This window comes from Larus michahellis, chromosome 1 (genome assembly GCF_964199755.1).
Source record: "Larus michahellis chromosome 1, bLarMic1.1, whole genome shotgun sequence".
NCBI lineage: Eukaryota > Metazoa > Chordata > Aves > Charadriiformes > Laridae > Larus > Larus michahellis.
In genome coordinates, this window is record NC_133896.1 from 53716323 (window position 1) to 53935739 (window position 219417).

General features: G+C 47.4%; 4 protein-coding genes across 8 annotated transcripts; 2 read left to right on the plus strand and 2 right to left on the minus strand.

Annotated features, from left to right (window-relative positions):
* Nucleotides 1-9501: 9501 nt before the first annotated feature.
* Nucleotides 9502-15229, minus strand: HEBP1 (heme binding protein 1). Its single transcript, XM_074576914.1, has 4 exons — nt 15077-15229; nt 14750-14888; nt 13047-13227; nt 9502-11716 (listed from the first exon to the last, which is right to left on the minus strand). Exons 1-4 carry the CDS (start codon nt 15152-15154, stop codon nt 11545-11547), a joined length of 570 nt encoding a protein of 189 aa, XP_074433015.1. The 5' UTR covers nt 15155-15229; the 3' UTR covers nt 9502-11544.
* An 18542-nt stretch (nt 15230-33771) lies between these two features.
* FAM234B (family with sequence similarity 234 member B) lies at nt 33772-55788 on the plus strand. 3 transcript variants are annotated; one of them, XM_074576968.1, is made up of 13 exons: nt 33772-33842; nt 39974-40366; nt 41321-41419; nt 43312-43500; nt 45006-45136; nt 45796-45943; nt 46300-46441; nt 47033-47176; nt 50634-50715; nt 50950-51105; nt 51725-51842; nt 52999-53225; nt 53775-55788. In XM_074576968.1, exons 1-13 carry the CDS (start codon nt 33806-33808, stop codon nt 53904-53906), a joined length of 1998 nt encoding a protein of 665 aa, XP_074433069.1. In that variant the 5' UTR covers nt 33772-33805; the 3' UTR covers nt 53907-55788. The 3 variants fall into 3 exon arrangements, with proteins under 3 accessions (XP_074433069.1, XP_074433047.1, XP_074433058.1); XM_074576946.1 differs by having other exon boundaries at nt 53639-53777; XM_074576957.1 differs by lacking the exon at nt 47033-47176 and having other exon boundaries at nt 53639-53777.
* GSG1 (germ cell associated 1) lies at nt 55732-149831 on the minus strand. Of its 3 annotated transcripts, none has more exons than XM_074576992.1 (7): nt 149544-149831; nt 69341-69489; nt 63778-64096; nt 61194-61241; nt 58271-58423; nt 58036-58147; nt 55732-56940 (listed from the first exon to the last, which is right to left on the minus strand). In XM_074576992.1, the coding sequence occupies exons 2-7, from the start codon at nt 69401-69403 to the stop codon at nt 56625-56627; spliced, it is 1011 nt and encodes a 336-aa protein (XP_074433093.1). In that variant the 5' UTR covers nt 69404-69489; nt 149544-149831; the 3' UTR covers nt 55732-56624. The 3 variants fall into 3 exon arrangements, with proteins under 3 accessions (XP_074433093.1, XP_074433083.1, XP_074433100.1); XM_074576982.1 differs by lacking the exon at nt 149544-149831 and adding an exon at nt 69578-70495; XM_074576999.1 differs by lacking the exon at nt 149544-149831 and adding an exon at nt 68563-68608 and having other exon boundaries at nt 69341-69375.
* On the plus strand, nt 93964-109827 carry EMP1 (epithelial membrane protein 1). Its single transcript, XM_074572693.1, has 5 exons — nt 93964-94544; nt 105990-106107; nt 107122-107224; nt 107332-107472; nt 108096-109827. Exons 2-5 carry the CDS (start codon nt 106030-106032, stop codon nt 108257-108259), a joined length of 486 nt encoding a protein of 161 aa, XP_074428794.1. The 5' UTR covers nt 93964-94544; nt 105990-106029; the 3' UTR covers nt 108260-109827.
* Nucleotides 149832-219417: the final 69586 nt, after the last annotated feature.

A 219417-nucleotide genomic window follows, 5' to 3' on the forward strand; every position in this document is an offset into this window, starting at 1 on the left:
GTGAGTTCACAGCAGCTCAGTGCTTAGTGTCTTTGTGGTTGTCACATTTTTCATCCGACAGGAGGAGTCCTAAAGCCAGATTTACCGAGGTGTCCGTCCCTGGCTCTAGCTATGTGGGATTCTTTCCAAATCCTGGAGACAAGTAGGGTGGGAGGAGGGAAAGGTTTCATTATGCATCTTGCCTTTTTTTTAATAGCATTTGTCTTTATTGTCTGGTGGTAATCTCTAAAAGTGGAAGCAACTTTTTCTATATAGAATGAATGGGGAAACGCTGAAAGAAGCTGTATGCTCCTCTATAGGATTCCAAAGAGATGAAACCCTTGATAGTGTCTTGCCTGATTTCTCTTTCACAGTGCACTCTTCAAATGTAATCAGCTTTTGGGGCATGCTCTGCCTCCAACTGTGCATACAATGCTCACATTGAAATTAATAGAAGCATGATGGTACATTTGAAGTGAGAATCTGGGACAAAAAAAAAGTTAAATTCTTGCTGATAAAATCAATGACAAAAGTTTCTTTGGCTTTAGTTCTCACTTTGGAGGCAACTGGATGTCTAAGGCTGGAAGGAATCATTTTTATGAGTATATGTGTCTTAGCAACATCCTAAGAAATATAAAAAACATGAACTTTGGATACATTTTATACAAGGCGTTTAGAAGTGTGTCTTTGTGGCCTCCCTTTTAGCTCTGTTGCTGTGTTTAGCCCTCCTGTGTTTAGCCTCCCTGTTGCTGTGTTTAACCCCACTGCCTCGACCCCAGTTCTACCCTGGGCGATGAGGAATTGTTTGTGATTGATGGGATCGTCATAATACATGTGGACAAGGTGCTGGGCTTGAATTTGTATTGGTGACCTCAGATCTGGCATTTAGTAACGCTCCTATTGTGTATTTGATGTCTTTATTGAATTGCTAAGAGTCCTACAGGAGATCTCTCACGTGCTTATCCTTCCGTCATGCCAGCATGATGGGGAAATGCTGTTCCCTACACACAGGGCACAAGGTCAAGGGCAGATTTCCACCATGCCTCGGTGGCTGCTCACCCACACACCCAGGTGAGTTGCTCTGTGTTTACACAGAGGAGATCCAAACTTGGGCTGCTTCCAGGTAAAGACTCACGCTACTGAGCCCTCCTTCCTCTCTCCATAATGGAGGTGGTGCCTGGATAATCACACATGTCTGCAGTCCCCTGGCTTGACTCAGAGGTGGCTGCAGGGGAGCTGGAAGCTGAGCCACACCAGCTCCTGTAAACACACATCATCTCACGCATGCACAGGCTAGGCCCACGGCTGAGCCGGTGGCTCATCATTATCCTAGCAGTGATGGACACCAGTCCCAACCAGCAAGTACATTGTCTAACTGGGGAGAAGGGGCTAATCATAGCACTGAACTTCTGGCTCCTTTTCCATTTTCCTTAGGATTAACTCTTCTCATTGGGTGTTGTTGAAGCTAAGGTGAAGATAAGCAGCGAAATATCTCAGACCTGAAACTGTCCTGCTCCTGTCCTCTGTGAGGGCAGAAGAAAGAGGGACCCAGTGGGGTGGTGGGGAGCTGGGCAGGGAGATTGTGTGTCCCTTCTTGGCTCACACCTCCAGGGTAGTGGGCAACACAAATCCAAAGTGACTTCAGCCATGGGACACGGTCCCTGTGGATGCAGTGCCATTTTCCCCACCGCTCCATGCAGTTGCTCTGACCATTCTCACAGCAGAGAGGAATTGATCCTTGTCATGCTCCCATCCTTGCAAATCTCTCTGCATGCAGAGAAATTAATAACTTCCTGCATAATTAGCTTCGTCATCCATTAAAACAGCCTGAACCCCAGCAAAGTTCTCACCAACAGCTGGTTTGCAGGACAGAGAGGACTAAACAGAGTAGGATAGTTCTTCTGAGTAGTAGCATTACTCAGAAGGGGCACTACTATCAAGTGTAAGTCTGTGGGGTTTAAAGTCCCTTCCTGAAGGGGGATGCCCTTTCACCTGTCACTGATCATTTGCTTAAATGGGAATCTCCGTAGGAAGAAATGAGGAGAGCCAAAACACCTGGATGCTCTTGTGATACAAAGTAAAGGGATGCTAGAGATAGGTCTTCACATTCAGTGTCCTGTCCTCCCTGGCACTGCCTGAATCGCAGCTCAAGCACAGAAGCTGGGTGCAGCCCACGCTGGCTGCTGGACTCCGGGCTGTCGTGGACTCTCTGCCCCAGCCCCGACAGTTTGCCCTGTCCTGTTTTATTAGCTAGATGAAGCAAGGACAGGTTTCCCAGAACAAGCCGTGTGCCTGCCACTTCTCCTATGTATAATCAGCCAGCAGCAGCTTGCTGGAGAGATTTCGTAAGAGGGAGGAAGTCATGGGTTAGAGGCACTTGGTCAAGGGTTTCTCTGGCTGCAGCTCGGCCTGGGAGAAGTTCCTGATCCTTGCCTCGTGAGCTGGACCAGATCTGCAATCATGAATGGACAGCAGGGGGATGGGAGCATCTCCCCGTCAGGCAGAGCCGACCTCCTGTCTCCATGGGCAGGACAGCTGATATGCAGCTCCCTGCACCCAAACCGTCCATCCTCCCATTGCACCATGGCCTCCTACCTAGCCTCCAGCTGGTACCCTGGCCAAGGGGAAGGGAAAGGCAGGAGCAGGATATAATCCTGCCACCGTGTACCGACAGCGAGTGTTCACCCTTTGCAGCCTCCTCTGAGCACCTGTAGCGCTGTTTTTCCTGCCTCAGCTCTGTCCAGTTCCGCAGGTGAATTCCCGAAAGCGCTGTGAACTAACTGCGCTTCCTAAAGGTCTGAAGAATGAGGACATTATTTACTTTTAGCTGTCGATGGGCATCAAATGGTGTGAAAGAAATGTATGCCTCAGCTCCATCGCTATCCGGGACCAAAATAACAGATAAAAGAAGAAAATCAGTGGGAGTTATCATTATATGGAGTTGCCATGGAAATAGCATGAGAGAACTTGGAGGAGAGCTAGCACACCATGTCTCCAGGAGGCCATAAATCCCCTGCTAGCCTCACTCCTTTTTATCACATTAACAGGCAATATTTCTTGCTTTAGCAAGAGGTGGGAAAACATCAAAGCACAGTTCTGACTTTTTTGTCTATCCCTTGATTTCTCTGCCCAACAGCTCCCTGACCCCTCAAGACGCAGAAATGTGAACCCTAGTGCTATTGGAAAGTTGTCCTGGAAACCATCTGATAATTTCAGTAAAATGGTAACAGGGATATAATTTTCCCCAGAAAATATTTATTGATTTCTGTGAAATCATATGAAAAAATGAAAGAAACCCACTTTTTTTAAAATGTACTATCATAAGACTTTTTTGAAAGAAAAATGTCATATTTCATTAAAAAGGACTTCTTAAATGCTGATTTCTAAGGAAAAACATTACAGCTTAAATGAGTTTCGGTCAAGTTGCTGTCTTGTGCTGTTGCGCTGTTCTGGGGAACAGACCTGGGACCCCAAGTGATATACAACCCTACGTTTGGAAACCCCTCTCCTACAGAATAGCTAAAGCTGTGGAATTAATTTGTGTGGGGTGACAACTCTGGCCTGGGCTGCTGCTTTTTCTTCAAGTCATCACATTTGCCATGATGGCAGTAATTTCAACTTTTTTTCCCTGAAGCTGGCTTAAAGAAAGAAAAGAAAGGAGGGGAAGGGGAGGAAGGTCCCTTTTGACATCTGCGTGTCTAAGGCAAAAGTCTTACTGTTGTCTGAGGTGTTACCAGCAACCAAGATTTCTCCTCGGAACAAAACTTGTGTGCTAATTCTTGTTGATTGTTTTGTCTGTTTGCTCAGCATCAATTTAAGATAAAATTATACACATAATCTTATAAATGCTATTTATAAAGCTGCGAATACATATTATGCATATTTTGTGAGAAAATTGATCCATTTTTACCCCTATGAAATGACAACTCTCAAACACCGAATAATTCCAAAGGGGCTATTTTTATGGCACTTGGTGGTACATTTGTTGCTGAGTAGCAGCTCTCTGTCTATAGCCATGGGAATAGACATCATTTTTAGCTTGTCATAATTCTGGAACTGGATTCATTCCATAAGAGTTTGTCATAACAGTGGGCTGTGCAATGGCTATTTATGAGAAATGTATTCACGGATTATGGAATCAAACATTTTGGAAAACAAAAATCTTCGCCGTCAGGGACCGTTTGGGGAGCTCCCATTCATCTCCTTGCTGCGTGTCCCAGGACAGGGAGCTGCAGTCACCGGGAAGCTCTCTGGCTGTGTGGCAGTTCCCAGGACAGTCTCCTCTTCTCCCTGGTGTGCCTGGTCATATATTGTTGCTTTCAGCAGAGTTATCTGGAAGCAGCTGCCTCCAGTGTTTCTTCAGGATTGTTATTTTCACATATTTATTTCCACGGAAAGGGAAAACATCCAGACCTGTTCAAATGCTACTGCCTTAGCATCAGGACCGGGAGTAACTTGAAAGGTGAAACAAAAATCCCTGTCTGTATCTATGCAATTTTTGCTACATTCTGTGTATTCTGGGCTTCCGTTCAAAATAAACAAATTTTTAAAAGCCAAAGCCTAAATCATATGCTACAGAAAAAAAACTTTCATTTTTCTCTCTTGTTCAGACATAGCACCATCCCAATGTAAAATAAGTGAACTCCTGCTGCCTGTTAACAAACCAGCTCTGTGGAGAGCTGTCTCCAGGCGAATGACTCCCCTAGTTCAAGATCTGGCCTTCATTACTGGATCCAGAGAGATCTCCTGTGCAACCATTAAAAAGCTGACACCAACCATGCCTGGAGCATGCACCTGGGGGCCAAAGCGGGGAGCAGGGCACTGCCTGTCCTGAAGGTGAGCAGCGCCACCGCCATGCCCAGGGAGATGGGAGAGGCGAGGCATGAAGCTACATAGGGGTCAACACATGGTCAGACCAACAAATACACCTGGGAGGAACAAAACCGTCCCTGGGCACCTCGTGTACCTGAAACCATACCTGTTTTTTCCGGCTCTATTTGGTCCAGACCCTGTTTCCCCATTCAGATCAAGCAAGCACTCCAAAACCTGCAGGACTGCCTTCATTATTTTGAAATCAGCTGGGCAGGTTCCCAACTGGAGGTTGGTTTAGGTCAGGTTTCCAAGACAGAGAATTTAATAAAATTGGTGTTTTCTGTTCTGCCCCAGGGAGGGGTGCTCAGAGCAGTCTCAGCTGCTCCGGTGGCTCAAGATTCCACCCCTCCTGGGAAGCGATGCTGAGAATGTCCTCAGAGAAAGAGCATTGCTCTCCGTGAAGGCGTATACCAAAGTCCTGCACAAAGCAGATGGCAACACAGCGGGAGCAGAGTCGTGCTGGTGATTTCCAGGGAGATCTTTGTTCCCTGGGCCCCGGTGTAAAGAGGAGACAGGGTCTGGCTCAAGGCAGGGCTGGAGAAGCTGGGAGGCATCTCCGGTCCCTCTTCTATGTTTAACTGTACTGCAGCCATCACAGCATAAACCCTTATCAGAAGGTGTTTGGTTCTCTCCCATTCCTCACCAACGTCTGCCAAGGCAAAGGGCCAGCACATGAGTTATGGGGCACCCAAGGCGCTATGTTCAACCAACCCACCCTCACACCACCCTCCCCTGAGACAGCACAGCCAGGGCATCAACCTTCTCCCTCCTACATCTCCGCAGGATTTTTCCTCCCCTTTCAGCTTGGGTTTCCCACGCATGGGTACTGGTGTGCAGGTGGAAGCAAGGAATTGGAGAATGAGAAGCATGGTTTTACATCAGCTTAATTACCCCAAATAAACACCACTGCAGTAACCAACCCCTTCAAAGTACTCTGGTTAAATAATACTACAGCTCATGAAAGAGATTTCAACAGGCCAGCACGTGTTGATTTGGAAAGATGTTCCCTTGCAAAGCTGAGTCATAAAGAGGATTGAGAAACTCTACAATCAGTGATTAAACAGCTAGAAAGATCTGCCAGCAGGAAAGTGTGCCCAAAATTGTCATGCTGTACACTACCTTTTATTTCAATGCTTTGCTTTGGGTAAAAGGTTTCATCTGTTTCATTTGTCTGAGTATGATGCATTTCAAATTTCAGATCCTCTCCTCGCTTACTCACAGAAACATTCAATTCTGTTGATCTTGTACTTCATCAGTCATGTGGGAAGGCGACTGAACTTATTGTCTAATGGCAGAAGACGCTTCAATTGCTTCTTTGGACTCCAATTAGGAAAGGCCTTAAACTAAACACTAGGGATATAAAAAATTGAACGAGATTGGAAAACTCTTTGAAAAATGTTCACGGGAGAATAGTTGCCATGGCAATGCTTCTCTGTTTTCTCTTGGGATAACAGAAGTACGCGCTGAAGAACCCCAACACGTGCCTCAGACCCAAACCCACTGAGCTTCCACGTCCAGGCATGGGCAGGGTGGGTGGTGCAGCCGCCCACGTAGCACAGACACAGGCTCTGCTGTCCCACCACAGGGAGCCCTTGTGTCAGGTTGCACTGCCCATGTCACGCTGCGCGTGCAACGCCTCGCTGTCACCCAGGTCACGACGCAGGTCAGGGCACTGCAGTGCATGCCTGATGAACTGCTTTTTGATACCAGCTCCCTCTCGATGGCCTCATAGCTCCAGAGCATCTCTGCTGCTTCTCGGTCCCACAAAGCAAGGGTTGGTGAGAAGCCCACAGCTTATGATATCCAACTGCATCAGTTTGTGGGATTGCGGAGGAGAAGAAGGGCCACGGCACTTTTAAGTCCGCACTGGAGGCCAGGCTGCAGGGGATGTAAAACAGGAGGCATTGGCCTGATCCCATGCTTGGTACAATGGCAGTGAGTTAACATATATGCATGAGAATCTGATCCTCAAAGACATTGAAATACCCAAATCCCAGTGGTATCTTTCAGGATGTGGCTTCTGGGATCTTTCACTTCCATTTATACCTTTGAAAAATCTGCACCTAAAATTCAAGCTCCTCAACCCGGTCTTCTCACCGGGACTGCACAGAAGATACGTCTGAGGCTGCCATGGGACCTTGGGCTGCTGGCCAGCCAGACTTCACACTCAGTCTGTGAACAGCACAGCTTCTTCCACCCTATTCACCCAAGTTTCTCCTCATGGAAACGGCGGGGTGGGCAGCAGTGAGGGGGTAGGGGAACAGCATGCACCCAACTCTCAGCTAGGCATGGGCTCTGGATGTGGAATCAGACAGACAGCACCTTAGGAATCAAGCAGCATTTGCACTGACCCATCTTCTGCAGCAGCTCCCACAGAGGACTAGGAAAAAAGCATCTGCCATGGCTGAAACCTGTTTTGGGCAACAGATTCTGAGAGCAAAGCAGAGATTATGAATGAGCTGACAAAACCAGCCTGCTGTTGGCACAGGCACCAAGCAGAGACAGAGTAGCTATGCTGGAAGTGTTTCATCCATTACTGTCAGAGAAGTCACTTTTACCACTGATCATGCTCCAATAAATCATGTCGCCAAGCAGTTTTATAGAGGCGTTATACATCTAAAGCTACTTATGGTCCTGTTAAAAGAGATGCATTTCTTTTTTAGCTCAGTGTGGCTGAAATGCTGTCACAGAAGAGAGAGAGTCGCTGCTCAGAATGCTATTGTAAAAGAGGTATTACTGTAATTACAGCAGGAGGGACGATGTGAGCTAGGAGCCACCATCTTCTTCCCTTGTCCCATCGCCTTCGGGCAGCCTTGCAAAGCTGAAAATTTGCTACCACAAGCACAATAGCTGCTCACGCACCCTTTGCCATGGTGATTGATGAAAATGGGGAAATAATGATGTTATTTCCCCATTCACCACGAATCACCCATCCCCTCAAAGTGACTAGAGTATTATAAGTCCGGACAGATTTATACGGACAACTTAACCAATTAGCTCTTTTATAAAGGCTGTCGTCTTCTTAATGCAGTGTTAGATATATTTAGGCATGTGTCTACAAAAGAAAGCATTTCTTTCCAAAGCTAACAAAGCTCTCATTCCAGCAGACTTAAAACCTCGGTCTGCAAATGTTCGCCCTGTGGCTGTGTTCGCATTAGCAAGTTATTCAGTGACAGCAGAAGCCAACCAACAGATCAAAGCCGGGGGTCTGCAGGAGGCCCCTATACATACACTACATATATACATATACGTGTACATATACACGTACACATATTTATACAGGTACACATGTACTTATATATAAATATATAGGATTTGCCGCTGTTGAGGCCAGCAGGAAAACTCTCACAGATTATGTTACTAGCAAGTGGGGCATCTTAGAAAGCCGGTATATCCCGTATAGCTAAAGCTATGTGGCATGCGTATAATTCCCATCAAGATTATGCTTTTGTATTTGGCTCTTGTTTAAATGTTGCCCTTCCTGTGGCCAGCCCTATCGCTGTCACACCGCTGCTTGGTACCGTGCTGGGAGAGACCTGCCCGGCTGCTAATTAGCATCAAGGCCACTCCTGTCTCTGGAAGGCAAAGATAATTCCCCAGGCCGTTACACTGCTGAGCCAGTCCAGCCCAACAGGCAGCACAGGCAGCCATGGAGGTGCTGCACTATTATCCCTCAGAAAACAAATACTGGAGAGGGCAGAGAAAAAGTTTTGATTTTTTTTTTTTTTTTTAACCTGAGTTCAGGAGTCAATTGTGTGCAACGGAGTGAGTGGCTGTGACCATCTTAGCTTTGGGTCAAAATCCAGAGCGTTCCTCTGACCCCTGGCCCCAGCACAAAAAGGTTGCTGCAAACCCTCTAAAGTCAACGGCGGATCTGCCTGTCCAAAAAAACATGCACTCCCAGTGACTGAGGCGTATCAAAAAGCTGGCTGACCCAGCTGCCTATGAAACCCTCAGCCAAAGAGTACTTCTGCCCTTCCACATGCAAGGAACCCCTTGCCATAGGATGAAAGGATACCATGGATAGTAAGCTTACCTAGCCTAAAAAGCAACTGGAAAAATGCATGAGATGTCTACCTGACGCTACCAAGCACAGTAACAAAAAATCCCCGAGACACGCTGTAGTAAAGATGGGGGAATATTTAGAGGAGATACCAGCACACAGATGCACTGATCCTGTAATCTGCCTCAGGTGCCCACTACTGCCCATCGCAGACAGCAGGGCACTCAGCGAGATGGACCTCAATGTGACAGTACGTCTAACATTTCCACACAGGAGGTTGTGTTGAAAATCCATCATTAATATTTGCCTGAACGCTGCCTATGAACGCACACACAGGAATACACAACTGAACACACAATTTTCCTCAGGTGAGCAGGCCCCCTAGCTTCTACATTAACACAAATGCATCAGTCAAAGTGGCTAAAATCAATGAAAAAGGAGATTACTCCATCAGCTCCCATCTCGCACAGTCAGATAACGCGGCGCCACACCGGGATACTTAAAATAGCAGTTTCTTTGAAAAAGCGTTATGGCTATTTATGGATGCTGTGACATGATTAGTACCCCACACAGATTGATTGGCAACCTCAAGTCTTTCAAATCAATAGGTCCCACCAAGCTCACAAATTCAATGATCAGTGCAGAAATTGTAAATCACAATATTATTATTTGTTTATTTAAAAAATCTAGAAAATGCAGACAGAACACAGGCATCTTTGCTTGTACAGAAAAGGCAATTTGGTTTGCATAAGCTTTTGACATCAATTAACACTGTTTATGAAACTGTACCCTGCCGACTGCATGCAGAAGGCCAGTGGCAGGGCTGCACAGGCAGAGCCGACAGATGCGATTACTCTCACTATTGGGTCAGAAGCTCTTGCTCTCTGTTCAGAAAGCGTGTACGCATGTTATGAAAAAAAACCCCATGCTGCTGAGATGTGCAGCTCTGTTCGTACCAGGTTCGTTATTGGCCTTCCTAACATCTGAGATTTCACAGGAGAAATTGTGAGAAATTTCAGAATTTTGATCATTGCGTGACATTCATCATCGTCAGCCAGAAAGGATTGTATCCGCTGTGGACACTCTACACATGAGTTTCAAAATGAACCCGGGAATGCACAAACTGGGCAGCACTGTGCCCCTCCATTCCTCACCCACACAGGGAAAAATAATCTGGGACATGAACAGGTCCCTCTGGCTTCAAGGATTGCCTTAGAAGGGCCTCTGCTCCTTAAAAAAGTCCTTCAAAAGCCTAACTCTTAGTCTGCCTCGATTTCCTTTTTGATTCCTCCTCCCCTGCCCCGCAATCACTAACTCCAGCCAACAGCTCTTCGCTTGTTTTTTTGAAAATGTCAAACACCTCGACCGGCCAGAACCTGAGATGCCATCTGACAAATCTCTCTTTCAGCTCCAGGGGAAAAATGGCTTTTGGCAAGTGCCTGAACTTTGAGGCACTTAAGCATCAGAGAAGCACACCTCTTTTAGTGGAGGTAACGAATTACAGAGGCACCCACAGTAGCACGGTGTGCGAGGGCATTGCCACTGGCAGAGCCGATAGCTAAAATGCTGGTTTGATGCCTAACAGTTAAACATTGATGGGCTCCCTAAAACAAGACCCGCCCTTGCTATTGTTTTTGAAGTTTCTGAAAGGCTATTCGTTATTTGACGTAAATCCCCGTTTTCAAGAACAGCCAGGTTTTCACATCTTTAAAGAAGACAGCTACTCTGAGTAGCCCTTCAGAAACTTAACACCATTTAAGAAGAAAGTGGGTTTTTTTAAAGATCTGCACCCACAGTAGTTCCACCAGATCATAGAATCATGCTCACCATTCTTCAAATGCACCCTCAGAACACAAGTAATTGGCACCTCCTTTTTTCGCAGCATGTATTCTTCTAATTCAATTAGATTATCACACACATTTCAGCTTTGGCCCTTGTGTAGGCTAGTTTTAAAGAAATGCTGCACACAAGTAAAAGGAAGGTGAGGAAATGATCTTGGGGTCTCCACGTCACGTTGTCCAGCTGCTAGCTGAGATCAGGACATAACACACCCCAAAATGTCTCGCCTCAAACAGAAGGAGAGCTTCAAACAGACACCTGCACCTTCCTCTAAATGGCATTTTTCTGTCAGATGACAGAAGCGTTGCTCTCCTGCACACTATGAGTCAATGTAAAGGATCCTTATTTTCACTGCGCTGTGTTGGTCGCGATGCCAGTGTCCCTTTAGACTACTTTTGGAATGGCACAGATAAAAGCAGCATTTTACAGCTGCACCAAGCTCAAGAAGATAAAAAAGTCTCTGTATGCACTTTTGTCACGTTCCCCCGCCTGCCTCAGGGGAGACTAACAGTCTGCCAGCACTTGGACGCGACTCTTGTCAGGCACCAATCTTGCTAATTAAGTACTTTTGGCTATCTCAGCTTTGAACTCTGGGAGCAGGGGGGAGACGAAAGCAAGGCACCAAGAGATCACAAAAGTCTGTGTGGCTAAGGACCTGGTCCAGAATGAAGGAGCAGGATCATCAAGGGGCTCTGCAGTGTTCTTCTAAAATGGTTGGTCGATAAAAGATCAAGGCATAGGTATGGAAGGAGGAAATTATGATTTTCTGCTTCTGCCAAATCGTTATTTTATTTTGAAGAGGACAGGAACATAGTGTGGGGAAATTATCAGTACCACGGCAAGCCAGATGCTCACTCTTTCACAAACCAGACCTCATTGCGTCGCCCATAAGGCTTCATAGGGGGGTCGTAACCACTGCAGAAGTAGAAATCCTTGCGGTAGGCAACTTCACTCCCCAGAGCAGACTTCAGCTGGGCAGCATAGTTCACGTAATCCACCTCTTTGGCATAGCCACCAAACTGCCTGCAAAGAAACCAAACACAGAGAGGTGCTGAGCTGTCCTGGCAGAGCACAGAAACAAAGAGAGGGAGAACAATATATAGCCACAATCTATTTAGCCATGCATTTTGATCCAGGTCCCACCAGCATGGGCTCGCGCAGGCGCTCTTCTTTGTGAACCAGCACACTTTGTCTGTGATAGGTTAAGTCTCAAAGGTCACACAGCCAGGGTGCAGTCAGCCATCGGCTGACCCCAAACAGCCCCCCCCCAAACAGACCCCTGTACATCAGTCAGCAGAAAGGCCCAGCCCTTTGAATCAACGCCGTATCAGAGGAACAGCTTCCTGGAGCACAAGGTTATCTCCAAATCTGCTCAGCCCACAGTCCTTACGCCAATGCTGTCAACAGCCATGTTCACTGTGGTGTGAACAACCATCTGCTGGAAGCCAGATCACGAAGGGAAGCCAAACTCTAGTGAGCCCAAGGAAAAGGGGGATGGGAACAGAGATGTTAGCAATTACATCCTGCAATGCTATTTAAAAGGGGTGGGCTGGAATTGGTCTGTTCTATGTTGACGTCCCACCAACAGGAAGTGTTTCCACATTAGCCTGCACCTCACCGGCCTGCCTTAGGGCCAAGGTTTGAGACAAAACAGCCTGTTCTTGCAGAAGGAGCCCACACCCGCTGTAAAGGCCAGGCAGCAGTCACAGGCAGGGAGGAGCGAGACAGTTTAGAGTCAGCCAAAATAGTTGAAGCAAGGAGGCAGGGGAATATCCAAGGGGTTAAAAACAAGGCAAAGAGCTTATTGCTATTGTGATGCTAGTTTGAGTACAGTTTGTCACTCAACAGCCAAAGACATTCAAAGGCGATTTGAAGCAATGCAATGACTGCTTGTTCCCATGATGGGCCCTGGCATGAGTTCACCTAAAACAGGCTTCAGTTGACACCTGTTGTTTGATGCGAACCACACCAAAGGATCATCAAGATGGTTCTTACATCTTGATCTCAGGAGGTGGGGAAAATAATAGTTTTCAGAGATTAGGAATGACTTAGTACCTTCATATTCACCCTCTCCTGCTCTTCACCTCCCCACGTTAAACAAAAAGGCTTTCAGGGTTAACCTCTCCACTTGTTTTCCCAGAGCAAAAAAAATCCATATTCCAAATGGGTGCAGCATGACCAACGATAAGAAATGCCATAAAATGGCTGTCTTCAGTCTAGAAAGACCCCTCCATCTCCTTCTACCGCATGCACCCATTGTCCAGCACGTCAGCTGGTAAAACCAACACTGCTCTTCAGAGCACACTAGAGACCTCAGCACTTGGGGTTGGAAATCCCAGGATGTGTTCCTTACGTGGAATAAATGGTCATCTCCTGTCTCTCTTCAATCTTAACGCTTTCATCGCTAGGACAAGGAGGGTTGGCTTGAAACTGGCTCGGGATCCGCAGAGAGACCTTAACTTTGTGCTGTAAGGAGCCATCTTCAGCAGGAAAAGCAGTGATGGAGACAGGAGCAGTCATGCCCATTCCAACCCCTGAAAGAGACATGCAGACATTACTAAAGAAGTCTAGGTTCTCGGGAACAAACATAATTAACAGGGGATTCACAAAAGCTAATTTTAGTTTAGGAAGACTCCCCACACTGAACTCCTTGTATAGTCAGATCAAGAGTGGGGTCTTCTGGGGCATGCAGAACAGAACATCAGGCTTTTGCTTGGGCCAAACTTCTTTCTCCACTGACTACACGAGGACTCTGGGAGATAAGAGCCCCAGGTGACCTCTGGATATCTTTTTATTAATGGTCCTAAGATACTCAGCTCTTCTGACAAATGACCTCTAATACAAGAGGGTCTACAGTCCTGGGGCAGGTCAGTGGCACATGTAAATCTACATCAGTATTTAAATTGACACTATCTGCACTTAGTGGTGAGCCCATAGCCAATACTGGGTGACAGGAGCTTTCTCCTAAACCCTTCCAAATGCTTCCAGACATTCTACAAGTTCCAGTGCCCCAAAACTCAGAGCTGTTTTGGCTTTCAGCAGGACTGTCCATGTTGTCCACCACTCCAGGAACAGCATGCTTCTTTCCTGCTCATTACTACCGAGACATACCGCATGGCACTGAAAAACATTTTTCTTCCCTCTTCTTTCAGCAGTCGGGAACCTCCAACCCTCAGGATCAGGTAGCCACAGAACCAGTTGAGATCAAGCCATCCTTCTCATTTATTTTGCTTTGATATGATACCTGTCTCTGTGGCACATGTTATAGAAGCCACCCTTTCTCCTACAGCAACAGTGATCATCACCTTTCCAAAACATGCTGCTGTAAATACCATTTCCCTCTGCATCCAGCTCCTATACCCATACAGACTACAGAAGTCCCTCTACCAGATGACTGAGAGAGGTGTGAGAGCAAATGTATATGCCTCAGAACCACCCTGTGGTCTTCTCCTGCTACGGATGATTACCAATGTGCATACTTTAGTAAATTCAGAATTAGAAGCAATCACCTGGAAGCACGATTATAAAACAGTACAAAGTACCATTAAAGAGGAAGCTCATTGTTCATTACCCTTCAATGAATAAAAATAGCCAGAGTAGATGATAAAATATCAAGGTCATAAAAGTTATTTCACTGTCTACAAAGGCACATCACAGAACCGAAGTGCCCCAGATAACGTGGATTTTATCAGCTACTGCTCACCCAGGAACAGATACACATGTGCCTGTCCTCACGTATCCCAGACGCAAGGTAACCTAGCCCTGCTTAAACACGTCATTTTTGAGATTTTTACCCTGAAACAGAGATGAGTCAGGAGTGGGCTCACAGCATGACTTGGCTGGGTGCACTTCAACCTGTGGCAAGCTTATTTTTCCCATCCCCATCACAGACCCCCGGTGCCAGGAGCCACAAACCAGGTGGGCCCGTGGAGTTGTCGCCTGCATTCATCCATCCATCCTTCCATCCATCCATCTGGCTTTCGCCAAGCCTCTGCTAGCACCAGTCAACCACAGACATCTGCCAAGCCCCGTGGGATGGGGCTAAGTGCCTCTCACCCTTGTCGTTGGTTCCTCCGACATACTTGAGGAGCTTGAGTACCCCTTCCTTCGAGGCTTCGTCAAACGGCTTCCCCACCACCTCCACCGCCGCAAAACACCCGCCCTCGCACGCCCTCTCCTCGTAGCTGAGCTGCTCCTGGGGAAGAAGATGGGGATGGAGATGGAGAAGCCGCCAGCTGCCCGGCCGGGCCGGGAGGAAAGTGCTGCCCGGAGGACACCGGCTCCCCCAGGCAGGTCCCCCTTAGCCTCCCAGTGCCCTACCCGGCCCGGCCGCCGCTGAAACCCACGGGGGAACGGAGCCCGGAAGCCCGCCCCGCCACCTACCTTCTCCCCCTTGCTCAGCACCCGGTAAGGCCATGCCTCCACCGTGCTCAGCAGGGAGTTCTTGATCATGCCCAGCATGGTGCCGCTCGGCTCGGCCGCGATCGGCTCGGCTGGGCTGGGGCGCGGTGGGAGGGCCCGGCGGGCGCCCCGCCGCCTGCAGCGCCGCGCACCGCCGCAGGGGGCGCCGCGGTGCCGCCGGCGGCACGGCGGCGGGGAGCGGGGACGGGGGGACGCGGGCAGGGGGGGGCTGTGGGGGTGGGAAGGCGGCGGTGAGTAGGGGGGGGACGCCGAGGAGTGTGAAGTGTAATGAAGGGCGGGAGCAGGTGGTATTCATCGGGGTCGGGGGGAGGAGAGAGGAAATCCGAAGGAAATTAACAAAACAAAACAAAATAAAACAAAATAAAATAAAATAAAATAAAATAAAATAAAATAAAATAAAATAAAATAAAATAAAATAAAATAAAATAAAATAATAAAATAAAAGGGGAGGGGAAGTACCTGAAGAAAATACGTGACAGGTAGCACGTAGGGGCACAGCTCTCCTGAAACTTCAAATCATAAAGTTTATTGTTATTTTTTTTTAATAATTAACAGAGCTAAGAGGGGGATCACAGTTGCATTCTTTTAAGGCACTGAATTTCAGGCAGTGCTCCATGGCTCTGTGGGTGTCGTGGCCTTTAGGTAAGGGGTGGATCTTAGACGCCGCCAGATGGTATTTGCTCTCCCTCCGCTGACCTCTTGCGTGGGTTCACAGCCCAGCCCGTCCACTCCGTTTAAAACTCCAGCCAGGTCCCTTCCCGTAAATATATGTAAATAAACACAACAAGGGGCTCAGACAGCTTTATATAGCTGGGTCTATTTATGTGCATGGAGGACTTGGATCCTTCATGATCACAAGTGGGTGCCAGCTAGAGAAAGTGCCTTGTCCAGGATCGTTTAAGAAGAGGGCAGTGGAGGCAGGAATCAAATACCAGTCCCTGTGGCAGCCAGGGGTCAGAGCAGCCTCCCCAGGCAGAGGAGACAGAGGCACCTTGAGATGTCTCCCTCAGCTGGTCTCCCGCCTTCTCAAATAGAAGGTGAGTGAGGCAGAAGCAGGCTAATGCATAACTTTCCTACCCTCTTAAGGAGCAAAAAAGAAAATGATAAAAGAAATGTGACATTAAAGCATTTTCATCTAAAGAGAGAGAGAGGGTTGTGCAAAAGCAAGGAAGTTTAAGGAGCTGGCCATGATCCCACGATCAAACGGGCCGTGCTCAGGCCAAGGAGCAGGGCTAGAGCCTGACATGGACTTTCACGGAGTGAATGACAGGGGCTGTTATCAGTGGTGACAAGGTCAAAGATCTAGTAATTTATTAACCATTTATATTATTTGGTTTATTCACCATTATGCAAGAAATTGCAAAATTGTAATATACATTGCATGCTGCAGCTTATTTGTTCTCTTTTGAAACAAACGGTGAGTTTCTCCATTGAGCTGAGGAGTTTTGCCAAAAATACCAGCTTGCGCATATCAGTGTAGGAATAGATGGACTGGGTCAGACCAGAGGTCCATCTTGCCCACTGCCCTGTCTCTGGCAAAAGCTGGTGGTGGACATCTAGGGAAAAAATAAAAGCATGCAGTGATCTGGACTAGCCTCCCACCTCCAGCCATCTGTGACTGAGGGAAGTCTCATCTTTCTGTTTCAAGTAGTCTTCAACTGATTTCATACAACTTCAGGTTGCCTGATAAAATTCTCATATCTAAAATATGAACACAAAAGCTGACATTTATGTTGCATTCTTCCTCGAGGTAGGCCAAAGTGACCAGCAGTCCCTAAGCAAGCGCGTAAAGCATCCCCTGGAGGGACCAGCAGTCTGTGCAAGCATGCAGCTGATGCTACAGCACAGCCTAGTAGCTCTGAATGCAAAATAACAAGGAGGAGGTTGACGGGGCCTTTCTCTCCTGTCATTCCTTGTAATTTAGGTAAATATATTCTGGGATCAAAATACTCTACATTTCCTGAGAAATTATGATGCCAACTTCACCAAAGGCACAAATGTATCTTTTTATCAGCTTTTTCAGAGGCTTGATTTTTCCCTTGTCTAGTGAAGCAGTGTTTCAAATTCCCAAGCAAAAGCCAAAGAAAGACCTTCCAAGCTAGAGTTTTGTTATTTTCTGAAAACCTGAACTCAGAGAATTCACATCCAGAAAGTATTTATCAGATTGTCTCATACAGTCCTCTTACTTCTCTCACTCAACTCCCAGGTCACAGCCAAAATGCTGACTGTTACTTCTTCTGGCTCATTCTGCAAGATTTCATATGAAACTAGTTTTTCCCTTTTCCCTCTGGAGGTTATTGTAGTGTCACTGAACTCCTTTCCATAAACTCAGGCCTTGGGAATCCTTAAATAGCTAGTCTGCATCCTCACTGTTTATGATTGAAGAGTGTTTGCCAAACAACAGTCATGCCAGCCTCCCCCACAACCATTGAGACATAATCCATTCTTTATTTTTGTTCTCATAAATTGCTTCATCCAGACCTTTAAAAAAATACTTCATTTTCCTCTCTGACTCTTTTACCTTTGTTTCAACATATTTCAGGTAGGCAGTTGGCTGCAACACTGGATGGGAATCTCTGTATTGGATTTACCTTTGGAGACCTGAAGGGCAAGACCACTCCATCTATTATTGCATAATTTGATTTCTGCACTATTTTTTTATCGCCAGTTCTACCATCAGGAAGCCACAGGCAAAGACAAGCTGAAGGCAGGGTATTCTGGGTACTCCCTGAGGCACCAAAGTCCTTGAGTTGTGTAGTTATTCTTTTTTTACAGATCTTAATTGCGCTAAAGGATGTTGGAAAATGTCTGGAGGTCAGTGCTTGCATGTGGAGAAGATACTCTGTGAATTGGACACCAACTGAATTATTATCGGTGATTTTGGGGACTGAACTGTCTCTTAAGCTATTTTGGAAAATCATTCTAGACACCTACCTGTGCCATTAGGTATCTAAACGGTTTTGAAAAAATGTCTCCTGATTTCTAAGGGTCTTGGCAGAAGTCAATGTGACGTCTTTCAGAGTGCTGGAAATTCTGAAAATATCTGCTGAATAACAAGGTTTTGAGTCCCCAGTTCCAGGTAGCTAAAAAAAAGTTATTTGCAGAAGATAGATGGTGAAATTTGGTCCCTAGAATCTGAGACATCTTCAGTCTTGATGCACAGACCAAGGTTATCCAACCCTACCCTCTCTCTGACCATGTGAACGCGGCATTCTTTGCACTGATGGAGAATAGGTTAAGGCTGTATTTTAAAACATAGATGCCTCTCCCCCTGCCTGCCCAGCTGGAAGTGCCAAGCACTGATCTATCTCTCTGCATTCATCAGGCGTTTAGCACTTTGGAATATCAAATTCCCCAGCTGTTTCAGATGGAATGCTGTAAAAATAGGGCAGAGAGAGAAATGCACCTGATCTTTATAGAAAGAGCTTCCTCTGGTAAGCATAAAGAATGACTGTATAGCCTGAAGGTATTCGCACTCCAGTAGACTGAGCTTGTCAACTCATTCTGCTTGGGACACAAAACAGCCATCAGTGAAGAACAGAGTCAGATTTGGTTTGAAAGGCAGCAACAAAATGCAGAAGTTCTGGTCTCCTTAGTAAAGCTGACTTGTATGTGCTTTACTTTATTCTCTCTAGCAGCGTCCCATGGAGAAAGGCTTAAGCAGATGAAAAAAATAGAGTTCTCTTTTTTACCCAGTAGAGAATTAACTCCTCTGAGGTCTCCTGCGAGCATACAACCTTCTCCTATGCATCGGAAGTCTCCGCAGCTGAGTATTTCCACGCCTCTGGCTCTGCAGAGCATTCAGTCGGATGGGAAGGATGGTTTTGCTGATGACATTGAGGCGTTCGTTCAGTTCTTCTAGCCTTTTCTTGATCGACTGGACTTCCCTCACGAGATTGTCCACAGCCGCAGAGACAGGGCGGAGACTACAGAGAGAGTAATACAGGAGAATAACTCAGTGTGGGGAGTGTTCCTGAGCATGAGAAAGAATTTACCATGGCCTTGTGTTTGTTGGTGGGGAAGTTGCAAGGAATCGTTAAAAGATGTTTGCAAAGCCACCCTGACCCTTGGGTGGTGGGAACTCATCAGAGATGCCCCCGTCTGAACTCAGGAAACCATGAGCTTCAGGACCAGCAGGGGGAACATGCTCTTTCCATTGCCACCAAAGCACAGCTGGCTCAGTGCGAAATGACAGCTGGTTTATGACCTCCCAGAAGCACTTCACAGCACTCCTGCTTTAAGGGGGGAGATGAAAACCATCCTGCGTGGCTGGAACCAGCAGGGGCAGAGAAGAAGAGAGCAGCAATGCGTGGGATCACCTGTGAGGACTTCCCAACAAAGGGCAGGCTGCTGCGTGGCATGGTGCAGCTGTGATTGCACAGCTCTCCGGTCGCTCCAGCCTGAGCTGAGGGAGGGGGAGACCCAGGTTTTACATCAGGATTTGGCAAGGTGAGGGCTGCACTAATGCAGCAGTGTGCTTGGGAGTAACCGTGTCCCTTCCCTTGGAGGGCTTCCTCAGTTTCCCTTTGGGTGTTATGAAGCTCTGATGATCATTTAATCTTACCTAATATTAATTAGTACTAATTAGCCTCGCTCTTAACCAGGAGCAGACATGGAGGCTGGGCCAGTGATTCCCATGGGTTACTGTCAGTCCTCAATATTTCTAATGGACCGGCCTGTGTTCTTACCAGCAAAGTCTTAATTCAAAGCCCTATGCAGGAGTCACGGCTGAATAGTCTCATTACGTCTCCCTGGAACTAAAGTTAGAGCTTTCCAAATACATGACTTAATATCGGCCCTGATAATCTTAGGCACCAATGAATTTCAGCAGTGGCAGTATGAAAGCTGTGATGAATTCTGTGCTAGTATCAGCAGCCACCATGCAGTCAGGGAGAAATCCACTTGATGCTAAAGGCCAACATATAATCCATCAACTATATCTTCTTGAACTCCTAATTTGTACAGATACTGTGTGACCTTCTGACTAGAGCCATTTTATTCTTCTAACCTTTTGTCCTCAGCTGGTTCAGTGCGTAGCAGTGGTGGACAGATATTTTCTTTTTCCTAAAGAGAAAGCTGAGTTATGGAAGAGGAACACTTGCTTTAGGAACAATTCTGATTTAAGAGATACTTAAGTTTCTGGTATTCCCTACTCCTCTCACTTTCCACTCTGCTTTTCCACTCTGTTTCTGGAAATTTCAAATTAAATTAAATTTTGTGATAGTGCGCTCAGTCATTAATATTTCCTGCAATACAAAGGGGCAAATACGAGGACATGGACTAGCGAATAGCCTTCTCCGACCTGGATGTTACAGAGACTGAAATCAAAAATATCACAGGCCAAATCATCTTCTCCCTGCCCTGTGGCCAAGTCCATGTGTGGATTTGTAGCACAATTCATTTTTCCAGCCTGTTCTCACAGCAGTGAGGTGCCGATGACAGCCTAAATTTTCTTTAGGATAATTCTTATAATACATTCATGGTGATTGAGAATATTTCATACTAAATAGTCAGCAGAATATTCAGTTTACTAGAGTAATCAGAGCTGCTAGTACAACAGATACCAAGACAGTGCGATTCATCCCCCCACAATTGAGCAATCTGAAGGTTCACCGTAAAGAAGATGAATCCTGCTCAAGGAAGGACACCCAGGAGAGGACTGAATCCCACCTCCAGATGAAGGAAATTACCTGGAGAACTCGGGCAGTAAAGCATTCGGGTTGTTCAGCAGGGTGTGTTTCATTTGCCAGAAGATGCTATTTCCCCATTTCTCAAGGGTTTGAGTAATGCTATTAATGCCTTCTATGTTGACCTTGTCAGCTAAGTTGGCAGCATGTCCATGGAAGAGAGGAAAAGAAAGATGACAGAACAAGAAAACATGAGCCAATGGTCTGAATTTAATTCCCCTCCCCATCACTTGAACTGAGTTGCAATGAAATGACAAATATTAAACATATGGGGGATCTAAATTAAAAAGCAGATAACTCTCCCCTACGGTGTAATTCTCTGCCTCTGGTTGCCTGAGTTTTTTTCTGCCACTGGATACCCTAGATGATTATTCCTAAAAATCCAAAAATCTCATGAGTTTCCCAGGAATCAAGAAAGACCACTCATGAATTACCACTGTGTGTCTCACTCCAAGGACACAACAGTCAGATCTTCATCCCTGAGTTAGCGAACGCCTCCCAGGCTGAGCCACCATCACCACCTCTTACCGCCTTCTCTGTAGTTCCATTTCTGATGCTGGTCCAGGAAGTCCTCCTGGGATTTACTGCAGGGCAAGAGGACGAAGAAGAGGAAAAGAGGAAGAGTCACCATGGTGGCTGTTCGTAGGACCTTGACTTTTCCCTGCTCTGTGGAGACAAAAAATGTTTCAGACAGCTTTATTTCTCTTTTTCCTCTCCTTCTCCACTTCCCACCTGTCCCCCCAACACGAAATTTCTCTCTGATGATGTATTTCTTTAAAATGTTGTTCAAGGTGCTCAGCCTAGCTTTTACAGAAGCACCGGGACTTTTCTTTTTCAGAAGTACAATCCTCCTTACTTTTTTTCAAGCCACTGAGTGATACAGAGATGCTTCATCAACTGTCAGCAGCTAAGAAAGCAGCTTTGCTTCATATGTAGCCATGTTGGGATAGAACCTTATAGCTATAAATGTTCTATGAATGTCAGGAGGAGGTACTATGAAGTACAGAAATAGCTGCATCCCCACTTTACAATTAGGGAAAGCAAGGTTCAAAACAGTCAAGCAATTCAAGGATTTAACAGAGGCCAGAACAGGAAATTGTTCTTTTTGATCTGATCCACTGACCAGTGGTAATAACTGAGATGTTGCCCAGCGATGCAGCCTCAAAGACAAGCCCACCCCGCCATGTACTGTCTCCACCTTGCCCTGGTGTCAGGGGGTCAGTTCCTCCTGAGCACATCTGCAGAGCAGGCAAGACAGATACATGAACTCATGTGAGCATTTACCTAAACTCCTCATCTTTTGAGTTTACCATCATTCCCAAGCCACAATGAAAGTCAACCTTAACCTACAGACCCTACAACCTACGGTCAGCCCTAACCTACAGACAAGTACCATCTCTAACTGTAAGAGGATAGATCAGTCTCTCCACAGCCCATGCTAATTTGTTATTCTGTCTTAATTAAGTGGTCTCTCAGTGTTGAATCTGGTATTTTAATTTTTTTAAAATATCATGAACAGCTGTTCTGGTAGAAACTGGCTGGAAGTATCAATTATGCATATATCGCACATAGCAAACAGAAAAAAATGCATTGCCAAGTTCATGGGGTTTACTGATGATTTCAGTCATCTGTAGTCACAGTGATGGAGGGGCTCATGTGAGAAGCAGGCATATTGAGAAAATCCAAATTATTCCGTTTTTCAGGCACATGCATCAAAAGTCTAAGACCTCACTGCAAAATATGAGGACACTAAGTTGCTTTTTGCATATCATATAACCCTCATCTCCTAACCATCTGGGAAGAATTCAGCCACCTCAAAACCTACTAGGAGCTGTAGCAGATAAAGCTGTACATAAATAAATCCTTTTACTTTGTGCCTTTCTTACATTCAATCACTAGTGTATCTTAATTACAACTGCATTTGTTTTTCCATATATTTAGAATAGCAGTATGAATATAGCCATACTGATGGAAAATGTCATGCTACTTTAAAAATACCACTTTCCACCTGTCAGGAGGTATTTTGTATTCAGTATTCTTCTTCTAATTGCACTATTAATTTAAAGGAAAAAAATAAATTACCTTCTTCCTATCTCACACATACATACACCTCTTCTTCCCCCCCAACCCAGAGCTGCCAAAATGAAGATCTCTAAGAAGGTCTAATGATGTCGCGGAGGCACACAATGAAAAGGTCTCCATGGACCTTCTTGAAACTATTTGCATTGACACCACAGTTCCTCTGCCTCTCTGCTTTTCCAGATAAATACTCCAGCCTTTAGCCATTTGTTTGGGTTTTTTTCCTCTTTCTTTTGATGACTGTTCACCGCACATGCCTTTTTAATCTTCCCTGATGGGAAAGGACTTAACAGACGCCAACATTTCTAATTGCAAATGATTTGAAAATGCTGCCAACATCAAGGAGGCAGCGTGGCTTCCCAGCTGATTTTAAAACATCCTGAAGAGATTGTCCATTCCTTACCCTTTCCACCTCCCACCTGTTTCAGTACCCTAGGGCTGGGATACTTTGATCTTTCTGTATTTGTTAAAAGGAGGGTGGTGATAAATTCCACCTACATCTGATACTGAAAATCCACCCTACTTGATCTCAAAACTTTTCAAAACATCAGGTGTCCAAATGAGTCACAAGACCGACACAGTCTGTTTGCAGGGCCCTTCACAGTCCAGTTTCTTTGTAGCTTTGCTCTCTGCGTTCCTGAGGGCCTACTGTAATTTATTATCATAGTAAACATCAGGTTATAATCATCTTTGAAATAGATATCGAAGACACTTACACAGAAATTGAGCACTCTTGCTTCTCCTAGGTGGAATTGTAGGAGGCAAATGGATATTCGCTAATCAGGTTTCTAGCAGAAAAAGTCTGCAGGGTCATCTGTAATAGGAACCAGATCCCAAGCCTGTTGCAAATACGTCTTCAGATCTGTTGCAGTGTTGCGCTGGAAAATACTGTCGGGTAGAACAGGGATTGACAAGCACGGAAAACGCTCTCACAGTAACAGTAACAACATAGTAGCTTTGTTATTGTTACTATTAATTACAGTAATATGGCATGCTCTCTGTCAGAAAATTACATCATATTCTGCCCTTGGAGCAGGATAGGCTCAGTGATTCACTGGACAGTCCTTTCATCTGCAAGCAATGAAGCCAGACATATTCGTCTCATTATTACACAATATTTCTTTTTCTTCTTTTAACTTCTCAGTTCCTCGCTCTGACATGATAAAAGAGCACTGCTAGCTCGATACCCCGAGCTCAGCCCTGCTGGGATCGGCAGTTGTGCCATCCAAGCCTGAATCCTTGCCCCAAAGCAAAGAAGCCCTGCCAGGATTTGAACTCCCTTATCTGTCCCTCTCCCGTTCACCCTTTCTGTTTCTTGCTGCTCCAGAAAACTCCATTTCCCATGCTTATCCCTCCTTACACGCAGTGGGGAATGACGACAGAGCACTGAGATTTCCCATGTTTTGCCACGCTGAGGGAAAACAGGTGATGACTTGAGTTCATTACTGCCCATGGGCATGCTGCCTGCTAGGATTTGGGGACGTTGCCTAGGTTCTCCTCTCCCAGTGCCAAACTCAGCTTCATTTCAGAGAGCCCTTTCTACCCTGAAGCCCGAGGAGAACACGCTGTTCTACTGCAGACACGCGAGGTGTTGCATTACGATTCAGAGCTTGCCTGCCCCTTGTATATCAAGAGGGCTCAAAACCTTTCCCTCCACTTCTGACTGCTCTAAACGCATACGCTCTTCCTGATGCCATGCGTGTACATCCCAGTGTGTTAGCTCAAACCTATCCTTGCTTTGAGATGAGGATTTTGTTGATTAGAGTTAGCAATCACTGTAGCGATACCTACAATGAAGGAATTTTTTTTTTTGCTGCAATATTGGACTGCAAGTGAATTGGCTTTTTGGTTTTCATTTGAGACCTTTTCTCCTCTCATAATTTTCCCAAGTTGTTTTCGAGTTACTTTCAAACTAAAGCTAAAGAGTGATATTGGGTTTTGGGTTATTTGCAGAGAAAGAAAATATTCTTTTAAATGAATCAGGGAGTTTGAGCTCAGGTAAGTCATAAATACATAAAATGTAGCTCTCACTCCAATGGTAATGGATATTTAAAGATCAAAGTAAGTTTAAGATTCTCAATTTTGTAAAGGATCTCAACAGATAATAAAGGTATTTTTGCAGACTGTTGGAATTTCTCTATCTTTATTTCCATATGCAATATTTTAAGAATATTTTAAGGTTATATTACTTAAACACACCCAACTAAATGTTCTGTTTTATATATAAAGTCAAAGAAGGTTTAGGTGCTATAAACTAAATAGCTCCACATTAAAAAAAACCCCACATATAGTAGCTGCACACAATTTCTCAGTTAATGCCAGTTCTGCCAGAGCTCCCAGGCTGGGATCCTGAAAAGACTCTGAGCTTTTAGAGGACAAAGCTGCCAAGACTGTGAGTCCAGAACAATCAAAGAATTTGCAAGCTCTACTTGCAAAGCGGATGGCATTTGTTAACTCTCCAAGCCAAAAAAAATCAGGGTAATATAAACATTAGCATATGCTTGTAGTATTATGTAATGGTGGAAAGATCAAGAAAAATGCCAGAAGCAATTTAAAGAATTGGATCCTAAAATATTAACCCAGTCACAGTGGTACATCTAGAATACCACCTGTTTCAAAAGTCCTTAAAAATCCATCGTAACGTATTATTCTTCCATTTATATGTGTGTGGATATAATGCTATATATATTGGTACATGAGCACACCCAGCTTTGCGTTATGTAGGAAAAACAATATCTTGACTTTTTCAAGTTTGGCAACATACTTGAGTTAAATAGTGCTTTTACATATAATTAGGAGTTACACTGCTTATTTTCTACCTGGATGTTGTGTGAAAGCAAAGAGCACCTGAATCCCTCAAATAGCCTCACCATTCTGCTATAAACAAAGGGATCTGATTGACAGCCCCGATGACTGACAGGTAGGGTGATGCTGTTGCCGGCAGGCAGGCATACTGATGCTAAAGAAGAAGTAGTAAAAAAAAAGCCATCCAGGTGCAAAGCACACATCTACTGCAAATCATAACCTTAGTAAAATACTGTTGGTTTTGAGGAGGTAATATCTACCTTCTGCTTCTTCTCCAGGTGTACCTGCTCTTCCAGGATATGTCTTATCTCCATCTGTCTCTCATTTGGAGCTTGGTGCTCCCTCTAAAGAAGTTTCCTCTCTCTCCATGGATAGGCACACACGGACCTTGCACTCTCCATATCTGCCTGTCTGGCTGTCTCTAAGGGTTTGTTCACTCTTCCTTTCTCCCTCCTTTCACTCTGCACACCCCTGTTCCCTGGAAATGTAGGTAGCAATCCTCCAACCTCCAAATCCATGCCAGTCTGCATGTGTTCACTCCTCTCCTGGCCCTTCCCACAGGTGCCTTTAGAGTCCCTCAACTCAACGAGCTCTTTCTGAGGTGCACGGATGTAGTTCCTCCAGAGGAAGAAACAAAACATTCCTGGGAAAGAAGGCAGAGAATTGCATACAAGCATTACCTGTGCTCTTGAGGCCAGTCCTTCTGTGACAAGGCTTCCAAATCTCTGCCTCTCTGCTCCTCTTCTCCTCACCACCCCCTCTGCATTTCAGCTTGCGATGAGTGACGTGTCCCTCTTCATTTCCCTGCTCTCCACGTTTTCACAGTCTTTCCCTGGAGCCTCCTCCAGCTGTACCTCTCCTACCCCTCCCTCCCACTCCTGCAAGCTAGCCATCTCCCCCCACACATGGGGGCCTTATGGGAAGGAAAGCCTGGGCGATGGAGCCCCTCTTGAAAGCAGCTCCATCCGCAAGGACACCAGTATATGTTTGCCCCTGGTTCTTTTGGGCAGCTCTCAACCGCTGGCTCTCCGGCACAGCTGTACGACTTCTCTTACTAGTCACAGTTTCCACGATGCAGCGCTGCTCTCTGGCTGCTTGAACCCTCCGGCCATCCAGCCATGAATTTGTTCACCGCGTTGTTCCTGCCTTTTCACAAACATGCCAATTAATTCCCTGCTGATTAGTTCATTCCTGATGCGCTCTGCCAAATCTATTTCTGGTGGAATAAACAAGGAGGGATGAATCGGCTGCAATGTTGTTATTTCCCCCCCCCACACTTGCCCCCCCTCCCCCAGGTCTGTGCCTGCCAAATCAAACAGGCTCAGGTCTGGCCAGCACTCGATAAAGAGATTTCAGAAGAAACACAAGGTGTTAAAGGGGTGATTTTTGTGAAGCAGGTGGTGGATCCCTGACTCTGGTCCTGTTTCCATGTCAGACCAACATTTTGCCGTGCTTTGAGAGGATGTGCAGCCGCGACAGCCTGAAGCTGCACAGTCGCTGCACACCCAGGCTCATGACTAGACCCGTGGCACTGCTTGCGAGTGCCTTGGCCAAATCTGCATTCTTCCTGATAGTACTTCTCCAGTATCAGCTGGCAACGACACCCTCTCTGTTTCCTGACCAGCCTATTCTTATTTAACTCCATTTTCCACGGCCAAAATCTCTGCACTCAGCAGTGAGAAAAAAAGATGCTTTTCTCACAGGGCGAAGGACTGCCCAGCTGCTCAGAATAAAAGCAAACACCCAGAAGTAAGGAGCCAGAGGATATGTGCAAATGTTACAGACAGAGAAGTTGCAAACACGGTATTATGATCACAACAGAGCGATGCTGGTTTACCCCAGGTGAGGAGCCGATCGGGAGGAAAGCCGAGTGGCATCCTTCCAAGCACCGTCCATAAACATCAGCCAGCACTATCATTTCAGTCAGCCACTTAAATCCACTCAAGAGAGAGGTCCAAGAGGGACCACACTCAGGGGTATCTGGTTCTCTGACACCAGAAGCGTGTGGTTTTGGCTGCTCCTGCTCCCCTAGTCCAGCTGGCTCTGTGGCAGGGAAATTTCTGAGAAGACTGCCTTGTTTATGGAGCCTTGCCACCGAAGCAGCAGGATACTCATTTGCAAAGTTATAAAACACCAGTTTTCAAAAGCAGCCCACAACATACAGGCTTAACACAGACCAGCCTCCGGAGGAACTGGAAACCTATTTTTTCAGGGCTCAAACAAGCAAACAAAAATGTCCAGGCAACGGGCAAATAACCCAAACAATCATCTGCCTCCAGCTGTTCCCCATTCAGCAGGCAGCACACACAGCCCTGCTGCGCTGCCATTGCAACTCCCTGCGAAGAGGAAACGAGCTGCTGACAGTCAGCGTGGGATGGGGATGCTGGATGGAAGAACGCTCCGAGCAAGAAGCTGTCCGCAGCATGGCACAGAGACACCAGCTTAGCAAACCTGACAGGGAAACCCACACAGGTGCAGCAACGCGCTCCTGGAACCCCGGTCCAAATCCAGCCTGTGCTGGTGAAGGGTCGTCAGCGTGTGCCCGATGTCCTGGCTGCGTGCTGACGGCATGGTACCACAGGAGCGTGAATCTCAGAAATTCCCCATGCCCTGTGCTTCCTCGGGGATTTGTAGGGGAAGCAGGACAGGAGGGAGCTATAGCACTTCCCTGTCTCCTGCCTGCTACCATCCACATTCCCAGTGATGTGACAGGAGCGCTGCCCAGCCCACCGTCATCACCATGGCTGCATTCAGATAAGGACACCAAACGCCCACGTGCCATCACTGTGCCACACTAAGCAGAGACTGGGCACTTTAACACAACCAACTAACAAGAAACTCCTTTTTTTTTTTTTTTTTTTTGTTGCCACATCTCTGTGACTGTGTTGTAAGCAACGGCAGGGTGTTTGATCTGTTCTCCTGCCTGAAGACTGCTGCTTGCAGTCAGTTTCCTAAACTTGAGTAGCCTCAGCATGAAGCTTGCTTGTGATATGCAAACACGCTATTGCACATGTCTGTCTGTGGTTCTCTCAGGACACAAAGAGTTCCAAGACAGCAAAATCCCCCTGGTAAGAGCAACATCTGCAGGAAACATCTGTGCTCATTTTCCTAGACCCCAATTTAGCCTGCAGCCTTTGGGCAGGTGCAGATTAAGCAAGCCGAGGGCAAAAGGGGTTCAAATCCTGTGCCTTGCAGTTTGCTTGCGCCCAGGGCCATGTGGAATTGCAGCAGCTGTGAAAGTCTCCTCAAAGCTGCTGCTGTGTCTGGCCCTGGCTGCCATATACACACGGAACCAAAATACTCCCAGGGTGCAAAAACTGGGCACTGTGAGTGAGACGCAATCGCAGAGGAATTCCTGACACCTCCCAGGGACCAGAGGGCAGGCTGGCTCTGAGCTGCAGGGCTGGAGACCTTTTAAAAGTCCACACATGAGCCACCAGGGATTTCGGTAAAGCTCTGACATGCCACAGATGCTCCTGTGCAATTATTAGGATTATCAGTCTTCGGAGCTGCCCCAGGGACGGACGGCCACTGCTGGGCTCTGAGTTGCTTCAGACCCATGTGCAAGCTGGAAAGCAGCCTGACTGAGACATCTCTCTCCCCAGCCTGGCTTATGGAGCCGGTCACCTCCACCACCGCAGTGCCTGTTCTCCTGCCTGCCTCTGCGCAAACTGCCATTGCTTGGAGGTCTCACCCACGCAGCTGCAGTTACTTCTTTCTCACATGAGATCAAGGCAAGTGCTGAGCACCTGTGAAGTGTTTGCTCTCCCCTCTAGTACCACTTCATGCCTGCTTTGGACTGCTGCAAATGAGTGAGTGAAATGTCTCTGTTGCATGAGGCTTCCTCCTTTGTCCAGCTGGGATGACAGCAAGGGCTCTCTGCCTGTCACTGCTCCAGGCACGGGCACCTGCAGGGGGGCTCAGATCGCCCATGGCATGGCCACAGGCTCACGCTGGGAGGCAAGGCTGCCAGAGCAAGCCACAAAGAACAACGAGGGACACAGGCCTGGCATTTAGAGCCTACACAGAACTTCACAGCACGCATCGACCAGGTGTAACCCACCTGGTCAGAGGGAAGAGGGTAACTCCCAAGGGTGCATCAAGATGTATGCTTGGTGCTGAGCAGTTTGCAGGATTTTGCAGCAGATGCTGACACCCCTTGTGCATAACATATCCTCTCAGCACCTGCCCGCTCCTCCTCTTCATTTATTGCTTCTCCAGTTCACACACCACTGGGCACTTCCCTCCAGGCTCACAGCCGCAGGACTCCCTGGCATTGGCAGAACAACTCTGGGACCGGAAGAGTCTCTAGAGATGGACCCATCAGGGGCTTGGCTGGGGCAGCCCCCCCACAGTACCTCCCTCGACTAACACACGCCGTGCCTGCCCCGTGAGACACCACACTGCCTTGGGACTGCACAGCTGAAACCTTTGCAGAGCTCCAGCCACCTTTTAGCCTTTTGCTCATGCTGGGGTGTACAAAGGGCTGGCATTGGTTTTACTGTCTGGGCTCATCAGAAACTCTGCAATCATCTGCACTATTTAAAATCGCCTGAAGCGTGCTTGCTGTAGGTACCATCAAACTTGGAGTGTTTTGTACCTGCTAGAAATGTTTTCGTGACTTTTCCTGGTTTTACTTGCATCTGTTATTTCTTCCTGTTAGCCTTCACTGCTTGATTGCATTTTATTTTGTTGTTTGAACAAGCATTTCCTATTTATTGCAATATTTGCTCCCACCTAAGTCCTCTGCCATGGAGAGACTCAGCCAGGCCCGGGAAGAAAGAGGATGGTGCTCCTGGCCCTGTCCATGCAGCCATGCAAAGGAGAAGGGGCAGGACAAGAAGAAGAGGTAAAAGCATTAGCGTAGCACTAACAGAAGTGCAAAGATGAAGGTTATTTCTTCCCTCTGGACACCTGGAGGAAGGGACAGCTGGGAATAGCTCCTGTCCCAGCAGCTCATCAGTAGGTGCCTGCCCCTGTGATCTTACTGCAGAACTGCGTGTGCAATCACTCCATTGCTCTGCCTGAGCGACCTGCTCTAGCTTGAGGACCTTCAACAGTAGTGTTTAATGTGGGTGTTTTCTGTATCAAGGAGCAACTGGAGGTGTTCTTGTGCGGGCAGGCTGGAGAAGGCTGTAATTTCTGGCAGAAAGGTGGCAAGAAGCAAGGCAAGAAGGGGTGTGAGGCCTCACCGGTTAACCCTGCCCCGCTGCAGCCCAACCCAAATCTCTTTCTCCGTTTGTTGGCATTAGCCCCATCCTTTACTAAGTGATTTGCACCTGTACAGGGGGAACCACCGCACAAAAAGGTCAGCACTTTTCACTTGTGGGACATTCAGTGTAGGCTGGTCCAGTGGCTAAAGTGGAAGAGACTTGAACAAACTGATTGCAAGCAAGGAGGGGCGTTATGCGTGGCCTGTCCCAGAAAGAAAGGAGGGGGAAAAAGAGAAGATAGCTGCAACGTGGATGCAGGGCTAGAGTGCGTTATCTGGGATTTCTGGACATGGCAGCCATCCCCACATATTGTGTTCCTGCTGCTGTTCAAGGACATCACCCCTCTCCTTTCGTGTGGAGTGACAGGGAGAAGCTACTGAAAGAGGTGACACTGAAAAAGTTTCCTTATGGTGTGTCCCACCATTTTTGAGCCACGCGCAAAGTCTTCTGCGCTGGCCCTATTAGGTGGACCCTGGATATCGCTCCAGTTTGTGTAGGTCAGTTGAATATTGCATACCCACAGCAACTCCAACACAGACACATTTCAAAGGATGTGGATCAGGTCAAAAATCAGGGTGATCCAGGAGGGCAAAGCAAACTTACCTCAGGCAGGGTCTTCAATCTACACAGGCCAGCAGATGCCAGTGTGGGCAGAGAGAGCCTGCACAGGCTTAACAGTGATGAGGGGCTGGTGTTTGCAGATTTTCATGCTTTTTGGCTTGTAACATTTTTCAAAACGACCACACCGCCAACCCAAAGCTCTCAGTCTTCCAAGCTTAACCCCAAGTACCTCATTTTTCAGCATCTGGCTTTTTCAAACTGCTTTGGAAAAAATAAATACAATGAACAGCAACATTCACATAAATGAATGATTTATTTGCAACTTCAGTTTTATTTTCATAGCTTTTTGATTGATATTAGTACACTTGACAGGTCCAATTTATATGCAAATCAGCCTACATTCACAATGTAAAGAAGAAAAACTTCATTTCTCATGCTTTACAAATCATTACACCCTCTGAATACTTTGCTTAGTCATATGTTCCTCAAAAGCATCAGTTTTCACCACAAATCACTTTGCTGTCCATTGGCCTCACAGAGATCACAGCGCTTGGGGAACGACCCATTTTTGTGGGGATGCATGAAATTAAGAGTGGGCTATGCTGTACTGCAAATGTAGAAGCATTGTAAATGATGGGCTCTTGCAGTGTATGTGTGTGTGCCAGATGTTAGAAGATCACAAATGAGGACACCAGATTTTCCAGTTCCCGCTTCTGGCTGTTTTCTGCTGTACCTTTGCTCTCAGCTCTAATTGGTGCCAGAAGCATTTTCTTAGAAAGAACTTCTCTGCTGGGCAGCTCTTGTCCCTGCGTATCACAGGCTTTGCTAACTGAGCCTTGAAAAGGATCCAGGATCTCTCCTGTAAATATTTACATAGATACAGGACCGTCACTGCTCTTAAATCAAAAAGTGGAGGAAGGAAAATGGCATATAGAACAGAAAGACTCTGTGTTCAGAAAGACCTGGAAAGGAAGGAAAAAGAACAACTCTGATGGCTTCTCCAGAGTTTGCCACCTGGGACTGCCCCCCCAAGTCCTGTGTTCTCAGGAAGGTCCTGATCTGAAGCTTGATGACATCAATGGAAAAAATCCCTCTGGTACCAAAATGTTCTGTATCAGGAACTACTCTCTTTCCAGTTCATATCAAAAAAAAATTCTCTTCACCAGCTAGACCACTTGGTGTCTCTCTTCTGCTCCTTCTTTATTGTTATTATTTAAAGAGCTTCAGGACAGAACTGGACAGGAAAGGGTAAGTACGTTATTTGCAGGAACAGTGCCTAAAACAGGGGAAAGTAGCAGAGGCTGAAGAAACATGATGCGTTCTTTAGCCAATCAGAGTCTCTTTTGATGTATTTAGCCAATACTCCTCTCCCTTCTTATATGACAAAGGAATCAGCCTTGAGAGTTCTCACACAAATCATGACTTGAAGGGGTGGCGTTAGATGGCCTGTGGACTAGCCTGGGAATTGGGAAGCTTGAGCCTTGTGGCTTTGGGGAAGCCATAAAACCGTCCTTGTTCAACTTCCCCATCGTGGGAAAGGGAGAGTTCACTTGCTTACTTACCTTGGAAAGCTGTAGTGAGGACCGAGGACAGCTTTGGAAAACACCCTGTCAGTCTCTTGTAATTAAGAAAAAAAAAAACCAAACATTGCAAAATGAAATAAAATCAACAAATAGGTTTTCTTCCAACCAAAAACCTCCCAAGAACAAAGGCATATATTTATACCAAGAACAACTTAAAGGACTGGCAGTTTCTGTGTGAACCACTCTGGACAACAAGCATGGTTTTGTATGTGTCTGTGGCCACCACAGCCATGCAGGTGGTAAAAACCTGGACTGTCCTTGGGCAGGGCTTCCTGCCATGAGCCCCCACCGCCCTGCGCGTCTCTGTCCCTGTAACGAAGGAGGATGGAGCCAGTGAAGCGCTTTGGTTTTGGTGTCAATTCCAAAATTTATGCCGGGCGGGCAGCCACCTCTGCGGGAGAGCCGCGCCTCCCCGGTGAAGGCCCCGGCGCCATTCCACCCTCGGGCCTGCCAGCTCCCCGCAGGGGCGGCCCCGTGGGAAGAGACCCTCAGGGCCCGGCGGCCTGCGCCCCTCACACCCCCGGCCTGCCCGCCCAGCGAGCGGCCCTCACCCGCTGCTCCCCGTGACAGGGACCCGCGGGGCTGCCCCCCGCCGCCCCTCTCCCTCCGCCCCTGCAGCCTGAGGCCCCGCGGGCGAGGAGCGACGCGGCCCCCCGGCGGGGGTGTCCCAGGCCGCAGAACTACAATTCCCAGCAGGCCGTGGGAAGGCGCGGGGAGGGAAGGCCGGTGGGGGGGCGTGCATGCGCACTGCGCATCTCCAGCATGGCTACGGTGCTGTCCCGGGCGCTGAAACTGCCGGGTAAGGGGTCGGTACCCTCGGGAGGGAGGGAGCGTCGGGCTGGGCCCGTCCGGGCTCCGCCGCGTCCGGTTCTGCGCCATCCGAGCCTACCCCCGGTGGCGGGGAGGCGCGGTTGCTGGGGCCTGGCGTCGGTGGGGTGCGTTGCCATGGTGATGTGGCGATGTGGGGCGAGGCCCGGCCGCCCCAGGGGGAGCAGGCCGTGCGGGGGCTGCTCCGAGGGCCTCTGCCCGGGTGCCGCGGCGGACAGAGGGCTGCAGGGGACGGGGCAGCGCCTCGGGGCTCAGGGGGCCTCGAGTGTGGCGGCGGGGGGCCTGGGCCCTGGCGGCGGGGGGCCTGGGCCCTGGCGGCGGCGGGCCTGGGCCCTGGCGGCGGCCCTGTGAGGGGAGTGCGCGGGAGGAGGCGCCGGGTCCCGCAGGCCGCGCAGAAGCGGGTTACGGGGTTCAAGGCAGCCGCCGCCACCGCGGGAAAGCGTTAGGCTGTCTCTGATCCGCTCGTGCTGGGTTTCACTCCCCAAAAGCCAGGCCACGAGTTCAGTGAGTACCCCTGCAATTACCCCGGTAAATGTTTAAAGTCTGCCTACCGCCTCTGCATATCGTCCGACCAGAGATCTTCAGTGAGATGAAAGGATATTCAAGCATAAGGGACTATTGTGTCGGGGAACCAGATCTTCCGAAGATAAGGCGGTGAGCAGCAGTCCAGCAACCATTCTCTTCAGCGAGGAGATTAAGAGGGAATGAAAATACATTGTGAAACCAGATCTTGGGAGTGTGCTAGTTGCTGTTGGATGGACTGGAGACTGTGCCAATGCACCTGCATTGACCTAATAGAAAAGTGCCTCATTGCCCCTCCTGACCATCTCTTGCCTTCAGGACAGTAATGGGACAGAGGCAGGGCCCAGCTGTGCGCTGCTGGGGGGCGGCTCCTCCCCAGCACCACGCACCACTGTGATCCTGCAGTGCCTCAGTCTGTGAAGCTGCAGCCAGTGGTCAGGTTGTACTTTCCTCCTCCATCGATTCATGAAGATCACGGTAGTATCTTCAGGGCCTTTCCCACCAGCTTTTAGTAACCCATACCAGGAGTCATTATTTTTTAGTTTATGTAGTGCCCGTTATATCTCATTCGAAGAATTTTTGTTTGCAATTCAGCTTCTTCCTGATTTTATGTATATATATGTTTGTCTGAATGGGAAGGAGTATATTTTACATGAAGTTTATGTAGAAAAAGTGCTAATTGGTGGGTATAAGTGTGTGTGTTGGGGTGTGACCACTAGGGAGCTGAACAAGAACAAGTAGAGATCTCTTCTGACCTCTGGAACCAGCGTGATGTATTTGATATCTGCTGTTGGGAGGCAGTGATTTGGAAAAGAACACAGGCCTTGCAACTGCAGTTAAGAAAACATCTTCTTGCATCAGTCCTTAGATTAAATAGTGTATATCATACTTTGTTTCTGTGGTTAACTCTGGAAAGATGCAGCTTTCAACAGCAATGAGAAAGCAGAAAGCCTGGTGCTATAGCTGTTTTTTCCTGCTGCACCTCATTAAATTAATTACGTCAATATGTGGCAACTTATCTCCCCCTGGGCTTGGAGATATGTCTGCAGTACCCAGTGACTGGTGCCTGCCAACTGCCAGCTGGGAACAAAAAAGAAAAATAAACAGAACATGAAGCAAGTACAAAGGATACTGGAACCAGTATGTCATCATTGGAATAACGCACTGAAAATTGTACTCATCTAAAGTCCAAGATTTGCTCTTTTCAATCCAAAGTGACTGCAAAAAAAAGCCTTTCCAGTAAGTCAAAACCAGAAAAAAATATTACAATTAATATCTTTCAAGCCATCAGCACTAGAAATAAGTATTTCATTATGAGTGGGACCTAGTTCCAATACAGATCACCTCACAGATGCCTCCTTTCCAAATCATGATCACATGATTCATCTTTTTTTCTATGAGAGGTCACATTCTTCTACTGCAATAATTGCAAGAGCTGCCTGTGCAAAAAATACTATTAGGAAAATGCACAGAGGATTTTCAAAGTCATAAAGTCCAGTTTAGAGTCCAGCTGCCCCTGAAAGTCGATAAGTTTGGGGCATTTTCTCTCTCTTCTGCCTTTGAAAACCTTCCTCTTTAGTATTCTTTTTTTTCTTCCAGTGGCTGCAAAAAAATATTCCAGGGCGACATGACTGGTAACTTAGCCACAGACCACAAGCAACAGTTCCTCAGACTGATTGTAACCACAGGACACTGAGTGGGAACCTCTATTTTATCACTAGTGCCGTGGAAAAAATGGAGTACAATTTGGAGCAGGTTAGAACAGAAGCAGTTTATTCACTATACCTGTAGGAGAGAAGACAGAGCAGCAGGGCAACTGACTCTGCTGGTATGAATTCCATCCATGTAAAATGCATGCAAGGTTTATTTACAGTTATAGATGCTGTGCAAAAGACAGATAACAAGATGTGAATTACATGGGTCGGTTACATACACAAGGCCACAGAACTGCCCAAGGCAGGCCTGGAGTCTGTTTTCTTTAGCGCAGGGACTAATTTATCATGAAGATTATCATTTAAGGAGATAGAGTGAGAGTTTGAGCAAGACGCTGACTTGTGTCTTAGCATTTCTACTTCCACCATGGAAAGTTGAAAACTGCATAGGAATATTGGATTTTCTGACAGCTGATCACTTGCAACAGAGGCAATTTTAGCTTTTTCTTGATGGACAAACTGTCTTCCCCCAGCCTGAGCCTTGATGTTGACCAGAAAGGAAGAATTTGACTTCTGGAGCACTTCTCAATAAATCATAATTCTCTAAATGGTGTGAGACTACCCTTGTATTCACACATTCTTTACTGTTGTTTCTGTCTCTCTCTTTGTGCTTTTCTGTTGAAAAATCATTTGGGAGTGATTAGTGGAAGCCAAGACAAGCCAAGTGTGGTATCCCTCCTTCCCGCAGCAAGTGACCTAAAACTCAGATGAGGAGTCATGTTCCTCCTGCTCTCTATAGCCAGGTGAATCATGAGTTACGTATTCTCTGCACTGCAGAACAGCCTCGGAAGAACGGGCTGAGCACGTCCTCGCCAGCCCTCCACGCGCATTTCCAAAACACCTACAGATCGATTGTTAGGGCTCTCTTCGAATAGTGAGAGATGAGCGTTTGAATCCCCTGAGATTAGATATGCTATTTGGTTTCCCATGTGCTAGGCGAGTGCTGCAACAGCCATTGTTAAAGGGCAGTGTCTTCCCTCCTTTTTGGCTCAAAAAAAAATCAGCAGGGCATCTTATGCCTGACCTTACTGAGTGGCTGTACCTTGTGAGAGTGCCAGCTTACCTTTTGAGGAGAGACAGGGAGAACCAGCTTCTGGTTCCTGGTCAGGCTTAGACATGAAATAAGACTGAGCACCTCTCTCCTTTATAGCTCTCCTATAACTCAATAGATCCTTTCCTGTGTAGATCACCAAAAGCTGTAAGTCATTACTGTGTAGTAGCTTTTTTTCTAGCCTCTGATCTCTGGATTGGGATTCTTACCGGGTTCTCAGCAGGAAAGGTGTTCCTGTTACAGATCGTCTGCGGTGGTTGACACCACTGTCGATGTTCCCAACATCTCAGTCCCAGCCGTTTCAAGGAGTGGGTGAGCCTTCTGTCTCCTAGAGATCCAGAACAAAACTGTTCCAGATAAAGCTCATTCCTGTCAATGCTTTTAGTTGCCCCGAGGATGAACATCAAGTTTCAGTCTTCTGGATTGGCTGTCTGGAGTTAAAATAATTAAATAAATCACAGTCTATGTGAAATATAAATATGCTGTTGAGTTGTTTTACTCAAAGCACACCAGTTTCCAAAACCATCTGGTTTTGGAAAGCAGTCTGGTTAACATAACTGTCCAACTTTGACTTCCCAGGCTAAATACCGTTTACTCTTGGGCCAGCAGCATTTGCTTTTCATATCACTCTGACCTGGCTTGAACTGGCATGTCTGGATCTATAGTGCAAAGTTGCAAATACCCTGCCAGCGAGTCCTCTCTGGAATTTCTTGTTTTCATTGAGTACTCTTTCAGCAACTTGTCAGCACAACCTACTGTATAGGCATCTGGAAAATTCACGCTGCGCTGTCACTGCAATCTCTGAGCAGGGAGCTGTGTGCCACAGAGGTCAGTGGCCTTCTGTGCTGCTCACAGGATGGAGCCAAGGTTATCAAGACTTCCTGAAAAACCCACAGTCTGAATGCATGTTTAGGGCAGATCTATGTGAAACAATGTAGTGTCTCACAAGCGTACACCGAACTCTCTCATAAGAATGTAATATCTTTTAGCTGTGTGCTCTACCCTCACAAGGAACAGCTTTTTGGAGTGTGTATGTGCATCAGATTGTTTTGATGCGAGCCTTTTGCAGAAGCCTCTAGTTCAAAAAGGAAGGGCCTGATTTAGATATGTGATCTTGTTGGATATCTTTATTTCCACTTAGTGTGAGGCATTTGGCCTTTAGTGGGGTTGACAGTTTTTCTTAAATCCTAAAATCGACACTGAATACCATTTATAAGTGGTACAGGAAAGGGAAGTGAAGGTCCTTTCAGGGGGTGAGAAATGAGAAAGAAATTAGATGCGTGTGCTGCAAAATAGATTCTAGATGATGAAAAATAGGTGTGTTGTGCCAACTAGATACTACAGTATGTTTGTAACTGTAAGTCTGCCTTTAACAGGAAAACCAGAAGTAAGGCATACTATTTTATGCAGGAAGAATAATCATGAAAGCCCTTAAATTTTCACTCTGTAAAGCTTTCCTGTCATCTTAGTGTCTGAGAGTGGTTACAGCGTGTGCATTTTTGCTTATTATTTATGCCTTGCATGTGTCTTCGGGCACAAATTAGCTCCTGTCTCAGGTCAGCTTTAGACAAAGGGAAATGAGGCAGATATCTGGGATAGTGAAGTCCCACCTTGGAATAGGAGAGAGAGAGAGAGAAATAGACTGAGGCCCTGCAATCATCGGAGCAGTGGCCATGGCTGCACGCCCAGCCTGGTGGCACAGGGCAGCTCCCCGAGACGTGATCCTCCACTCGTAGCTCACGGCACTGAGGCTGCATGATCTTGCCTGGCCCCGTAAACAGATGGCCCTGGCCTTATGTATGGACAACTGGGTTCTGCACCTGCCTTCATCACACTCCCTGCGGTTGTCTAAGGCTTGGGGGAGAAGTCATCCCTGTGCCAGGCATCTGTGGGGTAGACGCTTAAAGCTAAGCTAGTTTTTTGTACCACCACTGAAAGGCATCAGTGCTAAGTTATGTATGTCAGCAAGGCCAAACACAAGCTGTCAGCTCTGGTGGGAGCAGGAACAGAGCAGGAGCACTGTGGTTTCCTACTGCAAGGGCTGGAGCACTCCCTCTCATAGTGCTGAGCCATGCAGAGAAAGTGGTGTCTTAGAGGGGCAGCCTTGATCCCTTCAGACACCAACATGTTACTGGCCCAAAAGGGCAAAATCATTTTGCCCTCGTCTTCAGGGATTCGATACCCATTTTTACCAGCGCTGCAGAGAAACGGTGCCTAGTGCTCTGTCCGTTCTGTCCCTCATGAAGCAGGATAGTAGATGTGGCACGCTAGAAGGCAGCAGTGCTGCTTGGACCAGGCAGGAGGAGCAGGGGAAAAATGGTTTGCAGAGGGAGGTCCCCTCAGAGACCACAGACTGCGAATGAAGAGGCGCGGTGTCAGGGTTAGAGGATGGCAAATGCTAGAGGAGCTCAGTCTGAAGTGAAGAGAATGCTGCGGTTCAGGTACTCAAAGCGTTAAGCATGACTTCATGTCGGTGTGTCTCATTGCCAAAAAGGAAAGTATTAGAATTAAATGAGCCATGAATTCCATATATATATACATACATACACATGTGTGTGTATATATGTATATAGATACTATATATATACACCTTTATCTTGGAGAGGTAAACTGTTGGCATCTTTTCTCCTGCAGCTGTTACTCTAAAACATGGACGGACACTGTCTTTTCTCTCACACCTCTCGCTTGGATCCATGCAAAATGCAGACTGTGCTGTCCTCCCTTCCGTATCACTCTCCACTGCAGCCTTTTGTCCACTGAGATCCCGCAAAAGCGAGAATCTTGTGCTTTATTGTCTCTCTCCATCTCTTTCCTCAGGAAAAAAGAGCCCAGACCTTGGGGAATATGACCCCCTCACTCAGGCTGACAGTGATGAAAGTGAAGATGACCTGGTACTCAACATCCAGAAGAATGGAGGGGTCAAGAATGGGAAGAGCCCCCCTGAGGAGGTGCAGGACCCTGACTCCGATGTGGAGGTTGGGATGACAAAGCAGCACACGTCAGACAGCGCGCCTGAGGGTTATCCTGCAGAGACGGCTGGGAGTTTGGAGCAGAAGGCTGCTCCCTCCCTCATGCCATACCTGCGCACAGCGATCTTTTTGCTCACTGTGGTGATCTCGATGATTCTTGTGTTGGTTTGCGCATTTCTAATTCCCTGTCCCCCTAGAGACTTGCATAACACCTGGAACCGCAACCTAGGTCAGGGAGCAGGTGAGAAAGCCCCAGGAACAGCATCTGGCATGGGGGAGGTGGCAGCTCCCAGGCTGGGCATCGGCGGGAGAGACCTATCTGGGAGAGCCAGCTCGGAGCAGAGGCCCTTACTCACCACTGCAGATGCTCCGAGGTAATAGACAGGCGGCTCTGTCCTGCTCACTCTTCAAGCTGAGGCCTGTGAAATCTGGCATCATTAGATAACAATGACACAAAATCTTCCTTCCGTCAACACCGAAAAGCATTTTGACCCTTCTCCCATCCTGCCTTTTTGTCTGGATGGTGCACTCTCTTTCAGATGGAGATGGCCCAGCCCACTTTAAAACATAGCACCTCCCTCTTTACACCCTGGGTTTCACCAGCACCTCCACACTGAAGCGTGTGGGTGTGTTTGGGAGGAGAGGGATAGTCTTTGTGTCTTCTAACTGGCTTAACTAACCTTACTTCTTTTGTCTTCTTGCCCTGCTTGAATCCATAAATCAACATTCATGACTTTTTGTCATCCTATATGGGCAACTGGTAACATTTCTAAAGTACCTCCTGTTCTGACTTCTGCAGTAAAGTAACAGTTGTTTGTCAAATAATTTCTGCCAGGTCTAGATATGTCTCTCCCTCCTGGCTTTCTGCCCTTGGCTTCCAAATCTAAGCCTTTCATAAGTTATGTGACTCCCACATCACCTCAGAAAGTGAAGTGGGAAGCAGAAATCTTTTTCTGTTAGCTCCTCCATTTTTCCCTTTCCTTTCTCTGACCCAGATGCTACATTTCTGCCTTTCCATGCAATGAAAGGTCTTGTTGTGGTGGGAGCTGCCTGGCATTGGTGATTCCCTAGCAGACTCTGTGAGGCTTGGCTGTCCACGAGTCTCTTTTCTGGGCCAGCCCTCCTCCCCCAGCGAGGAAAATGGGCTGGGTGGCCTTTTTGACAACAGTGTGGTGATTCTCTGCGACTGTTGCAGGTGGTGTGTTATCCCCACTGGAGCTGTGTGACGTGAACGGTGATGGGCTCCCTGACATCCTCATTGTCTTCACTGCCTTGATGAATGCTAGCGTCATGGGTAAGCACTGCAGCTCCTTTCCATTCCTCTTTCTGTATATGTCAGTACGAACCTTTGAATGTTTGTCTTACACATGGGAAGAGTTCCTGCCACTGCAAAACCATTGCATTGCTCTTTTCAGAGTTCCTTAACATGGCTGGTGTACTGTGCTTGTGCTTTGTCATGCTGCTTGTAATGTTCATTGTAAGCCTGTGCTCCCATACCTGTTGGGTCGATGTCATTTGTTTCCCCTTATTTCATCTTGGGGCACGTCCCTTTGTCCTGTATTTGTGCACACTTGGTTTGGGGGCAGAGATAAAGCTATCAGAAAGCACTGCACTACAAATAGCAAATGGAAATAAGGTGGGTTTTTTTCCCCATTGTTATGTCTCACAGCCCTTCACAAAAGAGCTCAGTCTGACTACCTCCATTTTATACACACAGAGGTGGAAGCACGAAGAGGGGAAGCAGCTTCACAAAGGTCACAGATGAGATTCAGTGGTAGTGTCTGGACTTTTTCCTGATCTGTGGTCTAGTGTCCTGGTCATTACCAAGGGCAGTTGACAACAAGAACAGTGATGGCAAAGCTGACTGTTGGAGCGCTCTGGTTCTTCTGAACTAGCCAGTTGCTTGCCAACTGGGACCATTATGGATTTTTTTAGAGCAGCTGTAGGTTAGTGTTGCAGGAAACACCCTCACCTTGTTGCCTTTTTCTCCAGGTCACTATTCTTGCCAGGCTACAAATCATTGTTAATTCACGGATAATAGACTGGCTGATGGTGGGGAAGCTGTTAGGGCTGGCTGTTTAGCAGGTGTCGCTCTCCTTCCTCCTCCTAGCTGCTTTTGCTTTCTCTGTTAACCCTCACACCCCTCAGGTAACAAACAGCAGCAGCCTCCTGATACTGGCCATTGTTGTACAGGGGCTGCCAAGTCCCATGGCATCCTGTTGCACTGAGCTTCTGAAGTTCTTGAGGTTCCCAGCTGCCTGCTGTACAGCATCTGCCCAGCCTGGCATCACCTGAGGTTATATGAATCTTTTCAGTCTCAGAGACGTATTCAGGGAGCAAGCATACATTGCACAGCCTGAAGAGAACTCTTGTGGGAGCAAAATACCTCGACTCTTCAAAGAGTAGGGTAATAACAGAATAAATTGTGATATGAGCATACCAGGTGGAGATTACAGTAACCACAGTTACGTCTGAGGGCATGCTGAGCTAAAGTTACTCAGAATTGGAATCAAAGCCAATTGAAAGTCAAGTCAAGTAAATTGAGACAGCATAGAGCACCTATTCTCACAATAATTTTGTGTTAATGGGTGAATTAGGAGAAGACCCCTGAATTACACCAATTCGTTGTGTTCAGTTTGTTTTTCACAACAGTAAAACTCATTCGGAAAACAAAGGAAAAAGCTCTCAGATTGCCAATCACCTTCTGCTGCCCCAGAATTATAGATAACTAAGGACTTTCACAGGAGGTGGCATCTCTCTTCAGAATCATTTAAGGCTTCCCCTCAGCGTCTCGAGGGAGAGGGGATCAGAAGCATCAGTCTGGTTTGACAGCGGTACGTTTCACACCAGCAAGTCAGCACAACTGAGCAGTTAGTCCCCAGAATCTTGGTTCCTCTGTGCCCAGCTCACCATATTTCTTGCTGTGAGCTCAGATCCAACCTCCGTGGTTGTCTGTGCTGTTGGCTGACATCCCAACTTGTCTGGAGATCACTGCTAGGGTCTGCAGGCTGAGAGACTCAACCTTAGGGTGGGATTTACCTTTCCTTTCAGGCAATGTAGATGTGGTTGCCTTGAGCCACTCAACTCCAGGATCTCGAGCTGGAACTCAAGTGCAAAGACCAAAGTCAGCATGGACATAGCCTCTGATGCCGAGGGATTTCACTCTCTCTCTTCTGCCTTTTCCAGGTGTCTCTAGGCCCTCTGTAACTGTAGTGGCCCTTTCTGGTATGAACGGCAGCACCCTATGGTCCATCCAGCTTCCAGAGGAGACTCGGAGTGTGCAGTGCAAAGGGCTGTCACTGGGAGCACCTGCAGAGCCTGTCTGCCTTGTTACAGGAACATCAAAATTTCTCAGCCTTCTCAGTGCCTCCACAGGTAGAGTCAACTACCAGCATATTAGAAATATGCTACTGCTGTTTTGTTTTGTTTAAAGGACTAATAAAAATGAATGATTCAGTGCTGGCACTTCATGGTGGCTGTTATCTAGTGACACACAGGAAAAGGTCAAAGCACTAATGAGTTTCTAGGTACACAGGGTAAGAGGGAATCCAAACCATTGCTGCTCTGTGGCAGCACCTACACCCTGCCATCTCAGAACATTTCAAAGGGTTAATCTTATCCTGTAGCATCCCCATGGCATAAAGGATGTGTAATGCCTGTTCTTATTAGCATTGAGCTGTTAGTACAACACAGCACCTACCTAATAGCACTGAAAAGCTGAACACCATTCTTGGAGAAGTTATGTAAGGACATATGCTACAGCCACTAAACCTTCCAGAGAAATTAGGCCCGTAGAAGAATTGATTAGATGTGAATGAATATTGCATTTTTAATCGCTTGATCATGTGCACCTCCATTCTCTGATGATTGCTGTTTGTTCTACCACATTAATTCACTGGCAGAAATACTCATAGGTAGGTATAGGGATGCTTTTGGAATCAGAACAGAGAATGGAGAGATACAAGAAACCTTGGATTAAGTGATAGATCCAGTCAATGAGCAGTGGCAATTCCCTCTCAAATGTTTTTAGGGACCGGATTGCTTGCACAGTGTTTGCATGGACTGTAGGCTGTATCCCTTACAAGCAGTAGTAGTGTTACTAATGTGTGCAAGTGTTTACAGGTCTGCCTTTGGTTTCCTTTGTCCTGCAGGGGCAAATCCTACACAGCAGCAGCATCAGCAAATCATTTTTAAACTCTAATTGAAAAAAACCAGAAGTGCGGGCAAAAGAATCATGAACAAGTAAAAGCACTGAATTTCATTTTACTTTTTTTAGGTTTTTTGCCAATTTGCAAGTCATATTTTACGGAGTTTCCAGCTGGGTCCATGCTGGACTGCTGAACCATTTGACATTACGTCTGCTAACATGCTTTCACCCTGAGGTGGAGTGAGCATGCCATGCTGGAGTGGCTATTTGCTGCTGGGAATCTGACTGAGACACAGATTTGCACTTTGAATATCAGAACTGGCCATCTGTTCCCTTTGCTGGCGTCTACCTACAGGCTTTACTGCTGGCTGAGGAAAACAACTGCTGTCCTGCAGAGCAGCACTCTCATTTAGGTTCTCCTTCAAAGAGTGAACCTCAAATATTCTCTATTTCAGGAAGTGTTTTGGGCTCAGGTCTTTCTAGGGAGATGCTAAGGAGGTTGCACACCAGGACTTGAGGCATGACTCAAAGACAATCTGAAGAAATGCTGGGGGAAGAACTTTGCTTCCCGCTGCAGCTTGCTACAGTTTGTAGATTTGTCTTTCCTCTTGTCAGATAATGGTGGAAACAGCCTCTCTTGCTCCCTCCTTCAAGAATGTTTTGTGGAGCCTTCTGGGGATGCCTACTGGTTCCCCAAGTGCTACAGTTCTTTTTCATCCTGTTCTTCCCACAGGCAAGACCATCTGGATGCTGAACCCCATCCACCTTTCAAGTGGAATCCTAGCTGCACCAGCTGCCACTCTTCCGGATGTAGATGGAGATGGGATTAGGGATATCGTCGTTCTGGCCCTCAAAGAGACACAGGTACAGCATATACCTGCTCAAGGTTTGATAGGACCTTGACTGTCTAGAGAAAGGACAGGGAGCCTGATGTGGAAAGGCTGTAACAGAAGCTGCAAGAGGCCCTAATTTTTGTTCCCTTAGATTTCCCTGAAAAGCACCCTTTTTCTTTCAGTAGGTCAGAGCAGCGAAATTAAGCAATAATGACACTACCTGCATTTCTTGTCAGCTGTGAATGAACAGAAGGGTCATTATTTACCCCTGGCTGAGACTTGAGAATTATCTGTTTCTGTTCAGTGAATGCTTGGTTTGAAGTGAGTGTTTAGCAGCAGTGTGGGGAGCCATGTTAAGATAGATCTCTGGAGAACGGAGCATTCAGATTATCCGAAAGAACGAAGTACTTGTGTGATTAATTCAGATGCAGATTTCCTCTGTGCTCATCCCTCCCCACAATTCTAGCATTAACGTTGTTGGAGGAGTTCAGGTTTTTGAAGTCCCTTCCATCTTTGATGAATGTAAGACTCCCAGGAAGCCAGACTGAGCAAAGAGAAAGAGACCGCTAGCTAGACCTTGCTGTGAGGGGAAGGAGCAGTGCAGCCTCATCCTGTGGGGACCAGGGAAGATTCTGAGAGCACAAGTGCATGAAAGCACTGCTAATAATCTCTACATCTCTCTCTTTGCAGCCTGATGTGTTTTTCATCTTGGTGTCAGGAAAGAGTGGGACTGCTTTGGGTGGGCCTGTGAAATACAACACAAATGGAGAAGGGAAAGTAATTGGTCCCCAAGTCCACATCACCAGCCGGGGAGCCATCTACATCCTATTTGGTTTTGGTAAGTTGCACCTTCCCTTCCCAGCATTTCACCTTACTGAGAAAACATTCATTTTACCTCAAATGATCGAGAGTGTCCCTGGGATCTCTCTGCCATGCCTTTTGCTTTGAAAGCTAGGAGTAGAGGGCATGGGAACAAGTCTCACATCCACGGTGTGGAAAAGTGCAAGAGTGCCAATACCTGCTAGCCTGGAATACCTTGGACTTTCCCAAAGGTACATCATGCCAGGGAAGTTCCAGCTCTCTCTGGACATTTCTTTGCCTTCCGCCACAACCATAGTGGTCCCAAGGATCCTTTGTGCTACTAGGGAGTTAACTTTTGCAGGCAGGACTCTAAATCTTTACTCTTCCTGGCAGGTAATGTTCAAGCAGTTGCCCTAAGGGATATCTTTACCCAAGCCAGAAACCGGGACAGCTTTCCTGCAATGCTGCAGCAGGAGGAGCCGGAGTGGGAAAAGCGCAGATCTGTCAACCTGTCAGAGCTCATTGACATTTACAGGTAGGAAATGGACTTGTCATCTTGCTTCTGCTGGAAGAGGAATGGGAGGGTAGGCACCTCTTAGTACTCCTAGAGATGGTCCCTCCTACTTCAATATTATCCTTCTTTTCATCACCCAGTTGATAACAGTACTCTGGGGAGCTCATTGTTTCCTCCCTGTCCTGTGGTTGTCCTAGCCAAAGAAGTGCAGAGTATGGTAAAAGGGTGTCCTTTACTTCCCCTGCTCCTTGTTCCTTTCTTCCACATGCTATACATACCTGGAGGAAAAAAAAAGGTGTTCTCAGCTAATGAACGCCTTTTGGGAAGTTCAGTCTGTGCACAGAATTGTGGGCCTGGATTTCTCGTCTACTTCTTCTTTACTGCCAAATTGTGATCTAGGTCAGCCTGTATAGGAAAAAAAGGAGGGAACGAATGTAAACCCCCACTCCATGCATTTTATAGTAACTCAAGGTGTTCATAAGACCCCACACATGAATTTAACTCACTTAACTGAGGAACCCCCAAAGGAAGCTAAGCTCCATCGCTCATGCTAGTGCTGAGATGTGCAGATACAAGCCTCAGAAGCTCCTCTCTGCTTTCCTTTTGTCCCAGTGGGGGTGTTGACTTCCTGCAGACAATGAAGGCCCCTGACACAAACTGCAGCAACCTGCTCATCACAACCAAAGAGGGCTTGATCCTACTGCGGGGACAAGACCTGGAGCCCCACTGGACCCTGGAACTGCAGAACATCAGCAGGTTACATACTAGGAACATTTTTCTGTCCTATTTCTTCCTGTACCGTTTACTGACTTTCACTTTTAAGCGCATGTGCTCCTTAGAAAGCAATTGAGAAGTATTCTCCATGTCTGCAGGGGAAACCTAAGAACTGGAGGTGTGCAAGTGGATTGCTGAGCAAGTGAGGAGGGCAGGGGTAGGGGGAGCAAGGAACAGAAGGCTGGAAACCTGAGCTGTGTGCTTGTGAGTGATCACAAATAAGGGTCTTGATTCAGGCACCCAACATTGATGTCATGACTACTGTGGCATTGGAATTCACGGGATTACTGATGTGTGATTCAGCCCATCTGCTGTCCAGGGCTGCCACTTGCCAGCTTGGTGGAGAGGAGCAGTTGCATTAGTGATGTTAAGTATTTAGAGAAAGTGTCTGAGTATGGTCCACAGATCTTAATGTTCCTTGAAAGTTGAAAATGAGCACTCTGATGGCAGTTAGAACACCATCTATAGTAAATGTAAACCTTAAAATAATACTGCTCATCCTCTAATTTCACACATGGAAATGAAGTAATTTGCCAGATCTCGTGGGTTGATAATAACCAGCAATTTCAGCTTGCCCAGTATTAAAGATTTGCAAAGGGCAGTTGAGCACAGTTGAGGAAAATTATATGGGAAATAAATTGCTTGCTCTGCTATCTAGAGGAAAGAAATGTTACCTGACTGTTAAGAGCATCTATAGGAAGAAGGCATTGTAACTTCATTAAGCAAAAAAAATCAATGTTCAATTAGGTTTGATATTCAGATAATGTCCACATTCTTGAGGGCTGATGGGTGACATAAGCAATGCCTTTAGGAATGGCTTATGGCTAGTTAATCTTGCTGTGGGGAAAGGAGATGGACTAAAAGTGTTTCGGACCCAGCGTCTGGAGACTTCTGGATGTGTCTGGTGTCTAGTTCAAAGGGTAAGTGTATACTGACTAAGCAAAGCCAGTTCATAGGTGCTGTAAAATCAACTATACGCAAGAAATTTCTAAATGGACCCACTAATTAATTGGAATATTTCTACGGGTTCAAATCAAGAACTGTTGAAAACTGCTTTACCTGTTCATTCACAGAATCACAGTATGGTTGAGGTTGGAAGGCACCTCTGGAGGTTGCCTAGTCCAACCTACCTGCTCAAGCAGGCTCGGCTAGAGCAAGGTGCTCAGGGCTGTGTGCTGCCAGGTTTTAAATACCTCCAAGGACGGAGACTCCACAACCTCTCTTGGCAACTAGTATTCCAGGTTGCTGCACTCCAGCCCTGATTTTTCTGGTTCTGTGACCTCCCAAGGGACAGAGTACAACACATATACAGGAGCTGCCAGATAGGCATTGAAAAATAATTAAAGCAATTCTTGTTCAAGGCCACTGTGCTGAAGTCCTGGACTGCCTGTTTTCTTAGAGTTAAGAGAGACTAAATCTGATAGACCGAATATATTGTGGACAAGCATTTATTTAAGAGGGGTTTTTTTTAGGACTTAGAGCAGTTCTGCTTAAGCAACACAGGCTGGGGGACAGATTCAGCTCAGGGGCGTCACCAGATAGTTAAACAGATGCAAGCCCAATTCTTCATCAGACAAAACTTACAGAGCCAGCTGAGCTCCCCTTTTCCTGGATAAACCTGCCCCAAGCACACCACTCCAGCCAGGCAGACTGAATCCATCCCTTTGGGAACAGTCTGCAAGAAAAACAACCTGGCTGCTACAGATGTGCTGCATTTCCAGATAGCTTTTGACAAGATCCCTGGAAAACTATAAAGGAGAATCAGTAGTCATAAAACAAGGCCGAAGTTCAGAGACCATGAAATTAAGTAAGCAGTTGAAAATTGTGTTGTAAATAGATGTTTCGGATGAGAAAGGATTAATAGCAGGTTGCTGTGGGGATTACTGTTGGACAGGAATAATTACTAGCCTTCTGGTTCATTTGGGAAAGTGCCCAGGGGATTTTTCAGTTGATTGGTAGCATCTAAAATACATATGCCTACCTGCATTCAGTTTGTGGGATCTGCCACTGACTGTAACCCATAAGAGACACAAGAAGAGGCACCTTGGGAGAGGTTTTAAGTTTATGCCCATAGGATAGAACTACGTACTGCTTCCTGTTGCTACTGGAGAGCTTTCAAGCTATAGGACTGTTCCATGGTACTGCCTTGACAGCATTGCTTCTAATTGCCAAAGGTGTCTGTAAAGTGAATGACATTGTTTGATGCAGTAAGTATAAATAGTCAAGCCACTGTTGTACTGTGGCATTGCTGTTCGGGAGCCATTCTGGTCTGCACATTTTAAAGGGGAAGCTGGAAAAAAATGGAGAAAAGGGCTGGGAAAAATGCATTATCATAGAAGATTTAAGTCAGTGGTTTTATATGATCAAAGAGAAGCCGGAAAGGTGAGTTCAGAAATGTGTTTAAGTAGTGGGAGCTAACAGGCATTTTAATCTTGCCATAGCAAGAACAAGCGCCTTGGAGCAAAAGCCATTCATGTTCAAGAAAATGAAAATCTGGGCATGTTTCTTTGGGTGAGATTAATCATTAGAACTGACTGTCACGAGAAGTGATGAATTCATCTCATCTTTGTATTTCCATAGGAAGCCTCATGGCTGGTAGATCTAGTCAAACTCATCCTACTGATACTTCGTTAATTGGGTGAAATACAGCAATCTGTCATAAACAAAAGGAGGGAGGACATGTTCTGATGATCCTGCCTTGCCATCAAATTTCTGATTCTGTGAATTTTGAGGAGTCGTTTGTGCTTACTTAGAACTTTGTGTCTAGCTGTGGTGAATTTAAGGAAGGTAGAGATAGGACTCAAAATGCCAAAGGCAAGCAAGATGGTTAGAAAACAGTTATAATGAGAGATATTCAAGTAATAGTGTTATGTCACCCAGAAGGGAGAGGATGAGAGGGGACTTCATTTAAACTGCTGAAGGTTATAAAAAGGCTTGTAAAACCGCCAGCAGTAAGAAAACAAAGAATCATGGGCTGATGTTAATGGTGAGTATATTAAGAACCATTTCACACAGCTAAGGCAGCCTGGGAAATACACTTTCAGCAGGAGGTGATGCATTTTGAAAGGGCTGGGTAATTTTTTATGACCATAGCAAAACTGTACAGGTTCTCGTGCTAAGGAAAGACTAATACAGAGTCATGCCACAGGGTGATAAACAGATATCTACACAGCCCAGCAATGGATGCCCCCCACACAGACAACTCTGAAGAATGGCTAATAAGCACCATGGGCTGCTTGATCATTTTTCACTTTTCTGATCCACCAACAAATGGTTCCTTGCAGTCAGAACAGTTCTGAGTGGGTGAAAATCTTATTTAGTATGGCAAATTCTGCCTTTTTACGAGGCAGAATGGAGGATGAAAGCAACTGTGCTGCCTCCATCTGAACTCCCTGCTTTTCTGCTGTCAGGCTGAGTGTTTCTTTTTCCAAATTTGCAGCCAGCCTGTACCTGGTTACTTTGGTTCTGACCAAACTCTGGACTTCATGCTGCAAGCACAGACCGGAGATGGGAACAAAAAGGTAAAACAAGTGAAGGCAAGGAGGGCAGTGGCAGCATAGGAGTGAGGGAGGTTGGGTTGAAAAGGACAGTCGTTCCCGGCTCCTCGCTCTTCCCATTTCTGTGTCTGACACACATCACCGTGTGGCCATAGGCATGAAAGGGAACAGCACGGGCCATGGCACTTACGGCAAGGGGGCTGTCTGTACACCAACACCTGGACATCCATTAATGCTAGATCTCTCCCCTGCCTTGAGGTGGTGGTGGTAGATGGCAAATCCGGCCTCCCTGTTTGGAACCAGGAACTCCCGTGGCAGAAGCAACAACTCGATGCACTGTCAGTCATGACTTTGGACAAGAAGTCAGTTTTTCTCTTCTGGGCTGATGAAGCACAGCCTGTGTTGCAACGTTTGGTGAGCAAGCATCCTTTCTTCTCTTTTGAGGTTTCTCCGTGAGGCACTTGCAGTCTCTTGTCTTTTATTCATAATGTAATTGAACTTTAAACCTGCCATATAAGAAGGCTGTCAGGGCCATCTTTTTCTTGTGCTTTGAAACTGACTTCTCCGAGCCTGATCACAGGATTTTTTCTGTGCAAATTTTTCATCAGAAAGCTTTGTTGACAGAAAGCTCACATCCACAAAACCAAAACTTTCTGTGTGAATTTCTTTTTTTCTGCAACACTGAGATATTTTTACTGCAGATTTGTTCCCAGCCCCAGAGCACTTCTCCTCTGCATGCAGGCATACAAATCAGCATGGAGACTCAAACTTCCAGACTGTAGCTTTGTGCATCAAGCTGGCTTTGAGAGAGCCAGGTCTCAACCTTACCAAACAAAAGTTGTGGAACAAATTCTGTTTTAGAAAAAAAAAACTTTTCAGGACTTCATCTCTGTAAAACCATAGAGGTTTTGATTCTCTGATCCATGTAAAGATAGCGCAGTGTCAGAAAAAGTCTTTATTTCTTTAGCAAAGCTAGACTGACTCCTCTTTGCCATCCAGTGGTAACATTTTTGTCTGTCTTTTGTTCCAACAGCAACCTGGTCTCAGACCTGAGCGCCCAGGGCTGCACCACCTCTATCTCCTCCATCCTGTTTTTCCTACAGTCCTTTTGGACCTCACCAATGCAACAGACAAAGTAATTGCTTCAGCAGGTAAGTACAAATGGAAGAGAAACTACCCAGGCTAAAAGAAATATGTAGGGAGAGGTAGCTGTGAGAAACAATGGGGTGTAGCTGTACTTTTAAAGGTAGCACCTGAGGCCCATCATACACAGGCCAGCAATGGGAAGTAGGATTCGTCTTCCTTCTGAAGGAAGGTCCTGTCCAGCCCCTACTTCGCAAATGAAAGACCTACCAAGTTTCTTGCGTGTGTTTAAGCAAAGAAAGTTTGATTTCATGCATGTTTTACACCAGAGAAGTTCCCTTGCTTTCCATGGAGCTATTTATGATTTAGGGCAGTGCATGAAGAATCACAATGAAACTTTTCTCTGTCACCTCAGGTACGCTTCTGCCTTTGTTGGCCATCTTCTCCTGCTCTCTCGGGTAGCAGCTGTGCTGTTTCTTCCTCTCTTTTTGAAACGGGGAATCCAAAATAGTTGCACGTGTTTTCAGGGAAAATTAGATCTGGATTTAACATCTATACAAGATTTTACAGTCCTTGTTGGATTTCCTTGCTCTGTCTAAAGCAGTTCAACCAACAGTCAGCCTATTGAGCATGACAGGATGTGGGATAAAAGATCCGTTCATCCAGCACTGAGTCCAGTAGGCCAGGAGGCATAGAAAAGCTGCTACATAGTGATATATCTAATTGGATTTGTATCAAAACGAGAGCTCAGTCAAGAACAAATAGAAAATAATTTTTGGAGGGTTTTATTAGAAACTGGGGTTTCTGACGTCTGTACAGATCATTCTGCAGTGACTGGAGTGAACTGATTTGCCAGTGCCTTACCGATTTCCTCTTCTATTGAGGTAGAACAATATCTGTTAACAGGTGTGGGAAGGAAAGCTCTCTGAACGTGAACTGCATTATTGAAATGTGTGCATCTCCTATGTCAAGCTCAAAAACATCACCTGGAACCAAACCCTTCCATTTCTGATCTAAATTTCAGTTTGTTTATTTCCATGGAAAATTTTTAACTTAAGATATTTTTTCCTAATTAAGTAAGGTACATGCAATTTTAAAGTCAGACTGAATATACCCTCAGTCCAGTAGATGTTTTGACTAAGTAAAAACTGTCAGATTTCTTTTGGAAGAAACATAATCATTTACTCCTCACCAATATTTCCTCTCCCTTTTCTGATGCACCAGTTGGAATTAACGATCTCCAGAAGGATGCATTTCACATCACTGTGACAACAACTGCAACTTCTGAAAAACAGCCAGGATTTCTCTCGGTCAGCAAGCTGGGCCTGAAGTGGGCCATGATGAGTCAAGGTCGAATGGTGTGGCTAAAAGACACCACGACTCCCAGAATCAGCCGTGGAGAAGTGAGGCGATTTCTTGCCCGACTGAAATTTGTTGACTTTCCTCAGAAGGTGAGATTGTGCAGGAATCCCTAATGAAATCCAGGCCTTTGGAAGCATCTGATCTCTTCCCCACAGACACAGTTAGTGCTCTTTGGGATGCAAAGATACTGTTTGCAAGATGTTTGGCTGCCCTTTTGGGCATAAGCTGGACAGATTGTGGGGCCCAGTTGTACTTTGGCAGTTGGACAAGGAGGGGGAATTTAGAAAGAAGCAGGGAAGGGATGGTGATCATAAGGGACTGAGAGGACACAGAGGGAACAGAGAGTTGGGACAGAGATCACTTGTTTTGACACGGGCAAACAGGGGTTCTCCATGTGGTGGTGCCCAGGTTCAGTTGCTGGCCTGTGAATTACCACTTTTCTCTACCAGACTAGATGATAATAGGTTTTGGATTTAGTTTTTGTTTTCCTTTCCTTCTCCAGCTCTAGCCTGGTGCTTCATCAGAGTTTGGTTGGACCTGTGGCCTGTGTGGGGAATACAGGAAGCTGCTCTGTGGATCTTCAGGAAAACTGCTGTGTAGAGGGAATGGGGGCTAAAAAGCACTTCCTCTTTCTTCAGCTTTCTGGGGAACGCTGCTGGAGGCAGGTTTGTCCTAGGCAGACCTGTCCTGTACCAGAGGAACCTTGTTCGGCATCTCCCCCTCCATATGCCGTTCTTGCATGCTTCCTTCCAGGTAACACAGAAATGTGAATTTAGAATTTATATACATATACATATATATATAAAAACCCAGGTTTTATATATATATGTATCAATTTATACAATATATGTATATTTTTTGTATGTTTAATTTATGAATGAGATTTAGGACACTCCTTTTTATGTCTAAACAGTATTCCCAGGCAGTCAAACAAGCTGTAGGCCTAGAATGGGCCATGATGACTCAAGGCAAATGGTGTGGCTAAAAGACACTACCTGCTTTAATCTTTTTATTTTTGGAGAGAAGACTCTGTCTGGTTCCTGCAGGGCTAGTCTTGTCTACAACCTTTCCTGTGCTTTCAGCCCTCTTCTCCATTCTGTCCCCAAACTCACAAACAAAGTAGTTCTCTGGCTGAATTACCTGATCTGGAGAGAGATGGTCCCCACAGCATTTGCCAGCCCTTGCACTTGTATATTTCTTTCCCCACTCCCAAGTTCAGGACAGGTTCATATGGGTGATGTAGAAGTGAAAGGTTCACATCTTATTTCTGTCCATCCCTAAGCTTTTTATGAACCCAAAGTGTCACTGTAATGTCACTGCAGTCCAATGGGCTGAGTCCCCCTTTGCAAATACATCACAGCCCTTTAGGGAATAGATTCCCAGCAGATCCTTGCTGGCACTGTAAAGATCACACTAGATCTAGTCAGAGCAAAGCTGATTTTCACACCACTGCTTCAGGGTTTAGAGGCTCAGACAGAGGCAGAACTGGGAAGCTTTTCTGTGCATTTTACCCCCTATTCTGGGCTCAACTTTACCGTTCCCTTGCCAGCCCAGCCCTGTGTGTGCAGTTCCAGGAGGAACAGACTACCACCAGGGCACATTGATTGCTCACAGGATGTTTCGTGCTTTGAACTGTGCCTCTGAGCATGCCATCAGTCTCCCGTGTTGTAGTTGCAGAGCATCCACGTGAATTTTCTTGTAATAGAAAATATAAATATAAAAAGGAACCACTTCGGTGCCCCAGCAGCTCCCCACAGTGCAGGGCAACAACATAGGAACTGTTTTCCCAGTATGTCTTTCTAGGTCTGTCCTTTGACATTAGGCAGAGCCAGGCTGAGGTGAGGATTGCAATGGACTCTCCTGTCCTCCTGCTGGCACGTGCCCTTCCAGCCTCCCTGCACTTCCCCGTGAGTGGTGAGGTGATAGCAGGACTTTGAGCTTCCCTCTAGATGGGCACGTCTACCATGGGTTTGTTGTCCTGGGCTCTTGACACCTTTCCTTGTTACGTCACCCTCTCTCTTCTCCTTCCCTGCATCTCCTTGTAAAGCTTCCAGGATAGCCCTTCAGGATTAGCTGCAAGTCCCAAGGCTGGTCCTTGGACCCTGCTCTCTTTATGTCAGAGCCTCTGAACAGTTTGTATATGTTTAATGGTATTTTTGTGTAAATAGCTTTGTATATATTAGCACAACTGTAGCAACGGCTCTAGGCCTGGCATTTTCCTCCAGACAGGGGTTAGTGTTTATAATATATAGTCAGTTAATACAGCTGCGTAATAGGGACTGAATTAATGGTTGGACTTGATGATCTTAAAGGTCTTTTCCAACCTAAACGATTCTATTATTCTATGATTCTATGAACGTGTGAGGACCAGTAACATATGAGGATTAAACAGGAGTGCCCCTTCCCTCCTGTCTAGCCACCACCTTGCTGGGAAAGGTGAAGCGGCTGTTAGCTGAAATAGTTATTCTCCTGAGGTTCTTCCTGAGAGAACTGATATTCAAGTGCAGTGACGTTAGCTCCTCCATAATGTGAATTCACCCTGCCCGCACACACACACATCCCCACTGTGAATAAAGAGTCTGTCTGTATATTGTTGGGAAAATGTATTTGAACTGTGAACTGCAGTGGAGCAAATAAATACTGTGTACAACACCAGTGTGTCATGTAAACCAGTGTTTCTCCTTTGAGAGGTTACAAGTCTGCTTGATTTCGGGATTGTTTGCAATATTTTTACAATGGGGAAAAGGGGACAGATGAAAAGAAACAAAGAAAAAAGCAAAAGCCCAGCCAAAGATTCTTAAAGGTTGTGTAGAAGCACAGTAGAAAGAGACAGACAGGAAGGTACCTCAGAATGGGAGATTTTGGGGGAAAAAGCAAGAAGGGAGCATGTGGGAGTCATTACAGATGGTAAAGAGGAGGAGAGAGATGTCTGAAAGCAGCTCCCCATCCCTACTGCAGCAGCCTTTTTAATACGTGGGGGCAGGGAGAAGAGGAGGTTGGGCCTGGAAATGAAGAACAAATAGGGTGTTCAGAGAGGATTACAGCCAATCAATATGAGCACCAATGCCCTTCACCCTAACGCTGAACCAGGGGGGGTTGCAGGAAGGTCAATGTGACACCACCCAAAGAGGCCCAGCACTGCAATTTGTCAGCTGGATGGCGCTGTCTATTCCCCGGTGCAATAGTGCTGGGATTAGGACAACTGCCTCAACTCTGTCTGAAAGTGCTTGGAGACAGCTGGCACCAACATGTCCTTCCAGTTTCACCCTTCCCAGCTGAGGACACCCATCAAACTGTGATCAGGGAGGACCCACCCACCTACTGTTGACATTGCTGTTGCCCTGGCCCAGTGCCCACCTTCTCTTCTCACTCCCCAAACAGTAGAGGAAGGAAGAGCTCCCCAAGAACTTGCTAACAGTGGTGCTAGTGTTTGGTTCAGAGCTCCTGTGCCTCCCAAACCCCACTGCTCTGTCCCTGTGCGCTCATCTCTAACAGCGAGCCTCCCCGATTGTCTGTCCCAAGATGTCATCCAGTTCCAGCTCTGGTTCCCGCTGTAGCACTTTCTGCTGCAGCTCAGAGTAGAAGTCGACTCCCTCAGAGACTGAATGGAGGGGCTTGGTTTGCGGCTCGTAGTAGCTGCTTATTTGCTGCTGTATGAAGCACTGGTGGTGCTGAGGTTGATCCTTGAAGTTCCCATCATAACCCTTGATGTGGTTCCTTTTGAACTCCAGCACCGTCTTGGTGTAGGTGTTGAGAGTGGTGACAGCAGAGGCCATGCAGCAGGTGAAGGAGGCCCAGGCCATGCTACAGGAGAGACAGAAGAATAGCATGTGCCGTGAGAAGCCAAGTAGGGTCAGGAATTGAATTGCATGCAGTGTGACGCACCCTGATTTGCCAGGCAGAAGCTGCTGGGCATGGACATGAACTAGAAAGACTGGAAGCGTCAGGCTCATAACATTACAGTTCTTAGGGCTTATACCACCACGAGATCCTTCTTAGAGTGGTGGGGTAAATACTGGTCACACGGAAGGGAGGGATACAAGGAAAATAAAAAGGAAAGCGGGAAAGTCTGTAACGGGTCAAAGCAGGACAGCACAGCTCGGAAGCAAGTTCTGTATCGCAGGGCTGCTCAGTGTCTTCTTGGACGTGAGGCATGTCCATGAGCATAACCAAAGGTCCATGCTGACATTTGATGTCCACAGCTGGCACATGGCACTGGAGTGTTTAAGTCTTAAGAATCAATGTGGTCACCTTCAGTACAGCATTGCAAATTGAGCCTGCACTGTCCATGGGCACTGGCAAGACGCATCCAACTGTTTTTCAAGTCAGTTATGGCATATTAGCTGCGGTTGGCTTCTTTAGCCTTTAGAGAAAGGAACACTGAGCCACCTGCTTTTTGCAGGTGCTCTTCCTGGCTACAGCGTCCACATCTTTAAGTATCTGTCTAGGCTTGGTGCTGCAGGGATAGGCCCTTTGGACGTTGGTTAGTGAAGATGCCAAACCAGCATGCAACTTACTTAAACTTCAGAAAAACAAGGCATGTTTGAGAGCACCATCACAGGTGTGACAGTGGCCTCTGCACACAGGGAACAGCTGAGACCAAACAGGACAAACCAGCCTAGGGGCAAACCTGATGAGTCAGCAGGGCTGAAGGTACTTCTTTAGGTGTGACCCCATTGTTTTGCCAGTCCTTGGTAGCTACTTATTTAAGTAACCTGGCAACTATTTTTTAAAGCAGGGGATGAGGCAAAGGCAGGAGATTAGCAGCGGGAGACCCATGGTACACCTGTCTTTGGAAACACAGAAGGTCAAGAAGGGAGGAGGTGGGTTTTGGCAGGGTGTAGCATGGCTGAAGCCCAAAAGGCTTGGGAGGTGAAGATGGCTTCAGAGCTCACGTACTAGTATGCCCAGCCATAGTCCCATGAGTGCGGTCTCCAGTCCTCTGGTCCCAGACTAACCGTTGCTTGGAAGACTTGAGTGTACATCATGTGCGCCACCATCCCAAGAAGACCTGGACACAAAAGACAAAAAAGCAAAGAAGCTACAGCAGGAGCCAGAGCAGTATACTTCAGCCGTGTGTGGGAGAGGAGGCTCTCCTGCTGCTGTGATTCCAAGCCTGCAGTAACACGCTTACCTGACAACACTGAGGAGACAGCAGCAAAGGCGTTGAGCTTCAACCCACAGACAGGATTGCCCGTATGCAGCATTTCCACCATCATGAGGATGAAGCTGATGAGCAGCAAGCTGATGTACAGCATCTCTGATCCCAGTGACAGCCACAGGATTCCTGCCAGGAACCAGAGACTCCTCACATCAGTACAGGCTGGCTTGTTCAAGGGAGAGTACTCCCTCTTCCCAACCCAATCCTGAAAGGATGTCCTTTAGAAAGAAGGGGAAGAAAGAAAACAAACACCCAAAAGCAGTCTCCCCCAGCCTGTGAGCAAGGGCTCAAAGGAAGTTGAAAGGAACAGAGAGTCTGTCTCAGAAGATGGCTTGTCTGGTCTGGGACTGCAAAAGCTGAGAGGCACTAAAACAGCTGTCTGTAAATGAGCCAGCATTATTCACAAACAGCAAGGAAGAAGCCATTGGGAAAAAGGCAGAGGAAAAGCTGTTGAATATTAGCACAAGACCTAGTGGTCATAGGTTGGCCATGAACACACCTGAGCTGGACGTTGGAAGGTTCTTACCCATTAGCGTAGTGATGTTCAGAGTAGGTTTCTAATCACACCAATGGAAGCAAAAGACTTTTCACCTGGGACTCAACTGGTTAAGAAAAGAACTGTATGGTTCGTCCATGGCAGTGGCTGGGACCTGGCCTCTGGAATTTGGGAGGCCTTTTGCAGGCCTCCGTTCCTCGGGGTGGATATCCAGCTAGTACAATAGCATTCACCCCTCACCCTGCTGCTTGAACAGAGTACAGGTACTTTCATGCTGGCATTATTAGTGGGACTTAAGTGATACCGTAGTCCTCAGTTGAGCTCCCTGTACAGTAGGACTTGGAGGAGAATGAGAAATGGCACTCCGTAATGCAGGGCTGTGGAAGAGCACGGGATTCACTGAGGAAGGAATATTAATCTGACAAATGAGGCAGCACTGTGAACACTACTGTTAGCAACTATTAATGGCCATAGAGGAGACATTCAACTGGGGAAAAGGAGTGTGAAGAAAACCCTCATTAATGTGGCACTGACTTGACTTCTCAACGTCATTAGCGCCACAGAGTCACCGAGCTCTTTAGCAGGAATTGATGAGCTGCATTCCCTGCTTAAAGGAGCTGGCTTGCTTGCAGCAGCACGACCAGGGAGACTATTTCATTAAAGGTCAGACTGCCGAAAGTGTCCTGGAGGCTGCAGGCACCACACACGCACAGGGGTCTCTGCATCACTTCCCCTGGGAGCCCAGGCCCACCACACGTGCTGTGCAATCTCGTCCTGTGATGCTGCCCGTGTAACGTGGAGCTGCTCTGCACACAGCCAGCTCAGCCAGCCCAGCCTGCAATCAGCGGCCACACCACCTTCTCCAGTGGTGGCCCAACTACATAATGGCAGCTGCGCTGGAGGCCAAGGTCATGTTAAGATGGTGCTGTGTGCAGGAAGGGGCAAAAGCAGGTGATAGAGCTGTTAAAACCATGGTGTCACTATGAGTGCCATGCTTAAGCTCACAGTGATCTTCCAATTAATTTGTAGGAACTCAAGGTCTTACGGAACGTGGCCTTTCTGTCAATGTTGGGCTGTAATTACACAAAGAGCAGCAGGTGGAGCGTGAGGGGGGACAGACATAAAGATTTACAAAGACATATAATCTGGTTGCATAAACCTCTTTTCTTAGGAAAACAGTCTATAAGGAAGACATTGGAACCAACAGAGCCAGAGGCCTGGGGAGGGAATGAAGCATAAGGAGGTGAGAAAGTGGAAAAATGTATTGCTACTCCCTGTGAAGTGAGCATTTTGTGGTAAGTGCAGGAGTCGTTCAGTAAATGCAGTTAAGTCACTTATTTTATGACAAAGTGGAGATCTGCATGGCTTCGAAATGATCTTGTAACGCCGGCATTATTTGAGTTGTGTGAGTACTGTTTCCCAAAAGAGTAAGCAGGGGAGGTTTTTCTACCCTGCTGTTGTGCCGAGAGCGACCCAGGTTAATCTGCACAGCGATGCCACTGCAGGCCACTCACACCGGCCCCCTCACCTGGGAATACACATCGCTTTATAAAAGCAGGCCAGCAGTCTTTGACGGTGTTTTGAAAATAGGGGAAACAAGGCAGAAAAAGAAGATGAGCTCCCCAAAAGTACTCATCTCCCTGCTGGCTGTTGAGATTCCCCAGCGTTTGTTCCAGGCCTTGCTCTCATGGCTTGAATGCTAACACAGGCTCTGCACCCCAGGCGTTTCCCTTCACGTATGAACATCCTCTGAAATGACTTACCTCCAGCCTCCAGCTCAGGGAATAGTTAGCAAGCCCACAACAAATGAAAAGCTTTCAGTAAGTAAAATCTCCATTGCATCTGTACACATATATCCAGCTATACTGAAGTTATCCCCAGGATAATTTGTAACATGTGACAATGACAGGAGGGGTGAGCTCTCCAACTCAAATGAAGTTTGGACTTCACCCTGAAAGTGTAACTTTTGGATGTCCTGATGACTTACCACAAAGTAAGAGGAGATGCAGCTTCCAGAGTCATCACATTAGACCCCAAAACTGAAGCACTGAGTCAACATGTAGCGTATGTGGGAGGAACTGCCCTCAGGTGGCATCCATCCCCTTCTCGCTGACTACAGCAAGATGACAAGCACAAACCGGGCAACTTATTAGATCAGACAAATCCCACTTCACATGGGAGGGAGTCTGAGGTTTCCAGCGCTGACCTCACAGATGGCAGTGGTTTAGGCAAATATCTGGGAGGAAATCTTTGCTCTTTTAGCAACCATGAGGCCAGGATTTCATGCCTGGCTCTTTGGGGACCCACCCTGCTGTCCTCACATAGGTGAAATTTTGCAGGTCCCCCATCCCAAGGAGGTGCACCTGGCAGCTACAGTGGGGTATGGGGATTTGCTCTTACCTCTTTCTGCCGGTGGTGAAAGCTCAATAAAGCTACGGCATTTCTCTTCTGAAACACAAACCCAAAGGTATTAGTTAACAAAACAACGCAGGGTACATAAAGGAAAAGAAAATCTCTTCCTCTCACTCTCTTTTCACTGCATAGCTCCAGTCATTCCTGAGTCTATCCATCATATCATCTCACCTCTGCTCTCTTTCTGACCATCTTTCCAGATCTTCACTAGGGGAAGGCAACGTCTGCCTGGAAAACTAAAAGTGGCCTTTCCAGAAAAAAAAAAAAACTTCATTAATTTGTAAATCTTACAAGACTCTGGTGAACACAAGAATCCGTTGGTACTCATTCACAACATTACTGTTGATCAGACCTATTAAGGGTGTAGCTTATAACAGACTGCAGACCCACCACTTCTGCTGAGGATGTGAATTCCCAATTACCCCAGTCTCAGCAGAGCAGTTCTAGCACTGCTTCCCAAAGAAGAAAGCAAAAAAAAAAATATTCCCAAGTGAGATGCTGCGTGACAGAGATGCGAGTCCCTCTTCTGTGGCAGAAAATCACACAGAAATATGATCTTCTGTCCTCACATTTTAGGCATGCCATTTGGAAAAATGGTGTTCATATTTGCTTTGGCTTTTTAGGTTGGCCAGATGCAAACTATTGTCTCAGCTGAGGGTCCATCATTATTATCTGTAAGTCTCTCTACTGCATACTGCATTACTGTATTTGAGGGTTCTCTCCTCTATTTGGCACAGTATTTTCTCCCAGAAGTATCAGCCTGCTGCTTTTCATGTAAGAATCTCATTTTCTTAATTTCTATCCCCAGTTCTAATCTCTCCCAATCTCCTGTATTACTTCTGTCATCCACAGCTCTCAGGATGCTACCCAGTTTAGTGCCATCTGCAGTCCTCATTAACTTGCAGTTTGCTACTTCATCTAGAACTTTAATGAGGTTATTCAGTAATGGCTCATCTAAACTGATCCTGAGATTAGTCTGAATAATGAAATCCTTTCTCCAGCTCAACTCAATCTCCTTTTGCTCACAGTAGCCCCGTTTTTTCTTGTTCTTGTTGTTGTTGTTGTTGTCGTCTATGCACTTGCTTCAAATACCCCCAGCAGTGGGTGGGTTGTACTCGATTTATAGGAAGCAGGGGACTGAGGTTGACCATGTGCTCTTCCCTGCGCTCTGCTGCAATCCAGATGTAACATGTTCTCTGCGTTCCTTCAGGCATTGGGGTTATTTCAGGACTGCCCGGTGGCCAGACAAGTCTTTCAGAGAAAGCTGTCAAGGAATGTCGTCCCATTCCCACAAGCACCATGGAAACACACCCCAACGCAAACCGGTCCCAAATAAACACATCTCCTTCCGCAGCATGTCTGGAAATGCTCATAACGAAGCAGACCTCTCGTTAGGACATGAGAGTTTCAAGCACATTCTCTCCTGCTCCCACCCCCCTTCTGTCTGCTTTTATTCACCAGTTCCTTATTTTCAACCTCTGACAGCAACAGATAAGAAAATGAGACATGCGATACCAGAACTTAGCTAAAGGTGAGATGTTTGTGCTTGGGGAGAGCTGAAGGGAAGGTGGTGGACTCAGGGGAAGGGGCCCGATGAAAGTCACTTTCATCACTGTATCTTTAGATACAAATCTCCCTGTTAGCCACTTCCCGGGTCAGTTCTGATCTTTGATGTGTGTGCCAGGCTGTAAAGAGCATCTGTGCACTGCAGAGCATCCACCTGTGCTGGCATGGCACAGGTTTCGGCAGAAGGACTTCAGTAGGGCTGGGCAGGAGCAAGTCAAGGGTGAAGGGAGGCACCAACGCAGTCTAGGACCGGTTGCACAACCAGCCCCTGACACTCCAAGGTTTACAGTGCCAGTCTTATATGGTCAAAAAATCACAAATGAAACCTGTCACAATACCACAAAAACAACTAAAAAATTATAAGACTGCATCTCTAGTCCTCAGGTCAATTTGCCTCCTAGCTTTAGTTCCTCTGGGTTCAGATCCTCCAGGTTTTCTCTGTATCTATAAGGCAGTACTTCTCTTTATTTTTATTTTTTTTAAAGAAAAGCCAAGTCCCTGTTCAATTCACAAAACCTCTCAGTTCGGTGATTTAAGGAGAACACCAACTATTGCAGTCCTCACAGTGATAACTATACATTGTCAACACTGCATAAAATCACCCTGCTTAGATTTCTGAGGGGACGTACATTCACAAAAGTGCCCTGGAGAGCATGAAGTAGTTGCGTGTGGGAATGGAGATATGGGGAAGGGGAAAGTAGGCTCACTCCAGTTCACATCAGGATGAGTGATGCCATCACAAAGTCACTGCCACCAGCACTTGCACTTCACAGCCCCTATTCCAGACTGAAGGGCACACCAGAGATAACCATTCTCCCTTGCCCCCCTCTGTAAACATCCCAATGAAGGACAGAAATATAATGACCACAGCAGTGCACAGGGAAGATGCCACCTAGGAAAATGAAGAAGGCTTTTCTCCCAAGTGTTGTCAGCCTCCTGCCTTTCATTTCCAAAATCCTGTGGAGTAAATAAAAGGGAAGTTGTGGCTGCCTGGCCAAGACGCTACCTGGCCCTTCCATGCTCTCTTCGCAGGAAAGCCACATCCCAGTGTGGAAGTATCTGAAGGCAAAGCGGTCATCCCCAGTCTCCCAGCTGTAGTGCACCTCCTCCTGGGATGAAACATTGCCAGCACCTGCGTCTGACGGCATGGGGACACCGATGCACTTGGTGGCTTTGCTCTTCCCACACAAAGGCTTGGGCACTTTCTGGGTCCCGGTGCACCAGTAGCTGCCGAGCAAGGCAGTGGTGGAGAGGCTGAGAGCCAGCAGGTTCAGGATGACAGCCAGGAAAGCACGACGCAACGGAAATCCCTTCAGCAGCTCCATCTACAACACACAAATGGGAAGGACTGTCATGCCAGCCCCTTGTCCCACCTAGCCTTATGAATCCCAGCTCTTCCCAGCGTGCACTTGTGGGGAGGGGATATGAGGGCTCTGCCCCCCTCACAACATCCCAACAGCTCACCCAGCACAGAAGAACCATTTCCAGAAAGCCACGGTGGTGGACCAATAAGCTTCAACCATTTCAAAGTACACTGAATATCTGTACCGGTGAAGAGAGGGTGACCCAGTAGACGTACCAGGGCTGAGTGCATCGGGGTGTGTGACCACATGAGCAAAATCAAAGGGACACCATCTTCACTCCATCTGAGAGGTGTCAAGGAAAAGCTGTTAACCATCTTCCCCAAATACCATGTGTTGTCTTCAGATGGGGTGTGATGAATGCTTTGTCCAACTAGATGGGAATTCTCACTGCCAAGTGTCCCAAAACACTTTTTCAACCAGTTCATTACTGTACCTAGGGAAGCAGGGAGTGTATTGATTTCACAGTGGGCAAAGGCAGGAAAATGTTCCCAGATCACTGAAGGTCACGCATCAAAGCAGTGACCTGCTCAGGAGGGACACCAAGGTATTCAGACCTGGCAGCTCAAGTTCAAGCCCCAGAGCAGCACCTCCCACCTGCACAAGCACTGCTCTGCACAGCAGAAACTTGGTAGGGTGGTGGGATGACAGTGTCTCCGCTCTCACACAAAGTGCCACAGTGTGGGTTTTTTAAGAGCGAACATTGCCACAAACACTCTTCCCAGTTTCATCTCATCAGAAAATGTAATTCAGAAAGCAGTTTGTGTGCCAGGGTCCTGTGGTCTTTCTCACTCAGAGGGAAGTTTAAGATTTTATGGTTCCTGCAAAACCTTGCACTGACTCCTGAGAACCCCAACTTATCACTCCATGGATTGATTAGATGTCATCTACCCACACATCAACTTTCATGTAATCAACGCATGCCTCTTCCCACATGGCACTCCCTATGTTTGGCACAACTTCATCCAGATACTCCCACCCTTTCCTATTTATGACTCTCAAAAATCTATTTGCCCATGAATAGATTCGGTTTGTACAGACATTGCCTGCTGCCGGTCCTCTTCACAGAACTTCGGTTGACTCACCCAACGCTGAACGTTTGAGAAAGGCCCAGCGCACTGTGGACACTACTATAAATAAACGATATGAGTCTGAGCTTTGCATTGTTTGTGACTGCACCACAGCTAAAAGTGGTGCAGTTAGAAGCATTTGTTCTTCTCGTAAAAGAAAAAAAAATTGTTTCTTGCTCGGAAACACGGTCAATAAAGATGGTGCTGAAGCTCCTTCTGGAAAGGAGGACTTCATGAGCATCTCGTCACACTAAGAAGACAGTGCCAGAACACTCTCCCCGAAGGCAAGAAAATACCCAGCTCCTGAAAAATTCCTGTACTGTTTTGTGCTCTGGCTTCTTCTGTCTCTTCACCAGAGCATTTCCTGCTTTCAGCAATGGAGATGCTGCACCTTTAGTGATACCACAACTAATGGTAACATTTTAGGGATACCGCAACTAATGACTTCCATGATCTGAAGGCATGTTGGAAATCACCATTTTCACAAAGCAGATACCTACTAGGAACACTTAATTATGTGAAGGTTTCTGGCTAAGGTTGGTGGCAAATTCCTCACTGAGAGTTTTTTCAGTGGAAAATTTGCCTTATGGCTGAAAAGGAAATTATAGATAAAATTGCTCTCCTCAAAAACATGATTTTTCATCTGAAAATAGAAACATTCAGCACACTAAGGTTTTCAGTTTTTCATCAATGCTTGATTATAAGATTTTCTGTCATCATGTTTCGGTTTGCTCATGCTTTCATTAAAAAAAAAAAATCTTTCCACTCATAATATTGACAAAAATATTTTTTTCTAATTTAAATCTTCAATAGTGGGAAAAGTATTCTCTCCACTTGATTTGTGGTAGTAGCTGAAAGGCCATATAATTTCAGAACAAGTGATAAGGATGAAGACAAAAAAATACAAGAAACAAATGAGTCAGAAGAAGGAACTGGCTCAAGGATGCAGAGGACATAGAGAATAAGAAGCAAATCTGAACTACTCCTTCATGAAAATATTGTCAGAGGAGTTTCCCTCCATAAAATCCAAGCACTTACTGACAATAACTGACCATACTATCTAGATAGACCCAAAAGGAAAGAGAGTTGAATTTACCTTGGCAGCAAGTCCTCGAAGTCCTGTTAATTTGGAAGAGAAATACCGAAACAGGACTCACGCTTTGTCTGCTGTTTGGCTCATCTCTAGATCCTTCAAGAAACCCAATTGCTTCAAAACCCCTTTCTCCTTTGCCTCCTCCCCTCCTCCTTCTCCTTCCCCCCCCTCTCCCCCCATGATTATTAAATGCTATCCCTCCAGACAGCAGCTGCTTTGTGGAAAATGGTCATTTTGTAATCCACAATGCAATCACAGCACAGCTGCTCTGGGAGATTATATAGGAAGTGAGTGGTGCTGCGGGCTGGGATTAAGCACAGAAGGGTGACCTGTATTAACTGAGTAAGAAAGTTTCCATGAAACACAGAGAGATCCCAGCCGTCTCCATGCCATGGCTGCTTGGGAACTTGTATGGAGCGAGCTGGCGGCTCTCTGGACAATGCTTCAGGGGACAAGTGCCCTTAGCTCAGAAGCTACCAGCACCCTTGGTGTCAGGTCACCCCCTGCCCTGTGCACTGTCTCAGCACAATGGCAAAGGCCACAAGCCCCCCAGCCCTGGGATATCTTCCTGGCCAGACCTGCCAGTCGCAGAAAGGGCAGAAGGAAAAAACGGGGAGAGGAAAGTTTATGTGACGGCATCTGCTCTGAGGACTGAGGATTTCAGATCTCTCCACGGGCACCAGAGATTTGAAAGACAAAGGGAGCCCTTTAGCAGAAGCGCTGATGAGCAGCAGACTGGCACCATGGCATCACCACCATGACAAAGGTATAGGTGAAACAGTGTGAGTCAAAGAAGTTCAATACCCAAACGATGGGAGAATGGGGAAGACACTCAGCGTTCCTCATAGTAGCAGCCTTTACCAAGGCACAAAGGTCACCAGGAATCCCAGCTCCCAGTAGCTTCACATCGGATGAATTTGGGAAGCTAGTAAGGAGAGACAGAAAGATTCACACTCACCCAAAGTCCCCTCTGAGCTCTTGTCCTGAAAGTTTAAAAGCTCCCACAATACCTGAGGGTGTTGATACACCCCATTTGGTATCAGCACAGAGAAAAGTGAGAATGGTGTCACCTTTCACGAGAATTAACTGTCACCAGAGGGCACGGAGCAGCGCCGCGTTGAATCAAACTGCAAGGGAGAGGAGCATCCCAAAGGTACGCACCCCATCTTCCTCACAAAGGCTTTGCCCACTGCCAAGCAGGTGAGGGTCCCACCACCACGAGGAACCATGGCAGATTCCCTGCACGCCTTCCCTGCTGCTCTCCAGGGACAGAGGAAACCAGTGGTCCATCTGCCCTCATCCCCCTCTTCCACCACTGGAGCCCGGAGGCAGGTTGGCTCCAGGTGACAGACTGGCTCTGGGTGACAGCACAGCCTGTGACAGTCCCTGCAGGGCACAGGCAGCAGACGGAGCCCACAGGTTCACCAGCCCGTAGGTGGGCTCGGCTGTCACGGGCCCCTGACCCTTCCTGCCCTGAGCAGAACGGTCGGTAGCTCTGCGGTTATTTTAATCCCAGTCACTGCATAAGCTCCCCTAATATAGATAATCATTTCTAAGACAGGCTAACTGAAAGCAATGCTGAATGTTTCCAACCTCCATGGACTGTCTGCAGGTTTTTTGATTAATAACAAGGTTCTGCTTGACACAGATGTGCTTAATTTACTGAAGTAGGTAGAATAATAGCTGATGCTCCTTAAAAGGAGAGTGGTAATTTTTAGGTTTTTTTCATTGCTCAGTCTCTTCACATCTGCGCACCTTAAATTTGCCTTCTAAATGCTCAGTAAAAAAAAGCCTGTTTTTCAGGCTCAAGAGTAAATAAAGTCCATTTCTCTACTCATAATCCTTAATGTTAATGCATTCCTAATTTTAAGCTTGATGAGAGTCTTATTAAAACCCAAGATGCTATCTCAGTTTCTAGATCTGGGATCAAAGCCTATAAATTGATGAAATGAGACTGAATTAGATTTATATGGATAAGAATTCAGATTTAAAAATAAATTTATCAGAAATATTCTATGGTTTCAAAAAAAAAATATATATATCAGATTTAGGATTCTGAATATTGTCAGATATTTATCCTTCCAGAAGATGGCAATCTTTCCCTAGTCTTCTTTTTGGGAGTCTCTGCTGCTCACGTGTGTGCTGGGAGGAAGCAACAGAAGTTTAGACTTCTGCTCCTTCCCTGTTTTGCCCCTCTGTCTTCCTCTTTTTTTTCCATTTCTGTGAACACAACCCCTTTACCTGGGAATAAGGGGGATTTGAGTTACCTTTGAGTTACCTGAGTCTGGGGAGACTTCTGAAAAGTCTTTCTTTCTGGGGAAAGAAAAAAGGAGGAATGAATGGAGGAGCACAGCAGGGCATTTGCTCCACCTTCTGCCCTGCACGGAACTATTCTTTCTAATACATTTTCCAATATTTTGTCAAGTACCATATTAACTTTCTCAACATGTTTCCATCCCCAGATTATTGCAGACAGCTCATAGAACATAAACACCAGAGCACGTTTCCTGATGTTCAACAAACTTCCCCTATCAAAATTTTATGGTTTTGTTTTTTTTTTAAAAAAATCTGCATTCCAACCTCGCCTTAATCTGACCAATTATGGACAGGAAAAGTAAGCTGCATCTGTCTTTCACCCTCCTGTGCCTTCCAGTTTTCTCCTCTTTGTATCTGATATTTCCCACCATAACTTGGCTTGGCTGGAGGTTTTGGATGTCTCTTTCTCTTTGAACTCAGCAGCAGCCGGTCCCTGGTGACTCGTTTAAAATTTGCCCATTGAAGTGAATGCCCACAGCAGTTGACTTCCTGCGCCATCAGCCAAGCACTTGGCTTACAGAAACAAAACAAGGAAACGAAACGCAAAACACAATCTTAGCACAACACCTCTATGGAGATCGCCAACTCTAAAAAAGCCTGGGCGTTTATAAGTAAGTGATGAATTTTTATTCTGTCTGCGACACATACATACTTAGAGTGTATCTTGCCTCAAAGTGACACCCTCAACTCCCAAGGATGTTGGTGGAAAGAAGGGTGAGGAGCCCTTACCAGATAGGGCCCCAGATTTGCAGTACTTAACCGGCAGGTCTCAAGAGGCGGATGGCTCTTCATAGGCCTCCATGCAGCTCTCCTCCCAGCTCTCCTCCCCAGGGATACCGGGGATCATACGCTGTCCTGGCATTGGCTCTTCAGCTGCCCTGAAGAGGACAAGAGAGGAGGAAGAGCAGCTATTTACACCCATAACCTCGCTCTGTGAAACCTGGACAAAGACGGGCTCATACTCACCCCTCATTCCACACATTCCTCACACATGACACTTCCCACTGCTCCTGTTTCTGCTGGTTTTACAGGAAGACCATCCAGCGCTGCAGTCCCCTCCCTTGCTGCCACACAGTAAGCAGGATGTCTCCGGGTGGCAGTGACACTGAGAGAGCCAGACTTCTCAAAGCCGGTGACAGACTGCAAATGCCAGATTTCTCCCTGAGCTCTGAATAATTCCACTCAGATTGTAACCTTTATTTAGCTGTTTGCATGATGCATTAACTCTTGCTCTGCAAATGACCTCACCAGGCATATTTTTCCCAGTCTAAGCACATTTAAAGGTGAATTCTGTTTTTAAACATGAACAGCTTACATTGCTAGTCATTGAGTCTGTGGCAGAACAGAAATAAAGATCGAATTGGAATAAGTAAACACATCTTAAAGATGAACAAACAAGCCTGGCACCCGTTTGTACTTATAGACCTCTTTTTTTTTCCCCTACTTTTTTTTTTTCCTTTTTTTCTTTCCTCAAAACAAGTTTTACTTGGCTGGAATTTTTTCTAGTCTTTATGGTTATGAACCATTCAAAAACACATAAATGTAGATATGAAAAAAAAAAAAGTCAAATGCAGCAACACAGACTTTGAGACTCACAAGAGATTCTAGATGCCTCAATTTCTAGATAGGCAACATAACACTATTTAAAGGGGTTTGCTTTTCACAGAGTACTCACTTAAACTCTGGCAGCTCTAGAATGTGTTCACCCAAACACATAGAAAAAAAATGTTATTTTTGAAATTTAGCTAACCATAAACTGTAAGCAGAGAAGAAAAAGAAAACTTTTTATATAGATCTATAAGGATATTAAAGAGGAGTCAGTCCAGGAAAGGGTCCATACAAACCCCCAAGTAGATAAAGGCTTACCTTATCCACCGCTCACTATCCCCATCTGCTCTTCTGAAGCATCCAGTGAAATACTACAAGGTGATCATGGACTCTCCCCCCTATTTCTTTCTCTCTGACTGAACATGTAGCAGCCAAAAAAATCCATGAGATCTGACCAGATGCTTTGAAATGTACCAAGTCTGTCATTTTATTGATGGGTTAATTCTTTCTGAGCTTGCTAATTCATCACAGCACATTATATCAGCCACAGGATTGGCAGGGTGTCCACTTCTGCAGAATGCATCTTTGTAATTTGGTAGTCTCCTTTATGAAAATTGTTGCCAGTTTTAAATCTACCACTTATGGGATCTCAGTCTGTTCCTCCACAGAATCACAAACACCCAGACTCAACGGCTGTCACAGGCTCATGGGTTTTCTAATCATCAAGAGGGACCATTACAACAACATAGTCTCATCTCTGGTGTAACAGAATCCACAGAACTTTAGACAACCATTTCTAGCGATACACAGAGGCCCTGCTGAAGCCATGCACGTATTTTATACAACTAACTAGTATCAACTGTGCAACAGGATATGATGGAAAACCCCTCACATCCTTAGAAAACTTATTCCAATGGTTAATTAACCTCATCCTTAAAAATTTGCTCTTGATTTGTAAGCACGGTGTCTGCCTTAGTTTTCCAACCTCATCAGGCTGCTCCAACACACAAATAAATAGCCGGTGAAATGATTTCCTAAAAATGTTATTGTAAGAGTCACAAATCAATGCATTTCATTAGAGGCACACAGTGTGATCTAACAAGCTGGCTGACGGCCCAAATTCCTGGTTCTGTACTTGGCTCTGACGCGTAATTTTCCCCTCCCATCGGCCAACTCATTAGTGGTGCGTTTACACTGCAGTCAAAGCAGTGGCAGTGATGGGGAGTAAACAATCAGTGCTTGTTTTAATTGGGTGTTGCTAGCAATTCCGCTCCAGCAATACGGAGCACAATGCAGGGTACAAACCTCAGTCCAGAAACAGAGTAGAGTAAGCTGTGCTGAACTCCACATTGCCATAGCTGGACTGATAGCTCAAAAATAGTTCTTGTTTCCCTACTCTATGAAGTTGGGTCTTCATAGTCATTCCCACAGACGCAAATCAACAGCACAGCAGTTCCTTGTTGATACTGGAATCAGCACAAAGCCGGTGGGAAAGAGACACTCTGTTTTGATAATGACAAAACTCGAGAATCTAAAATTAATCTGTGCAAAGAGTACTTCACATATGCAGGTGATTTTGGAGTCAAAGAAATGTTTAATAACAGTTTTAAAACAAAGAAAAAATTGAAACAGTACAGTTGAACCACACTGCACTTTGGTTTCATCTATGGAAATGACTAAGACAAAGCAATTGTTCTTTGCTTCAATTTATCTTTTCCTCCGTTTCACTACGGTGAATCAGAATAAGCAGAGCTAGAGGAAGCCTCCAAGGATTATCTAGTCAATTCACCTGCATCAATACGACCTAGGCACCCTGAAGATCTTCAAGCCTACTGTTAAAATTTTCTGCAAGGCAGAAACTCTTCCATCCTGGGTTGAAGTCAGTATATTCCCTTGTAATACCTTGATTCCAACCAAATCACAATATCCAACAGAAAACTTTTCCATCTCTGCTAAATGCCATGGTCTCCATCCCATATCTGAATTATTTACTCACGTGGATTGTCCGCTTGAGGCCATTGGAACTACACGGTTTACTAAAGTTATACTCACGCGCTAGTATTTGGGGAACCAGTTCTTCAAAGGAAGACTCTAAGCTAGCAGGAGAGGTTTGGAAATCAAAGAGTGAGTAAGACGGAGAGTTAGCTTTTTTGAGGTGAGGCGTGGGAGGTGTTTTCGTTCTTTAGCTATTAAAAACTCCTTGCTTTGGCAAGAAAAAAAAAAGGGGGGAGAGAAAACTGGGAGGGGAAGGATTCATGAATAAAGAGGCAGCATGGCAAGAGGTACCGCAACCAGGGTGGCCAGCAGGCACAAGAGAGTTTCTCAGGCTGGCTTCCCTGACGGAGCAGAGACAGTAGCGAGGACAGGTCAGAGGAGCCAAGATCTAATACACCGGTCTAAAGGGAATTTTAAAACCATTTTTCTTTACAGCGCTGAGCAGAGGAGTTACATTACAGTGGGTGCTTTGAAAACAACGGTGCTAGATATTATAATTGCATGTTTTATCTTTCTGGATGCACTGGTAATTATCCAGGATTGAGGGTATCTCCTTTTTTCCCAGATTTAATGAGGATTTCAGATCCCTTTCCAGTCCTTCATGGCATTTTGGAGCTATGGCTTCACAGAAGGTCCTGCAGGCGAGCACCATCCCTGGTGCTCACACCTCCCATCCCCTTGCACACTGTGGTGGGCAGAACAGTGGGGCTGTTCCCCGCCAGGGAGGTGACAGGTCAGGACAAGACAGCAGTGACCCAAGTTTGGGTCCCCAACCCCATGCCTTGGAGGTCCGGCGGGAGCAGGCGATGATGGGAACAGGCGATGATGGGAGCAGGCGGTGTCGCCACCGCAGGCACCGGGCGGATGCAGCACGTGTGCGTGCTGTGGCCGGGGAGCTGCGGGGTGCCCAGGCTTCCCTACATGTCCTGGGGGAAGGGAGGGCCCCCATCAGTGGAAACGGAAACGAGAAATATTTTCGAGACTGCCGGCAGAGAACTTGGGCGTCTCCCTCTCTTCTGCTGGTTTTTTTTTTGTTGTTTTTTTTTTCGTTGTTTTTTTTGAATTATTATTTTATTCTGTCTCTCCTCCTCTCTTGGTAACTCCCTGTTTCCTCGCAGCCAAGTTTCCGCTTGCCTGGGCAACCCCGGTCCCACAAGCGGAGCAAGAAAATCGCTTCGCCAGGGTGGCCCCAGCCATAGGCAGGAGGGGTCCAGTGAGCAGTGGTGACACCATCCTGGGCCAGGGGAGGCCAGAGCAAGGTGACCCTGGAGCCACAGCCAGAGCCCTTTGTGCAAATGTGTTTTAACCTGGGCCTTAATCACGAAATCATATGCTATTATTTCTATCATCAGGCCCACAGTTTAAAAAAAAAGTAATAATAAACAACTGTCCTTCCTGGCCCCCATTATTTTTTCTGAGCAGGCTCAAGCTGCAATTACTCAAAGACTCATTATTTAGCCAAATTTGGGGAGGATTTTGTCATAGATGGCAAAAGGCGTGTTCCTGACAGAAAAGTTGTGATTTATTTTAAAGCAATACACTGCTGAGAGGGTGCTTTTTTAAAAGAAAAAGTCATCAAGATTTTTTTTTAAATGTGGATAAAACAGAATATTCCCCTGCTAGCCTTGTTCTCAGAAACAGCTAAATGGTTTTGACTGAAATTAAAAACAAAACCAAAAAGAACCCAGTAAAGCAGCTGAAGCAGATATGAGCTAGAGGATGTTGGCTCCGAGTTTGGCAAAGTCAAAAGCAACCAAAGCCAAACCTTGTGATGGGATGTGTCAAGTGACTCTTATAATAAAAGAGGCAACGCTACTAGCAATGTCTTCTATGTTCTGCGTGCCCATTAACATGCTAATCTCAACATTAGTCTTTCCCAGGTAGCCAAGGATTATAATTGCTGAGCTTTACAACTAAGTATTAAGCATCGTGGCTAAAGAGCTTGACTGAACAAGAATTATTTGCCATCACCTGAACAGGATAAGCATGAACGCAGGCGAACATTTGGCTAGCGTGTTACCACGGGCAGAGCTTAGAGAAATTAGGTCAGGCAGAATGGAAAGAAAACTTCAGAAACCTCTTCCAAACAGTGAAAAGTAGCTGTCTGCAGAACAGTCTCTCACGGGAAGTAAAGGATGCCCATTGCTTAAATCATACACAACCAGACTGGATAATGCAATGGAAAACGTACTGTAGGCAAGAATGTTGCAGAAACTGGGCTGGGCTAGAATGTGAGAAGATGGACTGGGTGAACTAGCAAGATTTTCCCATCTCCAATTTCTATGATTTTTTTTTATTTATTTTTAAATTGGCTGTAGTTTGCATTGCTTGAAATTCCTTCACACAAGTTACAGAATCTCTAGGCGAGACAGACGACGGGGCTGGAGGGAGGTGGGTGTGTTTCCTGGATGACACAAAAAAAAGAAGCCTGGAGCCTCCCAGAGGCTGTGGAACTAGAAAGACTGGCTGGAGAGAAGAGAAGGGAACGCAGCTTGGAGGGGCTGCTCCTACCCGAGCTGATGCATTTGCTATGCATTTGAGCTATGCTGAGGACACCCTGGATGAGGATTAGGTGTTAGGTCAATGGTAAAGAGGGTGGCTTTGAGAGAGCTGTGACCCTACTTAAGCATGCCGTGGTCACTCACGGTCTTCATCACTGGGCAAGAAGTGGTAAGGCCCAGTTCTACCTCTCTGAATGACTCTCCCCTGCTAGTTTTCACCACAGGATTTTTGAGTTAGCAGAACATTTGATTAGGGGCTTCCCTCCCACCCTCCTTCCTTTAGCAAGAGTTTTCTGTTTGGCTTTGGTTTGAAATCAGCTTGCAGAGGGCTAGATTAAAACAGAGATTGCAGAGCTAGTCTTCCACTCCTTCATTAATCCAGTGCTGGGCACAACAAACATCCTTAATCACTCCCATCAGCCCTGATGCCTCGAACACATCTTTACCAATGCACCACAGTCCTGACTTTCAAAATCCCTAGCATTTCAGTTCATGACTGGATGCAGTCACAGGTCAACTACTCACCTTTCATGACACTCAAAGCAGATCACTGTCTTGTGCTACGGCCCTTTACCATTCCTGGTAAGTCTGTCTGTGTTGCAACTCTAAGGATGCCCCTGGGCTCTGCTAATGGGTACCTGAAGTCCAACCTGTATTGAGCAATCCTCAGTCAGCCCTAAGAAAGTCCATCCATCCTACTGTGCCACATGATTTACTATTCCAGCCTTGGAACACCTCCTGGTTTGGGCTAACACAGCAGTCCAGGGTAACACCTCCATCTGCAATCGTCATGCTCCGGGTTTGGGATGACGGTGTTTTTTGAAATGCAATATAGCTAACATTCTCAATAAAACCATTCTGGAATTTACTGGTGTTTCTTTCCACCCACAGTCTGTTACAGACCTTAAATGTGTGCTTCACAGCTTTGCTGGAGCAGATCTGCTGTTCCCCCTCTTCAGAGATTAAAATGCATTTAATAATTATTAAATGAAAACTAAACACTGAAGTGATTGAACTTCACAATCCTTCATAGCTGCTTTTACAGCTGGTTTAATCTCCGCACTGAAGATCTGGAGACTGTTCTTTTAAAAGCTCAAATGGGGTCCTCAAGAAGCTTTGAGATCCTCTAGGACAGAAAAGCTACTGAAGTCTTTTTGTTGTTGTTAAAGAAAAGAGCTGAGGGTCACAGATCAAACCTGGTAAGGCACAAGGTGTCCCAGGCAGGACCAGTTGCTGTCTTGGGGATGCATCCTGGCAAGCAGAGACAGGGATGTCAGAGGAGCCATACCTCCAATCTGGCCTCCTTTACTGTATTTCCTAATGGGAAGATTCCTGTACTATTCCTTCTCCACCTCCTCACTCCCAGGCTTTCACTGGGGCCCTGACTCAGACAGCCGGCTCACTAGCACATAACCAAAATGTACATCCAGGGAAAGTGACTTGACGCCCGCAGAATCTCAGCCAGCTTATTCCATCACTGCTGGGAAAATGGCCATGGCTGGGAATGCCAATGTCCATCCCCAAAAAGCTTCTCTCTCTTTTTCTGAGACCCCACAGCCCCTCTCGGCTACTAGGTTATGTGTAGGCACTGTGACTTCCCACAGAAGAGAGCAGCAGGGAATGCAGGGAGTGCTGCTTCCATCTCCTGCCCTGGAGGTGGAGAGATTTAATCAAGTTCTTTCCACAGAGCTTAGGGCTCCTAGCAGGGATAATGGAGACTAATGAGGTTTTTTTCCAATCATGAGGAAGTTCTCACAGAGGCTCTCCCTGTAGTGATCGCACCCTTCAGGGATACAGGTGCATCCGCTGGACACTGCAGATACCTGCTCTGACCCCATGTACAGCATTCACCTGTGGGTTCTCTCCTGCCCACACTAAGGCCATGGTTTCTCTTACATCTCTATCTTTTTAGAATGACATCCAAGCTGGAATGAAAGACTTCAAATGACAAGGAACTTAGTGTCCCTAAAACTGCCCCACTGGCTAACCAGCCTCACAGTTTGGAGTGCACACCCAATTTCTTGATGGCCTTCAACTGCCAGCCACTGAGGTGACTTCTGTATTAGTAAGCAGTTCAGGCCGTGCACTCAAGCCCTGACACGCAACTTACTGCATTGTTAAACTGTTAGCACGCTTCGTGGCAAGTTTTGGCTTGTGGCAGCTAGTACTCTCCTAACAACAGCAGGGCTGAGCCTGACACCACAGGTCAGGGCATCGTTCCCAACAGGTGATTTGGGCAAGGCTACCTTCTTTGGGGGAGAAGAAATTTTATTCAGAGGGATGCTGTGCCACTTGCCCACAGGTGCAGAGAACTGGCCCTGGATCGCTTTATTTACCAGTGTAGGTGTAACCTAGATTTCGACGAGACCTTTTCTGCCAGCATTGTTTACTATTAGAAGTATCTCTCCCAAGAGAAGTATTTGTAGACTATGATTAAGTCGATTCTTAACTTTCCCTTATATAAACTACATTTGGAACCCTTTCCAGCTTTCAGCATCCTTTGAGAAACACAAACAGGAAAACAGAAGGCGGTACTCCAGTACGATCTCACCAGCCATGCCTGTAGTCCAGGTCCTTGTCAGCTTCCCTTCCCCTTATAAGCATAGCACAAGGCAGAAGCTCTCACCTGCATGCTTCGTTTCCAAGGTCAGAAATCCTACAGGTGTGGGACAACCGGACAATACATTAATCTGGTCCCTGACATGAGCTCTCAGGGGACCAAGGGTTTAAAGGATGCCAACTTACACTTCTGCTGCTCAGCTTGGACACAGAGGTTAGTGGGACTGAGAAAATGACTATGTCCCACTTGCTTTTCCCCTCATACATTCAGGAGTCATGTCTTTACTAAACTGTTGGGGTTTTTAGCCTAAAGATTGTTTACCGTGATGCCCGTATCCTCTATAGTGGCACTGTGCTCCAAGATCTCCAGTCTCCCTGGCGCATCCCACATAGACACTTTGCTACAAGAAGGTAGCTGTGGCATTTCCTTGTTGAAATGCATTCAATAGAGCCATCCCTGCCTCTGGAATTTGACCTGACCACTATTTGTGTGACACGCAAATATGCCAGCGATTAAATTTTCCTAATAAATGAGTTCAGTACCATCAGGCTAAAACTTTACTTCTACAGGAATCCCACCAGAAGCACTTGCTGATAACAGGTTCCCCCCTGGCAGATGCTTTCTGAAGTCTAACCATTGATAAACTTTCAAGCCATACAATTGAGGCTGTGTTGATTGTCTTTGCCTCTAACCCTGCCATCCACAAGAAGGTTTCTGTATCACGGCCCGCAGACTCTTTCATGCCATGGTCTTGATCATTATGTCATTACGCAAAAATAACTGTACTACAAATGAACACATGAGGCATTTGTACATGAGGCATTGCTCTCAACCACAGTTCCAAGCTCAGATGTACAGGTCTACAGAACCTCCATCAATCTACCTCTCATCTTTATGTGTACAGCAACGCTCAGTCATTCCTGTCCGCAGGGCTGTTGGCAACACCAAACCAGGGAGCCACTGCACGGCTCTTGATGACAGAAGTTAGGTGAGCAGGTAGGCAGTGTCACCCTGTCACTACGCTCGCATTCATGACTTGGGGATACACGGATGCAAGCACTGCACCATTGCAAAACAAGCATCACAGAGTTTCAGCCTCACCAGCCCTCTGGTGTGACACAGCTGCCACTGTGCCGCAGCACAATTGTCACCACCTTGCTAGGCAACCATCACAACATGGTAATGGCCTGTCAATATATGGCAGGAAGGGCACAAGGCCAAATCTTCAGCAGCAACCTCCAGGACCTTCGTAGACCTCCCCTCTTGGCTGCGTAGCTGAGGAAACAGAGGTTTTCTCCAGCAAGCAGTATTTGCATGGGTAATTAAAAAAGAAAAAAAGGGGAAATAAAAGCCTCGGCCTGCTTTGCAAGCACAAGTGCAGTTTGCAACTATGAAGCTGAATTTTCCAGCCATCAGAATGAGTTTTACCCCGTATCTGCCCCTTTTCTCTCTTCCCCCAAATACTGCACTCTCTGAGCCCAGGGGAAAGTTTTAGGGGTTAAATCCAGCCCCTTTGGAAAACACCATACCTTCCACACTGGGAGGGTATTGTCAGCAAAAAATCTTCCCCTTGAAAACTGAAAGGTAGCCTGCGCTGGGGCACTGCTGCTGAGAGGGACAAGGCTTTGCCTTCAGCAGAGAGCTCGGTGGCATTAAGCACCGAGCACTAGATAAAGCTAAGAAAGCAGGAGACTTATTGTGCTAACCCTTATCTCCAGAAACACCTTTGACATGCAGAATGTTTGTTCACCTTGATTACCTGGGTGGAGAGGTTATTGTTTCTTAAATTATTTACTTTTAAAACCACAGTTATTTGCCTCCACCCTTCTCGCGCTGCCCTGTGCACCCCAGCGCTAACACACCCCAGCATAGCTGGGGAACACCGGGAGGGACTGTAAAGAGCGCTGGGAGGGTGGCTCCTCGGGGATACATCTGGCAAGAGACAGAGACTTCCACTGGGCCAGTCATCACAACGAGGGCACAAAAAAGTGCCACCTGCCTCTGCTGTAAGGGCTGCTGGGCAGAGGGGTCCCAGGGGAGCAGGGGGCACAAGGGAAGTAAGACCAAGACTGGTAAAAAGGCATCTATTCCTTCCCCTTTCCCTGCTCCTGCCAGATCAGAGGCCAGAGGGAGTTTCAATTAATGAAATAAATACACCTTTACAGGCCTTGTGCAGAGCGCACAGGCTGGATGTGCTCTCTCCCATCCCTGCTGGTGGGAAGTAGATGTGGCTCCCTCTTCCCAATGCTCTGTGCGTCTCAAACGCTCTTTCACCTTTTCTTAACAGCTGCCTGAAGGGAATGAGCAGCAGAACTGAACAGAATGCCATGGTTCTGAATATCCTGGTGACTCTGCCACCACCACTGCACTCACAAGAAACACCTTTGACTGTAGAAGAGAGGTGGAAAATCAGCACTGGGTTACTGTTTAGAAGGAGTCTGTATCCCCTGAGGTCACTGGCAAACGCTCACATTTTTTTTTCATGGTGCAGAGTTACACCCATAGTCTTTATCCCAGCCAAAGCAAGTTATTTCCTAGCCTGCAGTGTGTTCTCCTGTGTCCAGTACGGTTTTGGAGACCAGAACTGATAGGCTAGGCTTCCATTACTGGGTTTCCCTGGGGAAGATATTCCACACACCAACAAAAGTCAGTTGCTAGCAAAGATTTCCTGATATTCAACTGAAAATTTCCTTTCACTCAAACTCTTTCCATTACTCCAGCTATTTTCTTTTGGATCTTCTCCCTTAAGCAGCGTATTCCACTTGCCTTCATCCTTCCAAGACACAGTTTCATCACTGTGTGTGCAAGCCCAGCTTTTCCAAAGAACTGCCTGACCCAGCTCTGCCCTACCCTGGTTCACCGCCCTGTCAAAAGGAAGCACACCGCTCGCAATGCTGGGACCAAGCGACGTATTTTCAGAAGTGGTAAGAAACCACAATTCCAGAGCAGTCTGTGGGAGCAGCAGCTGTGACCATCTCCAGCTGCCCACAGCAGGAGAAGAGCCTACAGTCCCAGTGTGACAGGACTGGTTTTCTCCAGAGGCAGGTGTCACTGCTCCTGATGAGATCCGTGAGGTCACCAGAAAGAGAATAACTGAGGTGGGAAGGTCAGCATCACACATGTGGTATCACATCCCATATTCTCCAAAGTATCCAAACTGAAGAGCACATAAAAAGAAAAAAGCTTCCTTCTAGGCCAACCCTTGCACTCTGAAACAGGGACCCAGATCTCTGTGATGGCCACACTGGTGATGACTATTGCATTTCAGCATCAGATTTGCCTCTAAGCACAGTGATGGCTATTCACATTTCTGACCAGCAGCTAGCACATTGGGGCCATAGCTTCTTGGCATTGCCATAGAGCAGATAAGAGTAATAATCATTAGTAATAATATGGTTTGGTTTGTTTCCTAAAAACTGTTAAAATAACGTGTCAGTAAGAGTACTGAGTATTGTGCTTATCTTTCGTATCAGTGAAAACTTAATCCCAGCTCTACAAAGGTATTCCTTTGGGTATATGAAGCCTTAGGGGACACTTTAGCTCTAGACACAAGCAGCCATATCCCTCAAAATACATGCCTATTCCAGACATTCTGGTGATTGTATAACAAAAAACCAATTCCAGCATGATAAAAGAAAAAGAAAAGTGACTTATTCCCCAGAGCTATTAACCCCCTTGTTCCCTCAGCTGTCTGCTCAAGGAAATAGTTACGACATGTGAGTCAGACTGAGGCAGCATGTAGGCTGAATATGGCCCAGATACGTGCAGACCATTACGTTACGTTATGTTACATTACATTATATTACATTACATTATATGGGGCACTCTAGAAAGCTAAATTGAGACAGGCTAGTCCCTACGAAATGTGTCATGGCTTAAGTCACTCTTGTTCAGCAGTTTATGACTATCCTCTCAGCTAAGACGTATGAGCTAAACAGTGCCTGGAGGAGTATGAAGTGAAACAGTACAGTCTAAATCATACCCTGAAATAGTTAACTTTTAAAAGGTGAATGGATGCTTTAATCTCTCAGGCATTGAGAACTAGAAAATTGATACAGCTTTTTTACAATATATTCTTCCACCTCTTGAGTACATGCACATACATACACATATATCTGTTCTTAGAATAAGGCTCGCTCACTTTAAGAGTAAAAATCCAACAACCAACCACAACTGGTTCTCAAATTATACTTTTGTAGAAGAGCATCGTCTCTCTAGTCTGCTCGGATTTGCAATATAAGAAGGAAAATCAAGGAGGATGTTTCCAGACAAGCAGACACACAATACGAGTGCAATAGTACCTCAGCGTGATGCCAGAAGTTAAGGGAGCTGGACTCATTCAGGTCCCAGAGACGCAACACAGGGTGAAACACCCGAGGCTATTACACAGCCACAACAGCGAGCTCCCGCAGGAACGGGATGCGTTCAGGTGCTGCAGGGAGCTGCTGGCTGCTATCAGAACATAAAAGCAGACAGAATCCCATTGGGAAACAAACAGGACACCCTCCCTCACTACTTCTGTTTTGGTTTGGTTTTTTTTTTAAAGGTAAAAGACACACCTGCTTCCTCTGTGCCAGGCCTTAACTGCCAGACCAGTGGCTCAGTGATCTTTGTCCTCTTAGTCATGACAGGGGCATTTACGACGATGATGAGCGTGGTTGCTAGCATTGTAAAACACTCAGTAATGCAGCCACATATTAGAGCACATACAGGCTAAGCAAACGCAGAGATAACAAGTAAGTCTCTGTTCCAAGGTACTTAAAATGGAATTACAAATTACGCACCTTCCCGGGAAGCAAGGGTCAGATTACAGCAATTTACTCTAAGTGGGCGGGGAGGATGCAAGAGACCTAGAATTTTATTTTTCGGTGGTGGAAATGTCACTAAGAGCCTGGGTGAACTGCTCTACAGACAAAATGCAGCCCACAGGCCACCGGCTGGACTGTTCGGATAAAATCAGTTGTGGAACCTACACAATGCTTCAGACAGCTTCATTTAACTGTTACTGTGTATGTTTAACACCACAGAAGAATAAAGTTCCCTTTTTTGAATTGCTTTCAAAGTGGGTATTTGGAGACCTCAAAACTAGGAAGCCCTAAACCCAAATAACAGTTGCCTTGTGGGGAAGAAATTCTATAACCTTGAAGCCTGGCACTTGCAAAAGGATGTAGGAGTCACAGGCTTCTTCATGGACTCCCCTCTCAAAGCCCCTTTCTGCCATGCCTGCGCAGAGTATTTAGACAGAAGGTTACATGGGTTGGATTTCAAAGCAAAGAATGTCAGAAGAGATCTTCCAGCTGTGAATGGCCTCCAGATGTGGGCTTTTCTTCTCCAGGCCTGGGGGAGGGGATGAGAATGCCTTACGTTTGTCTCATAAAATTAAATGGAAAAACATTGTCTACTGAGGAGGGTGGGCAGGCAGAGAAGGTGGAGTCGGAATCAGGACAGAACAGAACGGGGGGGGGCGGGGGGGGGGGGAAGAAGAACCACAGCTGAAATGGTTCAGAACACGAATCATCTTAAAAACTGTAGTCTCTTGGCCATTAAGACGTGTCAGGTATCAGCAATCAAGGCATTTGAATTGGAAAGGGCCAAATAAACCAAAAGGTAGTTTCACTTGCAGCAAGTATATTCTCCCCCTCCCAGAGCTGTGACAGAATCTTACATTGTAAAACACCCCTGGAGAGGCTGTGGCCAGGACCGCTTGCTGATTGAAACTGTGCTAAGCCACAACCACCATGTTTCTGTTGCCAGCACCTCACAGCCCTGGACTGGTAGCTAGTTATCTTTTCCTCTGCAAAGACTGTCTGTGGACAGTTTATACCTCCTTCCACCTTATTAGTGCAAAATTATTCTCCTCCATCGAAATTCAGCCCCAAGCAATGAATTCGTGCAAGCTGGAAAGACCAGGGTCCCTGGGGAGAAATTTTACTCTCAGTTATTTCTGCAGATGTTCTACTCACGGTTGCAGATAGGCAGAATCCGAATTTCATTGCTGATACAGAACTTGGCATTTCCTGCTTGGACAGGTGTAACTGTTTGGATCAGACAGAAAGAGCGTATTTACTGCTTGTCCAGCAAGGGAAGACTGTCTCTCTTCTATCTCCTAAATGTCTAAGGACATCTACTGCCCTGGCAAAACTAATAGCGAAAACAACGCTTTTCTCCTTTTAAAAACATGACCGCAATCTTTGCTCACTTTGACTCAAAAGTCCCTATTTCTGGTTTACGATGTGGCCTAGCACAGGACATTAGGAATGTCCAAAAGAGATGTCAGTTCTCCATCTGGAAGTTTGTGGTCTTCTCCAGCTCATTGCTTCACTTTCCACTTTTCCTGTAATATCTCACCAGCTGTCAGATAATAATTTGGGAAATGACTGTAGCAAAAAAAAAAAAAAAAAAAGAAAAAAGAGAGTTTTACTAAAAATGTAAGACAACTCGTACTAGCCAAGACTGAAGAACCAGTATCTCTTCTCTAGCAGTCACCAGGTGGAAAGAAGCATAAGAATCAGAGGACGCTAAACTACATCCCATCACCTTCCATCAGCCTGCTGTTTAGAACACTTCTGATGGAAAAGTAGCATCTGTGCTGCTGCATTCAGTAGTCACCAAAGGAAATATACTGCATAGATGTGCCCAACCCATTCAGGCATAGCCTTCTACAACAGTCTGTGGCAATGAGTTCCATTATTCCTTGATGCCTACGTGGAAATGTCCCTAGCTTGTTTGTTTTAAACTTGTTGCCTAATCATTTTATCAGGTGCCATTAGTTTTTGTGATATGGGACTGCATGAATGCTGGTTCTCTGTTTACATTCTCCATCCCATTTGTGATTCCCTTTCAGCCACCTCTTTTCCAAGATTAGCAATCTATGCTTGCCCAGAAACTATCTCCTACTTCTGATCACTGTTGATGCCCTCTCTATTCTTACTAGTGTTTCTCTATGCTCTTCAAAGGAGTAACCAGAAACACTCACAACTTTTAAACTTTCAGCAGACCATGAAGTACACAGAGGCATAATCATGTTCTTTGTTTCTTCTGTACTCATTCCTAACATTTCTATTTGGCTTTTTGACCTCTACAAAGCCTTGAGATAGTGTTTTCAGCAGACTGTCTGCAATGAATCCAAGATCTCTTTCTCTGCTGGCAGCATCTGACTTAGAGCCGTTCAGTGTATCTGTACAGCCAGGCTGTTTTCTTCCTCATGGATGCATTTGCTGCCACTGAATTTCATCTGCCAGGGAGTGCCCAGACACTCAGTGCCAGGAGATTTTCTGGAACCCTTTGCAGTCAGTTTTAGATTGCCTCTCTGGAATAACTGTGGGCCACAAGTAAACTGTTAACTTGCTGTTCACGTTCCTCTCCAGATCATGACAAGTGTGTTGAACAGCACTCGTGTTAGCACAGAACCCTGTGAGGTCCTTCTGATGAGCTCTTTGTCGAGACTGACCATTTGAAGTGCTCAGGTTGACGCTTGTTTCCTTACTTGTGATCCCATTTGGCAGAGCTCTCCACAGCCAGGGCTCTCCTTTGAGAGTGGTCCAGTGTGCAGGACTGCCTGGCACCAGCCTTTTACAGATGCAGGGTGCTCAGACAGGAGGTATGTAAGGACGCTCTCTGCGATAACTAGACCTAATTGCTTTAATGGCCTGGACCTTAAATCTAGCAAACACAAGGATGGAACAAACTGGACACAGATGCTTGCTGGTTTCTATGTTGCTGAGTTCCAGGGGATGTGAGGGCTGAAAAGGAAAAACAGATACTGCATGGCAAAGGTTAGGGCTCCTCACATCAGTGGAGGATGCAGATCTGCACCATCCCCCTGCAACTCCTCCCCTCCCTCCGCTTGGATCGTTCCTGATATGTCCCTTCTCTTTCACTATGTCTGATGAAGGCAAGCAAGGATGCCTTGGGCAAGTTTCCACCAGCTGTGAACAAGCCTGCACACAGAAGAATCCTCGAGCCATCCATCAAGAGTAGGATGGATCAGAAAACAGATCAGTGGGCCAAGCGTGGGCACAGCACACCCTCACACTCACAATCTCTTCTGCCAAACCACAGGGTCTCTGTGCCAGGATCTCTTAGAGGTTTGTCACCCTGATATCCTCTTCTGAAACACTCCACATCCATCCCTCAGACTCCCCCAGATGTGATTCTGACCTGCAAAATGTGTTATCTGCTCCTGACTTTGCAGCTGCAAATAACCTCATGGTCATGTGGCCCATGGTTTCAGGTGCCACACCGTCTCCAAGGTGAGAGGGGCCACGTTGGGGGAAAGCAAATAGGAAAGTATCCCAGGCATGAAAATGCTTCTGTGGTTCTTGAGACAGGAATTTCTCTCACACCCATCCCCTCCCCTCTATTCCTCCCCACCGCTCGGTGCAGCTGAAACCCAGCAGCAGCAACAGTGGGCAAGTTTAGTCACTCCACCACCTGGGTATCGATTACACCTGCAGTTGGAAACCAAGCAATCAAAAACAAGTTGCCAACTTTGCCAGAGGATTCTCCCCGACTCCCAGTTTGGGCCTGGTGTCAGTCCTCACCCGGTTGCATTTCAGCATCCCAGCTCTTCCCATGACAGTCTGGCAGGTGTTTGTTCAGGCAGAGGCATTTTACTTCACACGTCCTCAGCCTTCATGGAAGGCAGAGAAATTCCAGAGCTGCTTTCCTGAGCAGCATTGAGCAACCCAACACCACTGACAGCCGGGACAGGCAGAAAACAACAGCTTCTTTGTGTCCGGGTCAAACCCTCCCATTACTTGTTTCTGCCTGCTGACATTTCCCTAGATGGCAAAAGGATTTTTAAATTACAGTGACAAGCCGGCCTTTCTTTTATGAAGAACTCAACTTTACAAATAGCACATGGTACCCAGCAAGGCACCGCTGAGCAGCAGCCTGCCTTCAGAGGCTGCTCTCCTGGGAGAGGAAACCCTCACAGATCTCCTGTGACTCAGTGCCTCTCAGCTCCGTGACTCTCTCCAGGCATTTTGGGAGGGACACGGTGCATACTCAGTGACCCGTGCGGGTGAGCAGCATCAGCTGCTGCTGGGAGAGACTCAGCTGCCAGCCGGCGTGGGGAGTGGGACAACCGGCAACTGCCCCTTGTGTGAGTATTGGATGGGATAGGTTTCCAGCAAAGAGCAAGGCTGGAAATTCATGTCTCCAATGAAGGGAAGAGCAGAGACAGCAGTAAAACCCCTCTGAGAGACAGAGATGCAGGTCAGCTACCAAAGACTTTGTGGTTCCCTTTTCATTGCTGTTTCTGCCCTGCTTTCACTCTGCAATCACGTATTTTGGTAGCTGTGCTGTGCAGAGGTCTCTGTTAACTTTCAGAGCTCTGTGGTGCCCACTCTTTGGCCCATGCCATGGATATCACCTCTGCATTGACCCATGAAGGTGACAGCACTGGACTGGAACAAGCGGATGTGAGACAGCACACGGAACCTCCATAAGCAGCAGTGCAGCCCACAAGCATCCACTGCCTGATTAGAGCTGGTCTGCCTGGCCACATCACTGCTTCTGAGTCACATGGAGCCCATCCTTGCTATGAAGCTTGGAGGGATCAAAGGAGATCAGTACCACCCCTCCCCTCCACCCTGACCAATGTCCTTACAGAGAAAAGGACTCCGCAGCCAGCCAGATGGAGCTGCCGGCAATGCCTGCGGGGAATAGCTGCTCTGCAAGTGGTCCATGAGGCAGAATTGCTTCCTTCCCCCTCACCTATAGAAAATACCACCAGTTTAAGGAATATTACCAGCTATAAGGTATTTGAGTTACATCTCAAGTACCACATGGGGGTTCCTAACATGTGGTTCACTGCCTCTTTAGTGACAATAATAGAAATGGGATGTCAGAGTGGCCTATCACCCTGCCTGCATATTGCTCACCCCAAACACGCACAGCAGCACTGTGAAGAGGATCGGACCCTGCACACAGAAGGCTTTTTTCCTGTTATTCTGGAAGTGATTAAGATGATGGTGGCCCTCGCTCCTCTGTGTTTCACAAGCACACTTGTCATTCATACCAAACTTGGCCACTGCAGAGCTGCTGTTGCAGATTATTCAGCCTGTGCCTCACTTTGCTCAGTTTCACCCTTCAGTCCAATTCGGACCAGTAAAGTACACCCACGCCCTTGCATATCACAGGAGATGTAACATTTGTTCTCAGCAAGGCAGTACCTACAGCTTTGAGGTTACCCTTGATTTTCAGTCCAAGGTTCAAAAATCCTCTCAAATAACCACATCCTCCTAAGCATTCAGTCCACCTCCATTCCTAAGCTTCAGTCCACCTCTAAGAGTCCTTCTTCACCTGGGAGCACTGTTTGCCAGCCTGCCACATCCTTTGCTTCAATTCATTCATTCTCATTCTTTGTCTGGTTAATCATATATCTTACAGGGATGGCAGTGCCCAGACATACCTATCGAATTCAAGCAATCATTTTACGCCATTGAGACATTTTGCTGATTTTTGTTCCACACTCACAAAGCACCCTTCATAAGCACACTTGAAGTCAAAAAACCCAGACTTTTAATTCTGCATGATATCTAATCATCATTAGAGTCAGGCAATGTGGTGAATGCTCCCTTTCTTCTCCCCCTCGTCTAGCTCATGTCTTCCCCCACGCTCCCAGCATGGAGCTGAACAGGGGCATGATGCCTCTGACTTTGACTGGTACGAAGGTACCACAGACCAGCTGAGCAATTCCTCGGTCCCACAGCACTGCTCAGACTATGTTAGAGTGATTCCCTGCCAGAGGATTTGAGGAAAATCCTCTCAGCAATGAGAACCTTCAGCTTTCACTGTCATTACCACTGGCAGGGCCTCTCTGAGGGTGAAATAAGGCTCTGAAATCTGTGGATGCGAGAGGGACATCAGCATCTGAAGAGCTCAAAATGACATTGGCTGCCTTCTCCCCCGCTAAGTGCTATATCACGTTGCAAGCTCTTCTCCAGCTCTGTCTGCTGTCCCTGCTAAGTTGCTTCCAGCTTTATTTCTTTTGCAAGTTCCAAAGGCTCCCGCCCTCTGAATAGCTAAGTTTGGGTTTATTTTCCCCCAGATAATAGGTTTGCATTTTTCCAGTTTGAATCTTGTGTTATTATTTCCTGCCCATATCCTGCCTCAAACACAAGGGAGCCACGAAAGTGGTGACTGTACATTACAAAAGGAGAAGGAACGGACTCATGAAAATTTTTGTGTTTGTGAATGCATAAGGCACAGAAAGGGAGCCCATGTGTACAAGGGGAAGCAAAGCATAATTTATGTTCCCTCTCAAAAGATCAATGCACAGCTGGCAAGAAGCAGGGGAGCAGGTAGCAGGGAAGGAGAGAGAGCTTAGTTCAATGCTCGGTCTCTGTGCTGAGACGAGAGGTTTACCCCCTCACAAATTTTCTCTTTAGCACCAGCTTCTTGACACAGTGGCACTGGTTCAATCCCTGATTCAATATCAGAAAGACTGCCATGAAGTCGACGCGAGTTGTTCCAGTTCTGCGCTGCTGCAAATAAACTCAGAAGCTGGCCCATAGCGTGACACGTGTGGATGTTTCCTCTTTCAGAAGGGAACCGTGCCTCTGCAGGCACAATCGTTTCCCTCTTTGTCAAGGAATGAAGCAAACCTAGAGATCCTCCCCTCCCATCTGCCATGCAACAGCAACAGGAGGGAGAGGACTTCCCAGCCTCCTGCCAGCCCTCTGCACTTTGCTCAGGGACTTGGAGCTCGGAGGTGCTTTCCTTATTGGCTGCATCACCCACGGTGTTCAGCCCTCCCTGCCCTGCCCTGACCCTGACAATGCCCAGCCTGTCTTTCCATCTCAGCTATTCTTCCCTGTTTTCCTTCTCCTCCCTCCTCAGCGTGCACTGAGCTTGGAGCTTTTCCCGTCCCACCAATCCTTCCCCTCACTGGGAGAGCAGTATGGGTACCACTGCTCTCCCTAGCAAGCCCTCCCTGGGCTTTTCTTTGAGTTTAGCTGTGTAAGTGGTCTGCCTGCTTCGTTTGTTCATATGCCAGGTCCCTTGCAGTCTCTGCCATTTATCTTCCTAGGCTAGCACTGTCCCTTCTTACATCCATGTAGAGCCTCTGGTACTACAATGTTACTTAAATAAATGCATCCTGAGGTTAAAAAAAAAGCAAGATATTGCAGAAAGTGAGAGGCAAATACAGTTAGCCTTCATGCACCCTCCAAGAGCTTATCTCTGGCTACAGAGGGAGACTCCTACAACTTTGTTGGGACACCAACATCTACTCTAAGAAGAAAATACACCAAACCTTGAGTAGAGCTAATACTTGCAAATAGCCCATGGGAGCAGCAGGTAAATAGAAAGATGTCCCATTACCAAACCTCAACTGTAGCACAAATGGCACTTGCCCTTGCCTTGGCCTCTTAGCTGAGGTCCATTTCTACAGCCAGTGACACAGTTGCAGTCCAGGATGGTCATGCAGGTAACTCCTTTTGTCAGCACTGAATAAAAGGAGAACAATAAGGCCCTGTCAACTCATGTCATTTCTTGGCACTTGCAGGATTTCTTTTTCTCCACCAACATGGTAAAACCTGTTGGTGAAGCAATCGGTAGCGTGTACTGCGCAACAGAGCAGCCACAGAAGGCAGAGGTAGAAATGAGCCAGGAGCAGGAGAAGGCAATAAAGAAAACCTCCTTGGCTGACAGAGTGGATGAGAGAGACCTTCATGTGCAGGTGGAAAATACCACCAGCCACTGCCGCTTTGATGTGGAATGGGAGAGGTTCTTGGGGAAAGTGACAGCTCAGAGAGGGCTGCCAGGGCAGAGGTACCATTTGCACATTACAAGCAAATGTCTTCAGCTGGGCTGTTCCCAGTGGAAAAAAGGAAGAGATTGGGGTAGATTTTAAAGTAAGGGAAAATGAGATGGGGAGTGTAGTTCCCCCACTCTCATAAAAGCAGGGGAAGGCCTCATTTCAGATGGCGCTCATCTCACCACACCATCTTTTGCTCCAGAGCACGGAAGAAAGTTATGTTTTCCCAGGTCCAGGTCTCTCCTCCCAGCACCATCCAGCTCATGCTGCCTCCTCACAGGCAGGACCTCAGCCTGAGGATCACATTCAGCCCACCCAGCAGTACCTGGGAAGGCACTTCTAGACTAACTGACCTGCTGAGAACTAGTCCCAACACCTCAGCCGGTTATGAACGGATTCCCATTTATCCATTCTGGCAGAATCTCCAAATCTGCTGCAGAGACCACAATGTGAATGTCAGTACTCCAAGACACTGTGAGATTCCAGTCCACCCCCTGTACAGAGTAATCATAATCTATCCTTATCTCCCTTTCCAACATAAGAATGAAGCGTATGTTCCTTTTCACACAGTAAGACAAAACTAAATTCAAATCACTATGCAAATTATGGTAGGAATGGTCTCCTTATCTCATTCCCATATTCATTTTTTATTCCTGTTAAGAAAGAAGGAAGGTTTTGGGGCTTCCCTGACGTGGTAGGTGGGATGCGGGGAATGCATTCTAGCATAGACCCCACTCATAATGCTCAAGTCCTAGAGCATTATGTCCTATTGAAATTATTGCCTGTTAAAGCTTTATGACAAACCACTCCCACACAAAAATTATAAACCCAGGGCATTTTCAACTCTCTACCTATCACCCATTTTCAAAAGGTCAGTCAGTCTGGCACTCCTAAGTGATTTTGGAAAAATCAGTTGTAGATTTTTCTCTAGGTTTTGTTTCTCATGCAGTTTACCAATGTACTTGGGCCAGAGATCATCCCTGCCATCAAAAAAAACAAATAACAAAACTCAAACAAAATCCAGACTGTGCACAAGAAGAGTTACATCTGTTCAGTGTTGACTACAATCCTCTCCTTTCTTGTACCACTGAGCTTGTAAAGTCAGCTTCCCGAAGTACTGGAAGTCTAGAGGTCCTTGGGGGGACAGGAACATGACAAGACACATTAGAGAAATGATGAAAACCATAAAGGTGTGACTTCCAATATTTGCGTCCTCAGAACTGAGTGAAGCTATAAATAAGGGAGCCATCGCCTTTTCTTCTCCAATGGATAAATGCTCCCATTTGAAGCCCTGCGGGGTCATGCGTGACAAATGCAGTTTATCATATGGCTCTGATATGTATCATATGTCTCTGCAAATTACTGTATCACATGGATAACCCCAGGATACACACACAAACACTTCAGTTACACCACTACAGAGGAGTACGAAACTTGTTGGTTTCTATTTTTTTAAACCCACACATTAGCTCAGGCTCAACCCCGCCTTCTCCATGTCATGACAAGCGGAGAAGTAGAAAACAGCACGGAGCAGATCGCTTCCACTTGTCCTGCAACAGCCAGCAGGATGTTGCACAGAGAGAGGAAAGGGTTTAAGTATCTTTAGGTGGAAAGGCATGCTGTTTAGACTGGGGGACTTAATATGCAATGTATGTTTGCAGATAGTTATCCAGAAAAGCATATCCAAATAGCATATGTTGAATTCCTGTTGAGTTTGTACTTGAAAGCATCCCAGAGAGCATGGGAACTCAGCTACAGACCTCTCCCAGGCATAGATTCTGGCATTTGAAGAAAGTGCAGGGAGACCATGGCCTATTTCCCCTGGCACACCCCCCCCCCCCTCTAGAAACAATCTGTTCTGGATGCTTCCAGCTGAGACTGATCATGTCTCCCCCACCCCACTCCTCATCATCCATTCCTCCTTTGATCTGGGTTTGCGAAAGCTTAATGTTTGTCTGTCTTATCTAATGTCACTGTGGATGCTCATCTTGTTACACCAAAGACTACTGTTCACACACAGTAGTGATGTCTGCAAATGTGTGGGGCATGGCAAAACAAGCAGCCACACGGCAGCTGCAAGCTGCTTGTTTGGGAAGAGCTTCAGCAAAGGCATGGTACACATGGGAAAGTTTCACCCCCTCATTGCCCGTGGAAATGCCAATCCAGATTCCCACATCTTAAATTCTTAGGGCTTTGACCTGACCACCTCCTATTAGTCGGCTGTAGGCATTCAGAAAAGCCTGTGAAATGAATGAAGTTAGGTCAAGGGACACCATGGATTGTGGTGTGGGGATCTTAGGCCATTCAAAATTAGTGTGTCAAACTGTCAGCATACCTTAGATTTTTGATCCCATGACGAGACTTTTCACGTCATAGGTTTTCTATTGCAACCTGCCTTGTGAAAAACACACACCCTAAAGGGAGAAGTTGCCAGAGGCACATAGAAAGACCAACCTCTTCTCTAGATGGGTGGATAGGGCTGGTTCTCCGTCACACACCTAGAAAGCCTTATCGAGCTAACACTTCATCCACAGACAAACAGCTGTGCAGAAAGCACAACAAATATTATAAACTTGAAATGTTCTCCTAACTTAACCTATTGGTGAGGTTACTTCTACCCTGTGTCCCTGTCCAGATGTGAGGTGGAAACATCCCAAAGAGCTACCAATCTGCCCAGTGGAAGCTGAGATCTCCCCTGACCTCATCGTACCCTGACGATGAGCACTGCTCCCAAACGGGAGCAGCTATCCGCACCTTTGTTCGCTTGACACTGGCTGTTACCCCAGCTTGACAGGTATAGCAGCAGGGATGAAGCCAACCACTGGCAGGGTACCAGTGCTCCTCCAGGGCCACAGTCACAGCCTATGTGGCCTGTCCGGTTACTTTTCTTTGCTCTGCTGGCTGAGCACCAACATTTCCAGATGGAGAGCAGGGAAGCAACGCTCCTGCGGGCAAGCTGCCGCTGACGCTGCACAACCCTGCTGCTTCCCTGCGAAGCATCTCATGTTGGCCATTGCCTGGCATGGCATCCCAGGCTAGAGAGAAATTTGTACCAAACGAGTTTGCTCTCTCTGAACAAAACATGCTTTGCCAGTCACGGGTCACTTCATACTCCACTTCTCAGGGGGCTCCACGGTCATTGCCCCATGTGATATCACCAAGAAGCAGGTTCTAACCCACAGCTATTAAACACAGTTTGGTTTATACTATCCTCAGAGAACAAAAATCTGTCTTTATTTTCCATCAGTGGCAAAATTCCCATGGGATTGTCTAGGCATGATATCTTTGCCCACCATATGTATCATCTTTGCTGCTATTTTATCCATAGTTCTGTTTTTACTCAGGTTGCTACAGTCTAAAATTAGAAGAGAGAGAAGGAATAATCTGAAAAATAGCAAGATCTTTTAATCTGTGTAGACTTAAAAGAGCATCAGCTTTGTCTTTCAAATACAGGCAATCCAGAGTCCCCCTCATCACAGTGGGAAAGGCCTTTGCCACGTATTTTATCGGCATCTGCTTATCTCTATCTGGGCCTCTGCAAAGGCAGGCTTGAATCCTTTCAGTAACAGATCACCAACTCTATCAAGACATGGATCACATTTTAACCCAGATGCTTTCTGACGAACTTCTTCCCCCTTCACCCGCATCTCAAGCACATCCTCACTCACGCTTGCCTGTAGCACGCACGAGACAATTACACCAGTCAATTCTCTGCAAATGTAAAGGATCTATTTTTAGAGGTCCTTAAGATGGCAAGAAATGCTGACTTCAGGAAACTGTGAATCACAAACTCCTTATTTCATCTTTCTTGCCTGCTCTCTCTCCGTGGAAGCAAACCACCACCATCTGGCCAACTTGCTCCGGAGTCACCACCAAAGGCCAAAGCTGCATTTTGAGCATCTCTGCTCCTTGGTATATTCCCAAAAGTCTTGTCCGTGCCAACCCCACAGGTCCGATTTTTCATTCCCCCGCACCGCCAACCTCAGGGACTTCTCTCCGTGCAGTACCGGGAGGGGATGCGGTGACTAACCCAGCCTCACGATGCCCCCTGCCAACCGGCTGTTTGTTTGTTTGAGTGATTGTATTGTTGAAGTCCCGTTGCCACATTTGTAACTATATTTTTTTTTTTTTTTATGACAACCAGAAGTTCAGTTTTATAAACAGATGCTGTTGTGGGCCTCTATTACTCAGCTGGATCAGCGTCAGTCGTTTTTCCAGGCTGCGGTCTCTGTACTGCACTGAGTCAGACGCAGCCCTGCACAGATTTCTTTGAATCGCTGGTTTCCTCCCAGCGACTCTTGACTCCCTGCCAACAAAGCAGGGCGTAGCTCATTAAATTTTTTTTTTTTTTCCCCCCTTCTCCCTCTCTTTAAAGGCAGACTGATTCATAGTAACTCCTTTAAAACAGAGTGGAAAGACACCACCCTCCCACACCACCGGAGGAAACTTAAACCACCACCAGGTCACTCCCCCTTCACTACAGCTCGGCGCTCCGGGACATCGGCACTGCAGCCCAGCACGCTCCTGCTCCCACAGGTGCCAGGACCGGCCCCAGCCCACACGGTAAGAGCCTGCTCTCCAAAACCTTCAGCGACTTTTCTCCTTCGCTGGCGGCTGCTCCCCTCGCCCAGCAGCTCCAGCCTGCTTTTTCCCCTCTGCTCCGACGCTTCTCCTCAACCGAGCACACGAGCTGGCTACAGGACGTATCTTAACCTTTCGGCTTTTGCTATGAAATCCAGTTGCATTTACGGGGCAAAAGCGACACTGCACAGCGCCCCGGTTGCAACCGTAGAGGGCTGGCAGCAGCAATGCTATCCTTGCCTCCAGGGCATGTGCAGCCAGGGCGAGGGCACGCTGCATCCAGCCCGGGCCAGCCCCGGCACAGGAGCCACTGCGCAGCCTTGGAGTGGTGGCATTGTTTACAAACGTGGGAAAACGCCTTGAAATTCAGACTGCTGGTTCAGTGTTTCTGGCTCTCGCCCGCATTTTCCTGCCTGTCTCTCTCCCCTCCGTCGGTAGTTTGCCAAGCTTTAATTTAGAACAACAATGATCATTCCAAGTGAAGGCTGAGAGGCCCCAAAGGTGCAGGCTTTGGGGTACGATGGGGAGGAGCTCTCTTTTTCTGCTCGGGTCCTGGTTCCTGATGCTGAAACGAAGCCCCAGTTGTTAAGCAGAGCCAGGCAATGGGTAGAAATGCATTTGACGCCTTCCTTAGCAGCACAGCTCCCGGAGTGGGGAGCACGGAGAGGCAAAGCGAGGGAGGGGGTGGAATTGCTAAGAGCCCCGCAGGCTGCGTGGTGGGGTGTGGTGGTGGTGGGGAGGCGCTGATGGGAAGTGTAGGATTGCAGAGACTGGCAATTTTCCTTATTCACCTGCCTTTTACCACGCAACTTCCCCCTCCCGCCTTTCCTCCCTCCCCTTCTTCGCCAGTTCTCCCACTTCGTCTGCCTGCTATGGTTCGTATCCTGCAGTCAAACCCTTGCACTGTTTTTGAGGTCTGGGAAAAGGAGCGCAGCAAACCCGGTTTGTTGGCACTAGGCTTTGGCTCCTGTCACACAAACCCAGCATGCCCCTGCACAGTTTCATGCATCTAGAAGAGACTGAAACAGTATTTTTCCCAGTCCTCCTGGGCATGGCTGGGGCTCAGGCTGGTGGTGTGGACAGTTACTATACGAATGGCCAAGAAGCTGGGCTGACCTTAACCTTGTGGCAGAAGGATGGATTTTGTGAATTTCGAGGTCCCCCCTCTGGCCCTATTGCTTGCAGCTCGGTTATACAGGGGTGCCTCCTGCTTGGGAAATAGACGTGTCTGAGTGGTAGGGAAGCTGACTGAGGCAGCGAGCGTTTCCAGGGCAGTCAGCAATCAGTCCAGGTAGAAAGCGTTTTTGGAAGTTGTCATTTACTACGATTAAAAATGAAATTGGTTTGCAAAAAAAAAAAAAACCACAACCAAAAATGCTGTGGCCACAGAGCAACTTTCGCTCAAAAGCTTTGAATTCCTCAAGGCACCTCTGAGAGCAGCTTTGTCCAGGAACTGCCCACTTGACATTTCTGGACGGAGCGGGATTCTTTTCTGAGCAAACACACAAGAGGGAGCTGGGCATGACGAGTGTGAAAACTTGGAGCCCATTAGCTATTGTTCCTATGATAACCGGGGTTTAAGTCGGCTGAATGTTGCCACCCAGCCCACCTCACCCAGCTGCCAAACCTGGGGTCTGCGTGCCCAGTGCCCAGAGAATGCGGGCTTAAAGGCAGCTTATTTCTATTTGCTCCCTTGAGGATCAGCATAGCAAAAGGATCAAAACCGAGGTAGCTTACTATCACTAACATTGCAGTGCCTGGCAGCACACCCTGAAATGCAGCTCCTCCATGCGAAGCACCGCACGCCCACCTAAGGAGTTCCTCCCAGCAGGCCCCCGTGGAAGCTGCCACCACCCCCTGCCCCAGCTATGACTAACCATTCAAACACGTGGCGCACAGCCCCAGCCATTCATCCAGGCTCCTCTCATGTGAGAGCTGGGCATCTCAACCAGGCACGTGCCATCCCGAGGTAGACATCTGGGAGAGACGGAGTTGAGCCACACCCAAGGACACATTAATGGAGGAGGGACTTGGGATCTTGCTGAGAAACACCCAGTTTTGGAGTGGGTGCCTCAGAGCTGCAGGGTTGTTAGTGCTCGCCGGTACCCTGCTGAGGACAGAGAGCCCTGGGCTTGGAAAACCGGCCCTGCTGGCCCAGCTGGTGGTCTTTGACTTTTGCAGAGAGCAAGCAACGCAAGTGCATGCAGGAATTACTGTTTGGTGGCCTGGGGGGGAGCAGAGATTGTGTTTTGAAACAGTTCTGGGAGATCTGCTGATAATAGCCAGCAGTTTTGGTTTTTTTTGGTAAAAGGCCCACCTCGGGGCCTTGTTTATGATGAGACTGGGGAGATTTGCTGCAAGCATGAATCCTTCTCTCTGTTCATCACCCTCCCAGCTGCAAGGCTGGGACATGGCACTCAGCCTGCTCCTGCTTGAGCTTCCTCAAAGCAAAATCGGGAGGGGTGGCAGGGTACAGTCTGCTTCCTTAGCCCTGCCTGCTCCCACAGGACCCATCAACTCCACGTGGCAGCCGCAACATCCCTTCCATGGCACATTTCTACTTGCTCACCCCCACAGCTCCCTTTTGCTACTGGATGGGTGCTCCCCACTGACTGCTACACCCAATGGCAAAAGGGGAGGCACCTAATGCCGGGATGGGATTTGCCCTTGGATGCTCAAGTGCCCCATGGCAAGGCAAGTGCCACAAGGCAAGAAATAGCACTTCTAGACCCCTTTGAACTCAATGGGCTCCTGTGCCTGTACCCTTCAATAGGGAGGTGACAGCACTGTCACCCAGCACAACACAGGGCAGGCTGCAGGGTGTGACACTCCTATTTTTTTTCCTTGCTCTTGTTCTTCTCCAAAAAAAGTAATGAAAAAGACCAAAAGATGAGATTTCTTTACCCTTCCTTCAAGGCAGGGAGAAGTACAAGACCCAGAGGTGCTTTCTTACACCTCCAAAAGGGAGGGTAAGGAAGGGGATTTCCTATCTCCCCATTTGAAGATGGATGTTTAATACATCATGGGTCTTTCCTGCTGAGGCAAAGCACAATGTACAGAAAAGAAAGCTCTTGTTCATGGCCCTGCTCTTTTGACAGCCCCTGCCAGGACTAACTAGTAGCCACAGTGCTGTAATACTGGCCCTGAATAAATGGGCTGAAGCACCAGCTCAAATGTGACTGTACAGATCCTCTGTCAGAGCCAGTCCACAGTCAGTCATCCCCCAGAATGACATGGGCTCCAGCAGCAGTTCCCCCTGTCAGCTGCCCAGAGGGAAATTTAAGAGTGTCCCCTTTCTTAAACTGCTTTCTGCTGTTACACGGCAGGGAGGGCAGCAAAGCAGCACATCTGGGGGCTGCAGTCTGGAGCATGATTTCTTCAAACCCCACTGGGAGAGTTTTGGAAAGTACGTCCTGAGTTAGAACAGCTGGACAATGAACAAAGGAAACCCTGGCCAAAGTTGCAGCTCCACGCACCCTCCTCCTCCTGAGCTGTTTGCAGCAGGGCAGAGAGTACATGGAAGCTACTCTCTGAGTAAGACCAAATGTAGCCCTTGCTTTGTCATGGTAGGGAGGGATGGGTTAGGACAACTCAGCTCCAGAACCCACATTCCCCAAGGGAGTGACTGGTTCACCAAGCTCATAATTAAGATCTGTCCCCTTGCCCCTATGAAAAGCAGTCTGTACTGCAGGCATGGGGAGACACCCACGATGAGAGCCCAAGGACAGGTCCTGGACTAGGTCATTCCCAGCCACGCGGAGAAATGCAATGAACTATGAGCATTGGAGTGGCTGACGGCAGGTGAGCAGTGACTCATGCCAAAGGCAATGTGGGGCCACCTGGATATACGTTTGGATTAGAGGAAATCCGAGGCGAGGGCTTTTGCTGTCCTTTTGCCCTCACAGGGCAGAGTCTTCTCAGAGAGGGGAGTTGTGAAAGCAGCTGCCATGACTGGGTCCAGCATCCACATTCTTCTCATTCCCGAGAGATGTCTCCCCGACCGGCCCCAGCAAGCCTCTGGAAAAGATAGTGAGATCCATGGGAGCAAGAGGGGAGAGCTGCAATGTTCAGAGGTGGGAGCAGGCTGTCAGGGGGTTGCAGAAGACGAGCTCCAGAAACGTGGACCACTGCTGAAGGAAAGCCGGGGTCTGAGACTGACATAGCCGCTGGTTGTGCCAGCTCAGGCAGCTGAGACAACCTGCCTGCTAGCTGGCCTCCAGTGGCTGCAGCCAGGCCAGCGTGGTATACTCCAACAAGGGGGGTTCCTGATGCCTCGTGGAAAGCCATTTCTGCATGTAACATGAGCTAGAATGACCCTTATACCGTTCTGCCAGCCCATACTAATCCCAGGTGTAAGAAGCTCTCTTGAAGCCAGATGGGGCTTTTTACCTCACGGCCACCTTTACCTGACCCTGCACAGAGCACCGAACAACTCCAGGCTGCACGGCATCCTCTTTCTTCTGCTTTATACTCACTCTCCTGCTACCCCTGGTCCATCACTCATGCACCTCATGGGTTGAAAGAAAGAGCTATCGCACAATTTTGCAATTTAATCCTGCACAGTCTTTTTCCAAGCTGGCTTGTGGGAACAAGGACACCCTGGAGGCAAACTGACCCAAAAGCTCAGACTGTTTAGATGCCTAAGTCACGTTGACCTCAGTGTCTCGTAAGCTGTGCTGGCATGCTCAGAGGTTTTGCAGTCTTGAGAGAAAGGGATGCCATCTGATAAGGAGCCACTTCTTTTTCAGAGTTACCCTCCCTTGATAAAAAAAGGGAAGATCTTTATGAAACTGTCTATGTAAATCAGAGAATTGCATCCTTAATTTGAAAATGCAGCCAAAAGCACAGCTGATGTGAACTCCAGGGACCTTCCACCTCTATCTGTTGCAAGGAGGAGAAGCAGGAATCCCAGCAGGAGTGATGTGTGCACTTTTGCTCACACCACACTGTAACCTGAACTTTCCTGTTGGAGCTGTCAGATGGTTTCTCCCACATGGGCACTGTCAGTGTCAAAGTTGCACGGATAGATACGCACACCCATAAGGAAGCCAGGCACGAGCACGCACGCAGACAGACACACGCTCGCACACACGGTTCAGCTCTGCTCATGGGGGAACCACAGATGCACACTCCCATTCACAGAGTGCACGCAGAGGTGCAGATGCACAGCCCTACACGCACTATGTCATCGCCCAAACCAGCAGAGTCCTCCCACTAATGCTTCCCGCGTATCTCAGCATCTCCTCGGAAGCCCTGCAAGTCCCAGCAACTCCCGTGTCTAATTAACCCCCCCCGCCAGGGACCATCCAACGTGCTAAGGGGCAAGGGTGCTCCCCATCGTGCTTCCAAAGGTGCAGAGGAACACTTCTGTGCTTCCATTAGCTCCGAGGTCCCCTTCCCCACACCTCCCTCTTACTTGCTGCCCATCGGTCCCAGCCCTTCCTTGGCGTGTCTAGTGTGAGAGTGACAGTGTTTCCCTCCAGCAGCGGCTGCTGGCTGCCTGCCAGGCCCCGGGCAGCTGTCTCTTCCCTTTCCTACTACCAAGCGAGCTTTGGAGTTTCTGTTGATGTTGTCACATGGCTAAGCGCTCGAGGGTGGTTTCTTCTGGAGAAAATGCCAATTTCTCACTGTCGGCCCTAGGAGCTCTGATATTTCCCCACTCTCGTATGAATCATGAGCATGAGAGCTGGAAAACCCTTGTGTGTCATCTTTTGTGACTCCCCCTTGCATCTCTCGGTGAGTGGAGGTTCATTACCAAGGGTGGATTCTTGAGGACAAGAAATGATTCACATCTGGGGCTTTACGACTTCCCTGGGAAGGCAATTCCCCCTGATCCCTTGGAGACCATATCACCAGGAAACACATCCCAAGAACCAGACAAAATCTTCCATTTACTTAAGCTTATTTTCAGTTGCAGCCCCTCAGGCTGCTCTACACTTTCCTTCTGGTTGACACTCATCTGCTACTTTTACAGCCTTGCTGTACCCCATGTGGTCACCACAGCCACCACCCATGCATGCACAAAATCTTCTCACTGCCAGAAACCAGAGGCTCCAAAGGTCTCCGTGTGCCCACGCACGCCTCCTGCCCAACCCTTTTCCCACACATGTGAAATCTCTTTCCAGAGGCACCAGCCTACTCATCCACATGTCTATAAAAAGCATCTGACTTGTAAATTGAGTCAGGCCGGTCTGTCAAAAACAGGTTGTCAACAGCAGTGCTGGTGTACAGTGGTTTATAAAAGTCCAGAGTCAGCAAGGACTCTGGATTCATCTGGATCTGAAGCAAGAAGCAGAGCAAAGGGTGAAAGCAAAGACATCCTTCCCTGTGGTTGTTTAAAGTCGTCATGAGCTTTCTAGTAACAATGCGATGGGCCCAAAGTCACCATGCCCTCAGACTGTCACAAAGAACTTTGCATGTTTGCATCCTGCCAAAAGACACCCCGGGCACAATGAGCACTCATGCTTCTACCGCACGCAAGGATAAGTCGTTGCGGTTGTATCAGGGCTAAGATGCAGTCAGGGCCTCATCTCGGTCAAAGGCAGATCTACAAATTCTGCAGAAGGTTTTATCGCACCCTGAGGTTTCCCCTTCTGGTGGCATCACGGCAGCATTGCTATTTGTAGGTTGTTTTCACACTGAGGAATGCACCGGTGACGGAGGTGGCAGTTTGTGGCTGTCTCAAGCAATATCAAATACTTCTTATTTTCTGTCCAGTCCTCTACAATTTTCCCCTTCCTTTCCAAGTGGGCCTGGCCCTGATTCGAATCACCAGTATTTCTGGTGTGACTCTCTGCAACTTCAGACAGTGTCCTGGTTCACGTGCTTTCTCTAAATATTGGATCTCCTGCTGCCACCACCAGAGACAGCATACTGGGTGAGGCAGGCCACTGGTCTGCCTTACTGCTTCATTTCTTATATTCTGTGGTGGCATCTGGGAAAGGCAGAATTTCTTTCATCTCATCATCTTTCAACCTATGAAGATTTTTGTTGACTTTCGGGCCAAAAAGCATTTGCTTTTTCCTTGAAATGCCATCTTTCCCTTGTTGAGAAATTGAATGTATCAAACCCAAGAGACTTCAGCTGAAAAATTGAGTTTTAGAGGAGTCGGAGGTCAGGAATCACTCACAGATGGTGCGATTTAGATGTCCTCTCCTCCCTGGACACTGTAGGCTGCTAGAGGCTGTTGGCTGAGTTCTCACCTCAGCCAGCATCTCTCACAGTATGCCTCACCAACTCACCCTGGGAGAGGCAGTCCCAAGCAGGAACCTCAGTTCAGAGAGTAGAATGGGAATGGAAGTCAGGTGAGCTACATCCCTGAGAAATACTTCAAACGTGGAATATTTCAAATTTAGTTAAGAGTGCTTTGATTTGTCACCCCAAACAACCCGTTCATTCCAGCAGAGATATCCTGTACGCTTTCCCTCTACTGCTTTCGCTGCAGTGCGCTTTGCCAGAAGCAAAAGGACCACTGCCTAATCTGGCTTATCCTCTTGAGTAACCCACTCCCTGTATTTGAGGAACTATACCACTGGCGTTTGTCATATCTGCAAGTGGCACTTTGCATTCCACCCTGATGCTATGCTAAGCAGCAAACCGAGAGCAAGGACTCGCTTCCCCGGATTGCCCTCCAGATAGAAGGATCCAAAACACTTCAGTAGAGAGAGGGGTGATATGGGTGGCTACACTTTGCCTGCTCAAGAAGACTCTGTCTTAGTTTTCAATGGATGGTGCTTGCCTGCTTGAACTTGAACTAGGGTGCAGCAGAGCTATCTGTTGTTCCTTAGTATGTGCACCCCTGTATGGATAGCGAAATAGCCTCTACACAGATAAGAGTCTGTCATGCTTTTCTGCAGGCTTTTTTGTGCTGAAGGCTGCTATGGTGATTGTTATTCATGGTTACTGTTGGTGGGGCTTGTTATTTTTCCTCGCCCATCATCCCAGGAAAAGGAAACTCAGTCCGCTGTCATCAGTGCAAGATCTTCTCTTGACTCATGCAGGCTGTCCAGCAGGTGCATGACCTTGGCTCCTTCTTCCCCACCAGCTTGTCCTACCTCAGTAGTCGTTTTACTCTCATGTCTCAGCCCTATTTTTCTTGGCCTAGCCTGGGTCTCTCCCTGGGAAGACATGCCAGGAGGCTTAATGCAGGATTCCCAACCCCATTGCTTGACTGGATCTTGAGAAGCTGTCCTAAAACTGACAGCGTGTCCTGAACACTTGCAGGGTTAAATAATTGTGGTTTTGAGAGCTTTGGTGTGAGTCAGTGGAAAAAACTGTCAGCTCTAGGAAGGCTAAGACTGACTCATAGCCCAAGCAGAGCCTGAGGAACTCCAAATCCAGCTGCAGTTTAGGTAGGGGAATGGAAGAAAAGGCATTTGCATGCAATTGTGTCCTATTGCTCGAGCAATGTGACCCCACCCTGTAGCGGAGAAAGATGTCTCACGCTTAACAAATGGAAAGAGTATCCTGTCAGTCACCAATGCTCTGCCAGCTTCTCTGTCTAATGGGAGGAAAAGTCCGTGCCGTACCATCAGAGATAGAGATGACTCTATTTCAATGCCGTTTGTTCACCCACTGCTCCTTTGGGATTGTTCTCTAGTGCTTTATTAAAAAGGCAGGGAGAGATGAAGGAAGGGGAAAGCAAATGAATAGAGAGGGAGGCTTGTGCTTTAACTCACAAAGAATCAAAACTTAAGCTGTGAGCACATATCCCTGGGGGAGTTTGCATTTGATAGTGTGTGTATTCAGGGAGAGGTGCTGACGTTCTCAGGAAGTAGGTGCACTGCAAGCACCTGAACTAACAGTGCTCTCAAGCAGTGCAAGAACAGGCCAGAAAAAGCAAAGGGAATAAAGGACTTGGTTTTTTTCCTCAGCATATTGTCAAAGTTCTGGGTGTGGGGTTTTCTTTTTTACATTGAAAAGTAACATTTATCCCTCATTTTCATTTCTGAACGCAAACAGAAGATGCATTTAGAAGGACTGTTCTAGTCCTATAGGGTGTCATGAAAGTAGGCTTTTAGTCTTTCAAGTACAGGGCTTTTTTGAAGGTCCTCAAAAATAATCAGCAAAAAACCCCAGCTGAATTAGTTTTTAAAGAGGCCATGCAAAAATACGTCCATCTAAGAAAGAAGAAAGTTTAGCCACTGTTCAGTAAAGGCAAATTTCATAGCAGGCAAATTTGCCACAATGTGGTTATGCATACCAATACACTGTGGTGGGCAAGAGCCCTCATTACAGTTTGTGTAAGAAGCAAGGCAGTCAGAAAAAAGGATGACACGTAGGTAAAGGGATGGGAAGATTTGACCCAGAGGCTCTATTCAAGGCACCTGCTGCAGATATGTAACTTAGTCACGGCAACAGCAAGTTTCTCAGCTCAAGGTGCAGTGGCGATATCCATATCAGTTGCCATCCAGCATTTTGAAACCCTCGTTCTTTTTGCAGTCAATGGAAAGAAGGGGTTTAATGCTCAGGTCAGGTGTCTTCATGTGGTAGCCTGCATATAGTATTGAGAAGCTGGATTTGGTGATGCTGAACTCATAAATGACTGTCACTACAGTCAGAGAAGAACCCCTAAGAAGGCTTTACTTTGTCCAAGATCATCACTGAGGGAGGTGTTGTGACAAGAGAGGGCACAGTGACCAGGCCATCCAGGCAAATCAAGCCCTAGAGTCTGAGGAGTTTGCTAGGACACCCCAAAGCAGACAAGCAAGCCCAACCCATGTTCAGCAAGCCAGGGCTAAACAACTCCAAAGAGTTCTCCCAGATGAAGGAAACCTCACAGCGGACAAGTTCTCGCTGAGAAGACAGGACCAGTCACTAAACCTAATCTGTCCTTCTAAGGACTGGCCTCATTTGTGTGGGAGGACTGACCTAACAGAGCTGGTTCCTTGAGATCCTGAACTCAAGGAATTCTTCCTGGTCATCAGCTAATGCTGAACTGGACAAAGTGCCTACCTGCCTGCTGTGGTTTGGGTAACTGTACCCAAAGCAGTTCAAGGAATAGCTGCAGCACTTCACAGGAATACACTCCCACACATGGCCACGATGAGGAGAAAGACAGGAGTGGAGAAGGTGGAGTCATTGAGTAAAAAGAAATACATTTATGGCACTTTACAAAGCCTTTTGTTACAGCTTGCGTGAAAGACATCATAAAACGTAATTTTGTTGTTCCATGACAATGTTACCACACCCTGTACAAATGGTGACAGCATCAAACCTTACCTGAGTCACCTGGACCAAAATAACATGACAGCCAACATTAACCACAGACTTGACACTGTTCTTCAGTACAAGCACAACCAAGAGAAAGAGCAACACAGCCCTGTGAAACTTTCTAGGAAGCAGTCTTTCACTGGCCACAGAGTAGACCCAGTAAAATCTTCTGCCTGATTTCTGTGGCCATACTGCGCCATTACTAATAAATGCCTGGAAGGAGGGGACATACGTGTACTCGCTCTGTGTGAATCGTCAGCACTCACTCTCACATCTTAGATTTGTTCCTTGTATTTTGTATTTTCAGGGGAGAAGTCAGCAGCCTTGATGAACAGTGTCATGGGAGGTTTCTAAAGCACTTTCCCCTCCCTTTCCCACCACGTGTTCATCAATGACAAGGGAATCTTACAAAAAGTAAAAGCTTGCAGGGTACAGAGGCAAAAAAAGCCCAAAACAAACGAAAGAGGAATTTGCATTACAAGGGAATCTTATTGCAGTAATAAAGCGATCTGCGCACCTCAAGTTTTAAAAGGGAAATAGGCAGTTTTCATTGCAAACCTGAGCATCTCCCTCTGCCACAGAACACCTCGGTGGTGTTTCTGTTGGGTTATTCTCCTCTTCACATAATGGAGTGGGCCACTGAGTAGGAGTAGCCCCCCCAGTCCATTCTCCACCGCTGCTCAACACCTGGTGCACCCAGGAGCACACAGTCCTCTACTCCACACCATCTGTCCATGTCCCAGACCAGCTGAAGGAGGCTGTGCCACGACAGGGAAAGGGAGAACAGGACAAGAAAATCCTTCCTGACCTCTGTGAATCCTGCGGACAAAAACTCCTCTTCCTGGAGCGTAGGCCTGGAGTATGTTATTTTTACTTTACATAACCACACACCAATTTAAGCAATCTGTGTATACACTCAGGCTATTTTTAAAATGCCCCGAGGTAACTACCCCTGCTCTACATCTCCTCCCAGACTGGTTCCTTTACCTCCAGGCTTTCTTTAACCTCTTGAGCAACTCCCTTGCAGATTTTGACACAGGTTTTAGCAATGTTTTTTTGTGACTACATGGTTCCAGAATGGATTTAAAATCAACCTGTTTTCTCACACGTAAATAAAGCTTATAGTAATACTATAATAGTAATAATAACTAGTAAGACTATTCTTTCATTCAGCCTTTCCCTTCACTTCTTCCCTCTGTTCTTGTTCTCCTCCAGAGCTTTCTGTATTGGTGACACCACCTGGAAGGGACCCAAGATGTTGGTGCTACTGGCTGGTATCTTTGTGGTTCACATCGCCACTGTCATCATGCTCTTCGTCTCCACCATTGCCAACGTAAGTAGAGACCACCCTGGACGAGACACGGCTATCGCCTTCCGCAGCAGTAGCCAGCCCTTCAAATGGCTGGCGGGGGGACAGGCGGGTGGGTGCTCAGGTCTATAGGTGAGGGACACCCACTCACGGCCGTGAGCAAATGCGAAGCAGTGACGGCTGTGCCCAGGGAGCAGAAAGGCAGCCGGGGTGGTACAAGAGGCAACCTCTGCCTGCCACCACCACCCCCCCACACCCCGCTCCCAAATCCCAGAGCCACCAGCACCTTGGACACTCTTCATCCAAGAGAGCGCAGCGAGGAGCAGGGGAGATCAGCAGATGACAGCTCAGAGGCGGTATTTATCATCCCACCTGGCGGCCAGGCTGTTGCACAACTGGACGCTCCCCCATACGCCTGTCTGTCTTGACGGCACCAGCCCGCTGCCGGGGGCTGGGGGCGGGGGCGGCCACAAGCACAGCTCCCGGCGCTGCTCGTCATGGAGAGCACAAGCGAATTTGGCGGGGGGGTGGTGGGGGGTGTGTGTCCCCACGCTGCTCCTGACGGAAAGCCCAAGAGAAGGGGGGAGGCCGCCCCCCGCCCCCGCCGCCGGCGAAACCCGGGGCGAGGGTGCCCCCTGGCGGCTCGGCGGGGGCGGGGCGGCCGGGGTCTCCCCCGCGGGGCGGGTTTCGGGGGTCCCCTCGCACCCGCCTCGGCGGTTTGTTCGCCTCATCGCGCCCTCCCGCCGCCTGGCACGGGGGGAGGGAGAGGATGGACGCTCTGAGCGATTTCCCCCCTCCCCGGTTATGGGGACAGACTTCCCCGGTGTTTCGCCTGGATCAATTGCCCCCCAGCTTTGGGAGCCTGCGTCATCTCCCACCTGCTTCGGCTCTTCATCTGCTGCCAACACATGCTGACTTTTTCATCTCTCTGACTCGTGGCAGTTGGGCTACTGTCGCTCCCCTTACGGTTTAGCCTGACAACTGGCCAGGGGACCAAGGCAGCCCCCTCCATGACATGACCCTTTCACCCTGTTTTAGGTTTGGATGGTGGGTACGTCCAGCTTGGGAACGGTCTCAACGGGACTCTGGCTACTGTGCAACAACACCTGCGAGCAGCTGCCGGTCAGCACTAGTGATGAGGGTAAGTTACATCTGCGTTTTTGTTGTGGGGATGAACTGCGGGACGTTGGTGCGCATTACCAAGGCTGAGCCCTGACCTTCTCAAACCTATTCCCTCTGCGTTCACAGCTTCCCTCAAAGCCGTGCAAGCCTTTATGATCCTCTCCATCATCTTCTCCGTCATCGCGCTCGTCATGTTCATTGCCCAGCTGTTCACCCTGGAGAAAGGCAAACGTTTCTACATGACTGGAGCCATCATGCTGGTTTGCTGTAAGTATGCACGCCTCGCGATGGCTCTGCCTGCGTCCCATTGCCTCTGCAAGCACAAATAGCCACACGTGTCTACCACACACAGCCATCAGGGGAGGCTGTCAGCCAGCTAAAGGTTTCAAGTGGCCCACTTTTTTTGATAAAACAAAGCCACAGAGGAATTGGAAAGTCGGTTTGGTTTTTGGTTTGTTTTTTTTACTGTACATAACAAAAATATTTCCAGATTTTCATTAGAAAACCCTAGTGCGTTTTGCAAAATACCTTTGAAAGACAAAAAAAAGGATCCAAGTATTTTGGGGGGCAGGGGAATAAACGATTAGACAGATACTGCTCATGGGATTCAACACATAGCACCAAACTGTCTGCACATCTTATTACTGATTTCCTCCCAACAAAGGTTTATTCCCCATGGCACCCGCTGAACAAGCCCCAGGTGTCTTATGTCATCACGTCTGCAAGAGAAATCCTCCATAAATAAGCCTAATGGGCAGCAGCCCCTCTCTCATATGGCACAAAACATGCATTACGATCTCAGGGGGCAGTGGCACTTCAGAAGTCCCGCAGCAATGCTGCTTTCTGTGCGTTTCCTAACTCTCTTTCTTGTCTCCCCTTCCTTCCCCCAGGGTTGTGCATTCTGATTGGAGTCTCCATTTACACAGCTCGGTTCACAGGCAAGGTGCCCCTGTCTACAAATTCTCACCATGGCTACTGCTTCATATTGGCCTGGATCTGCTTTTGCTTCAGTTTCATCATCAGCATCCTCTACCTTGTTCTTAGGAAAAAATAAGGCCGATGGGAGTCTAGGGGAGAGGGATGGCTACTGGGAATGGGGAAGAATTGCTCTGCTGAGAGAACTGTCGGGCCAATAGAAAAAGATGGAAACAGCCACCATCATCGCCACTGCCGCCACCACAGAAAAATCACTAACAAAGCTAGAATCCTCAGAAACTCCTTCACCAAAGAGAGGGAGAAACAGCTCCAACTGATCTAGCATCCCTGGAGCTGCTGCACCAGAAACCTGCAGGTGACCCAGACAGCTCTTCTCCTTTTCTGCAGCGTTATGTCATACCTTCACAAAGCTTCAAGCTCAGCAGTGGTGATTGAAGGGCACCACAAAAACAAGGGCTACATCTTTTTCCCTTCCTAGAGCCCTTCTTCACTTACCTTTCGGTGTGCCTTGTGGGTCGGGCAGTGAGGCTTATGACCCCTTTTTTTGTCCATTGAAACAAATGGGATGGGCCTTTTGTTACCTTTATATATATATATATAAATATATATGCACATATGTGAAAGTTAAAGACATTAAATTGAGAAGCAACCCAATAGAAATCAGACTAAATTACTATTAAAAATATCTACAGAACTAAGGCAGCAATTTTTATTTTTTTTTGCTGCTCTGTTTACTATTTGGCATTCCCATGGTTGAATCAGACTGAGGTAGGAAGGGCACATTTACAGGTGTGGATGATGGAGAAAGAGAGAGAGAGAGAGAGAGAAAATGTGGAGGGGAAGATACACAGGGGTTCCTAATTACAGAGGATGCAATTGCTCAATGAGGCACATGCAGGGAGAGAATCATTTGGGTGTGTGTCTACAGCAAAATCTTCTGTTCAGCTCCAGAACATGGTAACAGCACCACAACATTGCAGATCTTTGATGAGACAAGTCCTTATCTGTAGGCAGGGTTTTTTTTTCCCACGTTGTCACCCAGGACATGGTATTAATTGAGAACCCCACCTTGTGACACAGCTCATCTCAAAGGCAGAGGATACTGGTTAGCAGACAAAATATATTCCCTAATGAGAGATTTGGAGAGATGAGGCAGGGCTTGTGAGTTCTGCTCCTTGCTGCACAACCTTAGGCCAGTCACTTAACCCAGGTGCTTTTCCATCTGCCAAATTCCATGAAACTATACCTACCTCCCAGGGTTGCTGAGAGATTTTGAGTCCACTCTGTAATACAAGGTTCCCATGTGAAAGGTTGGAACGGGAAAGTAAGGCATTGGTGCTGCTGTAACCCACAAATTTCTGTCCGTTCGAAGAATCTTAGTCACAAGTGGCATTTAGAAGGGCCAAGAGGTCAAAACTTCCTGTGACTCCATCCACAACTAAAAGGCAGCGAGTATAAAAAACCATGCAGGTGCAGATTGTGCATGGATGCTACTTACTTTTCTCTCTCTCTTTCTGTTACATTTTCTTCTTATGTAGATTTTATCAGTTTGGTGGATATATTCTAGTACTGTATGTTGCTGTTTCATTAACAAAGGTTATTTCATATATAGTCATTGTAAATATTTTGAAATGCTTATTTTTAACTTTGAGGGTATAAAAATAAAATCTGTTTCCCTTTATTATAGAGGGTTTTGCTTTGGTGTTTTTTCATTAGTATTTCAGGTACTTGTTAACAGAAGCATTTGCTGTTGCCACTGAATCAAAGCTCACTCCTTTAAGATGATGTGGAACTACCATGTTCTCTTGCTTTGTCAGTATATGAGATTTCCCATTTTGGAGGGGAGAAGGAAGCAGAACAACTCTCAGAGCTCCTGTTTCAGGCTCTCTGCAAGCTCAAGCAGATAGTGCGAGCAATGGTAACACTCAGTCCTAGAGCCAGGCTTTGCTTCTCACCCAGGGGAACTGGAAACATACTTTCACACTCCAGCAGAATCTCATCTCTGTGGAAGCTGGTGCCTAAGATGATGCAGGATTTTTTAGGTCTTAGACCAACCCTCAGCACAAGTGAGTCCCGAAGCAAAATCACTGAGGTGTTTGCCTGGGCCACTTGACTTGGTATAGCTGTTGCCTCCTTAGATTTGTCTGGCCAAACACCTCAGCAGCTCTAGAACTTCAGCAGAGAGTCCAAAGCCCAGGACACAGGCAGATCTCAGCAAACGTGGGGCACAATCCTGTGAGCTGTGAGGTGAGGTAAAGCCTAGCAGGAATCAGCTGGGTAGGAAATTTTTCTTTATCAATTAATCCACCTTAGGGAGACCTAAGGCACATGCTAATTGAGGTTAGAACCGTGACATGAATCTTTAGGAGCTGAAGTTTCACCAGTGAAGGACCTCATACACAGCAGGGTGTGGGAAGGCCCATGGTGTGTGATGCGTGGACACTTGTCTTGGGCTCAGGACGTCCCAGGAGTCCTGCTGTCCTCATCCTCCTGGCACTCCTAGAAGCGCAAGGTAACCAAAGACCTGCCAGGCACTTTAGGATGAGACTTCTCTGGCTACAAGTTAATGCTGGCAGCTGAGACACAAGCTAGTGGCTGAGGTGGGAATACTGGGGGATGCTAGCCAGGGAGCTTTGCAGGAGCATACCCACTGCTTGGTTGGTATCTGTGCCCTGTTTCTAGCACGGCACAGATCACAAGTGACAACATGATACCTTACAGGCTAACAAAACAATCCCAACTTTGTTGGGATGCCCAGGACAGGTCACATGCAACGCTCTCAATTTTTGAACAAGTCTCCAGCAACCTTTGCCTCACCATAAATGATTATGATTGGCAGCTCAGCAAGGATATGAAGGCTACTGGACACCCTGGGCAGCTCGGTTTGCCTGAAAAACGACTTGGGCTTTTAAAGGATCAGTGCCTGTATCTGCTGTGAAAAATCCCAGGGTCATCTGGCAACCCCAGTCAATGCAGTTCCTGAAGTATATCCCATCCCAAATGCTCCACACCTGGTAGTTCCCACCATCATCTTCTGAGTCCTGTTACATTAGGGACTGGCAGGCAGGGAATTACATGGGGCACTGGCAGGGCAGAACACACCAAACAGAAAAGGAGATGCCAACAAAAATGAATCAATTACAAAACAGAAAGAAGCAGAACAGGATAGGAGCAAATGACACTATTGGTTGTGTTCATATGGCAGGTATTTGCTCAAAGATCATCTTCTACACAGCATGAAGGGACACTGGCCCAGTGCCACACAGACTGTAAGACAGAAAGTCATAGCACTCCTGGAAAAGCCGTTACAGTGATTTCAGGGATTAGGTCTTACAAAGGCCAAGATCAAAACTGACCCCAACTACTTCAGGGAAAAATCACAACAGAGTCCTTGCACTGGCTGAGAAACCTTTGGAAGAGGAGAAGCAGAGAAACAAAACAATTCTCATTCCTGAGACTCCACTGCAGAGCAAAGGAAGGATTCCCCCTCCCTGGTCATTTTTCTGCAGGTCACAGTGCAAGAAGGAAGGGATTTTCCATAGACGAACAACTCCCTAATTCAGAGCATTTGGCTACAGTAAATCAGCCAGACCAGATAAATGGTGACTAAAATCTCACCAGGAGCTAGCAGAGGCCATACACAGAGGACAGCCCTGCCAGACCCAATTTTTCTGAGAGCTCCAAAGGAATGAGGATAAACAAAAGTTCTTCAAACAGGAGGTGCTCGGCATAAGGAGGCGTTGCCAGCATAGACCATTTTGTTAGCCATACTCAGGAGGAACAGGTAAAAGCTATTTCCGTACTCACTACAAGGTAAGGAGAGCAGAGAGCTGCAGGAAGAGCTAAAAATGAGGGACAGCCAGGGGGGCAAGAGCAAGAGACACTCTTGCTCTGACCAGAGAGTCAGGCTATGCAGGCTGGGAAGGAGCAGTCCAATAACTGCTCACATTAATGGGTTTGAAATTACCTGTACGTGTTCAGGGGAGCGTTGCAAAAGCCTCTGCAAACAGCTCAGGGGAGAGTCCTGCTCTGTCAGTAGCAGAAGCCGAAACTGGCCAAGCAAAGTAACTGACTCCCGGGCTGATCAAGGGGTGATGACAGCACTGCAAACACAAAGGCGGCAGCGCCATTACAGAATGCAGCTGCCTGCCAGCACGGTCAGAGCGGGAGAATGGCTTGATTCCCTTGCAGCAAAGAAGACAGAGAAAAAAACACCACCACCACCACCAACAACAACAACAAAAGTGTGCAAGGACTGGGGAGATGATGGGAGGCATAAAAGATGATGCTAGGAGTGATGTAAAAGATTATGGGTCACTTCCAGCACTGGAGTAAATCTCCACTGCTGGCATCCAGGGTGCAGTTAGCCTAAGAATCATTTAACAGAGGAAAGTAAGATGAAACCAGCATGAAATATCCCACTCAAAACATATCCAGCCCAGGGGGAAGCCCAGAAATGTATGCTGCAGTTGTACTAGTTGTCTTTAGAAGGCTGCCTAATCTTGTGATTATTTACATTTGCAGCTCTGCCTGCTCAGATAATAAGAGCAGTCAGGGTACCAGTTGATTGCTGGAGGAACTGTGAAGGAATTTTAATCCCAGACCCTCTGTTCCCGCATTGCACAGTTGGTGAGGTACATCACCGCAGGCAGCTCAGCTCTCCTGACATTGTCAGAGCCACGGTATTGGATTTAGATACACCAGTGATCTGATGCATGATGACAAATCTCATGTTGCACAATTCACCCAAAGTACGTGGATGTAAGGTATAAATATACACCTTCTCATCTGTTACACCACTTAGGAAACTTGATTGCCTTTCTGCTCAACCTAGCACGGAAGGCTGTAGCTGGCAGCCTTCCTCCTTTCCACTCCCTCTGATGTGGACCAGGCTAGCCAGGGACCAGAGGGGTCAAGCCACAGGGTGAGGAGCCTCCCGCCAGCATCTTCTCAGAGGCAAGCACAGGAGGCATGCTCCTCAGCAGAGATTTATGAGAACCCAAATGCTTCCTCTGGTCTCTTAGGCTAATCCCAGCGTCAGGATTTGGGCAACAGAGATGGATCTCTCTGCAATGAGGTCTAGGGGAAAAGGCAATGCTGTGGACCGCTGCCCTGCGAGTATGGTCACTCTTGTACAGATGACCTAGAGAGCATAACACAGTCAGAGGTGCTAAAAGAATGGGATTTGGGGTGTTCTCCTGCCTCTCTCCCCCTTCCAGATAAATCTGTGGGTGGACAGAAGCCTGGCTTTTGGGGTTCACAGATGGATGTGTCTTTTTTTTTTCCTCCTCACACCGCAGCCATGGCAGGTCTCCCCCATGCTCCTGGGCAATACAGGGCTCCCTGGGGGCTGCTGACAGCTCGCAAGTCCTTCTGATGTCCATAAAAGCTGAGGCTGCTCAGCATGGTTAGCAGCTCCGAGGACTGGGTCCAAAGCTGTCACCATCCTTGTTTACAGATTCAGGGAGGTAAAAGATAGCCTTAGCACACCTTAAATATATTTTTAGGGGGTTCACTTTCTAAATGGCATTCTGAAGCAGGAGTTGCTTCATGTGCGTCGCACAGAGAATAACCAACCATGCAGCACAGCAAGCAGCTTTGTGGTAAAGAAACCAGAACCCTCGCACTTTGCATCCCAGCTCTGTAAAGGGCTTGCAGGCTCTGCAAGAGAGTCAGGGTGTGGGGAGGGGGAGGTAGAGGTGTGGGGCAGGAGTGAAGTCCTCAGGACTGTCCCAGAAGCAAGGAGTATGGACACTACATCGCCAAGAGGGTGGACTGGCAGTGAGTCATCAGATGCCATGCAGGAATGGGGCAGCAGAAAGAAATGGAGGATCAGATGTCGGGACAGGAGGGGGAAAGAGGTGGACAGGAAGAACAAACACCGCAGAAGACCTGAAGACTATCGTGAACTTGGTGGCCTGGGGGAGGACAAGCAGTTCAGTGAGGAGATGTATGGAGCTTGGGACACCTGAGACCCACTGCAACCGTCAACCAAGCAGGCAGACCCTGATCAGGCAGTAGGCTGCCTTCCCCAAGGCAGTACCAGAGGCTTGTGTGCACAACCCTGCTGAAAACTGGAGTTAACCATTGTAAACTGTCCAGGACCGATGACCCACAGGTGCCCTTTCAACTCCTTGATGGCTGAAGACCCCGGTCCCCTGTATTGTCACTAGAGGTCAGTGCAAGCCCATCAAATGCCTCTGCTGAATATATCTTATGATCCTATGATTTGAGGCATGAGCATCCCCAGCCAGGGACGGTGCTACTTTATCATAGTATAATTCAGAAATAGGAGCGTGCCCCAGCCTCGCTTGGCAGCCCTCAGATGGGCTCCCTGCTTGCCTGTGGCATGTCACATCAAAGATGGAAGAGGCACCTCAGGTGCCTCTTGTCCCACATAAGAGGTAACATCGTGGGAGCATTTCTCACCAGTAAGAAACCTACAGGGCAAATGGAAATGGCAGAAGAAACCTAGGGGGAGAATGAGCAAAAACTTTCTATCCATCAGGCCTGAACAGATGACCGTGGCTCAATTCCCTTAGGACACTGAAAGCTGGTTTGGAGTCAAGGAGATAAACAGGTTTGTCCCTCAGTCCTGCAGTTAATGTCACCCCCTCTGCTCTGCACTGCCAGAGAAATTGCCTCCAGCTGGGGCAATCGCGATGGAAGTAGACAATGGAGGGAGATGCTAGGGTGGCCTGAACATGGAAAGGCTACAGTCCTTTAGGACCTCCACAGTTCCCACTTCAGAGGGGAAGCCTTTCCAGCTAACTCCCCTTCACTCCCAGTGGATCTTAACAAAACAGAGGCTTTTCTCATTTTCCCAAAGAGCAACCCCTAGGTTCCTAATGACTGATTGCAGCAGGCCAGTAGCTAAATCTGTATTAAGGTAACCAGCTTTCAGGGGATGGTTTTAATACCGATGAGTTGCCAGTGAAATCTGTGGAACTTGCAGAGACTCAGCAAGGGCCATCAATATAAGTATCTCATTTCAAACACCCAGCCAGAAAAAACTGAACACGGACACCCAGTAGAGACCTTGAAATCCCACAGCAGGGAGACAAAGAGATCAGAGAAGTCATTGCTTTTATTGCCATGTGTCTACCAGAAGATTTGCAATGACCTTGCCGCAATAAAGGCAAAGCTTGTATTTGTGGTGCAGTAAATCTAGTGGTCCCCGCTGTACAATTGCATGCTCATAGAGAGGCACAACTGCTCTCTTGCTGGGGAAAAGGCAATCATAGTGTGGAAGTGTGGTAGAGCCCAAACAACAGGAGATAAACGAAGCTGAGGATAGGGGGTGAGTTTTTCCCCTCAAATTCAGGGGATTCTGCAAATTATAAAGCATTTGTTTGATCTAGTTGTCAAAGCTCTGGCAGAGGTGAGAGATGTCCAGGAAAAGGTCCAGGACAAGTGCCTCCTTCTGCCCCCTCAGCCTAAGCTCTCAGGTGCTGGAGAGGAGACCTCCCTTTCCCCCCAGCCATTTGCAGCCTCAGCACACAGGTCCCTCAGCTGTCACCTCCCAAGCTGCCTCTATAGGAGCTGGAAATCAGAGGGGACCTGCCAGGCTCTTTCTGTGATGGACTGTGATTGAGACAAGGGAAAGGGGAAGGCTGTGGACATAGGATGTAGTTCAGCAGAGATGTGGGGGGCAAGACTAATTCAGCTACCCCATAGCCTTCAACCATGCCTCCCCCAGCAGCAGAGAGCTCAGAGGGCAAGGAGGGGATATTCGGTCCCCCCCCCCACCGAGGGCAGGAGGGAGGATTGGCTCTTTAAGCCATGCTTGCTGCATGCCAGCACAGGTAAAGCTGGGGGTCAGCTCACCCCTCCCCACCTCCCCAGCTGCCGAACTGGGCAGCTGCCCGCTTCACCCGTGCCTGCGGCTAGCGAGCAGCAATGAGCGGTGAAAGGAGATGGGCCTCCAAGGAGAACCTTTCCATATTACTTTCACAATGTGACTAGCAAACAAGGGTGCTTCGGGTCAGGATTCACCAGCCCTCAAGCAGATACCGGTCATGAAGAATCAAGCACAGTCACATCCCGATCCGGCGTGCTTCGGAGCAGAACCAGTGCAGCACAGGGAGAGAGACCGGGCTGACCCATAGTGCCAACGGAGCCATTACTGCATGCTGGTCCTTACGAACATTCACATCCAGATGACTATGGCTTTGACACACGCTAAGCACCTACGCTGAACTTCTCCCATGTCGTGTCTCTCTGTCCCATTTTATTTTTTCACTCACAGGGAAAAAAAAAAACAGATTTTTGCACTATCTGCCTCTGAGGTAAAGCTTAATGAAAAGCAGATGCTTTCTACCATGATTGTTTCCTTTCATCCTTCCCTAGATGACTTCTACCCTCTCCCTACTGCGGAGATGGAAGCGAAATTTGGCAGAGCAGCAAGCTGGTAGTCATGCAGGAGCCCTTTATTGCCCGGTGGAAAATCAATGCCACTTAGGCCAGCACATATGCTATAGACAAAAGCACTACTTGTTCAGAGAAGCCACGATCCGGAAAGTTAGCCTGTTCCTAACTTTCTGACCATTCTAGCTGTGTTGCATATGTCTCCAAATATCAGCAGCGCTTTTGTGCCATAGTGGAGTCAGATCTAGATGCAATTCGGGTGGAAAACACTGCACAGCCATGCATGTGTCATGCCAGATGGAGCTAAGAGAACAAGCCCACATCCCTATGTTGTAACCTTACCTTTTTCCCCAGAATCACTGATCTTAATGGGATCCAAGCAAAATGGAGCTCTTCTTTCATCACAGTGCTATCTATGAGAAGGTGCAATGGATGGGAAGCCACAGACCCTGAACTCCTGCTTCTTATCTCTTTCACTATCTGGAAGTGCTCTGTTTATAACGGCGTCCTTCATATGCATGGATTCATCTCAACTTTCATAGTTTCACATAACCTATTTTACAAAGGTTGAGAGCATGGCTGCAAAGTCACCTCCAACAGGTCTGGGAAGACAGATTTCTAGTATGAGAGAGAGAAATTATACCACCTTTGCCTTCTGGGTCTACCAAAACCTTATGCCTGACTGTTCCCGATATGCAAAACAAGGTGTTGGTAGACCCAGAAGCCAGAAGCAGTATAATTTCTCTCTTTCATACTAGAAATCTCTATTCCCACCTTCGAGACAGCCAGATTAACAGACATGGTGTAGGCACCACTTGTCATTATTTAACCAAAAACGCCCTTCTCCTGATCTGACCCCCAGTCCTTCCAGGGGTGGGCTGGCTGACACATGCCTTGTCACCCCCCACCACACTGCTTCCCTGGGGACTGCCTTCCTCTTGCTTCCCAGAGCTGCCACCTTCCAGAGCTCCCACAGGTACTCAAAGGGCAAATTTCTCAGCTCTAAACCTCAAAGCCATCAGCAATTATCTTGCATCCTATTTGCCACTTTTCTCTATGACGTGCGCTCTTAGTTCTCACCAGTGTTGAAAGCTTCCAACAGCCCTTGCCTTTTCAAAGGGCACTGCAGACAACGATTTACACTTTAAATAGATATTAAAATGAAGCCACCTGCACGCCTTCCAGTTCCCGAACTGCAGAACAGAGTGATGGATAATGGAAGTGTACCAACACATCAACAGTTTCCACTAGCAACTGCTGCAGAATAGCATGATACCAACTTCAAATATGGACAGGAAATGGCTTTTGATATCAAATGTAAGTTTCAGCCCCACAAGAGTCTCTAAAAATAAGCATTTTATACCCACCTGCCCTTGATTTGATGCCAACTGGATTGTGGAGAAGGTCCAAACTCTAGAAACAGAAATAATAATAGAGGTACAGTTTTAATTAACTGATCCTATATTCTTCCCCTTTCTACTGGACCCGCTGCCTCATTCGGCACAAAGTGCTCCACGGTTGAGGCTATCTTCCTTATTCCCCCTGTGGCCATATTTATCTGCGCACCAGCAGCGCACTGCACAGCATACAGACCTCTGCTTCCCTCCTGGGCTTTTCAATTTGCCTCATTATTATCACCGCTGAGCAGTTCCCAAACTCAAAAGGACTTTTGTCTTCCAGTCACCCCTACCATACCAAACCACCATCACAGGAATTTTAGAGACAAGGGAATTGATTCGTAGGCGGATCACAGCTAAAAATCTGCAATGCTGACCATTAATTTTGGCCACCACAGCGGCTGTCTGCCTCTACATTCAAAAGGAAACAGCTCATGGCCACTACAGAAAAGTTGGGTGTATGTGATTTGCTCAGCATCATATTCAGAGTCCATGGTAAAGGCAGAGAGAGATGAGTGGGTTTCTACAACCTTCTTTAACGTTCTCAGGACGGCTAACTGTATTCATTTTCTTCCTTGCACACAGAGGTAGAAGGAAGGTTGCACGCATCTCCTTAAGCCACCAATCACCTCAGGTCAGGATTCCTGATTTGGGAAACACCAGGAAACTTCTCACCAATGTGAACCCCCTGGATGGGAAACACAAGAACACATTTCAAAAGGATCAACTAATCTTAGGTGCCACTACCAAGACACCAGTAGCCCATGGATAGAAATCTCCATGCACTCAAAGCACAGGTCGCATGGGTTTCAGCTGTAGCGGTGATTTCTGCAAAGCAGACCCGAAGGGACCCCATCAGCCCTTTTCCTCCCCTGCAATAAGTCATGTCTGTGTAGATCTGCTTTTAAACAATTCAGCACAAGCTCTGTCTTGGCTCAGAACCAAGTGCTGCACATTTGCATCCCAACTTTACGCCTTCTTGCTCATTCAGCCCATCCAGATGGCAGGCTGTATTCAAGGCTTAATGATCTGCTTCCCCTCCCTCCAGTACGGGCATAGAAAATCACTGGCAAATCTTCCCGATCGTCTTTTAGAGGGAAGACAGATCAAATACGTACAGTGTGTTTTAAAATATCAAGTCCTTGGGAAAATTATGATCTGCAATATTGGTGCAGAGCATGGATCCAACTGAATGACTTAAAATGCTTGCAAGTAAGCTTTCTCTGCCAGCCCACCCTTCCCAAGTCCCCAGGCCTGGGACTCTCTCCTTCACCAGGCAAAGATTTTGCCAGACTTGGTTTGCTCACTCCACTCTTGGTCACTGCTACCCCTTCCTCTCTCCAAAGAAAGGCTCTTTCAGCAGCAACAGGCAGACCAAAACTTTCGGAAAAATCTCAAAAAGAAAAGATAGAGTTTGGTCTGTTTAAAGGTTGGGCGCTGCTCACCACAGAGGCTGCTGGAGCCCTGGCTTCCATGGCAGAATTTTACACATCCAAGTCATGAGCAGGAGATGGATGTGTTCATGACATGAGACTCGGCTGCATCTTCTGCCCGCAGAGCACTGAGCAGAATACATGGATCTGCTCACAGGACCAGACCTCAAACACTGGAGAGAGATCTTAAGATATCTTCATGTGTGTCCACATAAGATAGTTTTCTAATTTGACAAGAGGGTAAAGTGGCACATACAAACTTAGTCTCAGGGAATGGCCACAGCGATCTGACTGCCCCCTCCTCCCCAACATCACACAGAAAATGGTGGCAGAGGCAGGCACTGCCTCTGAATGGTTCTGACGGCACTTACCAGCCTTAACTTGAAGATACCTCTGTGTCCACCCTGGGGACCTCCATCTCATTCTCTTAAAACTTTCCAATATCTGTAGTGACTAAGGCAAATGCTTTGCACTCTGCAGACTTTGTTGGTACCAAGTTCTGACCTCTTCCAAAAGCTGCTCCCACTGCAGCCGCTCAGTGTGGCATGGGCCTGTGTTGAAACACCATGTGCTCTTGTCTTTAAAGATCGGTGAATGGTTTGGGATGGCAAAGCAATTAATTCAGGTTCACACCAAACTTAATTGTGATAGTTCCTGGGGACTCAGTTTTGTTCCTCAAATTAAGTCTTTTTATCATCAAAAGGCTGTTTTCCGGTGTCTGCAGCATACTTACTTATAAAAAGAAATTCCCTCCTGTGGAGTTTACCGTCTTTCTTTCTACTTAAGCTGGATCTGACAACTTAAGTTACTTGTATGCCTTGAGCTAACCATCTGCATAGGAGTAAGCGTCAGCTCACCTGATACAGCTTACATGCAATATACTGCAAAAAACATAAATATATCCACATGTGCATTCAAACAAAATGTCAGCGCTATTTCTCAAAGAATATGGGAGCAAGGGCCAGGGGCCAGCGAAATAATTTTCAGCTTTTAAGTGACAGACAATGGAAGTGATCCAGTCTTGCATCTCATAAGTACTGGCAGATTGGCCAGGATTTGGATGCTAACAAAGAGATTCGGTACATGGGCTTGGTTTCAATTAATGAGCGTGTGTCCATATGGCTCTGTGTGTGTATGTGTTTATACTGAGTGTTCTTTCCTGTTAATGGGTATTGCATAAGTACAAGCGTGCATGTGTGTGCCTGTGAAGACAGGTTCAGAGCTAGTTCAAAAACGCCCAGCAGCACAGGCAAAATTTAGTGTTGACACCCAGGACAAAAGGTCTTGTATATTAGCTGTGACAAGACCCTGGAAATATTGGATTTTAAACAAAAAGCCTCTCCTCTCTGGCAGGAAATCAGATCGACACAACAGCAGTGAAAGTTATCGAACCCAAGTGCTGACCACGCGGGATCTGCCAGTGTGTTGGGGCAGGGCAGCAACAGCCGATGCTGGGACAAACCCCACCCAGGGAAACACAGGGACCAAATACCATCGAACCTGTTCCTGGCAGACACACCAGCCAGGCTGCCCCGCTCTTGTACCAGTCAGGGGCAGATCCAGGTTCTGCTGCTCTGGGCGGGTAGGAGGGGGAATAGACAAATGAGATAAAATACTTTGTATATGATAGGAAATTCAGACCCAGCAATTTCTAAACAATGCGCGCATCCTTAAGCTTAATTTAATTATTTATTTCCCCCACCCCTGTTTATTAAGTTATAATTGTTTCTACAAATGATAGGCTAATTCAAAATTAAGATGTGCTAATGAGGTTGATGATGACCATACAAACCCACAGACTCTGATAATGTGCTCACCTGCTATTTATGGTTATCTTGCCTTTCCAGCTCTACTTTTCTTTTCCCCAAGATGCGCTAAGTTTGCCTGGTTCTAACTAATGTTTAATTTAAGCTGGTGCACTTCCATCTCTATTGATATCAGTGCCTAAATGTTTGCTTTAAGAGCCCCTTCAGGCTCTTCTCTCCTTTTATTCCCAACAGCCACACACACAGGGCCCAGGAGCTGACCATCCCAGCATGGATCTGTGGATCCCAAAGAGCAAGACAGCGGCTTGGTATCACCAGCGTGAGACTGAAGGCTATTTGGGAAGGAGGGGGTTTAGGACAAGATATGCCACAGGATCAGGCTGAGGTTATGGCTAGGTTTAGGGACAGCTCAACTGCTTAGAAACAAGTCAGGACCCAGAGATCCTAACAGCTCTGGGACTATGTATAAGACATTTGCCCTCGCCCTGTCAGACCCCTGGTAGCAGTGCAGCCACTGCTTAGCCCAGTTTTAATCCTAACTCTATCTGCAATAGAGTTAACTGGTCCCTACCTTAGCACTATGCATAAGCCATTCACTCCTGCCAAAGCCAGCCCTTCTCCACCCCGGGGAGGACACCGGATGCAACAACAATATGAGCACTTCGGCGTTGACTGCTCAAACCCATAGCCTTAATTGCCACTCATGCCATACCTGCTGCACACTGAACCTTTCCGGACCTTTTACAGTTGGGGACATTCTCCACCTTCTGTACTTGGTGCCTTCTTCCAATGCAGACAATCTCCTGTGATAATTAGCAATGAAAGCCACAAAGTAATCCACAACCAAAACCATTACACCAGATTTTCTTTACAGAGGCACTTCCAGTATCTGAGCACCTCAGAAATACTTTCTGCACTCTGTGTTAATTTTCTTGCCCAAGTCCATGCCCACTCCATTTCCACACAGGAACAAATATACCCTGAATTATTATTTTCCCCTCACAATAATTCTGTGAGGTAGGAAAATCTAATTTGGAGTGCTCAAACATAGCTTTAAGGGCTTTCATAAATCAGGGTCTAAAGTACCCTGCCGTGCAATAACAGAGCTAAATACAAACATAAGCCCTTCAGGGAACCAGTACCTGAAAATGGGTCTACCCTGACACAGCACAACCCCCAGCAGCACTTCTGAGGCCAAATCTGAACACCACAAACCTTGACTGGACTGGAAAGCCCACTCTGAGGACTTCCAACTGGAAGCAATGAGAAGTAAGGGATCTCAAGAATCTCAGATCTTTCTAGGACCCCCAGGACACATGTACTCCAAATGACTCAAGCACCAGGGCACTGTCTGAAGCCTCTCAACCCACCAACAAGTCTCCCAGAGCCAGCATTTCCATCCTCTCATGCCTCTGTGCAACACCTGAGAGGCTCTGTGCATAATGTGACTCTTCAAGCCCTCCAGTACAAGCAAGTCAAGCAAGTCACACAGTCCTCTCCTCTGTGAGAGCATTGTGCCTTGAAGGAAAGCAGTCACCAAAGTCAAGAAAGCTTGGTGGAGGGGCAACTGCCCACTCCTCTCTGTCACTCTTCCTCAGCACTGTGAAAGCCATCCTGGAGAGTCACATTGACGACAAAGTTGCTGACAGGACAAGTTAAGTATACCAAGCCTAGATGGATAAATGTGACCAACTCCCATTTCCTTCTCCCCAGGAAACCTGCAAGTGACCAAGGAGAGTGTCTTCAAAAGGGGCACTTGTCTCAGCAGCTCTTGGGAGGCTCCCAGGAGGGAGACTATTGCACGGGTTGTGGGAGGTCATGAGGCTGAATGGAGGGAAGCCTACGGAGAGAGAGAAAGGCGAGAAAACAGCAGACATCCAGCCACTGACTATTCAAAAGAAAACTCTTGTTTACCATCTTCCCTTCAACAGGAGCACATCAACAGCTCAAGGAGACCTCCCTGAACAAAAACCACATCACAGGCCCCTGAGGTCCCAGCTGTGCTCAGGAGTCCTCAAGGCAGTGCACAGACAGTGACACGAGACGTGGCCCAGGGGGACAGGAGCAGGGTGGTAGGAGCATGGACAAGTGAAGTGTGAAACGCAGGGAAGTATATCTGTCTGGCAGAGCAGCAAAGCCAGGATTGGGACTGGGGACCAGAGCTGAGGGACAGCAAGAGGACTGGAGTGTTTTATGGATGGGTTGAAATTACAACACTCCTTTATTTTAAAAGCCTTTTTTTCCCCTTTGATGATGAGATGCAATTACAAGCCTAAATTAATATGCTGACAAGAGACAACAGATGGATACCAACCAGGAGGGGAATAAGAAGAGACAATGAAGCAATTCTGGTCAGTCTGACAGATCATGAGCTCAGCAGCCTCCTGCCCACCCATATCCATTCATACGCACATCAATCCTTGTCCTTCAGACTGTGGTTTCACTATTTCCATGAGAATTTTATTACTGGCTTTGTCCTCATCAGCATTTTTACTATTTATTTACCCCAAATCTGTTAGGGACCAAGTGTCTGAGGTCTCACAGTGATGGAGTTCCTGGCCAGGAAAGAGGCCTGAAGTTTTGTAGATGAACCAAGGGAGAGGGCAGAAAACCAGCTCAGAACTCATGAATGTCTGTGCCCCTGTATCTACAGCAGCCCGCACACGGCATGCCAGGACTGTGGTCTGACCTGCAAGCAAACAGGGAATCCACGTGGCAGCTACATATCCAGAGCTGGTTTGAAGCTATAAATTTGCAGGTTCCAGCCTGACACCATGCTGGGGCTATCGAGGGGAAAAAAAGCAAGCAATTCTTCCACCCTGGTGATTCATTCTTCCATGTCTCAGACAGAGCCGAAGCCAACCATACCTTTTCAAGTATTTTCTCCTTCAATTAAATATAGACCTAGGTACCCGAAGCAAAGACTACTATCCTTTAAGGAAAAGCTAACAACACTAAATACCAGTCTGCATCCTTATAAAATCTCTGAGGCCAATGCCAAGCATGTGATGGATTTAAGTCTTTGGAGACCATGAAGGACTTCAGGGCTAAAACATAGGAATCACTTAGCTTAGTTGAAATCATTATCTTTATGGAAAGTAATGCAAGCTGATAATTTTGATAAGGATGACAAATTCACTTATTCCAGCATAATTCATCCTAGAGAACTTGAGTGCACTTTCTGGATGGCAAACAGCAGCTACTATTACATTTTTGCAAATGTCTTGACAAGCAATTAAAGTTATCACAGCACATAGGCATTTCTTCCTCTAAGAGTATGGAATAACTCGAATATCTGGTAGCATCAGTAACTCGCAAAGGTGGGTGTACTGATTTTTAATGTCCATAATAGGATGAAAAATACAGAAGGCAAAACTGTGATGCACCTTCACTTGAAATAGCACTCTCTCTCTGAGTTGCTCAAGTGAAACCCAGGCACTTCAGTGGGACCAGGATATCAAGAAAGACATCACAGAAACTGAAGAAGAAACAGGGGTGCAAAAACCCAGAGGACTAGAGACGGAGGCATAAAGATAGTTGAGAATGATTGGCTTTGCTTGTTTTCCAGAGGCAATAAACAAGTGAGGGCTGCAACAGATAAAAATATCAAAGGAAGGAGAAGGCAAAATTACTGCCTTGTGCAGGAAATGGAAGGGCATTCAATTACAACAGAGGCATGTACAGTGAAATGTTTTCCACGTGGCATCTAAATAACTTGTGGAACTTATTGTTGGAAGATGTTACTCAGGTTAAGAATTCGTCAAAATGTACAGCAGGATTCATGGGTCTTGCAATGGATGGGAATTTTTAGGAGCTTTGTGTCTATCGCAGGACATGAAAAAAACAGCTTCTAAATGGCAGGGATTAAGAAGAAAGTATCCCCCCGGGAAGGTTATCCCTAAACAATGTCCTGTGGGATGCTCCCCTTTCCTCTGAAATGCTACAGATAAGCCAGAGGTAGCTTTCCTCATCCTGATCTCATCTACAGGATAATTCCAGGGAGGTGTTTTCACAGCCAAATGGAGGAATTCTATGCTATTTAATCTGAGCCCATTGGAAATGCTTAGCAGCATCTCAGACCGCACTGTCAGGAGATCAATTATTACATCAATAAAAGGAATTAAGAGCTTTGTCAGAAAAACATCAGGAAAGCAAACGCCCTAAAAGATACATAGACCAAATTCTCATGCTGTCGTTCCTGAGATGGAAGAGGGGCCTCCGTCCTGTCCCTGCCCCAAATCCATGCTGCAGCAGGAGGGAAGGAGATGATTACAACCAGCAATCCTTCCCAATCCCCCAGATGAAAGTACCACTTCCCCCTAGTTCCCAGTAATATTAGTGGAAAAGCTCCTCCTGGGCTGATTTGCATTGACATCCAGAGCTACATATGGGAATATAGTAAGTGTTGACCTCAATGCCACAAAATACGAGTAGCAGCCACAGCGTAATGGCTTAAGGCTATTGCATAGTTTATTGAATACAGGGAGGCTCTGCCTGCCTGGTAGGAGCTGGGGCTGGCAGCCCTACGGTGGTTCCAGCAGCCCTCAGCCCCACAGCAGCTGCAAGAAGAGAGCAGAGCTAAGGGGGACCGAGACCACTCCGGAGGTAGGTACCCCAGCCCTTCTCATCAGCAGGTGTGTGAGAAAATGCGATCATGACTGGCTATGGGGGAAGAGAGGGACGGGATGGAGCTTTTTTATTGAGTTGGATCCTGAAGTTTTGGTTCATGGAAAAGGAACATACATTCTAGGATGAAGCTACAATCTCCGAATATAAGGCCATTTGCCTGTAAATCACAGTACTTCCGCAGACTCCAGTGGCAAAACTCAGTGGCACACACAGCCTCTAATTCCAGACAACAGAGGAATGCAAGATTTTTTCTATTTTAGAAGGAGTTCTGAGCTATTTTTTTTTTTTTTTACAATGTTCAAAAGCAACAATACAATCCTATTATTTCTCTGAAGCAACACAACCTCTCTTTCCTCCTGGGTCCCTTACCACCCCAGAAATCTAAAAAGATGACCAGGATGGGGAAGAAGAGCCAGCTGCTGTCTGAGAGAGTATGACAGAGAATGGACAGTGGGGTTAGCTAGTTACCTGCTAGAGGGCTTGGACAGGCCTCCTCTGCACCTCATAAGCCAGCACAGATCATCCCAGCTGCTGCAAATTGCTTAACCCAGTGCACTCTGCTCCTGACAGGAGTCTGCGGTGCTACAGCAGCCTTGTTCCTCCCAATCCTTGCCTGCCTCCCTCACACGTGCACGCACGCACTGAGGAGGACAAGTTTCCACCTCTGAGGGAAAGGTGACATCTCTTCTCTTCAGGAGGGTTGTTCAGCAAGTTGGCAATTTAATCTAGGTTTCAAAGCTCTCATGCTGTCCAATGGCTTGACTTGGCTTCCTACTGCTCTGTAGCGCTTCAAGGTTCTTTGTTCTGTAGGGATTTGATTTTTATTCTCTCCGAGATCGGAAAAGAATGAATCTTTTTTTAGTGTGTATCAGGGGCTGGCTCAGGAGACTAAAGAAAGGCAAGGCCATGGGTTCAAACCAAGCTATATCAATGTGAAAATGATAAAGAACCTGTGATAAGAAGGGAAGTAAGACTCTCTTGCTTAATTCAAATTATTGGACCACAGAAAGACCATCTGCACTATGTCACAGACAGGATCCTATATCACCCAGATTTCTCTGCCAAAGGTAGATCAGGCCTAGATCTGCCTGGCTTGCGATATCATACCATCTTCAAATTGATTAACTATTCAATTTTCTCAGCAGCCTAGAAGGGCAGGTAACGGCTATTATTATTATTCAATGCAAGAGGGAAATGTGGCTGAACTAGAGTACAATCAGGGCAGCGATCTGAGAACAGCCTGGCTCCCAGGCCTCCTCCTGACCCCTGCAGCTTCCACCCAGCTCAGCAACAAGATGAAGACTCAACCCATGTCATGACGAAATTTATACAAACTGCCTGCCCCTCCCGGCTTCTTCTTCAGATGCCTAGTGCTGCCAGAGAGATATTTCATAAGTGACCGCAATAATTCTTTTACCCACTTAAGTGCAAATAGGCAGTGTTTCAGTAGTCAGATTGGGGTAGTGCCTGCTCAGAAAGCAAGAGATCCAAATCTGCTACAGTTCTCAGCACGACGGCAGGAGCAGCAGCATCAGGCTGGCCCCAGCGCTGCAGCAGGTCTCCCCTCTGGCTGCTCCTTGTCTGGCCTTGGACACATCACATCATTCATAACCCGTCCTGCAACCACTGAGCAAGGAGCTCACTGCCAGCACCCCAAAGGGGCTACATGGCTGACTTGCCCCCAAAGGTTAAAAGGCATAGGTTTATCCGAGCCTTCTGGGAATAGGTTTTTAAGTTCCTCCGGGTGTGCATGCACATCAACACACACACAAAAGCTTACTGCCTGTTGAACACCAAAAAGATCACATGTGCCCTCTCAAGCAGTACTTACTCTTTTCCTGCTACGAGTCAGTCTCTTTCCTTCCTTCCAAACTGACCTTTGCCTCTTCCTCCCAAGGGGGATCTGCCTTCTTCCTCAGCCAGCAAAAAAAAGAAACATCTCATTGCTCCTGACTGGATTTCCACAGCTAGCAGCATTTCACTGGCCAGCCCAGCACACAGATCACAGCTACACTCATTCAGAAGAAGGCAGTTTCTTCCAGATGTCCTGTGTTGGTCTGTGCTGGGGTGCCCCAGGGGCACACAGGTGGGTGACTCTGCATGACAGACATCTCGAGGGGAGTGTTAACATCATAATTGACTATATCCTAGGAGTTCTTAAAGGAGAGCAACTCCTGTTGTCAAGATAGATCTGCAGAGATGACCTCCATCAGGTCCTGTAGACTGTGGGAGGGTCAAAGTCTGGCCACAGCATGAAGTGGAAGGTTTGGTTTTCAGATCCAGACAGAGAGCTGCTCTGTAGCTTCATATTACAGGGATCAGCACACCTGAAGCACACGACATGGCTCTTAACTGGGGAGAACCACCTTCTGATCATGATGTCCCTAGGAGGCATGAGACCAGAAGAGATGCCCCTCTGGTCTAACCAAGCATGGCCAGTCTTATGTTTTTAAGAGTTTAGGGTAACCAGCCAGCCAGTGGTGCCGTTTCAGCTAAAGTGCTTAAGAAGATAAGGCTGAAGGAAGGGTGATGTCTAGAAAACACAGCAGCACTCTTCATGTGTCCTTCCTCTCCCTTTCTTCCACCACTTTCCCTGTTCTTCTCCACAGAGCTGGACACCCCTGGAGAGTAGTTAAAAATCTGCTTCTGAGCTGGAGGTTTAAAAGGAAATGTTATGGCAAAGTCAAAGTTTCAGTACATGCTCATTTGAAATTAATTCCAAATCCAAAACACTCCCTGAATTTTCTTTAACTGCACAGCAACTGCTTCCATTGCCTGCAGAGTAAATATGGCACTTCTCAGGCCAAGCCGATTTTCCAAGTAAACATTACTGGGCAACAGAACAATACCATTTTTAATAGACAGAACTGGTGAAAATGTGTGGGAAAATAATGAAACAAGTTACACCAACATTTGCAAACTTCCCCCTTAAAAAAGACACACACACAAAATAAGTCTTACAAATGGCCATGTACGTTTGGATAAAACTCCAAAAATGGAAATTTAAAATTTTCAGTGACCACCAGAGGGCTCTGGGTATGTGTGAAAAACGATCAGCTGAAGTCGCCTCCTTAATTCATACCAAAATATTTGTGCATGCAAAATACCAGGCAAGTCTCCCTATTCATTGCATTTCCTAATAGGCAATAAAAAAAAATTAAAAAATAAAAAAACCCACACACAAAACTAACAAAAACCAGACACACACACAAAGAAAAAAAAAGTTTTCTCAGCAGGTTTTCTGGAAGAAATGCCCATGAACACAGCCCCAGTAATATCACTGCTGTCTCCATGTCTTCACATGCAAGCCACCTTGCATCTTCACAGACTGAATATATCAGAAAACCGCAGACACTTTGGAAAGCATGAAGAGAGGGGGAAAGGAAAAAAAGAAAATGAAAGAAATGGAAAAGAGAATGCTTCCTTAGGAAAACATCATTCACGCAATACACAAAGCATCCGCCAACAATTCTCAAGGGCCCTGCACATGGATGCACCCATTCACCAGCTGGCTAGGGGATGAATGTGATCCTAGACCCTCTGAATCTAGGTGAAGACATAAAGAAAGATCTTTCTACAGCACAGCAGCTTTAAGACCCCATGCTGGATGCCAGCAGCAATAACCAACAGACGGGGGATTTGGGCTGATTTCAGCAGAAATAGCTGCTTGCCAGTCCCAAGAGACACCTGCACTTTACTGCAGTGAGTAACGCTGTTTGGTATGTTTTGGAGTAGCTCTTATTTGACTTTAGCTTCTTTCCAAGGATACAAATTTCCCCCCTGACAAGCCCAAGGGATGTGTAACTGAATCAACTAATCCGGAGAAATGGACAGTCATGCATTCAGGACAACACACTGCTTGGGAATCATGAGAGGATCAATGGAGATGCTCCTAAGGGATTATGCCTCTTACCTCTCAGTTGATTTTTGTGGCAATTCTGACACTCACTTAGAGAGGTGGCATTTAATCTTTAAACTGCTGACAGAACTGAGGTCTCAAGGTGAAACTCAGCCATATGCTGAGCAGCAAGTATCCTTACTGGTGCTCATCCTACTAGCTACTACGACTGAGGATGATGAAGACAGAACAAAACCACTGTGGGGATGGTCAGTAACCAGGAGTCTCCGCAATATCTGATGAGTGAATTGTTAATCCTGTGCTTCCTCCCAACTTTTCCAGGCAGAGCCGTGTCCCTGTATCAGCTAGTAAAGGCCAAAATGTGTGGAAATCACAGAGAAACGGGAGGTAGTTTGCATTATCTATTGTTCATCGGGGTCATCCTGCAGTGCATAAGCTGAGACAACAGTGAAGACAATAATTCTTATCCAGACTGCGCTGCCCCATCATCTCTTAATATGAGAAGCAACCCCCAGCCAGAACCAAGACAAACTAGAATAGATGCTGGCTTATGCCCAGTTGAGTTTTTCAAACTGAGCTGGAATGATAGAGGTAAGAGCAGATCATATCTACAAAAGTATCCAGAAACCCCAAAATCCAGATAGAGGCATTTATTTAAAAAAAAAAAAAAAGGTTTCTAAGGAAGGCAAAATGTCTCTTCATCACTTGTCTTTAACTAATTTACTTGAGGGCATCTACAGATCTCATAAGAAGCCAACCTTAGGCACACGTACCTTGACTAAATCTGTTTTGGTATTTAAATTACAGATGCTGACCCTTAGGTGTCCAGCAATCCGGGGAAGATGAGATTACTTCCGTTGCAAACTGCCATTCACGTGGACTGTCCCCACTCTGTCTCAATTACTACAAACTGTAGTAAAATCAGCTGGAAAGCTTGCCAGAACGCAGCACTAGGCAAGCTCAAGGTACATATATCGCTACAAGTCTATAACCTGTGGGGCTACATGAAACAGCCAGCACAGAGGAGTCTTCCAGTTTGATCTGCTTCAAAGAGAATGTCTACCTATACTTCCAAGAAAGGATCCAAGCACCCACAAGGCAATAAACCCAGGAGGCATCTTGCATATATATCCAGCAGATTTCTATTCTTAGAATGATTCTAGCATAAAATGTTCCCCAGTTGGTCTTGCTGATGAAGATAGTTCTTAAAACTGGACATGATGAAAGCTGCCATCACAGAAAAAGTGCTATCTAGGATGCCCAAGGGGGGCACAATCACTGTGTGTGAACACAGCATGTGTCACAGTGTATAAGCAAACAACAGCATTATGCTCATGAGCAATATCCCTCCGAGAAGCCAAGCAATATCTCCTGAAGCAGCCAGGCTTCAGTTGCGCATACTCAAGGGGTGTGGAGGGTACTGATGATTGCATTTACCAGTGAGGACATTTTTGAAAATGTCCCAATGACATAAATATCTAATTCGCATTATCAGATTTGAACTAGACCTGTGGGGTGGCATTCATCACACTAATTTTAGCTATCTAACAACTAGGCGTCTGGGCAAAACTAATCATTTGGGTTCCGTCTATAGCAAAAAGCAAGAAACAGAAACATCCAGAGGGCGATTCAGTGGTTCTGATCACAAAACAAACAAGAAGTGGGCAGTACTACTCACCCAGTGGCCTGTGAGATGGAAGTATATCTCTTTTGCTCAAGTTACAGCATGACCTCACTGGAGCAAGCTGTTGATTCATGCTTCTCTCCCCCACTGTGAAAGGACCCCAAACAACAAGCTGTGCTTAAATGCTCAACTTTTCTATCAGTAAAGTTGAACGAGATGAACCCACTCTCCCTTTCTATCAGTGTGCTAAAACATTTCGTTATAAAGGAAGCAGAAGCAGCTATTCTGGGAAAGGGGTTTCAGAAGATACTGAGAAAAATCCTCCTTTTAGTCGTTTTGAAAATAAAATAAGAATAATAGATATTTCAACTGTTCTGGCATGAAAAGATGCTAACAGCATGGCACTTTTAAAGAACTCTGAGATGACAAAACTGATTTTCCAGAAGTGATTCTTCAGTTTCATTTTGAAAATTCCCTGCAGAGGAAAAATCAGAAATACCGCTTTTCATTTCCACTCCCCAGGAAAAATGTCAAGAAGCCATCGACTTTGGCAAAGCCAGAGCTTCCAAGCAAACTATAAACCTACAGCCAGCATTATCACAGTGCATCAGCAGCTTCTTAGGAGGAATTATTCTGCAAGTCCACTGTTGAACCAGGCAGTTCATTTACATATGAGACATGGCAGAAACCTTGCAACAAGCAAGAAGACTTGATGCTAGCTGATCTACCCCAACATGGTGAGAGGAGTGGTCAGCAGGCTGAATTCAGCCCTGTGGGCTACTGGAGATGTCACAAGCAACACTAGCTGAACAGGAGCAGACATGGGATGACCATATGTCCAAGCAGAACTAGCTTGCAGCTCCTGAGTGCTCCTGGGTACTCCTGGCTGCACCCATCCATATCCTATAACATTCTTAAGAAAATCGTGCTTTGCCTTCATTTTGTAGAAAAAAAAAGGCTTTTTGCTGGGAACAGCAAATGTATGATTTTGGTAACTAGAGGCAGGAGCAGCTTCAAGAATGGCTGCTTGAAAAACTAAGTGCAAAATGCCTCTCAGCAACACGCAAGAATTATCTTAGAGAAAAGGGAAGCAACTAGTCCCTCTGGATGCTCTCCCTGAAGCAAGGTCGTATAGCAAGGGGTGAAAGAAAACCAGTTGTTCTGCATGTCAGGTATTGCCTTGGGGACATGGCTGAGGAGTCAGAGGGCAGTGGGAAGGTGAAGGTGACAACAGCACAATGGTCCTGTATTGGGTCCCTTAACAACCTGATCTGGGATCTGGGCTAGTTTAGCCTCTTGCCTCCTATCTGTGCCTCCAGACAGGAAAGTAGCTAGAGGCACATAAATGCAGTGCTTTGGTTGGTGTTGAAGTCTAGCTCCTGCTATCACCACCTCCTGTGTGGTAAGGTTTGGCTCTCTCCCCGGACAGATATACCGAGATATGCAAGAGTGACAAAATGCCAGAAATAAAGCCTTCCAACATCTCATGTTATAGTAATGGGAAAAGAGAGAGGTTATAGGTTCCCTTAGTCCTAGATTTTCTCATGGAAGACATCAGTTTTTAATGAGAAACAGATGTTCATATGATAACTCACACTCTTACCCTCTCTGTGCATCTTCCACCACACAGCCATGTGGATCCACTGCGCCACACATCTCCAGTCAAAATCTACGTTCCCTCCTGTCCCTGTACAGGCACAAAGGCAAACAAACGTGCCAGAAACACCACAAGCAAGGGCCTTTCTCTCACCCCTTTTCCAAGGAGCATCTTCCCAGAAGAGCCAAAGGCTGAGGTTTCCCTTAAATATTCCTCTTTCTAGCGGAGCCCAGCACCTCTCCAGCATCTCTGACATGCACAGGCCACTATACAACACAGAGCAGCTGAGTGTCCTTCAGAAGGGGCACAGAGGACAGGTGAAAACACCTTCCTGCCCTCTGTAGTTCAGCACCAGAGTCTTCTGCCTGTACCAAGGAGCCAATACTCCTCCCTCTTCCACCTCCTTCCTAGAGAAAAATTCCATACATTACTGTAAAATTAGGAGTAATGTTGCATTGAAGGAAGAGTCAGAGGGATAGCACACATGGCCAAACACAGGTGTTTCTTCGCTCTTCTAATGGAGACTGAGTGGCTTTTAAAGCCACCGCAGAATAGCCACAGTGACCAAGACGGGCATCTCACAGCACAGACCTCATGCGCTGGTCTCACTGCAGCGTGTTGCTGACCAGGACATTGTCTTCGGCCTCTGCCAACGGAGGTGACGGAAGGCAGGAAGCCATGAAAGACTGCCACATCCTCTCTCTGTCCCCATCCCCTCCTCCCTGAAATCCAACCTGGAGCATCCTGGGGGAAGCCCCATCTGCTTCTCATTCCAGCCCATGTCATGTCATAATTATTGCTAATTATGCCTCATTTAGCTTGATATGTACCAGATTGGGAAAGATGCCCTAGCGAGCGATGAGCATCTTGGATGGATGCAGCAGCGAGGCGAGGCCGGGCGAGGGGAAGGGTTGAAGGAGACATTAACAAAGGGAGGGGAGCTGTGCTGCCGGGCGAGGGAGGCCAGCGAGGGGCCAGGCAGGTGTGGGGGTCCCCCCGCAACCCCTGCAACCCAGGCCCAAAGCGGGGACACCGGCAGCCTGGAGCCCCCTCTCCGCCCGGCCCTGCTGCCCTCCGCCGCCACCATCCCCCGCCACCCCCTGGCCCCACTGCAGCCCCGGCGTGGCTGTAGGGGGCAGCCCACCCCCCCCTTCACCCCTCGCACAGCTCTTGTCCCAGCGTGGGGCACACGGGGGTCCCTGTGGGCGTCCGCCCCCACTCCTCTGACTGACCCTTAGGTGCTGCTGGAAGGGTGGGCCGCCCCCCTGCCCCTCTTCTGGTTGCTCTCCCGGACAAGAGGCCTGGGAGGGTCCTTCTCCCCCCTGTACCCACTCCAGGGTCCTGCCAAGTCTGGAAGGAGCCAGTGGGTCTGACGGCAGAGTTTCACCGTGGTCCAGTTTGGGACACCACTCCTGCACCGCGGGGGACACCTACAACATGTGGCTACAAAATTAACTCTGCAAAAATAATGTTACACAACATGTTCCTCCTTCCTGATTAAACACCTACATAGGGTTTTTTTAACGGGTGTGCTTGTCATACTGCAGGAAAGCTCCAGTCCCTCTTTATCCACGCAGCAAGGTCGCCTGCAGGTGCCTGGATACATGCAGGACCCACAGCTGATGCACCAGAAGACAAGCTGAGTGCAAGGCAGCTGGTCCTCCAGGATGGGTTTGGAGAACCGTGTGGCTCCATCATGGACCCTGGCCACCACGCGACGACTGGCACCAAGCAAACCACAGGAAGGTGCAAAAAATGTCAGGGATGTCAACCAGCAGAGGTTGGTTTGAAAGGGGCACTCACTGCTCTGCACCTCTCTGGGGCCCACGCTGCAGAAGCCACTGAGGAATCGTGCTTCGGTGTGAGTCAAAGGCAACCACATAACAGCAGCATCACTGTGACCTCGACAAAAAGACATTTTCACAAACATTTTGGGGCAGGGGAAAGTTAGCCAGCATGGGGACAAAACATGAAGAAGTGGCTTCTTCATGTGCGCTGCTCACTTTCTGAAAAAAAAACTTCATTTTTGTGTGGGTCTGAGCTCCTTCAACTAAAATGGCTGTTGGGAGAGCCAGTGCTCCACCGTAGTCGGCTGCAAGCTACATCTCGGAGTTGATGCAGGCGCTGCATCTGCAAAGCCGCTAGCCCTCCCCTCTGTCTCTTTTTCCTCCTCAGGATCCGCCTTCTGAAAAGCCCACCAGGGAGACAGGCCCCGCGTTCAGCCAGTCCTTCTCCCCTCTCACTGCTCTGCTGCTGCAGGGGGATGGGGTCAAATTCCAGGGGGAGAGAGGGAGGCAAAGCCACCTGCAATGCAATCAAACGGCTGCCGCGGGAAGAAGCTGGGCAGTGAAGGAAGGATGATTTACTGACACAAGCTAAGCCAATATAAACACTTAAACTGATACAGGTGTCTGTGCTCTAAGAGATTGCCTGACTTAATTCAATTGTTTTGTAAACCGATTTAGCTAAATCTGTATGAAACTGGTGTTTAAACAAGCCCAAACAGTGTTTAAAAAGTCATTAATAAAACATATCACCATAAAACAAATACATATTACCAAGGCTTCCTTTTTGCTGACAGGATATCTCCTTTCCCTCCATATTTCTTTTTCTCTCTGTTCTTTTCTTTAGAGGTTGTACATCTTTCTGTGCCGTGACTGTCTCTTTCTTTCTATACCGTACAAAACCAGGGTTGTCTCCATCCAAAAGTGTGCAAGTCCACCTTTAGCATTTCTCAGTGTTGTGTAAAGTAGAGCTGGGGAAGACATTTATTCATTTTTATATAGCCTCCAATAAGATTCAACCCAAAACAATATTTTTAAGCAGATTTTAAGCAAAGTAGTTTATGCTGGATCCAGCCTGACCCCTTTCATTTTTTTCAAACCAGCCTCTCTTACAGTTTGGAGACATTTAACCACTCTGAAAAGATGTTGCTACTTTTCTTGTTTTCAGCAAGGTCAGCTTTTTTAAAACACTATTTGTATTTTTCAGATGTTTGGAGTCCTATTCCAAAATCACCCAAATCAAATCTTTAGCTGTGTCCAAAATTAACTGTTCCAAAATTCCAAGGTTTTTTCACAAACTTGGCCCTCGAAGCCAGGCAGCTCCGGGGCACAGCCTCATGGCACATGACTACAGCAGAGGGCCATAGGGAGCCCAGCCAAGCCCCCGCAGCCTCGCGTTGCCGCCGTCTGAAGAGCACAGACCCCCGCCTGGGGAGAACGGTCTGCACGCAAAATCTCCTGGGAGAGGCTGTCACCCACGCGCTCCCAGCTGTCCCAAATTCCTGCTCTTCATCAGTCCCAGAGCCCCTTTCCACAGCAAGACGAGGCTGCAGAGTGGCGCAGGGGGGTGGAAGCTCACCCACCTCCCGTGCCAGAGCAGGGGTTGGCTCCGAAAATCCATGCTGGGAAGGCTGCTCTGCTCCGAAGGACACATTCAGAGTAAGCCTTGTGTACGTTTGGCAGGGACCGCAGCCCGCAACCACCCAGCCGGGCGACATCGCTGGAGGCCTGAAGGGTAGACAGTCCAAGCCAGGATTTGTGATTGTTTACCTTGACATCCATTTGGATATACTCCAAGTGTAGACAAGGGATTTAGATGCCCAGATTATTTGCCCTCATGGCACCAACGCACAAACACAGCTACTAGGAAGATTAGAGAGATCCCATCTGCTTAAACTGCTCCCCTTTTCCTGCCAGCGCTGATCACTCGCTGATAACCCTGATCATGGGGATTTAAGCCCTGGTGCCACTGTGACGGGCACCAGCGTGATAATTACATTTCCCACAGGACCACCCTCCCAGCTCTGTGCAGCCCGTCTCTGCTCAATCTCGTTGCGGCAGTATTCTCATCTCTGCTGGTGGGGTCCCACACCTCGGCCCCCAGCAGCCATCCCCGGCAGCTCTTGTGCAAGGCACTAGACAAGACTGTAGCAGAAAGATGGCTCTTGCCTTTTTATTTGGCTGTTTAAGCAAACTGAGATGGTCCGGATCATGAGAAAAAACAGCAGGCAACAGAAGGAATTACAGGAAATGTAGATCTTAGTTGTCCTCACACGATTGCAAGTTGTTATGCTAGTTTTATTCATACTTCGAAATGTCACCTCTTTGGGCTGTGGCCAAAAATATTAAGTTCTAGTCCACGCTGCAAAAATAGAGGCTTTGACCAAAAAGTATCTTTACGAAGCTTTAACTAAACCATTTGTTATCAGTAATTGCTACAAAAGAAGAGACACTGTGTTCAGCCCTGCATCTTTGGAAGGAAACACAATAAGTAATTATGAGTTTACAGTGCAATTACATAATGGTTTAGTCTCAAGCACTTTCCTGGGCAGTAGGCAATTCTGTCGTTAGGCTGTGAACTCAGAGTGGCGTTTAGCACTTTTGCCTCCCTGTGTCATTTGGACCTGGGGAGCAAATCCTTCCACGACTTCAAGTGCTCAGCGTTGTGGTTCTGCCCCTCCCTCCCCCCACCCCACCAAAAGAGGGCACCTCCCACAGCCAAATGCACACCTTTGACTTGCGAACAGCGTTTTCCACGGGCTCTGTGGGAATTTCGCCAACGCTGAATCCATCAAAACCTTTTCCTAGCCCAAGTTACGGGTCTCCCAACCAAATAATGACTTAGCTCAGCCTGCCTCCGTTTGAGAGCACAGATAAGAACACAGCAGAGACTAATCTCCCTGGGAGGCAGTCACACGTGTGTGCTGTGCTATTACAGTCTCAAGCCTTCCAGCAGCGCACAGATCGGGCTCTGGTAAATGCTTCCTTCTGACCCTTCTCCTGGAGTGGGCCAATTGCTGTAGATGATGGGGAGTTCGTGATGATGGTTGATGACTGGTTTAGCGCATGTGTTCCCATACTACCAAAAAGGAGCAATTTGAATCATAGGGAAACCCCTCCTCTTATTTTTCTCTCTTTCTGCAGCGGGACCAACACCCATTAAGACTGGTCGTTGTTTATCTGCTCTCTTGTCATCCCATCTCGGTATCTCAGCTGTGAAATCCAGCTCCTGTTCTTATTCTTGGCAGGTAAACGCAGTAACCCTGTGCATGCTCTAGTGCTTTTTGATGTCCTAGCTTATTCTTTTGATGGGTCAGAGGATGCTTTCAGTGCTGTCCAAACCCCTGCTGTATTCAAATAAATTGCCTTTTTTCTTCTTTTAATCTTCTAGAAAACACTGTTTGCCCTCTAGGTCTGACAGTTATTCCCACACACTCAGAAGCAACAAAACTCAAACAAACTACATCCTTTGTAGTCAGCTTAGCAGGCAAGAGCAAAGGTACCCAAAGCTGTGCTTTGTGGAGGGACACATGAAGAGTGGAGGGAAGCAGCAATGAGAGGATGTGCTCATAATAATGAAGTGCAGCCCATGAATGCTCAGGGGATGTACCATGATGACCACCAACATAAGACCCTTCTCCAGGCTTTTCACAAAGGTTTTCACGAGCCAGCAGTCGCCCATGGACCATAAGGGAGGAGCTCCTACTGGAGTGGGACATGTGGTGTTTAGAGGGAACCACAGGGCTTGTTGGAGGAACGGACTATGCAAGGAAACAGGCAGCTGCACAGCATAGTGAGGACCATCTCTAAAGCTCAGGGCTTAACTGCTCCTAGATCTCTTCTTAATTTCATCTATTGTGCTATTCAACAACCGACACTCTAATTAGCAGGTGCACCCAGCTCTATGCAATGAAGCAAGCAGGCTGGGGTTGTGGATTTCACAGCAGAGGCTGGAAGGCACTGAAACGGCAGAGATGGAAATCATTGCTGTGAAAGCACATTTCATCACTTTCTTCCCATGAGTGGAAATCCTTACACCTCCTGCCTCCTCAACCCCAATACCCCAAAAGACATTCAACTGCATTGTGTAACCAGGGAAAAAAAACTTCATCTGCAAGACAGGTCCATGACTGCAGCGTTTCTCCCTCACCTTCAGGTAGGGCTTTTGGGCATGAGCAGAGGAACTTTGTATCATACAAAGCAAATTGCTGTTTCTGAGTTAGATTGCCACAGAAAGCCTAAGCCATCAAATAACAGAGAAGGAAAAAGAGGGAAGGATGGCAGAGAGAAAGTCAGCCAAGACGGAAGAACAATTTTGTGGGTTGTTTTTTGTTTAGGTTTTGAAGAATAAGAACATTGCACTTCCAGCATATGATGCACAGTAAATGCTGAAAGGCCAAGCAGAGGAAAAAGCGGAAAAAGCCCTGAAAATCTTCAATACGTTATTGAAATATGAGAAGGAAAAGGTTTTGTTTCCATGGCAACAGGGCCTATGGTGCTTCTGCTGGAGCAATCTACCAGAGAAAGAGGACTTTTCCTGTTAGGGATGCCAGTGAAGTGAAATATAATTACAGAGACCCCTTCCCTCAACTGGTTGCATTTGTAAATATTCCACTTGATGTATGAAGGTGCCCAGATGTTACATAGCCCCTGGAAATGGGTGTCTCCAGAGATGATGGAGAGTGAGCTCCTGGGTACATGTAGGTGACTGCCACAGGCCAAATGTTTGTGAAGGTTTGGGTGCGTTGTGGTTTTTTGGCCTCCCACCATGCTTCTTCAGTGTATGAATATGGCCCCAGATGTCAACAGAAACTTAAGAGTTAAAATCCTTCTTGACTGCAGATTTTGGATTACAAAGTTACAGGTTTCTTCTAAGAGGACTATCAACTCCCATTGCCCATATACATCAAGTCTGAGGTGGTCCATGGTAGCAATTTTGCCTCAGCAGCACAGCATAAAAGAACTCAAGAGAAAAAGGGAATATGAAACAGAAGGGGGAACTGAAGAGATACAGAAGACACTGACATAAGAAGAACTGGAACAGGACTCCAAGCAAGGCTTTCATCCTTTTGCAAAGAGCATCATTAGATCATCACTTACTAAAAATGATCAGCTTTAATACTAACTGAAACTTTCTGTCTGTAACATGGTGATGCTCAGAAGCCCAAAGAGAGACTGTTATGCATGTTGTAAAAATAAACCCTTTGCTCCAAAGAACTTAAAATCCAAGTGGGTAAGAGAAAGATTTAGATATCTGCATTTTGCAGATGGAAGGCAGGGATGAGGTGTAAGAGATTAAAACACCTTGTGTAAAGTTGCACTGGAATTTTGTGATGGAATTGGTTGAACCTAGAGCCCTTGACCTTCATACAAACGTCTAACGATACGAGTATCTCCAGAACTGTATCTCCAGAACAGTATCTCCAGGTGTTCAGCTGAAGAATTCAGCAGATGCACCTCAGCTGCTGAGACCCAGCGCGATCATACAGATGGGATGAATATAGGCAGCACAAGAGCGCCATGGCCACCATGGTTTCAGCAAAGACATTTTCTTCCCAAACTAGAAACAGTAACAAGTAAACAAAAAATAACCCAGCATCCTTCAGCCATAATAGCAAATTACATAAAGGAAGCAGGAGAGCATTTACCAGCTGGAAGGAAGATACCTCTACACTGATCAGCTGCAGTGTAGTCACTTAGGGCAGCAACAACCACTCTCTCCTGTATTTTAAGGCAGGGCTATCTGGTGTCCTTCCTCTTCTTTTTGCATCTGCCTGACTAACTTTTGGGAAAGGAACCATGGGAGTGAGGCAGGTGGAGACTGAAGCATGCCAGTAGCTAGAGAAAACAAGTACATGTGCTCTCAGGTCCCACTGCCAGGATCAGCAGCAGGCGAACAGGTTACAAAACTGCTCCAAATGAGCAATCTTAGCACCTCTGAGTCCCGAAGGGAAAAAACTGCACATAGGTGTTAAGGCCCGCAGAGCAGCACTCTTTCCTTTCTCTGGGGAAGGAGCTGGCAGTACATGCCAATCACAGCCTGAAGCTGGCAAAGCAGTTACAGAAAGCAGACCGGGCAGAGAGCAACGACCATAGATAACATCCTCCCATTGCTCTCTGTGGTTTTGCATGGCAAGGCTTTCCCCTCAGTGCTACTGGCTGGCCTCCAGACCCTCTTTTGTCCCACCTAGTCAACTGCCATTCACTCATCCCTACTACCACCACCAGCATGGCAGTGACAAACCGTAACAGCAAAACTCACGTGGCACCTTGTTCAATCTGTTTGCATGTTCTGCCCCAGTCACCTTTCATGGATTTCTCCTGTAAACTCTCAGGACATGCAAAATCTACACATCTGCATCTGTGTGTGTACAAGGCTCTGGCCTCCATTAGACTCCTATCACTGCAGTCATTAAGGAGATCATCACATTACCCATCACGTTGCCAAAGAGGTAGATTTCTTCCTCTGATCAGGCATCAGAACAGCATGGTGGCCATTTGAAAAGATGGGTTGCAGATTTTAAGTCAACTATGTCTTTTTTATTTCTTTTACTTCCAATATGCTCCATGCAGAGTCAGAGAAAACCTGCAGGGTTTTTCTACAAGGATCCTCTGCAACTATGCAAAGCTGCCAGAAGGTGATCCTGGAGGAGCATATTCAGTAGTGCTTCAGTGACACAGGGACACTCACAAAAAGACACAGCGTGCTGGACTGAAGGCACACAAATTTAACAGAAGTGACAGCACTGAATATCCCACAAGCAACACAAAGATCCCATAAATGACATGCCTCACAGCTCACCTCAGATCTCCACATTTAATTATCACATCCTCCAGGGCCCAACCTGGGGAGTTCACATGTTGGAGTTCAACATGAAGGATTCTGGAGGGGAAGAAGCAGCAGCTGGCAAAGGCCTGAGGGGAGTGGGAGCATGGTTTCCCTGTGAACACCCCCAGGGCATGCAGTCTCTCCTGGCCCAACACCAAGGGCATCCCAACTGGCTGGCTGCAAGTCAACATGGTACTGTAATTCTCATCTGCCTAGTGCCACGTTATCCCCTTTCATTCCTCCTTTTCCCTGCAAAAGTTAGAGAAGCATAGGCGCCATCTGAATATCTGGTAGCTTTATGTAGCCCACAGGCTGCTCTGAATACAGAACTGGTTCTCTAGGTCCATCTCATGCTAGAGATGCCCCCTACACTGGCAACTGTAACAGGAGTGGGAGCCAGTGTACAGCCTTGCACAGTCTACCCTAGAGGAAAAAAGGTTTTCATCAGCTCCTCTCCGCTAGAGGAGCAGCACCCAGCCCATAATCATCTCTCCCAGTACAAGCTAATAAGTGGGCAGAGAGCTCAGTGCCTTCTCCCTCCTGCGAGGACACCCCACCCGCAGCTGTGCACCTAGATAAAGCGCCAACAAATTATGGAGGCGAGGCAGAAAATCATTCCTACAGCTCCATTTGCAAGATAATTTATAGCATCTGCTTCTGAATTCAAACGAGAGCAATGCTGCAGCCTTTCTAACCTGCTGCTCTTGCTGCACAGTCGTCACCATTTTCTGGCTGCCCAGGGAGCTTCTGTGAAAGGGAAATGCATTAATGGACCTCAGGCCGGCTATTAGCAGACGCTTGTCCAGATTGCAATAGAGATCATAGCTTGTTTGGTTGCCCGCAGCCTCATAAGAGGGGTCAAGGACTGAAATAGGGTGACAGAGATGCGGAGAGATGGTATTCCTGCTCTCACCCAGCAGCGCTGGAAGGATCAGCAGTCAGGTGTAAGAACTAAAACGGGGCACCACGCTCTCTCTGGTCTCACATTAGCAGTCATAGTAGAAGTGGTACAAAAGTACCAAGGAAAAGTGACCCAAATGTGGTTTTCTCGTGTCATATTCTCAAGCTGGGAAATCCTCTTTTTGTACCTGCCATGCATTGCCAGATTGCATCAGGCCACCCTGTTATTTAAGTCACAAAATCTTTGTCAAACCTTAGTGGTGTGGGCTGGGGTTAGACTCTCCCCCTGCCTATACCTGGCCGACTGAGGCACAGACTGGCATCTCTCCTTTGCAGCATACGCCTCTGTCTCTTGCTCTTTCTCCCGTACACTCCTTATTCAACCGTATCACAGCTGCCACCTCCCTGTGACACCCGAGTTTCTCACCTACAGCCAGACCCCAGTTCCTACCAGCAAAATGTAGGGAACAAGATGCTAATCTCCTTCAAAGCGGGATAATAACCCCCAGGGTATCTGCCTCATCACACCTGGTGCCCACTCAGAAGATAGTCAAGTGGAGAACCAATTCAGCCTGCCATGGTAAATACACTTTCAGAGTCTGACACCTCTGCTCTAACTTGGCTATCTCTAAGAGTAGGGTGAATTGGCCTCTGGAGGTCCACATGACTATGTCTTGGCCACTAGAATTACAGAAGATGTATCCCCCTTTCCTCAGTAAATTATTGGATTCATCTCTCCGATGCACAAGGACGATACAAGACCTGCCATGTGGGCTGAGGCATGTTGTGATAAGTTGTGGCTCACACCACAATGTGGGCTGTGCCCGACCCGCTCGAGCAGAGCTGCCCAGTGCCGGCTCTCCTGTGGCCAGTGCCTCTTGCCAGGGAAGGAGCAGAGAGACAGCAGCAAACGCTGCCACGCTGCAGGGCACTCCTTGTGGTCCTCCGGCTGCCACTGGCCTTCCCTCCAAGAGCCCATCTGCTCCTCTTCCTCCCTCCCTCTCATCTTATGCAAAGCAGCTCATTAGTCCCATTAGCAGCCGAGTTCCATCTCTGATTGTTCATCAGTGATTCCTTTGTCGCCCTCCATCACTCCTGTTGAGCTTCATTAGTGCTGCTAGGAAGCAGGGGAGATGTTGGGATATTTATAGGAAGGGTGGGGTGTTCTTTACACTTTATTGCTGTCTAATATCCCTTCTCCCTTTACCATCTCTCCCCTCACTCCAGCTTTCCACAGAGAGCCTGGGGGTTATCCAGGGGTATACCAAAACATGAAAGGACTAGACTGATGGTTTTCAGTCGGGGGAATGAAAAAAGCAAGCTGGAGGTATGCAGAGGCTCAGTCCTTGGTCAGGAGTGTACAGGCGTGTGTAGGGCTGGGTACCTCTCGGGTTTGGGGGCCGGGGGGGGGCTGAGTGCATGCCCCTGTGCATACACACATGAGCTGGGATATCTGTAGCAGCCCACAAATGAATGCAAACAGATCATCATGTGCACGCATCCATCCTGGGGAGGGACGTGCCCCAGCTACAAGCGTGGCAGCTTGCGCGCGTGGTGCCTGTGTCAGGGGCTGGGTGTGAATGTGTCTCCAGGCAGGACACCCACCTCCCGGTGTGTAAGCTGATGGAGAGCTGTACCACGCTCCCAACAGCCCCACAGGGAACAACCGCCTTGGTTACTTACAAGAATATTCTTTCATGCTGCACTTAATTATGGAGGCAACTAGACATAGACTAATCATTTATTCTAATACAGGGGAGAATAACCATTCTGACAGCAGGAGATACTCGGCTTTTCTGGGAGGAGAAGGGATAATGCGGGGAGGAGGAGGAGGCTGAAGAAAAACCACAGGACAAGGAGAGGAGGAGGAAGGAGAAACAAAATCCTAAATCAGTTACCTAATACAGACACCTTTATGACTTCATAAATGGAATATGCTTAGTGTCAGCAATCTTTGCCTTAGAGCATCATGAGGATACCTCTCCCCAGTCAAAGCCACAGGCCCTGATCGTGCCAGCAGTCAAACCAGGTGACATTTTAATACCACTTTTCATCTCAAGATTGCATCTTCCTTCCAAAGGGTCCCAAGGAGTTTTTACAGCCTTTCCAGACACATAATTCATGTCTCATGGCACTGAAATGGAGCCTGTTCCTGAGAAGGATGAGCTAGCTCCACCACTGTGCAGGAGTTTTGGATAGAAAACAGTGACAGCTTCTGTATCCCTCTGAAACCATGGGTTACACATGTGTATGTGTGTGTGGAGGGGGATTTCAAGGCAGCAGAATGCAATTGCAGAGTATGGAAGCTGGCCAGGAGCTGTAGCCAAGTCCTCAGCTAATATGTAGGTTAGCACTGGGGAGCTGTAAGAAGCGACTCTGGTGATTCAGAGCGTGGCAATCCTCCCTCTGCGTCCCTGGTGGATCACAGCCCTACAGGGGGTGAGACCTCTGGGTGGCTGGGGACGGATCTTGAAAGAGGCTGCAAGCCAAGGTCCTGACTTGAGTAGTTGTTCCAGATCAATTGCGAAAAAACAGGCTATTGATCCAAGTGTCTTGGACAAAATCCAGGTTTGGGAAATGGCATCACACACCTCTAAATCCCCCTTTTGGGTTTCAACCAAGTCCCGCTACTTTCCTCTCCCCTTCAGAACAGTGCCTAGCTGGGAACAGAGACAGCTCTGTTCCCAGCCTGCTTCTCCCACGCTCTCCCTGGGTGTCTGCTCCTTGCCCACAGCTGGTGTGAAGACCCTGGGTGAAATGGATCTCCTGCTGGAGACGGCACACCTACCGGCCTGTGTTGCACCCAGAGCTGTTCTTCACTGTGGCCACGCTGCCTTGTGCTGCCCCTGGTGAAAGGTCTTCCTTGCTCCCCGCTGAGGACGGTTCTGGCTGACAGACATGAGTCAGGGTTGGCCTTCACTCTCCGGGAAGTGCTGCTCAGCTTTGTCCTGTTGACTTCCCAGAGAATCAGCATCCTTGACAGAATATGAGCGAGGGGCACGTGAGACTTGAGAAGAGCCCCTCTATCCCATAAATCTGTCAGGAGCTGACCCTTCGCTTCCTCAGCCGGTGGACTGCAGCAGCAGCAACCCAAAGCAGTTGCGGAATGCCTGCCCTCCTACACAGAGACCTCTCTCTCTGGCTCCCTCAGTAGCAGGACTAGAGCTTTCCCTGCCCTCTGCAGCTGCAGGCCATCATGGATACAGTATTATGTTTGTATAACTCCTCTGCCTTCCTCATTGCTGCATCTCTCTACTTTCAGCTAATTTAATTGACTGCTCTGGTTATGAAGAATCATGGTGTCTAAGCACCAGGCGTAATACTTAGCATGATATTGCCATTTTCACATCCCAGAGCTGTGCAAACATTAACTAATGCTAACTCTAATTAGCTGCGACTCACTGGAAAGTAGGTAAGCTTGATATTAGCCCCATTTTTTAGCTGATGACACTAAGACTCAGAAGGCCCAAGTTACTCGTCTCCACTGTGGAGCTGAGTTCAGCAAAAGAACCAGGATGAAAATGGGCAAATATGTTTTCTGGGATGTTTCACCATCCTGAGGGATATTCTGGCCTCCCACACAGCATGCATTTGCCCCAGCCATACCTCAGGAGCTAAGGACAGGGTGTCTCTGTCCTGCCATGCCACAGCCCTCCCCCCCCGAAGTGCCTGTGCTGCACTCAACCAGCTGAGAACCCCTCCCCTTGGTAGTGGTGCTCTCACCCACTGCTGCCTCACCCAGAGCATCCAACTGGCACACACAATGCCACCAGGACTCTAGGAGGTCTCCTGAAGCCACAGTCATGCAATAGTAGGTCACAGACTGCCCCCTTTCTCCCATTTCCCCACCTGTACACTGTTGAATTAAATGGCAAAAGTCTCCACTGACTGTGCTAGAAGCCATATTATGAGCAGAAAGTGATGCTCTGAAGTCCTGCCATGGTCGAGTTAGCAATTGCTGGAGAATATGTGCAGTTTCTACATGCTACAATTCTTTCTTCACACAGACCATGGCCCTTGTATAGGAACATTTCAGTTTTAGATATTGTAAGTCACTGCTACGTTATTCTGTCCCCAGAAACTGCCTGTGCTTTCTTTGTCTTCTCTCTTGGTTGTTTTTCTCCATTAAAATTCAAAGCTATCTAGAAGTTCAGCATTTCACACTCAGGAAGAGAGGCAGGGAATTCCTTCCTTCTTCCTTCATTCTTGCTCCTCTGACTCATAGCAGACCTTTCAGCAAGGTCATCAGAAATACTGGCTGATGGTCACTCTGTAAGATTGCAGACGTTCACCACTAGACAATTAGTCTGCCTCAAAATTCCCTCAAGCAGCTTCTATCAGCAGTTGCGCTCAACTTCACTCCTTTCTGGGTCTTCTACCTGCTCTGCTGCGGTAGCTTCCTACCCAGGGGTGGCTGCATTCCCCTTGAGGATGCACCTACTGGGGCTTCCTTCACTGCATTGCTTGGAAGGGAGCCTGAGCTTTGAGCTGAGCTGTCCCCACATTTGCAGAACAAGAAGTCAGGGTCTCTCTCTTGCACACACCCTGTGAAAGCTTCTCTGTTTACTGTTGTGTTTGCAAGGACAGAAAAGGTTGAGGAAATACCACAGCTAAAATGATTGTTGAAAACAGTTTTGTCCAATACCAGGAATGGATGAGAAGAGGGGTCAAAGGTAGGGGCAGCCGGAGTTGATGATTCCTGAGTGGAAGAGGATGCCACTGTGCAGTCATCTTCCTTTGTATCATTTTGCCATCGTATAAAATCCGGGTGCGCTTAGCTCTGAGGAACAGTGGGCAGTTCTGGTCCCTGCTCCCCATGAGGGCAGAGTGGAATCAGAGAAGGCATGGAGAAGAGCAACTAAAATGTCCAGGGAGATGGAGCAGCCACCTTTGGAGGAGAGACTGAAATGGTTAGGGTCTTTGCTTTGGAGAGGAGGATGTCAGGAAGCTTTACAGATTCACCAAGGCAGTGGATAAGGTGAAAGCAGAACTGCTGCTCATCAAATGCCATGGTGCTGGTGGCGTACACAGGGAAGGCAATGCTGAGAGCAGCCAGGCTCCTGCGTTCTTCCAAAATACCATCTCCTACTGTCACCATAGGACACCAAGGGCTGGGCTGTGGGGACCATTGCTCTGACTCGGTGGGTCATTACATTTTGTATCTGTTGTGGTTTCAGTTGGGATAGAGTTAACTTTTTTTATTAGCAGCTGGTATAGTGCTATGCTTTGGATTTGGGATGAGAAATACTTTTAACAGTGCACTGGTGTTTTTAGTTGTTGCTAGGCAGTCAAGGCCTTTTATGCTCCTCATATGCCCCCACCAGCCAGCAGGCTGGGAGGGCACAAGAAGTTGGGAGGGGACACAGCCGGGACAGCTGACCAAAGGGGTATTCCATACCATTTGCAGTTATGCTCAGTATATAAAGCTGGGGAAGGGGGGACATTAGGAGTTATGGCATTTGTCTTCCCAAGTAACCATTACGCATGATGGAGCCCTGCTTTCCTGGAGATGGATGAACACCTGCCTGCCCATGGGAAGCAGTGAATGAATTCCTTGTTTTGCTTTGCTTGCGTGCGTGGCTTTTGCTTTATGTATTAAACTGTCTTTATCTCAACCCACAATTTTTTCCTCACTTTTACTCGTCTGATTCTTTCCCCCATCACAACCTGGGGGGCCAAGCAAGTGGCTGTTTGGTTGCCGTCTGGGCTTAAACCATGACAATGTCACACCTGTATCATGCACAGGGGGTGTGCTTCCACGTAAGCCCAGCCTGTACAGAGACATATCACACAAAAGAAAACCTGTGGCCATCCAGTCCCAGCAAGAACCCGCCATCCCCCACCTCCGTCCCAGTCACACCTCAGTGTACGCAGCGAGCAGGCAGCGGGACAGGCAGGATCCAGGCACCCTCTAAGCACTGACTCCTTTATAGAGCCACAAAACTGCCTCAGTGTTATCTGTGGCTGTAGCCTCGCACAGCAGGACTTGTGCTTGAAGTCAGCAGGTCTGTGGCTGAGCAGAAGGAATAAAGAAGCCATTTTGCATTCAGGCAGCAAGCATGTGCCCCCGCTCTCTGAGAGAAAATGGGATGGGGGAGAAAATGCGTAAGGACTTCAGGCACTCATGTTATCTGAGCACCCTGAGGTGCTTAGAGACAGAGGGGAGGATAAAATTGCAGTCACTTCCAGTCTCCCTGGGAAGATGAGCGCTGGGTCCAGCCAGTAGCCAGGGGCCATCTGTCAAGTGGGATGAAGGCTTTGCTTCTCCTTATTGCACTAGCCCAACCCTCATTTCCTCACTAGATGTATTTAATAAGCAGTGCTCAGTCTGACAGCTGTCTTGCAGCTCACACATGAATTAGATCCAGAATTTACAGAGAAATGAAGACAAGGAAGAACATATAGAATCTGTAGAGTTTCTCTCCCCTCATTCACAGCCTGCCTTTTTAATATTCCCAACACACCTTTGCCTCAGGACTACAGCCATGCATCAGGGCTCGTTCATTCAACATAGTATGTATAGTCTTTGGTGACAGAAGACATCATATGTGTGAACAGGTGGTAGAGAAAGAAGGAAGCAGAGGAGGAGAGAAAATTATCCCTCCTTCAGTTACATTCTGTATGGAGAGGAAAGCAATGTCAAATTGAGGAACTTTAAGAATTAATTTAACCACAGGCTTTGGAGCACACACCTACCTTCACAGGGCTGCGTGTGAATATTCCATATTCCTCATGCAGAACATCATGTTTTAAGGTTTATCCCATTTTGACTCCTTTGCTAGGAACCGGAGCTCCTAAAAGCTCTGCTGTTGTACAAATCTCAACTAATGCAGCAGACTTCAATGAGATACCTTGTCAGGGGAGACAATTTTATTCTAAACAACTGATTTCATTCACACTCATTCTTTTATGCCCACATGTTCTCAGGCACCAACAGGTGTGTGTCTATGTGGTCCAGCTAGGACTCCTTGCAAAGACAGAAGGACAAGGGACAGAAGCTGATGAGCCATCACATCTCTGGAGTTCCTCTTAAGCAGGCAACCACAGTTTAGGGTCTGCCTTTTGTTCACTTTAAGTGTTCACAGTGGTTGTGATCTTTTGTCTCCCCACCCTGTTCCACCTCTCAGAAGTATTAGGAAACATTGCTGATTTACTCATTCTCTTCAGTCTCCTTACCTGGATGTCTTTATTGACTCCAAGCTTGTCCTTTATCTTACCTCTTAATGGCTTCAGTCTGTCTTTTGCTTTATTCCTTATCTGGTTTTTTTTAAGAAGCTGCAAGATGTGCTGTGATCTTGGTAATCTTCTGTCTTAGGTGTCATCAACAGCTGTCATTCCTGTCCTTCTGCCACATCCTCTGGTGCCATTCATGCCCATCCACTCCACTCTCAATGTTTCTGCTAGATCTCTATGATATCTCTGGCTAAGGCGTAGTTCTAGCCCACACACCTTCCATCACTATGCCTGTAAGATCCTATCATAGAGGACAGACATTTTAAATGCATGGCATATTTAGCTGAAGAAAAGCTATTTCACTCATTGGTGATTCCTGTGTCTGCAAGAAGCACGTTCTGACTGAACAGTAACCTGGTACAGAGAGTTCATCAACAGAACTTCAGTCATCAAGAGACATGTGTGTGCGTAGAAAATGTGTCCCTTGGCTGACCACTGTCAAATCTGGACTATAGGCCAGGGTAATTAGGGGTGGGGGGGTGGAATCCACATTTGGGCAAATAAAAAAAAATCAGACAGGTTGATATTTTTCTTTTTTTAACGATGTCTGTTTGAAGATGGTTACCTGGTTGGAAAGCTGGGCTGAGTCCTGGCAGAGGGAGACAGCTCACTAGTGAGGCTGGGAAAGGTTTCTGGTGAGTTCAGTTTCCCAGCGTTGCATCGTTCTGCCATTTGCCATTCATGTCCCCTGGCATTAAGCTGAGCCCTGTTCCCCAGAGTCGTGGCCAACCAGGCATCGACCGGCTTCTCCGACCCATGGATTACCTCCTTACAGATCAATTCAGGATCCTGCCGTGAGGGACTGGCTGAGGTGCAGATTTACTGATGTACTTGCATGCCTGTGAATTTCTGAAGATCCCAGTGTGACCCCTGTCAGGCACGTACACTGTTGTAAATCTCCCAAGGATCGCAGGACTTACCCTGCACACAGAAGAAGGTGAGAGCAGGATTGAGATCACCACAGCTTCTTTCTAGCCCTAGACCCCATCCTAGATCCCCACCCCAGATCACTGACCCTGCTTTGAGCAAGGTCTAAGTGACCTCCTGAGTTTCTTCCAATCAGAATCTATGGTTTTGCCCCCAAAACACCGTAACTGTTTTCAGTTCTGGAAGAACCTCGTAATACTGGACTCTGAATTTATCACGTGCATGGGAAAGTGATTTCTTTCTTTCTTTGCAGTAGTAAACCCTAAGAAAACTTTAAAAGATCTTATGTAAAATACTTATTAACCTGGAAGACACGCAGTGGAACGTACATGCATAAAAGAGCTTGGATTTACAAACAAAAAGAAATGAAAACCAGCAGGACCCAGGAAGACAAAGTGGTTTTGAAGATTTTAAGAGAGTTGAGAAGTAGCTTGCTTCCTTGTGATCACTAAAATAACAGGAGGTGGCTGAAACGGCTTGAATAAAATGCAGCTATTTTGGAGGCAGTGAGCCTTCACCACTCCACAACCAACTCCCTCCGTTCGTCATCATGGAGAGAAATTCTCTGGATTTTCTCCAGCTAAGGAGAAGGGGTAACATTAGCAAACAGAGGATATGCATGAAAAGGCTGAGGTAATTACATTTAAGGCTAAGTTCTCCTGGGAAGTACGGCAATGCAGAACATCTCTTATCCCGACCATCCTAACCTCTGTCAGTGTATGAAGAGCTCCAAGCAGGTGTCTTGCTCTGTAGAGGAATAAATCAGACCAGGCATGGTATTGAGGTTGCTGCCTGGTCGTCAGAGGCAGCCACACAAGAGATGCTCATGTTAGGGGCTACAGGATGCTTCCAACAAACTGTTACAAACTGAAGACCCATTGTATGCCACCATTGTAATGTGGCATTGGAAGAGGTTAGATAGAGCCTAAGTGCTGTCATTGTTGTGGATCTCTGCATTAAACGGGAATTTGTTAAACAAAATTCCCAGGTGATCCTAGGAAGCAGGATCCCTGCACCCTCAGAGAAGGGCTAAAAAGGGGTCACACATCTAGCAGGAAAATTAATAAGCTCATCAAATGTCTTAAGCATGTGAGCAGGACACATCAAAGGCATCTGAAGCTCTACCACCACTCTGCGATCTGCATCCTGTCCTGAGCCATGACTGTCTCCAGTGATGCAGAGAGAGGTGGAAAAGAAACAAAATTCGGAAGAAGGGAGGGAGTAAAGCCTTTCTAAGTCCTGACAATTGCAGAAACATTGAACTGTAAGCCTGACACTAGATAAATATAATGGAAACAAACAGAGATTGAGTTTCATTCCAAACCCATTTGATAAGCCAATAGAATGGATAGTTAAGTACTCCTATTTCGAAGTTATTTCCTCTCTTCACAAATCCACCTATTTAGTTACGTATGTGCTTATCAAGTTTCTAACATAATATACTGCTGAGTGCAGTTCAAACACTTCTGTGGTGAAGGTAGTGTTAGAAATCAGAGACAAATTGAACACTGGAGCTGGTCTGGATACCCAGCCAAAGACCCAGACGGCTAGACATGTTTTCAACACTTTAAAATCAGCATATTGCATGCAGATGCAGCTGCTTTTCAGTCATCCCCACCTTGGCTACAGAACACATGTCCAGATGCAGGGATACTGCTTTTGTGGCATCCACAGCTCTCAAGTCCACTCAAATTCATCCCAAAAGCATGTTGCAAATGGTGTCTCCAGCCCTGCAGCAGTGACCAGTAGGATGGCAGCAGCGCTACACAGGCTGGCAGGGTGTTGTGCGTTGTAGGACAGAGGTGTTGGACACTGGAAAGGGAACAAACTCCTCCTGCAACACCAGGCATTGTGGGCTCCTCAATACCCACGCAGAGCAGAGCAGGTCCGCTTTTACACTCCACTAGGAGGGTACAATATGTAACCTGAAAATGATGTCTGAGCACACCTGAGATTCCAGGAAGAATTATATTTTTCAAAAGCATATGTAGCCTGCTATGCTAACTGTGCTCTCGTTCAGCCTGAACTTCCAATTTAAATATGTTAGATATGGGCATCGAAATGGGGTAGGAATTGGGGCAGGGGAGGAGAACCACACGTTTGTCTGTTTCTGGTTTCTTCCATCTTTGGATAGTACTCAGCACTGCAGGACTCTAATCTGGATCGTTAGACTTTACTGCCCAGGCCTTTGACCATTACCATTCTGGTAAAAATCCCAAACAACATGGCAATAGCCAAGCACTATTTACAAAAAGATTAGATAAGCAGCATGTAACAACCTCACGTGGAATTTGGCAGAGGAACTAGAACTAACCTCTGTAGCACTGGAAAAATCACAAAAGACTCTGTTCACATCTTTTTCAGAACTGTAGTGGCCCAAGCACAGGTGAGCCACTGCATCCCCACTGTAGGGTGGCTACCTACTTTATTTTTGTTGAAAGCTCAGATCAGGGCAGATCTGCCTTGGTTACATACATAAAAACAAAACACAAAAGTTTGTGTCCCTTAGTGCCAGGGACACCGTAATTTTCAAAATATTTGGGTTCACACATGTATACAGGGAGAAATGCTGACAAAGAGAATTTGAACAAAATGTTTGCAGTCTACGTGGTTGTTTTGGGGGGATGGAGTGGGATATGTGGGAGATGAGAAAGTAACACCATTTGGGGATTTGTTCTCATCTCAAGGTAAGTGTAGTGTATGCCAAGGCTGGGATAGATCAAGGCTTATTGCAGCTCCCATGTAATTAATGACCAGCTGTGGAGAAAAATTAATGGCACAACAAGGGGATTATCCACTGCCTGTGGATTTTGTGAGCTCCAGACCTCTTTAAAAAATGAAAAGAAAAAAAAAGGCCAAAAGAGATTGGACATCAAAGCAGAGCAGGGAGAGATTTTTGACTCACATGAAGTATCGCCTTCAGATTTACACAGCAGCCTGTTGCAGTCTTTGGGAGTACAGCTGGGCAAGGAGTGGAAACTCCATTCTGGAGAGGATTTCAATGTTTGTAATTCTGTTCAGGGGTGTGTGTGTCCCAATTTGGAACAAACCCTCAACTTTCACAGGAGGATGTGTCTTCCTAGCTTTGGGCAGGCCAACCAGTGGGCTGCCGATAGACCAAGAAAGCTCGTCTCTGTGCAAGTGAAAGGTGATTTGCTGCTCAGGTGGGCTGATGAGGACATGGGGACATTTCCCAGAGCAGCCAGGAACCAGACAGACTGCGAGCTCAACCTGGCAGGCAGCCTCCATCAGGACGCCCATCAATATCAAAACTGCACCATGATCCTCCAAATTGGAAGATCCTGAAAGCAGGAAAAAACAGTCTGTTTGAATTCTTCCAGCTATCCCCAAATGGGAGGCTCTTACCAACTGTTATCAATATCCTCTCAAGCCCCATCTCTAAGCACACAGCAGGACTTCTTGTCGTGTGCAGCAAGGAGCTATGGAGTGAAGAAGTCTCATAACCCAGCACATTGAAAGTCACTGAGGACCTGTTGGGGTGTGAAGAGTCCAGTCCATTTCCAGGGAAAGCCAAATGTTTTCTCTGACACAGAAAGCTGGTTCAATCCTGCTTGAGATGGCTCAGGCAACTGAATGTCCCTGCTTGTCCATTTACATGACCCATTTTCTAATGGTGGCCGTGGGATTCCGACAGCACCATATAAACCGCAGTAAAATTTAAAGGCCTCCCTACCCTCAGCCTCTCCGTGGCCATGAGCACTCTATAAAATGCTAGATAGATTAAATTAGATAGACAGTATGAGGAACAAGTTAATTGGTGGTGTCATCCAGACTGGTACATCTCATTGCTTAATTAACCAGTAAGGCACCACAAGCCACAGAACTGTCCCTTGCAATATTTGTAATAGATGGGGAAAAGTTGCCTTGAGGGGCTACCATGGAGCACATGCAAGTACTAACGCAGCCCCTCTCCCTCTTGATGTTGCATTTGCCTTCTACTGCCCTGGATAGTAGACAAGATCAGGAGCTAAATGCCTCTTCTGCTGCATGGAGCTAAGCACTACTTGGGCAAGAAGGAGGCCTAGGGACAACACTGAGTGAAGCTGGAAGCACTGCCTCGCCACAGAAAAAGGGAGCCTCTCTCCTGCCTGCCAGCAGCAAATCTCCCACCATGCCAGCCGGCTGGAGCACGGTACTTCACTTAGGCCACCAAAGGTCTTCACCTCTCCCTTCTAATAGCTTCCCTCATTTGGCAAGGAAGACAAGCCCCCGCTCCTGCTTTTTCAGGGGCTTTTAACACCTAATTAATTAGTACTCAAGGCAGAGTTTTATGTAAATTTTATTTAAATCCCAATCAGTGCTCTCATTTCCGTGCAGAGTTATTTTTACCATAGCATCAGCACGCAGGTGGGCAAGGAACAAAACTACCCGGGGGAGCAGAGCCCGACGTGCCCAGCCTGACAAAGAGACTGGGAGCACTGGGACCACGGGAGGGGCTGCCAGGTGGCACAGAGACGTCCCCGGCATGCAAGACAGCACTGAGGGGAAGGGGTAGGAGCAGTTATCGTTGCAGGACACTGATAAGCTCTGGCAAGAGTAGAAGCAAGTGAGTCTTGACTGTGGAGCAGACCATAAAGTGCTGTCCCCAGAGGATTAAGTACCCCTCCAGTGGGGAATGGCCTAACACACAGGAATGTTGATCCTACAGCTACCAAAGGGATTGTCGTGGTTCAGGACAGATCGGCCAATGATGAGACGACAGATGCTCTACCCCCACCTCTTGCTCCAAGAGGAGGAGGAGGAAGAGGGGGGATAAAGAGATTTACGAGTTTAGAAGGAACTCTTTAATGGAATATTAATAATAAAATAAAAAGGAAATAATTAAATAGATACAATATATACAAAACCATATCAAGCTCACAGAATGACATCACCAGCAGGCACTGGGGAAGTCCTAGACTGGACTCAGTCATGGATGGGAACTGGATTCTGTATCTGCAGTCAGGAGTGCATGGATCAGGATCAAAGGCAGATGAACAGACAATAGTCCTCCTCAGACGCCAGCCATTGAAGAAAGAGAGATGACCCTTTGATCCCTCAGCTTTTATACTGAGCATGGGGCAGATGGGATGGAATACCCTGTTGGCCAGTTTTGGGTCACCTGTCCTGTCCACTCCTCCCCGCAGCTATGACCCCTCTACACTTTTCTGGTTTTGACCCTCCAACGGGGCAAATAACGAAGTTAGCTGACCTTGGTTGTTATAGCAATAAGTGCAAGAAAAAACTTCTCTGCGTACCATTCCTTGACATTAACTATAAACACTGGTCTTACCACTCTGAGAATGAACGAACAAACGAACGAATGATTTTCTGCACAATATGCTGTTAATTTCAGAGAGTTAGAAGAGGCTTAGCTAAGAAGTAAAATTACTGAACAGAAAGTTGGAGTTTTTTACCTCAAACCAGGATGGGGATGGTGACAGCAAGCCTTAAAACCAGTCTGGATCCAGGGTCAGTGTTGTTAGCCTATCCACAAAAGCAAGGAGCATCACAGCAGGAACCTCCTCAGTAGAGTCTTACCAGTCAAGATTAGCTTCCTACTCACTGGAGCTGTCTTGACAGGCACCCTGGGGATCTTCCATCTCTTCCCACTTGGATCCAAGGCCTGTGACCTTCCAATTTGCCCCATTTCTGTCTTTTGAAACACTGCCAGGCATGGGAGGGCCTGTGGAAACTTCTGTCAGCAGCACTCACATCCTATGAGAGGGAGAGAGAGAAGCATATCCTTCCTGGAACTGGATGTCCAATGAAGTCAACTAGATCCTCAGGCACCTCATCATGGTAACCCATGAATCACGGTCGCCCATGTATCATAGTAACCCTTGCATCACAATAACCCATGGTGTCCCTTGGCAGCAGTACGTTGGGCATCAGCCAACACTGCCTCCTTCTGCATCATTGCTAGGGCAGCTATGTGTGGGACTGAGCCTGCTGGGGTCAGTCCCTCTGCTGCCAGGCCTGGTGGAGAGCCAAAGCCAGGGATGTAAGGGTTGCCATCTCTCTCCTGTCTATGGAGAAAGAAAATATTCTTCAGCACCTCTCCCTAGACCATTAGACTGAGACAAGATGCTTGGGACCACAAAGAGGAACCAGCCACTAACCTGTGACGCAACCACCCAGAGCAGGTAGGAGGACCTAGAAGGAAGTCCCAACTTGCTGCAGATTGGGAAGGTGAGATCAGCCAGGTGATCCAGAAGCAGCAGATGAGTTAAAGCAGTAGGTTCAGCAGCACAGGACAGCTTCTTCTTCCTGACTGCTGTTTCCCAATTTCCCTATGAGTGCTTCCTCCTCATGCTGCTTACATTCTCCTTTTCCCTGAGGCAGCCACGGTTCACTGAGGTCAGAAAACAATAAGAAACAGGTCTACAGTGCAGTCTAGTGGAGAGCAGATTTTCAGCCACCATATCTGACTCTCCACAGGGGAGACAGCTTTGGGATGGCTTTTTAACTCCTCCTGTTCACATTTTCTAGCAGCAGCCCGGAGGCTGAGTCGATGCAAGTGGCTGTGCCTCATGCTAGATGGATTCATGCTGTTGATCCTTCTGCCAGTCCTTCACAGCTCTCTCTGTGCTACTCAACTCTTCAGAAATCTATTGATTTGCTAAAAACATCTCCATCTTTGGTTTCTGTGAATGGTTTCTATGGTCATGAATCCTTCTCCTGCCTCCAGCCTGGTTAATTGTATTTTATTTCTTAGGGGAGGAGGGAGGAAGGGGTTTCCACTGGAGACACAGTTAGCATCTGCTACCCAGAGAAACAACAAGGGTTCTGCCACTGATAGCAAAAGTCTCAAAGGCAGTATATACTCTTACTGGCAGAAACAAAAAGCATGCCCACTACCAATTTCAAAACATCCATAGTCTGGGGAAGGTCACTCATTGCCATCAGCACTGGAGTCATTAGAGAAAAGGGGGTGCGATAACAGAGCAAGAACTCATACTAATGCCACCAACCATCAATATCTGAGACTTGGCAAATCCAAAGCAAGTCTTCCTAGGCTCCCTTACGGTCATGGTCCACGCGCAGAGAGAGTCCATGCAACAGCTTTGGGGATGCTGGAAGAATTCCAAGGTGGTATTATTCAATGCCTAATACTGCTTCATAACCAATTAGATTTATTAACTTCCCCTGTCTCCCAGAGTCTTCTGTGTGATGGCAGACAGATGTTCCCCAGGTGTTCGCAGACTAGCTTAGCTAATACTTTTGATAACCTGAACCTGCACAGCAGATGCATTAACAGATTTTGACACGATGCCATTAGTTTTGCAGCTGATGGCAGGGAGGGATGAGGGGGAAGAGGGGGAAGAACAAATAAATAAATGTTAAAATAGAGAGAAAAAGAAAAAGGGAGACTAATTTATAGGCTTCCTTCTCCCCTTAGAACATGCAGTGCAGGCGCTGGCAGACGGTCCTCCCCATCTGCACCATTCCTAGGGCAAGGGGGCAGATTCCACAACCAGCTCCATCCTGCCAAAATTCCCTCCTTCCCCCTCCACCTCTACCCCTTCCTTTGAAGTGCAATTGCATAGACTTCCATCTGGCAAGGAAGCCTGTGGTTCACGAACACACGCACACTTCGAGACCACAGTGAGAAGGGCATTTAAGGTATAGAGACAGGGAAAGTGCATCGCAAAAGACAGATAGTGGGTAATACAGACACACTCCCTTTTCTGTTCCTTCCGATGAGTCAACATGATGAGTCTGTTGTGTAAAACATATGCTGCTTGTACATCTGCATAAAATGAGGCAGCGAGATCTAGGAGCATTCATTAAGGGGCTGAATTCAAACCTTATTTTTAATCTCAAACTTACTCCCTACCCATAATTAGGCCTCCAGTCAGTCATTGAAGCTCTATCTGTGTGCCTTTCCTCACCCATAAGAGAGGATTAAACCTTCTACCCAAGGAGTTGTAAAGAACTGATTCTACATCCATAAAGCCTCGTGTTTTACATTTGCGAAGAGATAAACAAACACTTTACGTCTGAGCAAGATCTGAAACACATGCAATGAGCCTTCCAAAATAAGACAGAGAAAACCCAGGTCAAAAGATCCCTTCAACTTTCTCACTGGGAGTTAACAGCACTGGCAGAGGCAACACAGGGGAGATGGAGAGAAAAGCCACTACCTTTGCCAACAGTCACCGTTTCCATGGTGGAGATGAGTTCAGGAAGCTGGTGACAGCTGCCCTTTTCCCAAAGAAGCTCAACAAACACAGTAGCGTGGCTTCAATTTGCAGCCTTTTTATAACCTCTGGTAACAAGTTTTACAAATGAAACTCGTGAGATCTATGGACTCATTACTGGCTCTTGAACACAACTCCCTTTGGGTAAAGTATGACCACTTCTGCACAGATATTGTGTAGGAAACTGCAGCATCTCTGCTTATGTGTCATTTGGCCAGATGTTCATCACACCAGTTAATATTTCCCTAAACCCATACACCAACAGATTTCAAAGCCATCCTTTTAGAGTAACAAGCATTTTGATAGAAACCAGCAGATATTCACGGAAGGGGCCAGAGAGATTGTCACCATGCCGTGGCTCAGCAAGTATGGCTGCTTCCCACTCCCTAAACACACATATTCTTCTCCCTTCCGAGCCAGCAGGGCAGAAATCATCCCCTCCAAAACATCCTCTTTCCTCACCCAAAGACCACACCATAACCAAAACCACAGTATCAGGGATATCAGTTAAGCCCCTGCAAAGGCTTTCTCTGTGCCTTTCACGAGAATGTCACCTGCACCATTTCCCCCCCGCCTGGGAAGTTAAGTTCCCTCATTTATCAAGGGATCATTATTTCCAGCTTGCAGAGCTTTGCCCAGGCTTTCAGGAAAACAGGACGGCAGTTTAAGGTACATTTGATGTATATGTTATCAAAGAGGAAGTCACTTAGTCAGAGAAATTATGTAAGCCCGCGTGTGTCTAAACGCTCCATCTCCATTATACAGGAGTGGCAGGCAGTGTCCTTCCCGGCGAGATTTCCAGCCGCTCTGGGATTAGCGCACAGTTTGCCTGTGTAAGATGTTATCAGCTCAGTCAGGCGAAAGCAAAGACCTCATGGCTCCAGCCCCCTCTGCCATGCATCAGGCAACTCGGTTTGTCTGTTTTAACTTATTCCAGCAGCAATCCTAAAATCAGGGCAACCATTACTTAAGGCAGAGTTCTTTCAGACGCAGGGGAAACTTGCATAGCAAGAGCCTGCATTCCTATAGGCCATGAATCCCAAGTCTTCCCTTCTCTAGCATTAATTATATGAAATCACCAATATTAGATGGAAGAGATAATTTAGGGGAACAGAAGATTATTCAGAAGGGCATGGCTGATTGCTGATTTATTAGCATCTAGCTCTACCGTTTCAGTCAACCAAGAATATCAGGGGAGGGGGAGCAGAAGGGCCATGACCTTCTTCCCTACCCTGCACTCAGCCTACTTTGAGGCTTAACGTTCAGCAAGATCTATGCTCCCCAAGAAATATGCACAGGGAATATTGAGAGCCTTGCAAGTTTTCTGTTGTTCACAGAAGCGGGCTGATCTGAGGAAGGGGAGGCTTTGTACAAGCCTTTGGAGGCACGGTGCATCACAGCCACTCTGAATTCGAGCTCTTGGCTCTAGCCCTCCCCTAATATATCACACTGGGTTGGTTTGTCTGGCACAGCACAGACACTCCGTTGCCTCTTGGCTCCATATACCCTGTTATTTCCCTTTTATGCTGCCCCTGGCAGAAACATCACTACAGAGAGGGAGAACAAATTATTTATTCCTGCATTGGAGAGGATCTGGAGGGAAAAGTGGTGGCAAACAATTACTTCTCCCCGGATGACAACTCAAAATTCTCTTCCCTGGAGAGGAGTACAAACCCTATTCTCCTCCCTAGGATGGCATGGGATGTCCCCTTCGAATTCATGCTGCTCTCCAGAATGTGCCATCCTAAGGTAAGCATGGCACCCTTACAGGATGGGCAGATTGGCTGCAGGGCAACCAAGCCCTCCTTGAGTGGTAGCTTGAGAATAAACCAACTCAGGCATTACAGGTGAGGTAGTTTGGTGATGGTCCCACGAAGCACCCAGCAAAGGCAACTACCGGTGCAACAGCTTGTCAAAAAGCTAGAATAAAAGCTTTGGAGAAAGCAGTGGAGTGCCAGAGGCCACCTGTTATCCATACCACATGTCACTAAGGCAAGTGGTCATCATCATGCAGGGAAAACCCTACTTCATCCAGCCAATAAAGCACAAGCAACAAAGCATCAAGGTGTGTGTTCTGCATACAGTGATGAGTAGACAGCACAATTCTTTTTATGGCATAGGTAGGTTTAGATCTCAGTTTATCCTGTTTAGATGACTTGGTGGGTCTAGTGTCAGACAAGACCAGGGCCACTTGTATTAACGCTGTTTGTAATTCACCAGCTCTCGGTTCACGTGGAACATGGGGTGTGGAGGCAGAAGGCCTCCTGGGTGTCTCTGTAAGAGTCTGCATCAATGCTGCTCCTATAAAGAACTTGTGTCAGAGAGGGTAGCAAGCCATCGGTACAGAAGCATTCATCTGCTGGCAGTGTTTCCCCTGCACGGTCCTTGGAGGGAGACAGAAGAGTCTCTGCTCTCCTACTCCTCCCCAGGTGAAATGTCTTACTATAAACACCACCATCAGCAATTCACCCACACAGAAAGCTGTAACTGTGTTCAAATGACCATTCATCTTACCCTCCTCCTCCACAGGAGAAGAAACACTTCTTCCTCCAACCCTTTCCTGATTACAGACACATCTGCAACATACAGCTGTAACTGCCACCCATGCAGAAACATCCTTACTAATTTTAAACTAGGCTATGTGGGTGAGAGTCTAACCCCAGCAGCAAGCCCTCCTCCATCAACAGCCCAAAGGCCACCAGCCCACCACAGCTGGGATCTGTGCCAAGTATGACATGGGAAGACAGAAAATTACCTTACTTACCAGACGAGTGATAGAGATTGCTATTGCATCCCAGCTGAGGTTCTCCCCCCAACCAAACTTCATACTCTTTGTGCAGAGATTTTGCATTTCATCCTACCTATGGACTTGCTACTTTCTGTTATGATACCACTGGCATTAACATCTCACTCTTTGTTTAGCATCTTATTGGTAGGCCCTGATGCTAACTGTACTAATTTACAAAGACTGTTTGAGGGGTTGACCAGGAAAACCTGATTTCCTCATGCCAGGCCATTGTAGGTAGACCTCCTTCAACCATATCTGATTCAACATTAGCCACAGCAGCAGCTGCCCTGAGTCAGGAAGCAGATGACCAGAAATTTAAAGGACTCAACTATAGCTACAATCAGGAGATGCACAAATAGACATACTCCTGTCAACCATCTGGACTCAAGTGGCCTTTGGACTCTACAGCTTCCAATTTAGGACTTGGTCTCACTATCATTAGCTTTAAGAACCTACTAATTACAGAGGTTTGTTTTACTAGTTAGTCTGATAGGCTTTTTCCATAGCTAAAATATCTTTTTACCAATAAGATCCTTACCCGTGCCGGGAAGGTACAGACCTTCCAAGTTTACAGCTGGTAGCATCAGGATTTAACTGTGAAAAAAAGAAATATGTAACAGGAAGATTCCATAAACCTTAAAATAGCCAATATTTATAATTATGAAAATTGTAGGTTTTACAGTGATTACACACATGACTTTGAAAAGTGATCAGGAGTCACTCAAAGAAAATGAAATCTACCCATCAGGATGCAGTCAAACCATACTTATTTTAGAGCTGCTGCAGCTGAGGGATGTTCATCTCGGAAGCTGTAGGAATAACATACATAGTGTTAAGCGTGACCTCATCAAAACCGTACTGCTCTTTTGGGCTCCAGTGCATTGGGAGGCTTACTGCATTTTTCAAATTAACGTATACCAAATCAGCAGGTGAAGAATCAGCAAAGCACCCCCCATCCCTGGCACCATCGCTATCTGCTATGGTTGTCATCTTTGATTTGGCAAGGGGAAGCACTCACATGTCTGGTCTCAGCTCTTAAGGGTCCAGGTTTTCAAAGGGATCCAGCAGGTTTTTGTAATAAATATTACCCAGGGCCTCATCAATTGTGCTAAGTACAAAACTGACAAACTTCAGATTGCAAAGCTCACAAAAAGCCTGGGCCTGAAGACTACCATCATTTTATTATTTTTTTTTAGTTGAGCTATTTGGGCTGCAGCAGGAACTTATTAGTTGATCTTTTAATAGGTGACATTTCTGGGAGCATTTGCTCCAATTTGAAAGGTAATTTGTATCAGCTGTTCTGGTTCCTGTTCCGTGACTCTTTTCCCCCTCCCCTGCAGCGGGCACCTGAGCTGCCAGCTTTTATACTCACTCTGAGGATGCAAGGGAGTGAAAAGGGTCATCTTTTATACAGGATGAGAAAAATGTTTAACACAACAGGATCCTGAAAATGTCTTTACTTAGTCCTTTACCTTTAGTGAGGTAAAGAGCCAGACCTTAACACACCTTCTGCAAAAGGGCTACTGAAGTACATCTCCCTTTTTATTCTAAGACTGAGAGAGCATTTTAAACTTGGAACAGTTTAATTGTCAGTGCCCTTAAATGATACTCACTTGCGTGGCCTACAGCACTCTCCATACCTTTTACCTAATAGTTTGCATTTAACAATTTGGATAGTTTAACTCCTGCTGCTCCCAGTGCTTGCAATAAACACACAACCTGCAATTTGAAAGGCCAGGTTGACTCTAGGCATTCAGCAACTCAAGGAGAAGATCTTACAGATTTGGCCATGCCAAGCAAGCATGATCTCCAGAAAATTAAAGGAGTCTGTAGAGATTCAGAATATGATTAAAGGAGTTGCTCCCTGTATGCCTTGTGCTGAGCCACCACCCAGGACCCAGCCAAAACTTACTTCCCTTCAGGGTCTGACTGGAGTCACACAGCCTCGATGGCCAGAGTGACCCACCTCACCTTCAGCTAAGCATCTGCTGGTAAGTCAGGCCTGAAGAGACTTCTCACAGCAAGAATCAGACTGGAGCCTATGGATAAACTGTGCCCGTGGGCACCACAGCCAGATTTATATACGACAGAGTCGCAGAATGCTTTTAAATCAGGGAGCATAATGTTCTCAAAGGACACAAGAGTCAGCTTGGTGTAACTCCTTCCTGAGCAAGTCTCACAGGCCCGATCACAATCCTCTCTGCTCAGGAGAGCAGCATTTAAAGCAGCCGAGAGCTTCCTGTAGATGTCAGAGTGATCTTACAGCAGCAAGGCAGTGGCTGGATGAGGGACCAGCTCCCTGTGCAGTTTGGTCCCATGCTCACCTGCTTAGCTCTGCCTCAGCTGTGAGGGAAACAGCACTGCCCTGCTGGGCTCTATTCAGAAGGAAAACAGCAGTGGTGACCCATGGCAGTAGAAATTCAGGCAAAACAAGGGTTAGGCTCCTGCTTGCTCTGTCAAGCAGCCAACCTTCACCAGGACTGTTTTAATGCCAAATATTTATTTAAATCTATTTAAGGTCGATCTAGAAGTCAGTGTTTGAGAGAGGCTGTGCAAGTGAAATGCCCTTTTTGGAGGCTGTGGATTCAGGAGTTGCACTCAGATTTGTAGTAAAGGCACAGCAGGTTTTTGGCATTCAAGAAATATCTTGGTTCCCTGCACATAGGATCTGCTGGATGAATCGTTGGCAGTTGGCAGAGATGAGCCATACATCAGTTGCACATCCCAGGAGTATTTGCACTTAAGAAAATCTTGAAACTCCTTTCAGGCAAACATTTTGCTTCTAAGTCTTTAAACTGGGTAAGCTCGGTTTTTGTTACCAGCATGGCCAGGGCATGGCATGTCCACCTGCTAACTAGCCACACTCTCCCCTAGTTTCTCATGTGCAAGTTCTGTCAGTCACAGCAAGGCAGTACCAGCCTCACCCACACAAATCTGCATGCCCTAGGAGTGGGGTGAAAGCACAGGTACATGAAGGCCACACTTTTCTGGGTACAGCTCAGGGAGACTAAGAAACCGCCAGACTCCGGACCTGCCAGCAGAGCAGCATCATTGTCACTCCCTAGCACAGCTCTGCTAAAATAAACCAGCATAGCCAAGTAATTCCTCTAACCCAAGATTTGTTTCCCCAGCCCATGAGCAGGTTAGGCAGTGAGCCGGCACACAGTGACAGCAGCAGATCAGAGGACTTGGGAAGAACAACAGGTAGCCACCAGCAGCAGTTTCCCCAGCCACTGCGTGCCCAGTGCGCAGCCTTCCTCCCTTCCCTGCTTCCCAAGCCCTGAGCAGCTGGAGGAGAGCGCTGTGAGCATCTCTGCAGGGCAAAGCATGCAGTGGCAGCCGAGCAGCTGGCACAGCCCGGTGCCCAGAGCAGCCTCCCAGTGCCAAGCACAGTCCCAGAGGCAGCGATTACCCCCGGCTCAGGGCATGGGGCTGTAGCAGACTGCAGCAAAGGACAAACTCCAGAGCAAGATGGTTTCAGAAGGACATTAGCTGAAGGATCACCTACTGCTTCCCTTTATACCTGCCACCTCTCTGAACTGGTTCATACCCCCACCCACCTTATTTCCACAAAGAAACTCCCAAGAAGAACTGCATAAAGGGAGAAACAGTGAGGATTTGTCTCACCTGTGCATCAGTTTTATCTTTCACGGCCTGCAAAGGGCTGGTAAGGATTTCAATGATCACATGGTTTAAATGCCTTTCACCAGGAGGACAAATATCTTCTGTAGTTGTTGCTATGATGATAAAGAATCCCAGAAGGGGTTTTTGTATACTCTGTGGGTTGTACAGTTGGTATTGAAAAGTTAACAGCATTAAGTGTGATGGATTATTTGAGTATGAAATATTCTTAGTCATAGTCAGAACAAGAGCTCAGCAAACATTTGCCATGAAAAAATATAAGGGTGGGTTTTTTCCTTCCCTCATCACTATGAAATTTGCCTGTTCGGCAGCCAGGAATAGTTTTATCAGAGTTTCGACATGAAGTGAGAGGCTGTGTGTGTGTGCGTGGAGAAAGGAAGCTGGAGGAAGAGCTGCATGGAGGGCTGGAAAGCAGCAGCTCCTAAGCTCTGCTGCTAGCTGTCACCTTGGTCTGCTGAAGTGACGCACCACCCAGCTAGGGCCCTGAATTTGGGTCTGTCCCAAACACCTGGGCTCAACCCTTAGGTCTGCCACAGACCTCCTGCGAGACCGTGCAGGAGGCAAGTGCATCCACTAATCATGCTGAACACGTGTTCCAGCGACTGCTCAAGGAAAGTGTTGCCGAGGGAGGCTGCAGCATATGGACTCAGTTAGAAAAGCTCGCTCCTGAACTGCGCCGGTTGGGGATTTACTAAGGGGGCAGGGGAGCTTCGCCCACTCAGGCCTGGCTGCACCCAGGGGTGCTTGCAGGTTGTGTTGCTGCTCCACGGAGGTCAGGACTGCGTCTGCCCGCGTCTGTTGCTGTGAACTGCGAATTGCTAAAGCAAAGCCATAGACTATATGGGTGTACGCACAGCACCCCATCGTTAGATTTGCCAAGTCAGATGCCTATAGCTGATTATGTTATGCAGGTAACGTGCCAGAGATGACACTTTCAAACCTGCATCTTGCATGGACATAAACATTTCAGTGTGCATAAACAGACCTATGGAAGAAACTGGAGATGGGAACATCTTTGCCAGATGACGTTGACGTGTTCTGCAAATTACCGCATGTACATTATGGCTGCACCAAGAACTGGACAGAGTTAGCTAATGGCAGATACTGCTGCATCTTTTATAAGGTCATTTATCAATCAAGTGAAATGTAGCAAGATGTACTTCGCGAGTGTATTTTCCTGGGAAAAATCCATATTTTCTTAAAAGGTCTGTTTCCATTTCTCTCTGTTGTTTCTATAACAGCTATGATCCAGACTGGCTAATTTTGTCCTGTCAGTGGATGTTCAGCTCTCGCACCTCCAGCTAATTTGTTTTTTCCACAGTTCACTATGTATAAGGGTCTCTTTGTTCTTGTTTAAGGTGATCTCCTCATTCTTATGCAAATGGAACAGCTTGAGGCGGAATGGTATCTTTCTTCAATTAATTTAGAAATTACATTTGTCACCGCAAATCAATATTTTCCTACTTGTGGCCAACTTCAAGACATATGGACAAAAGGCCTTTCATCTGTTTAGCATCTCTGGTGATGCAGAGCCAGTATGGTGCTCTGAGCCGCATAGCCCTGTGCCTGGGAGAGAGCTGCTCTCCAGAACACCATTATCTAATAACATCATAATGCAGCCTCACAAAACACTCTTGTATCTTCACCACAGTCCGTTGTGAGCCAAAACACGTGTATCTGCTTGTGTGCAGCAGCCAGCAGCCTCTCCTCTGTTGGCTGAAAGCGCTAACTATCCACCCAATGTAAAAGCTGGAACAGGCTGGAGTGCCATCAAGTAGCTTAAACTTCGAATGCTTCTCCCAGAACTGCACAAAGGGAATAATTAAGAGGCCTGGTTCAGAAAAGTAATTTCTTCTGGGCTGGGAGAATCTGGACATAAAGATAAAGGGAGATCTGCTGAGCTGGACGAATGTGTTCTTACTGACCGTGGTTTTTCTCTGTCATCCTGAAATTAGAAGAGAGATTCCTCTCTGGACCTGGCACAGAAGAGGAAACTCACTCATTTTCCCTGCTCATATAGGGAGAGTCCAACTGTGGACATCTTGAGCGAGAAATAATGTCTTCTCCTGGTTCTGCTTCACTAAATCATGTTTAATGTTCCCACCTGGTTAGTTTATTCAATGAGGCTTAAAAAAAAACCAAAACCAAAAAAATAATGCCTAGATTAGCGTTGGACTTCTGAAGTCACAAGAGAGAAAGTGTAATTAAAGTCCAAATGCATTGAAAAATGAAGATGACCCCGATCCAAAAACAAGACCAAATAAATCCGGATTGCGATAGAAAGCAATCCCAGTGGGAAGTCACACAGATGAAATATGGACAGAATCCCACAGACCACCTGGCCAGGCAACAGCAACCTTCACTCCCCGTGATCCATCCATCCCTTTTCCCATTCTTCGGCACCTTGCAAAGGGATTGGGTTTGTTGGCGAGGGATCCCACGTGGAGCAGCAGAGCCTCTTAGGCCCTGGATTCTGACAGAAGCAGGTGAATTTGTACTCTGCGGGCAGGAGGAGGCTGTTAGAAATGCAAATCAATTTCTGGGCAGAAATCAGAGCTACACGGGGTCCCCGAGAGCCCTATCTTTGTTGCTGGGGTTGTGACCCTACCATGTCCTTTTTCACTTGCTTAAATATCAGGACATGCGAACAGCAGCAACTGAAGGAATGTCTCCTGGCCTGGGCACTTCCACCTAATCCAGTCTGAGACAGCATGTCTCTTTATTGGAGACAGGCACAGAGAAAGCCAGGATTACTAAAGATTTTAGTGTGCTCTTTCACCCCAGGGATGTTACTGCTAGGAGCCATGCATTTTCTATTGCAAGATCTTAAAACACTTCTTTTTTTCTTTTTTTTTTTTTTGAGCACATCTCATTAAGTTTCCCATCACCCACCCCTCCGTGTGAAGACGACAAGCGGTACTGTCCCCATTTCAGAGCTGGGGAAACTCAGGCATGAAGGGCTAAGCTTAAAGCAGCCTTTCTAAATGGGTACAGGGAGGCTTTGGCAGAGTCTTGGAAAGAACCTTTCTCTCCCAGGTTTCAGGGCTTATGATTTTAACCTAAGACCATTTTTTTTCTCTCCTGTACAGAGCCCTGACAGTCCTGTGAGGAATATTATGTAAATACAGGTTGTAGCTGTTGATATAAATCACTGTAAATCAGTAGCTGACATCAAAAGCATAAAGCTGCTGCTTCTTTCCTAATAGATGGGCATTTCATACACCTGACAGTGCTGAGAATCACATCTCCCTGCAAGCCTGCTCCCATCCCTTGCTCTCAGCGTAACCAGAGGCAGTGCTGCCCTATCCCTGCATCCCGCCCTGCTAGCTGCGCTCAGCCCTGCTGCAGGGAAATATCCTTTCAAAAGCTGCTCTTTCCTGTTCACCCATCTCAGATGCACCGCAGGCAAAAGGGCTTTTCTGCATTGTGTCCACCCATCCACTCATCCATAAGCTGATCTCAGCTCCACTGCAGGATGAAATCCTTGGCTCCTCTCCCTCCACCCTTTCCACTGCTCTCCTCGCCATCCCCTTTGCATCAGTCCAATATCCTGCAGCAAAGGCTTCATCGCCTGCCAAGCCAGGCTCACCGCAGGATGGTGGCTCCTTGGGCCCTGTCTGCGTGGGCAGGGAGAGATGCAAGCTACAGTTAGCCACCTTGGCAGCCAAAACACAGACGGTCCAGGGGCCAACGTTGCTGTCTTTCCAGCAGCATGCCTCTGAGCCAGAACCAGCTAAACACAATAGGAAAGTCCCTTGACTTGAAGGCACTTTGGACCAGGGTCCACCATCAGATGTGTCAGTGGCCAGCAATTTCAATTATGAAAGCCAAAATGGTTGCCAACAGTCAACATAAAACCTCCTAATGTTACCAGTAGCAGGGTGGCTGAGTGGGTGACAGCAACAAGTAAGGCCATAGGGCTTTTTGCTGCCGTGTGAGCTCATGGGTGTTCATGTGAACTCCCCTCTGCTCCTGGGTGAAGGATACATCCTTCAACAGGCACTGCCTGAAATGTTTTGTTGCTGGTCTTTCCAGTTCCTGAAGAACATGTTTGTGCCACCAACCCAAGCTGCTTCCCAAAACATTTCTGGAGCCGACAGCACCCTTTAACCTTTTTTCAACCCCAAAGCATTTCCTCCAAGAACTCTTGGCAGTATCAAGGTGGAATGGTGCAATGAACCATCATTAAAAAGGCAAGATGACAACAGCAGGCAAATGGAGGTGAGAATGACACATCCTAGACATGGAGTCCCCAGGTCTTTTCCTGCTGCAGCCCCAGTTACTGGGATGCCGTAGAACAGCATGGTTTTGTCCAAGAAGTCAGGTTAAACTGCATGGGGCACAAAAGGCACGGACCTTTAGGGGGCATGGGGTTGGACTCAGGATCAGGATATGTAAAGGGTCTGCCAGCAAGTTGCAGTCTAGCATGGGGCTATCCACATCCTACTTCAGTCCTCTGTCTCTCCACCATCCTCCTCTGGCTCTGGCAAGCTCCGAGCCCAGGAAGCATCCAGGATTTCCCACCCTGGCACCGTGGGTCTGCCCAGGACTTGCAGGTGCTGCTGCGCTCCTTACCCTTGCAGTGCTCTGGTGTGTGCTAGTGCTTGTTGAGGGAGCCATGGCAGAGGCTGGGTGTCCTCATGGAGCAATGCACCATCCATATTGCACAGCCATCCCTCGCCCTCAGAAAGGTGGGTGTCTCCAACCAGCTGCGCTGATATTTCAGCCCAGACATCCTGGCAGCACTGCCTGAAAGGGTGAGTAGCTGGTGTGAAACCTTCCTGAACCTGTGCCGAATTCAGAGGTTGCTCCTCAACAAGGGATGGCAGGGGGGCAGTGTACAGAGCAGAGGGGAGACGTCATACGCAGCCTGGGAGAAAATACAGCTCAGGTCCCAGACAGCTGGGTTGCCATGGCTGAATAAGCTAAATCTGGACTGTGGAGTGTGGTGAGAATAAATGCGTCAGTACCCCGCGGAATAGGAAAGCTGTCCAGGTAGATCTCCACTCCTTTTTCAGGCTAGACTACACAGCTTTACTTCATTGACTTGCAGGACAGAAATCTTTGAGGTTTGGAGCTGATTATCTAGCTAAGAGATGATGGGGAAGAGAGGAGCAGTAGCTCTCAGCCCCCGGTAACCTATCTAGGGAGTGAATGAAAGTGACAAAAACCTGCCAGCACACTGCCTACACATGAAGAAATTCTGTTTCCAGTCCCCCGGGGGAGACTTCTCCTGAAAATCCCTTTCTTGCATGTGTGTGTGTGTGGGAATAAATCTCTGTACGTGTGCGTCTGTATGTGACTTTTCCACCTGACTTAGACCTGTACAAACAACGATGCTGTGACAGTCATCACATTTGTGTCAAAGGAATGGGACAGCCTTGCAGCTTGGGGCTGTGACAGACCTCTACCTGGGGTGACCCCGGTGCAGGGCGTACCTGCAGTACCAACCACCCAGCACGCCGTGGGCACCACAAGAGATCACAGCGTTAATCGCTAACTGCAGAAACGGGAGGCAGAGGTGCAAAGGAGGTGCAGGAGAAGGCCACATGTGGGATCTTGCCATCCCACTCGTGCTCTCCCTGCCTCCTTTCCCAGAGGTGGGGAGAGAAGCCCACCAGGGAGTGGAAAATGCAACAGGAGGAGGGTGGCACGTATTTCTCCTTCAGACACACTCCCCCTTGCAGCTCTGGGCGCAATTTACATATGAATGCTGTGGTGTTCTTCATAAGCAAGAATTAAGAGAACAAAAGGGTGCAGAAAGTGAGGGGAAGGAAAAGGGAAAAAAGCCAAGACAGAAACTGGAGGTGGTGACAGGCACCCAGAGGCAAGGTTACTGCTCAGAGTTATTCAGCGTTGTCCCTGCTGACATGCGCTCCAAGGGTATAATTTCAGAAAGATGTGTCTCCCCATGCTTTACCCCTGTCCTTCCTGGCCCCGTGATCCATTCTGCCCTGATTTCTGATACATCTTTCTGGGGTGGACACTGCAGGCTGAGCTTTCTCAACCCAAGGAGAACTTCCCTGAGCGCTGCAGCCCTCCCTCCCGTGTTTTGAGGCTTTTGCATGTGTCTAAGAGCCACATGTACACTCAGAGAGCAAAAATTAAACAGATTTGGAGAAATTAGTTCAAATGGTGCTTACACACTTGGGATCTCCAAGGTCAAGGGTAGCAAGCACACAGGATAAGGTCCGAATTCCCAGAGAGGCACGCACAGATCACAATACTCATAAATTCAGAGTCTCATTTGACAGAAAATAAAATAAAAGAACATGGATGTGCAAGCGTACATATTTGGTTACAGAGTTCCTTAAAAATAATTGCTGGTAAAACAGGATTTCTACTAAGAACAGAGAAACATATCTTTAGTCAGTCTATTGTTCATTTACTCAATTTCATCAGATTACTCAACTCCCAATTTCATCAAACAGGGGCTATATCCTCAGGAATTCCTCTGACAAAGGGGTCCCCCAGAATCCGGAAGACAATCCAATTACAATTTAAAGAAACTTGCAGCCAGAATGACTGAGTAAAGACAGGAGTCTCTGAGAGTGTTAGGAAAAGAGAAAAAAAGAGCATGAGAGCAAATGTGTGAGAGTGTGCTTCACTTTCACAAATGAAGTGAGGAGAATTATACCTGTCCTTCAGTTTTGTCGCAAGTGAAGCCGTGGTGCCTGGTGGTGGGTTTAGACCAGCTTGTTTTCCTTCCGGTCTTCTTTTCTTTCTCCTTCTCTCTTTCTCTTTTGCTATGCGCAGGCCCCGTATTTTTACGGAAAATTTACATTGCTTCTTATGGAGTCTTTTTAGATTTATACGTGTTAACAAGAAGGTTAAAAGCTCTGTTTGGGGCAGTACTGGCAGAGAATAAAAGGCTGCTGTTACTCCTGGGCTAAGTCAGATGGAGTGGTAGACGGCTGCTTCTCCTAGGAACACAAGGGAGGTGCCAGAGAGCCATTACCTTGAAATCCCCCCCAGAGAAGGATCACCATGAGCTAACAGCTCTTCATACCTCTCTTTAGGTATTCTCTCTGGAGACTTGACTGCAGAAGGTGACTGTATTGTCATGCTTGGAATAAGAACGGCATGATGATGCATTCCCATCCCATGCCCATCATGGGTATTGCTGGCACGGAAAAGTGTCCAACTGAATCAGAAGCATTTGAGATTGACTGCAGATCAAGCCCATCTACCCTTCTTTATTGCAAACAGCTCCTGCCTGACCCACTCTTGGGCATGGTTGGGCAAACACTGCTGTTAAACACTTGCATCTTCAGATCTGACCTCCTGCTTCAGCCAGCATGGCTGTGAGCTGGTGGATTGCCAAGCGCAAGCTGGAAGCAGGCGGCACTGGGCTCCCTTCGTGTCGGGCTGAGCTCTGGCTCTTGGTTCATGCAAGGTGTGTCTGCAAGGTGTTGCAAAGCCCAGAGGTTGTAGAACTAGAAGGCTGTAGATAAAAAAGGAAGAATGAAAAGAAGTTAAAGGCAAGAAATAGTCAGCTGGAAACATCCATTTCAATTATAAAATCATTTTGCACGTTAGTACCCCATCTATGGTCATTTTCACCGGTTTTCTAGGAAATGAGTTCACTCGTGCATGTGTTTGCAAAAGCAGCAACGTTTAAATGAGTCCTACAGGAGATGTGAGAAGAGAGATTTCAGGCTCTCTGTAGTCAGGATTTGCATGAAAAACTTGATTCCAGGAATTACAGACATCCAACACGAGAACAAAAACCTATTATGTGACCTACCTGTCCAGCCTAATCAGCTCAAATGCCGAGTGGAATTAATTACAACAATTAGAAACTGAAATGAATATGCCAGTGTTTCTCAAGAAATAGAACTTGATAATGTTTCAATTATTTAAACATTTTAAAATTATGTTTTCAGTTCTCATATTTCCTTTTTATTTAATTTTCCAGTCTTATGTTACCTTTTATAGCTGTTTTATGTCTTATGATGATGTCGGCACATGTGATCTTCACATCATAAAATAATGTGAAAAAAGAAGTGAAGAAGAATCTTTAATCAAAAATAGTATTTTCAAATGCAATTCTGGGATTTTCTGAAATTAAATATTTTTCATATTGAAGTTTTTTCTTTTTCCGCATCCTCTCAAAAGGAATTTCACGGACTTAATTCAATTTTTACCCAGGGAATAGCAAAACAACAAAGAAATAAAACTCTCAACCGTCAAGATGGAGAAGTTTTCAATGAAACACTTCTGCCTAGCCTTGCTCACCGCAAAGTCTTTCTGGATGAGCGACAGGTTACGAATTATCTATAGAAATCACCTGCCAAACCATGTCAAATTAAGTGTGCAAGGAAACCGTGATGTGCTCTTGAATAATTCAGAGAGTCACCTCTGCTATCCACTATCTGTGACTGCCCAGCTGTAACAAGGGAGCTGCCAGCCAGCGCTGAGCCTCGCTGCGCTGGCAAAGGCGGGTGAAGCCTTGGGAAGGAGGGGATGGGACTGACGGAGGTCACCACGGACATGCTGTGGGGATGTTGAGATGGGAAAATAAAGGCACTGGACTGGGACGATGCATTTGGGCCCATGGCTGAAAGTGCAGGGCATTGGGTACATTAGAGCCTGATCCTATGTTGCTGCTTCTCTTGGAGGTAGGATAGGAGCATGTGGAGCCTATTGTGGGAATCACAGCCTCGTCTGCCTCCTTCCTCGGGTGGCCTGCCCAGGCTTCCCACCAGCCGGCCAGTGCAAAGGGTTTCCAAGAAAGTCATTCAGTCCATTGCAGTCAATTAATCAGAGCAAGTCGTAGGACCCGTCTGCTGTCACAAGCCATTGCGAAGAGTTTCCGTAATCCTGCCTTTGAACTCCGTGGTTATTCGTTTATAGTGGGTTTATTAGAGGCTTAATTGAATTGGTCCTGCTCACAGTGCTCATCGCTAACGCGCCGGCCATTAGCAGCTGTTAATGAGGGAATCCAGAGGATTACTGCATCAATTATCAGGTTTGGTTTGGACTGGAGGGGCAGCCCACAGCAGGTTCCTGTGAAATCATCTGCGAAGTGTGACACAGTGAGCGCGCAGGGAGCGGATGCGCTCTCTGCCTTGTGACACCTCAGAGAGGCGCACAGTGACACATCCCCACGCGCTGGGGCTCAGCCATCTGGGTACTCATCCCCATCCTGCAGTGGGCATACTGGAGAGAAAAGGACCGTCATTCCCATGCTGCCACTGGAGGAGGAACCTCCCGCTCTGGGGCAAACCACCAAGAAAAAACGTGCAAAGCCATGGGAAAGGAAGTCAAATTACTTCCTCTTTCAGAAAGCAGACAAACTATTTGTTTGCTAGAAATGGTGGTGGGGCCTGGTGTTCAACAACCCAGTTCCACCAGAGAGCCAGATAAGTTGGTGTTCATCCCAGGTAGGAAAGCATCCTGCACATGAAGCAACACTGTGCACACTGCAGCGTGGAGATCCTTACCAGGCGAACACGCTCATTTCTGGATAAGTGGGGGAGTTCAGCAGTTAGGTCACACTTTTGCTCTCCCAACAAGCATAAAAATGTATGTAAAAGTACACTGCGGGGGGCAAGGGGGGAGGAAATCAGTTCCTCTCCGCCTCTGTGCTGACCTACATGGGGTCTCCTTCTGCCTGGTCATGGGAATGAATGAATAACCCTAACCAAAAGAGACTGCAGTCCAGGAAGGCTGAGAGTAGATGCAAGCTCATGACTGTGATGAGCTAGAGGCAGCCCCCTGGCAGAGGCCACAGACTTCTGGGGAGAGAACAGCATCCAGCTGAGCAGGGTGGGCTGAGGGGCAGCCGGACCCACAGGAACATGACTGACCAGTCAGCCAGAACCTGAGGCTGCTGAGAATGCCCTGTGGCTTCACAGATCCTTGGGTGGGGAAATAAAAACCTGAAATAAAGAGCAGAACCTCAGCAGGACAGGAGCCATGGCATGAACCTCTCCATGCCCGGTGCTTCTCAGAGAACTCTCCAACCCCCATGCCATGTGTCACCGCCAGACACCAGTCCTCCTCTCCTAGGGGAGAAGGGGTAGTCCTGGGAGGAGAGGGAGAGGGGGAAGGAGGGATGGTCTCCCCCATAAGGAGGAGGATGCCACATGCAGCCAGGGCCCCCCAGCAGGAAGGAGGCATCAGTCACAACACGTTTCGATGAAGCATCAGCCTGCTGTCCAAGCCCCTGAGGGGGCTGGGGGACCTGACCCTGCCTGGCTATGAGCAAGTGCTAGGGATGCATCATGGGGCGGCCTGGTCACGCAAGGACCACGGGATGCTGGCTGCTCGTCTGTTGCCTCGCCTCACTGCCAAAAAAAAACAGGGAGAGGGATTTTTTCTTTTTTTTTTTTTTTTCCCCCCTCTCCCATCTCGCTTCCCTCCAGCTCATTTTTCTTCCGTGCTTCAGATAACAGAGTGTGCATGAGCAGTGTTAATTACATTCTGGGGAGGTGAATATGGGGCTGCTGGGTTGCGGCAGCCCGTGTCTTTCTGCTCCCGTGCCTCGGGCAGTGCCTTTGCTGCTCCCCCATGCTGATGTGGAACCTGAGGAAACCCAGGGACCTGCTGCAGAGCTGGGGGCAGGTTGTGGGGTGCCTGTGCCCCAGCAGCTGGTCTCCCATGCCATGAGAGCCATGGATGCTGCAAAAAACAGGCCCAGCAGCCTAACGGGTGATGGCTGTGAGGGGAAAGGAAGGGAAGAAGGGACTAGTGAGGGGAAGAGCAAGATGATCGTGGAGTGAGGAGGAGATGACACTAGAGAGATAAAGGAGTAGGGAGCCCTACAGAAACTGAGAAACTGATGGTCCTTTTTGCATTAGACAGTGCCAAGTGCTGTGACAATTCCATTTTTTAAAAATGTTAATGGGAGAAATTGAGCTCTCCTTCCCTGCCCCCCAATCTGTTCCCCGCTCTTTCCTGGCTCACAGTTGTGGCAGGAGGCCTCTTTTGAAAGGTTGCCTGAGGGGGAGATTAACACCGGAAACACACTTTCTCCATGCTCCTGAGCTAGAGGAATACAATTATTGGGTCTGCTGGGTGCCAGTTTCTGGTTAGGAGACAGAAAGGCAGTGAAGAGGATGACCAACGAGACACCACCAAAAAGGACCACCTTCAACCAGTCGTGCCAGGGAAGACCTGAATAAAAGGGTGGGGGGAGTGAACTTCTAGGTGATCTCTTATTTCTTCACTCAGCCCTGAGGAGGAATCACAACCCACAGGTTGGAAATGGTGTTTCTGCTCTGAGGGGTACCAAAGCTAAGTAAGCCCTGAGGGGCAGAAGGAGGGCAAAAGAGGGGATCACTGAAAACAGGAGCTCGCTGCCTATGGGAAGAACAAGAAATTATCAAACTTGTATCAAAATGACACTGGGAAAAAGGGAAAAAAAGCCGCTTACTGAGGTGCTGTGGGCTGGTCATTAGCTCTCCCGAGTGGCAGAGGGGGAGGCAGGCTGCTGGAGGAACTGGTGGGACGATTACTTGGGGACCTGACGAACCGACAAGAGCAGCTATTTCCATTTCAAATGGGAAGGCGAGAGAAGATCAAACACATTTCACAGTAATGATCCGGAGCCTTTCCCTGCACGCTGAGCCACACAAACGCTCAGTGTAATTGAAGCCACACGCAGCTAAAATGGAGAAGCAGGAGTCTGCTCAAGGGGGTTGGGGGGAACAACACCCACAAAGCAAACATAAAATCTCAACTTGCAACAAACAAACAGCTCTACAGTATCCACAGAGCATCTGAGAAAAAGCCATTCCCCAACCCAGACATTCCCCACCGTAGGCTCCCCTCCCTCCAGTTTGCCTACTATAGGCTGTCCATACACATCAAGAGGTGGTCTGAAAAATGACACCACCCCACTTTTCCTGCAGCTCCCCAGAATCCATGGACACCTATTCCCAGTTCCATGGGTGAACAAACCAGTGATAAAATGAAAAATCAGTACTAAATAAGCATTTGTGTTGAACCTTGGTTTTAGGTGGGTATGGAATAAGAATGTCAGTACAGCACAAGATGGGCTTGAGATCTTTTTGCTTATTCATCCATTTTCTGAAAAGACTAAGGTTATTCCAGTTTAAAACTAGTGAGGAATATTGATTGAGTGCTCACTGATTTTCATTCCCTGATCTCCAGCTAAGACTGCATTTAGGTATTCAGTGGTAGTTTGACATGGTCCCATTCTTCTACCTGGAAACCAGCCTGAGATCCACCAGCCTACTTCAGAGGGAGAGACCTGTGCTACTGCCCCCACTACTCCAGGGTTTTAGAAAGTGGCTGTCCCAAGGTAATAGGGATTGAATACTTTACCCAGCCCCAGATTTCCAAATGCCATCTAGAGAGTAAATCTGAGTCCTTCCAAATCCCATTCTTCCAGCCTAGGAACCTTCAGACAAGGGAGGAAAGCGTTTCCCTATTGCAGAAAGTATGAGATTCAGGTTTGTTTAATGTGAAATGTAGTATGTTTGTTTATTCAGTTAATCCAAATTTAGTTAAAAGTTCCTGACTCAGGCTAGAAATACTTGCCGTAGAGACGAGAGCACCCACAATGGTGATGTATCAATCACCCCAAAGACTCTTGGCCCATCCTCCTCCACATTGTCACAGCCAAGCTATGGCAGAAAATCAGGGCTTTTCACACAGTCAGCAAAGCCAGGAGCCCCTTCACTGGGAGGGATGAGACCGTTCTGCAGAGCGTTGGATCTTTTCTTCAGTCGGAGTCAGAAGCCTGCATGCCTCCTGCTACCCATTACTTAACTTGTGCACAGCAGTAGAAAAAAGAGAAAAAGCAGTTTCTAAGGTAACGGCGCACCCAGTGCTTCAGGCTGTGCAGGAGACAACCAGCTGCTGGGAACAGCTGGGAGGCAGCGGGCAGCGGGCAGCGGGCAGGTGAGTGCTGTCCCCCTGCCAGAAGCCGCGTGCAGCACCGGGGAGGCACGATGCTGCACCCAGACAAGGGAAGGCCCCGTTTGGGCTGTACTCCAGAAACCCCAGCCTGCAGGGACTGGGATGTGGTCAGTGAGATGGCCGGGCTCTCTGCAGGGGTGATGCTGTGCAACCCTCTCCCCACACGCAGGTGCAACGAAACCTTCTTGGAATGTGTCTGCGTGGAGGCTCGCTGCAAATCCCACAGTGTTTCCTCCCTCCTCCACCCAAGTTTGAAAGGCTGCTCGGCACCCCAGCTGCCCGTCTTCTTCCTCACAGTCCCACACCACAGCCCTGGTTCACAAGAGATTTTTTTTAACCCTTGTAACCTGGCCTTCTCCAAGGCTCAGCTGCCACGGTGGCGAGAGGCAAGCAGGAGTCTGCACAGAAAAAGCAGTTCCATCCCAGGGCTGAGGTGGGACACAGCCTTGTGGCAACATGGCTGAGAGATCTCCAGGTCAAACTAAGGGCTGTCCTCTCCTACTGCGTGATGTGGCCAGTCCCTGGTACAGCTAATGAGAGTTAGTCATAGGAGGAGTTTCAAACCCTCCAGGGACGAAATGAGAGAGCTGAGGTACCTAGAGATGGGGTCCACTGGTGTGAGCTGAGGCTCATAAGTGACAGGAACCAAGATGCAGGTCTGCGTAGGGTGTTCTGAGGCCAGGTCACTCTGCACCCATGTTTTATGTGCATTTGGGACAAGGCAGTGAGTGCCAACAGCCTGAAGGGAGACTGGTCCCCAACTGTGACCAAGCACAAGGTAGACACAGTTTGGTGCCATCTCCAGGGGAGGTCACCTAACCCACAGCCTGTGTGGGCTGGAAGGGGTTTTGGACCCTGCTCCAGGGCTGAGGCTTCTGGCTTTTGCTGTCATAAGAGTTCGGTCTGAGCTCAGCTGAGGAAAAGCTCAGCGCTGGGGTACAAAGCAGCGCTGAGGTGATCACGGAACAAGAGCTGCGAGGGATGGCAGGAGCAGGGAGGAGCCTGTGAGCAGAGCCCAGACCAGGGAGGGAGAGGGAGGCACGTGTGCGCACATGTGTGTGCTGTGGGGCTGCATGTGGGGGACAGGCCGGTCCCCCAAGCATGAAGGAATCTCTGTAAACAAACATGTGGGTGAGTGAGTGTGCCTGGGGCGCAGGAGGGGGTGTGGCAGCCCCCGCTGGCTCTCAAAATAAAGCAACCGCAGTAGGAAGCCCTCCCCATGCATAGGCTACACAGCCCCACAGAAACCCCTTTTGCGATACACAGCTCTGGGCATTAACACTCCTGGCTGGAAGAGTCTCCTTTAACATCTGCAGCATATAGATTTGTGTGTGTGCGTGCGCGCAAGCTGGACCCAGGTGTGAACGTTGCATGCGCGCGCACGGGCGCGTGTGTGTGTGTGTGCATTCAGGGTAGGTACGGGCATGCAACACACACGCAGATGTTCTGTGGCAATGAGTAAAAGCCCAGACACTTTATTTCTGAGCCCATCCTGCAAAACGTGGGCAGCAGAGCCTCTGCCCGTGCAGTATGCAGGAGCACCTGAGCCAGCTGGCAGCCCCACCTTGTGCTGCAGCCAGCACCAACGCAGCCTTGCCTGATATTGAAACCATTACTCTTCACCAGTCCCTCGCCCTGTGCTGCCTCTTCATCCCCGAGAAGCTTGGAGCTAAAATTATACACCCGAATAATTATTCTGTGGCTTGAAAACAATCTCCCTCCCTCCCCACCCGGTTCTTTGACGTGTGTGTTTAATATCAAATTATTTATAACCCAGCCTTGCGGTCAAGCTTTTAATGAAAGAGCTGCCAGAGACTTTTAAAAGCATCGTATTCACTCGACTGGCCACATTATGCTGAGTAAGGGCTGCAGGGGCTTTAGCAGAAGGAGTCTTGCTGCTGAAAAATCCCCCCAGTCCATGTGCGCACGTGTTCTACGCACTCACGCTGCCTCTTGTTCTCTCCATGTCGTTTGTTCTGTCTCTCCTTCTCCCTTCCCCTATCTCGTTCTGCAGTGTCCGCCTGGCTATCGTGAAATTACTGCCAGCACTAGTGTCTACAAATAAAAGAATGATTAAACAGGGATTCTTCAGTGCCACATGGATTTTTACTTCTCTAGGATTATGCATAACCAAAGTGAGGTCAAATAAATGAAGGAACGGATCGTCTCACCCTCCCTCCTTCCCTCCTCAGCTTTATCTGCTTCTTTTCACCGCACTAACCTTTTCCTTCTCTAAGTACATATGCACATATACATATTCCTCTCCCCCTTCAGCATGAAATATTGATGAATTCTGCTCCCCTAAATGAAGGTTTTTCAGAGAAGCAGCCCGCAGTTCATCTTCAGAGCAGGAGGAATGCAAATGTGTTGAAATCCTGGGAGGGATGGGACAACAAAATCCAAGGGCTGCTGCAGCAGCTGCCAGATCACGTTTGATTCTGCGCACAGGCACAGACAGTAGCAGGGCAGGAAAGCTGCCCCGAGCAGCGCCGACCCTCCGAGTTCCCCAAGCAAGAGGCAGAAACATGCTGCCCAAGTAGGAAGCTTATTTGCACAGGAGCTATGCCTTGAATTATGGGGGAGGGCCAAGCTACTCTTAGCACAGATGTAAATCTGTGGTTACTGAAGCTAAAAGGGAGTTATTCCAGATTTACACTCCCATCAGGGGGGTTTATACATGTAGTTTTCCACAGTGCCTTCTGCCATCCCAGGCACCGCTGCACATGTCCAAGTTTCATGGGCTCTGGCAGGAATAAAACATGCACAACAACTTGGTAATCAATCCCCTCTGGGTCTAATGTAAAAGACTTGTCCCCGAGGAATCTGAACACTTGGAAGAAGAAAACCAACAACAGCCCATAACATTTAGGGAGCTGTGCTTTTCTTTGCATTCTCCAAGGAACAGAGTGATGATGCCTGTTCGTCTCGGTATGTAATTGGGCTCCGAGCGCTGAGTCAGGAACATCAAAGAGCTGAGGATTGCGCGCAGACCTCCAAATGAAGTGCTGTGGCTATTCCTGATCATTTGGCATTCAGGTAGGAAAAGATGGAGCTAGAAGGCCTCTCGAGTGCCTGCATACAGAGGTCCCAGGCCACAGCCTTTGCCCAAAAGAGCCACTGACCCCCTTGTACGCGCTCTCAACTCCTGTGTCTGAGGAAGCAATCTGTGTTCTCCATCAGGGGGCGAGTGGTCAGGCTTAGGCAAGTTGACAGTGAGGAAAGGCACAAGTGAGAAGGGATCAGGTGCTGAAAGACTTTTCCCAGTCCTCCAAGTCACTAAAGCATCCCGTTTTTCTCCCAGATCCAGAGAGGAGCACAACAAGAATTTCCCAAGCTCTAATGCTATCAAACCCTTGAAATTAGTGCTGCATTGGCACCTCTAAACCTAACTGTTCTCTGGATTAACTCTCTCTATTTTCAAGTGATTAAAGACCTCTGAAAATCCTCCCACAAGTCCCTCAGCCAGAAACCAAACCCGGTGAAGCCAAACATGAGCAACAGCAGCCAACACGATGCTTGCCCGTGTGCAGCTGCATGCCTCAAGCCACCCTACCAACCCCACTACTGTGCTACCCGTTCCAAGAGCCACAGCATCTCTGCTGGACTCGCAGCCACTTACCAGAGCCAGCCGTACTGGGTGATTTATGAGGGTTCCCATGAGCTTTGCTCAGTATCACACGCTCCCTGGCCACAGCCAGCCCAGGGAAAGAACCATAAATCCCATTTCACAGATGAGAGGAGTGAAGCACGGAGAGGTGGACAATTTCATAGTCAAATCCCCCATCCAGATGCCTACTACCTTGGCTCCCCAGTCCTTCCCAAATCCCTTTGACCCCTTGCATCATGCTGCTCCCGCACTACGGCTTGTGCTGATGGAGGGTACCCATCGCTCCCCCTCCTCCTCTGTGTACTGCCAGATGAATGCTTTATTTTTTTCCCCAGTTCAGAAGGCAGCTTCACGCATCCCACTGTGTGGCTTATCTTCTGCAATTAGCACTTCCCGCCATATCTGATAGGAGAGAAAGGCTCAGCTGCCCCTGATTAATTGTCGAGTATTTGCTTTCTTTTCCACTTCTGTGGCCTGGAATTAATTAGTTTATCCCTCTTATTCCTTTCATGGGCCACAGCGTTCTCCTTTTTTGTGCAATTATATATAATAGCAACGCTTGAAATCCCCTGGGGAACAGTTGAGAGAGGCTCTCAATAGGGAGGAAAGGAGCCTGAAAGCAGGGAGATTACTAAAGGTCATACGCCCTACAGCTTCCCTGCAGTCTTAAAATACATACTATCCTCTGACTCCAGCACAAATCCCTTCCTCTCACCACCTGCCTTGCTGCCTTCTCCAGGCTTTTCAGTGAGTTAATGTCTGAACAGCAGGAAAAGCTTGCAGACCTAAATCCCAAGTGTGAGCAAGAGATGCAAAGCAAGGCCCCCCCCTTGGCTGGACACCTTCAGGTATTGCAGAAAACACAGATCTCACAGCCCAGCAGGGACAGTCTAGCAATACTTACCTGGCCCCTATAAGCCACACGGTAATAGGAACATTGGCTCTAATGTGAAGGAGATACTACAGCTTAGATGCAGCAGATAAACATTCAGTCTCTGGCTGAGGAGGAATTGCTCCTGTGGTCCCCTCAAAAGCCAACTGACAGCACTCTGAAGACTTGGGGAAAAGGAGGAGAGAAAAGGGGTTTTGAGAGCAGAGGAGGAAGACCATGGTCAGTCCCTCCCTTGCAAATACAGGTGGCACTGGAACGACTGCTCATCCCAGTTGTGCTTTCCTGAACAGTAGTGTAAATCAGGAATAAGAGAGTATGAAAGCACTGTTAGTGAAAGCAATCCTTGCCTCCTTTGGCCAAATGGAGAAGGCTTTTCTGCTATTCTTTATTGAGCCTCTCCAAGCCAAGCCTTGCCTAGAAACTACAGCCCTCAGGGAACAGTATGTGGGGCAGCCCTCCTCCTTGCATGGGGGAAAACAAAAGCATCTGGGAAGGGATTGAGACACAACTTCATCTAATTCCTGAACTGTTGGCAGTAGATCCATTTAAGCCCTTATTTACTGAAGTTTATAGACCCATAATTGTCATCTTCCTACTTATCTCATTCACACCCCTCATTAGGCAATTTGATCTTTACCGTCTAAAGCGCTTGGGCCACCTCACTTACTGCATTTCTCTTTTAGCTGGGACATGATGTGCCAGGTGGCTGTGTTTGACCCAACGTGGTCTGAGTTTCAGGGTGCTTTCCAGGTGTCAGGGTTCCTGTGCATGAAAATTTCAGTGGTATCTAACTCCTATGCGTGACAGCAGGATGCTGCCCCCAGCTCTCGGGCTGTCAGCATGACATTGGCCTCACCCGGGGTGGGGAGGGAGGGATTCCAGGGCGCTCACACCGCCAAAAATTTGGCAAGCACTTGTTTTCTCACTGCAATACCTGCAGAGCTAAAGCTGTTCAGCTTCAAGTCCGAGAACAGACAGCAGGTTGACTTTTTATGGGTGTTTGCAGGGAGGTGGGGTGATGGAGCAAGATAGTGTGCCCAAGAGACCCTGGCGCCCCGCTCTTCAGATTGACATTTCTCTCCCCTCTGCTCCCCTGCCTTTTATTCTTACTCAGCTCTACGTTCATTCAGCTGTCTTAATTATTAGCAGTGCCCAGTTGCCTCCCCTGCAATCATTTTGGGTAGACTAATAAATAAAGGTGATAAACGCGTGGAAGGTGAAGGCTGCGCGTTGCCTGGGCTGCAAATCAAGAAGTGGCTGAGGACTGCAGATGGGGTAGCATGGCCTCTCCCGCAGCTCTCCTCCCCCTCCTCTCTCTCCTTTTCTCTCTCCTGACTTGCAGCTCTGCCGGTTCTGCATCACGGACCCCTTTGAACTTGCTCTGCAGGCGGGGTGTGAACGGAGGGCAGCCGTGCCTGGGAGTCTATAACTACACGGAGATGTGTCTGTGTGTATCAGGGAGGGGGAAATGGGTCCGGGGCTGGCCACGCGCACAACATGGAGCTAGGAAAGGCAAGCATGCTAGGGATATTACGCACTCTTACACCCCTATTATTGGAATCGCCATCTGCACCCTTCAGTATACTGCATGCTCCAGAGAGCATCTGCTGAGCAAAAGGCATTAACATACAAGAAGGAGGGAGTTTGCTTTAAAGGAACTGTATTTATCCATCCGGAGCGTGTGCCGCAGTCGGTGAGTCGTTTCAGGGGAAATGGTTGCATCTCTCTCCTTGGGAAGGAGTCTAGCGTAGCAGTGGTGGGCTCTGCCTTGACTCAGCATGGTGTTGGGGGAACAGCCATTTCTCTGCTCACAGAATCAAAAGGACATAAAACACCCACAGCTGTTTCCCTTATGCATTTTTTCTGGGAGAGGACAAGGCGAGGTAGTTTCTTGCCTTACTCTGGAGGGAGTATTTCCTGGTCCTGGCGCTGTGGGGCACGGCTGGAGAAGATGGGTCTGTATATGGGAAGAGGAAGTTGTGCCAGTGTTCTGCTGAGGGGTCAAGCGCAGCCTCTGTTCCGTAGTGACCTGCATGTTGGAGTCACTGTCAGCAGGCACAGAGGAGACCCTTTTACCTCCCTGCGTGAATTGCCGTTTATCGCTGAAGTTCTTGGATTGGTGTCCTGGTTCTGGTTCTTCGATAGCTGCATTCCTCAGCCACACTCTGCTGGTGTAAAATGGCCAATCTGCCTTTCCTTGGATAGTGCTGCAGTCATTTACACCTCCTGAACCTCTCTCTCCTTTGTAATTAGGGGCGTAACTGACCTCATATGAAGAGCTTTTCATGGCCTTAAATGGCAGGACTGCGAAACAAGGCGGCTTTCCACCCTGACCCCTACGATATGATTCATGCACATGCACCAGGCATCATCCTTTGTTTAACCTTGCCATAATCTACTGCTTTACTAAGGTGGCGCTCACAGAGGTGACTTGAAAGCAAACCAACAAACATCTCTCTTAAATTACTTGGTAAAGCTTTTCATTTTCTATCACTTTGCTTCACAGTTCTGAGTAACAGCAGACAGGGAAGATATGCAACCTGCTGGCTTTGAATGACATGGAAAGCCAAGTGCCTGCTCATGACAGCGCATTCAGGTTTGCAGAAACAAAGCCCGGAGGCACATGCATTTCTGCACGCCCAATTCTGCACCGGCATTTGCAATTGCTGAGCTGTCCATACAAACCAAGCATTTCGCGTGGGCAAACTGATATTTATTCAGCCTTATTTGAATGCAAAGCTGCCATCCTTACATGCATAAAGTAAGCATGCAACTCCTCACAAATAGACACACTACCCCCAGTGGTGGTGGAGCGCACTCCCCAGCTTCCCGACAGCAAAGTCCTGGGATTTCAGTGTCAGGTACTGCTCAAAAAGGAGCTCAGCATCTCATCAGATTCCAGTTTGTTGTTACACATTGGCTACCTCAAATTCTCCCTGCTGGTTTCCATGCAAAGTGTTATTTTTGCTTCCTTCTGTACATGTCTTTGCTGGGTTCCCAGACATTATTAAGCATCTGTCACACTCCACCCCAGAGGTAGCTGCATTTCAGCTGTGGCTGAATGATAGCTGTGTATGTAGTCTGCAAAGCATTTAGTGATTCTTCAAGATGACAGGCACTGGGGATGTCAGTCATTTTCATTAACATAAATAAGATATGTTTCATTTTAGTCACTCTAAAATCATTGAGTCATTTATTGATGTCTCAGTAATTTATGAGCTCTGTATCTTGGCTGGAAACCTACCAGTGTGACTGCTTGCAGCAAGAAACGGGCTCAGTACAGAGATAGATCTCTGTTCAGCTGAAGATCAACTATTTCTTCCCTGGGTCAAAGTGCTAAACAGACTGGGGTGACAAGGCTTGGGAGCCTTTCACCTGCAGTTCACACAGTTAGTGGCAAAATGCTTTTACTACAGTGCCCAGTGAGAAATGGGCCGCTCATTTCTCGTGTTCCTGTTGGTTCTGTGGCTTATCATGGGCATCCAAAAACTGGATCTAATTCTCCTTTTTGCTGGCAACCGAAGCCCAGGAGGCAAAGGACTCATTAGGACAGAGAATGAACTTCCTTCCTGCTCCTAGAAATGGTCAGCCAGGAGGAGAGGTGCACATGTTCTGTCTGCTCTGCTGCAGCCAGAGCTTTATCTGGAGGAAAAAGAAAGAGAAGTGTGAGTCTCCCAGGGTGTCAGTCAAGCACTCTCATCAGACTAATTTCAGACAAAAATTTTATCAGGCAAGAGAACTGAGTGGGTTTAGATGAGCTCTGGAGAGGCATTCAGATTTTCTGCTGATGAGAGAAACCAAAATGGGACGCCAGCTTGTCACAGTCCAGAGAGAAGAGGAACCCTGCATCCTCAACATCACCTCAGCAGCTCCCAGCCTAGTGGTGGGATAGAAGATTTGTTCAAAAAACATGTCCAGGCTCTTAATCTCTTGCAAGATGTCTGCACTGGCGTCCCTCTGCCACATGTTTCAGATCCTCTCTGCTCTCAGAAATGCCCGGCAAGGGTGACCATGAAACTGACGGGGAGAAGGAGGGGGGGGGAGTCATGACCCTGTATAAGGGTCAGCCAAGGAAACTGCGATGCTGGGGGTAAAGAGGTGCACACAACCCCTCCAGCTCTGGCCATGAATTTTTCTTGGAGCAGGAGGAAAAGAGAGGAAGGCTGGTGGAGGGTGCTCAGAGCCCACACTGACATTTCTCTCTTCCCCATAACCTCACTTCTCTGGCATCTCGCTGCTGGGAGAGAGGTAGCTCCAAAAAGAGGTTTTATCAAGCCCAGCAAGCGGGGGAATAAAAGCAACCCAAAGCCCAAACAAACTTCTGTCTCTCTTTGTCTCCTTCTCTCACCCCTATTCCTTCCCTTTCCCTTCTGTTTCTATCATGTTCTCTTCTCTCCTCCTTCTTACTTTCCTTACCTACCTCCCCATCCCTTCCTGCCTCTTCCAGTCCTCTTCCTGTTGTTTTCCCCTAGGCATCCACAAAAGCATCTAGATCCCTTAAACTCCACTTTTAAACGGGCTGCAACAGTGTTTCGGTGGCCAGTCAGAGGGACTTGGGCATCACTGCTTTGCCACCAGCCTGCTCTGTGACACATCACCTCTTCCCACAGGAGCCGGGAGGACCCTCAGCCCCACACTCACCTGGGGACCCTTGGCCCTGGAGCAGGGAGAGGAGATGGTCCTGTCCTCACTGCAGTGGTGCATCACACGCGGGGGTGATGCTTTTTAGAAAGCATCGCCAAGAGCTGACACTCACAGCATCTGACGCAGGGTGGTCCTTGGTTCCCTCCAGCTCCAGAATCGAGCCCGTGTGTGCGACCCATGTGCAGGCTAGAGATGCTCAGGCGCTGCTCTGTCTTACAGCTGGGAGCCATCTGGAGCCCTGACTTTCCACAGGATTAAAGACTCCTCTCCTCCTTGCTCCCACCTGAATGTCACCTCTTGGGATGCAAACCCAAGGCTCAAGGCTGGAATTTGTCAATTCTGCATTTGTTGACTTGTCACCCAGGAATGTTAATGATCTCCCTGCATGGCCCGCAGCCTTCAGAGGTAAAATAGCTCTCCTGGAACATTAGGACTTTCATTGATTTACTTTTAGTGCTTCCAGACAGTAAAGTTCTCTTGGTTTTGACCAGATAATTGTATTTTCTGAAGGGATTTTATCTGCCTATCTGTTACATGCCAGTGGGATGGTGAGGGTGTAGCTGGATGGGCCCACACACAGGTGGGATGACTGGCAGACTTGGTAGACAGGCTGTGGTGGGGAGCCATTTGATTTCAACAAACAGCACAGTTTTCAATCCAGTTAAGGCACGCAGCATGGTGGGTCCAGGTGACTGCAGCAGATCGCTCTGCAGAAGTCCATCATGCTGCCAGTAGAGCAGCCCCTTGCTTTTGTTTGAGAAAAAAAGGCTCTTTTGCAAGCTACCCGGTCTGCTAACCCTAGCAGAAACGCAGTTACATTTGGTGGCACTGGAGCAGTAGCACAGCACGTCTGGCTGTATCAAGCTTCTCTGTCCAGTGGAAAATCTGTGCAGATGCATCTTCATGGTGATGATAACTGAGATGTTTTATCTCCCATCTGCGATGAGCTATTAACATCCACACAATTAGTTGCTGTAGCCCAGCGATGAGCAGTAACAGAAGATGCTGTAATATCTCTACTGCACATTAATATCTGCCCATAGTCAAATAAAGCAGCTTCTCTATGGGGAAGCAACCTGTTATATATAACACTGCTGGGTGAGTTTTCCCTGGCATTTGAAAGGCGGAAATGCAAGCAAAGCACACAGATACAGCCCAGCGCAGGAACACACATCACTAAATTGTTAAAGGCATGTCTAAACTTGTCACAGATGGGACACTTCTCTGAACCCAGGCATTATTGCTTTCTGAATAACTTACCCTCTCACAAGATTTACTGCTGAGCACAATACAGGAGCCAGAGCTGACATTTGAAAGCTGAGGCAGTTGTCTAAATGTGAAAGACAATAAATCTATACCAAGTCAAAAGGCCAGAATGATCTTAGGATAGATGGAAAAGGGTATCTCTAGGCCAATCTCCAGATGGGAATCCAGACCAACCCCTGTTGAGCTGCCACTGTAGATGCTTGGCACTTCAGACCTTTTTTTTTATTTTTTGAATGTGCTCTTAGTGTAATTTTTCACAGCCCCTTTGAACAGGTTCCACTAAAACTCCCCAGATCTCTTGACATGTTTTGGAGTCCAGCCTTGGCTCTCAGGGTGAAAAAGGTATATGTCAGAGCTCCAAAGCCCTGGGCTTCAGGAGGAGGTAGGAGTCTGCCCCAGGTCTCCTGCCATGCCCAGTGGCCAGCAGCGGGGTTGCTCTCCCTCCGTGGCCACTTGCAGAGATGAAGGGCCTGGCCTCAGGACTGTGGCTTCTTCCCTTCTTCTGGAACATGTGCCAATGTGTTTGGGGGTGGAGAGGAGAGGGAGCCCTGCCGTCCGCATTAACCGTGACTCAATGTGTTATTTCTGGCAGCTATTCCACAAGATTTTTTTTTTTGCATTAAAATTCAAGATCCCAGGAAGGCAGCTTAGGGGCAGACTCCAGGATGTCAAAACCTGTAACTCAGAGCAATACACAACTGTATAACAAAAAGCAAAAAAAGCAAAAAAAAAGACCACCCCTCCTCAGTGTTCTTACCATTAAAACCTTACAAGCCTCCAGGAAATTGTTTTTTAAAAAAACAATAATTCAAATCTCCAAGGACCCTGCAGTCTCATGTTGTGCTGATGCAGTTGCTTTGGTCTGGCCTTTCAAGTTGCCTCCCCGTGGCTACCGCCCACGCCAGCACCGCCCCGGTGTGGCCAGCTGCACCGAGAGCATGTCCTGGCAGGGAGAGGATGGGCACCCATGTCTCTGCCACCCAGCACTGGGCTGCACCGCAGTGACTCTGCTGCCTGCAGTCCTTGAGAGAGGAGCGGGTGCTGGGGACAGGCAGGCGCCTCTGAGAGTCCCAGCAGGTGACTCAGTGGAGGATACAAAACCGCAACCGTTTAGTCTTTTATTTGTTTTTTTCTCAGACATCTTCCAGGTGAGCCACTCAGCCCCTGAAAACCTGCAGACAGTGCAAAGCTCACGCCAGTCAAGCAAAACCTGGGGTCCAGTAGAAGCCTGCAGAGCCAGCATTGCACTTGTTTCGCCATACGTGATGAGCCCTTGATGGCAAACAAAGGTGTTGGTGGGGTGCAGCGTACATCCCATGGGATCCCTGGGCACACAAGGCACAGTGGAACTGCAACGCACCATTGGTCCTATTCCTCCATGTCCTGGTCGCTCCATCCCTCCTTTAGGTCTTGCAAAGTGGAACATCCACCTCAACTGCTTTTACTGACTTCTTCCACACCAGCAGCCACCTTGCAGAGATTAGCCTGTAAATGGGTTTTGTGCCCTCTCCCTAACCTCAGCCCAGCCCACTGCGTTACCCATTCCTCTCCCGGCTGCCCTCACCACCTACCAACAGATCCCCGTGTGTCCCCAGGGCCCACGACTGTCCATGACATTGAAGCGCTCTCCTCCACCCCAACAGCTCTGCCACTGTCTGCTCAACCTACAGCCTGGCCTCAACAGGGCTTCCCCCATGGCCTGGGGAGAGGTGGCTGGTTTTGGGGAAAGAACAGAGGTTGGTAGCTGCAGAGGGCAAGGGATGAGAGAAAGAAATGGAGAGAAAACAAAGCTCCTGAAGAGCTGCAGAGCAAGAAGGGAAGGTCTGCCATGGATCCAAGGTGGTTCAGTGGTGCCTACAAGGTGGAGGACACCAGGGAACAGGTTGAAGCAGAATCGCTAACGGTCTGACGTGATTGCCCAGCCATAGTACACGGCCAAGCCAGGTCTATGGCACAGGAGATCACCTGCAGGAGAGAGCGTTGCTGTAAGGAAAGCAAGGTATGTGTCTGAAGCATGAGATCTCTACAAATATGGATTTGGGGTTCAGCCTCCAGGCTTTGGTGCTTTACACGTGGCTCCTGGTTGCAAGCCCTTCTGCCTGCTCGCTTTTGTGTCCAAGTTTTGCTCTCTCCCCCTCTCTCACTTTCACGCTTTTCTGGTCAAGTAGGAGCTTTGCTCTGGGTTGGCCAGGGTTGGAGAACCGGCTGGGAGCACAGGGGGAAGGAGCAGAGGGCACAGCGGTGGAGACAGGTGGTGGCTCCAGATGGCAGGGAGGGGACTTCGTGGTAGGGGGCAAGGGCAGGGGAAAGGAAAAGCTGGAGAGAAGCAGGGGATGAAGAGATGGGATGGAACAAGTTGAATGAGAAATCGCAGGAGAAAAAGACCCGGCCATTCATCTGGGCGCCACACACCTCACACTGCAAGCGGCTCCTCTCTGTCTGCAATGGTTTGGTTAATACTTAGAAAGGGAATAAAATGTGTGTATGCCATATATATTTTTTTTTTTTTGGTTAATAACAGTGATCTATTTATAGGCTGTAAATTATACACCGTGAACGTTGCTCAGAGACAAGACATTATTTTGCTGCCAACAGGGAAAAGGGAAGGAAAGAAAAAAAGAAAGAGACAGAGAGAAGAGGAGAGAGAGGAAGAGACACATAGAGAAAGTGAAGAAGCTGCGAGCTTCTGCAACTCCCCCCTGCACGTCACGCATTTACAGCAAAAGGCACGTTGTGTGCGAGAGGGGTGACACTGAAAAGGAGAGATATACAGGGCCAGCTTCAGGAGCCCAATCCCTCTCCTTCCTTCCTGCCAAGCTGGAAAAGTGAGGGGGAATTTCTGAATGAGTTTGGGTATTTTCTAGGGCCTCTTCTGAGTGCCAGAGCAAAGCACCATGAAAAATGTTGCACAGGAGCTGATGGCCTGTGGTATCTGGCATCCTCCCATCTTCTGCAGGCACAAGTGCATGGGCCACCTGGCTAGGTTTCCTGGCCCCACAGCAAGCAAAATCTGAATGCTTCAGAAAAATGCTTTACTATTCCCCCTCTCTTTTCAGTCTCTTTTCTGGTTTCCCCCCCAAAGGCCTCTCCCTCCTTTTGAAACCACACGTGCACAGCGGAGACATTTGAACCCAAATCCATCTGCCAGAGTTAGAAACTCAGTGGCACTGCCTCCCTTTGCAGTCAATAGGGAAAGGCAGAGAAGGTAATTTGCCTGCTCGGTCTCCCCATTAATTATAAGATGGCTATACAGTATTTAATTAAGTATAATATTTAAGTATCTAACATCAGATGAGATATGTCTGGGCCTTATGAGAAACCCTATAAATTGTTTCCATCAAGCTTGCTGTGTACAGGATGAAACCATTCAGGAGTAACCCTGGGCCATGCGGAATAAGAAAGATTTATTTTTAATGCAATTACTGATAAACTTTTCCATGACTCCTGGGGCTTCAGAAAGGATCAGAGCAAATCTAACATAGCTTCTTTTTTTCCTGAATCCTACTGACCTCTGTCCTTGGATCTCTGAGCTTTATCATCTAATTGTTCCTTTCCACAATAGTCCACTTCCTTTTTTGTCATCTAGATTTCATACTGGTTTTAATACTCCATTGCTTTTGTTTTTATACACTGGGAAAAGAATAAGAGGTTTTGACCCAGCTTGCCTATAGAATTAAAAAACCTTTGTCATCTCTGAGTTTTCCCCATATCTATCCTGTATGATCAAAATAGAAAACCTGGAATGTGAAACCCACTCAGTTTACAACCACACCATGAAAAGCACCGTATATCCACCCTACTGGCACTGCAAACATACCTTTGACTGACAACCCACTGCAAAACATCTGTAACATCCTCTGAGCAATGTCACAATCCAGATATGGACCAGGATCAGATACTACTCCCTACACAGCCCCAAATGCAAGAAGCACACATGTAGAGGCATGCAACACTGAGATCCAAATTCAATCCACATCTCTTTTCTCTGGTGCTTGGTAATTGGCTCAGATTTGGAGTGCCCAGGGTCAGCCATGTTCTGCAGACAGGGCTTCCCTGCATTTCAGTGCGGGTGACAAGGGAAGCCAATACAGAGACCTGGAAAAAGATGAGAGAGATTTGTTTGACAGTCTATTGAATCATGAACAGTTGAGTAACGGGTGGCTGAGTAACTGGCGGGGTACTGCTTGGCATTTTTTCAAGCCACGTATTCCTCAAAAGGAAGGAGCAATTTAAGCCAGTCATCCTCAGGAGGGAGCTAAAGTGAGATCATTTGGATCTGAGTTTGCAGGGCAAAAACCCCAAAGTGATTCTCTAAGCTGCTAGTTAGGGAAGATGGCATACACATTTAAGATGGTGCCATGTTCAATGCCATGTAATGAAATCTGTGAGCTCCCTGGCAGCACCAGCAAGTGGGAGCAACAGCATTACAGTGCTTCACACCAAGAGCCTGCCCTCTGCAGCTGCTGTTAGGAGCCAGCCTAGGACACTGTCATAGAGAGCAACCCTTTTAATGATGAGTGCTTGTTTGGTGACCTGTGTGCAAAAGGGCTTTCTAATTCCACTTAAAGGGACACAGAAACACCATCCCAGATGAATCCAAGGGTAACTCTCATGCAGTGCTGTACAGAGATATCTGAGCAGACACTTAGCAAAATGTTACATCATTCAGAGTTCCGTAAGTGTGTTCAGAGGTACTGACTTCTGCCCTGGAGGTATTATTGATACAGAGCCTTTATCAGAGATACCATGTCACCAAATTGCCTTTGCACCCCCCCAGCAGTGGCTTGTTCTACAGCTAGGAGAGGACATCCATGCCAGCAGTGATGTGTGGACAGGGAACTTGCAAAGCAAACGCTGCTGCCAAATAAATAGGAACTCAGATCTCCAGAGTTTTCAGTTTGGCCTGGGGGACAAGGCAACCAGCAGAATCGATCAGCCTAGCTACTCCTCATCCGAGCCCCAGGGAACAGCCCTACCTAAGCGGAGCGCACCCTTCCCCCTCAAGCTCTGATCTTGCCAAAGCTCAAATACCAGCAACATGAAAGAATATCCCACAGTTGATGATGAATTAGTACATGCTGCCTCCTCTCCGACTCGGTGCTAAAGCTAAATCTGTCTGCATCAGATTAGAGAGCTACATTCCCTCCCCAAACCCCGTCACCTGCAACCCTGCCTCACTCCTATCCCCTGAAGCTCAGAAGTGATTCCTGGACCAGTGCTCCCAGCAAGCGGACTGGCAGCCCTTACCCTTGGCAGGGTCTTGCAGCCAACCTGTATTTTCACTGGTGCAGCAAATCAGAACTGAGCGGTCTCCCCGTCTCAGCCTTGCAGGGCACAGCAGTCTCCAGAGCTGTTGTCTGTAGCCTTCCCTCACACGCCCTTCCCGTGCCAGAAACCCCTCTCTTCCCTGTGCTGCACAGCCCAGCCGTAGCTGCCGCTCCAAGGGCAGACGCCTGCCAGGGAGACCCAGCAGGCCTGAAGTTCTGCAGAATCACATCTGCTCCTTTGTCCTGATTTACCCCAGCTCATCTATGATTTCATTCAACTGAAATCACAACAGCTTTTCCAGTCCTACGTAGGCAGGGCTGATCCCTTCACAGTTAGATTTTTTTTTTTTAATGAGTATTATTTTGGGGTGGAGGTGGAGGGGAGGGTGCTTAAATGCAAAAGTCTGAATCTATAGCATAAAATCTTCACTCAGCCTAAAGGAAGAAGTTGGCAGATTGATGGAGAGCGTCACCATAGTGTGAAAGAACAAATAGGGTGAAGATGCTGCCAGATGGAAACTGAATCCTCCTTGGCTCAATGAGCATAGATATCGTTGGTGGTGTACGTACCACTGGCACATTCTGCAAGCACACTTTATTTAGCTGTAGCTACCACCAGTTTCTGCCCTGGTCTATAAGCAGCAGCAAAATATTGCACCCAAGTGATCTGGGGGCTTGGAGAATCCTTTCCTTGTCCTGCTCAGAAGATCACAGATTCATACCTCTGTCCTTACACCAGTAACTTTAGCAGCCCTGGGTAGAGGACCCTGGAAGGATATCTCCCTCACACACATCCCTTCCACCTCTCCGACAGCTGGAACCTCCTTGCAGCAAGAGACCTGGGAGGGGTGGCTCTTTGCAGAAGGCAAGATGGTTTCTACGTGGGTGAGATTGTTGTTGTGAGGGCTCTAGAGAAGGAGAAAAACCTCCTCTGTTACTAAGCAGGGATCTGAAGGCCGTTGTCGGGGGAGAAGCAGAAGAATTGCCATAAAAGGAAGAATTATTCTGCCTGCAGCCAAACCACCTCGACTCTGATCTTGTCAGATCTCACAGCAGCAGCAGGGCTGGTCAGCACGGGGAGGCGATTCCCAGGGGGGAAGCAGGGTGTTGCAGTGACGCAGGGAAAGAGGGAGGGAGCTCCTCATCCTATGTAGACAGTAAACACATCCCCGCAGTGGACTTTTTAAGGTTTTCTTTCCTGACTGAGAGGAGAAGGGGCCTTTACGATCCAGGGGGTGCTAAGTGCACGTCACATGGAGCATCTAATCCAGCTTTCTCATCTAATTCCATAAGGAATAATTAGATAATGCCAGAGTACCCTCTCTCTCTTTCCACCTTCTTTACTCCTTCACCTAAACTGCTCCAACTGGTTGCCAGCCCCAGCACTGTTTGAAGAACTGCGTATGAAAAATGTCCTGTTATAGGAAACGTAAGGCCTTGGGAGCAAAGCGACCCATTGCAAAGCCACCCATTGGGAACAGAGTGACCCCTTGCCTGATCAGCAGGAGGACCACCAATACCCTAAAGCAGGAATGGGCGTGGTGGAGGAGAGGGAACTTAGAGCACAGGGCCTCCATCCATCGATCCAACACCATAATCAACATTTCTCTATGGACTGCAAGGAAAAAGAGACACACACACACAGATCCCAGCCCCTTTTTCTGCAGTACCCAGGGATTACCTCAGGCAGGTTGTGTCCTTGCTTCACCTCTGAACCGTGCCCTGCCCAGACAGCAGAGCTGCAGAGGCTGACACAACGGCAGCACCCTCAAACGTCCTTGAAATCCCTGGGACAGAGCTGACAGCAGGGTTAAGTCCACCCACAGCAACTTTCCCTCGGCTCGACCGAGTCCATGTTGATTTCTCTCCACAGGCCGGTTGTTTAAATTCACCATAAGACAAGTCAGAGGAAAAGAATAGATCAGGGGGAGGAAATAACCAACTCTTGTCCTGCTGCTCTTTGGCCAGTAAAGTGATAAGGCAGAAAAGAGAGAGGAGGCTTTTCCCCCACCACATTAAGAAGCTGAAAATTGAAGAGCAAATGAAGAGTATATTTGAAGATAGCACAAATCCTCGATAAAGCCTCTCTGAAACTTGATGAAAAATTTCAAAGTGTATCAGGAAAGCTGGGATTCTCTAAAGGATAAATCCATCAGACAGGACAAATTGAGGAGAAGAGATGGACACAGATGGTTGGCTTGGGCCCTCTGGAGCAAGGTAGGCATGTAGAGTGAGCTTTAACCTCCATGGAGCCGGTTGGCTCAAGGTCAGGGAGAGAGCACTAGCCTGGAGAAGCAGCACCCAGGGCCTTCAGCCTCTGCTAAGCCTCTCCTGCCATTTCAGGAGACAGCTCCATTGTGCAGGCCCTGCAGAGGCAGAGGCTGCTGGGCAACCGTGAGCACAGCTTGGTCCCCATCTTGCCTTGCTCTCTGTCCACTTCGCTGCCTCGGGGACAAGCTGTGGCCGGAACAGGCAAGCAGTGTGCTTGACGGCTCCCTGACACACCAGGAAAGCAGGGGAGCATGCCATGGCCAGGGTCATTACCGATGTGGTGTTGAGGTCTTTGGGAGGAGATGTAGATGCAATCACTAACCTCAAGTCTTGGTTTTCTCTGGCGTCTCCTATAGGTGAGCAAGCAGAAGCACTTTGCCTAATTTTCCAGATCGGCACCAACCCTACCTCCCCCAGTATTTAAAAGATTTGGCCTAAATTTCTTACCTGCTCTTCAAGGATTTGTCGTACCCCCTTCCCTTTTCCAACAAATTAATTCCCTTGGAACAGGTCTGCAATTAAGAAATCGTACAAGGGACTTTGTCATCAGGTAAATACAGAACAGTGTCTGGAGACAGAAATTCTTTCTATGAAGATTAATTAGGCAGAGTTCCCATCCCAGTCTGTCTGGCAGTGGGGAGAATGAGGTTTGAACATGGGAGAGAAACGCCAACACTCTCTCCCCCGCACATCCAGCACCATCCACCCAGCAAGCATCGCTCAGGGAGGCTCTTCAGAGGATACAGGCAGTTTCTCTATTTGCAGGCTTTTTGTTTAGGAAGAGCTGCTGCTAAGACTATCTCATTCAGCAGCAGGGAAAAAGGCCAGAGAAAATACACTTATTCTTGATCAGAAAGGACCACATTTATTTGCCCTATATGCATTTGCTTCCCCGAGGGGATGCAGACAGGAACTGATGTTCACGATGCCCCCAGCGCTTGGTGGGAAGGCAGGTCCAGGAGAGGCAATAGGACACAGCTATGCCTCTTCCTGGCAGATCATCCTGGCAACAGATGTTTTGCCTCAGGAGTTTGTGCTGTTTGGTGCCCACCAGGCAGCAGCAACCTGGCTGCAAAGGCCTGAGACAGTGAAGGGAGCAGGAAACATAGAGCAATAAAGAGAAAGCACAACTTTGTTTTACATGTTGAGTGGAAAACGAAAATATCCCACATGAGGACAAAAACCCACAGAGGCCACAGCACACAAAGCAAAGGAATGGATGGAGAGATGGTGCAGAACTCAGCCCAGAAACTGTGTTAAAGCAGCAAGGAGAAAAAGGGCTGAGGAAAGATGTACCAAGCAACTGCCACTAAAATTAATTAAACATAGACAAAGAAGGAAAAAGCTCAAGAGAAGAGAGGGAAGACAGGAGCAGATCTTGGTGGGGAGCAAGAGGAATTGGCATGGGAGAGAGCGCTTACCCTTTCACCAGGAGGCTCACACACATAGGTCCTGCTAAAGGACAGGTGTGGGCAGGAGTGGAGGGGTCAGGCAGACTAGCCACCTCTGATCATCCAGCCTTGCCCACAGGCAGCCAGTAACAGGAGCACACAGCTCCAGATAACGATCTTAGAAAAGCTACTGCTTATGCATAACAACTTGTTCTTTTAATAACGGTGACAATACCTGCACTTCTTGTAAGAAGTTCAGCCCTTAGGATGTTTCATGGCAGAGTCCCAGAAACCTGGATTAGCTAGCTGGTAAGGCATGGGCACTTCAGGGAACAGCAGGTCTCATCTGGAAGGCACATGGCTTCAAGTAAGCTTTTGGCTCAACGTAGTGACTGAAATGCTGCCGACATTCCCAGGAAGGAAGGAAGGAAGAAAAAAATACATTCCGAGAAGGTGAAGAAAGCCTTTGATGCTCAGTTTATTGGGAGGCATAATGTGATATATGAGAGATTTAGCCAGCATTATCAAGAACTGGAGGAGACTACCAAGTCCTTCAGAAGAGAGACACAGAGCTATTCAGGACATTTCCAGAGAATTTATAAGAGGCAGCATCACTGTAGGCCTGAGAGACAAAGAGCGTTGGGCTCCTCCTTCCAGCTTGATCCCACACTGACTTTGGCAAAGAACAAAAAAACTACAAGAGCAGAAAAGAAGAAGGAAGACTTGGAGGTAGGGCTTGCAGAGGAGGAAGAAGCAGGTAGGTTGACGCAGCCCATGGTAACTTCCAGGCAGGTAAAAGGGACCAGACACACCACAAAAACCTCCAGGGACAAAGAAAGAAAGAACAGAAAACATTTTGAATATGCCTATGAATTCAGGCCCTGTGGTTTTATGCCCAAAACAAGGTTGCAGGAGGCCAAAAGAAAGGGAGCTCAAGTCTGTCATCCTCAAGCAAGGATGTAATTAGGAGAACCTGCATTTGACACAAAAAGCCACTGAGGTGTGCAGAAGCAGGGTAAGCCCTCCCAGCCCAGACCTTAAGGCACAGGATTTCAGGTGCTATGATGAAACCCTAAAGGCAATTACATCTTGGATTGCCAGGAGGTCCCAGCAGAGACAGGCAAAAAAACCTACAACCAACAATCCCCAGGCTGTCCCAGTCTTCAGGAAAAGCTCCCAAATGGGGCAGGGAGAGGTTTACATTTTTCCCTCCAGATGTCCCTTTGTTATCAGCAGTTCCATGCTCTATACCACTTGCAGCAGATGGCCAATCATTCGCAGTGCATATAGAAGAGCTCAGCCTGGGATGCTTTGCCCACAAAGGTTTCCTTAGGAGGCAAAGACCATACTCTCAGTTGGAGATGAGAGCAATAGAGGTGGCAGGAGATGCAGTTCTGATGTGAGGAAGGAGCTAGATACCCAGGTAGGATTAATGCCCTGTAATTTTTGACGTCTAAGCACAAATAACAGCATAACATGGGAAATGGAGTTAGACCTGCTTGCAGTGACAGGAGAGACAGGTACTTCTGCATTGTGGTTCTTCGATCTATTTGAGATAGGTACGTAAGGATGAGATAAATCATGCTCTTCCTCTCCCATGGCTATAAGGGGAGACTGGCATGGTGGTAGGCATCTATCCTTAGAGAGAGAAACCCACCACCAGAACCTAGAGAGCTTTGAAAGGCTGCAGTTACCCAGGCCAAGGCACAACTAACCTGGTGACAATAAACAGCCTCCTCCAGAGAGGACACCAGTGGCACAGGCCTGGTGCTAAAACCAATATATCTGTGAAGATGCTGTAAATAGGTCTACATGTTGTGCTTGCTGCAGGCGCAGGACCACTCCCACCCCAGTGAGAGCCCATGGGGCTGTCTTGGTCTTCATTCAAGAGCCCAAATGCTCCCATCCCAAGGCCCAGCATAGCCCCAGCAAGTGGGCAGATTTGGAAAGTAGGGGCTCATCATTCCTCACCCTGCAGATAGAGCCCCAGAGATTCAGGGCCACCACAACCTTCAGAGGAAAAAGGAAGAAACAGACAGTTGTCATGTCCTTCATGATACAAATGAACTCATTTATCCCATTGCTTAAGGTAGCCTCGGTGCCAAGCAGGAGCTACCACTCTGCTCTGCCCAGCCCATTTTCTTATTTATTTCTTTCTCTGGGTCTACCAGCCTTGGTCCAGGAAGGCCACAGCAGAGTTGCTGGGGAATATAGCCCAGCAGCACGGCCTGAGGAAAGGGCAATTAAAGTGATCATCTGCCTTTTCTCTGTTTGATTGGTGGCTAAGTGCAGGTGAGGAGAGCTGGGCCACAAGTAGTGCCTAAGTAAAAAGTACTTCACAGAGAAACTGAGAAGATGCTGTTTAAAAAAAATATGTCTCCTGTTCTGGGGAACGAAAGGAGAGGTCTCTGTTTAACAGGCACCACACGCAAGCGAACAGTGACAGCTCAGGAGCCCCCTCCCTCCTTTACATATGAGTGATTCCTGCTGGTTTCCAGCAGGGAATATTTGTGTCTTGATGTTGGAGAATGACATCCTGTTTTGCAGAGAGGTACAGAGCAGCTTCCTCCCCCCCAGTTCTTCAGCATCACTGTCTGGGGGAAGGAGCCAGCCTGCTACACCTCTAGCATCTCCTCAGAGATTGCCAACAAGAACACAATTCGTTCCAGTTGCAGAAGGCTGTTAGCTTTGTATGTGTGTGAGCGTGTGTGCTGACCACGTAAAAATGAGCTTACAGAGCTGGAAAACAATAATTTCCCTCTTGCATAAATTTATTCTCCATCTTCTGTGCAGCCATAGTAGCCTGGGCAGTGGCCACAAGCAAGTCAGACAATCTGGTAAACACCTGGAGAGCTCCATGGAGTTGCGTTGGAGTTAAAGGGGTATTTTATTGCTAGACAAGGATGCGGGGAGATACTGCCTTTCAGGAGGAGAGGTATAAACCAGGTTTCTTTGCAAAAAGGCATCCATGGGGATTCTCCACAAGTGGCACATGCTGGCCAAGCTCTGGCCACATGCCAGCCTGATTCATTGCATCTCAGCTCCCCTTCCAGCTCACATATTCTCACTTGTGCACGGACATACATGTGATAGGGGTAGATTGTAGGTGCTCTATTTCTGCCTCTACAGCATGGAGAAAAAAGTCACAGTCCCATGTTGCTTGCACTGTAATCACAACAGCCACCTGCTGAACCAAGCCAAGTTGAGGCTGTTCATTCAGGATGTGCATAGGGAAGTTTTTCTTCGTATTTTGCAACCACCAGATCTAGATGCTTACTTTCTGAAAACCACCTGAGATTTCGTGAAATCACCAGAGTCCAAGTCTGGTACTTTAATAAAATCCTACGCAGAGCTAGGAAACTTACTTCGACAACTTTCATCAGTCTCCGGGGTTACTGCTAGCTGTAGGTCCTAGTTGCAGTCTGTAATTTCTGCCCCAAATAAATTATAAAAGCAAGCATCCTGTAAAATAAACACAGACTAAATGAGGCTGGTTACCATCTCTGCTTCTCACACTACTTTGTTTCTCTATCCCATCATCTTTCAGTTGTTGGCTTCTGTAAGCACATGCTGTCTTTGAAGGCACCTCACATACAGCACCTGGATTAAGAGCACAAACACAACACAAGCAATTCAAATTGGCCCCACAAACCAGCTCCATCCCTGAAAGGGACTGGAGAAGATGTCAGCAGAGATATCAGCCATGGCTGATGTTAAACCCTAGATGCATCACTTCACAAAGTCCCAGGGACTGGTATTCAGAGCAGAAGAATTTAGGAGTTTAGTTTGGATGTAAGAGGCAGAAGTCTTAGCACCAGACAGTCTGAAGGATGTTAAGTACGTTCATCTTGTCCACAGATGAGTGAAATGTTATCAGCAGAGCCAGAGAGGGTAATTTGACCTTTCTGTCTGTCTCTCCCTCCCTCCCTGCAGCTCAAGGAGAGAAAAAGAAATCCTTCACTAGTTCTATCAATAAACTTCAGTTTCCTTTTTGTCCCCCAGGGCCTGAGACTATAGGACGTACCAAAACTCACGTTGCACACAGGAGTGGCTCAGGATGCAGCAGAAAGACAGGTGTAGAAGTAGAGCTGGCAGAGGGTTGAGCCTACTGGAGCTCACAACGAGACAGGGATTTTGCTGGAACAGGTTGTGGGATACCCAGGAGAGAGCAACGAGACTGCTGTGCTCACTGAAGCGCCTGGGCATGGGGAAGTTGGACAGTGGGTTGCACAATGGGCCTGGGAGTCAGGAGTCCTCCTATTCAAGCAGCTCCTTTCATGCCAAGAGGCTTCCAGCATTGGAGACATACCAGCAACATGCTGAAGAAAGCATAGCACTGAGCGCCACTTCTGTCCAGAAGAGCAGGGAAACCAGAGCGCCATTGGGACTGGCTGTTTCCTGAGCACTGGGAGTCCCGTTTGAAGAGGTATCCCCCTCCATCCCTAGTAGGACCAGACACACTATAAAACACAAGAAAATGAGGAGCCTGTTGTAGCAATGAAAAGCAAGAGGACCCAAGGACTGTGACGGTGTCCAGGAACGGAGTACATTGCACATTGGAAAGTCCCACAAGCGTCTGGCAACCAGAATCTCCCACCTCTTCCCCCTCTTGCAGAAAACCTGACAGAGACACAGCTTCTTCCCTCTGTCGCAGCTTCACCTCACATCTCCCCCGACCCTGTGATCTCTTGTGCCTGACACAGCTGATTGCATGGTCTGCAACCTGTCGTGGGGGCCCACAAAGCAGAAGGAAGGCTCCAAGGCTGTGCTGTGGTAAAGGGACCCCTGCCCTGGCTCAGCATCCCTATCTATGTCCACCATGTGCCTCTTCTTTCAAGTTCCAGCTATTGCCTTCACAAGTCCAGGACATTGTGGTGATTCCAGGTGCTGGAGGAGAAGCTGTTCCTCAGCTGGCTGGTGAAGTCTCTGCACAAGCTTAACAAAAGCCTCAGCAGCGAACCTGCAACAAAGCCCAGTCTGGGGAAGGTGGAGGAGGAGAAAAAGTCTCCCCTAGCTGTAGACTGTCAGTTTGGCCTGAGAAACATACGGCAGGAACTCCATCTGTATGGGTCCTGGTCAGACCAGAACATGCTCTGGTAAAAGTTTTACTGTAAAAGTTATAGCTTCATTTTTTTAAATTTTTTTGGGGGGGGAGGCGGGGGGAGGTAAGGCTGTAAAATGGAAGGAAAGAGAAGAAAATTGCAAAGCTTCTTGTGAAGTCCAAGAGTGGGAAAACATGTTCAGCAGGAATAGTACAAGCAATGCATGAGTGTGTCCCAGGAGCACTAGGGGAGAAGAACGCAAAACCTGACACTCATCATCTCTCCCATCAATATCCAACACACTGTCCCTCCAGTACTGGCACTGAATGCAAAATCTACTTTTCCTCCAAAAAGCAGCCTAATTGATGTGCAGAAGTGTGAGCACATTACCAGGAAGGGGAAGCACTGTGGGTCTGAGCGTGTGCAGGCAGGAAGGCAGTCCTATGGGAATGGGGGCAGGAGGCAGCGGGCAGGGATCGATGCCCCCCAGCAGGGCCCTGGAGGGGAGCAGGGGACAGTGGGGTTGGCGCAGGGGCTGCAGAGAGAGGCACCCACAAGACACCGCACAACAGCCTGGACAGCCCTCAAGTTTCCCAGTGCTCAGACAAGTTCACAGCCAAAGCACTTGATGCGAGTTATTATTTAAACAAGCCGGTTGTTAATAAATGGAGCCTTTTAGTCCTAATTGGTGGAGAACCACAAGCCTGCAAACCTCCCAGAGCTCTTCAATTATAGATAGTGCCCCAGAAGTGCTGGGAATGGCTGAGCTATTTCGTGAGTCGCCACAGAGCTGCTTCTGCCCATCACTGCACGCAGACCTGACACCACTCTGGCATGTCAGAGCTGCCATGATGTGAACCTTCCTTTATATGCCCGCCAGAGGCAGATTCACCTATAGCCAGCCAAAGGCTCTGGAGTTAGAAGGAAAAGGGCTTTTGGGACAGCTGTTTACACCTATTCTGCATCCTGCCCACTGCTGGCTTCCTCTCCACCTCCCACCCATCAGCTCATCAGCTCTGATGGGGCCTGTCTGACTCACACATGTTTTGTACCCAAACAAGCATCCAGTGTTCCCAGCGACAGCCCTTTTGCTTGTTTGCTACGCCTCCCGTGACTTCACAGGTCCTCTCCTATGCGTGGGGTGCTGGACAAGCCCAGAGGTGCTTCGTTTCCGCACCCAAGAAGAGGCAGCTCAGCACGGTCAGAGCCCAGGAACTGCCTTATTTCTGAATTATTGCCATTTCTATGCCTTCAGTCAGGATAAGAAATCTTTCCCCCTTGATCTTTCTCACTGCTGTAAGATACTACCAGTGTTACCTACCTTCCCTTGTGTAGCCATGAATAGAAAGCATGCAGACAAGCACCACTGACAGAGGTGGTGAGTGAACCCTTCCTACCCTGCAGCACATCAGACGAGGAGCCAGCACACAGCTAGCTACAGGGATTCATCTAAGAGGCACCAACATCCACTGCAGGCTCTGAAATCCCTCTTGTTCCACCATTTGGAGCCCCCCTGGGTCCGCCAAATGAAACATTTAAAATGTTTCATTTTTAAAATGCCTGAGGGACAGTTGCCCTTTAGATACCAAAAAAGAAGTTTTCTGGTCTGGCTACAGCTCCTGGGCTCTAAGGCAGGAGGCTGGAAGCCAAGGTGAGGGGCAACGCAGCAGCTGCTAGCTGTTTTCCTGTCCTACCAAACAAATACTTAACATGCTCAAGTCCCATCCATGGATTTATCCAATTGAGTACACTCCCGCCAAAAAACAAGAGCCTCATGAATCAGCATTTTCTAACAGAAACACACTGTCAAAAAAATTATTCACAAAGCCCCAAAGCCCTGCATACCCTGGGAGACCCTACAATACAGGCTAAATCTCAGGGGTGGAAGCAATCTCATGGTTTTAAATCCATGACTTGGACCCTCCTCTTTCTCCATAAGGAATTAAGTTTCCTGTCTTCTGGTACAGCTGTGTGTCTTCAATTTCAGAGCTCTCAGTTGTAACTCATGAGGATAAATGAAGAAGTAGAGGGAAGAGGGAGCTCTGAGGTGGTACTACAGGGTCCGGACTGCTTCTCTACAGCCACCCTATTTGTTCTGTTGCCAATGTCTTGCAAGGACTTTAACTGGCTGCTCCTGAAGGCACCTAGATGCTAACAAGCAGAGTGAAGAAGGGAATGCTACTTACTCGTGCTTAAGTTATGCATTTTTAGACTCAAATGTAAACCATGCTCTGGGTGGGAGCCAAAATCCCTCTTCCAGAGCAACCTCTATGTTTATGAGCTGCCTGCCCAACCCAACTGGCAAGACCCCTCAAGGTAAAGGCATGCTGGCAGGAGGCATCATGCAAGCCATTGCATGCGGAGGGCTGAGCTCTGCAGGTCACAGCTGCTGCATGTATGGCGGGCAGAGGGATCCTAAGAGCTGCCGGTCACCTCCATTCCTGCTTCTCAGAGCAGTGGAGGTGAGCTTACCTCTGAGACACGTTCAAACGGCATGTGGGCACACACATGAGCTAGCGTCAGTTACCGCTTGTCTGCTAGTCTCAGACCTTTTCTCCACAACCACAACTGGTTTACCTCCTCCAGTCTCTGTTCATAACTCTTCAGTAAAGCCTTTCTCTCTCCTGCAGTTCCTTTCCTCCTAGGCTTGGGCTCTCTTCCCTGACTTTGAAGCTTTCCTTTCTGTGAGATCTGTTCAGGTTAGCTCTTCTGCTGAGGGCAATGGTGGTGTTAGTGGCTTCAACAGACTTAATCAATCACTAACAGTATTCAGGGCAGATTGCAAAAAGACTCTTGCACGCGTTCATGCCAGGGCCTTCCTGTTGTTTCCCATATGCAAGGCATAAGCCACAACACGCCCTTACTGGCGCAGCGGGAGAACATGCTAAATGGAATCCACACACACCCTCCCATGCTCTGAGGTTTATCTCTTGACTCCTGATGCAATGTGCTGTTCCAGTTCCCCTCACATCTATGGGCCATGGGAATACTGGGCTGGAGACCACAGTGGTGCGTCCCATCCTATCAATAGGTTGCCTCCAGAATAGCGTCCCTCAAGTTGGGTTTCTCCACAGCTGCTCCTTCCTAACCAGGAATCAGTTTTTGTAGCTAAGCAGTGTTGAGGAATGAAAAAGAAAAACCGAATCAAAATATGGAACCCCTTTGGAATAAATATGTTGTTTTTAATGAAGAAGCCTTTCAGGCTGTTTTGAAGCCATTGTGCCAGAAGACTGTGTGCTGTAGCTCTTGCCCTTGGGCTATCACCTTACCCAACCTCCAGAGAAAGCAGGAAACATGGGGTTGGGGCTCAGTGAGGAGACCATACATAAAACCGTGGGTGCTGCAGAAGACAGGAGGCTAGGGCTTAAGACATGGGCCTGCCTTACATGGCTCCTCCATAGCTTAGCCCCTGGAGGATTTGCCCCATACTGCTGTGGGGTTAGTCGATAGCAGTACCACAGATCAAGTATAACAGGTGAAAAATAAAGGCCCGCTCTACAGATGTGTGTGTGAAAAAGGGCTGCAAAAGCCGCTGGGTCTTGCCTGTAAAAGCATGGTTGCCAGAGGCCAAGAAGATGTCCATACTCAAAAGCCTTTCATTCACAGAGGGCTGTCAGTGGAGGAGCTCTCATCATCGCAGTGCCACATGGAGGACAGATCACCTGAATCTCTCTTCCTGGAAGAGACAACAGATGGGAGAGATGGTGTAAACCACCGGCAAGTTAGGGATTACCAGTCTCTGTGTGCAGCTGTGCAGAAGACACCAAATATTACAGCCTACTGCAACTCTCCAGCTCATCAAAACAGTTCTGGAGGGTTCGCATCTGATCTTCGCACTGTTGGTCATGATAGCAAAGTTGTCCCATTTCCAGTTTCTCCTTGCGTCATGGAGGTGACGTGTGTAACTACATGGACAGAGGTGAGATCTGGCAGGTTGAGAGGCAGCGGAGGCCTACAATATAGACCTTGCCTAAAAATGCACAGGTACTGCAAAACACTGTAAGCTAGAGATCAATGCAAGCATGTGCGTGTCGGCAGGAATGCCATTCACCAGCGTCTGCAAACGGCAAGGCAGAAGTTATTTGAGAACTTTCTGGTGTGAATGAGAATGCTGTTTGGGAAAGATGCCCTGTTTCTACCAGAAGCTAGTTGGCAGGCTACAACATTGATCATCCTGTTAGAGAGTGTAGTAGGGAAATAAAACAACATTATACAAATCTGAAGTGGACTATTCGTGATATATATAATGCTCAAAAATAGCAGTTATTTCAAGACGGGAACTTCAACACTTGACCTTGGAGTGACCATGAGTACTTGTAATGGCAGCGAGAGCTGTGCTTTCGATAGGCAGGATCAGACGACTGCCAGGCCTGAGGTGGCTTGTTTTTAACGTTACCTCCCTCAGCTGAGACGTGTTTGTAGCAGTGGCCACAACAGCACTTGTGAGAAATAAATGTTTATAATGCTCTAGCTGACAACTGCTTGCCGTTGCTTACCGCCCAGCCTGAAGCACAAGCAAACCCTGCAGGAACAAATATACATCTAATTAAAAAAGCCGTGGTGTGTAGGGCAGGGAAACAGCAGCGACTAGGCTGACTTGCACTAAAGCAGAGACAATCTCAGCACAGCGAAAACAGCGCCCAGGCACAACAGCTCTGCACCGTGCATGCTAGGAAACCATTGGAGAGAAATGTTGTTCTCAGCAGAAGGAAATGTAAAATGAATTAACAAAATGTCTCTGAAGGACAAAGCCCTGCTGACGATTTAAATGACTGTTTTGAAACCAGCCTTTACCACAAACTGGTTTGTGATTGACAGAAAGATATGAACAAAAAGACAAAGGAAACATGACAGAGATCAAGGCAGGCACAGCTACATCACAGCAAGGACTTCTTTTGATCAAAATAATTTTCTGAAATAGCCTCCAAGAGGGTCCATGTGGCAAAACTAAGCCTTACATTGCCAAGACCAATTACAGAAGTAGAGTTCGTAGCAGGAAACCTCACCTGGGAGTAGTATACAGAATGACATGCCAGTGAAAACATTAGTGCTTGACCTGGAATAACACACAGAGAAACAGAGCTCCCTTTAGCACCCACCAAAAGGATTATTGCTTTGTTTTCTCAAAACTCCATCTTTCCCTTTTTTTTTTATCAACAGAATTTTATGCATTTTCCTCTGCTGCATGCCAAGGAAAGACTATTTAACAGAGCATAAACAAACAACTGAATGAGATTAGTTAAATAAAACCTCTGTGAAAAAGGCAGTTGATAAAAATCCAGGGAAAGTTTTACTAATGGGAAAAAAACCCAGTAAAAATGCAGGGCTTAAAATAATGGGTACAGTAATACTTTAACAAAATCTTTCTGCTTTGTTGCAGCTGAGTTGCTGCAACTGAGTTCCTCAAATGAAGAAAGGCTGAGAGCGCTGGGACTGCTCAGCCTGGAAAAGAGAGGGCTCAGGGGGACTTATCAATGTGTGCAAATGATAGGGAGGGGACGGAATCAGGTTCTTCTCAGTGGTGCCCAGAGACAGGACCAGAAGCAATGGGCACAAACTGAAACACAGGAATTTTCCTCTGAACATCAGGAAACACTTTTTTACTGTGAGGGTAACTGAGCACTGCACAGGTTGCCCAAAGAGGTTGCAGAGTTTCCATCCTTGAAGATACTCAAAAGCCATCTGGGAATGGTCCTGGGCAACCAGCTCTAGGTGTCCCTGCTTGAGCAGTGAGGTTGGACAAGATGACCTCCCTAGGTCCCTTCCTACCTCAGCCATTCTGTGAACTTAACTGGCAAGAGAAAAAGCCTTATGGAAGTAAAATAAATTGCTAGAGACTACTTTTTCAAGATTAACAGCTGGTGTGAGATCACAGAGAAGGGGCTGTTGGAAAGGCTATCGAACTATGGCATCTACAAAAAGTCTAAAGACAAATTGACAAAGAATCCATGGAGTTCCTAGAGATTACTGAATGTCGATGGTCCAGACACTGTTCAGTCTGAACGAAATGGGGAAAAAATTACTTTCATTTCTATGAAGTGAGCTGTTGCACAACAAGAAGTGCAGGTAATAAAAGTAAAAAATCACAGGTTTTTGTACCAAGAAATTTTGGGTGCATTCTTAGTAAGTAGTGATTCATCTGTGTGTTTCTCTTCAATGTGTCAGTTCAAGCATACCCATCAATGCAGAGTCAAATAAGGTAAACGAGAAATCCATACAAATGACAGACTACTGGATAGATGAAGCCCTATCTAATTCAAGTGGTCTGTCTTAGCATAGACCAAAATATCTGGCACCGCTTTATGAGATTCACCATTTCAGTGATTCTTGAACAGGAATTCTGCCATCATCTAAAAAGTTTCTAGTTCCAAGGTTAATTAATACTGAAGCTGCTACAAAAAAAACCTATATGCCAAGAGACACAGCAGACCTCTCTAAAAAGAGGGTCAAACTGTTACTTGCTAGAGAAATGAGAAAGAATTAGGTGTGTCAAAACCACTAAATGAGACCATGTGGGAAAAGTGACCATGACATGTTTGTATAAAGACAAATTACATCAACAGAGTTCGACATAGAAGGCTGAGCATGAGTCTGGCTTAAAACACAGCCTGCCAGTGGTGAAATCACAGCATGATTGTATTGGGTTTGTGTGGCAGGGTTTTGATAGTGGAGGGGGCTGCAGGGGTGGCTTCTGTGAGAAGCTGCTAGAAGCTTCCCCTATAAAGCCAATGCCAGCTGGCTCCAAGGCCATCCCAACACTGGCAAAGGCCAAGCCAATCAGCGACAGTGGTAGCACTTCTGGGATAACATATTTAAGAAAGGGGGAAAAAAAAACCTGTGTAACTGCAGCAGAAGAGAGGAGTGAGAAACAGTTCTGCAGGCACCAAGGTCAGTGAAGAAGAGGAGGGAGGAGGTGCTTCAGGTACCGGAGAAGAGATTCCCCTGCAGCCCGTGGTGAAGACCATGGTGAGGCAGGCTGTCCCCCTGCAGCCCATGGAGGTAAATGGTGGAACAGATATCCACCTGAAGCCCGTGGAGCACCCCACACCAAAGCAGGTGGATGCCTGAAGAAGGCTGTGACCCTGTGGGAAGCCCATGCTGGAGCAGACTCCTGGCAGGACCTGTGGACCTGTGGATAGAGGAGCCCACAGTGAAGCAGGTTTACTGGCAGGACTTGTGACCCCACAGGGGACCCACGCTGGAGCAGTCTGTCCCTGAAGGACTGCACCCTGTGGAAGGGACCCATGGTGGATCAGTTCATGAAAAACTGTAGCCCGTGTGAAGGACTCACTTTGGAGAAGTCCATGGCGAACTGTCTCCCATGGGAGGGACCCCACGCTGGAGCAGGGGAAGAGTGTGAGGAGTCCTCCCTCTGAGGAGGAAGGAGCGGCAGAGACAATGTGTGTTGAACTGGCTACAACCCCCATTCGCATCCTCCTGCGCCACTGCGGAGGGAGGAAGTTAAGTTGAGCCCAGGAAGAAGGGAGGGGTGGGAGGAAGGTGTTTTAGGATTTTGTTTATATTTTCTCATTATCCTACTCTGATTTGATTGGTAATAAATTAAATTAATTTTCACCACATCAAGTCTGTTTCGCCTATGATGGTAACTGGTGAATGATCTCTCCCAGTCCTTACCTCTACCCATGAGTCTTTTGTTATATTTTCTCTCCCCTGTCCAGCTGAGGAGGGGGACTGATAGAGTGGCTTTGGTGGGCACCTGGCATCCAGCCCGGGCCAACCCACAACAGTGATCCAGGGTCCAAGGGCAGTGCAAATAGATTTGGAAAGAAACCGTAAAGGCAGACCGGTAAAACACCTCTGCCACCCACATCCAGGTTACATGTCTGCGGTGCCCCTCAGAGGTATCCACCTAAGAGAAACAGATGATCGCACCTCCTCTTCCAGGACACATTCAATGTTGCTAATGCTGCTCTTTGCCTGCAGAAGTAACTCAGTCCCTCGTGGCATGAAACAAGATTCTCCACTGTCGTGGTTTGGGCTGGACTGGCCACTGAAATGAACATCCACCTACTGGAAACAGCCCAGTGACTGAAGTGGCTGGAAAGGACAAGTCTGGTGAATGAGGAGTAGTTTGGTTCTCAGAATAACCCTCTTTTCCCACTGTCTGACTTTTGTTTGCTAGCCTGACTTTATCTCTAGTAGTATTTTTGTTTACAGGCTCATTATGCTGTTAAGTCTTTTAATAAATTAATAGAATGTCACATTAAGAAAGAAGGCCCAGAATATGTGTCACTGAGGAGTCCCTTGTACTCCCGTGTTACAATGCCTTCTTCTCTGGTGAAAACAGAGAGATTTTTCAGGCACACAGGTACTTCTTTGTGTTTGAAAGCAGCAATGTTGAAGGGCTTGTGTGTCGCAAGGCCCCTCTGCACACCCCCTACAGGATTAAGATAAGACCTCCCCCCACAGCAGTTTTGCCTCCTGCACGTCCATAGACCCCTCGCTTTTGTAACTGAGGCACCATTTAAATCACTTGTGTAGCTGGCAGATAAAATCGGTATCAGGCTGAGTCTGTTCGCTCTGGGCCTGCCGCAGCTCTCCTTGACACGCAAACCTGCTTTCCCATCTTTACAGCCAGGAGGACACAGGAGACCCTGGAAATGGCTCGTGTTCCCTCTGTGCCTGTCCCAGGAAAAGCAGTGCCACGGGAGCAATGCTAGGTGACAGCTGCCTGTGGAATATTCTTCACTCCCATTGTTTCCATTCAGGACACCTCAGCATTTAACAAAGCAAAGCAGCAGAACTCTACATGTAAGAGAGCTCCAGGTACAGGATATCTAAATCCATCTAAAGAGGAAAAACAGCTCTGGCACTCACAGCTGATCAGATTTCTATCCTGCCAGCAGGATGGATCCCATGAGCAGGGAATTCCCATGCAGAGCTGCCTTTAGTTGCTAACCCACTCTGTGAGTTTGGTTTTGATTTGGGATTAATTTCCAAGAGTGCCCATGTGGTTTTGCATGGCTGTTTGTTCCTAAAAGCATTTAGCCTACCCTTTTGAGTTCTGCTTTTCTTCCACTGGAAGATAGAAGCCTCACTAGGGACTGAGTTCCCGCTCAAGTACTTACAAATGTGATGTAGGTGGCTAAAACGCATTGTTTTTTTCAAGAGGCTCACACTGTGTTTGTACTATGGCATACCTTTGGAGGCAACCTCACTACAGACCAAAGTCACCACCTGCTAGATCCTGCACAAACACAGACCAGAGTTAGTCCCTGCCCTGTGAAGTCTGCATACCAGAGAGCAGACGTGGTGAAAAGCTGCTGGCACAGCAAGACTGGCAGAGGAGGCACAGCAGGTGAGCCAACTTAGGGGCCCAGAGTGGAGATCCCCTCCTCGAGCCTTGCACCAGTGCCCTGGCAGCTGCTCTGCTTGCCTGACCACTCAGCAGCAGGATAATCTGTGGTCATGGCATACCCACCCCTGCCCCTGTCAAAGACTTATTTAACCATCACAGTAAAGAGAAGTCAGAGCCTAGAGAGACTCTTACAGTGACATGGAGCAGAGAAGCAGCAGACACATTCCCCTGCCCCAGCTACCTTTCCTCCCTCTTCATGGCTGACCTAACCATGGATAGTCCTTGCTGGGTGATCGAGAACCCAAGGGTACCCACAGCATCCTCTTGCTAATGTCAACAGTGGCAAATCTCGTCACAGACACTGGCTGTCTCCACTCAGGAGCTTTGTGGTGAAAAAGCAATAACAGAGATGCTGCCGTTCGTGTCGTGTGCGGCTGCCAGCAGTCGGCCTGCTTTAGGTGGCTGCTTTAGGCTCATCACCTCATCTTAACACACCTGAGCAATCCCTCAGAGCAGAGACCCTCCTTCTCCCGCAACTTGCCTTTGCCATGGCCTAAGACGCACCAACAGAGATGTAATAGTTTCTCTCCCCTACCCGAGCCCTAGATTACCCGTAGTTGCATAATCCTCTAATGTCTTCCTGTCCCTGCCAGAGATTAATTTATGCTTTTAATCACGCTTTTGGTAAATTTCAGCCAAGTTCAAACTACTTGTTGGGTCACAGCACTCCTATATAAATGTCTAATCTGTAAATTTACTGGCCCTTGTGCTGGTCTGTCACAGTGGTTTTGGTCTGGGCAGGTGGGAATTGATGAATTTGTTCCTCTCTGAGCAATGAGAACTCCAGCCAGCTAGAGCGATGGGGAGAATTGCCATAAGTCTCTCTAAGGGCATTGCCCAGGAGCCTTGCTGTGAATAAATACCTGCCTGACTTTCCACAAAATCTGTTGCATTATATATATTTGATGTATGCAACAAGAGCAAATCCCAGGGACTGATTAATTGCAGGGCGAGCAATGTAAGTGCCTTTAATCTATAAAAAGGAAATGCATGTAGCCTTTAAGACTTTCTCTCTTGTACGAGGCTGACTTGGAGTGTCTGTTGGCCTGTTCTCGATCATTCATCATGTACCTGTTTATTACCTTCAGTTCGGTCTCCATGCATCAGATCCTTGCTCACCCCCTGACAACTCCCCAGCCCCTCTTGCTTTGGATCGTTTGAATTGCCCTTCAGCGAACCTCTATGATTTCTGCACTCCTCATTAATTACACCGCTCCTTTTCTCCCTCCTCATGTTTATCCTTCTGTTTGTATCGGCACACCTCTCCTTGTTTTACAACCACCTGGCAACACATGATGACAGGGTGTTGAAACAGCTTAGCTGGTAAGGGCTGGATAGCCGTCAAAATGCCATGTTAGTTACACAGGTGCTGCTGACTGAGGAATTGCCTCAGACATCCAGTCACCTAGAACAACACACATTCAGATTGCCGTACTCCTGGGCTGAGGGAGTGGGGGGACCCGCCTGGCCACAAGCATCGCTGCCTCCCATCTGTGTGGGTGCGAGCAGAGCAGCGGAAACAGTGGGGAGGTGACGAGAAAAGCTACAGCCTCCTTCCAGACGTGATGCGCGGGGAGGAGGAGACAGGGCTTGGGAGAGATGCTTAAAGCTGTTTGTTCCCAGCACCAGCAATGACATCACCGTGAGGCTGTGATCTCAGTGCCATCCACATGCTAAGGAAGCCGGGCGTAGAGGCTCTTTCTGCACTCCATAGCTGTGCTGAACAATGCTCCCACCTACAGCTGCCTGTTGGCGGGAGCTGATGTGCCATTGGAAATACCCTTCATCAGCTGAGTGACAAGACTAAGCACCTACTCTGCTTGCAAGAGGGTCACTGGGAATTCTGCCGGCTCAAATTCAAATCCTGTGCGGCTGGACATACATGCAGAGACCACTTTACTCACCATTAAAATGCAGCAAGCTCCCACAGTCAGTGTTACGCAGGTACTCAGGTTATCGCAGCCTGGTATCAGAGGTGGAAAAAGGATGTACAGAAGGACATGTCTAATTGCTCTGGGAGAGCAGCCTTACAGCTCAAGCAAACATCACTTTCCGGGCGTGTGTCATCTTGCAGTCAAACAAGGCTTCCCTTCACCAGAAAACGTTTAACGCTATCACTCACAAAGCAAATGTGCTAATGTAACCAGCTTCAGTGTTGGCTAGACTGACTACACAGCACATCGCTGCACTGAGCTGGGCAGAGCACCTTTGCCACGTCCGGGCTGCTGAGTTCATCCACACTTATGGTTGTGCTACGGCAGGCGGTTCCCCTGGGCAGGGCTCAAGTTAAGAATATCTGCACAGCGGCCCTTCCGTCAGGCACTAAAACAAGGGATTGGGCAGTAACTTTTTGGTAATTTTGGGACGGATGTTTTCCTTTACATTGTTAATTAGAGAATATATCTGCAAAAAATAGGTATCTTCTTACAGAATAATCTTTTGCTGATTGCATCTCCTGAGCTCAGACATATCCAAATGCATACACAGATGCTGAGTACGTGGCTAATTACTGAATAAAGAGCGGCATTCAGATAGCTGCTGCAAGGAACACTGTGCAGTAATAAGCAGGCAGGCTTTGGGAGGTTTGGATAGTTCAGGGTGTTTTCAATATATGGATGTGCAATCTTTCTTTTACATTTTCTTAGCAGGATATCGTTGCATATAGCCCTATATAGTACATTGCACAATCACGCCATAATTTAAGCGAAGTGAATTACTGCTTTTGTTGCTGGAACAACGCAAAAGATAAAAAGAGGAATATAAATATGCATGCATACATTTGTATAAAGGAGGCACAAGATATTTAAGAAGTCAAATGAGGAAAAAAAAATTGGTGGTTTGAAGCATAGTTGGGAAAAGATTAAAAAATCCAGCCATACTCATTCAAAATTACAGGTAGAATTTTTAGATAAGGAGAAATTAATTATACAAGCTGGAACTGGGCCAGGACACTGTCCTTTTCTATACTACACAACGTTATCATGTTTGAACATGCTTGTAGCTAATTGAGTCAGAGGACACAATGCTGAGGCACAACTTTCCTGTGAGAGCAGGAGCAAGCCAGCGCAGCCCCCTTGGGGTCACTCTGGTCCTATTGTCATGGGGCATCGTGCTTCTGAATGCAATTTTTCTAGGGCCCCGCTGACCACTAAATCAGTCAAGATCCACAACCATATTCAAGCACAAGGCACCACTGTCCTTCATGCTCTTGCAGACATTTGTGCTGATGTTACACCAGCTGAGAAGATGGCTCACCAGGATCTGGATATGGAAAACTGCCCTGTGCAGCTGATGCTACTGAGCAATGCATGGGGACCTGTAAGCCCTCCACTTGTAGAGTATTTTATTTACATCTCATGTGGCAGAAAATGGGGGAAAGGGAGGGGAAACACAACATTGCAGCTGTCTGCCAAGCCTCATTCAGCTTTTTCAGTCCTGACTCAAAGCAGTGAGTACTTCTTACACCAACTCATCTTCCTGCAGAATCCTAGTTTCCCTCTCCCATTAAGGCTTTATCCTATGCAAGGCACCACAGCGATGACTTTTGCTTTAGGGTCCTCTAATAAGCCTTCCTAATTTGAGAATAATGAAGACTGAAGGGTTCACATCCTGCAGGCCAGTCAAGGAAGAGGGCAGCCCAGGATAGTAGAGGTTGGGGAGGACACTAATATGTTTTAATTGCCTGCTAAACTTTTGCTTTTCCTCCTGGGACAGAAAAGGGCCCTCTTGCTCTGTGAATGTCACTGATGGCACATGACGGAGTGGTTTCATCCCACACACAGGAGAACATGGCATATGGCACAGGACCTTTATTGGAGCAACAGGATTGGTGCATACCTTGGGATTAACTTTGAAAAGATCTAAGTAGGTAGCGCTTATGGAGATGGAAGGCAGTGCACCCAGTCGCACTGAGGGAAGGATTTGGGAAACCTCCCCACTCCTGGTGAGTTGAGTCCGTTTGACAGCGTTTTCTGAAGGACAGCCCCAAGAGGTGGTGCACCCAGCGGAGGTGTGCTAGACCCCAAGGCAGGCACAGGAGCAAAGCTTCTTCTCAGCTACAGCTGTACTAGCAGTGCTTTGGGAAGTGCCAGGAATTAGGTCCTGAAGGGTGTCAGAGTGGCTGTGTTTTGGGACAGACATGCAGAGATCTCCTTGCTGTTTTGAAGGCAATGTCAGCCACTGTGCTCATAAGTACCTTTGATTCCAGCTATATTTTTTCCCCAAACACATTATTTTCTGACTCCTCTTGCTGCTTATTGATCTGCCAATGAGTACAGGCTGCCAAGAGATGCCTCAGACAGTAGAGCTCATTACACTTCATACTGCTCCCATTTTACATCTCTCAGCCCTCCTCTCCTCTGTGCCTGACATTTTCAGCTACACTGCAGCAGAGAATTTGGTCCAGAAGGGAATCCAAATCCCACCTCTCTCTTCAGGGCCTGGCACTCAGTGCAACTCACCTGTAAGGGAGGCGTTTATCCCACAGACATCTTAACTTACACACAAGCCATGGGCTTTGGTTGACCTACCCTTTGCTGTATTCCAAGTGAAGATGTCCATGGGTCCAGACTTCCAGCAGGGACCTGCCCAGGCAATGAGTTTGGTGGGAGTTTTGTCTGAGCCAAAAGAAGCACGTATTTGGAGACGATGTAAATCTTTCTCTGGAGTCCATTGACCGGACTGAGTCTAGATGCCAGTGAAAACCCAGGCATAGAGTTGAGATTTCAACCCCTAAAGCTTAGGTGAGCCCCTACACACACACACACACAGATGTGCATGCTCACATGCACACACACACACACATACTCTGGCACCCCAGTGACAATCGTCTGGACAATCATCAAGCGCACAACTGCTCGTCCAAGGGCAGTTGTGCCCCAGACACTGGCTTTAGGTCAGCATAGTTTATGTTTGAGAAATGCCTCCTGCTGTGCTATGACCAAGGAAAGAGGCTTGGAGACGTCCCCTGTTAGACACCTAATGTTAGGGAGGTGCATCCCCATCTACGTGTCAAGGGTAGCAGCTCCTGGATGGAGCAACGAATAGCTCTTGTCTTCCTGTGCTGCGTTTAAAAGCTTTTCTGTAAACCTTGGCTTTCCAAAGAAACAAAGGGGTCAGTGAGTGCTGATAACATCAGAATAAACCTATACTTGTCAAACTTGAATATCATAAGGCCGGTGATAATGTGATTATTTCCCCCCATTTTTTTACCCATTTTTTCATAGCTGTTCCTGGTCCCACCAGATTCTGTCTGAGGTGAAAGTGAAAAATAATCTAGCGAGGAAAACTAATCAATCTCTTTCCAGTTCTAGCCCATTGTTGTGCATCTGGGAGATTCAGAGAGAGAACCAGATTTTTCGGTCGCTATTTCATTCACTGATAGCATCTCCAGACTTCTTAAAAATCATTCGCTTCAGTTAAAACGCTGTCAGTTGAACCATTTGAAAAGTTCTGGTTGGATTTTATTTCAGTGAAATTTACAGAAATAAAAACCTCCTGAGAAATATTTTTCCACTGTCTGAATACTCTTTCAATCCCTTTTGATGAGTGTCTTTGCTTTTCACTCGCACGCTCTGTTTAGTTTCCTGTTTGGATTGGTTTTAGTCTATTAGCAGTTTTTAAGTGTGCAGCTTGGCCAAAAGTTGAATATTTTCAAACCTGAAACTAAATTGGCAGACATTTCTTTTTCCAAAAGAGAACTTGTCAATTAACAATTTCAGTAACAAAAAAAGGGAGAAAACATTATGTTCAGTATTGAAGAGGTAGAAAATCTTCCTGTTTTGAAGAGGTAAAAGCATGAAACTGTTTGAAACGTTTGAACTACTCACATTTCCCCTACACCTCCAGTGAAGACTTAGTTCTGGCTAGCAATTGAAATGTAGTGAAATACCCCACCTTCCTTTGGCAGGTGAAGCTGGGGCCGGAGCTAAAGTTTGGATAACCTATACAGTATTTCAGCTATGTGTTGGAAGTTAGTTGGCCAGTTTTGATGACAGTGTCCTGCATTTGCATGGGAATTAATGCAATTCTGTCCCAGAGCTGGAAAACAGATTTTTGTTGTCTTAACAAAAAATATCAGGTGCTGTCAGAATTGGCCCAAAACAATCACATTTCACATTTCATTTTTTGCACTAAGCCACTGTCAAAAAAAAAAAAAAAAGAAAGAAAATTGATTCCCCATCAAAATGGTGCTGTTTTGAACCCAGAAATACAAGGATGAGCATCTTTGCCTTTGTAGCTAAAGCACATGGGTCGAGACTGAAAAACAAAACCCCAATATTCACCTTTTTTTTGGCCTTCTGGTATCACTAAGGTCACTGTTGCACTGGTGGATTTTGAGGTTGGACGAACCACTGTCACAAGACCATCCACACGAGCAGCTGAGTCATTTCCCTGCAGCAAGCCCAGTGACTTAATGGCTGATAAGCGAACGGGGCAGGTACGGCGAGGGACGCAGAGCCGTGACAGTGGAGGCCTGGAGCTGAGGCCCCCACTGCACCCCTCAGAAAGGCGCCCAGTTGAGTCTTAGATAATGTCCCATTTCCTTTGGTGATGAATGGCAGTGCTGACATTACCCACTGCCTCTCCAGCTTCATACGAAAACTGAGTATTGAGCCTTTCAGTCTCCCCTGTGCTATTATTGACTTACCTTTCACAGTTAGTGCTTAACGTCTATTTTTAGGATTCTCAATGAGCATGTATTTATGTATTTATGTGTACACAATCCTCTTTACCTTTACGTCTACTAGCCAGGGATTTTTTTTCCCTGGCTCATAATTTTGCTCTCCTTATCAATTATCTGCATTTACTAATGTTTAATTTATATCAGCTGTTATGAGCTTCTCTGGCTCAACACTGCTTTTCCTGTCCTGAATCTGGCTTACTGCATCTGAGTGTTTCTGCTGTGTTCCACCCTTTTAATTGCACCCTACAGGTAGTCTAGCATCCTCTGACTAGCTCAGTTAGTCCATTTTCTTTATTTTTAGCTCCCCTAAAAATAGACTGACTGCCCTCTCACCATTAAAGGTGACCCACTACTCCGTGTTTCCAAAACCTGCCACTTCTTAGCACTTCTTTATAAATAACCTCTTTGCCCTTTTCCATTGGTTGGACCGAGGTAACCTCTGCAGAGATCAGCTTCTTCCCTCAACTTCCCTGTAGTCTTGGGGGTCATGATTAATGGTTGGTGCCAAGATGAACTGACATCATTGGAGACTTCCTTACCATCTTTGCCACCCTGTCCTCCTCTATAGCCCCAGCCTGGGCTTTGTTTTATGAAGACATTGTGCCGACGACTTGTCACTTGCTGGCCTGACAGGAGGGGTTCAAGACAGCTCCAAAATCCTACAGATTGTTTAGCAGTGTTATTATCAGCAGCTTCTTGGTGGCCTTCAGCATGCATCCCCCAGCCAGTTTTCAAGCAGTGTAAGGGGAGATTCAACCCATGGAGACAGTCCCCCATCCACACTTCTGCCTCAGCATGTGTTTGTGCTTCTTGAATGTGAAAGGTGCCGGAAGCTATTCCTCATTCCCTCTCACCATGTAACCCCAAGACACTAACCTCAACCTACAGCTACTAGCGAACACCAGGGCAAGGGCCCCTCTCAAGTAACATCACATTCTTAATTTCAACTCATCCCCATTTCA

Bases quoted from the DNA above. Each gene is read 5' to 3' on its own strand.
- HEBP1 (XM_074576914.1), bottom strand. From the start codon at position 15,154: ATGCTGGGCATGATCAAGAACTCCCTGCTGAGCACGGTGGAGGCATGG. The intron at 13,228-14,749 runs GTGAGAGGCACT...TGTCTCTTTCAG, and splicing joins CGGAGGAACCAACGACAAGG to GGGTTGGAATGGGCATGACT. The intron at 11,717-13,046 runs GTAAGGAACACA...GTTTCTTTGCAG, and splicing joins GAGATGACCATTTATTCCAC to GCAGTTTGGTGGCTATGCCA.
- FAM234B (XM_074576968.1), top strand. From the start codon at position 33,806: ATGGCTACGGTGCTGTCCCGGGCGCTGAAACTGCCGG. The intron at 41,420-43,311 runs GTAAGCACTGCA...TGCCTTTTCCAG, and splicing joins GATGAATGCTAGCGTCATGG to GTGTCTCTAGGCCCTCTGTA. The intron at 51,106-51,724 runs GTGAGCAAGCAT...TTGTTCCAACAG, and splicing joins AGCCTGTGTTGCAACGTTTG to CAACCTGGTCTCAGACCTGA.
- GSG1 (XM_074576992.1), bottom strand. From the start codon at position 69,403: ATGAAGAGCCATCCGCCTCTTGAGACCTGCCGGTTAAGTACTGCAAAT. The intron at 58,424-61,193 runs GTAAGAGCAAAT...GGTTCCTGGCAG, and splicing joins TTCACCACCGGCAGAAAGAG to GAATCCTGTGGCTGTCACTG. The intron at 56,941-58,035 runs GTACGTGAGCTC...TCTCTCCTGTAG, and splicing joins GACTATGGCTGGGCATACTA to CATGGCCTGGGCCTCCTTCA.
- EMP1 (XM_074572693.1), top strand. From the start codon at position 106,030: ATGTTGGTGCTACTGGCTGGTATCTTTGTGGTTCACATCGCCACTGTC. The intron at 107,225-107,331 runs GTAAGTTACATC...CTGCGTTCACAG, and splicing joins GGTCAGCACTAGTGATGAGG to CTTCCCTCAAAGCCGTGCAA. The intron at 107,473-108,095 runs GTAAGTATGCAC...TCCTTCCCCCAG, and splicing joins AGCCATCATGCTGGTTTGCT to GGTTGTGCATTCTGATTGGA.